The 271369-nt window shown below is 47.9% G+C and overlaps 5 protein-coding genes and 1 long non-coding RNA gene across 12 annotated transcripts; all 6 read left to right on the top strand.

Moving 5' to 3' along the window:
* The first annotated feature begins 41566 nt into the window (after positions 1–41566).
* On the top strand, positions 41567–50024 carry S100A11 (S100 calcium binding protein A11). The gene is made up of 3 exons (XM_081173938.1): positions 41567–41717; positions 48010–48168; positions 49684–50024. Exons 1-3 carry the CDS (start codon positions 41715–41717, stop codon positions 49849–49851), a joined length of 330 nt encoding a protein of 109 aa, XP_081030064.1. The 5' UTR covers positions 41567–41714; the 3' UTR covers positions 49852–50024.
* Positions 44753–45568, top strand: LOC308575046. The gene is made up of 2 exons (XR_014002691.1): positions 44753–45400; positions 45469–45568. It is a non-coding gene; the product is annotated as an uncharacterized lncRNA (long non-coding RNA).
* A 16039-nt stretch (positions 50025–66063) lies between the features above and the next one.
* Positions 66064–270581, top strand: RORC (RAR related orphan receptor C). Of its 5 annotated transcripts, none has more exons than XM_081173640.1 (11): positions 66064–66071; positions 223220–223249; positions 255352–255437; positions 257613–257754; positions 259125–259640; positions 260568–260689; positions 263650–263782; positions 266082–266189; positions 267339–267449; positions 268236–268345; positions 268762–270581. In XM_081173640.1, exons 2-11 carry the CDS (start codon positions 223231–223233, stop codon positions 268924–268926), a joined length of 1512 nt encoding a protein of 503 aa, XP_081029766.1. In that variant the 5' UTR covers positions 66064–66071; positions 223220–223230; the 3' UTR covers positions 268927–270581. The 5 variants fall into 5 exon arrangements, with proteins under 5 accessions (XP_081029766.1, XP_081029765.1, XP_081029764.1 ...); XM_081173639.1 differs by lacking the exon at positions 66064–66071 and adding an exon at positions 183945–183966; XM_081173638.1 differs by lacking the exon at positions 66064–66071 and adding an exon at positions 185194–185381.
* S100A10 (S100 calcium binding protein A10) lies at positions 71705–91438 on the top strand. The gene is made up of 3 exons (XM_081173943.1): positions 71705–71864; positions 89209–89371; positions 90813–91438. Exons 2-3 carry the CDS (start codon positions 89240–89242, stop codon positions 90978–90980), a joined length of 300 nt encoding a protein of 99 aa, XP_081030069.1. The 5' UTR covers positions 71705–71864; positions 89209–89239; the 3' UTR covers positions 90981–91438.
* THEM4 (thioesterase superfamily member 4) lies at positions 100734–115140 on the top strand. Of its 2 annotated transcripts, none has more exons than XM_081173857.1 (7): positions 100734–100842; positions 103032–103241; positions 106028–106187; positions 108110–108275; positions 109331–109441; positions 111711–111835; positions 112417–115140. In XM_081173857.1, exons 2-7 carry the CDS (start codon positions 103110–103112, stop codon positions 112473–112475), a joined length of 753 nt encoding a protein of 250 aa, XP_081029983.1. In that variant the 5' UTR covers positions 100734–100842; positions 103032–103109; the 3' UTR covers positions 112476–115140. The 2 variants fall into 2 exon arrangements, with proteins under 2 accessions (XP_081029983.1, XP_081029984.1); XM_081173858.1 differs by having other exon boundaries at positions 100764–100817.
* C2CD4D (C2 calcium dependent domain containing 4D) lies at positions 146742–155392 on the top strand. Of its 2 annotated transcripts, XR_014003170.1 has the most exons (3): positions 146742–147063; positions 151195–152884; positions 155149–155392. XR_014003170.1 is itself a non-coding variant. In XM_081175485.1 (2 exons), the coding sequence occupies exon 2, from the start codon at positions 151285–151287 to the stop codon at positions 152356–152358; it is 1074 nt and encodes a 357-aa protein (XP_081031611.1). In that variant the 5' UTR covers positions 146742–147063; positions 151195–151284; the 3' UTR covers positions 152359–153160. The 2 variants fall into 2 exon arrangements, 1 of the variants encoding a protein (XP_081031611.1); XM_081175485.1 differs by lacking the exon at positions 155149–155392 and having other exon boundaries at positions 151195–153160.
* Positions 270582–271369: the final 788 nt, after the last annotated feature.

The raw sequence follows: 271369 nt of genomic DNA, 5'->3' as shown, positions 1-271369 counted from the left end.
TGTCCAGGAGATGAGCCATCTTTCAGAAGGTTCTGCTGGGACCTGTTGGGGTAACAGCTGCGGTTAGCGCAGGACCAACATCTCCATGGACTGTAATGTTTCCAAGCTGCTTCCTCAACTGAAAACACCTCTTTTTTTTAATGAGAAATGTGATTTGGAAGGTGTTTCCTTTATCCTTCATGCAGGATGCAATGCTAAAAGCACATTAGGAGAGACGTTTATCCCTCTCCTTGATGCAGTGTGGAATCTCTCTTCTAAGATCATAGAAGAGCCCTATGTTCTTTTTATTCATTTTAGACATTAATATACCATGTATATAAAAGAGTGCATCTTAAAAAGCAGAGATATCACTTTGCCAACAAAGGTCCATATAGTCCAAGCTATGGTTTTCCCAGTAGCGATGTATGGAAGTGAGAGCTGGACCATAAAGAAGACTGATCACCAAAGAATGGATGCTTTTGAATTCTGGTGCTGGAGGAGACTCTTGAGTCTAACATGAGTTTGACCAAACTACGGGAGGCAGTGGAAGACAGGAGGGCCTGGCGTGGTCTGGTCCAGGGGGCCACGAAGAGGCGGACACGACTAAACGACTAAACAACAACAACAACATATACCACGTAATCATTCCTAAGTGGTGTCTACTTGCCCCCCCATACCTCTTCCAGCTCCCCACCCCCTGGTGCCACTTCTTCAGCCTGCCATGAGGTCTGAGGGACAGTGGACAGGCTCACGGCTAAAAAAATTGCTGACCCCTGGACTAGATCTATTAATTTTCTGTCCACATTCATGGGCAAATCATTCGCACCGCTCAAATATCTTGCTTCAGGGTGACCTAGGTTGTCTTTTCCTCAAAGTTCCATTGCGTGTAACAGAACTTGCACACCATTCTCCTGAAACTGAAGCACCTTATGTTTTCCGTGTTCCTGAGCTTCAGAGCATACAGAGCAGATGCTTCTCAGTGTTCCTCCTGCGTGTTGTCTCCAGAGTGACCCTCTGAGCCCATCCTCGGTGGCCGACTCAACCTCCTTTCCCTCTGATTGGTTCCAACTGGCACAAAGGGTGCTTCTCAGTGGCTAAAAAGCTCCCCTTTTGTGCTGGTTGTTTGGGGGCGATCTAAGATGCTGGCACCCTCCCGCAGAAACAATAATGGCTCTTTGATCCTGCTGTGACTCAGGACCACTTCTCCTCCACAGCAGAGAATGCTCCTTCTAACACCATTGAGGAATTCCTTCTTTGACACAGTTCCCCTCCATCCCTAACCTCTCACGATCTTACAAATTTAGAAACTTCAGCTAATGCCTCTTCATCTCAATTGTTGCCTCTCTCAAAATAAAAACAACCATTAAGCCTTTCATAGCAGAGAAGGCACACATTATGGTGATTTTCCATCTCTAGCATAATAATCAAAACAATTAAATGAAATATCAGGGCTCCTTCTAAACGTCTCCACCATCCACCAATTTCCTCCCCCCACCTGATTACAAGAAAGCATGGAAATTTCAACTTACCAGAGTCGGAAAATGCAACAGCTCACTGGACTCGAAGCAGCGGGTTGGAGAAATGTGTGGATCTGGTCCCTTTTTTATACAGCGGCTGGTTATCCCGAAGGAAGGCGGCAACCTCCTTGCATGATGCACGCATCCAGACTAGCCTGTTGTACTTTCAGCACCTACAAGTGGACATTTCAACTCCTTTCTCTCTTACACACCTCCAATCCGTCACTATACCTGTCACTCGATGAACTCAGAGGGTTGTTGTATTCATCCTTGGACCTGCTCAGAGTAGACCCATTGTGGAGGGGAGGGACCCAATTTCTGCATTTCTGCAGTAATTTGCCATTAAAAAAAAAGTCCTGAAAATTCATCAGCTTTTTAGGATGGATTTCTGCGAATCAACAAGTTTTTGTGTGCAATTTTAACTTGAACACACTTTTGCAAGCAATTTTCTAGAACAGAATGGCTTTCTTTTTTTCATTTTGCTTGCACTGAAAGGTGCATTTTTCATGCACTGTAAGATGTGCATTTTTGTACGTTTGGTTGGAGAAGGGCCTCACAGAATTCGGAGAAGCGCACATTTCGAAGGATAGATCTGTTTCAGTTTGCATATTAGGCCCCACCTGCAATATAAATTTAAAGCACTATGATGCCACTTTAAACCCTCATGGCTTTCCCCAAAGAATCCTGGGAGCTGTAGTTCGTTAAAAGTGTTGAGAGTTGTTAGGAGAATTCTTAATTCTTTGTCTCCAGGACTACAATTCCCAGACTGGTTTGACAATCAGTCCCTCTTCACAAGGAACTCTGGCATTTGTAGCTCTGTGTGGGGGGGGGAATAAAGGGGTCTCCTAAAAACTCTCGGTGCCCTTAACAAACTACAGCTCCCAGCATTCTTTGTGGGAAGCCCTGGCTGCTATAGAGTTATCACAGTGCTTTAAATGTATACTGTCCAGTAAGTAAAGTTTAAAGGTACGGTATTTTTCGCTCTATAAGACACAATTTTTCCCTTCTAAAAAGTAAGAGGAAATGTGTGTGTGTGTTATGGAGCGAATGCAGGCTGTGCAGCTATCCCAGAAGCCAGAACAGCAAGTGCAACTTATATAGCGAACCACAGCAGCGCACGGAAACGCCGTTTACCTTCCCGCCAGAGTGGTACCTATTTATCTACTTGCACTTTGAGGTCCTTTCGAACTGCTAGGTTGGCAGGAGCAGGGACCGAGCAACGGGAGCTCACCCCGTCACGGGGTTTGAACCGCGACCTTCTGAACAGCAAGTCCGATGTTCTATGGTTTAACCCACAGCGCCACCCGCGTCCCATACTTTGCATTAGGCCAGCTTAATTGTCATAAAATAGTCTGCAGGCTGTCAAATTCCCACAAATGGTCATAGCCTGCTTTGCATGGAAAAGGTCCACTGTTCATCTTCAGGCAGGCTTGGGTGAGAATCCTGCCTGAACCTCATAAAGCGTAAGACAGTTTCCTCTGTTCCTATTCTGAACCATGAGGACTGGTATCTCACTTTAAGGAGTGGCAGGACATGTGCTTTTCCGTGCAAAGGTCCCCAGGTTCAATCCTAAACCCAGGGCCGTCTAAAGTATATCTGGCGCCATGGTGCCAAGATCCCTCTGGTGCCCCACCCCCCGTTTCCCAGACTTGTTGACCTTTTCCCAAGCCTCTGTCGGCATCACTCTTCTCCTGCGGGGGCTTGGGAAGGAAGTTGCACACCTGCCAGCCATATGATTGACGGGCCACAGCTTCCATCCTAAGCCTCTGGGGGGGTTGCTCTTCTCCCGTGGAGATTTGGGAGGCTAGCTGCATGCCTGCCAGCCATTTGGTTGACGGGGCACAGCTGGTGGGCGTGCAGGGAAAGGGGAGGCCGCCAGCAAAGCCACGCAGCTCTCCTACTCCCTGGGGCACTCCTGAGAGGCCGGCGCCCTGGCGCAAGGCACCAGTAAACTCAATGGGAAAGACGGCTCTTCCTAAACCAGACTCTGAAATCATCATTTGAGGGCCTTTTCCTTGTGCTTCCTCCAGGGGAGGTCCGGAGGATGACAACGCAAGAGCAGGGGTCTTTGAGAGCCAGTGTGGTGTAGTGGTTAAGAGTGGTGGACTCATAATCTGGTGAACCGGGTTCGCTTCCCCGCTCCTCCACATGCAGCTGCTGGGTGACCTTGGGCCAGTCACACTTCTCTGAAGTCTCTCAGCCTCACTCACCTCACAGAGTGTTTGTTGTGGGGGAGGAAGGGAAAAGAAGATTGTTAGCCGCTTTGAGACCCCTTAAAAGGTAAAGGTAAAGGGACCACTGACCATTAGGTCCAGTCGTGGCCGACTCTGGGGTTGCGGTGCTCATCTCGCTTTATTGGCCAAGGGAGCCCGACGTACAGCTTCCAGGTCATGTGGCCAGAACAGCACACGGAAACGCCGTTTACCTTCCCGCCAGAGCGGTACCCATTTATCTACTTGTGCTTTGACATGCTTTCGAACTGCTCGGTTGGCAGGAGCAGGGACCGAGTAACGGGAGCAACGGGAGTAACCGCCGGCCTTCTGATCGGCAAGTCCTAGGCTCTGTGATTTAACCCACAGCGCCACCCGCGTCCCTTAGGGTAGTGATAAAGCGGGATATCAAATCCAAACTCCTCCTCCTCCTCCTCCTCCTCCTCCTCTTCTTCTTCTTCTTCTTCTCCTCCTCCTCCTCCTCCTCTTCTTCTCCCAATCAAATTTCTCCACCTGAAGGTAGTTCCAAGGATGCAGAGGTAGTCTCAGCGTTGGTGAAGCGGTGTTGCTTGTTTGCAGAAGCCTGCCTGCCTTCTGTCCTTCATCCCATTGGGAGGAACCTACAAGGTACAATTTTTGGCTATCATCATAGCACAGCCCTGAGAAATGCAACTCACCTTTCTCGAAACACCTTGTCTCCGCATTCCTTCCCTTTGAATGTTCTCTGTTCCCTCCAGCTTTGCCGAGAGGTACTGGGGGTCTCTTGCTACACTGCCCTTGTTCACCATGTTTGGTGATTTCCAGACACTATTATTATTATTATTATTGGTCACCAGGAGGAGGGGAAACCGTATCGATTCCAGTTTCACAAGGTGGGTCATGTCATTAGGCTGGTACAGTTGTCACGGAGCGAGGAACACTATTTATACAAAGCAAAGAACACCATTTCTGCATTCTATTTTGTTACGTAGAAACGGATTGCAAGCTTATCCTTTAACTCTGGGAGGGGGGAACCTGTCCCCCGCTCCCCGGCCAGGTGTGCTTGGACATTGGCTTCCAGTAAACAGCACCTGCTGCTTGACAAGCAGAAGGTGACAACTTCACTCCTCCTTGCATGTCCAGTCCTCTGTCTGAAACCATGGGGAGCTTTTGCTGATCAGTGGCAGCAATCCTGAGCATAGCTGCCAACGTTTCCCTTTTTTTTAAGGGACCTTCCCTTACTCCAGATAGGATTCCTCTTAAGAAAAGGGAAAAGTTGACAGCTATGATCCTGTTCTATGTGCACCAAAGGTCTGTGCAAATCAGCCTTCTATTTAGGACGGTGAGGACTAGAATATTTGTAAAGGAAGAGGCCTGGCTCTGTAGCAGAGCGGCTGTCTTGCACACAGAAGGTCCCAGCTTCAACAGGGCAATTTACTGAGTGCTGCAATGGATGCAGCCCACGAATGAACCTAAGCTAGCCATGACCTTCTTCCAGAAGGACCAGCACGGCATCCCATCCGAGTGACCAGCTGCCTCAGAGTTCACGTGGATCGCTGTTGACGGAGTCCATCAGAGCGCTGAGATATATAAGCATGAAGGGTTGTTGCTAACAATCCCTCCCTTTGAAAATATATCTTTCCTTTGAGGCAAATGATACACTCTGCTAATTACACCACACCCTTGGGACTAATAATACCTTATCTGGGGTGGTAATTTCATGTTCAAGTAGGCAAGAACAAGGAGGAGGAGGAGCCTGTAGCCAGAACAAGTCTTTTTTTGGTTCATGGGAACAAGGGTATAATTCTGCCTCGGTTGAAGGTACGGGGACGGTGTGGCAACGAGTGGCTGGTTTGGGAACTTGAGTGGCTTGCACTGTCCTCAGGACATGGGGGGCTGCCTTACACCGAGTAAGCCCATAGGTCCATGCCAGACCCTCCAAGTGTCCCTATTTTCCAGGGACAGCCCCAGATCTATAGATGCCGTCCCAGTTTCTGGTTCGATCCCAGAATGTCCCACTTTTCCTTAGGAGAAAGGTTGGAAGGTATACTCAATTCTGACCCAACTCAAGCTGCTGGTGTATATTTTTGCTCTGGGAAACTTAGTTTGGTTGAGCTTACACTTCCAGAGTTAACACTAAACACATGACTTCTGGTAAATGAGCCCCTGTAGCCGCCATGAAAATTTGTGTCCCAGGCTTTTTAGATTCGTCTCCCCATGTACTATCTGAAACCAAAGGGGTTCATTGGTTGACCGCAGGGCCAGATTTAGGTTTGATGAGGCCCTAAGCCACCGAAGGTGATGGGGCCCTTTATATGTCCAGCTGTCCTTTGTCCACAACAAATGGTCACTGTTTTTTTTTGTTGTTTTTTTTGTTGAATATATGCTATATGGTAATTTATGGACCTAATAAGTATCTCAAACCATTTGCACATAACAACATATGAATTTAATCATTATTATTGCTTTCATTTTATGGATCAATGGTTTCATTAGATAGTAAAATTCATGTTTAATTCATGTTTCAGGGGTTGTTTTTAAAAGTCTGGAACAGATTAATCCATTTTGCATTACTTTCTATGGGAAAACATGCCTTGGTTTTGGAACGCTTTGGTTTTGGAACGGGCTCCTGGAACGGATTAAGTTTGATATTTTAGGGAGCAGGTTAGGGAGCTATGATGACTTACATCATAGGAGCCTACACAACACAAAACACTGTCACTGTATGAAGGTTTTATTTGTTTTTTATCTTATATTTTGGAAATGTACATCCAGGATTTTTTCCTGCCTCTGTTGGATTCAGGAATGGATGGTGTTACAAGATGCAGATTTGTTGAATCTCGAGGGCTTTGACAACAGATTCAGTTGGCACGCATATTTATGTTATGAAAAAGTCAAAGTGCACAGAGGTTTTTTTAAACCACGTAATAAGAATATCACTGTATGAGGTGTGGGATAAATACAAAAACTTGCTGGAGCAAAAAACAACCTGGTGGCTATTGCCATTAGAGGCAAGGAGGAAGGTCAGTTGAAATTGTGGAAAAAAATTGAAGAAATTATAAATCACTTAACTGACTGGTTACAGTTCCACCAACTGAATGGTAAATTCAAACTACTTTCCAAAAGTATAGGCTCCTGTTGGATTGGGATGTGAAAGAGGAGGAGATTAAATCAGTGGTGATCCAGTGGTCTAAAGATTTTGGTTACAATACAGAGAAGTTAAAAGACGCCTGCTTCTTGGGAGAAAAGCAATGACAAACCTGGACAGCATCTTAAAAAGCAGAGACATCACCTTGCCGACAAAGGCCTGTATAGTTAAAGCTCTGGTTTTCCCAGTAGTGATGTATGGAAGTGAGAGCTGGACCATAAAGAAGGCTGATCGCTGAAGAATGGATGCTTTTGAATTCTGGTGCTGGAGGAGACTCTTGAGAGTCCCATGGACTGCAAGAAGATCAAACCTCTCCATTCTGAAGGAAATCAGCCCTAAGTGCTGACTGGAAGGACAGATCCTGAAGATGAGGGTCCAAGATTTTGGCCACCTCACGAGAAGAGAAGACTCCCTGGAAAAGACCCTGATGTTGGGAAAGATGGAGGGCGCAAGGAGAAGGGGACGACAGAGGATGAGATGGTGGGACAGTCTTCTCGAAGCTACCAGCATGAGTTTGACCAAACTGTGGGAGACAGTGGAAGACAGGAGTGCCTGGTGTGCTCTGGTCCAGGGGGTCACGAAGAGGCGGACACGACTAAATAACTAAACAACAACAACATAGAGAAGTCCATTTCTCAGTGCCTAAATAGCTCCCGAAAAGCCTTCTGAGGTAGGTTAGGCTGACAGTGAGTGACTGATGCCCAAGGTCACCCCAGTAAGCTTCATGGCCAAAGTGGAAATTTGAACCCTGGTCTCCCAGGTCCTAGTCCTACACTCTAACCACTACTCCACAAAGCCTCCATTTGTCTTACAGTGCAAACCAGAACCAGGTTCTCTGCTATGCTTCCCCATATCCCTCTCTGACTGGAATAAGCGCTGCCTTTTCACGTCATCATGGAGAGCAACATTGTGGACCATTTTTGTCAGTTTTGCCTTGAGACATAGAGGACATGGGATACAGGGTTCTCCTGCAGCAATACCAGTGGGTCGTTGACACACACACACAAACCCTGCAACCCCAACACACTGCTCCACAGCTGCCAAAATTGGGACGCCACAAAAAGGATTTATTTGGGGTTTTGGTCCCACTGTCCCAGCAACGAGCTGGGGAAGTCTCCTGGGCTCCTGGAGCCATCGCAAGCCATATCTCTCCCTGCCCGCTCCTGTATCCATCGCACGATGTACCTGCAGCCAAACCCTCCTGAAATCACAGCCCTTAAGCTCCATGACGAAACACTTGATGACTTGGAGAAGGCTGGGTGTGAAGTATTTTTTGAAAAGGAGGAGGCTGACGAGAGAGGAGGGTGGGGATGTTTTATGGCGTGGAGACCGTCACAAAACGCGAATCTATTTTGCCGAGGAAGAAAGGAAATTAGGCACGGCATTCCTTCCCGATGGGTGTACGTTGACCTCTCACGTAAGCTCATCCCTGTCCGACCAGCTTCCTTACCTTACATAAGGACGTATCCCCTTGCCTCATGTCCCAGCCTTTGGAGAAGAACCTAGTCCAAAATTAACCACCCGGATCACTTAAGATATCATTAGCCCAGAGGGTCAAGGCTGTAATTAGATCCCAGATGGGTATACAGGTGTGTGCCAAACACAGTTGCTCACATCCGTTCCTGCCAACAGCAAAATACACATTTTTATTAACGTTGAGGTCACTAGGAGTCACCTTGGAAAAGCTGTGTCATAACAGGGAAAGGTCCCTGACGAATGAGGTGCAAAGGATATTTCAGGGCCGATGGGGCCAACGCAACTGTTGGAGGTGACAGTCACCTGTTTGCAAATTGACGTGTTTTGCTGTTAATAACCATCGTGGTGCGAGGGTGACCTGTGACGAGTCGCTGCAGCGTGGAGGACTCCTGTCCAGAGCTGCAGACAGCTGAGCTGTCTTTGAGGATTCCTTCTCCCATCTCAACCCCATCTTATAGCTATATAAGGATTGGACCTTGGAAAACTGGCCTCTCCTAAAGACGTTGCTTTATAACAGATTTCGAGCACACACAAAAACTCGTCATCCTCCAATGAGCTCTTGGCTCAGGAAGGCTGGGACAGGAGAAGATCCGCCTCCAGGGATCCATGTCCCACGTTGTGTTGGGGCTTATAAGTCATCGCAAGCACCTTGAGTTTCGTTTGGTAGCATATTGTCACAAGAACATCAGTAGAACCTGGATAGGTCCCAGGCCAATCCTCCCTCCCAGACTGGAGGAAGAGCGTAGCCGTCTGAGTTGGTAGTCACTGACAGCCTTGTTCTCCATGGATTTGACAAATCCTGTTTTAAAGTCATCCGGGTTGGGAACCATCGTTACACCTTGTGGGAGCAAATTCAAGAGCTGATCTATGTGTTGTGTGTAAAGAGGTCCTTCCTTTTATCCATCTTGAATCATCCAACGTTCAGCTTCATGGGTTGACCACGTTGCGTTCCAGTATGGAGAGAATAAACACCTTCCCTGTGTCCATTTTTTCTGCACCATCCAGAATCATATACAGTGGTACCTCGGGTTACATACGCTTCAAGTTACAGATGCTTCAGGTTACAGACTCCACTAACCCAGAAATAGTACCTCGGGTTAAGAACTTTGCTTCAGGATGAGAACAGAAATCGTGCTCTGGCGGCAGTGGGAAGACCCATTAGCTAAAGTGGTGCTTCAGGTTAAGAACAGTTTCAGGTTAAGAACGGACCTCCGGAACGAATTAAGTACTTAACCCGAGGTACCACTGTACACCTGTATCGCATCCATCCTTGCTCATTTTTTCCCCTAAACTGAAAAGCAGCAAATGTCTTATTTTCTCATGGGGGAGTTTTTCCATCCTCTTCATCGTTTTGGTTGCGCTCTTCTGAACCTCCTACAGCTCCATAATATCCTTCCTGGGTCCTGGCCAACAAAACTGTACTCTGTAGGCAGCACAGATAATAATAATAATTTATTATTTATACTCTGCCCATCTGGCTGAGTTTCCCCAGCCACTCTGGGCGGCTTCCAACAAAACACTAAAATACAATAACCTATTAAACATTAAAAGTTTCCCTAAGCAGGAAAGGTCCGTATAGTAAAAGCCATGGTTTTCCCAGTAGTGATGTATGGAAGTGAGAGCTGGACCATAAAGAAGGCTGATCGCCGAAGAATTGATGCTTTTGAATTATGGTGCTGGAGGAGACTCTTGAGAGTCCCATGGACTGCAAGAAGATCAAACCTCTCCATTCTGAAGGAAATCAGCCCTGAGCGCTCACTGGAAGGACAGATCATGAAGCTGAGGCTCCAATACTTGGCCACCTCATGAGAAGAGAAGACTCCCTGGAAAAGACCCTGATGTTGGGAAAGATGGAGGGCACAAGGAGAAGGGGACGACAGAGAATGAGATGGTTGGATGGTGTTCTTGAAGCTACCAGCATGAGTTTGATCAAACTGCGGGAGGCAGTGGAGGACAGAAGTGCCTGGCGTGCTCTGGTCCATGGGGTCACGAAGAGTCGGACACGACTAAACGACTAAACAACAACAACAACAAAGCAGGGCTGCCTTCAGATGTCTTCTAAAAGTCTGGTAGTTGTTTCTCTCTTTGACATCTGGTGGGAGGGCTTTCCACAGGGCGGGTGTCACTACCAAGAAGGCCCTCTGCCTGGTTCCCTGTAACTTGGCTTCTCGCAGTGAGGGAACCGCCAGAAGGCCCTCGGAGCTGGACCTCAGTGTCCGGGCAGAACAATGGGGGTAGAGACACTCCTTCAGGTATACTGGACCAAGGCCGTTTAGGGCTTTAAAGGTCAGAGGTAGATGGACCAATGGTGTGACTCTGTATAAGGCCACTTCCTTTCTAGATTAGTTCTTTCTTTAGGGGAAGGGCCATAGCTCAGTGGTGGAGCACCTGCTTTTCAGGTAGAAGATCCCAGGTTTGATCCCTGGGATCTCCAGGTAGGCCTTTGAAGGTCCCATCAGAAATCCTGGCCAGCCACTCCTGGTCAGCGTAGACCAGGCTTCCTCAACCTCAGCCCTCCAGATGTTTTGAGGCTACAGTTCCCATCATCCCTGACCACTGGTCCTGCTAGCTAGGAATCATGGGAGTTGTAGGCCAAAAACATCTGGAGGGCCGAGGTTGAGGAAGCCTGGTATAGACAATATGTAACCAGATGAACCCATGACCTGACGTGGTAAAATATATCCAATTTAACTTGGAAAGGAGTTCACAATTGGGGTGAATTAACGGTTGGACACGGGCTAAGGGAAATTTATTTCCATCACTCATCCTGAGTCATGTTCTGACTTCCGTTGGGAATGGCAACCATCTGTTAAGGTTTCTCAGAGATCACTGGATCTATCTGGTCATCTAAGGCTCAGCCATTCAGCCATGGAGACCTACTTCATCAAAGGTGGTGAGCCAGGGTGATGGACATTGTCATCATCATCATCATCATCATCATTCATCCTTTTATTTATATTTTATACATTTATTTACATTTATATTACAAAGTAATAATCATAAACAAATAAAAATGTGCACCCCACCACCAAGACCATTCCATTGTAACTATCCAACCTCCCAATATTTCAAAATCTCTTGCAATGGTTTGACCCCTTTCCGTTTTAATAGTACAAATTCTACAAACACCCACCATATCTCCTCAAAATCATTTCTCCTGCATATTCCCCATCTTACCTTAATGGCACATATTAATTTATCATTAATAGCTATATCCCACACCTCTTTATACCATTCTTCCGTTTTATACTCTGCTTGCCCATTCCACTTCCTATCTATAATAATTTGTGCAGCTGTCCATAAATTTCTGAGCAAGTCCTTCATGGCCTGCGAACTTTCCACCCCATTGTAAATTGATATTAATGCTACCTCTGGACTTTTGGTCAGCTTTAACCCCGTGATTTCTGGCAAACACCCTTTGCCAAAAATAAAAATAAAAAATCCACATATTTACACCCCCACCACATGTGAACATAATTCCCTGTTTCCTGGCATCCCCTCCAACATAACACCAAATATTCCTTGTTTATTTGATTTAATCTGACTGGTGCTAAAGACCATCTCCAAATTAATTTGTAATAGTTTTCTTTTATTCTTATGGACACCATTTTCTACGTACAATTCTCCCATATCCCCCCCCCCAGTTTGACTGTCACCTTTCCCCACACACCTCTTTTTATTTGTCTACTTGATCTTCCATTTCTACTAACATTCTATAAATGTCTCTGGTTTCCCCTTTTTCACAGACACCAAACATGTTTTAGCAGGCTTCCTCACAGGGAAAGACAACAGATCAGCAGCAGAGCAGGTGCTTTGCATGCAGAAGGCCCCGGGTTCAAATCTCTGGCATCTCCTGCAAGGGCTGGGAATTCCCCCTGACTGAAATGTAGAAGAGCCCCTGTGAATCAAGGTCATACTGAGCTAGCTGGACCCATAGCCTGACCTGTGTTCAGGGCCGTCTTTACCCAGGGGTGCAAGTGGTGCGGTGCACCCGGGTGCCGAATTCTGAGGGACACCCACAGCTGAAGCCACCTAAGCTCTTAACCGTGATCCCCAGGTGATTGCGGTTGATGGATCATTTCTGTTCTCTTTTTGGACTCACAGCTGTCCATGGAGGCACAGGTCCATTCTGCATCCAGGCAGCTGTCTACTAGCTCCATCTGGTACGCAGGATGAGACCCTACCTGCCCGCAGACTGTCTCGCCAGAGTGGTGCATGCTCTGGTTATCTCCCGCTTGAACTACTGCAGTGCGCTCTACGTGGGGCTACCTTCGAAGATGACCCGGAAACTGCAGTTAATCCAGAATGCGGCAGCTAGACTGGTGACTGGGAGCGGCCGCCGAGACCACATAAAACTGGTCTTGAAAGACCTACACTGGCTCCCAGTACGTTTCCGAGCACAATTCAAAGTGTTGGTGCTGACCTTGAAAGCCCTAAACGGCTTGGTCCAGTAGACCTGAAGGAGCGTCTCCACCCCCATCGTTCTGCCCGGACACTGAGGTCCAGCGCTGAGGGCCTTCTGGCGGTTCCCTCTCTGCAAAAAGTGAGGTTACAGGGAACCAGACAGAGGGCCTTCTCGGTGGTGGCACCTGCCCTGTGGAACGCCCTCCCTTCAGATGTGAAGGAAATAAGCAGCTATCTTCTCTTTAAAAGACATCTGAAGGCAGCCCTGTTTAGGGAAGCTTTTAATGTTTAATGCTGTATTGTTTTTAACATTCGATTGGGAGCCACCCAGAGTGGCTGGGGAAACTCTGCCAGATGGGCGGGGTATAAATAAATAAATATTATTATTATTATTTCCCGAAGAGCTGCAGAATCAATGCGTCCGGCGCCACCCCCTATTGGTGTCTTTCATTTTCGCATGATGGCAAAAACAATGTTAGCAGTTTTCGGTGTTCCCCTCCTTAAAAGCTCAACAACTTTGACCTGCCCACCCCCCCCCAAAAAAAAATGGGGGGCACTGGCTGGATTTTTGCACCCTGGTGCCGCATATGCTAAAGAAAGCCCTGCCTGTGTTCCTCTTTAAATCGAGCCTTTATACAGAGCAATGAGGACTGGAATCTTGCTATTCCTTTTTTAGGGAACGGGAGACGCTCAGTTCAGAACACCTGCTTTGCATGCAGAAGGTTTCACATTCAATCCCTCGCAGTATCTACAGCTAGGTCTGGGGAATATCAACGCCTGAAATTGCTGCTGGTGGTCAGTGAGGACAGAACTGAGCTAGATGGAGCAAAGAGCTTGATGAAGCATGCAACAGCGTCCTGTGTTACTATGGGGTGTGCTGGACCCCAGCTAAGGGGTCGTGCGCCTGCTTCGCATGCAGAAGGTGCCAGTTTCAATCGCCAGCATCTCCGGGTGGACTGGGTAAGATCACTGCCTGAAATCCGGGAGAGATACTGCCTGTCAGTGCAAACAATACTGACCCAGGTGGATCTAGGCCTGATGAAGTACATGGCTGTTTCCTACTTTCCTAGGAACTCTGAGTGAAGCAAAAGAGACATCCCTCAGCAAACAGGTCGTGCAAATCAGCCATTTATTTATTATTTATTTTTTAAAACGTATTTTTAATGAAGGGACGCGGGTGGCGCTGTGGGTTAAACCACTGAGTCTCTTGGGCTTGCTGATCAGAAGGTCGACGGTTTGAATTCCCGTGACGGGGTGAGCTCCCGTTGCTCGGTCCCTGCTCCTGCCCACCTAGCAGTTCGAAAGCACGTCAAAGTGCAAGTAGATAAATAGGTACCGCTCCAGCGGGAAGGTAAACGGCGTTTCCGTGCGCTGCTCTGGTTCGCCAGAAGCGGCTTAGTCATGCTGGCCACATGACCCGGAAGCTGTACGCCAGCTCCCTTGGCCAATAAAGCGAGATGAGCGCCACAGCCCCAGAGTCGACCACAACTGGACCTAATGGTCAGGGGTCCCTTTACCTTTATTTTTAATTGAAGGTTTCTTGGTTTACAAAAGTATGTGCAATGTCTCTTTTTTCAAGTTACATTTTCTACAGACCAGTTTCATTTGTTGAGACATTAGGGTTACATTAGAAAGAAAGGGGGGAAAGAGGTGGAGGGGGGAATGGTGAGTGGGGCTGGAGTTGGGGGGCGATGTTTCTATTTTACTTAATGAATGTGTGGGGGTTGTGTCAGCATCGCTTGTGTGGGTTCTCTTTGCTATTCGCTTGTGTTCCTTTGGTGGTGAGAGAGGTTGGGGTTGGCTTAGGGCAGGCATAGGCAAATGCAGCCCTCCAGATGTTTTGGGACTACAACTCCCATCATCCCTGACCACTGGTCCTGTTAGCTAGGAATGATGGGAGTTGTAGTCCCAACACAGCTGGAGGGCCGAGTTTGCCTATGCCTGCCCTAGGGTGTGGTTGTTTGTTTGTGATTGGCTGTGGCAAATTTTATTTTCATGAGTGAGCGGGGTGGGTGTTTTTGAATCAGGTTAGCAATATTGATTCGTACGCTGTTGGTGGATTCTTGCCGTCGTCTTGTATGTACAAAATACTACTCCAGGCATCCCCAAACTCAGCCCTCCAGCTGTTTGGGAACTACAATTCCCATCATCCCTGACCACTGGTCCTCTTAGCTAGGGATGATGGGAGTTGTAGTCCCAAAACAACTGGAGGGCCAAGTTTGGGGATGCCTGTACTACTCCAAAATCCCACAAACACCCTAAACATAATCAAAAAAACAATGGGAGGGCAACATAGGCTATGAGATTAACCCCACTCAGTGGACCAGAATGTGGTCTAAACCTCCCTTTAAATCCATATCAACGAAAAGGAAAGAACTCACTCTGAAACCCACTTACAGGTGGTACCTAACATCAAGGTAAAGGTAAAGGGACCCCTGATCATTAGGTCCAGTCGTGGCCGACTCTGGGGTTGCGGCACTCATCTCACTTTATTGGCCGAGGGAACCGGCATACAGCTTCTGGGTCATGTGGCCAGCATGACTAAGCCGCTTCTGGCGAACCAGAGCAGCGCACGGAAACGCCGTTTATTTATCTACTTGCACTTTGACATGCTTTTGAACTCCTAGGTTGGCAGGAGCTGGGACCGAGCAATGGGAGCTCATTCCGTCGCAGGGATTCGAACCGCCGACCTTCTGATCAGCAAGCCCTAGGCTCTGTAGTTTAACCCACAGCACCACCAAGGAAACTAGTGCTAATATGCCCAGGAACCTCACCAAAATGCTGGAGAGGGTGCACTTCCACGGGCAAATCAGCCATTTAGAGCACTGAGGCTGGGGGCTGAGTCAAGGCAAGCGTAGTCGGAACGGAATCTGCTTGTTCAGAGCGGAGTCAACAGGAAACATTGTGGCTCAGAAGCGGCGCTTGTGCAGAATCCGGTGACTCAGAGGTAAAGCCTGTCCCTCGCTGCGAGAAGCCAAGTTACAGGGAACCAGGCAGAGGGCCTTCTCGGTGGTGGTGCCCACCCTGTGGAATGCCCTCCCACCAGTTGTCAAAGAGAAAAATAACTACCAAAGTTTTAGAAGACATCTAAAGGCAGCCCTGTTTTGGGAAGCTTTTAATGTTTAATAGGTTATTGTATTTTAGTGTTTTGTTGGAAGCCGCCCAGAGTGGCTGGGGGGACCCAGCCAGATAGGCAGAGTATAAATAATAAATTGTTGTTGTTGTTGTTATGCCTTGCATGCAGAAGGCCCCAGCTTCAGCCCCACACCAGGATCTCCAGTTAGGACTGGCAGAGATCAGCTGCTGCCAGCCAGTGCATGCAATGCTGAGCTATATGGACCAAGGGTCTAGCCAAGTACGCAGCCGTTTCCCGTGGCCTGACTCTGTGTAAGGAGCCTCTCTATATTCCTAACCACAGGGCTGTGTAGGGCGGCTCCACAGATGGCGTCTTTGCCCCGCCACAGAAGAGGTTTTTCCAGAGTTTCCCCCCCCCCCCACCCCAGAAGCCGCCACTATTGGACATCTTTTGTCCCCAACATGAAATTACTGCCCCAGGAGAGGTATCATTAGTCTAGGGGCGTGGGGTGTAATTTGCACATAGGATCATTTATCTCCAAGGCAAGATTTGATTCAAAACAAAAGAAGGGATATTAGTAACAGCTCTTTGTCCTCAGCCAGTCCAGGGCACCTGGAGGGATCCAGTTTGAGTATTGCAACACCTGAGGCAGTCAGCGTTTCTTCCATCACATGCCATGAGGCTGCGTCAAGACTGAAGCCCCATACATTTGAAGTTCCCCTGCACCACTGCAAGCACCACTGCCCCCCTGATTGGGCAAATGATGTTGGACATAATATAATGTTGGAAGATTGGGAAAGGTTATGGAAGAAAGGGGTTAAGTTTACTGCATGTCTAAGGTAAAGGTAAAGGGACCCCTGACCATTAGGTCCAGTCGTGGCCAACTCTGGGGTTGCGGCGCTCATTTCGCTTTACTGGCCGAGGGAGCCGGCGTACAGCTTCCAGGTCATGTGGCCAGCATGACTAAGCCGCTTCTGGCAAACCAGAGCGGCGCACGGAAACGCCGTTTACCTTCCCGCCGGAGCGGTTCCTATTTATCTACTTGCACTTTGACGTGCTTTCAAACTGCCAGGTTGGCAGGAGCAGGGACTGAGCAACAGGAGCTCACCCCGTCGCGGGGATTCGAACCGCCGACCTTCTGATCGACAAGCCCTAGGCTCTGTGATTCAACCCACAGTGCCACCCATGTCCCTTTTAGGCCACATTAATACCGTAGAGTTGAAGCACCACAAAGCCACTTTAAACAGTTCTGTCTTCTTCCAAAGAATCCTGGAACTGTAATTTCAGACTATCTAAGTGTCCTTATTTTCCAGTGACATCCCTGATTTAGAGAAGCCATCCGAGATGAGCGCTGCAACCCCAGAGTCGGTCACGGCTGGACCTAATGGTCAGGGGTCCCTTTACCTTTAATGTGGCCTATATGGTGGATGGAGAACATTCAGTGGAGAAGTACAATTTTCACAGTTTTCGGCGTGACATAGCGATCTCTCCCTGTTCACAGGCAGCACCAGATTTAGGGCGGTGCAAGCAGTTCATATGCTGCTAGACTACAGCTCCCATCTGCCTGGCAATAGCTGATTGTGGATGATGGGAGTTGGAGTCTAATAGTGTCCATATGGCCACAGGTTCCCCATCCCGGTTCTAGGGAACAGATTCTTTGCAAAATGTTTGAAATCTGTGTTTCAGTCTTGGTGTTGCTTTATTTTTTCTCTCAGTGCTGGGTCTTTCCCATTGATGTTTGGTATTGGACAGTCCTTGCTACTTGACATGCAGTGGTTGTATTCTGTCGTCAAGAGCTAACATGCATTGGTGCTGAGCATCTGACACCTACCCCTCCTGAGATTTCATATACGACACCTGGTGAATTGATCCAGAACAGCCAGTAAATCTATAGCAGCTGAGTTTGAAACACTGAAGTGAAACCGTGGAGGTTTTTAAGCAGAGTTTGATGGCCATCTGTCATGGATACTTTAGTTGAGATTCCTGCATTCCAGGGGGCTGGACTAGATGACCCTAGGGGTCCCTGCCAATTCCACAAGTCCATGGAATTTGGCATTCAGCGCACATCTGAATTTTCAAATTAAAACATCTGAATAATTAAACCGGAAATCTGGGCAGATGTGAATCATCTGCAAATTCCAACTTGACTTTTTTTGTTCCTTTGGTTTTCTATGTCACCCATGCAGAAAGGCCATACACAGTTAAAAGCCAATGGCCTGATGAAACAGGATTGTTTCTGCCTGGTGTCTGAAGGTATGTGATGATGTCATCAGGGGAGACTCCCAGGCAGAACATTCCACAAATGGGGAGCCTCCACCGAAAAGGCCCTGTTCTTGTGTTGCTGTCCCACAGACCTCCCATGGAGGGGCCACACAGAAGAGACCCTCCGATGGAAGGACTTACTCTTACCTACTATTGAAGAATGGTTTTAGAAATTGATGGATCTGGCTGTGGTGACCAAGCTGACATGTTTAATTAGAGAAAAATCTCCTTAATGATTGCAAACCCCTTATGGATTTTTTGTGCCTAAAGGAAAATGAACTTGTGATATCTGGGTTTGAAGAATGGGAAAAGGTTGATTTATGGATAGAAGAGTTGTATGCTGTTCTGGAGTAAGGGTTTTGCATAAGTCTATATAGCAGATGGAGAATCAGAAGTCGTCTTCTTTTTCCTTTATTTTCTCTCTTTTAGTTTTCATGTTAAAAATGCTTGGTATTTGATGTTACCTTTTGTGTATATATATATTTCTTTCTTTTTTAAAAAGCTTAAATAAATAAACAAACAAACAAATAAGAGCCTCAGAGGCCGGTCGCAGGATCCAAGTCAGTTCATGTGGGGAGAAGTGGTCTTTGTGATGTTGGAGACCTGAGCCGCATAAGACTTTATAGGTCAAAGCCAGCACTTTGAATTGGGCCTGAATTGTTAATGCATGTTGACAGACACACACACAAAGAGAGAATTCTGAGGGAGATTGGAACCCACCACCAGGAACTAGGCATGTCAGAGAATTCCAACCAAAACAGGGGCAGAAATCACTGGTGTTTGATTAGTCATCTCACGTCCGGAATGGAAATTAATTCAGCAAATACATTCAGTATTCACTGCTGGTGGTCCTTTGCGTCTGCAAGTGATACGGGGAACGGCCGTAGTTCAGGGGTAGAGCATCTGCTTTGCGTGCAGAAGTTCTCAGGTTCAATCTTTGGTGGCATCTCAAGGTGGGACTGGGAGTGAGTTGTGGCTGAAACTCTGAAGAAGCCACTGCTAGGCGGTGTTGAAAATGCTGAGCAAGACTTCATGTAGAATCATAGAACTGTTGGTAGGGATCCTGAGCATCATTGTGTTTCACACACACACACACACACACACACACACTGCAATGCTTCATGATACGTTTTTTCAGGTTGCGTCCTGTGGCAACCCGGAAAGGGTTACTTCTGGATTTCGCTGCTCGCACAGACGCAGGTGCGCAAAATGACATCACGCGCATGCGCAGAAGCGGAGAATCGCAACCCACACATGCACAGACGCGCCACTGCGGGTTGCATTCTCCTCATGTTGCGAACGGGCCTCTGGAATGGATCCCGTTCGCAACCAGAGGTACCACTGTATGCAGTTGTCCCATATGGGGATCAAACCTGTGACCTTGATCTTATCAGCACCATGCTCTAACCAACTGAGCTATCCATGTAAGGCAACTTCCTTACATGTTCCTGCGTTAAGTGGTGGTGATTCCACCCCCCCATTTGCATTGTGTTTCTGTTGCACCGAAATGAATGTGGTGGAATAAGATATGACAATGTAACATACAGGATTTCTGTAACTCATCACGCAAAAGTTACGAAATTTCATTTTTGTGGAAGACGAACCGCAGCAGAGCAGAAACAGCGTTGCGGGCAATGCATTCAGGGGAGAGGGGGAAACGATGCCTTTTTACCCTGAACCGATCACACAGTGGTTGAAGTTTAACATGGTTTTGTTTTGTAAAATCTGGGCTCTTAAGAGAGAAGACTTGCTGCTGTTCCTTCAACACGGCCCCAAATAGCAACTGTTGATCTGCGACAACCATGACAAGCGTATGAAAGACCCACCTTGATTGGTTTGTTACGGAGCTCAATTTGACATGGTATCCCCTCCCCGTGATGGAAACAAAATGCATATCGAAGTAGACAAACTCGATCAGCAAGACTCGGGAAAAACATATCCAAACCCAGCTACAGCAAACCTGGGGAGGATAGAGAAATTACAGGGCAGGATTCTGCCCCCAATTGTTAGGGAGGGGAGAATGCAGAGCCTCAGAACTTCAGAAGAGCCTTCTGGATCAGACCCAAAGACCCATCTAGACCAGCACCCTGTCTTCACAGTGGCCAACCAGAGTCCTTCAGGAAACCCCCAGGTAGGGGATGAAGGCAAGAAGCCCTCCCTCTGTGTACCTAATAACTTATATGGGTAAAGGTAAAGGTAAAGGGACCCCTGACCATTAGGTTCAGTCATGGCCGACTCTGGGGTTGCGGTGCTCATCTCGCTTTATTGGCCGAGGGAGCCGGTGTACAGCTTCTGGGTCATGTGGCCAGCAGGACTAAGCCGCTTCTGGCGAACCAGAGCCGCGCACGGAAATGCCGTTTACCTTCCCGCTGGAGCAGTACCTATTTATCTACTTGCACTTTTTTGTGTGCTTTCGAACTGCTAGGTTGGGAGGAGCAGGGACCGAGCAACGGGAGCTCACCCCATCGCGGGGATTCGAACCGCCAACCTTCTGATCAGCAAGTCCTAAGCTCTGTGGTTTAACCCACAGCACCACCCACGTCCCAACATATATGGGTACCTAAGACCAAAGGCCCCTCAAGTCCAGCATCCTGTTCTCATGGAAGCCAACTAGATGCCCCAGTGGGAAACCTGAAAGCATGAGTTCTAGAACTTCCTTATAATGAAACAACAGTGTTGACACTGTCTGGCTTTCAATGCCGATTGGACCAAATTGATGGAAGAGGATGGAGCTATCAGTGGTTCTTATTATGACTACAACTCTGTGTTCAGAGGAACTATTCCTTCATGTTATGCTGGAACCACAAGAGGTATCTCCAGATGGTTGCAATTGGAGATGGGATGGCAACCCAGATTGTCGTTTGGTCTGATTTGTAAGGTCACTTCCTAGCTTAGATGGTTTCTCTGGAAGATAAGTTTATCAACGGCTACAAGTCATTACGTTCTCCTTCTACTGAGGTAGTATATCTCTGGTTGCCGGTTGCTCAGATTTTGCTTGTGGTCGTACCACAGGCAATTGGTCGTCCAGGATGCTCGACTTTGGCCTGATCCAAGAGACATAATGTTTTTATGTTCCACCAGATCCTTGTTCACCCAAACCTACACTGTGAAGGTGAGCGGGGGTATGTCAAGTCCAATAGCTCACTGAGTAAGGTGGGTGTCCAGTTCTCCCTGGTTGTTGCCACAGAGCAAATAATGCTAAACGGGTTGTTTAGCTTTATATATATATATAAAGCTAAACAACCCGTTTGAAGGCGACAAAGGTGTAACTGGCTGGGCTGGGCTGGAGATGAATCAGACCGTCATCCCAGGAGGGTGTTGCCACCCTTCTGCCGGCACAATTAAGAACCATATAAAAGGGACCTGCTCCACAGGGCAACGAAAGCTACTTCCCCAAAGCCTCTGAACCATTCGATTTTACAGAGCCAGGTGAGTAGCCTGAAGGGTGGAGGGGGAAATCAGTGGACAGCAGGCATGTTGGAAAGAACTTTCCGCTGCATGGAACGTAGGAAGGTGCCTTCTACTGAGTTGCGCTGTTGGTCCATCTAACTCGGTGTTGTCTACACTGACTGCTAGTGGCTTTTGGGGAGGGGTGGGGGTGTTAAGGAAGCAGTGACATTCCCAAGCCCAGCTGGAGACGCATTCCTTCTCTCACTTGGAGGTTGTTGTTGCTTAGTCGTTTAGTCGTGTGCGACTCTTCATGACCCCACGGACCAGAGCACGCCAGGCATTCCTGTCTTCCACTGCCTCCCGCAGTTTGGTCAAACTCATGCTGGTCTCTTTGAGAACACTGTCCAACCATCTCGTCCTCTGTTGTCCTCTTCTCCTTGTGTCCTCCATCTTTCCCAAGGGAGTCTTTTCCAGGGAGTCTTCTCTTCTCATGAGGTGGCCAAAGTCTTGGAGCCTCAGCTTCAGGATCTGTCCTTCCAGTGAGCACTCAGGGCTGACTTCCTTCAGAATGGAGAGGTTTGATCTTCTTGCAGTCCATGGGACTCTCAAGAGTCTCCTCCAGCACCAGAATTCAAAAGCATCAATTCTTCGGCGATCAGCCTCCTTTATGGTCCAGCTCTCACTTCCATACATCACTACTGGGAAAACTACCCCTCCTATTCCCCTCTGTGAATTACAACTTCCAGAGTTCCCTGTGAAGAGGGGTTGGTTGTTAGACCACTCTGGGAACTGTAGCCCAGAGAGGGGGGTGCAGGGGGTCTCCCAGCAACTTCTAGCACCCTTAACAGATGACAGCCCCCTGGGTTCTTTGGGGGAAGCCGTGACTGTTTACAGTGGTGTCATAACGATTTAAATGTATGGTGCAAATGTGGCCTTCGTTGGATATTACTCAGTGTTTTCTAATTCTATGCAGCTGTTTCTAGACAAGTTTTTGTAGTAGTGGTAATAATAATAATAATAATAATAATAATAATAATAATAATAATAATGGGCACTCCATTTCAGGAAAGGTTTTAGAATGTTAGGAATCTAGGAAGCTGGATTATACAGACCACTGCCCCATCTTGCTCAGTACAGTGGTACCTCGGAAGTCAAATGGAATCCGTTCCAGAAGTCTGTTCGACTTCCAAAACTTTCACAAACCAAGGCATGGCTTCTGATTGGCTGCAGGAAGCTCCTGCAGCCAGTCAGAAGCTGCGGAAGTCGCGTCGGACATTCGGGTTCCAAAGAATGTTTGCAAACCGGAACACGCACTTCCAGGTTTGCGGCGTTCGGGAGCCAAAGCGTTCAACACGCAAAACATTCAAGAGCCAAGGTACAACTGTACTGTCAGCACTGGCTGGCAGCATCTCTCTGGCAGGGTCCTAGGGCGGTAGCCAACAAAGATCTACTCCGTGTAGCCCTATTAAACACGATGGACCTAAATTAGCCGTGTGCATTCATTCTGATGCATCTGCTCTGAGTAGAACTTAAGTTGGCTACAACCTTTAATTAGTGTTATTAAACGTATGTTTATCCTGCTTTGTAACAGAACAGCCTCTCAGCTTGATTCATCTGCCGTTGTTGGGTGACAAACTGGGCAGGATGCAAAAGGTCCTCTGCCTCACAGGAGCAGGAGCAGCCCATTCACTCCTATTGCATGCGTGGATTAGCCTAAGTTCATCTCATCTAAGTTCATCCCAGTTCATTGGGAAATGCTTAAATCTTTCACAAACAAATCTGACCTGATCAATATTTATTTTCTTATGTTTGGATATTTTTGTGGGTAATGATGTTGATAGTGAGACATCCATAGTTGCTGTGTATGGGGGGGGTTGGGGGGAGGGGTTGTTCAGAGCCTTTATTTTTACCTCCCATGCCTATTCATGCAGATTTAATGTGCTAATGAAATGTTTTGAAGCAGGGGAACTAATACAGTTCAGATTGCATGCACTTGGTGGGGTAACACTCCCTCTGAAGGAGTGTGTATGTATCTTGGGAGTGTTTGTTTGCTTTTATATAAATTTTTATTAGTTTTTTAACATATCATTTTCAACAGTAAACAAACATACTTTTACATCTTATTCAATTTCTTTGACTTCCATCAGTCCTGTCTGAAAATTTTCCAATCTAATCTCTTAGTATGCATTTCTTATTTTCCCTATTACATTTCAAACTCATAACCAATATCTCTATCTTTTTCTACTTTGTAACACTTCGTATATTTCTCCTTACAAAACTTCTTGTAGTCCTACTAGCATAATTTGTTGATTACAGTTGCTCTTCAAATAATTCATATACTTCTTCCAATCTTCTGTAAATCTCTGGTCCCGCAGGTTTCGAATCCTTCCTGTCATTTTGTCCAATTTCTGCATAGTCCATTAATTTTGTCTGCCATTCTTCTTTCATCAGAATTTCTTCTTGCTCCCATTTCTGGGCTAACAATACTCTTGCTGCTGTTGTTGCATATAAGAACAGTTTGACATCTTGTCTATTAATGTATTGGCCTATAATACCAAGTAAAAATGCTTCCAGTTTTTTTAAGAATGTCTATTTCAACATCTTTTTCATCTCGTTATATATCATTTCCTAGAAGTTCTTCACTTTCTTACATTCCCACCACATGTGATAAAATGTTCCTTCTTTTTCTTTACATTTCCAACATTTATTATTTGTTTATACATTTTAACTAATTTCACTGGTGTAATATACCATCTGTACATCAATGGTACTTTGTTTTGAGTCTGGGATCCGTTCTGGAGACCTGGACGCTCAACAAAGCGCCGCTCTGTGCACGCACGTGGAGCAGTTTGCGCTCATGTGCATGCGCGAGCGGCAAACCCGGAAGTAACCCGTTCCGGTACTTCCGTAGTGTCCCACCATCTCGTCCTCTGTCGTCCCCTTCTCCTTGTGCCCTCCATCTTTCCAAACATCAGGATCTTTTCCAGGGAGTCTTCTCTTCTCATGAGGTGGCCAAAGTCTTGGAGCCTCAGCTTCAGGATCTGTCCTTCCAGTGAGCACTCAGGGCTGATTTCCTTCAGAATGGAGAGGTTTGGTCTTCTTGCAGTCCATGGGACTCTCAAGAGTCTCCTGCAGCAGGCAGACTTGGAGGACCACAAATGCCTGACCACACACAACCCCCACATGCTTCTTCTAACCCTATTCTGAATTGGGGAGGAATGGGATTCCTAGTAAATTAGCCAGACATATATCCCATGTCAACCAAAAGTTGAAGTTTTACAACAATAAGAAAAGGAAAAAACTTACAGAGGAAAATAAGAATGAGAAGGGGGGTGGGGTGATGCCAGAAGAATATCACTAAATAGCATCAATGCAGACATGGAACATGAAGGCAGCATATATTTTATTTTATTTCATTATTTTATTTTATTTTATAAGCAAGAATGTTATACAAATAAGTATACCAAGTTTTCTCATGTCATTTGTATATCACAAAAATAGCATAATAAATGTTGAAAAATATCTACAACGTATGTTTCATTATTAGTGGTCAATGATTCTTGTGATTTAACAAGTATTTGGGAAAGAAAACGCAGAGGCCTTTACCGATATGTTGAACACATGGTGGATCAAACAAAAATGTTTATCCTAATTCCCTTGCCTTCTTATTATGTGTACACCATCTAGACAGAGATATGGTAAGAATGAACTATGATAAAATAAGATAAAATAAAATAATAGCGCATGAGTGTATTGTATCTTATCGATTGCCTTTTCATGTAGCCCATTCTATAGCATAAACTGAACTAACCCTCGGTCCATATGCATAAATGATATTAAAGCAAAGCAAACTCCTAGTGGTGCAGCAATAAAACTGCTAGCACATTTGCAAAGCTAAGTAGAGTTCGGTATGCTTTCATTGTGCCTAAAACCTGTCATTTGCGCTGGACTTTTTCCCAATACAGTAAGTCTATCTCAGTAAAAAGGTTTTTCGTTTTTATTTTTTATTAAATTTTCTGTTTTACATTTTAGAATATTCATTTAAACAACCTTAGAATATCAATGACTTCCCTTCCTCTCTTTCCATGGTTCATACCCCCTCCTTTGGCAATCCTCACAGAACTCTAGCCCAATGGTTGCCATTAATCTGATTTGAACTGATTTTATAATGAAATGATTTTAGAATGCTGTATTATTTTACTCTTGTTAGCCGCTCTGAGCCCGGCTTCAGCTGGGAGGGGCGGGATATAAATAAAAGGTTTATTATTATTATTATTATTATTATTATTATTATTATTATTATTATTATTTGCATACCATGTCCCTGCATATTTTACATAAACTAAATGATTCAGTATTCCATGATTGCATCCACCAAAACTCATTTACACTGTTGAAATTATTTATTTAATTCAATAAAAAAGGTTGTGTTTTTTTATTAAGCCATCTGTTTCAGCTCTCAGGGGCGCTGGGGGGGGGAGTATCCTGTGCTAATGGTGACGCTTTCTCTGACTAGTCCCAGCAGAACTGTCGTGAAGATGCCTTACCTCCTGGGCAGCATTTGCACTATCATTGGGGTCTTCTACAAGTATGCAAAGCGGCATGGCGACTGCTCCACCCTGAACAGGAGGGAGATGAAGCGACTCATCTTGAAGGAGTTTGGTGAGGTCATCAAGGTGAGCTGGAGTTCTGACAGAGAAAGAAGCACCAATTGGCGGGGGAGGGGGGAGTATTGGCCAGTCTGCCAGGGACAAGGATAGTTCAATCAGGACTGTTCCTCTTATTTAAAAAATGAATAAACCTTTATTGCACTCTGTTGAAGTTGCAAATTCCAAATTAACCTGGTTTTAGTCTATAGTTATTTCATTTTTTGGGGGGGATTAAATTGTTATTAATTCTTCTTATTGATGAATCTATTGTTTTAGCTTTTTTGTGAACTGCTTTGAGGGTCTGGGGGGTTTACAGAAAAGCTGCGTATAATTTTTATGAAATAATAAATAAATGAAACAAACGAAAGAGATGCAACTGGCTCAAGGCAGTTCAATATGCACAGATCATCATAATACATTCCATCATGTGTATATTTTCTTTATGGAGTTTCGAGGTGAAGAAGGTAACTCAAAAGGTATCTGGAGGCATTAACCTTTGAACTTACAGAGTCCATAAGCCCTTTCCATACTTTCTCGAATGGGTTCTTTATCTGTTGTCCGCTTTTGTGTTGCTTGATCTAAAAGAGCATTTTGCCCAGCAAGAGAAGACCAGAAAATATTCCTCTATGCCACAGGAGCGGCAAGGATCCTAACTGCTAAAAACTGGGAAAAAGAAATTGTGCCAACAAAAAAGGAATGGCAAGGCAAACTGTTAGAGTATATTGAACTGGCTAGATTAACAGAGGCAATTAGAGATCACACTAGACAAGAGTTTCAAAAAGCATGGGGAAAATGCAGAGAATACTTCACAAAACAGTGCCCTAAAATACATACCTGGACTTGTTTTGATTAATGTCTGCAGGAGACTTTGTGGATATTTAAGTTATAATTAGAAAAATCTTAATAATTATTCATAAAGGAAACAGTTTATAAGAAGTAAATAAGGAGACCAGATATAGGATGAAGGAAGTCTTTCATTTGGTTGTTTGTATTGTTGTATGTTATGCTTATTGTATGTTATGTTCACGTTTAATGAGGGTGGATTTCTGTATTGGGGGGTTTATGTTATGTTGTAAATAAAATTTCCAATAAAAAGATAAAAGAGCATTTTGCCAACATTTTCCATGCCACTGCTCAGGATGCAAATTCTGCAAGGTATCCCAGTTCTAAGCTACCACGGCTCAACAGCTGTTTAAGTTTGAGATCTAATTCTCCAAAAACATATCTAACACAACCAAGGTTAGAGAGATCAGGACTTTTGCTGAGGAACAGGATTTCAACAGAGCTAAAGGGTAACACCCTCTGCCTTCTCCATCTTTCAGAACCCTTCTGATCCTGAGACGGTTGAGATGACCTTCCAGCTGCTGGACATCAATGGGGACGGCTTGGTGGACTTCAACGAGTACCTGCTGCTCATCTTCAGAGTGGCCAAGGCCTGCTACAGCCACCTGCAGCCCAGAGAATGCCTCCTTCAGCAGGGAGAAGCCCGTAGAGCCTTACGTGAAAGGGAAGCTCGAGGGGAAGGACGAGACGATCGCCATCTAAGGGAGGATGAAAGGGAAGGAAGCTATGATCGCGAGAGGCGGGACTCTGACCGCACACGACTTCGTCAGCTGGAAGCTGCCACTAGAGACGAGGGGAGAAGAGAGTCCTTTCCACGGGAGGCTGTTGCCCGAGGAGTTGAGAGGAGCCGTCATGCTCGTGATCAGGAGTTGAGGGATGATCGTGGGAGGGTCCGTCCATCCCAAGAGCCTCAGGATTCGGAAAATGAGCATGAGGACAGGCCACGTAAGTCCGAAGAGCAGGCAGATGTGGGGACTCGTCAGCAGCCTCTTGGAGATGAGCCACGTAGGAGTGACACTGGCCGTGGTCAACTAAGACGTAGAGAACCAGAGATGGAAGAGGACTATCAGCGCCAATCGTGGGAGCGTGTCCAGAGAGAAGATGGTGAAAGACGTCCTCTGCTACATGATCCTCGGCTACGGGAAGGGGGTGAAAGTGAGCGATATTCCCAAGAGGCCACACAAAGAGACGAAGATGAGAGGCGACATCAAGCACGAGACACTGAGCATCAACTGGAGGAGGAAGTGGACCTGAGAAGGCCACATGTGTCTGGACCACGGATAGATGAAGAAAGCCACAACCGTCGACGTGCAGTACAGGATATCAGATCTGATTATGGAAGATCTCGCCCATCCCGTGAACCCCGCGAATGGGAAGATGCAAGGAGGGACGATTACGTACGTGAAGCTGAGCGGAGGTCTAGCAGACGTGACCAGCGTGTATCTGATGCACGCAGGGATCAAAGATCTGACCGTGAACCAGTAGATTGTGATGATGAACGCCACTCATTTCCTAGAGAGGGTGAGAGGAGATCTCGGTCCCGTGATGCAGAACAAGAGCAGAGAAGGTCTCAGATGCCTGAGGAAGAATACAGAGAGAGACCCAGGTCTAGTGATCCTGACTACAGAGTGGATGAGCAGAGAAGACAGTGTCAATACACAGCCCAGTCTAGAGAGGCTGAGCTCCATGAGCCTGATGTAAGAGAATCTGAACGGAGGAGGCGCCAGCCTGTGGATCAAGACGAGTGGAACAGACCTTATCCACGGGAGTCAACCACAAGAGAAGAGCTTGAAGACCAGCGAGGGTCTCGTGATCCAGAACGCAGAGAGCGTCAGTGGAGTGGGCTCCATCCTTACGAACGTAAACCTACAGACGGTGAGAGGAGAAGGCCCCAATCTCGTGAGTCAGAGCTCAGAGAGGGTGACCGGAGGAGGTCCCAAAGACGTGCACAAACCCCAGAAGATGGCAGGAGACGGGAGCAGTACCATCAGGATGACGCCCAAGAGGAGGAGAATCTGAGGAGGAGGAGACCCCTGTCTGGTGACCTTGAACCTCGTGACTATGAATCCTGCAGGCCTCAAAGACGTGAACGAGAACCAAGAGGTGATGGTCAGAGGCGGCAGCAGTATTATGACCCTGAGCCTTTGGACAGAGATGTTGAGAGGAGGATGCCAGAAGCCCCAGAATCTGCTCGACGAGAGGGTAGCCGAGGAAGGCAGCAGTATTCTGACCCTGATACCCTAGAAAGAGGGAGCAGGAGAAGGCCGCAGTCACGTTATTCTGAGTCCCGGGAAGATGAGAGGAGACCTGAGGAGGCTGACTTCAGTGATGATGAGAGGGAAAGGCCCCAGGCAAGACAGTCCCTTTCTAGACCAAGAGAAGACGACAGGTGTTATCCATCAGTAGGCAGCCAAAGGGAGTGTGATCGGGGCAGGCGACAGGAATACAGTGGCCAGAGGCACAATGTTGACCAAAGTGGCGATGAACAGGAGAGGCGGGCCCCATTGCATGACACTCATGCTGCAGATGATGAACAACGGCGATCCCAGTCACGTGATATTGAGCCAAGAGATGGTGAGCAGCAGAGGAGAACCCAGTCACGTGACACTGATGGCCAGAGGCGCACTGTTGACCAAAGTCGTGATGAACAGGAGAGGCGGGTCCCATTGAGAGACATTGATACTGAAGATGCTGAGCAAAGGCGATCCCAGTCACGTGATACTGAGCCAAGAGGCAGTGAGCAGCGGAGGAGAACCCAGTCACGTGACTCTGATGGCCAGAGGCGCACTGTTGACCAAAGTCGTGATGAACAGGAGAGGCGGGTCCCATTGAGAGACATTGATGCTGAGCAAAGGCGACCCCAGTCACGTGATACTGAGCCAAGAGGCAGTGAGCAGCGGAGGAGAACCCAGTCACGTGACTCTGATGGCCAGAGGCGCACTGTTGACCAAAGTCGTGATGAACAGGAGAGGCGGGTCCCATTGAGAGACATTGATACTGAAGATGCTGAGCAAAGGCGATCCCAGTCACGTGATACTGAGCCAAGAGGCAGTGAGCAGCGGAGGAGGACCCAGTCACGTGACTCTGATGGCCAGAGGCGCACTGTTGACCAAAGTCGTGATGAACAGGAGAGGCGGGTCCCATTGAGAGACATTGATACTGAAGATGCTGAGCAAAGGCGATCCCAGTCACGTGATACTGAGCCAAGAGGCAGTGAGCAGCGGAGGAGGACCCAGTCACGTGACACTGATGGCCAGAGACGCAATGTTGACCAAAGTCGGGATGAACAGGAGAGGCGGACCCCATTGCATGACATTGATGCTGAAGATACTGAGCAAAGGCGATCCCAGTCACGGGATACTGAGCCAAGAGACAGTGAGCAGCGCAGAAGGACCCAGTCACGTGACACTGATAGCCAGAGGCGAAGCCAGAGGCGCACTGTTGACCAAAGTGATGATGAACAGGAGAGGCAGGCCCCATTACGTGACACTGATGCTGCAGATGATGAACAACGGCGATCCCAGTCACGTGATACTGAGCCAAGAGACAGTGAGCAGCGGAGGAGGACCCAGTCACGTGACACTGATGGCCAGAGGCGCAGCCAGAGGCGCACTGTTGAACAAAGTGACAATGAACAGGAGAGGCGGGTCCCATTGAGAGACATTGATGCTGAAGATGCTGAGCAAAGGCGATCCCAGTCACGGGATACTGAGCCAAGAGACAGTGAGCAGCGCAGAAGGACCCAGTCACGTGACACTGATAGCCAGAGGCGAAGCCAGAGGCGCACTGTTGACCAAAGTGATGATGAACAGGAGAGAACGCCACTGCGTGACATTGATGCTGAAGATGCTGAACAAAGGCGACCCCAGTCACGTGATACTGAGCCAAGAGACAGTGAGCAGCGGAGGAGGACCCAGTCACGTGACACTGATGGCCAGAGGCGCAGCCAGAGGCGCACTGTTGACCAAAGTGATGATGAACAGGAGAGGCGGGCCCCATTACGTGACACTGATGCTGAAGATACTGAGCAAAGGCGATCCCAGTCACGTGATACTGAGCCAAGAGACAGTGAGCAGCGGAGGAGGACCCAGTCACGTGACACTGATGGCCAGAGGCGCAATGTTGACCAAAGTCGGGATGAACAGGAGAGGCGGACCCCATTGCGTGACATTGATGCTGAAGATACTGAGCAAAGGCGATCCCAGTCACGTGATACTGAGCCAAGAGACAGTGAGCAGCGGAGGAGGACCCAGTCACGTGACACTGATGGCCAGAGGCGCAGCCAGAGGCGCACTGTTGACCAAAGTGATGATGAACAGGAGAGGCGGGCCCCATTACGTGACACTGATGCTGAAGATACTGAGCAAAGGCGATCCCAGTCACGTGATACTGAGCCAAGAGACAGTGAGCAGCGGAGGAGGACCCAGTCACGTGACACTGATGGCCAGAGGCGCAATGTTGACCAAAGTCGGGATGAACAGGAGAGGCGGACCCCATTGCGTGACATTGATGCTGAAGATGCTGAGCAAAGGCGATCCCAGTCACGTGATACTGAGCCAAGAGACAGTGAGCAGCGCAGAAGAACCCAGTCACGTGACACTGATGCAAGGGACAGCGGCCAGAGGCAAGCGCTGACACGTGACACTAACCAAAGAGATAGCGAACAGCAGCGGAGAGCCCTGTCCAGGCACACTGATGTTGGAGGGAGTAGCGAGGGGCGAATCCAGACTCATGAGGTTGACCCAAGACGTGGCGACCAGCGAGCCCAAACCCAGTCACATGACACCGAGCAAAGAGACAGCCAACAGAGGAGAACCCAATCACACTACAGCGATGCAACAGATGATGAGCAGAGAAGAACCCGATCAGGGGACCCAAGGTGTGATGGACAGCAAAGAAGAGCACCATCACAGGACACCAATGCTACAGATATTGACCGGAGACAAAGCCAGGCCCGTGGCACTGACCCGAGAGAAGGTGAACAGCAAAGGAGACCCCAATCGCGTGACGCTGAACCAGCAGATGTTGACCAGAAGCAGACACCAACACGGGGTGCTGACCCCAGCAATGATGAGCAGCGGCGCCGAGTCCTGTCACGGGATACTGAACAAAGTGATGGAGAGCAAAGGCAGACTCAGTTGCACAGTGTGGATGCCAGGATTGCTGCCGCAAGGGACGGCAGGCAGCAAAGGAGAACTCAGACCAGTGACGTTGACTCGAGAGATGCTCAACAGCAGAGAAGAATGCAGTCGAGTGACACTGAACCAACAGATGGTGACCAGAGACAAACCCAGACCAGTGAGGCTGGCCCAAGAGAGAGAGGGCAGCAAAGACAAACTGAGTCACGTGACACTGAGCAGGGGGCGTCCCGAGAAGAGCCCCGTTATTCCGAACCCAAGGACAACGTTCAAAGGAGGCAAGTTGTGCCAGAAACCGAAGTGGCTCAGCCAAGCAGTGTCCGACAAGCTGCGCCTCTAGCGCAAGACGTTGAGGGGAGCAGAGCTCCTCCACGTGAGGTTGCACCCAGTGCTGACACCGCCAGGAGGCCACGACCACAAGAGCAGGAAGCTGCAGAGAGGGTGCTGGGAAGGCAGAGGCCGGCTGAGTCTGGAGAAACTCAACAAAGACCAAGTGAAAGGGAGAGAGCCCAGTCACGTGAGCCTCAGCGGAGCGATGGGGAGCAGGGCAGAGCACGCCCAGGTGGGCCCGATCCAAGACAGTCCACCAGAAGCCTGTGTGGACCAGAACGGAGCAGGGCTGAGAGAAGCCAGCCACGCCAACCGGAGCCCCAAGAAGGAGACTCAAGGAGGCAACAGACTCAAGACCCTGGATCCACTGATGGCAAGATCTCCCAGCCTCGTGCGCCACAGGCTGTGGACCGCCAGCGAGGAAGACCCAACACAGAACCCAGAGCTGAGAGCAAATCTGAAGGGAGAGAAGGGGCTCGGGAACAACAGTCTAGGGCAGCCGAACAACGGCAAAACCCGGTTCAAGGTGTGTCCTGCAAAGAAGAAAGTGGCTGCCCTGGGTCAATGGAACGACAGCCGGAGGAGGGTGACCGAAGCAGCCCACAGGCCCGAGAAGCCCAACCGCCATTGGAGGAGGTTGGCGAGCCTGGCGCAGAAAGACCACCAGGAGGCGCCGCGAGCGAGACCAACCCTGAATCCAGCTCCCAGGAGAAGCCGGGTTTTCTGTGTGGCGACAAAGTGCCGCTGGTTTGCAACCCACTCTATCAATATCTCCTGGCCCAGAAGAAGCAAGAGCAGCCATAGACAACCCGGGAAAGCTGAGGCCACCACCTCCTCTACCATCTGTCCATCCATGGTGTGCAATCAAAATCAGGGGTGGATGACATTTGTGGCCCTCCAGATGTTGCTGGACTCTATCAGCCCCAGCTGGCATGGTCAATGAACAGTCTGGTGGGACTTGGGGCCCAGCAAGATCTGAAGGGCCACAGGTGTCACCCCAACCGTGCTTTGGGTTGTCTATGACCTTCCTGGGTTCTCATCCACTCTTCTAATCAGCCCTACGTCAGTGGTCCCAACCAACCAGGGAGATCACACCACTGATGTGTCCCTGGTCTCTTAGATGACGGCCATTATTTTAGATCGCCTGTTTCCCTCAGTGGGTCTTCTTCTAATCAGCTCTAATCAGCTCTAAATCAGCCCTTTGCTTCACGTAATTGGTATTTATGCTAGCACGCTACCATATATATGTACGCTGAGCATCCCTACTCAAAAAGCATAGTGGTTCATGGCTTACACTTCTCTCTCACAGCACAATCTTACTCGTGTTTACTCTGACGTAAGCCCTACTACATTCAGCAGAGCCAACTCGGATTATGTATGCTTTGAAATATCAGGATGGACTGGGTTCCGGCATAAACAAATGTTCTAAATTAAGGACCTAGACTACCTATAATTGGGACTGTGCTGAGTTTTTGCCTGCAAAAACCTGAGGACAAAAAGGGGTTTTCAAGGGGTGGGGGGGAAAGGAAGACACACAAACACCCTTTCTTTATCTTTGTTTGTGCGATCTTTGTCCTAGGTTACATCTGCTTCTGTTGATAATCTGCTGCCTCGGTGCCATTTAAGTTTCAAAAAATGGCGTTCCTCCTGAGGTGATCCCAGTCAGCCAAGCACCCACACACACCATTCATGTGGTCAAACAAGGGCCATGTCAGTACCCCACATGCACCATTCCCAAAGGTGTCCCGGCCAATCAGGGACCACGCAGGCACCCACACGCGTCATCCTTAAGGCATTCCTAGCCAATCAGGGATCATGTAAGCACAACCGAATTTTGCTTTTCTCCTTCAGAGCTAACACTTGTACTCCTCAATAATCGCTCAATAATCACTACTAAAACATATATGATTAATCTGCTAACGTTGATTGAATCGGGGGGACAGCTCGATTCTTTTCCTGCTTCTGCCAAGGGGATAATGATTGTGGTTTCAGAGGGATTGTGATTAAACGGCTCTGCCTATTAAATTCTGCCCCCTTCAGATGCAACACCTCTCCGTCGGCAGCTGGTTGAACAACAGAACCCTTGTCTCTGACCTCCTTTGCAAGGGGGTTGAGTTGGGTTGCTATAGGGGCATGAAGGCCAGGCCCTCCAGTGCCTGCAGCTATAGATCTTCTGTATTATGTCATGGTACTCAATAAATGGCTCTAGAATGAAAGCATTGGCTCTTGTTTCTTCCTCTATTTTACACCTTAAATGATCAAGGGGGTGCAGCAACTCCTCTTTGTGCTGGGTCCGGGGGTAACCCGAGCAACACGGTCCAGGTCCGGTCCCGAATCCAAGGAGTCAGTCCAACAGGCAAAGGCAGGAAACCAGGCAAGGACAGGTACAGGATCACAGACAGGTACTGGCAAACAGCAACGTTGCTCTCACAACCTGGGGCGGGGTCTGACGGCCTTTTATCTTTGTTAGGGTAGTGGCCGGTCCTGATCCCCTGGCGACTCACCTCCCTGTCTCGCCTGAAGGCGAGCACTCCTCCTGCAAGTACTCAGGTCTCTCCTTCTCTCAGACCTGAGTCTCTGCAGCTTGGGAGATGTCGGTGGGTGACTAGACCCAGAGGCCGCTTCAGCCTCTCCTGACCCAACTGGTAGTGGAGCAGCTGTAAGTGATGGCCCAGCTGGAGGCAACGAGGTCATCCCCGCATCTGGAGCCAGGGCAGGATCAGGCCCCTGACTCAGCCCAGCTGGTCCTTGTTGCAGGGGAACCTGTGTAGACTGGGACTCTTCAGGATCAGGCCCCAGACTTGGTTCAGATGCCGCCTGAGGCAAAGGATCCGGTGCGGACTGAGACTCCTCTGGTTCCAAGTCTGAGCCCGAATCCCAGGCCATCACACTCTTTGAGGAAATGTTGCAACACTTCAGACTTTTTAGTTCAGAGAAAAGGCAAGTAAGAGGACATATCGCAGAAGTTTTTTGTAAAATAAAAACGATGCACTGCATGGAGAACGTGGACAGAGAAATATTTTTCTCCTGCTAGAACTTGTGGGAATCCAGTGAAGCTGAGTGTTGGGAGATCCAGGACAGATCAAAGAATGTCCTTCTTTGTCTTAAACTAAGGAACAAACTGCTTCAGGAAGCTGTGAATGCCACCAATCTGCCTGGCTTTAGAAGAGGCCGTCTTGCCCAAGGCAAGGTGCTTCTTTTAAAATGAGATTCAGGAGCAATACAGAAGACACAAGTCTGGGCACCACAGTTCAAGAAGGACACTGACAAACTGGAACGTGTCCAGAGGAGGGCAACCAAAATGGTCAAAGGCCTGGAAACGATGCCTTATGAGGAACGGCTAAGGGAGCTGGGCATGTTTAGCCTGGAGAAGAGGAGGTTAAGGGGCGATATGATAGCCATGTTCAAATATATAAAAGGGTGTCACATAGAGGAGGGAGAAAGGTTGTTTTCTGCTGCTCCAGAGAAGCGGACACGGAGCAATGGATCCAAACTACAAGAAAGAAGATTCCACCTAAACATTAGGAAGAACTTCCTGACAGTAAGAGCTGTTCGACAGTGGGATTTGCTGCCAAGGAGTGTGGTGGAGTCTCCTACTTTGGAGGTCTTTAAGCAGAGGCTTGACAACCATATGTCAGGAGTGCTCTGATGGTGTTTCCTGCTTGGCAGGGGGTTGGACTCGATGGCCCTTGTGGTCTCTTCCAACTCTATGATTCTATGATTCTCAGTGAGCGAGAAGATTAAATATTTTATTCTAAAACAGCAAGCAATGTATAGTGGTACCTTGGTTTTTTAACGTCTCCGTTAATGAACATTTCAGTTTTCGAATGCCGTAAACCCGGAAGTAAGTAAGTAAGTAAGTAAGTAAGTAAGTAAGTAGTAGTAATAATAATAATAATAATAATAATAATAATAATAATAATAATAATAATAATAATAATAATAATAATTTATTTATACCCTGCCCATCTGGCCGAGTTTCCCCAGCCACTCTGGGAGGCTCCCAGCTGAGTGTTAAAAACAATACAGCATTAAATATTAAAAAGTTCCCTAAACAGGGCTGCCTTCAGGTGTCTTTGAAAAATAAGATGCTGCTTATTTCCTTGACATCTGATGGGAGGGCATTCCGCAGGGCGGGCGCCACTACCGAGAAGGCCCTTCGGTTTTCAAACACGCCTTGGAAGCTTCCACTGTATATGTTATTTTTCTCGATTTTCTCTATTAAATTTGCAGACCGCCCTTTGTGCCTCAGGTTTCAAACATTTCAGAACTCAAAAGATCTTATGGAACAGACTATGTTTAAAAACCCAAGGTACCGCTGTATACATATACAAGCAAGCACTTCAATCTACCACTTGGAAGCCCTCAAGAAGCGGTAGCTTCAGTTTGCACAGCCCTGCGGCCAATCAGTCCATGCACAAACTTCTCCAAAACTCTGCCCAAACCGTCCAATTTTATAGATAGCCTGTGTGGCTTGCCCAACTGGCTTGCCCATTAGCCAGCCCCTCCATATGCCTCACTTTCTCAAAACCATGTCCAACATCAAAGAAGTGTTATAAGAAGGGGAAAAAACCTGCTCCTTTATGAGGTATCCAAGAGCCCGTATAGAGTCCATTTGTAGGTTCTCTAGGGGTAGGAGAAAATAACAGAGGCCAACCAGAGAATATTGAGAAGCAAAGCAACTAGTAAGCCTGATCTTTATTAAACTGTTGCAACAGGAACCCAGAACCATGGTGTGCAAGTTCTTATATAGAGTTTTGAAATTGCAACTGGCGCTGTGGTCTAAACCACTGAGCCTCTTGGGCTTGCCGATCAGAAGGTCGGCGGTTCGAATCCCCGCAACAGGGTGAGCTCTCATTGCTCGGTCCCTGCTCCTGCCAACCTAGCAGTTTGAAAGCACACCAGTGCAAGTAGATAAATAGGTACCGCTCCAGCGGGAAGGTAAACGGCGTTTCCGTGCGCTGCTCTGGTTCAACAGAAGCTGGCCACATGACCCGGAAGCTGTACGCCGGCTCCCTCAGCCAGTAAAGCGAGATGAGCGCCGCAACCCCAGAGTCGGCCACGACTGGACCTAATGGTCAGGGGTACCTTTACCTTAACCCCCCAAAACATCATACATACATCACAGAAATAGGTGGTTCCCAACAGAAATTTGAGTGTGCCAGGATACCTGATAATGCCTATCTGATTGCCTTTCCTGGGCAGCCCTGCCATTCCTTTGAATTATGGTTATTTACCAACAATTGGAAAGCTTTTTCCATTTCCTTCCTCCTTGCAGAGAAATATTTGAAAGGATAATGGGGAAAAGGAGGACTTCAAATTGGTGCGGGAGAGCTGGTAGAGATGGCTCTTCTCGGTCACCAGGTGGAGTCAGAGAGTCAACTGACAGCTGACAGCTCCTTAATTACCTCTGGGAAGGCGATGATTAATCGCATGAGTCACTGGAAAGTTTGTACAGGGATTTTGTGAAGTTTATTGATTTCTCCCCCTTCTTTCTTGTTGGAACTTGCCCCCATGGAACGGAGAATTTTTTTTAAAAAAAACAACCCACAAGAGAACAGCCTAGCACACACACAACTGCACACTCCTGGGTGTGTAGCTTGACTTCTTCTTCCACCAACTCACTGGCGTTGATCTGAAACCAAGCCATTGTTTCGTCCCCGTCGCCAGGCACTCCCTCGTTTTCCCCCACGATATTTTTGGAACCTGCCCAGGTATCCCAGGTGCAGAGACTTGTTTTCCTTTTGTTTTGTTTTCCTGTAGGAACACAGGATGCTGAATTACTGGTCCATCTCGGCCTACGCTGCCCAGACTCTGACTGGCAGCTCCCCGGGGTTTCAGGCAAAGCCTCGCCCAACTCTGCCAGAGGATCTCTTTAAGGGTTGAGTCTAGGACCTTCTACATGCAAAGCACGGGCTCTCAGGCTGAGCTGCAGCCCTTCCCCTGAAAATAAATCAAGCTTCCAGTTTCCATTGTTCTTAAGAAGGGCTGGCTTAAAGGAGAAGTGGCTTCACACTGGTCCGATTTAATATTTGTGTTCTGCTTTTCCGACAGAACATGTTGAGCTCAAAGTGGCTCACAATAATCATAATAACATTTTTTTTTAAAGTTGCAATCACTATCGTACATATCGCACATAAATAAAGCGAACAACAAACTCATCAGAATAATCAATATTCAATAAAGTCGGACAATTGGCCCACCTCGTTCAATACTGTCTACACTGACAGGCAGTGGCCCTCTGGGATCTCAGACAGGGCATCCCCCGCCCTACCTCGAAGGTTGAGCTAAAAGGAAAATCTCTGAAATTTTCCCAGGGCAGTGATAATTTTCCGCTCAACTCTTTTTTTCCTTTTTCTATAACTTTTATAAAATTTTGCATGACTTTATCATCACAATGTCATATCACATAACAGAAAAATACAATTCCCATGTCCCACCACCCTCCCTCAATTTCCTCTTCTGGTTTTTTACATATTGATTTCTCCTGCTTGTTTTGTTATTCTTGCTTTTAAAGCCTTTAAAATAATTCTGATAATCCTCTTGATATTTTAACATCGTTTTTATATTTTCTGTATTTATTTTGGTAGTTGTGTTTAACCAAAACCTGCAAGTGAGTCCATTTCATTACTGTACGTTGTTTCTGTAAGTATAACATAGAGGTTCTCTGTTTAGGGAACATTACAGGGCTTTAGAATTTCACCAGGGCCTCTTTCATCATTTCTTCTGAAATTTGCAAGACTCTTGCCCTGGAAGGGCATCACAACCACAAGATCTTCTGTCTGGGCACATTGCAGGGTTAAGAAATTTTAGCAGGACCTCTGCCAAGTGACCAAGTACAAAAAGTCACAGGGAGGGCACAGACTTCCTGCTAGCTGATGCCTACCAGATGTTGACTCTTGGTTGTTGTTTTTTAAGGTCTTCCTTACAAACAGCCTGTAAAAGCAGAATATACTGGACCCCATTCTGTTTGTTTTAAAAAGGACTATCTAAGGTATCTAAGGACGCGGGTGGCGCTGTGAGTTAAACCACAGAGCCTAGGACTTGCCGATCAGAAGGTCAGCGGTTCGAATCCCCGTGACGGGGTGAGCTCCCGTTGCTCAGTCCCTGTTCCTGCCAACCTAGCAGTTCAAAAACACGTCAAAGTGCAAGTAGATAAATAGGTACCACTCCGGCGGGAAGGTAAACGGCGTTTCCATGCGCTGCTCTAGTTCGGCAGAAGCAGCTTAGTCATGCTGGCCACAGCTGTACGCCGGCTCCCTCGGCCAATAAAGCGAGATGAGCGCCGCAACCCCAGAGTCAGTCACGACTGGACCTAATGGTCAGGGGTCCCTTTACCTTTACCTAAGGTATCTAACTGTTGGAGACGCAATAGGGATAATGCTTCTCTAAAGCATGTGTTTTTTCATTGTCCTCTACAGTGGTACCTCTGGTTGCGAACGGGATCTGTTCTGGACCCCCGTTCGCCACATGAAAGGAATGCAACCCGTGTCTGTGTGTCTGTGCATTCCATCACACTGGGAACACTCATAGATGGGCCATTCCACTGAGCTTCACAATGATAAGGAATGGAATCTCATATATATATATATATATATATATATATGCTTTCGTAGATTTTCACGGGTACAGGAATGTAGGTTTTGGTGTCTTCGGGTGTCTTCCCGTGTAAGAGTTGGGGTGTCTAGGCGACGTTTCGACGAGGTCTCACTCGTCATCTTCAGGCTGGTGCTTTCGGCTTCTTGTTACTAGAACAGAGTAACAAGAAGCCGAAAGCACCAGCCTGAAGATGATGAGTGAGACCTCGTCGAAACGTCGCCTAGACACCCCAACTCTTACACGGGAAGACACCCGAAGACACCAAAACCTACATATATATATATATATATATATATATATATATATATATATATATATATATATATATATATATATAAAATATGCAGCAGCAGTTACTTCCAGGAAGCTGGATTTTGCATCTCAGTGCACATTCCCAGCTTTCTCACCCCCTGTCACTCTCACCCCACAGAATAGGGCTCCCCACAGACCCTTTCACAGAACTGGGCTCAGAAGATACAGCCATTTTCATGTGGAGTAGGAAAGATTTTTAAGCCCGAGGGCTGCATTGCCGCATGCAACCTTCGGGGGGGGGGGGATGCTTATCTGGCAGAGCAAAAAATGTGAACCATCTCCACCACTCTCAGGCCTCACTCCACACACACGCACACAAAGCCACACACACAAAGCCACACAACCAGTGGTGCTCAGTAGACCCTGAATGTCGGGTATCTGATTGAAAAGGGGGGGGGAATGGGGAGAGGGAAACAGGAGAGGGGAGAGAGGGGAAAGCCTTGCTTGGAAGGAATGGCTGACTGGAAGCCTTCAGCACTTCTGATAGGCAAGAGGTTATACTGCAACTTTTTGTTGCAGCGCACATTTTTTTGGGGTAACATAATAAGGAACTAGCTATTGCAGAATGCATGAACACAACAGAGGCAACAAAGAGCCTTTGGCAACGGGTAATACAAGTGGCGATGGGGAAACTCTTCTTGGTCTGATGACAGGAGGAGTCCAGTTACTCAAGAGGAATGTCCTCTTTCCCCTGCAAAATATTGAAGCCCTGTCTCCTTAGATCCTCTCCAGCCCTTAGCTAGAACTGGGGTTTGAGGGCTGCTGAGATATTGGGATGGTGTCTCAATGTCGCTTTGACATTGCCTCTAAACTGCTGGGCTGGCTTGCCACCTATTCAGCCTGAAGATTTGTGAATCGGGGTCCTTTAGTCTGATCCAGCTGCTAGATATCTTTGAATATCTAAAGGTGGTCATCTGGAAGATATTTTGATCAAGCTGAACGGAGGCTTTAGCTGAGAAGCTGAATCTCAGAGTTCCCCTGACTCTGAGAAAAGGGGAGCCTCGCCTGTTGGATTCCTGCCTGCCTGCACAGCGCCGCAACCAGAAAATTTATATATACAGCAAGAGGGAAGGGGGTGTGTGGAGAGATAACAGGGAAGCCAAGAGAAACAAACTTTCCTGCCTCCCCCTCCATCTCACATTCCTGAGCGAATAAGGAAGGTGGGGCTTGTGTGCTCTCCAAACAGGCAAGTCTGGCTTTGTCATTTCAAAGCAATTGCTCAAGCGAGGAGGGGAAGGGGGAGGCCATCTTTTTAACAGGGGGGAGCAGGGCGTTGGCCGGGCTGGGAGGGGCCACAGAGCCACCCGTTGCACATCAAATCCCTCTCTCAGTGCTAGCTTTCCAACTCAGCGGCCGGCCAGCCAAGTCTCTGCGTCCTATCGACTGACAACTTACCAGCACTATGGTAAGTTGACGCCCCGGCACTTGGCACTCCTTGCAAGAGGCCAGCGGGATTTATGTGCCGTGATGCGCAGGAACAGGGGAGAGAGAACTCTCGTCCAGTTTTTCTAACGAGACAGCAGGCCCGGAAAGTTTGTTTCCGTTTGGTGGGGAGGCAAAGCAGGGAGTGGAAAGGCCTTTGGCAGGGAGCTCATCCTCTCCAATCAAGGCTCCTGGAAGACACGCATGGCGCATGGCTGAGCCCTGCAGGCCCCAATTCTAGTTTTCCTCATTCGTTCGTGTTTGTCGCATGGAAGACGCCGCACGTTCCCTGCAGCAAACATTTCAATTGGGGAGGGAAGGCGCATGGCGGCACATAGCTATGCGCCAGAGAGCCATGCATGGCCATGGTGTTTGCCGGTGCTGTTTTTCTAGAAGAATGAGCTGCCTACATCTCACCATGAACACCTCCCTCATTCTCTTATAATGGCAATGAGAGGTGCCGGAACCGAGTTCTGGTGAGCTGGGGGGAAATGCTCTGATGTCTGGAGAGAGGTGCGCCTCCCTTTGAAACATGACGGGCACCCCCGACGTCTGAGATACATGTCTTTCCTCAAAGGGCTGCAGGCCACAGACAGGGGGCCTGGCTGGATCCCACCATAACCACTCAGAGCCAGGGTCAAAAATTGGCATTATTTTCATAAGAAAAGACCTCTGGAACCATTCCCGGCTAGTTTCAGTTGTGCTCAGGGAAGACCTAGGTAAGGGCGTGGCTGCATTTGCCACCTCGAGACATGCACACACCCATAGCGCACAGCACATCAGCTTGTGCGCCTCTATGCGCTGTAGAGGACGGTGAGCATTTTGAGGCCAGCAAAATGTCACAGATCCCAGGGCAGGGAGGGATCAGCATGTAACAGGATTCCCACTCTGGCAGCTGTTCAACAGGTGAAGCTTTCCTTTCTTGCATGCGTGCACAGCAAGGCCTCTTGGATTTCTGCCTGCCATGTGGCATGGGCACCTTTACCACGAAGGAGAAGGCGACAACCCTCCATTTAATCTGTGCAAGGAGAGGTATTCAACAGGTACATCCTGCCCCGGTGCTGTTTTGGCTTACTGTTAAAAGCTTCACCTGTTGAGCGTCTCCCAAGGCTGATCTCCCACACCAGCGCACTGAGCTCTCCGTCTCTTGCTTTGGGCGCACATGTGCCGGATGGTGCCATATTTCAGTTTTCTACCTCGAACAAGTTGCTACTGAAAACGCAGAGAAGGCCAAGCCTCCTTTCGGTGGTCGGCTGTTGCTGTAGTCTTTCCCCACAGAAAAGAAAAGTCAAATAAATAAAATTGCCCAATTGAGTTGAGCAAGCAGAAGAGCTGTTGCGTTGGGCGCGGTAATGCCATGGATCTATTCTGGACTCCTTCTGGGCCCCGAACAAGAGCATTTAATGTTCCTAACCCTAATCTGCATCCATCCAATTGGATTTTATTCTGATCCTGATCTGATTTTAAGATGTATTTTAATTGATTGCCCAATTTAATGTTAATGTGTTGTACACTTGATGTTAGCCGCTCTGAGCCCGATTTTGGCTGGGGAGGGCGGGGTATAAATAAAAATGTATTATTATTATTATTATTATTATTATTATTATTATTATTATTATTATTATTATTATTTCACCTAATTTTTATTGAATTTTCATATTTAATTACATCTCATTACACAAATCTATAACATAAAACATTGCTCATACTGAGCATTGACTTCCTTCCCCCACTCTTTCTGACTTCCAAACATTTTTTGCTAAATTCTCGCATTTCTATAATCACTTTTTTACCTTAAAGCTTCTCCTTTTTTATGATAATTACCTCTTTATATGTAAATCAGGTCCTTCTTTTCACATTACAAAACATTTCAGTTTAAGCCTACAAACGTTTTCAAATGTTTACAATTATTATAATTATTATTAGGCCTAAGGGGGTGGCGATTTTGCACCAAACTGAAACCATGTTCTCTCCACCTTCAGAGCAGTGGCATAGCGTGGGGGGTGCAGGGGGGGCCGGCCGCACCGGGCGCAACATCTGGGGGGGGCGCGCTCGCACTCGCAGCTCTCTGCCCCTACCGGGGGCGCAAATTACTTGCCTTGCCCCGGGTGCTGACAACCCACGCTACGCCACTGCTTCAGAGTCAGGAAGCCTTTCAATACCAGTTGGTGCGACTCGCAAGTAGGGAGGGTTGCTGTGATTCAGGCTTCCTGCTGGTTGGCCACTGCAAGGACAAGATGCTGGACTAGGCCAGTGTTTCCCAACCTTTTTTGGGCAAAGGCACACTTGTTTGATGAAAAAAATCTCGAGGCACACCACCATTACAGCCCCGTGACGTCAGCGCGCAGCGTCACGCCGGGAGGGACGCACGAAAGTGTAAGTTTCAATTTTTTTCCCTCCCCCTTGCCGGGGAACCTCCAAGCTTTGGGGGTGGGGGGGGAGGAGGCAGCAAAGCGAGGCAGGAAGGAGAGTGCGGCTTGGCTGGGTGAGCTTTGGCAGGGGCGGGCGCTGTGGACGGAGGCGCTGCCCGCCGAGCTCGCAGGCAGCCAGGCAGGCAGACGGTGAGAGCCCCGCGCTGGGCGGCCTCTCCTCACCGCCGCCGCCCCGCCTCTCGCCGCCTGACTCGCCCGCCTCCCTCCAGGCAACATCTCGCGGCACACTAGTGTGCCGCGGAACAGTGGTTGGGAAACACTGGACTAGGCGGGTCTGCTTGGACCTGATCCGGCAGCTGGGCTTTTCTGACGTTCTTATGGAACCTCCAGGTCCACAGGCAGTCTATCTGGATTCCCAGAGGGTATTTGGCCACTGCCAGAAGCAGGGTGCTGGACGAAATGGGCCCCCTTGGGGCCTGATCCAAATTCAGGGCTCTTCTTGTGATCTTAGCCTGCTGTTCTCTTGAGCCACCAGGATATTGGATTACGGAAGCGCTGAGAAGAGTTGGCAGCTTTCCTCTTTCAGCCGAAAAAGGCCGTGTTATTTTAGCTCCGTGCATTTCCGGGGAATGGGGGTTAGGAGACAATAGCGGCTGGAAGAATGAGGAAGAAATGCTTATTCGTCATACTTCCCTTTCAAACATGCTCCCCCCCCCCGCCCCCCCCCAATGATGCCAACTGTTCCTGCCCTCTGTGTGGCTCATCCGAGGGGTTGCCAACTTCCTCGCAGCCTAACTGCGCTTCCAGCAGGCAGAAACCCAACAGAGAGAGTTCTTCACCTGGCGGGGAACCTTGAGCTCTGAATCCACGAGGAATGGCCCTTTCCCTTATTCGATTGCCCCTGTTTAAAGAATCGCAGAATTTTAGAGTTCGAAGGGAAGGAACCACAACTGAAGAGTCCTTATTCAATTCCTCACGACACCCCAAGTCATATATGAGTAACTGCATAAATTCCACAGCTCCAATACAGCCTCTCTCTTGCATGCCAGAGGACCCAAGTAGGGCGGGGAATCTCCCCTGCCTGGAACCCTGGAATGATGCTGCCAGCCCGTGTAGACAGTATCAAGCTAGGTGGGCCAGTGGCCTGGCTCAGCATAAGGCAGCTTCCTACATCCCCTGCAAAAAAACCAAAAGCGTGGGCATCTTTAATGCCCCTCCTTCAAAACCCTTTTACCTGGAACCATGAGGACTAGAATCTTACTTTAATTTGGGGGGAAGAAGAGGCATATCTAAGGCTGACGCTTTGCATGCAAGAAGGTCCCTGCTTCGACCCCCAGTAGGGCTGCCCGAAACCCTAGAAAGCAGCTGCCAGTCAGTGCCGAGAAGACTGAGCTAGGCAGATCCTGACTCAGTAGAAGGCCGATTCCGATGTTCTGCCTTCCAGGTTTTTGTCACACAGGGGGGGGGGGGAATGGCTAGGCTGGAAAGGAGGCCCAAGGGATCATTTGTCTCCTCCTCCTCTCCTCCAATGCCCCCCCCCCCGAAAACACAACCCGCAAATTTCATCCAGACCCACCCAAGTTTCCCATCCACCCACTCGGTCCGTTCATTCCTTTGCTCTGAGCAAACAGGCCGTTTCACACAGGCTTTCTTGGCAGGGCAGAGTCAGCGCGGGAGCAGCTCCCAAAAATGACTCATCACCCATGAACACCCCCCCCCATGCCACCCCACCCCATCTCTGCCCCAGGGCTCCTCTCTCTCTCTCTCTCTCTTTCTCTCTCTCTCTCACTCACTCAGAGGCTGTAAGGACACTTAAGGCCACTAGAGGGTGCGGAATGAGGGCACCTTGTATTTCTTTGGATTTGGTCTAAATTTATTCCCTGCGTACCCGTTCCACCTTTTTCCTCCCAGGAGCTCAAGGGGGGAGGACATGCACAATTTTTCTCCCTCCCCATTTCATCCTCACAACAAGCTGGTGAGGTAGCTTAGGCTGAGAGACACAGATGGGTTGACGGCCGAGCGAGAATCTGAACCCAGCTCTGCCAAAAGTCCTATTTGATAGCAAGAAGGCTTCCTAGTTAATGGGAATATCAGGTAGGAAAAGGGCTCGGTTCCGGCTGGATTAGATGCCCCCCCCTTTAGACCGATCCAGCCAGGGTCTTCCGGTGTCCTTCTGGAACCTCCAGGTCCAGAGGCAGTCTATCTAGAGCAGGGGCCAGCAAGGTGTACCGGCCATGGGCCGGATCGATCCCACGGAGATCATCCGTGGAGCGGACTGGCACAGCGCAACGCTGGAAACCACGTCTACACATATCTATGGAGCTGGAAATTGCTTCTGCACATGCCCAGATGCCAGAAATCGCGTCTGCGCAAGTCCACAGTGCCAGAAATTGCTTCTGCGCATGCCCAGATGCCGGAAATCACGTCTGCACATGTCCACGGCACCGGAAATTGCATCTACGCATGCCCAGACACCGAAAATCACGCCTGCACAGAAGCAATTTTCGGCGTCTGGATATGCGCAGGCGCAATTTCCAGTATCTGCGCGTGCACAGACGCAATTTCCGGCGCCACTCGCTGAGAACCCGCACCGGTTTAGCAGGCAGCTCAGTTCAGGGGCGGCTCATGGGCCAGTAAAACGGTCTTCATGGGCCGCATCCAGCCTATGGGCCGCACGTTGCCAACCCCTGATCCAGAGTCCTATGTTCTCGGGGGTATGCGGCCACGGCAAGGACAGAATGCTAGACAAGGCAGGCCATTCGCCTAGTCTTCTGATGTTCTTCATTAAAACAATTTCAGATTTACAAATGATTCAAATCCAGTGCAAACACAGATTTTAAGGAGGTGAGCTGCTTCCAGATGTTCCTTTTATTATGCATTAAAGATAACAATATCAGGGTGGTTATCTGCAAACCTGTTTTCAATACCATTTGCAGCTGCAAAATTGTACACACAGAGATTGATACCCAATACGAAGTATTTTTTTATAATACAATGGAACCTCGGTTGTCAAACGGCTTGGCTCCCGAACAGATCAGCACCTGGACGCCGCGAAGTGAGTGTTCCAGTTTGCGAACATTTTTTGGAAGCTGAATGTCCGACGCAGCCTCCTATTGGCTGCAGAAGCCGCACCTTCATTTTCTAACGGTTTTGGGAGTTGAACAAACTCCCAGAACGGATTAAGTTCCAGAACCAAGGTACCACTGTACATCAGAATAAAAGAAATACTTTAAAAATCTAATCGAACAAGGAAAAAGAGCAAAATAAAGGAAAAAGAGAAAAGAAAAGGGGAAAAGATTTTTTAAAATACTTCTGGTTCTGTGTCTTACAGCTAAATATAGTATTCACTGATTAACATCCAACTACAGTCATACCTCGGGTTAAAGACGCTTCAGTTTGCGCGTTTTCAGGTTGCGTCCCGCAGAAACCCAGAAGTAACAGAACAGGTTACTTTAGGATTTCGCCGCACATGAATGTGCAGATGCACAAAATGACGTCATGCGCAGAAGCTGCAAATCGCGACCTGCAGACGTAGGTTGCGTTCTGCTCTGGTTGCGAACGGGGCTCAGGAACAGATCCTGCTCGCAACCAGAGGTACCACTGTATTCGTAAAAAAAATTAAGCTCCTGCTTCGTTTCTGATCAGCACATGGCCCATAGCTTCCTACTGAAATCCTTTAATTTTTTTCAACCATAAAAGTGTAATATGAAAACTTCAGTAAGTCGGAAGTGATGTTGTGTAATTTTTCTATTGCTATTTACCGTGTATGTTGTTAAAATTGGTGAATTGTAATGAATTGATGTAACAAATACTGTGGTGTTTTCCTTTGTTATTGTTGAATTCTAAATAAAGTATTATTCTTCTCTTAAAAAAACAAAACAAATCGCTCTCTCGTTCCTCCAGTCGTCCAAGTACCCCGTCGGTCCCACGGAAACAGAGCGCTGCATCGAATCGCTCCTCGCCGTTTTCCAGCGCTACGCTGGCCGGGATGGCAATGCCTGTACCCTGTCCAAAAGGGAGTTCCTGACCTTCATGAACACCGAGCTGGCGAGTTTCAGCAAGGTATGGTTTCCAAAAGTTCTGGAGCAGAGAAGGTTGGTCTCCTTGGGCGAATGGGGCCTTGCCCCACCAACCTCTGCCTGCCTTCTGATTTCTGAACAGCCCAGCAGGGGGGGCTAGCTATAGTTTTCTCCTCCTCAATCTCAGCATTGACCCCTTCTAGGACTGAACAAGGAGGAGGGTGAGAACAAAACTAGAATTGGTCTGCCATCGGCACTCTGGCGCCACCTACTGCTGGGCTCCCTTCCTTCCAGCCTACCAGCATCCATGGTCTGGGAAGGTGTCAAAACTATAAACCGATGGACCTCCAGATCTTTCTTCAGCTTTCCCACAGCGAGAAAGTAGAAACAGACCAGAGACAAGAAGCCAGAGAGGGAGAGAAGGTCGAGAAGGAATCCAAGAAATCAGGGGACACACACCAAAGATAACCGAGGATGAATGAATGAATTTTATCATTTCAGTCACAGACCAGTTCCAGACCTCATACAATATCAAGGAAGTCATAAAACACGATAGTGATACATTTGAATTTGCAATTAGGTATAACAGGGACAATACAGATATAGCAACAGTTTAAAAATATATAAATTTAAACTTAGACGGAGGATGCAGGAACACTCTGGAACTCAGATTATATTGCTCAAGAAAGGGGCAGAACACAGAGGTCATTTCTACTCCCAGACTATGAAATTCCCAGAGTGGTTAAACCAGGCATGTCCAAAGTCCATTTCAGGGGCCTAATCCAGTCCACCGGTCAATTTAATCCAGCCCTGGCTGCAATTTATTTCCTGGGGTAAAACCCTAAAAAAAACCTCAACAACTTCAATCCTAAAAAAAAGGTCAACAAAACCTTGGTTGGCCTTTTGGCCGGCCCTCACAGCCCTTCACCATCAAAAGATTGGACACCACTGGGTTAAACAATCAGTCCCTCTTCACGGGCGAACTCTGGGAATTGTAGCTCCGGGAGGGGAATTGAAGTCTCCTAACAACTCTCAGGGATGCGGGTGGCGCTGTGGGTTAAACCACAGAGCCTAGGGCTTGCCGATCAGAAGGTCAGCGGTTCGAATCCCCGCGGCAGGGTGAGCTCCTGTTGCTCGGTCCCTGCTCCTGCCAACCTAGCAGTTCGAAAGCACACCAGTGCAAGTAGATAAATAGGTACCACTCCAGCGGGAAGGTAAACGGCGTTTCCATGCGCTGCTCTGGTTCGCCAGAAGCAGCTTAGTCATGCTGGCCACATGACCCGGAAGCTGTATGCTGGCTCCCTCGGCCAAGAAAGCGAGATGAGCGCCACAACCCCAGAGTCGGTCACGACTGGACCTAACAGTCAGGGGTCCCTTTACCTTTACCTTTAACAACTCTCAGCACCCATAACAAACTACAACTCCTAGGATTCTTTGGGGGAAGCCATGACTGTTTATTGTGGCATCGTGGTGCTTTCAATGTATGGTGTGTGTGTGTGTGTGTTGTATAGCCTTATGCAGAGTGAATCCTCATCCAAAACTCCTCCCTGCCTTTCAGAATCAGAAAGACCCGGGCGTCCTCGATCGCATGATGAAGAAGCTTGACATGAACAACGATGGACAGCTGGACTTTGGCGAGTTCTTGAACCTCATTGGGGGCTTGGCCCAGGCCTGCCACAGCCAGGTGCTGGCATCCCCCACAGCTGGTGTCCCCCCAAAACCATGAAACACCCCAATTTCTTGGCCTTTCTGAGCCAAGACCAATGTCTTCCCAAACATTCCAAAATCTAGCACTTCTGTGAGTCTCCAAAACACAAGCCACATCAGACACGGAAAAGCGAGAGACCCTCTCTTCATATATTATTTTTTTCTCAATAAAACGGATGGGTTAAACACAAAGGTCTCGTTATTTTCTGTACAAAGCAGCCGGATGGAAGCATTTGACTGCACTCTTGCCAGAGGACTTAGCCATGTGAGGCCCCTGCCCCAAAATTCTGAACTTTCCCTTTTTTTTTAACAATTTAAAAATAAGTCTCTAATGCATAAAGAACGGGTGAAACTCTTCCCCTCAGGAAAACACCAGATTCAAAGACAGTACAGTCGTACCTCAGAAGTCGAACGGGATCCGTTCCAGGAGTCCGTTCGACTTCCAAAACATTCGGAAACCAAATCGCAGCTTCTGACGGACAGCAGGAAATTCCCGTAGCCAATCAGAAGTCCCGTCGGATGTTCAGGTTCTAAAAAAATGCTTGCAGACCGGAACAGTCACTTCCAGGTTTGCGGTGTTCAGGAGGCGAAACATCTGAGTTCCAGGTCAAGCTGTGGTGCCTGTTATCTAATATTAAAGAGTGCTTGTAGTTTGTTATGAATAAAAAAATCATTTTAAGTCAGGGCTTAATAATTATTTCACTATTACTACACTTCTTCTTAGTTTTATGTCACTATTAATATACTTCTTCTTAATTTTATATCAGTTCAACAATTACTTTGATAAAATAAATGTTCTGTTATGTGCAAATGGCTTTAGATACCTATTAGAAGTAAAGTAAAAGTAAAGAGACCCCTGACCATTAGGTCCAGTCATGGCCGACTGGGGTTCCTGCACTCATCTCGCTTTCCTGGCCAAGGGAGCTGGCGTACAGCTTCCGGATCATGTGGCCAGCAGGACTAAGCCACTTCTGGCGAACCAGAACAGCGCACGGAAACACCGTTTACCTTCCCGCCAGAGCGGTACCTATTTATCTACTTGCACTTGGACATGCTTTCGAACTGCTATTAGGTCTGTAAAATGCCATATAGCATATATTCAACACAAAAAACAGCGACAATTTGTTGTGGACAAAGGACAGCTGGACATAGAAAGGGCCCCATTACCTTCAGGAGCTGAGGGCCTCATCAAACTTAAATCTGGCCCTGTTTCCGCTCTACCAGTTACAGGGCAGTCTTAAGCATATCCAGCGCCGTGGTGCAAAGATCCCTCTGACGCCCCCTCCCCAGCAACTCCAAAACAAGAGAGGGGGCAGTGGAAAATGTCCTCTGCCTCCCCCACCGTCCCGATCCCCGGCGTGGTGGCAGCGATCAAGCAGGAAAACGTGCTGGCGGAAATGCTCTCCGGCGTTGGGGTGCCCAAGAAGGCAGCCTGGGAAGGCTGCACATCGCCTTTCGCCAGGAAGCAGGAGGATGACGACGACCGGGATCAGGGCCATCTTTAGCAGATGCAGAGGCTTGGGAGGGAAGCTGCGCATCCGCCAGCCATACAGTTGGCAGGGCACATCTGGTGGGCATGCAGGGAAAGGGGAGGCTGCTGGCAAAGCCGCACAGCTCCCCCACTCGCTAGGGCGCCCCTGAGAGGCTGGCGCCCTGGCGCAACGCACCACTAACACCAAGGGGAAAGACGGCTCTGACCAGTTGCAATGGGCACCAGCCAACACTGCAGAGTTCTGTGTACTGGGAGGCCCGCCCTGATCCCCCTAAAAGCTGGCATGCTGACCTCATGTGAGGTGGTAGAAACTGCCCCACTGGCAGCGTCCGATAACCGCCAACCCAGTTGGTTTCTGGGTGCTGAATGGGGAGCGGGAGGCCACAAACCACCTTATCCTTTGCAGAGGCAGCAAAACATTCCTGGCAGGGGAGATCCTTCGAGCACAAAGGTGATAAAAAGTCCCAAATGCTGTAATCATTCCTCCTAGTTGAGTTCCTCTGCCAGGCATGTCCACAGTCCGTTTCAGGAGCCTAATCCGGCCTGCCGGTCGGTTTAATCTGGCCCCTGTGGCAGTTTATTTCCTGGGGTAAAATCATAAAAAACAAAAACCTTAACAACTTCAATCCTAAAAATAGCTCAACAACTTCAATCCTTAAAAAAGCTGAACTGTGGGGTAAAATCATTCAAAAAGGTCAACAACTTTGGTCGGCCCCCACAGCCCTTCACTTCATCAAATCTGGCCCTCTTTGGAAAAAAGTTTGGACACCACTTGATCATTTTGCTCACTCCTTTTCCAACTCTCCAATATCCTTTCTGAGCTGACAAGAACCACACACCGTATTCCAAACGCAACAGCATCACAGATTTGCATAACAGCATTATGATATCAGCCATTTTATTTCCAATTCCTTTCCTAACGGTGGCCAGCGTGGAATTCGCCATTTTCATGGCTGGGTTGGCATTTTCCTTGACCTGTTCATGATGCCGCCAAGGTCTCATTGCCACAAATTTCAGAACTCCTGAGTGCATTTGTGAAATTAATATTTCCTTGCCCACTTTACACTTCTTTGCACTAAATTGCATTTGCCATTTTACTGCCCTTCCACTCAGCTTGGAGCTCTTCACAATCTCTTTGTACAGTATTTAAAAGACCCTGAGCTATTTAATCTCATTAGCAAACACAGCCACCTCACTGCTCACCCCTATCTCTGGATCGCAGCCAAGGTCCTGGCGGGTGAAAGTGATTTCATCCTCAAAATGCTTTGCAAATATGTACACAGTGACACGCAAGTCCCAATACCGATCCATGGGGGACCTCCATCTTTGGACGTGGGGGGCACTGTGGGTTAAACCACAGAGCCTAGGACTTGCCGATCAGAAGGTCGGTGGTTCAAATCCCCGCGACGGGGTGAGCTCCCATTGCTCTGTCCCAGCTCCTGCCAACCTAGCAGTTCGAAAGCACGTCAAAGTGCAAGTAGATAAATAGATACTGCTCTGGCGGGAAGGTAAACGGCGTTTCCGTGCGCTGCTCTGGTTCGCCAGAAGCGGCTTAGTCATGCTGGCCACATGACCCGGAAGCTGTACGCCGGATCCCTCGGCCAATAAAGTGAGATGAGCACCACAACCCCAGAGTCAGCCATGACTGGACCTAATGGTCAGGGCTCCCTTTACATACAGAGAACTCCCTTTACATACAGAGAGCTTCCTGCCACCTAACCAATTCCTGATCCGCAAGAGGCCCTCTCCTCTTATTCCCAGTTTAATCAGGAATCTTTGGTGAGGTGCTTTGTCAAATGCTTTTTCAAAGACCAAGTGCGCTTACCCTTTCGTACTACAGTGGTACCTCGGTTTTTGAACGTCTCAGAAGTCGGACCTTTCAGTTTTTGAATGCCAAAACCCCAGAAGTAACTTGTTCCATTTTCGAATGCTTTTGAGAAGTCAAATGGACCACGTGGCTGCTATATTGAGTTTTCCAGAAGTAAATGCTTCAGTTTTTGAACATTTCAGAAATTAAATGGTCTTCCGGAACGGATTACGTTTGAAAACCGAGGTACCACTGTACCAGTTAGGAAAAAAGTTCCAGAACATCTTCTATGTGGTCATTATAGAGCAGCCTTTCTCAACCTGTGGGTCCCCAGATGTTGTTGAACTACAACTCCCATCACCCCTAGCTAGCAAGGCCAGAGCACAGGGATGATGGGAGTTGTAGTCCAACGACATCTGGGAACCCATGGGTTGAGAACCGCTGGTGTAGAGGGAACATTCTGCAGTCCCTTGTGGCAAAAAATAGGTGCAGGCAAAATTTGAAGCAAGATTTCAGGCGCTGCAAAGAAGGCTTGCTCCAACCGTATCTGCCACCCTGAAAGCGTTTGGTGCGCAGGTTAGCCACTGGGGGGCGCTGCCATGCCTACGAATCAGCCAGCCAAAGCTCTCTGTGGCGGAAGGCCAAATTCTTAAGGGCCATTTGCATTCCTGCCTAATCTGATCTAACACACACAGTCCGGCTGACTCTCCTCTACCCAGCCTCCGGGGATTTAGGGAGATTGCGGTCCAGAGCGATGGGACTGACCCATTCATAGGGAATGCTGGGCTCCTTTGCAAAAGGACAACTCCCAAGGGGTACTGACAGAATCCATGGCACTCTGTAGAGTTTTAGAGTCGCAGGGCGTGAACTGCATTTCAGGTGAAATAAAAAATTCAGGGACGCGGGTGGCGATGTGGGTTAAACCACAGAGCCTAGGACTTGCCGATCAGAAGGTCAGCGGTTCAAATCCCCGTGACGGGGTGAGCTCCCGTTGCTTGGTCCCAGCTCCTGCCAACCTAGCAGTTCGAAAGCACAAAGTGCAAGCAGATTAATAGGTACCACTCCGGCAGGAAGCTAAATGGCGCTTCTGTGCACTGCTCTGGTTCTCCAGAAGCGGCTTAGTCCTGCTGGCCACATGACCCAGAAACTGTACGACGGCTCCCTCGGCCAGTAAAGCGAGATGAGCGCCGCAACCCCAGAGTCAGCCACGACTGGACCTAATGGTCAGGGGTCCCTTTACCTTTTTAAAAAATTAAGGTCATATATATATATATATATATATACATATATATATATATACATATATATATATATATATATATATATATATATATATATATATATAATGTTCATAAATGTACCAAGCAAACACTTACATAAATATATAAACTGCATGTCTGAAGCAGCACAGGAAAACAGCCCAGAAACCATTTTCACTCCCAAACTGACCAAATGATTTCTCTGCAAGTCAAGGAAAATGGAAAAGCCTCCCCATTGTCTTTTTGTTCAGAAATCCTGTCTTAAGGGTACAGTATGTCTGTGTATGAATAGGGTGAGTCTGTGACCTGGCTCACAAACTAAGTATTTATCATTACAAAAGACTGGCCAGGCTCCCCAGGGTATCCAATCAAGTAAGCATTAACAGGTAACCTGCCAGACAGGAGGTAAACAACGCACTCAGATTTCTGCTGTAGACCGCCCTTTCTGTGATTTAGGTATGATGTTTCTGGGGGTGGTCTTGGACTCCAGGGTGGGCAATTTAAAATGTCTATATAAGGGCAGGCACACCTTTGTTCGGGGTCCTCCTCCTTCTCCTGTGTGTGAGGGGAGCACCCTGTTGCAACAGTTCAATACAGATCAGGCTTACTAGCTGCTTTGCTTCTCAATATTCTCTGCTTGGCCTCTGTTATTTCTGACTGATGGAGAACCTACAAAAGACTCTATAAGGGCTCTTGTGTTCCCCATAAGGGAATAAGGGCAGCTTTTCTTTTCTTACACAGGGAAGTCTCTTTCTTGCCCGCCAGATGTTGTTGGACTACAGATCCCATCAGCCTTGGTAAACCAGAATAGTCTATAGCCAGTGGGGAGGATGGGAATTGGAGTCCAACAACCTATGAAGGGCCACAGGTCCTCCTAGGGCCAAGCAGGGGGACGTGTGGCCCTCTGAACATTGTTGGATTACAACTCCCATGTTTCTTTAGGGATGGTGGGGGGGGAGGTTCAATTCAGGTCACATTTAATTTTTTTTTACAATAATATTTATTAATTTTCAATAGACATAACAAAAAAGAGAATATACAACAACACAACAACATAACAACAACAACAACACAATATAGAAGTAAAATATAAGAAAAAAGAATAACAGACTTAACATACCTAAACAGGAAAAAAAGAAACTCAATTAATTCATTAAAATCCATTTTCATAAACATTTTAGTTGACTTCCTCTAATCTCCTCCATCTGAATTTCCTCTTAATTTGAATGTAGCAGTTTCCAATATCATTATTTCATAAAACAATATTACAGTCGTATTCCAACTTCTTTACCTTTCTTATAATGCATTTTCTTATTTATACATTTAGGTCTAATTTTGTCCAAGGCCTGATTGGTTCTTTCAAGTGGTTACATATCTTTAATGTTAGAGTATTTATTCAAATAGTCTTTAAATTTCTTCCAATCTTCTTGGTAGTCCTCTTCTTTCTGGTCACGGATTCTCCCGGTGAGATCCGCCAGCTCCCTAAATTCCATCACCTTCATCTGCCATTCTTCTACCGCTGGTAATTCTTGTGTTTTCCATTTACTGACTAGTAAAATCACATTTAATTTTGGACCTCCAAAATTCACACTTTCCAACACAACATGTGAACCAAAAAGCTGCCTTCTTTCAAAACTCTGCACCTCTCTGAGTTTTGCAATGCAGGGTGAGCGAAGGATATGCAAAATGTTATCTCCTACAGCAGTGATGGCCAAACTTTGCCCTCCAGCTGTTTCAGGACTACAATTCCCATCACCCCCGACCACTGGTCCTGTTATATAGGGATGATGGGAGTTGTAGTCCAAAAACAGCTGGAGTTTGGCCAAGTTTGACCATCACTGCCCAGGGTAACCTGTGCAAAAAAAAATTTAAAAGTTGCATATGTTTGTGAAAATTGCACACAAGGAAGTCAATATAGTAGTGGGGATTGCTTTGCAAAAGTGTGTAACTTGGGCAAAACCACAGAGGAAAATTGCACCCTTGGGAAAATCCATACTAAAATGCTTCCAACACGACATAAAACGAGCTTGCCGGATCGGGCCCATGGCCTGGAGGGGCTTAATGGTCAATCACTCTTCCCAGGGAACTCTGGGAATTGTAGTTCTGCGAGGGGAATGGGGGGGGTCTCCTAACACAGTGATGACCAAACTTGGCCCGCTGGCTGTTTTGGGACTACAACTCCCATCACCCCTAGCTGACAGGACCAGTGGTCAGGGATGATGGGAATTGTAGTCCCGAAACAGTTGGAGGGCCAAGTTTGGCCATCACTGTCCTAACAGCTCTCAGCACCCTTAAACTACAGATCCCAGAATTCTTGGGGAGAAGCCATAACTGCTTGAAGTGGTATCAAGAAAGATGTCAGGTTGTTTTTGTATGCCACAACTGCAGCTAGAATTTTGCTGGCCAAAACCTGGAAATTACAAGAAGTACCAACAGTGGAGGAATGGCAGATGAAGATGATGGACTTTTGGGAGCTAGCCAACCTGACTGGAAGGATCTGCGATCAGAAAGAGGAGGAAGAGTCCGGGACCAGAGGGAGGAGGAGTATCAAAAGGAATGGAAGAAATTTAAAGATTTAAAGATTATTTAGTTAAATATGTTAAGATAACTTAAGTAGAATTACTTGTGAGTAACAGATTGGCCTAGGATTTAAATATGTGAGATTGTATAATACTATGGTTAGAAGTCAAAATGAAAAGAAAGAGTTAATTGAACAAGTAAATCGTATATGAAAATAGTGTTGGAAAACTGCTACAATGAGCTATATGGAAACTCAGCTAGGGGGATTTGAGGAAGTCACCCAACAATGATAACAAAAGTGGGACAATAACAGTTAGGATAATTGTTTGTTTGTTCTTTGATATTGTAATGTTTTTCTTGTTTGTCGTTATGTTTGTTATAATTTTGGAAAATCAATTTAAAAAATTGAAAAATAATAATAAAGTGGTATCACAGTGCTCTAAACATTTGGTGTGAAAGTGGCCAATGTTTCACAAACTTCTGCTGAAGCCCACACTGACTCCGGTGGGATTCATTGCCAAGCGGGTGGTCCATGCCCCGTACAGGATGAGTGCCTTGTTATTGCTGCTGAATAATAGCTGCTCTGGAGGCACTGAGAGATTTTACTTTCTTGGGCTCCATGATCACTGCAGACAGCAGCCACGAAATTAAAAGACGCCTGCTTCTTGGGAGAAAAGCAATGACAAACCTAGACAGCATCTTAAAAAGTAGAGACATCACCTTGCCAACAAAGGTCCGTATAGTAAAAGCTCTGGTTTTCCCAGCAGTGATGTATGGAAGTGAGAGCTGGACCATCAAGAAGGCTGATCGCCGAAGAATGGATGCTTTTGAATTCTGGTGCTGGAGGAGACTCTTGAGAGTCCCATGGACTGCAAGAAGATCAAACCTCTCCATTCTGAAGGAAATCAGCCCTGAGTGCTCACTGGAAGGACAGATCCTGAAGCTGAGGCTCCAAGACTTTGGCCACCTCATGAGAAGAGAAGACTCCCTGGAAAAGACCCTGATGTTGGGAAAGATGGAGGGCACAAGGAGAAGGGGACGACAGAGGACAAGATGGTGGGACAGTGTTCTCGAAGAGACCAGCATGAGTTTGACCAAACTGCGGGTGGCAGTGGAAGATAGGAGTGCCTGGCGTGCTCTGGTCCAGGGGGTCACGAGGAGTCGGACACAACTAAACGACTAAACAACAACAACAATCTGGCCAGCAGCTGGAAGAATCAGCCTCCTTTATTCCAAGGGCCTGGCAAATCTTCCCTCCAGCAGATACCCACCTCTGCCAAGCCAGGATGGTGGAACCACCAAGTGAGATCCACACGGTTGCAACCCAGCCAGAATATCACCTCCTGCTGGAAGTAGAGGCTGCAAAAGCTGGACGCGGAAAAATATCTAGGCCCGCCAGTTTGGGTGCCTTTGTTTAGTTTTAGTAGGTATTTGTTTAAAGTCCAGGTTTAGTGTATTTATTTAAAGCACACTTAAAGCAGCCGTAAACGGAAGCTGTTCTTAATCAAACAGAAAAAAAGAGGCAGCAAATTCTCTGTGCAAACAAGATAGGGCTTGATCTGGCTGAAGGAAAGTCATGAAAGCCAAGCAAAGAGTGTAGCTGGCCCAAGGTTTTAATGTTTTAATGTCGTATTTTAATCTTGTTTTTAAGTTGTATTTCAGTCAATTGTTTTTATAGCTGGTGTCAGCCGCCCTGAGCCTGGTCTTGGCAGGGTATAAATAAAAAATATTATTATTATTAAGGTCTCCCAGGGGGTTCTCATGGCCAAGTGGAAATTTGAACCCTTCTCTCCCAGGTCATGATCCAGTACTCTAATCACCCCACCCCACTGGCCCTCAAAGCGCTAGGATACCTCTTTAAATAGTCATGACTTCCCCCAAAGGATCCTGGGAGTTGCGGTTTCTTAAGGGTGCTGAGAGTTGCTAGCCAGCGGTTCTCAACCTCTGGGTCCCCAGATGTTGTTGGACTACAACTCCCATCATCCCTGAGCTCTGGCCTTGCTAGCTAGGGGTGGTGGGAGTTGTAGTTCAACAACATCTGGGGACCCACAGGTTGAGAAAGGCTGAGCTAGGCAAGTCTAGGTTTGTCATTGCTTTTCTCCCAAGAAGCAGGCGTCTTTTAATTTCGTGACTGCTGTCACCATCTGCACTGATCATGGAGCCCAAGAAAGTAAAATCTCTCACTGCCTCCATTTCTTCCCCTTCTCTTTGCCAGGAGGTGATGGGACCAGTGGCCATGAGCTTCGTTTTTTTGATGTTGAGCTTCAGACCATATTTTGCGCTCTCCTCTTTCACCCTCATTCAAAGGTTCTTTAATTCCTCCTCACTTTCTGCCATCAAGGTTGTGTCATCTGCATGTCCGAGGGAGCTTTTTACAAATTATCTAAAAAGACGACAAAATGAACTGGACTCCTTGGCAGGCTTTGAATTAACATACACAAATTTATTGGTTGATAACATGACAGATAGTTAACGTAAGGATATGTACAATTTTATAACATGCAGAGAATAACATGTGCTGAAAAATCAGAGAGAGGAGCTGAGGGAAGTCTTTGGGGAGGGAGGGTTTGAAGAGGGGGAAAGGGGGGAAATAATGAATATGTTAGGTTTTGATAGTTTGTATGTTAAAAAAAATATATGTGTAGATTCTGCCTTAGAGAAATTAGGCACAGTCTGACCCCCTCCTTTGGTAATCCTCACAGAACTCTAGTCCAATGGCTATTACTGTGGTGCCTCGCAAGATGAAAAGAATCCGTTCTGTGATTCTCTTCGTCTAGCGGTTTTTTCGTCTTGCGAAGCAAGCACATTGACGGATTAGCGCTATTAGCGCTATTAGCGGCTTTTAGCAGCTTTTAGCGGCTTATCTGCTGATCGGATCAGCTGATAAGCGGCTTAGCGGCTTAGAAAAAGGGGGGGGAACCAGCAGGAACTCGCAAGACATTGTCGTCTTGCGAAGCAAGCCCATAGGAGATTCGTTTTGCGAAGCACCTCCAAAACGGAAAACCCTTTCGTCTAGCGAGTTTTCCGTCTTGCGAGGCATTCGTCTTGCGGGGCACCACTGTAATGGCCAATGGCATTAATTTGATTTTGAATTGATTTTAAAATGAATTGATTTTAGAATGCTGTGTTACTTTTATTGTTGTTAGCCGCTCTGAGCCTGGCTTCGGCTGGGGAGGGCGGGATATAAATAAATTATTATTAATAATAATAATTATTATTATTAGTTTTTATTGTTAAAATAATTCAGCATTAATACACACATATTGCAAATATGCAAGCATACAAAAATACATTTTCTATAATCCTTTAAAATGTTCAAGCATACCTACACTCAATCCCACAGATAATTCCTTTTCCCATCACCATCCACCACCCCTCACCCTTTGTGTTAGACTTCCAATCTACTCAATTGCAATTTCTTTCCACTTCTATTACTTTCTCTCACACACCTTAACCTAATTTCATGCTTTTTCTATTACACATTGTTATCCATCTTATTTAGTATTTCAGTATTTAAAACAGAACTTGTTTATTCTAATAGGAGTTCTGATTTTTCGTTATGGTTTTGCAAGTATCCTTTAAACGCCTTCCAGCCCCTGTCTATCTTCTCTTTTGAGATCCTTCCAATTTCTCCCATTGTTTTGGATATATTGTAGTACTCCAATAATTTGGCAAGCCACTCTATTTTTGTTGGTATAATACCACTTTTCCAATTTTTCGCAATCAATAGCCTTGCGGCTACCGTTGCATACAAATATAACGTCTTGTCTTCTTCCTTTAGACTTCCTGGTACTATTCCCAATAGATAACCTTCTAGTGTTTTCCTAAATGAATATCTGAACATTTTTTTCATTTCGTTATATATTGTTTCCCAAAATTGTTTGATGTTTACACAGTTCCACCATATATGTATCATAGTACCTTTTCCAGTGTTGCATTTATTATTATTATTAGCCACAATGGCTATGCTTTGCCCTCCATAGCCAGAGGCAACGATGCTTCTGAATTCCAGCTGCTAAAAAACCACAGCTCCAAACCTTCTTGCTGGTTTCCCCGCAGGAACCTGGGTATCATCTGCAGTTGCCGGCAGGAGCTGTCCAGCGTTTTATAGAATCATAGAATTGTAGGAGCGACCCTCAGGGTCATCTAGCCCAACCCCCTGAAATTTCAGGCAGGGGGCATTGCCAGAGCTCCCAGCACATGCTGGGGATCGAACCCGGGACATTTTGCAAGCAAAGTGGGTGCATGAGCCACGGCTCTCCCCCTAACAATAAAGTACACTTCTACTCCTCGTGGTTCTGAAGGGCTGGTTTAAAAAGGATCAGGGGAAGCCGCCTCGCAGCAACTCAGGCCATTGTCCAAGCAGCTCAGTAGTGTATGCACTGACTGGCAGCGGCCCAGTAGACCTGAAGGAGCGTCTCCACCTCCATCATTCTGCCCGGACACTGAGGTCCAGCTCTGAGGGCCTTCTGGTGGTTCCCTCACTGCAAGAAGTGAAGTTACAGGGAACCAGGCAGAGGGCCTTCTCGGTGGTGGCTCCCGTCATGTGGAATGCCCTCCCACCAGATGTCAAGGAAATAAACAACTATCTGACTTTTAGAAGACATCTGAAGGCAGCCCTGTTTAGGGAAGTTTTTGATGACTGATGTTTTAATGTATTTTTAATCTTTTGTTGGAAGCTGCCCAGAGTGGCTGGGGAAACCCAGCCAGATGGGCGGGGTATAAGTAATAAATTATTATTATTTCTGAGCTTTCGGCCAAAGGGGTATCTCTCCCTCAGCGCTACCTGAAGAGGCTAAGGACCTGGGACTTGCTACGTCTACCGCAATCCGTCCAGAGTCTTGGCAAAACGTATGGCTGCTTGCTCCAAAGCTAACTGTCCAGCAAAGTCCACCCTTCACCTTAGCTGGTCTCCTTTCCCATTGCGTGGCTCCTCCGGCCCCTCTTCCAGGTGGACTCCAATGGGCTGTCGTCAATAAAGGCCCATTAGCCACTATCGCCCCAGCCATCGCTTCCTATTTCCTGCTTGCTTGGCAGCTTCCCAGAGAATACTGAGGTTTCTCCGCCTGTTGGAAACTCAGAGAACAGCTTAATCACACTCTTCTCTTTCTCTTTCAATCTCTCTCGCTGAATCGCCTAATCTCAGCCTGGCAAGGTGTCCTACTTTGAAGGCTCATCGCCGGTTGGTCTCTTTGGGCGAATGGGGCCTTGCCCCACCAACCTCCCTGCCTTCTGACTTATGAACAGTCCAGAGGATGAGGCTGGCTATCAGTTTCCTCCTTCTCGGTCTCAGCGTTGACCCCTTCTAGGACTGAACAGGGAGGAGGGTGAGAACAAAACTAGAATTGGTCTGCCATCGGCACTCTGGCGCCACCTACTGCTGGGCTCCCTTCCTTCCAGCCTACCAGCATCCATGGTCTGGGAAGGTGTCAAAACTATAAACCGATGGACCTCCAGATCTTTCTTCGACTTTCCCACAGCGAGAAAGTGGAAACAGACCAGAGACAAGGAGCCAGCGAGGGGGGAAGTTCGAGAAGCAATTGAAGAAATCAAGGGACAGACACCAAAGATAACCGAGGATAAAACCCTAAAAAAATCCTCAGCAATTTCAACCCTAAAAAAAGCTCAACAAACTCAATCCTAAAAAAAGGGAAAAGGTCAACAACTTTGTCCGGCCCCTTCACGGCCCTCCACTTCATCAAATCCGGCCCTCTCTGAAAAAAGTCTGTATACCACTGCAGAAGGGAATAAGGGCAGATTTTGTTTATAACATGTGGAAGGAGGTTCAGTGGGAAGAGTCCTGGCAGAAGGTCCCGGGTTCAGTCCAGACATGGCTTGGAAGGCTGCCACCTGAAATCTTGGAAAGCACAGACAATCTTGGGTGAGACAGACCAGTAGCCTGACTTGCTACAAGGCACCGCCCCATCTTCCTATTTAAATCAGCCAGAACCATGAGGGTTTGCCCTGGAGGAATTGCTGCCAGTCCGTGGGAGAATACTGGGCTCAATGGACACCCACCTCCCCAGCCTGACTCAGGGTAAAGCCACTTCCTGCGTCATCCGATCTAGGGAAGATCCAGCCAAACAAGCTGGGGCGGTTCTGCCAGTGTTCGGTAGGTGGGCTACTCAAGACGGCTCTCCCATTTTATTCTGCTTTTTCAGACAGGAATGGGATTAACAGGTGAGGCGTGGAAAGCTCCGCAGCCTAGCCGCAGCAGCAAAGCCGCAAAGGAAACATCGGCGGCAGTGTGCTACGCCCTTCAGGAGAACAATGGGGCTCACATTTGGGAGGGGAAAAAACACCACCGATCGCATTCTTCCCAAAGCAATTTTGAGCCATAAATCAACACTCAAGAATGCAAGGCGGCAGATATCAAGTTTGAAAGGCACTCCTCAACATTTCGGGGAGGAAAGGGATACTGAGAGATGGCTCAGCTCTGCTTCCACAGTCAGAGGCAGAAATGCTTCTATTTTTATATATTTTATATATTTTCTGTTTTGCAATTTTTGCAATTTTTACATCCTTAAAATACCAAATGACTTCCCTTCTTCTCTTTCATTTTACATATCCCTGCATATTTTACAGAAACTACACCATTCAGTATTCCATTATTACATCCCTCAAAACTAGTTTACACTGCTGAATTTCTCTCAATGATCCCTAGCTAGCTGGACCAGTGGTCAGGGATGATGGGAATTGTAGTCCAAAACATCTGGAGGGCCGAAGGTTGCCTGAACTATGCCTGAACTAAACCATTCAGTATTCCATTATTGCATCTGTCAAAACTTATTTACACTGTTGAATGTATCTCGATGCGGCTGGCGTCTCCAGCTGTACACAGTTATTTCCCATATATTCAATAAACGTTTTCCAATCTTCTCTAAACATATGTTCTTCTTGTTCTCTTATTCTATATGTTAAGTCTGCAAGCTGCGCATATTCCATCAGCTTCAATTGCCATTCTTCTTTGACTGGGAATCTCGCTCGTTTTCCATCTGGGAGCTAACGAAACACGGGCCGCAGTAGCAGCATACATAAATAACCTTTTTTGACACCTGGGGATTTCAGCCTGAATTATCCCCAACAGAAAGGTCTCTGGGTTTTTTGGAAAGGTACAGTCATATCTCATGTTACCTTTGCTTCAGGTTGAGCGTTTTCAGGTTGTGTCCCGCGGCGACCTGGAAGGACCGGAAAGGGTTACCGTATTTTTTGCACCATAACACTCACTTTTTTCTTCCTAGAAAGTAAGGGGAAATGTCTGTGCGTGTTATGGAGGGAATGCCTACGGGTGGCATGCCTACGGATTTTCCTCCTCTAAAAACTACGTGCGTGTTATGGTCGGGTGCGTGTTATAGAGCGAAAAATAAGGTACTTCTGGGTTTCGCCACTCACACATGTGCAGACGCGAAAAATGATGTCACGCGCAGAAGCGCCGAATCACAACCCGCGCACGATCAGACACGGGTTGCATTCTGCTCATGTTGCGACCACACCTCCGGAACGGATCCCGTTCGCAACCAGAGGTACCACTGTACTTTTAAGCATTTTTTTTCAATTACAGATCATTTCCCAATACTCCTTTACCCTTTTACAAGTCCACCACATAGGAAAGAACGTTCCGTCACCCTAGGCAGCAATGCTTATAAATAGCAGCTACTGGAAATCACAGGAGGGGAGAAGATTCTCGCACCCGGATCCTGCTTCCAGGTTTCCCATGAAGGAATCTGATTGGCCACTGTGGGAACAGGATGCTGGACTAGATCAGCCACTGGCCTGATCCAGCACACTCTTCGTAAGTTCTTATATTTGGACCTAGGAGCACAACTGCATACCTGCCAAGCGTCCTGGGGGAAAACGGAACATCCCATTTTTTAGCATGAGATCACGGTGCCCGTTTTTTTGTGCTGTGCTATTGTGCCATGCTTGTAAACACAAACACAACAAATTTTGGGCACCGCGCAAGATCGCATCCTGAAAAAGCTCTTTTCTGGGGTGTGATCATGGCATGGGTCACGTGAGTTGCGTCTCAGAAGTTGGGCATCCAGGTTTTTTACCTAAAGGGGCTGGATGGTATGCAACTGTTGCGGGCACTCTGAAACCACCCATTTCACAGAAGGAAATACCCGAGGATTGGGCTCTCAAAAAACAAGCAACAGCCCCCAAAGCAAATACAGTCATACCTCGGGTTACAGACACTTCAGGTTGCACGTTTTCAGGTTACGGACGCACTGAAACCCGGCAGTACCGGAACAGGTAGCTTCCGGGTTTCGGCGCTCGCACATGCGCAGAAGCACTAAATCGTTCTTTGAGCATGCGCAGAAGCACCAAATTGCAACCCGCACGTGCACAAAAAAAAATTTGCGTTGTGGGCGCTGCAGGTTGCGAACGTGCCTCCCGCACGGATCACATTCGCAACCACTGTATACACTAAATAAAGAGAGGGGAACGTAGCACACACACAAACAGGGGGAAAGGTCCACACACAAAAATCTTCTTAAAAATAAGAAATCCAGGACAGGAGGCTTTGGCAGGCACTCAAAGAGGTGTCCGAGGGCCCTGTGAGGAGACAGACTTAACGATTTCAAGCATTTCACCCCAATAAGGCCAATTCAAAGCATAAATTTAAAGTGAAATGATATAACTTCAAACAATCAAAGATTGTTTCCCCAAAGAATCCTGGGAGCTGTAGTCTGTTAAGGGTGCTGAGAATTGATAGGAAACCCCACCCCATTCCCCTCACAGAACTACAATTCCCATAAATGTTTAACAGTCAATCTCTCTTCCCAATCTCTGGGAATTGTAGGCCCTATGGGGTCTCCTAAGAGCACTCAGCACCCTGAAGAAACCACAGCTCCCATAATTCTTTGCGGGAAGCCCTGGCTGTTTAAAGTGGGATAGCGCAGCTTCAGTTGTATGGTGATGTGCTTGTGGCCTGAATTGGGGGGGGGGGGTTTGGAGCCTAGATTTAAGACATCTCAAGTCATTGCAGCCCATCCCATAATACTCAGCAAGGTCATGATTCAACACACACCTAGACCCACAGCCCCATTGTAGTGAGTGGGGCTATCCACCCCCCGAGGAGGAGAACCCCCCCCCTTGGACATTTACCAGGTTTGCCCAGCCCTGAGTCACTTTCCATGACGCAGACAGAAATTCAACAGGTAGGTGTCCAAACGGTAAGGCACCAGTTTAGCTTCCCCGAGCAAAAGCACAGAGTATAAAAGACAAAAAGTCCTTTCCCAAGTTTATTGAACAAGCCACTCAAAAAGTTGCACGTTTCTTAGAGGGTTACAAACAAAAAATAAAAACATTGTAAAATTTAACTAGCTAAAACCATACTCACACAGCAACAATAGAGTAATCATGAGGCCTTTCACTGGTCAAACACCCCCAGGCGAAGGAACAGGGCAAGATGTTCTGTTGCCCTTTGCATCTGAATTCCCAAATCCTTTATCCTTGAAAAGCCAGGTGGAGGACAGGTTAAAAAGGTAAAGGGACCCCTGACCATTAGGTCCAGTCGTGGCCGACTCTGGGGTTGCGGCGCTCATCTCGCTTTATTAGCTGAGGGAGCCGGCGTACAGCTTCCGGATCATGTGGCCAGCAGGACTAAGCCGCTTCTGGCGAACCAGAGCAGCGCACGGAAATGCCGTTTACCTTCCCATCGGAGCGGTACCTATTTATCTACTTGCACTTTGTCGTGCTTTGGAACTGCTAGGTTGGCAGGAGCTGGACTGAGCAATGGGAGCTCACCCCGTCACGGGGATTCGAACCGCTGAGCTTCTGATCGGCAAGTCCTAGGCACTGAGGTTTAACCCACAGCACCACCCGCCTCCCTCTTAGAAGGTTACAAACAAAAAATAAAAACATTGCAAAATATAACTAGCTAAAACCATACTTAATTGGTTAATTACCAATTTACCAATGGCTGTATGACTATATCTCCTGATTGTCAGGAGACCAGCACAGCTGAACTTTGTCTAGACTCAGAGACCTTAAGATCAAAAGGCTCCTCCTTTGTTCCCAGGCACCAGGCTCCTAAATTGTAAATTACTTGATAGCCTCCTGTGCTATCCACACTCAGCCCCCCCCCCCCCCCCCGCTGTGCCAGGGTCTGAAAACCAGATAACATCTCATCCCACCTAGAGCCAAGAGGTAACTGACTCACACTTCTATAGTTTTACATTTAAAGAGACCAAACACCCATTCCCCAGAAGGACACAATTTTATCTCTCCCACAAAGCCTCACTCCTGCGTGAACCAGCTTTTGGCATACCAAGATTTCCCAACTTTGCTACACCCGTCCATTGAGGAAGACCCTCCCCACAAATACAAAAACAAAATGAAGGAGAAAAACCCAACCATGTTTGAGTGGAGGCGTTTGCAACATGGGAAGGACAGCCAAGAACAACATGCAAGCCTTGTGTTGACGCTCTGCCAGTGGAATTTTAAGAGCACAGGGGAGGGGAAAGGATGGGGGGGGGCAGAGGGAGATGGCCAGGGTTATCTATCGTGATGGAAAAAGAAACATCAGTGCAGCAGGGTGGGCCGACAGCTCAGTGGGTGGGGTCCTTGCTGTGCGCCCAGATGATCCTGGGTGGAGCCACCCTTTCCCTTTTCACATACTTTGTCACATATTCTCTTTCTCTCTCTTTTTTAAATATATATTTTTTATCAAATTTTCTGTTTTACAGTTTAAAACACTCATTTGAACATCCTTAAACTACCATTCTTATCTTTCCATGGTTCGTTTTGCAGGTCATAAATCCCTGCCGCTTTTACAAAAACTAAACCAGACATAAAGAAGGCTGATCGCCGAAGAATGGATGCTTTTGAATTCTGATGCTGGAGGAGACTCTTGAGAGTCCCATGGACTGCAAGAAGATCCAACCTCTCCATTCGGAAGGAAATCAGCCCTGAGTGCTCACTGGAAGGACAGATCCTGAAGCTGAGGCTCCAAGGCTTTGGCCACCTCATGAGAAGAGAAGACTCCCTGGAAATGACCCTGATGTTGGGAAAGATGGAGGGCACAAGGAGAAGGGGACGACAGAGGACGAGATGGTGGGACACTGTTCTCGAAGCGACCAGGATGAGTTTGACCAAACTGTGGGAGACAGTGGAAAACAGGAGTGCCTGGCGTGTTCTGGTCCAGGGGGTCACAAAGAGTCGGACACGACTAAACAACAAAGCAGGCATAGGCATAGCCCTCCAGATGTTTTGGCCTACAACTCCTATGATCCCTAGCTAGCAGGACCAGCGGTCAGGGATGATGGGAATTGTAGTCCAAAACATCTGGAGGGCCAAAGTTTTCCTATGCCTGAAAGAAACCATTCAGTATTCCATTGTTGCATCCGTCAAAACTTATTTACACTGTTGGATGTATCTCGATGCTGCCAGCGTCTTCAGCTGTACACAGTTATTTCCCATATATTCAATCAACATTTTCCAATCTTCTCTAAACGTATGTTCTTCTTGTTCTCTTATTCTATATGTTAAGTCTGCAAGCAGCACATATTTTGTCAGCTTCAGTTTCTTTGGTTGGGAATCTCGCTCGATTTCCATTTTGGGGCTAACAAAACATGGACCGCAGTAGTGGCAACATAAATAACCCTTCTCTGTCATCCTTCTCTCTCTCTCTCTCTCATTCCTTCTATCTCTCTCTCTCTCTCTCTCTGCCATTCCAACATCTCTTTCACACTCGTTCTCCTCTTCCTCTCTTCCTCTCTCTAGTCAGATCCATGCTGAACAGTTAAAACACATGGCTTCCCTCAAAGTATCCCGGGAACTATAGTTCCACCCCTCACAGAACTACAATTCCCAGAACCCTTCACAAACTTCAGTCCCTGGGATTCTTGTGTGTGTGCGTGAGGGAGCCATCATCATTATTTTTCATTTCATTTCTGTACCGCTTTCTATTCCAAGCCAAAAATCTCAAAAAGGTTTACAGCCCTACATTAAAACATCAAACAACGCAATCCAAAAGGAAGTCAAGTATAAAGTTCAAAGCAGCGTAGTTAACGGGAAACTAAAATATTATGTTAAAAAGTTTCAAAATAAAACATTGCAACAGAGATCATGTTGAACACAGAAAAGTTAGCAACAAAGTAATCTTAAACATTTCAAAATCAAAAGGAAATCAAATACAGTGGCACCTCAGAAGTCGAACTGAATCCGTTCCGGAAGTCCGTTCGACTTCCAAAATTTTAGGAAACCAAGGCGTGGCTTTTGATTGGCAGCAGCCAATCGGAAGGCGCGGACGATGTTCAGGTTCCAAAGAACATTCGCAAACTGGAACACTCCAAAATGTTTGACTTACAAGGCGTTCGGGATCTAAGGTACAACTGTAAGAAATGCACATTTAAAACAGCATAGTCTACAGCCAAATGTCTACTGCAAGGATGACTACCTAAGTCATATTTAAACTACTGTATGTGTTTTAAGGGACGTGGGTGGTGCTATAGGTTAAACCACAGAGCCCAGGGCTTGCCGATCAGAAGGTCGGCGGTTCGAATCCCCGCGACGGGGTGAGCTCCCGTTGCTCGGTTCCGGCTCCTGCCAACCTAGCAGTTCGAAAGCACGTCAAAGTGCAAGTAGATCAGTAGGTACCGCTCCGGCGGGAAGGTAAACGGCGTTTCCGTGCGCTGCTCTGGTTCACCAGAAGCGGCTTAGTCCTGCTGGCCACATGACCCGGAAGCTGTACACCGGCTCCCTCGGCCAGTAAAGTGAGATTAGTGCCACAACCCCAGAGTCGGCCACGACTGGACCTAATGGTCAGCGGTCCCTTTACCTTTACGTGTTTTAAAGGCATTGTGTCAATCTCTCCAAGCTGCTAAAAGGATCGCAGCCAGTTCAGTTTGGAGGGGACCCAGTTGCTTGAGATCAGATGGGGAAAGAGTGCTGTTTCCATTGTTCAGCCCAGACACTGAGATCCAGCTCCGAGGGAATTCTGGCAGTTCCCTCCCTGCGAGAAGTGAGGTTACAGGGAACCAGGCAGAGGGCCTTCTCGGTAGTGGCACCTGCCCTGTGGAACGCCCTCCCTTCAGATGTCAAGAAAATAAACAGCTATCCTATCTTTAAAAGACATCTGAAGGCAGCCCTGTTCAGGGAAGTTTTTAATATTTAATGCTGTATTGTTTTTATCACTTGATTAGAAGCCGCCCAGAGTGGCTGGGGAAACTCGGCCAGATGGGCCTGGTATAAATAATAAATTAATAATAATAATTTAAGAATAGTTGTGCTCAGGTCCTGCTTGCCGGAAGTCAAAGAAAGTGGCCCTGTGTGTCTCCTACAAATAGTATTCTCAACTGGCACACAACAGCTTCTTTGCCCCTGAGTACGCAACCCTTTCCCTGAAAATAAAGTTTAAGATTCCAGTCCTCATGGTGCTGTGTAAAGGGATGGCTTAAACAGCAATGTTAAGAAGCTGGCTGAGAACAAGCCAGACCATTTGTCGCATCCAGCACTCATGGATTTACTGATCATTTATTTTACAGGAGACATTTATGCACCACCGAATAATTGGCATTTCTAAGTGGCGTCCATAAAAAGCAACCCAGGCAGCAAAAGGAAACAATAAAAATTTATCGTAAAACCATACCCTACCTTAAAATCCCTGCTGGAACAAAAAAGGCTTAGTCATGCTCTGAAGCTCAGCAAGGAGGGTGGCTGTCAGGTGGGTGGGAGTTCCAGAGGCTTTGCGGCCTATTATACTGAATGTGTGGCTTCTAGTGGGTCAGCAGCAGTAGGTCCCCCAGAGATCTCAGTGAAATATGAGGGATCAGGCCATTTTGGGTTATTGTTGATGTTTTTCTTATATTTCGATTACTTACCTGCACTTCACCATAAGGTCCGAGTGTGGGAACTATTTTAAAACGCCACATTAAAATCAGTTTACGCCAAACTACAATCAGGAGAATGGGATGAGTCCTTGAATATAGAACTTGGGTGTCAAAGATCAGGGTAAGGTAAAGGTAAAGGGACCCCTGACCATTAGGTCCAGTCGTGGCCGACTCTGGCGTTGCGGCGCTCATCTCACTTTACTGGCTGAGGGAGCCGGCGTACAGCTTCTGGGTCATGTGGCCAGCATGACTAAGCCGCTTCTGGCAAACCAGAGCAGCGCATGGAAACGCCGTTTACCTTCCCGCCAGAGTGGTACCTATTTATCTACTTGCACTTTGACGTGCTTTCGAACTGCTAGGTGGGCAGGAGCAGGAACTGAGCAACGGGAGCTCACCCCGTCGTCGCGGGGATTCGAACCGCCAACCTTCTGATCAGCAAGTCCTAGGCTCTGTGGTTTAACCCACAGCGCCACACACGTTCCTAAAGTTCAGGGTAAAGAAGTACAATTCCTCCATTTGGAGGGCAGCCAGAGGACCGAAGATCACTAGCAGATCCAAATTGGATCAGGCCAAAGGCCCACACCACCCTATTAATTATCACAGTGGCCAAATGCCCCAAGGAATCTAAAACTCTAGATAGACTGCCCCTAGATCTGGAGGTTCCACCAGAATATCAGAAGAGCCCTGTAGTTAGCCAGTGGCCCAAAATAGTCCAGCATCCTTCCGCTCTCTCTCTGTTTCTCTCTCTCGCTCTCTCTCTGCACCTGTCGAATGTCTGCCTTGCGTTTATTCTGGAGAGGCAGAAAAGCCCTTTCGGAAAAGGGAGAAAAAGCAAGAAATGTCCAGTGGATCCTGTGAAACGGAGCCCCTTCGCTGGTGGGGCTGAGGCGCGCTGGGCTCCTCCTGGTAACCCCACGTGGCTCCTCTCCAAGAGGCCGGTCCTCTCTGGCTCTCCCCCGGCGGGGCTGGAGCTGCCGGCCTCCGTCTCCGCCCCTCTTGCCCAGCCCAGCCCAGCCCAGCCTGGCGAGGGTTGCGGAGGCGTTGGCCGAGAGGCCTCACTCTGCCTCCTGCCAGCCGTCGCTCCAGGCTCCCTCTCGCGCTCTCTGCAGCTCCTCCGCGGTGAGTCTCTTTGGGGCGTTGCAGCCGCGCGTAACGGGGACTTTTCGGAGAGGCGCAGGAAAAGACGCGCGCGTCCCTGGCTTGCGCGCTCGCTTGCTAAAGGGGGATAGAAATGGGGGGCGGCGGGGGGGCCTGGAATAAACATTCAGAAAAGTGGGGTTCTCCCCATTGAAATGGAGCACCCTCCTCCCCACCCAAAAATTTCTGCGCCCCAGGGAGGGGGGAAAAGTGGACTGAGGTTGCTGTGCAGTTTTATTGGAAACCAAATAAGTTTGGTATTTTTTGCAAGGGAACGTTTGGTTTTTTCTGCAGTGGAAAAGCCTGCAGTTCTGGGGAAAGGGTGTGGTCCGCCCTGGGGAATGAGAGCGGGGTGGTCTTCTCTTGAGAAAGTGGGTTGGGTGTCTTGGGGCAAGGGTTTTTTCCCCTCTTGAATCAATCAGTCTCCGCTCAGAATTCATTTTGGGAGTCCTCGTGTGTTTCCTGCGTTAATCTGTCTTGGAGTATAGAGGCAGGTTCATGGCCGCGAATGGGCACGGGGGTGGGCTTACGTCCCTTGGATTCCACTGGGTCTACTCGTGAACCGGACCAAGTGGATTGAAAACCCGCGTCCTTATTCTTGCATACGGGCTTGCAGTAGAAAAAAATAAATTAAAACCTCTGGGTCTGAAATGCATCGCTAAAATTGGGGAGGGCGTATTTATTTTTATTTTAGGGGGGTTTTAAATTCTGGTGCAAAAAGGGTGATTCGTTTCCCCCTCCCCATTTAGAACTAGGGGAGGTTGGGTCCCCCAGGAAGACTTTATTTAGGGGGAGGGGGTTGCGGAAGGGGGTAACCCCAAGTTTAGTGCTTTGAAGGGGTGGAGGAGCCGACCATCAACACCCCAAAACTAAAACTAGAGGACGTGGGGGTTCCAGAGGCAGAATTTGGGGGGGGGGACATGGGGCTGGGTGTGTCCTGCCATCATTGGATAGGATGTGCTCCCAACTAGGGACTTGTCTGGAGTTCCCCACCCAGCCATGTGGCCGACTAATCCCAGTTGTGGGGAGCGGGAAACTGCAGATCCATGAAATGGGTGCATTTCTGAAATATGTAGGAATAGAGGAAACTGCTCTAGACCAAGCCGGGTGATTGTTCCATCCAGTTCAGTGTTGTCTACACTGACTGGCAGCGACCCTCTGAGGTTTCAGACGGGGCTCGTTCCCCTACCCCTAGGGCTTGAACCTGCCACCTTCTGCATTCAAAGCACCTGCTCTCCCACTGAGTAAGGACACCTTTTGGGGGGGGTGTCCTGGACCCTTAGCCGAGGGTGACTATTCTGCACTGAGAGAAAGAAATAAACGGGTTATAGATCCAAATGCATGCCCTGCTCATAGTAGGCTCGTTAATAGACATGGCTAGTTCAGGGTCATTAATTCCAGTGGGTCTACTCTTGAGTAGGGCCTAACTACTTCTTTAAAAAAGCTCTGGGACTAGACCACACCACTGTTAATCTAGCGTAGCCTGTTCCTTTGGGGACCGAAATCCCTTGCATTTGCTACGGGAGCATGCATAAGAGGGTTCCAAAGGTGCGATGGATCTGTATGAGGTTACCTGCATTCCACACCCAGAGAGGCCCCAGCCCCTCCAGCTGAGGTCAAGGTCCAACTTGCCCCGAGTGAGTCTTGGTTCCTAGGCCAGAGACAGCCAAAGCTATTGATGTTGTCAGACCGACCCCACCTGGCTGCTGTGTTTTTAAACACACACACAACTCCAAAAAAAGGGGGAGGAATCCTGGAAACTGTACTTTACTCCCTCACTGAGCTACAGTTCCCAGCACCCTTGGCAGACTATGGTTCCCAGGATTCTCTGGGGTGCTGGGGAGAGAGAATGTGCTGTGCAGCTCAAAAATTGATAGGAGCATGGCTGCTGTCTTGGAAAGAGTGGCCCCACGAAGTTTGGGAAGCCGTCTCCAACGACAAAAATAATATCTAAGGCGAAGCGTTTCAAGCGAATTCAGAAATAAATTCTGGGAGAACTGGTTGCTCTCTTTGAGAAAATAACCACCTCCCATGAAAGCAAACCCAAGTCGCCTTTGCAGGTTTAGAAGAGATGTTTTAATTTTGCGATAGTTGTGTTTTCTTGCGGAATATTGTGATCTGGAGGTGGGTTTTTCCCTGGAGCAGTTTCTTGGGCTTTTGTTAATGATCGATAAATGAGTGAATAAATTAAAGGGGGGGGGGGAGAATGCATGATATGTAAGTGGCCATGAGCCGTTGTGTCTGATGGGAATTGGCATTGGGTGCCAGTCTGGAGCATGGGTAGGCAACCTAAGGCCCGGGGGGCTGGATCCAGCCCAATCGCCTTCTCAGTCCGGGTCCACAGCCGGTCCAGGTATCAGCGTGTTTTTACATGAGTGGAATGTGTGCTTTTATTTAAAATGCATCTCTGGGTTATTTGTGGGGCTTAGGAATTCGTTCAATTTCCCCCCAAAAAATATAGTCCAGCCCACCACATGGTCTGAGGGACAGTGGACCGGCCCCCTTCTGAAAAAGTTTGCTGACCCCTGGTCTGGAGGGTCGTGCTTTGTATCCATCCATTCGAAACTTGGCCAGCAGTCCTTGATGTAGCTTCAAGTCTATGGGGAGAAAGGCTCTTATTTGCTTTCCCCTGTTTCACACTACAGCTGCCCCCCCCCCAGGGTGTGGCATGCAGCCTGATTATCCAAGGAGCAGCCTTATAACAGGGAGGGTCTGTTACAGGACAGGACAAGGATAGAGGGTTTTCTTCCTTCCTTCCTTCCTTGCTAGGATGGGCTGGGGATTGGATTTGGGGGACCGCTCATCTACAGCCCTTTCCACGGAGCCCTGAATTTCAGTTCTCTGTTCTTCCCATCCGCTCCCCTCGGTTTCAACCCCTTAAAGTAACAACGAACAGTTTTGCGTTTGGGTAAAAGGTTTGTTGTTTCATGTGATAATGCATAGGAAACACAGAGAGGATAATCGTGGCAACAGACTGAAATGTTTAAAAACAACCCCCAAAATGCAAAACAGGCACGTTAAAATAAGTTCGGTTGCCTATGGGTTTGGGAATGATTCTCCAAATCACAAAAGAAAAAAAGCGAGATGTTTTCTTCACCTAAAGAAGGAAGATTTGGGTTATTTCACGGTTCGGATTTGCCGGGCTTGCGACGATGGTGGTCTTGGAAAATCATGTTTCTGCTGTATGGGATGCCACACAGAGCCTGGCAGCAGGATTAGGCCAAAGAGGACCAATCTCATGCAGCAGCCTGTTTTTGCAGCAGCCAAAAGCCCTGAGGAGCCTAGGAATCTAGATAGACTGTCCCTGGAACTGGAGGTTCTACAGAAACATCTGGAGAGCCTGGTGGGAACCGCGAGGGTCATCTAGTCCAACCCTCTGCAATGCAGGGACCTTTTGCCCAACATGGGGCTAAGCGTCAATGTAGAGACAGAACCGTCACTCAATAAAATGTGCCTGAAGGTTGCAGGCCTGTCGAGATCTCAAAGGAAGCCAGCAAACAGTTCGAAGGATTTGTGTGTTGCTGAAAGGCTTTGCCATTGCAGCGTTTTAAAGCCGCTCTTGCAGTTTCTGGAGGGCAAATTGTGGGGCGTAGTTGTCAGAAGGGGACTCTGGTGTTGGGGGTTCAGGGTGAGGAAATGGAAGGACCCGGAGTGAACTGTAACCAGACAGCACAGTCGGAGAAGATGTTCCCCTCGTGCGTTTCTGTGACCTACTTAAGGCAGCGTCAGACCACATGTTTGTTGGCAAGGGGAGACCCTCCCTGGCCGTGTCACAAGAGTTGGATCCGTCTCCTGGTGAAGAGAATTTCTCTTTCCAGATCTGGAGAGAGAGAGAGAGAGAGGGGTGGGTGGGTGGGGTGCCGAAGTTTCTCAAAAGGATATTTGTTTTCCCAGGGTGGCAAAGCTGTTTGCTGGGTCATAATAAGATAAGCAGGGAGCCGTTCTGGATTAGACCAAAGGCCAGCTCCTCCTCCTTCTCCTTCTCCTCCTCCTCCTCCCTCGGTTCCTCCAAGCAGGTCGTGATACAGCCACGCCTGTCACCCCCATCTGAGCCTCCGAGGTAGACTATCCCTGTCCCTGGAGGTTCAGTTCCTCGCAGTCACAGGCCATGCCCACAAACCGTACATTTAATGATTTTCTGCCGCTTTTAATGGCCAGGAATCCCAGGAACTGTAGTTTGACCCACATGCTTTGCAGTGCCCTCCGCAAACTACAGTTCTCTGGGTTATGGGGGGGCATGTGACTGTAGTTTGGGAGCTGTGGTTTGTTAAGGGCGCTGAGACCTCTTGGGAAACCGTCTCAGAGCTCTAGTTCCCTGTGGAAAGGGATTCGCTGTTAAATCGCTCTGGTCTTAATTCAGGATCATGAGGACTAGAAACCTGCTTTAGTTTTTTTCATATAGCCAAGTGGCAGAGTATATGCTTTGCATGGAGAAGGTCACAGGTTCAGTCCCCAGTGGCTTCTCCAGGTCGTGCTGGGAAGGTGCGTGGCCAGAAACCCTGGGGAGCCTCTGCCAGTCAGTGTAGATGTTATGGAGGTAGGTGGACCAATGGAACTGATGCAACGGTGCTGCAACAGTTAGATGAAGCATCCTCCTTGCTCCCACCCACTTGGCCCTCGGAGGGCTGGCAGACTACGGATCTGGCCCTCGGGGCAGAAAGGATTCCCCAGCCCTCCTCTCCTCGCATTCCTCCGGTGATGCCAGCACTCTGCTCTCTTTAAATCCATCCTGAATAAATTAACTGGTTGCCCCAGTGGAAAAGAAGAATCGAGCCAGTTCAGAATGCCTTCTGGCTGTGAACATGACATGCGAGGAAAGAACGCTTCCTCTTTATTTATTCCATTTATTTTCTGCGTTTGCATCCCAACGTTTTTCTTCCTCCAAAGGGCTCAAAGTAGGGTTCCATGCTTCTCCATCTTCTCATTCGATCCCCACAACAGCCTTGTGAGGTAGGGCTATAGGCTCAGAGGGATAAGTGACTGGCCCACAGGGTCACGCCCAGGGAGTGTCATGTGGCCAAGTCGGGTTTCGAACCCGGGCCAGTAATAAACAAACCACAGCTCCCAGAATTCTCTGGGGGAAGGCGTGCGCCTCCAACGTGATTCGGATGTGCTTTAGATCCGAATCTAAAGCCTGACCCGGTTCTCACAGCAACCTCTCTGATTTTGCAGCAACTGGTGTTGCAAAGCACACTGCCTCCGACAGGGGACAGCGCCATTTCTGCTAGCAGCCGTTGAACAGCCTCCACGAATTTGTCTCGCCCCCTTTTAGGATGTTTGGCACCTGTCCCAGATTCTGAATTGATTCTGTGTATGGGTTGTTGTTTTCAAAAGCGTCTCTATGCTTATAATTGCCTCATCATTTTTTAAAAAACAAAAAAAACAATTACATGGAATTGTTTTTTAACCAATGCGCCTGCTTTCTTGTAAAATGCTTTGAGCTGCCTCCTGGGGGAGAGATACGTAAATGGAATTAAGAGTGCCAATCTCAGCCCACTGTGGCAAGCTGTCAGAAAAGGGCGGGGGTGTCCCAACAAAGTCCTGCTCCGAGGAGATCCGTTGCAATGAAAATGGACCAAAATCCGCCACGTTGTTTCATCGTTCGGCCCGGACACTGAGGTCCAGCTCTGAGGGCCTTCTGGAGGTTCCCTCCCTGCAAGATGTGAGGTTACAGGGAACCAGGCAGAGGGCCTTCTCGGTGGTGGCACCCGCCCTGTGGAACAACCTCTCACCAGATGTCAAGGAAATAAGCAACTATCTGACTTTTAGATGACACCTGGAGGCAGCCCCGTTCAGGGAAGTTTTTAATGTTTGAAGTATTTATTGTGTTTTTAATATTCTATTGGGAGCCACCCAGAGTGGCTGAGGAAACCCAGCCAGATGGGTGGGGTAGAAATAATAAATTATTATTATTATTATTATTATTATTATTATTATTATTATTATTATTATTATTAATTATTATCATGTAAGTGATCTAGTTAGCTGCTCTTTGCCCCCCTTGGGAGGAAGGGGTGGGCAGATCAATCAGTCAAGCATCCAGAGCACTCAAAAGTCAGTAGCAAATTAGATAGATAGATAGATAGATAGATAGATAGATAGATAGATAGATAATTGATAGATAGATGATAGGTAGGTAGGTTGATTGGTAGATGATATTTAGATAGATAGATAGATAGATAGATAGATAGATAGATAGATAGATGATTGGTAGGTAGGTAGGTAGATGATTGGTAGGTAGGTAGATAGGTAGGTAGGTAGGTAGGTAGATAGATAGATAGATAGATAGATAGATAGATAGATAGATGGATGATAGGTAGGTAGGTAGGTTGATTGGTAGATGATATTTAGATAGATAGATAGATAGATAGATGATTGGTAGGTAGGTAGGTAGATAGATAGATAGATGATAGGTAGGTAGGTAGGTAGGTAGGTAGATAGATAGATAGATAGATAGATAGATAGATGATTGGTAGGTAGGTAGATAGATGATTGGTAGGTAGGTAGGTAGATAGATAGATAGATGATAGGTAGGTAGGTAGGTAGGTAGGTAGGTAGGTAGGTAGGTAGATGATAGATAGATAGATAGATAGATAATTGATAGATAGATTATTGGTGGATAGAGACATAGATACTGTAGATGATTGGTAGGTAGATGATTGATTGATTGATTGATAGATGATAGGTAGGTAGGTAGTTAGATAGATAGATAGTAAAAGGCCACATGATAGAAGTTTATAAAATGGTTCATGGCTTGCAGGCAGATCCATGTTTTTCTCCCTCATAACACTGGACATCCAGCGAAGCCAAGTGTTGGGAGATTTGGGACCGACGCACGGAAGGACTTCTTCACGCAGCACACAGTTGAACTGTGGAACTCCCTGCCACAGGAGCCAGGGATGTCCACCCACTTGGGTGGCTTAGAAAGAGGATTACACAGCCATTCCTGGAGGAAGGGAGGGCTATCGATGGCTGCTAGTCCTGGTGGCTCGGCTCTGCCCTACGTGGCTGGAGGCAGCGATGCTTCTGAGCATCACTTGAGGGAGACGTGTTCTTGGTGCTTTGGAGTTTTCCAAAAAGACGCCTCTGGTTGGCCATTGTGAGAACAGGATCCTGGCCTCATTGGTTGGCCATTGGCCTGATTCTGGAAGCTGTTCCAATGTTCTTATATCTGCACCAATACCTTTCCATTTAAAGCTGCTAAGCTCTGTTGCTTGTCGAAGCAGTTTTCCAGTGAGCTAGAAAACTAAATCCTCTTGCTTGTCGAAATAGTTGTTTTGATATTGGTGGATCCGGTGTGCTAGAAGACTCTGGTAAGCCCGTGGTTTGTGCAAGTGTGTGCATGTCTGTGCATGTGCAAATACACAAACACACACACAGAGAGAGAGAGAGCTCGCCATGGAATAAGGGCATCTGTGGCCGACTGTCGAGATCTGAGCAGAATTCTGGGTGGAGTCTGTAAGAAAGGGATTGCTCTTTGAACAAAGGACAGCCCTTAAAATAAACAGGGTTTGGCACTGTGTGGGCGCATGAGCGCATGCCTTCGGAAGCATAGGACCCCATTGCTAGACTTACTCATCATGAATGGAATTCCATCTGTGAGTTACTTGGGGAGAATGTGAGCCTGCTCACACTCTTAGCCAAAGAGATTAACCCTTGACTCGGAGCACCATCATTCTCTTCGCCCTGGATCAAGAGGGAAGGCAGTATCGTGCAATGGCTACAGCAGAGTCGGGGGGAAGCCTCAGGCCCCAGAACCAGATGCAGTCCTCTGGGCCTCTCTGCCCACAACCACACCATGCAATTTAAGAACCTGTCTACTCCTTTAACGGTCATGGCTTCCCCCCAAAGTGGCTTTTCCCACCACAGAGCTAAGATTCCCAGGATCCTTTGCAGGAAGCCATGTGCTTTGAATGGATGCTGTGGGAGTGGCCTCTCGCTAAGCCACGCCTCTTCCAGGCCACGCCTCTTTCCTGGTCCACACGCTTAGGGCCAGGCGGTATCCGGTTTTCAAGATCAAGATGCTGTCTATCGCCAGATAAACATCGCGATATACCGATATATCACAGTGTCTGAAATAAGGATGGCGCTGTGTAGAAGAGGCAACATCTGGCTTCAAGGTTTTTCTTGCATCGTGACTTTTGCATCTGGCTTCAAGGTTTTTCTTGCATCGTGACTTTTGCATAGCACATGCACACACTCATTGGGGCCGGGCAATGTATCGTGATGTGTGCCCGCGCTATGTAAAAAAAGACATGATGTAGGAAAAACCGTGAAGCCAGACATCGCTTCTCTTATTATTCCCACTGCCCTTCTGCTCTGTACAGTGGTACCTCGGGTTACATACGCTTCAGGTTACATACGCTTCAGGTTACACACTCCGCTAACCCAGAAATAGTGCTTCAGGTTAAGAACTTTGCTTCAGGATGAGAACAGAAATCGTGCTCCGGCGGCGCAGCAGCAGCAGGAGAGGAGGCCCCATTAGCTAAAGTGGTGCTTCAGGTTAAGAACAGTTTCAGGTTAAGAACAGTTTCAGGTTAAGAACAGACCTCCGTAACGAATTAAGTACTTAACCTGAGGTACCACTGTACTATAAAACAACAGTTGCAGCAATAAAAGGTAAGTAAAATAAAAAGAGTGCTAGTTTTAGACCCCTAAGTTAGGGTTGCGATATGTCCGGAATTACCCAGACATAGCTGAGATTTGCTTGCTGGAAACTATGGGCGGAAATCACTGAAATGTCCGGGAAAATCTGGACTTACGGCAACCCACGTCGGAAGAGTAGATTTTGGCGAATTTCATTAAAAATAGCTCAAAAACGTAAGCTCAGCAACTTTGGCCACCCCACGCCCTCCAAAAAAAAAGGTCAACAGCTTTTGTGTTCTTATTTTCACTTTTTGAAACATGGCAACCCTACCTAATTAGTAGTAACAGTTGCCAGGACATGACCCTGTTCTCCTCTACAAAGTTACATCTTCATTTCAGACATCGTGATACATTGGTCTATCTTTCTTTCTATATTCTTTCTTTCTTCTGTCTTGAATCTTGCAACATTCAGCTTCATTGTATGTCCAGGGGTGTTAAGACATATGTATTTGTGGGTGTCTTTAAAGAGAGACGGAAAGAGAAACAGTTTGTATTCTTCCCGGTACAGTATATGTTCTCTGCATTGCACAGACGCTTCTGAGAAGCCGTTAAAAGGGTTTGTGGGTTTCGGCACCGGCTGACGTCTGCTTATAAATCTTTTACACTCTCTCTGTGCGATGGCCGAGGCTCCCGGCTGTAGATTGGCCTCCAATTTCCACACTCGGGGCAGCTGGAGCCTGGAAAACCTCTCAGCACTGACCCCAAGGGACTATTTCAGAGCGGCAGAATATCAGGACTGAGATTTTGGCGTTTGTGAGATGGATTCCGGGCCGAGAAAAGGCCAGCGAAGGACAGCCTTGCAGCCAGGTTTGCAGTCAATCTAGTTCTATATTGTGAACACTGACTGGCAACAGCTCTCCAGGGTTTTGGGTAGGGCGTTTTTCCCAACCCTGCCTGGAGATGCCTGGGACATTTTGTATGCAAAGCAGCTGCTCACCAGACTACGGTCCACAAAAAGATGCTGCAACCTGCAAAACAGGGCATCCTAAATTCTCTCCCTCTTTTCTGTGAGAGCTGGACCATCAAGAAGGCTGATCGCTGAAGAATGGGTGCTTTTGAATTCTGGTGCTGGAGGAGACTCTTGAGAGTCCCATGGACTGCAAGAAGATCCAACCTCTCCATTCTGAAGGAAATCAGCCCTGAGTGCTCACTGGAAGGACAGATCCTGGAGCTGAGGCTCCAAGACTTTGGCCACCTCATGAGAAGAGTAGACTCCCTGGAAAAGACCCTGATGTTGGGAAAGATGGAGGGCACAAGGAGAAGGGGACGACAGAGGACGAGATGGTGGGACAGTGTTCTCGAAGAGACCAGCGTGAGGGTGGCAGTGGAAGACAGGAGGGCCTGGCGTGCTCTGGTCCATGGGGTCACGAAGAGGTGGACACAACTAAACAACAACAAAACAACAGTTATTCTGTGTCATCTTCCTCTAGGGGGAATCCGTGTCCTCTGTCTCTTTTGCCCAGTGTTGGAGATACTTTCTCCCAGAGTCGTCTTCCACGAGGCCGTCTGTTGGCAAATGCCAGCCAAGTCCAGGCCTCGCCCATCCGCCTGGGTCTCCGATAGAGCTGTCCCGCTCCGGAGACAGCAGCAACAGAGCCGGGGAGCTTGCCAGGATCTCTTAAGCCCTGTTTAGTCATTGCGTTAACAGCCAAGGGATGAGGAGTCCTTCCCCTCCCCTCTGCCCCCCTCCTAAGACAACTTCTCCTCTGCAGCCTCCAGCCAACACACACCCAAGGGGAACACCCAGAAGGGAGCGGGCAATGACAGGAAACCTCTGTGATTAAGCAAAATCGCTTCCCCTTTGAAAGAGTCTTCTGCAGCTGCTGCTTGGTGTGTGCAGCCTTCTGTGTTCCTCTTCAACCAGCCCCATGAGGACCAGAACCTTGCATTCTTTTTTAGAGGGAAGGCAGTAGTTCTGGGGCAGAGCCTTTGCCAAGGTGCTGGTCTTGACCTTTAAAGCCCTTTGTGGCTTAGGGCCCTCGTATTTACGGGACCACCTCTCCTGGTCTGCCCCGGAGAGGACCTTAAGGTCCATGAATAACCATAGTTCAGAGGTCCCAGGCCCTAAGGAAGTCAGACTATCCTCCACCAGGGCCTTCTCAGTGGTGGCCCCGACCTGGTGGAATGCTCTGTCCAATGAGACCAGGGCCCTGCAGGATTTAACCTCCTTCCGTCGGGCCTGTAAGACAGAGCTTTTCCACCTGGCCTTTAATTTGAATTCAGTCTTTTATTCCCCTTCTCTTCCCTCCCCTCCCCTTTTATGAAGATCACCCGCTCTGAGACCCCACAGCTAATTCTCCCCTGGCCTCCTCGCTGGCCCAAGTAGGATCAATTCAGCCAGCTAGCCCTAGGGATTATCCAATGCTTGTTTCCCTGAAATTGATTTTTGAATATTTTATTGTTATTCGTGTTTTTATACTGTATTTTTTGCTGCTTTTATAATTAAGTGTTTTAAAGTGTTTTAAATTTGTTGTTAGCCGCCCTGAGCCTGGTTTTTGAACCAGGAAGGGCGGGGTATAAATTAAATAGTTATTATTATTATTATTATTATTATTATTATTATTATTATTATTATTGCATGCCAAAGGTCTCAGGTTTGATCCCCAGCATCTGCATGAAGAGTTGTTAATTGTCCCCTGTCTCAGAGCCCTTTCATTTGGAACCATGAGGACTGGAATATTTCTTATTTGGGTGGGGAAAGCCGTATCTAAGCCTTAAAGCTCATGCTTTGCATGCAGAGGGTACCAAATTCAATCTCTGGCATCTCCAAGTAGGGCTGGGAATCTCCCCTGCCCTTGGAGAGCCACTGCCAGTCAGTGTCAACTTTACTTAGCAAGAAGGATCCCAACACTCTAGCACAGTATTCGAGTTGGCCTTTCATTGAGAACCCTTGAGGTCTAGCACCTTGGTTTGGTTTCCCAGCTGAGCGCAAGAGCGTCGGCTTGGCATGCAACAAATTCAATCCCTGGCCTCTCCAAGTAAGAACATCAGGGGAGAGCTGCAGGATCAGGCCAAGGGACCGTCCAGCATCCTGTTCTCACAGCAGCCGACCAGATCCCTGTGAGAAACCAGTAAGCAGGATTCAAACACAAGACCGCTCCCCCCTCTCCTGCGGTTTGCAGCAGCGACTAGAAGTGCAACTGCGATGAAACCATGACAATAGAAACAGTATACAGTGGTACCTCGGGTTAAGTACTTAATTCGTTCCGGAGGTCCGTTCTTAACCTAAAACTGTTCTTAACCTGAAGCAACACTTTAGCTAATGGGGCCTCCTGCTGCCGCCATGCAATTTCTGTTCTCATCCTGAAGCAAAGTTCTTAACCCGAGGTACTATTTCTGGGTTAGTGGAGTCTGTAACCTGAAATGTCTGTAACCTGAAGAGTATGTAACCCGAGGTACCACTGTAATGAGAACGACTGGAAGTTTTATGCAGAATTTTTTTTATTTGATGGATATGTTTTTGTATAAATTGTTGGTTCTTTTTTTCTTACTTTTATGTTTTGATGTTTTCTTCTTCTGTCTTTAACTCTTCTATACTTATCTTCGTTGTACGTTTGTATTTTAAATCAATAAAGATTTACCATGGGTGGGAGGAGGAATTGCAATTGTAAGGGAACCGATGCCCCATTGGCGGTGTGGGATTCCTTCCAGAAGGCTCCAGGCGCCAGGCAAGAAGCCGCAGGTTATGAGCAGGCAAATGGGCCAGGAGCCAAGGGGAGACGGCTTAGGCCTTAAGACAACCTGGGGGCCACGCCCTTCGGGTATTTGGACTCCTGCCTCTCTCGTCCCACCTTGCTCTTTGCACTGAGATTTATCGCCGGCAAAGGACTTGGCTCCATTCCTCTCTTGCGATTATTAAACCTCTGGGGCCTTACCTGAGGAAGAGAGGGGAAACTGAGGCAGTTTGAGCAACCTCAAGGGTTGTGGGATCTCGGGGGAGAGACTCAACAATTGCGCCATGAGTCTTTCTACGCCGCGTCCGGTTTCCAGGTGAAGCAGATGGAGCGGATGGTGTCTTTGCCTTCAGACAGGATGCCAAGACTTTGGAGAGCTTGGCGTTGGTAAAAGTTGAAGTGGCCCCCGTATGGTCGCCCAGAACAGCCCACCCAGCTCGAAGCAGACAGCTAGGGCATCCTCAACATGGTTCTTTGTTGACCTGCCAAGAGAGAGGGAAGATGCCACCACATGAAGGTGGGGAGTTGAGAGTTCGTAAGGGTTGGAGGGGGTCATGTAGGGTCTGCTAGACCAACCCGACTCATTTGAAGCAGGCAGCCTGGAAACAGAGCTTCCAGAACACAGGGCTGTCCAGCTTCTCCTTGTAATAATAATAATAATAATAATAATAAATAATAATAATAATAATTTTATTATTTCTGACCCATCCATCTGGCAGGGTTTCCCCAGCCACTCTGGGCGGCTACTAACAGAACACTAAAAACAGAATAAAACTTCAAACATTAAAAACTTCAGATGTCTTCTAAACGTCAGGTAGTTGTTTATCCCCTTGACATCTGGTGGGAGGGAGTTCCACAGGGCGGGCGCCACCACCAAGAAGGCCCTCTGCCTGGTTCCCTGTAACTTCGCTTCTCGCAGCGAGGGAACCGCCCCGGCATGACCAAGATGTAATTCACGGCTGAAAATGCCAGCAGATTAATGTATTAATTGTTGAATTAATTCATTATCCTAATTGCACACCTGGTTACAGCAGCCAGGTTGGAACTGGTCCAGAATCGGCCGTACCTTTTCCACTTCACCTTAAAGGGACAGTGGAGTCAGGTCTGGCAATTTAGCGGCGGTAGAAAAAGTCACGGCTGGTAACAGACAACTTAGAGGAGTTAGTTCTCAGGGGTTTTGCCTCTGTTTGTTGGGTTTGTTTAGTGACAACCGCCCTTCTCCACCCGCTGCCAAATCTCTTGCCACCCACGATGAGCATGTGTTATATACCCAGACAGTTTTTCTCCTTAGCTTAGAAATCTGTAAATGATCTTTGCTGGCTCTCCGTCTTGTGTATTTTCTTCAAGATTGTTTGGTGTTTCTGTGCATCCGCAATTGGCGCCGGGAATTGAGTTCGTAGTCATCTCTTAGTGGGTCTGGTCTCTTAGAATCATGGACTCATAGAGTTGGAAGGGAACCCTGAAGATCCTCTAGCCCAACCCCCCAATGGCAGGAATCTTCAGCTGCCCCATAGGGAGATGGAACCTGCAACCTTGGCATTACCAGCGCCGTTCTCTCACCAACTGAGCTATCTCTCTGACTCTGGCGCATGCCATTTTTGCTTGGCTGTCAAATCTCAATATAAATGTCAAAAGAAATTGCCCGTGAACTGGGAAGGGTGGCGTTTTGTATAAAAACTGTAGTGATGTCTGTTGGAGATGCAACAACGGGGCAGGAACCTTTCTACATATGTGGTGGGAGTGCAAAGAGATAGTGGGATTCTGGGAAAATATCTATAACAAACTGAAAAAGATGTTTAGATTTTCATTTGGGGGGGAAATCCAGAATCCTTTCTCTTAGGTGTCATGTCAGAGGAAATAAAAAGAACCGTCAGCAAGAAGAACAGCGGCAAGGTTATTGATTGCTAAAACATTGGAAAAGCAGCAGCGTCCCAACTAAAACAGACTGGTTATATAAAATGATGGAATACTTCCATATTGCCGAACTAGCAGGGAGGATAAGAGGAGATATGGTACAAAAAGTGAATAAGGAGTGGGCTATCTTTAAGGAATACATCAAAAGTTATGTGGGAAAAGTAGAATTTCTGACAGATACTGAGTGAATCCAGAAAATGATTAGAGTGAAAGGAGAGTAAAGTCAAGACAGAAGTAGAGATTAAAGAAATAATGAAATGCGTTTAAGCTCGTTGGAAAAATAAAGTAGCGTAACAAGAACAGCTGGAAGTCAAGTCACTTGGTGGGTGTCCGTGTGGGGTAGGTGTGTAGGTTTGCTGATATGTACAGTAAAGGGACGTGGGTAGTGCTCTGGGTTAAACCACATAGCCTAGGACTTGCCAATCAGAAAGTCGGCGGTTTGAATCCCCGTGACGGGGTGAGCTCCCATTGCTTGGTCCCTGCTCCTGCCAACCTAGCAGTTCGAAAACACGTCAAAGTGCAAGTAGATAAATAGGTACTACTCTGGCAGGAAGGTGAACGGCGTTTCCGTGCGCAGCTCTGGTTCGCCAGAAGCGGCTTAGTCCTGCTGGCCACATGACCCGGAAGCTGTACGCCGGCTCCCTCAGCCAGTAAAGCGAGATGAGCGCCGCAACCCCAGAGTCGGTCACGACTGGACCTAATGGTCAGGGGTCCCTTTACCTTTACAGTATAGGTAGGTATTATATAGAGTAATGTAGGTATGTTTTATGTTATGAAAGTAAGGCAGTGTGTTGTGTACGTGTATTGTGTAAATGTATATGTATGTGTTTTATATGTTAATAAAATTTAAAAGGGGGGGGGAAGGGTGGTGTTTGGCCGGCTGGCATGCTTGTACAAAGGGCAGCAGTCCCAGTTTCCTGGAAGTGCAAATCTCCCAGTGGGAGCCTGAAGCGCCACTTCTTGTTTGGAGAGGACTGTGCCATAGGCTTAAGGGAAGTCTTTGCTGGTGAAGGGTTAAGAGGCTGAGTCAAGAGGCTGATCTGGGGTCAGAGTGTGCTTCTTCCTTGTGTTTCTTCCTCGTAGTGCCAGCCAGGAGGAAGAAGGCGGTTGGACGGGTGGGAGAGACTCTTTGGCCGGGACGCCGGCCAACGCCTCCTGCCCCAGGCACAGCCCTCCCCAGATAGGAACCAGATGGTCTGTCCCTAGTCCAGATGTTCTTGGCAGCCTGCAGGGTCCAGGGATCAAAGACAAAGCATTTAGTGGAAGGAATGTGAAGGGAGCAGGAAAGAGAAGGAACTCCACTGAGTCGCAGAGAACCAGCCAGTCAGGATTAGTGCTTGGTCTCCTCTCTGTCCTTGGGGAGGAATTTCCCAAGAGGTCAGGACCTGCTATCACCATCCCAGTTGTGCAGTGTTTGTTGGCGGGGTGCACTTTGCACATGCTCTGACGACCTCCTGAGCATTGCGACACACACATCCCAGAGGCTTGGCGTTTTTTGTGGAATTTTTTGCTAAGTGGAAGGCAGGGTAAAATAAGACACTGGGGGAAACAGGCCAGTTTTGCACCCGCAGAAAATAGTGCCTGTACATTTTGCCGCCTAACTCAGTTTCTGCACATGCTAGAAACACATTCCTTCCTTCATGAACGCACAGAATATGGGGGTTATTGTTCATCTGGGGGGGATGACTGCAGAGGTAACTGAAACCAATCGCCCTTCCAAGAACAGCTGCACCGGTTGAATTTTGTCCTGTCTTCCAGTGTATGGCCAGCAAAAGGAAGCCAGACTCCATGGCCCTGTTCCTCACACCCATACTTGTTCTTTCGCTGTGCTTTGCTTTCTGACCATGAGGACTAGGAACATACGCTATTTAAATTTTTAAAAACTCAACAGAACCACCAAGGCCATTTTAAGAGCAGCACAGCTGTGCTGGTACTCCACGGGAACCAGGAGTGCCAACTTGGCCCCACAACTGTGGGTGCCCGGAGTCATAGGTGCCATGCAGTGTGGCTGGCCCTGGCACCAAAATTTGTGGTTGCCCAGCCCCTTCATGGGGAATTTCGTGGGCCCCAGGGAATTGGCTCCTATGAAGGGTACACAGGATGCACCTTACAGAGAATCTTCACTCACTTTTTAAAAAATCAAACTTTCTAGGCCTTGGTGCCGCCAAGATATTTGTGTCTCGGCTAAGTCTGCTCTGAAGCCCAAGAGGTGATGGAACGGTGGCTGAGGAATGAGCTCAGTTGTCCTGTGTTGGCTCCTCATCCCATTGCCCGTGACCGAGGAAAACCAGTACAGTGGACGCTCGGGTTGTGAACGTGATCCGTGCAGGATGCACGTTTGCAACGCACGTCTGCGCACGTGCGGGTTGTGATTTGGCGCTTCTGCGCATGCACCGACTGCCGAAACCCAGAAGTAACCTGTTCCGGTACTTCTGGGTTTTGGCAGTCCGCAACCCAAAAAAACACAACCTGAAGCGTCTGTAACCCGAGGTATGAATGTACAAATTATGCAAAATAGTTAAAAATAATACACTGCAAAACATTCCACCAAATGAAAGAAATCATGCCTGTTTTGCTCAATGCATGTGCTTCGCATAGTTCTGGAAGTTTGGATCAGAGGTGGCGAACCCACAGGCTTGGGAGACTAATGTGGCCCTCCAAGCATCTCTGTTTGGCCCTCAAGAAACACTCTCCCGGCTCCACTCTGTGTGTGGTTTTGCAAGACTGGAGCGCATCTGCGAATTTTGATCATACCTTTTCATACATTGGATGGAGGACACAGAAGGGGGTGTTTGTGCTCCGCGCATTTTCTCCGCTGGTCCCACCCACCTGGCATGTGGCCCCTGAAACATTGCCCAGGAGGGAGTGTGGCCCTTGGGTTCATGGCAGTATGAGATCGCTTGGCCTTAGAATTTCCTTCCTTCCTTTCCTTTCCTTTTCCCTGCTTTTTTTTTGTTTTAAGCATCAATGCAGCAACAGAGAATTGGTCCAGTCTAGTAGTCTTCACTTCCTACGCTTCTTCCATCAACCACCAGGGGAATTTAAGAGAGCAAAACTCAACATCTCCTTCTCTCTCGCCTGTTTCCCTGCAGGCTTCCTCGTGCCCCAGAAACCAGCGCCAAGATGCCATCCCAGCTAGAACACGCCATGGAGAATATCATGTTCACTTTCCACAAATTTGCGGGTGACAAGAACTATCTGACGAAGGATGATCTTCGGCAGTTGATGGAGAAGGAAGTCCCTGGGTATATGGAAGTGAGTAAGGCTGAAACGGGATTGTTATTGGATTATTATTATTATTATTATTACTTTTCAGACTGCAGATGATGACGTTGATGTCATTGTTTGCAGAGGAGGGTGTAGGAAGGCAGGGGTACCCAACCATAGGTGGAACCAGAGCCAATCACAGGCAGAGGCAGAGACAATTAAAGAGACAGAGACAAGTAAAGGACTCCTGACCGCTCATCTAGCTTTACAGGCCGAGGGAGCCGACATTTATCCACAGACAGTTTTTCCGGGTCATGTGGCCAGCATGACTAAGCCGCTTCTGGCGAAACCAGAGCACCGCACGGAAACGCCGTTTACCTTCCCACCGGAGTGATACCTATTTATCTACTTGCTCCGGTGTGCTTTCGAACTGCTAAGTTGGCAGGAGCAGGGACCAAGCAACGGGAGCTCACCCTGTCACGGGGATTCGAACTGCCAACCTTCTGATCGGCAAGCCCTAGGCTCTGTGGTTTAGACCACAGGGCCCAATTCATTCCGGATGTTGTTCTGATCATCCCTGACCGACGGTGGCTGATGACAGCAGAAGTCCAGTATGTCTGAAAGGCACTGGCTTTAAATTGTGCTATTTGGGACATGAAAAGGGAGTGGGTGGCGCTGTGGTCTAAGACACTGAGCCTCTTGGGCTTGCCAATTGGAAGGTTGGCGGTTCGAATCCACGTGACGGGGTGAGCTCCCGTTGCTTGGTCCCAGCTCCTGCCAACCTAGGAGTTCGAAAGCACACCAGTGCAAGTAGATAAATAGGTACCACTCCGGCAGAGGGAAGGTAAGCAGAGTTTCTGTGCACTCTGGTTTCCGTCACAGCGCCAGAAGCGGTTTAGTCCTGCTGCCCACATGACCCAGAAAGCTGTCTACAAACGCCGTCTCCCTCAGCCTGAAAGCGAGATGAGCGACGCAACCTCAGAGTCGCCTTTGCCTGGACTCAACTGTCCAGGGGTCCAGGAAGAAAGCTTGTTTCCATCTTCCACAGGACAGCCCTTTAGGTAACAGTAATGATAATGGCAGGGACGCGGGTGGCGCTGTGGGTTAAACCACAGAGCCTAGGACTTGTCGATGAGAAATTCGGCAGTTCGAATCCCCGTGACAGGGTGAGCTCCCGTTGCTCGGTCCCTGCTCCTGCCCACCTAGCAGTTCGAAAGCACGTCAAAGTGCAAGTAGATCAATAGGTACCGCTCCGGCGGGAAGGTAAACGGCGTTTCCGTGCGCTGCTCTGGTTCGCCAGAAGCGGCTTAGTCCTGCTGGCCACATGACCTGGAAGCTGTACGCCGACTCCCTCGGCCAATAAAGCGAGATGAGCGCCGCAACCCCAGAGTCGGCCACGACTGGACCTAATGGTCAGGGGTCCCTTTACCTTTACCTAATGATAATGGCCTGTTGTTGTTTCCCTGCCTGCCCCCTCTTTTTCTCTCAGAACCAGAAAGATCCGATGGCCATCGACCGGATCATGAAAAACCTAGAAGAGTGTCGGGATGGCAAAGTCAACTTTGAGGGCTACCTTTCTCTCATTGCCGGGCTGACCAATGGATGCAACGAGTATTACGTGAAGAAGATGAAGCCAACGGGAGTCAAGAAGTATTGACGGGATAGCGTGCGTGATCTCGCACCCGGAGCACTGGCGGCGCGCTTTGGCGCAGCCGGGCTCACGGTGCCGATAACCCCAGAAAAGCTTACCTGCCTAACCTTTCCAGGGCCGACTGTTCCTGCTTAAAAATAAAAGGTCATATCGTGCCTCCGATCTTAATAATAACACAACTGCGGCTGTGTACCTTTGAAGCACCATCGATACACGCAGAGCATCTTTCCCTCAAAGGATTCTGGGTGATGGAGTTTCTTTGACGGGGGAATGTGATTTGGATGCGCTTTAAAGTTTACAGCCTTACGTGCGGAGTAATCCAGTCCTTAACAAAGACCTCCCTGTCCACCCCTTCTGTGAAATCCCAAAGCTTCGTTGCCAGGGATGTGTCAGCCCTTTTCATTCCTCCCTCAGCCATGCCCTCTCCTTGGCCGTGAAATAAAACATTTTTCTAAAACCCAGAAGGCCTGTTTTTGTCTTTCGAGAAAAGATAAATACCCTAAGAGCAACGTGTTCTTTCAAGCTCATCCCATCTTGGTGAGGCAAGGGTGGAGCTGGAGGGATTTAGCTTTTGAAAGGGAGGAGAACTGGTTCCGTCAACCCCAGGTCGCAGCTGACGGATGTCAGGACTCGAATCCGGGTGCGCAGTCCAGGTGTTTGTTTCTTGCTTGTTCCTTTAGAATTCTTCTGGTTGAAGGGTCCCTTGGAAAATATGCGCTTTCCCCCACATTGATGAATGTCAGGCATCTGTTAAAGGCAGTTATTTACCAGTCACTGCCTCCACCGACTGGTAGCAGCTCTCCATGTTCTCAGACGGGATCTTTCCCTGCCTTGCAAGGAGATTCCAAGGATTGAATCTGGGATCTTCTTCATGCAAAGCAGAGGCCCCACCACTGAGCTACATCTTTTTCATGTATGCCCCAGAGACTGAACAGTACTAGTATGGTCATTAGGGACGCGGGTGGCGCTGTGGTCTAAACCACTGAGCCTCTTGGGCTTACCGATCAGAAGATCGGCGGTTCGAATCCCCGCGATGGGGTGAGCTCCCATTGCTCTGCTCCAACTCCTACCAACCTAGCAGTTCAAAAGCACACCCAAAAGTGCAGTAGATAAATAGGTACCACTCCGGCGGGAAGGTAAACGCCGTTTCCGTGCGCTGCTCTGGTTTTGCCAGAAGCGGCTTAGTCCTGCTGGCCACATGACCCGGAAGCTGTACGCTGGCTCCCTCGGCCAATAAAGCGAGATGAGCACCGCAACCCCTTAGTCATTTGCGATTGGACCTAATGTTCAGGGGTCCCTTTACTTAGTATGCTCATTGTATTGTTGGGAAAGGGAGGAATTGTTGACATAATGTTATGTCTCATGCAAATACCAATACTCGAGAGAAATAGCAGCCAATTGTAGCTGTACCGCACCATGTAGCATTATTAGGGACCAGCAAAATATTAACCATGATATTGGAATCCATCATTCCTTGAAAGTTCAAGGTGCTAGTCCTCTGTGTCTTCCGTATTTTTGCATTTATGGGCCAGGGAGGGAAGATGCCCTGAAGGCAGGGTGTTTCTGTACAGAGGCGCTGACTTGTGCCCAAGATTGAGGGGGCCCAGCGCATTGGTGACACCAGGCGCATGACACATGTAGGTGACACCATGCGTACGACGTAACGCCAGGAGGAGGCCGAGTGCGGAGCCCAGCTTCAATTGCCAACAGCTCCTCTCTCGCACTCCATCCCTCAGCATTAAGGTAGCCGAAGACATCTCAGCCCCATAGAGGGGGGCCCCTTGTTTCTGTTACGTGTTCCAGGCTACATTTAGGAACACCGTTTCTGGGGTGTGAGAGGCCAAACCTAACTTCTGGTCCAAACATGAACCTAACTTTGACCTGACCTAGTGCCGGATTTACGTATAAGCTAAACAAACTATAGTTTAGGTCCCCACTCTCTTGGGGGTCTCAAAAAAATTAAAGGGAAAAAAACTGGATGTACATTTCCAAAATATAAGATAAAGAACAAATGAAATAAAACTGACATATAGCAACAGTGTTTTGTGTTGTGTAGGTTCCTATGATGTAAGTCGTGGGCCCCGCCTGCTCCCTAAAATATCCCTGGTTTGCTCCTTTTTATATATATGGTGCCTACATTCTGCATGGACGTTGCATGGACAACACGTGCAAATGGCTTGAGATACCTATTAGGTCCATCAATTACCATATAGCATATATTCAACACACACAAAACAGCGATGATTTGTTGCTGACAAAAGACAGCTGGACGTATGAAGGGCCTTATTACCTTCAGTAGCTGTGGGGCTCATCAAACCTAAATCTGGCCCTGGGCTCGCCATCTGTACCTCACTTTTAGTCTGTGATGGCATTACCAGAGCTGGCAAAGATGGAATCCTCTGCGGATTAATGTGTCGCCAAGGCTGCTTGGCGTAATTACGGCCCCGAACACTGCACAATCCTGAAGAGCTTTTCGTCTCCAGGAAACGGACCGTTTCCAGATCCCCCCCCCTCGTTCATTTGGCATAGGAATGTGTGTCACGAGCGAGCGCAAAACAATCAGCTCAGAGGAATTTTATCAAGGAAGCTCCTGGAACCGAGGCAAAATATGAAAAACAAAAACACTCCCAACCTCTCAACCTCCACACCCAAGCTCATCTTCATCAGGGATCGCTTTATGTTTTAAGAGTGATTTAAAAATAAGGGAAGGAGAAAGAAAACACCTGTCAACTTTACTGATAACAATGACCATCAGTGCATCCATCTCCATTTAAACATTTTAAGTCCTCATCCTCCCTATATATTTAAAGCAGTACCATACTGCTTCGAACAGTCATTGCCTCCCCGCAAAGAATTCTGGGAGCTGTAGTTTGTTATGGGTGTCCCTTCACAGAGCTACAACTCCCAGAGTTCCTTGGGAAGACATATTGATGGGTAAAGCACCCTGAAATATGCTTTATAAAAACACATACATTGAAAGGCACGTCCGATTTTTACAGCTAGGCTTGCTTCATCGGCAGGCACCGAGAAGAGAACAGCCACTGCCTAATTTCAATGGGCAGGGAGTTCCAAAGGGTAGGTGCCTCCACACCAAATGATCTGTTTTTTCTTCCTAGTGCAGAACGGACGTTTTGTGGCATTTGTACTCGGACACCTTCAAGATTGCTTGGTGTGTCCACACCCACACCCACACACCCCATAGCTGTCAACTTACAGATTTGAAAATAAGGGACCAGCAGCCTCGAAAATAATGGATCAGCAGCCAAAATAAGGGATCGACAATTACTTTGATAAAATACATATTTTGTTGCGTGCAAATGGCTCTAGATACCTATTAGGTCCATAAATTACCATATAGCATATATTCAGCACAAAAAAGCAACAATTTGTTGTTGACAAAGGACAGCTGGACATAGAAAGGGCCCCATTACCTTCAGCAGCTTATTTTAGAGACATCATCAATAAGGGACAGCAGCGGGACATGGCGCTGGGATAAGGGACTGTCCCGCCAAATAAGGGACGCTTGACAGCTATGGCACACCCCGATTGAGAGGCTAGCAGGATGACACACACACACCCCCCCCGGGGTTGGGCTGGGATACAGAAATACCGGAGGCATGACTGAGGCAGGACAGTGCATGGTTTGTTGAGGTGGAGCAGTCCAGAAATAGCCCCCTGGAATGAATTCCACTGGCGCAGATGGGATGCTAAGAATTCACAGCTGGGCAAAGAGAAAGGAGGAATTGTCACTGAGTGTGGATGCAGTTTTGCAAGGCCAACAGATGTTCCGGTATTATTACTCTGCTCAGATGCAGATTTGCTGGAGGGTCACTTTGTTTGAAGGGATGCGGGTGGCACTGTGGGTTAAACCACAGAGCCTAGGGCTTGCCGATCAGAAGGTCGGCGGTTCGAATCCCTGCGACGGGGTGAGCTCCCGTTGCTCAGTCCCAGCTCCTGCTAACCTAGCAGTTCGAAAGCGCAAAGTGCAAGTAGATAAATAGGTACCGCTCCGGCGGGAAGGTAAACAGCGTTTCCGTGCGCTGCTCTGGTTCGCCAGAAGCGGCTTAGTCATGCTGGCCACATGACCCGGAAGCTGTACGCCGGCTCCCTTGGCCAGTAAAGCGAGATGAGCGCCGCAACCCCAGAGTCATCAGCAACTGGACTTAACTGTCAGTGGTTCTTTACCCTTTACCTTTATTCCAACCCCAGAAATGCAGGATGGGGGGGGGACTGCAGTTTCAGAGTTGTTGTTAGGCAGTTCTGAACTGCAGCCCCTGCATAGCTACAATTCCCAGAGTACCCTGGGATTGATTCTCAGACCCCTCTGGGAATTGTAGCTCTGCAAGGGGAACAGGGGGGTCTCTGAACAATGCCCCAGAGGGGTTTAACAATCTGAGCAGCCGCAAGTTCAGTCCGTCGTCTTCAGATTTCCCGTGTTAACTGGGATCTTCTCCACGGAAGACGAAAAGTCAGTCTGCCCTTCGTAGGTCTGGCACAAGCGAGCTTCTCTGCTGAATGAGAAACAGCTCCCTACCCGCTGCTATCAGACTTTAACCACAAACACACAAACTCCACACTACGGCGGCTGTGAGTCACCCACCACGGTTCCTGTCCCGGGTGTGTGTTTTGCCAAAAATATTTGATGTTGCCAGGGTGATGGGGATGAATTCCTGCCACAGCACCACCAGCAGCAACAGCAGTTGTTGTGTGGGGTTTCTTGTTTTCGCTCGTTTGCTCACAACTGCTTAGCTCACTTTGGACGGTTGCGCAGGAAGTGGGTTTGCCTCGCCTGCGGAATTCTGGGTATATGGGCCTCTCCAGAGATGAGGCAATAGATAACTTTTCTTTTTGTAAATCATTTTTATTCTTATTTTATTATGGAGACGACCCTTGCCTTCCAACTCAACACATGGTTCTTTAAGCAAGCAACGCAACCACAGCTTGGGAAATAAGACTTAGGGCTGCAAGGTGCGCACCAGTTCTTGTTCCTCCTTATCTACAAATGAGAGAAAGCTACAGTTCCCAGGATCGCATGGGGGCAGGGATGTGGGATTCCATGTGTTTTCAGTGTCGGATGTGAACTCACCCAGAGAACAGGTGACCAAAAAGCAGTAGCAAGGACTCAGCTAGGATTTTCATAAAATATATTTTTTAAAAACATCTCATTGCGGGGGCTTTGCACTATCCAATTCCGGCAGTCAGCCAAGGGGGGAAGAGCCGTTTTCTCTCAGAACAGGATCCGTAATCAAGTTACTTGTTTGGAGGGAAAAAAATTGAGGGGAAAGAGACGCCCTTCCTGTGAATAAGCCCCTGACTCATTCTTGCCGAACAGCAAACCACAGAGGCTCGTAAGGGGAATGAAACAGTCACTGTACAACCAGCCTTGTAGTGGGGAAGAGAGAGCTGAGGGAATGGAGGAGAGGACATTGATGACTCAGACTTTGCATCAAATGACGAACAGCAAGACCTGGGAGAGTTTCAGGGCGCACTAGCTTAGAGCAGGGTTGCCATTAACGACTCATCTGATCGCCACAGGCGACCAGGAGCTCCACAAAGGGCGAGTGGGAGGACTGAGGAAGGAAAGGGACATGTCTCTCCCACCCTCTACAACCCAGCCTGCTTGGTTTCTGGGCTGGCCATTGCTCAGCTCCGTCCCTCGTAACCATTTGTTTATGGGATTAGTACCCCATTAGGGACGCGGGTGGCACTGTGGGTTAAACCACAGAGCCTAGGGCTTGCCGATCAGAAGGTCAGCGATTCGAATCCCCGCGACGGAGTGAGCTCCCATTGCTCGGTCCCTGCTCCTGCCAACCTAGCAGTTCAAAAGCACGTCAAAGTGCAAGTAGATAAATAGGTACCCCTCCGGCGGGAAGATAAACGGTGTTTCCGTGCGCTGCTCTGATTCGCCAGAAGCGGGTTAGTCATGCTGGCCACATGACCTGGAAGCTGTACGCCGCCTCCCTCGGCCAGTAAAGCGAATGAGCGCCACAACCCTAGAGTCGGCCACAACTGGACCTAATGGTCAGGGTTCCCTTTACCTTTTTACCCCACCATTTATTCAAAAACAGCCCCTGCCCTCAAGCTTTCATTCTGAGAAGGCATGGCACACAAGGAAAGAGGAACAGGAGGGAGGAGGGGAAAGCAAGCTCAGGCACAAGCTCCTGCTGTTGCGCTGGAGTTGTCGTAGCTGCCTTTTGGCAGCGTGACGACAGACCTACAATTTTATTATATAGCAGCGATGCTGTTATCACTGTGAGCCACTTCAAGCTCACAACGCCGTCGCTGCAAAAGTGGAGTGCAAATATTAAATAAGAGGTAATCAAATCAAAATCACGGGTGAAATTTGCACCCAGTGCCCCACCCACTTGTCCCTTGTGCCTTGCCCGCTGCCGGCAAGTGACCCCCCAAGAAATTTGCCCAGAACAGTCTGAAAAAAGGCTCATGGGAAGGTGGCAAAAAGTCTCTGACAATGCGCAGTGGTGTAGTGGGAGGATGAAGCCTACGGAGAAATCCTTGGAATGAGACGTGGAGCAGATGCAGCCTTTAGCATTATCAGCACACCTCATGGACCGAGGCCAGACTGAAGTGGACGCTCCCAGGCATGTGAGCTGAATTCCAGTCTAAGGTGGAAGTCAGGCCAGAAATTTTTTAACATGCACATTCCACATGCGCTCAACTCCCCCAGTTCTCTTCTCTACCCAGGATACATTATTTCCCCCAAACGGTCCCCCAAGAGGATCTGAGTTGATGGTCAGCATTTTCTAGAAGGAAAGGGGAGGTCTCTCGTGGATTGGGAACCAGCCTCGCCTTACAGCGTAACTCAATCAGGAGCAGCCACTGGAGAGATTCGGTTTGTTGGTGAGCAGTGCGCCAGCCTGACTACCGAACAGGGGCCTTACCTAAAATGCACACCTGGGAGTCATTTTGGACTAACAGCTGTCCATGGAGGCGCGGGTCAATTCTGTGTCCAGGGCAGCTGTTTACCAGCTCCATCTGGTATGCAGGCTGAGACCCTCCCTGTCCGCGGACTGTCTCGCCAAAGTGGTACATGCTCTGGTTATCTCCCGCTTCGACTCCTGCAGCCAATTGGAAGCCGCGCTTTGGTTTCCGAACGTTTTGGAAGTCGAACAGACTTCCGGAACGGATTCCATTCGACTTCCAATGTACGACTGTATTCCATCATGTCTCCCGTGTTCGAAACTCCCGTTGTTCTAGGCACATTTGACAACAGGGATTTTCATTAGCGCAAACAGTTTCTGAGCTCTGGGTACAGTACTGCCCCAAAGATTTCAATTCAAAACGGTAGAACGGAAGACCTTTTTCTGCCTGCCCACTTCCAGCTACTCTCTGAAGACTGGAGATGAGACCCTCCTAAGAATATTAGGGGGGTGCGCAGGGGAAGGACTAGACCATGTGAAAAATGAATGTGAAATTTTAGCTGCAGTTCATTCATTTTCAGCTTTGTATTCTTGTTATTTAAAAAGTGTTCATACACATTCTGTTGTTGCACCCATAACCTCGGTTTAAGATGCCCTATAGCTCCTAGATTTCATATCTCAGTTTCTAACACTGCATAACTCCCCCTGCAATCCCTGAAGCACCATAGCCCAGACAGGGTTTCTGAGGGACGCAGTGTGGATTTAATGCCAGGGCTGCAGGCAGGATAAGTTGCCAAATGAAGCATTAAGAATATAAAAATATATTTACTGTTACACAGTGTTCTAGTAGGTTTTTTTGTTCTTTCCCCCACCCGCCAGTACAGTATTTGATCACGTTCCTGTTGCTTAGCAGAGACAGAGTTTTCTTGCCATCCGCCCTGAAAATAAAACGTCAGGATCAGAGTTGGCAAAAGCACCATTGTTAGGCTGTCTGGAGTTAGAACAGGCCAGTTTAGCCCAATTGCTCCCCCTTGCGTCCGAAAAAGCAGAGGATTCAGGGCAGGCAAAAGAAAGGACTTGTTCACGCAGCACGTAGTTCAGCTGTGGAACTCTCTCCCACAAGAGACAGGGGTGGTACCCCAGCTTGGACGGCTTTAAAAGAGGAGCAGCCCAATTTAATTTCCATTTCCTTCCACTTTTGAATTTCTATATTTCTGAGCGCAATGCGGTTTGCATGCCAGCAAAGCAACAAAACACAGCAAGAAGAGATCTTCTTCTAGGGCAGAACCCGATCCGTAGATGTCCTAGAACTGTAGAGTGGGAGGGGACACCAAAGGCCATCTAATCCAACCCCTTGAAACGCAGGAGTCTCAGCTAAAGCATTCATGGCACACGGCCACTAAAAACTCTGCCCAGGATATGATGATAGTTATATTAATCTTGTTGTATTTTAAATTAATATATATATAAAATAAAAAAACAACTCTTGCTTAAAAACCTCCAAGGAAGGAGAGGGAGACCTTTCCACTGTCAAACAGCTCTTACTGTCAGAAAGTTTTTCCTGATGTTCAGTCGGAATCTCCAGTGTAACTTGAAGCCTTGAGTTCGAGTCCTACCCTCGGGAGCAGGAGAAAACAAGCTTCCTCCATCTTCTTTTATTATTTCCGCCCAGGGTGGGTAGGGTATAAATTATAAATAATTGTTGTTGTTGTTTAGTCGTTTAGTCGTGTCCGACTCTTCGTGACCCCCTGGACCAGAGCACGCCAGGCCCTCCTGTCTTCCACTGCCTCCCTCATGCTGGTAGCTTCAAGAACACCGTCCAACCACCTCGTCCTCCGTCATCCCCTTCTCCTTGTGCCCTCCATCTTTCCCAACATCAGGGTCTTTTCCAGGGAGTCTTCTCTTCTCACGAGGTTTGACCTTCTTGCAGTCCATGGGACTCTCAAGAGTCTCCTCCAGCACCATAATTCAAAAGCATCCATTCTTCGGCGATCAGCCTTCTTTATGGTCCAGCTCTCACTTCCATACATCACTACTGGGAAAACCAGAGCTTGAAATATTCGGACCTTTGTTGGCAAAGACAACAGGCATATAAATAATATAATTCTTATTTATTTTTATTTTTATTTTATCTTATTTTTATTTTTATTTTTATTATTATTATTATTATTATTATTATTATTATTATTTATTCTCAAAGGCATTTATTATTATTATTATTATTATTATTATTATTATTATTATTATTATTATTATTATTAATTCTTATTATTATTATTACTTATTATTATTATTACTTATTATTATTATTCTATCAGAAAGTGCCTCTGCTATCTCCTCTCAGTCTCCTCTTCTCCAGGTTAAACACCCCCAGGTGCTTCAACCGTTCCTCATCAGGCTTGGTTTCCAGAACCTTTGATCATCCGGGTCTCCCTCCTCCGCCCAATGAAAACTAAGAATGTCTCAGAAATTAGCATAAAAGACATATGATCCGGCGCTCCAATCAGCACCAGGTATCAGATGGAAGGGCGGGCAAAGCGGAACAACCGCTCATTTCGAAGCCTCGGAGGGAAAGATGGGAGGCGCCTTATTGGCTTTTACAAGTTGATTGACAGGACGCAGAGCCAATGAAGGATTGCGCGTAGCGTCAGTCGCCAATAGACATCCAACTTATAGCTCTCTCTCTCTCTCCCGGGCGCCTCTCTCCACGTTGTCATAGCGACGGGCGGCCGAGCGGGAAGCGCGCAAGCTTCTCGCGCATGCGCAGCGCCGCAAAGCGTGACGCCGCCTCGCAGCGGCCTCGGCTTGGATTCCTCTCGCCCGGAGAAAGAGCGAGAAGAGCACACGGGCGCATGCGCAGAAGCAGAGCCTGGCTTCCTCTCCGCCCACCCTCGGGAGGGACGGGCGGAAGTGACGTTAACGGAAGTCAGACGCCGGCTCCTGATATTGACTGAGGCAGAAGAAGGTGAGAGCGGAGGAGGAGGGAAGAGGTAAATTTATTTATTATTATTTTGGGGGGGGGATATGGGTCAAAAGTCAGAGGAGGGGAGTGGTGAGGGGAAATGAATATTCATGACTTAATGTTTACCAAATTATATGTGTTTTTTTTTATTTGCTTTTATGAACTTATATTTTTCCCCCCTTTGGTTTTATGAACTTATATGTTTTATTTTTTATTTTATTTTATTTGCTTTTATGAACTTATATGTTTTATTTTATTATTTAGTTTTCTTTGGTTTTATGAATGCTTTATTGGTTGCAAACTGCATAACAGAAATAATCAATAAATGTTAAAGACAAAATAAAGATAAGCATCCTTAAGCGATACTTGGTTTGTACATCATTTTGGAATTAAGTATAACATGACCTCCCATCTTCCCATTATGTTCCCGAATTGAATTCCTTTACTGCACACTTATCTCTCTTTTCCCCCTCCGTGTTATTTAACTTGCTTTAAATCTTGTAAGATGATCCTATTTGCACACAGAGGTTCAGTCAAAACCTGCCAACGGATTGATAATCTTTTACATCTTTAACGTCTCGTAACCTTGCTGATAGTCTCACCAGTTCAGCGTACTCTCTTAATTTATTTTGCCAGTCTGATTTGTATGGAGTATCCTCTCCCTTCCAACCTTTTACGATTAGAATTCTGGCAGCAACTGTAGCATACATAAAGACTCTCCTGAGCTTTTTTGGAATTATATGTTATATATGTTTTTATGGTGATATATGGATTTAATTAAGGGACGCTGGTGGTGCTGTGGTCTAAACCACTGAGCCTCTTAGGCTTGCCGATCAGAAGTTCGGCGGTTCGAATCCCCACGACAGGGTGAGCTCCCGTTGCTCGGTCCCTGCTCTTGCCCACCTAGCAGTTCGAAAGCACGTCAAAGTGCAAGTAGATAAATAGGTACTGCTCCGGTGGGAAGGTAAACGGCGTTTCCTTTCGCTGCTCTGGTTCACCAGAAGCGGCTTAGTCATGCTGGCCACATGACCTGCAAAAACTGTCTGAGGACAAACATCGGCTCCCTCGGCCTGTAAAGCAAGATGAGCGACGCAACCCCAGAGTCGTCCGCGACTGGACCTAATGGTCAGGGGTCCCTTTACCTTTCTGTGGATTTAATTGAAGCACCAAATGCGGCCTGCTGTGATGACGTTTGTGACTTATTTGTATTAAGGTTCCTAAACCGATCTTATTAAAAGCAGTGCCATGAGGACTGGGATCTTAAGTCCTTTCAAAAGTCCTCCAGGAGTGGCTCCGTGGTGGCAGAGCAGCCAGAAAGGCCCCTGGCTTAGTCCCTGGCAGATTATCCAAAGAGGGCTGGGAGAGGCCCTGCCGCTCTCAAACCCTGGAGGAGCAGCTGCCAGATAGTGTAGGCAGCGCTGACCCAGATGCATAAATGGTCCGACTCAGGAGGAGGCAAGCTTCTCATTTATTTCCTGGCAGTTAGTAAAAATTGCCGGGTGGGGACCTGTGTTAGTGGGGAATGTAATTATGAGCAAGTTTTTGCTCCTTGCTTGCAATGCTTTGCCACCCAACGAAGCTGACTAAGTTTCAGGGTGGGCAGAAAGAAGGACTTCGTCTCATGGCATGTAGTTAAAGTTGGAATCTGCTCCCACTGCAGACAGTGATGGCCACCCACTTGGATGGCTTCCAAAGAGGACAGGACAAACTCTTAATTTCAATCTGAATTAGCCTGATCCTCTATTCCCTTTTCCCTTTCCTCTTCTATGAAGAAACCCCACATTTAAATTCTTCCCTGGTCTCCTTGCTGGCCCTAGTAGGACCAACTTGGCCAATTAGCCCTGGAGGTCATTTGATGTTTACTGACTGCGTTTTCTTTTCTTTTGTTTTTCCCAAAACGACCCCTGAATTTTTGAATTTCAATGATATTGATGCTGCATTTTATGTTGTATTTTATGCTGTTCTTAAGTCCCATTTCAATCATTGTTTAAATTTGCTGTTAGCCGCCCTGAGCCCAGTTTTTAAACCGGGAAGGGTGGGGTATAAATAAAAAAATATTATTATAATTATTATTATTAAGAGGGTGAGGCTGCCAAGTCCTCTGCTGTCCCCTCCCTAGTCAGAAGCCAGCATCCCTCCGAAGGCCGGATGCCAGGAGAACCTGCGAGGTTTGCGTTTCTCTTGCCAAACTGTGACTGGGCCAATCTCCCTTGGCAGGTGTCGTCCCTTCCGGCCGCATCTTGATCAGCAAGAAGAGCGACTGGAGCTTATCCCTGAGACACGTACGAGTCGGTCATGCTGAGGAGCTTCGCCCGGCTGGCTAAGGGGCTGGCTCGCTGGGGGGGCCCCAGATGTGGTCCCCCAGGAGCAGAAGCAGCGTCTCGAGGAGTCTTGCCTTCTTCCCAGATGCCGTTGTGGAAAGCCGCAGTGAGTATTGGATCATAGAGCTGTAGATTCAGAAGGGATCCCAAGGGTCATTCAGTCCAACCCTCTGCAGTCACAGCGTACATGAGGTGGACGTTCTTTGTGGTTCTGGGACAGTGATGTTTCAAGCCATCATCTAAACGAGATCCACCAAATGAGGTCAAATTTGGGATTATTTCGATGACGGCTTAAAGCTTGACCTTTTGCCTGTGCTTTTGGGCACAGAGACGGCTGCCCAGTTGTCTGATTTGCTGTGTTTTTATTGGTTTTCTTTTAAATCTGATTTTTATGATTTTATTGATACTACTCCCCTACCCTGCAATGTCACCTAACATCCTTCTCTGGTTCTGAGGAGAAGCACTTTTTATCTGTCACAAACATACCACCCTTTATGCTCTTGTCACACAACCTGACTGTGCTAATAGCACTGTGGTGGTAGCAGGATAGGTGCTTGGACTCGCTCAGTGCAGATTTCAACAGCTCAGGGCTGTGTACACAACCTACTCTTAAAGCTCGCATCTTCCCTTGACAACATATTAGGGACTGTAATTTGCCCATCGCAGAATTACCATTTCCTGCCCCATCAACAAACTGCAGTTTCCTGCGTTGTTTGGGGCAAGTCAGGTGCTTTGAACGTATGGTGTGTATTCAGACACGGTATCAGTTTTGAGCACCAGCGAGACCAGTTTCACAGAAAACAGAAGTTAATTAGGGGAGCTGAAGTTTTGCCAGTTCTTTCATAGCTTTCATGTTCCCTGACTTTTGGGAGTGTTAAATGGGGCTGACAGGAATCCAGCAACATCTGGAGAGCCAAAGATTCCCCACCCCTGTGGTAAATAAAGAGATTGCGCTCTCGTGCAAGATGGGTGCTGTATCTAGTGCAAAGCCCATGTCGCATTATTGAGCATGGATGTGACTATAAGAGTAATTTAAAGGTAAAGGTAAAAGGACCCCTGACCATTAGGTCCAGTCGTGACTGACTCTGGGGTTGCGGCGCTCATCTCGCTTTATTGGCCGAGGGAGCCGGCGTACAGCTTCCAGGTCATGTGGCCAGCATGACTAAGCCACTTCTGGCGAACCAGAGCAGCGCACGGAAATGCCATTTACCTTCCCGCCGGAGTGGTACCTATTTATCTACTTGCACTTTGACGTGCTTTCAAACTGCTAGGTAGGCAGGAGCAGGGACTGAGCAATGGGAGCTCACCCCGTCGCGGGGATTCAAACCGCCGACCTTCTGATCGGCAAGTCCTAGGCTCTTTGGTTTAACCCACAGCTAAAAACATTATTGTTTAGACCGGGGTTTCCCAAACTTGGGTCTCCAGCTGTTTTGGGGCTACTATTCCCATCATCCCTGGCCGCTGGTCCTGCTAGCTAGGGATGATGGGAGCTGTAGTCCAGCAACAGCTGGAGACCCAAGTTTGAGAAACCCTGGTTTAGACAAGTCTATTCAAATGCTTATAATGTTGAGGCAATTTAAATCTGTTTTAGTATTTTAATTTTTGCGTCTTTTTAGAGTATGGCTGTTATTTTTTTCTTCTTGATTTTCTTGTTTTATCTTTGAGGTATTTTTTTTACAATCAAGTGGAGTATAATTTTTACAAAATAAATAATTACCACTGAAACTGGCTCGGAGCCAGCTGAGGCAGAGTGCCATCTAAGCTGTCTACCCATTACGTCAGAAAGCAGAAAGCAGCCTCCAGCTTTTGGTAGTGATTCACACCCACACACCCAGGTCTATCCCACCCATACAGCAATCATGTAACACCTGGGTAGACAAACTAAGGTCTGGAGGCCGGATCCGGCCCAATCGCCTTCTAAATCCCGCCTACAGACGGTCCAGGAATCAGCGTGTTTTTACATGAGTAGAATGTGTCCTTTTATTTAAAATGCATCTCTGGGTTATTTGTGGGGCATAAGAATTTGTTCTCCCCCCCCCCTCAAAAAATATATATAGTCCGGCCCCCCACAAGGTCTGAGGGACAGTGGACCGGCCCCCTGCTGAAAAAGTTTGCTGACCCCTGATGGAACATCATGATTTTACTGTGTACTATTATATTCCAATTATGTAATGTTACTTTATGTGATTTAAGTTACTCCAATTTAAAGTTATGTTTTAGGTGTGTGTTCTTCGTTGTATACTTTGTTGCTGTAAACCGCCTTGTGAATAGTAATACAGAAAGGTGGTAGACAAATTAAAAATGAAATTAAATCAGCTGTCAAATCATTTCCATCTGCCCCCCTACTTTCCATGACTTTCCTAGGGTTAGACTCATGAGGTGTATGTACGTTCATACATATACATTCATGTGTGTGTGTGTGTGTGTGTGTGTGTGTGTGTGTGTGTGAATTCAAAGGAGGACTTGAACAGGAAATCATGGGGTGAAAAACTTTGATAAATGTTTTGGTGTTGTTGTTGTTGTTGTTGCTTTCTCATGCTTAGGTGACCCCCCCTTTTGGCCTCTGCCCACGCCCCGCCCCCCGAACTTGGGCCCTGGAAGATTCAAAGAGTTTGAATGCATCCCTCAAGCTGAAAGTGGTTCCCTACCCCTAGACTTAATGCATTCAGCAGCTGGTGATAGTGTCAGGGCAAAAACTGGAGCTGGGCCTATGCCTAGGAGCTTTGAAGGGTGGGAGAGCAGAGCAGGATGGGAAGAAAGCTGTGTGAGTCACTGGTGGAAAATTCAGTAAGTCGCAGGTGATGTGTTTGCTGTGCTATAACCTGGATCCTTATCCCCTCTTTTCTACGCACCTTTAGTTCCCTGGCTTACATACATTCCCTTTCTTTACAGGCACTATTCCATGAGTCTGAGCATGCAAAGGACTATTCCATCCCCAACGCCAGCTGGACTCCAGAGATGGTGAATCAGTTCAACAGGTTCATGGCGATGGCGAAAGACGGAACCTGGAAAAGGCTGCCTTCTTATAGGAATGTTGCAGATCACGTTCCAGGCAAGGACCTCTTTTTCATTCCTTTCTCTCTCTCCTTGCTAAAACCTTTGCCACCAGCCTGTGTTTCATCCAGAATATCAGGGATGGCAAACTGGTAGTCCTCTGCATGTTCTTTGATTCCAACTCCAATTGTTCTCGTTCTGTTCTGCCCAATGTCAGATTTGGGCTTCTAGTATCTCCTTTCCCTTGGGATCACCCTCCTCTTAAATACAATTATACAGGCGCCCACTGAAGACCTTCCGTTTCCAAGAAGCCATTTAAGTACAGTGGTACCTCGGGTTAAGTACTTCATTCGTTCCGGAGGTCTGTTCTTAACCTGAAGCACCACTTTAGCTAATAGGGCCTCCTGCTGCTGCCACGCCGCCAGAGCATGATTTCTGTTCTCATCCTGAAGCAAAGTTCTTAATCCAAGGTACTATTTCTGGGTTAGCGGAATCTGTAACTTTAAAACAACATAAAATACAACATAAAATGCAGCATCAATATCAATAAAATTCAAAAATTCAGGGATCATTTTGGGGGAGGGACCCCAGTCAGTAGACATCAAATGATCACCAGGGCTAACTGGCTAAGTTGGTCCTACTAGGGCCAGCAAGTAACCAGGGAAGAATTTAAATGTGGGGTCCCAGAAAGGGTTTCTTCATGGTAGAGGAAAAGGAAAAGGGGATAGAGGATCAGGCTAATTCAAATTGAAGGCCAGGCAGAATAGATCTGTCTTGCAGGCCCTTGGCTCCTATGATGTAAGTAATGGGCCCCCAATCATTCGGTAAAGGTAAAGGTACCCCTGCCCGTACGGGCCAGTCCTGTCCGACTCTAGGGTTGTGCGCTCATCTCACTTAAGAGGCCGGGAGCCAGCGCTGTCCGAAGACACTTCCGGGTCACATGGCCAGCGTGACGAAGCTGCTCTGGCGAACCGGCACCAGAGCAGCACACGGAAACGCCGTTTACCTTCCCGCTATAAAGCGGTACCTATTTATCTACTTGCACTTAAGGGTGCTTTCGAACTGCTAGGTGGGCAGGAGCTGGGACCGAAAGACGGGAGCTCACCCCACCGCGGGGATTCGAACCACCGACCATGCGATCGGCAAGTCCTAGGCACTGAGGTTTTACCCACAGCGCCACCCGCGTCCCTTTTGAATCATTTTGAGTTAGAGCTTAATAATTATTTCACTATTACTACACTTATTCTTAATTGTAGTTCAGTTCAACAATTACTTTGATGAAATACATATTTTGTTATGTCCAAATGGCTTTAGATACCAGGTAAAGGGATCCCTGACCATTAGGTCCAGTCGTGGACGACTCTGGGGTTGCGGCGCTCATCTCGCTTTATTGACTGAGGGAGCCGGCGTACAGCTTCCGGGTCATGTGGCCAGCAGGACTAAGCCGCTTCTGGCGAACCAGAGCAGCGCACAGAAACGCCATTTACCTTCCCGCCGGAGCAGTACCTATTTATCTACTTGCACTTTGACGTGCTTTCGAACTGCTAGGTTGGCAGGAGCTGGACTGAGCAATGGGAGCTCACCCCGTCGCGGGGATTCGAACCGCCGACCTTCTGATCGGCAAGTCCTAGTCTCTGTGGTTTAACCCACAGTGCCACCCGTGTCACTTAGATACCTATTAGGTGCATAAATTACCATATAGCGTACATTCAACACAAAAAACAGCGACCATTTGTTGTTGACATAGGATAGCTGGACGTATAAAGGGCCCCATTGCCTTCAGGAGCTTAGGACCTCATCAAACCTAAATGCGGCCCTTCCTAGGTGTTCTGTCCCTGCCCCACATGCCAGCCCTCTCGCTCCTCCAGAAGTGACTGGTAGATTATCCATGGACCCCTCTGGTTCAGCGGTGCTGTTACTGCATGCAGGTGCGTCCATAATAAGACCATGCTCATTCACGACTTGATGCTGCTCCCACAGTAAGGATGAGGCAAGGGAATGAGCTAAAGGACAGAGCCAGCCGTCTCTTCCTCAGGAACCTCGACGAGGAAGGCGTGGGCTTTGAATACGCGATGTTTCTCAACCCATCGGAGAAAAGGATGGTGTCCATGTTCCAGCTTGGTCCCTACCTCGAGGGGCCTCCAGGGTAAGGACTGAACCAGAAGCGTGAACCGTTTTCTAAACCATGGGCCCTTGGAGGTGTTTGAGTGAGTTTGGGGGGCACCATCCACCTGGCCATTTTTCCGTGCCCTTCCCTGGATCAGCGCTCCCAGTAGAGAAATTGCACATGTATACGCCTGACTTTTCCAAGGGATGTGGGTAAAAGCAGGATCCAGTGTACCGTATTTTTCGCTCTATAGGACGCACCTTGTTTTAGAGGGGGAGAACAAGAAAAAAAATTTCTCACCCTCTCTGCTCAGCGCCCCTTCAGCGAAGCGGCAGGAGAAACGGAGCCCCTTCCATTTCTCCTCCTGCTTCGCTGAAGTGGCGCTGCGCAGCTCTCCCTCTCTGCTGAAGCCAGCAGAGTCTTGCTCTCCCGGCTTCAGCTAAAGGAACGAGGTCCCGCTGCGCTCCGGAGGCTTCAGGTTTCTTTCGCTGAAGCCAGGAGAATCTATCCCTGAAGCCTGGAGAGCGAGAGGGATCGGTGCGCACCGACCCCTCTCGCTCTCCAGGCTTCAGCGAAAGCAACGCGTAGCCTCCGGAGCGCGGAGGGAGCACTCCCTCTGTGCTTTGGAGGCTTCACGTTGCTTTCGCTGAAGCCAAGGAGCCTGCATTCGCTCCATAGGACGCACACACATTTCCCCTTAATTTTTGGAGGGTAAAAAGTGTGTCCTATAGAGCGAAAAATACGGTAATTTGAGCCTGCAACTTCCTCCCCACGGAGGTGCAGATGGAACCCTCATTACACTGCTTTTGGCAAATTCTGAAGACCCACCTCTCAAACCTGGCCTTTGACACCTGAGAGGTGTGTTTTCAGGGACCACCACCCTATTCCTTTTTTATTTTTTTATTTCCAAAACCAAAAAGAAAAGAAAAGAAATAAAAATTACAAACATCAAATTCAGGGACCTCGTGTCTCCCTGAATCCACGCTCTCCTGCCTCCATAGCCATGCGTGGAAGTCATCTTTGCACATCATCTTCTTTGTTTCCACAAAGTTTGTGTGGTTTTTATTTTTTAAATTAACTTTTGGTTTTTACAGGTTTGTACACGGCGGCTGCATCGCCACCATCCTGGACAGCGTCCTTGGCACATGTGCCATCTTCGTCGCTGGCAGGGTGTTGACCGCAAACCTCACCATAAACTACAAGAGGTGAGCAAACCTGCCTTTGTAAAACTAAGAACTTAGGAAATTGGCGCATGATCGGCATAGGTCATGGGTTTGATTTTAAGCACTCTGCAAATCTTTCAACACATTTGGCAAAGCAAGAGTCCATTCAGTAATAAGAATTCTTTTTTAAAAAAATATAATTTTTATTAGTATTTTTAACATGTCATTTTCAACAGTAATTAAATATACTTTTACATCTTATTCAAATTTTTGACTTCCATCAATCCTGTCTGAAAATTTTCCAATCTAATCTCTCAGTATGCATTTCTTATTTTCCCTATTACATTTCAAACTCATAACCAATATCTCTATATTTTTATACTTTGTAACACTTCTTGTATTTCTCCTTACAAAACTTCTTGTAATCCTACTAGCGTAATTTGTTGATTACAGTTGCTCTTCAAATAGTTCGTATATTTCTTCCAATCTTCTGTGAATCTCTGGTCCCGCAGGTTTCGAATCCTTCCTGTCATTTTGTCCAATTCTGCATAGTCCATTAATTTCGTCTGCCATTCTTCTTTCGTCGGAATTTCTTCTTGTTTCCATTTCTGGGCTAATAATACTCTTGCCGCAGTTGTTGCATATAAAAACAATTTAGCCATTCAGTAATAAGAATTCAGGACATTTGAATAGAACACATACTCTCCTAGGTTCTTATTTAAATTTCTCCAAGGGTCTGTCTGGTTTAAAGTTGACTCCGCTACAAAACATGCTAGCAACAGTACAGAAGTCAGCCTATGCTATTCTGAAGTTTTTCTATTCTGAAGGTGGCCGGCTGGTAATTCCAGCCCTAAAAGTCTAACAAGGGGGAGTAGTAGCTCAAATGCAGTATGGTATTGAGATCTGGGGGATAAATCACAACAACCGAGAGGTCCAGAGGGTGGCAACACGAGAGCGGGGCCTTCTCTGCAGTGGCTCCCCTTCTGCGGGATGCTCCCCCCAGGGAAGTTCACCTGGTGCCTTCATTATACACCTTTCGGCACCAGGCAAAAACGTTCCTTTTTAACCAGGCCTTTGGTTGATTTGATTGACACCCTATGCCCTTTTAAAATGTGGGGGGTTTGGGGGAGAGGGGTTATTGGGTTGTTGCTTTTATTTTGATTATGTATTTTGAGGTTTTATATTTTGATTTTGTTCTGTGAACTGCCCTGAGGCCTCTGGGTATAGTTTGGTATATAATTTCAATAAATAATAATAACAACCTGAAAGACCTGGAAGTCTGCCAGAATAAGTTCCTAAGGTGTCTACTGGCAGTACCTCCAGGTACCCCTTTCCTTAGGACAGAGACAGGCATGGTGTCTGTAAAAGCTAGGATGGAGATGGCTGCTCTTTCGTACTATAAAAGGGTCCTGGATATGCCAGAGGACTGTTTGCTTAGATTCTGCCTGGAGAAACAGTGGAAGAAGGGTGGTTGGGCCAGGCTAGTACAAGACATGCTGGCCTCAAAAAACCTGACCACAGACGTTTTTGTATTCCCTGGAGTTAAAAGACTGCTCAGGGATTGGATCTATAAGCAGGATAACGGGCAGGACTTATCTTTAATCTGTATCTCAAAATTCCCCCGTTGGTACCATTTGCTGAAATCTAACCGCACCAGAGCCCAATATTTGCAGACACTTACCTTTGCCTCCCTGAGAACTGCTTTTACAGCTCTCCGCTTTCAAACAATGCCCACGTCAGTCTTAGATGGAAGATACAGGGAAGTTCCAAGGCATTAAGTTTCTGTATTTGTGGTGCAGGTGAAGTAAAAGTTCTTCCCCATTACATACCCCATTGCCAGCTCCATCAAAACCCTAAGGATTTGTTTGAACAGATGTTGGCACCGCTACAGGGACAGAACCCTGGATTGAAAATACTGTACGTTGACTATTATCTGACTGCGCGTGTCACATATAAAACAGACTTATTTGCAAAAGCCGCTAAAAGTATTTGTGCTAGTCGCATAAAAGACAGTGCTGTAGACTGTGCAGAGGACTCATTAATTGGATTTATTGTAAATGGTTGGTTATTTCTGGATCTTCCTTAATAGGTTTTATTGGAGTTTCTCATTTTGTAACTGGATCTGTAATGGCATTTAGTCAAACACAATAAATGACTGATTGATTAAAAGTTGAGAGGTTTTTTTAAAATCCCAGTCTGTTTTGGCTGTGGATTTGAATTTTAATAGATATGTAATGGTTTTTTATGTGTTTTTATTGCTGTTTTATTGTTGTTAACCATTTTGGGATAAAATGACATCTCCCCCCATTAGTCCTATCCCGCTGGGCTCCGTAGTCTTGGTGGAGAGCAAGCTGGACCGGATAGAAGGCCGGAAAGTGTTTGTCACTGGGCATGTGCAGAGTGTCGATGGGCAGACGGTTCACACAGAGGCCACAGGTAATGGCCTGGTTCTTGCTATCGTTTGCTGCTGACATTGGTGCTACGTCAAAGCTTTCACACAGCATTTTATTTTATTTTATTTTTATTTATTTATTATTAATGTTGCAATACATATATGAAATCTTTACATAATAATACATATACAGTATATTCGTAAATTCACATTTTCACATTTCATTAGGTACCAGCATTTATCCATTTCTTATTTCTTGCCCTGTGGTCTTCCCTCCACCCATGCGTGACTTCCTTGTTATTATTTTGTAACTTTATTATTGAGGTTGTATTCTTGTATCTTAATAATTAAACATTCGGTCTTATATATCTGCTTAGCTTAGCTTAGCTTAACTTTGTGAAATCAGTCTATACAGATCAATAAATCCTTGTTGGAGCATCTTTTGGTCATGTATTCTTCTACACATTTCCATTCCTGTTTGAGATTTTGATTAGATTGCATTCTAATTGTTGCCGTCATTTTTGCTAATTCAGTCATTTTTTTAAAAAAAATGTTGCCAATCTTTTCATGTTGGTACTCGCACAGCATTTTATTTTATCCCCCCCCCCTCCTGTTTCTGTTTTAGCTCTCTTCATCCAGTTCCAGTTAAAGGACTCCATCCAGCAGCAAGCCTCTTCCAAATAGCCCGCCAGAGGAAGTCCAGTCTTTTCCCACGAAAGCTGGTCATCTTGAACAGGTTCAGTCCAATGCCTAGCCTTAAGCACTTGAGCCTGGGGGGACCGACCTCTGCAAAAGCGTTTTGGCTCCCTCCTGAACCGACTCTGCGCACTTTCGCAAGCGTGCATTTCCTCTTCCCACGTTTGACTGCAAAGTGCGTCCTGTCTTCTTGGCCAGTATCTCCTCAACGTATCCCTAGGGCTGTTCCTGCTACACAGAGCTCTCAGAGCTGAACCGTGGCAGCTCTTTCATATACCGTTCTCCGCAATGCAGTATTAAACTTTGAAGCAGTGTTTTCCAGCCTTTGCCTAGCTAAGCTCGCCTGCTATCAACAATGGGTTTCCACTTCCTCTCTTGTTCACCTGTCTGCCAACAACCCTCCTCAGTTTGTCCAGAAAACACACCACCTCTTTCAGGAAGGAACCTTGCCTCTCTACCTTTTGGGGAAATCATCATCCTCAAACCTTTTGTTGGCATCACATACAACATCCAAACAAATCAATAAGGAATTACCACTTCCCCAGTGGCACAAAACATTTGCTGAAAGAAAGGAGGCAGAGCAGTCTATCGTCACATCTCTTGGTCTCCAGGGAGATCAGATGTCTGCAGCGTATTTCGACCACAAAAAACCAAATAGAGATATTTAGCCGCTAACTTGGTGAGCTCCTGATCATTCCCCAGTAATAGAAAATGTATGACCTCCGACTCTGGTTTCCATTTGGGGATACAGAGTTGATCTAGAAATTGCTGGCAGAGATCAGCATATGGTTTACAGTTGAGAAGCATATGTGTGAGGGTTTCCACCAGGTGGTCTTCACATGAGCAAGTTCTTTCTCCTTCCACCCTGCCTGAGAACCTTCCTTTTGGGGAAATGCTACAATCCTAGAAACTGGTTCCTGGGAAATCTGGATCTTTTCTACATTCAAGGCGGCTGTTTCTTCCGGAGAAAACGATTTACGCCAAACAGTGTTGTCATTGCTACTTAAGCAGACTCTTGCCACTTCTAGGGCACATAGGGTTGTTGTTTTTTGTATGTAGGGCAAGTTAATATATATATATTATATAATAAGCAGAGTAATATATTTGCAGGGAGGGGGGGATGTGTGTGCCTAACTTAACTCATAGCACCATGGAAAGTATTTTCTGTAAAACAGCTTATCCAGCAAGCTTAGGGCAACCTCTCACTATGCCTTCCGTAGCAGACGTTGCCTTTATTCAAACCCCCTCTGATCAGCTCCACTTGTACCCATGTGCTGTTCTGGTCACTTAGCAGGCGGTATTGGTGGGAAAACCTGGCCAGATATGTCCCGTTTTTGAACCGGAGTAAGCAGAGGTATTCTCTGGAGTCCAGACATGTAGGGTGGTATCCCACCATTAGCCCTACCCAAGGTAGGCCCATTGAACTCAATGGATGTGGCCAACACAGGTATATTAATTTCAGTGGGCCTGCTCTGAGTAAAACTTGGTTGAGTGCAATCCATGCTTACCTTTACATCAGAGGTGTTGGCGCCCTACAAGAAGAGGATCATTGCCTGCTATTCTCTCCCTCTCTCTCACACATACACACACACAGAGATAGATAATCTTAGCTGGTGGAAAGCAAACACTCTTCATACAAATCAAGGCCCAATACAAATCATAAAAATCTGTAGTGTCAACACACCCATCTTTCATAATAGCATTTTACTGGAAATTGCTGGGTCGTACATGCCGTGTGTGTTTTCGTGTAGTGCCGTGTTTTCCCAAAGAGGCATATTCTCTGCCCTACCCTTTTAGTTCCACGAATACTCAAACTGAACGGATGGCTTCCAGAAATCACAGCAACTGTGCACTGTGCACTTTTTATGCGTCTGGGCTGAGCGTCACGCATACAAACCCTCGGCCGGTCTTCAGCTGGTGAACACATGTTCAGAGCTTCCCTTTGAGCCTGTTGATACAAACAAAAAGTGCCTATAAAGCTTCCATGTAAGCTGATATTTCATATCGAAGCTTCTTCCTCTTAGGTTTTTGAGGGGTGCAGCCAAGGGAACTCTTCTATTGGCCTTCTAATAAGGCAGGTGTGGGGAGCCTGTGCCCCCCCCCCCAGTTATTGCTGAACTCCCACCATCCCTAGCTGTTGGCTATATTTGCTGGGGCTGATGGAAGTTGTGGTTCAGCAACATCTGTAGGACCAAAGCTTCCCCACTCCTGATATAAAGGGGACCTGTGCTGCTTCTCCCAATCCCTCCCTCCCAATAAACCTTAAGAGCTTGTGCAGATCAAATATATTTAAGCTCCCGCCAGGGTGTTTGGTGGGGCCTGGTTCTTCCATAGCAGTCTAGCAGTAGTGGAAATTCACGAGTGTTTGTTTACCATTTAAGTATGCAATAAGGGTCAGTTTGCCGTCAGACGGGGCCTTTCAGGTGTCATTGCACTTCACCTCTCATGATGGGAGCTGGAGTCCACCGCCATCTGGAGGGCCTCATGTTGGCTGCCCCTGACTCGCAAGACGTTCTTAGAAAGGAATTTGCCTCCCACATGGGGAGAGATCCTCTTGAGGCCCTTCTCTGTCCTTGGAAGTCCACCCTTGTCTCTCCCCTGCTGCCCGCAGCCAACCGCGTAGGAAAACGGTGGTGTAGCAAATGCTAGTGCTACTCAGCTGTGCGGTCTGTCAAGCTCAATTAAAAATAAAAGGGGGGCAGATTCATCCATAACTACTTGACTATCTGTTAACTATTCTGGCACTTTGCTGAGTGTTCTGGAAAACAGTGTTTGCCAAAATAAAAGAATAAAAAGCTTTGATTGGTTTGTCTGTGTGTTTCTCAGAAGGAAAATTTCCCTTGCTTGCTCTCAGTCTGCCAAAGACATTGGGTCAACTGTCTTTCAATCAGTCCAGCAGTCCATCTTAACAGAGTTCCCAATGTTAAGAAATCACCACCAGCTTAGTGGAAATATGCCGTTTCTTTCAATATTTATTGGGTTTCTCTCTCAACTCAGAGCTTCTAGATTGGCTTACAAGTTGTTGGAGTGGGGGAATTATGTGGCAATGCTAGTCTTTGCATTTTCAGGAGATGCAGTTTCCAGTAGAGGCAAGTTAGATCAAAGCAAAAGTCAGAGAACAGCAGGACCCTGGACAGGTCCCAAGAGGATCCAACTGGTCCATGCTTTCTCTGCAGAGGGCCAATGAAATCCTAATATGGGCTGATGAGATCTGGGTAGGCTCTGCTTCCCTGGAGGAATTGGCCTGGTTGGTTTAGGGAAGACATTTATGGGATGGAGATGCCACACCAAGAAGCTTGAGCTCCCCTGGTCTAAAGCAACCTTACCCAGTTTGGGTGGCCTTTCCCATTGGCTCCCCGCTGGTAGTCTTACGAAAACAAGGGAGCTATCCAAAGGACTCACCACATGGTATTATCATTTGCAATCTATTGTGTCAATTGCAGGCAGGACAGGAAGGGAGGAGAAGCATGAATTTAGCCTAGCCTATGCACTCAAGAGGGATGCGGGTGGCGCTGTGGGTTAAACCACAGAGCCTAGGGCTTGCCAATCAGAAGGTCGGCGGTTCGAATCCCCGCGACGGGGTGAGCTCCCGTTGCTCGGTCCCTGCTCCTGCCAACCTAGCAGTTCGAAAGCACGTCAAAGTGCAAGTAGATAAATAGGTACTGCTCCGGCGGGAAGGTAAACGGTGTTTCCATGCGCTGCTCTAGTTCGCCAGAAGCGACTTAGTCCTGCTGGCCACATGACCCAGAAGCTGTACACCGGCTCCCTCGGCCAGTAAAGCGAGATGAGCTCCGCAACCCCAGAGTCGGTCACGACTGGACCAAATGGTCACGACTGGACCAAATTCCCTGGTATCGATGTCAGGCTCACTGGTCGGTAGTTACCTGGGTCTCCCCCCCCCCCTTTGAAGATGGAGACAACATTTGCCTGCCTCCAGGCTGCAGGGACCTCACGTGTTCTCCAAGAATTGTCAAAGATAATAGACAAAGGCTCTGAGATTACATCCGCAAGCTCCTTTAGTACCCTTGGATGCAGCTCATCAGGCCTTGGAGATTTGAATTCATTTAAATTAGCCAGGTGTTCCCTTACCACCTCTTTTCCTTTCCTGGACTGCTGCTCCCTTTCCCCCCATCATTTAGTCTGTTATCTCCAGGTTCCGCCTTCTCTCTGTCACCCAACAGCATTTCTCTGTGTTTCCCACACAGAGGACCTACCACTTGCTTGTTCTTCCTCTTGCTTCGAACATAGCTGGATAAACCTTTGTTGTTACTTTTAACCTCTCTTGCAAGCCTGAGCTCATTCTGAGCTTTGGCCTGCCAGACCTTCTCTCTGCAAGTGTTGGCTACTCATCTTCCTTTGTGATTTCTCCTTTCTTCCATTTCTTATACTTTGTGGCTTAGGGCCCGCATATTTACGGGACCGCCTCTCCTGGTATGCCCCACAGAGGACCTTAAGGTCCATGCATAATCATAGTTTAGAGGTCCCGGGCCCTAAGGAAGTCAGACTATCCTCCACCAGGGCCAGGGCCTTCTCAGTGGTGGCTCCGACCTGGTGGAATGCTCTGTCCCATGAGACCAGGGCCCTGGAGGATTTAACTTCCTTCCACAGGGCCTGTGAGACAGAGCTATTCCGCCTAGCCTTCAATTTGAATTAGCCTGATCTTTTATTCCCCTTCCTTCCTTCCTTCCTTCCCTCCCCCTCCCCTTTTTATGAAGATTCCCCGCTCTGGGATCCCACAGCTAATTCTCCCCTGGTCTCCTCACTGGCCCAAATAGGACTAATTTAGCCAGCTAGCCCTGGTGATCATCTAAATGTTTATTGGATGGATTTTCCCTGTAAATTGATGTTTGAATTCTAAATTTATTGTTATTCACGTTTTATACTGTATTTTATGCTGTTTTTTGTTGCATCAATAAGTGTTTGTTGTTAGCTGCCCTGAGCCCGGTTTTCTGAACCAGGAAGGGTGGGGTATAAATAAAAAAATTATTATTATTTATTATTATACAATATCTTCTTAAATCTCAGCTCATCTGTGAGCTCCTTATGCAGCCGCACCAGTTTATTTAGATGCCTCCCACTTTTCTTCCTCGTTGGAATTGTCTGCATGTATGCCTTCAATATTTCACCTCTAAGAAACTCCCATCTTACCATGTTGTTTAAACAATATTTCTACAATATAGTGCAATATAATAATAGTGCAATATAAATTAAGAAAGGTGAAGATTTGTGATAATTACGGAAAATTATCAGACATGTTGATGGAAGTCTAAAAGAAAAAAAGATATGTGATGAGTTTTTGATGTTTAATGATGTTATAAATTTGTCTTTATTGGAAAATTAATAAAAATCATATATATAAAAAAAGAAACTCGCGTCCATCTTGGGCTTCCTTCTCTTTGGGTATTTCTGACCATGGGATCTCACCCAGTAGTTCTTTCAGCTTGTTGAAATCAGTCTAATTCTTGAAGTCCAGAGTGCATGTCCGAATACACTCAGTTTTCCCTTACCTCTGAATTGTGAAACCCAGGAGGACATGATCACTTTCTCCCAAGGTTCCCATTACTTCCACTTTGCTAATCAGTTGCTCCCTGTTGGTGAGGACCAGTTCCAAGACAGATGAACCCCTTGTTGCTTCTTCCACTTTCTGGGAAATAAAGGATGAAGAAACAGGGGTCAAGGAGGCTTAGATAAGCCCTGCTTTCTGTGAGTAAATGGTTGGCTGTGTTTGAAAAAAGCATGAATTAAATCGCATGGTTGTTAAATCCTCACTCATGCTAAGCCTCATTTACAAAATGACTTGAATGAATCCCCACATTCCTCCTCCCTTTAATTCTTGCTTGCTTGCAAAAAGGACATGAGTAAGACTGTGCTGTAGACACTGGCGCTAGACTCTTATCTCCAAGTTTGGACTAATTACACCATTGACCCTTTGGATAATGAGATCTTAAGCGAGCTGCTCATTCCGTCTGGGTCATCCTCTTCTCACAAACTGGAACATTGCAGTGCAAAATGGAACAAAAAGAGCCACTCTTACCATTATTATTTTGTTGTTTCCAAAGTTAGTCATACTCAGAGCAGATCCAAGAAAATTAATGGATGTGACTAACTTAGGTCTCTCTTTTCTTCAGTAAGTAGAACTGAACCATTCGTATTATTCTTATGTGTAACAAATGTACAAAAGGTTATTTAAATGCAACTAAATGCAGTGCTTTTTTTCTTTAAAAATGTTTAGGGGTACTCTCATTTTGACTCAAGAAAATCACCATTTTATAGTTCAAATCGGGGGAAATATACAGTAAATGGACAAAAGTACAAAGATTCACAAAATGTTTTGGGGTATGCGTCCCCCTGCGTCGTCCCCCCCCCCGAAAAAAAGGACTGACTAAATGCACAATTATGTGAATGAAATGGTCTAAGTGGACATTGGCTTTTGGTCCTGCCTGCTGTCAACATGTGGCCCCCAGAAGGATATGGACTAAAAAAAGCTTCCCTGCTCCTATATGATAAGATGCTTATAGAATCATAGAATTGTAGAGTTGGAAGGGACCCTGAGGGGCATCTAGTCTAACCCTCCTGCAAGGCAGGAGTCACAGCTGAAGAATCCCTGATAGATGGCCACTAAACCTCTGCTTTAAACCCTCCAGCGCAGGAGAGTCCACTTCCTTCTAAGGAAGTCTGTTCCAACGTCAATCAGCTCTTACCATCAGGAAGTTATTCCTAATGTTTAGTCAGAACCCCAGTTCTTGTAACCTGAATCCATTGGTTCGTGTCCTGTCTTCCAGAGCAGCAGAAAACAACTTTGCTCCAGCGGACAGCCCTTCAGATATTTGAAGATGGCTATTTTGTCTCCTCTCCGTCTCCTCTTTACCCTAATATTCAAAGGCAACACGATGACCAAGTATAACAATACGATGTCACTATAAACTCTTTGTATAATCTATACAAAACATTGAACAATATGAAATATATGAAATATGCACTCTCTGCAAAGCCAAATGAACAGAAATCTCCTAAATCTCTGAAAGTCACAAAATATGCACTCTTGATGGATTCTCTTGAAAATATAGAAACAAATAAGCACAAGTCTTATAGGTCTCTGAAAGTCTTTGTAGACTATGCAAGTCTCTGAGAGAAGCAAAGGGTCAGATTCTTATCTGGTGAAAACAAGTCGTTAAAGCTTTGTTTTATGACGTCCAACACTGCCAAAGTGGTCCGCAAACAGAGGTAGTGAACAGTGATTCTGGATATACCCACTTTATGTACATAATTTTATGACCACTGCTCTATAGCAATTGTTGTTATACAATTCCATTCACCATATAGATGGGTTTATGAAGCATTTCTGTATCCTTCTGCTGTGCTGAAGAAGAATTCCATGAAACAGTGGTTATATCGGAGACCTATAAGACTTATGTTTATTTGGTTCTATGTTTTCAAGAGAATCCATCAAGAGTGCATATTTTGTGACTTTCAGAGATTTAGAAGATGTGGCCAGCATGACTAAGCTGCTTCTGGCAAACTGGAGCAGTGCACAGAAACACTGTTTACCTTCCCACCGGAGCGGTACCTATTTATCTACTTGCACTTTGAAGTGCTTTTGAACTGCTAGGTGGGCAGGAGCAGGGAACGAGCAACGGGAGCTCACCCCGTCGCGGGGATTCGAACCGCCGACCTTCCGATCGGCAAGCCCTAGGCTCTGTGGTTTAACCCACATTGCCACCCATATACACAGTATTTGTTGTTGTTTAGTCGTTTAGTCGTGTCCAACTCTTCGTGACCCCCTGGACCAGAGCATCCCAGGCCCTCCTGTCTTCCATTGCCACCCTCACGCTGGTTTCTTCGAGAACACTATCCAACCATCTCATCCTCTGTTGTCCCATTCTCCTTGTGCCCTCCATCTTTCCCAACATCAGGGTCTTTCCCAGGGAGTCTTCTCTTCTCATGAGGTGGCCAAAGTATTGGAGCCTCAGCTTCAGGATCTGTCCTTCCAGTGAGCACTCAGGGCTGATTTCCTTCAGAATGGATACGTTTGATCTTCTTGCAGTCCATGGGACTCTCAAGAGTCTCCTCCAGCACCAGAATTCAAAAGCATCCATTCTTCGGCTATCAGCCTTCTTGATGGTCCAGCTCTCACTTCCATACATCCCTACTGGGAAAACCATAGCTTTAACGATACGGACCTTTGTCGGCAAGATGATGTCTCTGCTTTTTACAGAGCACACACACACACAAATGTAAGTAAATGCTGTGATTCCTGCATTGCCAGGGGTTAGACTAGATGACCCTCAGAGTCCCTTCCAACTCTGATTCTAAAAGCAACTTGGAGACCCTTGGGTGACATGCAACTAACAAGTTTAATAAATGAATAAAATAGTCATTGCCTTTTCTTATCTCTGCAGATACAGCTACTCTGAGACCACTAACTAACCAGGGAAGGTGTGGTTCTGTCGGCTGCTAGAGTTGTCATGTAGCAAATGATACTAATTCAGGATAAGAGAGGGAGGGGAAAACACTAAGGTAAAGGCCCAGGAAATGAGTTAAACAACCCATTTGGAGGAGGCGACGGTATAACGGGGCTGAGATGAGCTGGGCTAGAGATGAATCAAACCATCATCAAAGAAGGGTGTTGCCTTCCACAGGTGCAATTAAGAACCGTATAAAAAGGGAGAGTGCCAGAGTATTCTCCACCCTGATTCTCCAAATCCGGCAAGCAGTTGCCTTCTCTGACTTAGGTGAGTTGGTATCTTATGGTGTTTTATAACTCGTAGGATGGGAGTAGGGGTATTCCAGGAGGTGGCTGGGGATAAGTCTAGAAGGAGCCTTGTTTTTTGGGGGGCGGGACGGATGTTATCAAGGTTGAAGAAATGAAAGGGAAGATGATCAGGAGGAGGGATCCCATTTTCCATGAAGGACAGAAGAAGCTGAAAGTTGGAAGGGGAAATAAATTCACATGGGGAAATAGTGCAGTGATTTATGAAGTTATGAATGGTATGCAGTGAGAGACACTCCTGGGATCATCCATTTAAAGCTTACTGGGAGGAGGTTCGGGACGCAGGTGGCGCTGTGGGTTAAACCACAGAGCCTAGGACTTGCTGATCAGAAGGTCGGCGGTTCGAATCCCCGCGACGGGGTGAACTCCCGTTGCTCAGTCCCTGCTCCTGCCCACCTAGCAGCTTGAAAGCACGTCAAAGTGCAAGTAGATAAATAGGTACCGCTCCTGTGGGAAGGTAAATGGCGTTTCTGTGCGCAGCTCTGGTTCGCCAGAAGCGGCTTAGTCATGCTGGCCACATGACCCGGAAGCTGTACACCGGCTCCCTTGGCCAGTAAAGCGAGATGAGCGCCGCAACCCCAGAGTTGTCCGCGACTGGACCTAACGGTCAGGGGTCCCTTTACCCGTTACCTAGGAGGAGGTTCATGACTTGGAATGAACATTTGGAATTCAGAAAATGTTACAAGGGCTTAGAAGGATTTAAAACAGATTAATGGAACTGGAGGGTTCCTTGATGACTGTTAGTCACGATAGCCAAACAGAGCATTTTCATCGACCAAGGCAGCCTGCCTCTGAATATTAAATGCTGGGCACAATCATCAACAAGCAATGTCATGTGCTTAACAAAATGTTACAAATAGCCCAGATGAGGTGACATCAAGGCTTTCATTGATTAACACCTCTAAATTAAATACAGTCGTACCTTGGTTTTTGAACAGAATGCGTTCTGGAAGTGCATTTGACTTCCGAAATGTTCGGAAACCAAGTTGCGGCTTCCGATTGGCTTCCGGTTGCACAGGCACACTGGAAACAATAGCAGAAGGTTCAGAGCTTCCCAAAAAACATTCAGAAACCGGAACACTCACATCTGGGTTTTGATTGTTCGGGAGCCATTAAGTGTGAGTACCAAGGAGTTTGACAACCAAGGTCCAACTGTCTGTGTTGTATTTCCTTTTGATTGTTCTAAACATGACAGCCATCTATTTCGCTGAGTGACCGCATATTCTCACATTATTTCTTCTCTCGCATTTATCCACATCTTTCAAAACATTATCAGCTACTGCCACAACCCTCAGTATTTTATTTTATTGGTAAACTGGAATGTCCTGAATGCTTTCAGTGATTGCCTGAAACCTTACATCTGCAGAACCTTCTAGAAGATGGCCTCCCTTCTGGACAGCATCCATGACATCAGCAGGGTCTTTTACAAGCACGCCTTGCGTCACGGGGATGAATTCACCTTGAGCCGTAGGGAGATGAGGAGGGTGATCCAGGAGGAGTTTTCTGAGATCATCAAGGTGAGATGGAACTGATGATTATGTGCCCCTGTAGCTTGTGTCTTCGTGGTGTCACACCCTCTTTCAGCGTGGTGTAGTGGTTAAGAGCGGTAGACTCGTAATCTGGTGAACCGGGTTTGCGTCTCCGCTCCTCCACCTGCAGCTGCTGGGTGACCTTGGGCCAGTCACACTTCTCTGAAGTCTCTCAGCCCCACTCACCTCACAGAGTGTTTGTTGTGGGGGAGGAAGGGAAAGGAGAATGTTAGCCGCTTTGAGACTCCTTCGGGTAGTGATAAAGCGGGATATAAATCCAAACTCTTCTTCTTTTTCTTCTCTTCTTCCTTGGGTTTGGAAGATGTGAGATCTCTTAGTTGGAGGGCAGATACCTGAGTGCACATGTGTATAAATGCATGTGGTGTAGTGGTTAAGAGCAGTGGATTTGTAATCTGGTGAACCGGGTTCGCATCTCTGCTCCTCCACATGCAGTTGCTGGGTGACCTGGGCTAGTCACACTTCTTTGAAGTCTCTCAGCCTCACTCACCTCCCAGAGTGTTTGTTGTGGGGGAGGAAGAGAAAGGAGAATGTTAGCCACTTTGAGACTCCTTAGGGTAGTGATAAAGCGGGATATAAATCCAAACTCTTCTTCTTCTCTTCTAAATGCATGAGCATAAACACTAAGGCATCATGACATGTGAAGTTTGCTGTTTTACATTCCATAGGTAGAGAGGTTCCTTTTGAACACTCTTATAGCTTGGTTACACTCTTCCTAGAAGATGTTTACCCCCCAAGAAAGTCTAGAGGGGATTTGGAACAGAGCAAACTAGGTGATTGTTAAAGGAACAGGAATAGTTGAGATATGGGGATCCCTAAAGGTAAAGGTAAAGGTAAAGGGACCCTGACCATTAGGTCCAGTCGTGGCCGACTCTGGGGTTGCGGCACTCATCTCGCTTTACTGGCCAAGGGAGCCGGCATACAACTTCCGGGTCATGTGGCCAGCATGACAAAGCCGCTTCTGGCGAACCAGAGCAGCGCTTGGAAATGCCGTTTACCTTCCCGCCGGAACGGTACCTATTTATCTACTTGCACTCTGACATGGTTTCAAACTGCTACATTGGCAGGAGCAGGGACCGAGCAACGGAAGCTCACTCCGTCACAGGGATTCGAACCGCCGACCTTCTGATCGGCAAGCCCAAGGCTCTGTGGTATAACCCACATAGCAAAGATCTGATGGTGTAGCTGATGTTGTGATGAGACTGCCTACTCTCCACGCCTGACGTTGGGTGTCCCAGCCCACGCTGACTTTGTATGTGTGAATAAAAGGTCTACTTGTGCAGAAATAAATGTGCACTCTTCCTTCCCATATGTAAACATGCTCCCCCCTTAGGGGCGTAGCGTGGGTTGTCAGCACCCGGGGCAAGGCAAGTAATTTGCGCCCCCTAACCCGTGGATTTGCGCCCCCTAACCCGTGGATTTGCGCACCCTAACCCTAACCCCCAGATGTTGCGCCCGGTGCGGCCGCCCCCCCTGCACCCCCCACGCTACGCCACTGCCCCCCCCCCACACAATGGCTTTGAAAAGTAAAAAAAAATGCCATTAGCACCACGAAGAATAATTTAGAAGACAAGGGAGAAAAGCAGACTGGTGTGTTTTGGAGTACTGAGTTTGCAGAAATGGTTACAAAACTAACCTCAAACCTAAAAACCGAGCGTGCTAAGTCCTTTTCTCCCCACTTTTCAGAACCCTTGTGATCCCCAGACCCTGGAGCTGGTCTTCCAACAGCTGGAGCACAACAAAGAAGGCTTGGTTGACTTCAATGGGTACCTGCGTCTCCTCTCCAACATGGCCAAGGCCTGCCTCTATCACAGGGAGCCCAGAGGAGACGTCAGAGGAGATCTTTGCAAAGGAGAACTTCAGAGGAATGAAACCATCCCCCGCCAGCTCCGCAATGTGGAATGGAAAGGAAGTGATGATTATGAGATTGGAGATTCTGACCGGAGGGGCCCTCATCCATTTGATGGTTCCAGGAGAAGAGAAGAGAGGAGAGACAGCCTTCTACGTGAGTCTGTGACACAAATAGATGAGAGAAGCTGCTATAGACGTGATCTTGAGTCGGAAAGTGATTCTGAGAGTTCATCAAGCAGTTCTTCAAGTAGTTCATCAAGCAGTTCATCAAGTGAATATCTGGAAAAGGAAGATGTGGAGAGTCGCCGACAATCGGACCAACAAGACCTGCAAAGGGATGAAGCTGGTGGCCGAGATTTTGTGAAGAGGGACAACCTTGAGAGATGTCATCCTTCTCGTAGGTCTCAACTACGGGAAGGTGATGAAAGGGAGGAAGGTTCCACACAAAGAGGAGACGATCGGAGGCAATGTCGGCCACAAGAGTGCTATGTGGAGGATGAGGAGGAGAACTTGAGGAGACCACGGCAGCGTGGACCCCGAGAAGGTGAGAGGAGGAGGACACAGCCACGAAGAGAAGATGATGAAGAAGAGAGCAAGGAGGATCGTGAAATGAAAACCCTGCAAAGAGATGGAGGAAGGCGAAGGTTTCTGATAGTGGAAGCACTGAGAGATGATGTTAAGAGGAAGGAGCCGCTGGAAAAAGGGCTTGAAGGTAGAAGGTCCCAACAAGTATACTGTGCTGATTCCAGGGAAAGTGAGAGGAGAAGGTCTCAGTCCTCTGAGCCAGCACTGTGTGACAAGGCTCAGAGAAATCAACGATATTATGTACATGAACACCTGGAAAATGAGAGTGACAGGAGAAGGTGTCAAGCCTGCAGGCCAGGAGTACGTGAGGATAATCAAAAGAAGGAGCAGAATCCAGATCTTGAAGGTTTCAAAAGAGGAGAAGAGAGAAGGAGGTCTCTACGGCGTGAAGTTGCTTCCCGAGAAGCTATTCAACAGACGCAGCCATGTTATCCTGAGACCCCAGAAAGGGACGCTGAGCGGAGAAGATCTCATGTTTGTAAACAAGGACCTTGTGAAAATATTCAGAAGAAGGAGCAGCGCTGTGAGACTGGATCCTTCGAAAGGGGTGCTGAGAAGAGGAGGTCTTTGCGATGCAAACCAGGAGTCCGTGAGGACAGCCTGGAGAACCGACAGCACGGTGAGTATGAGGCCTTCGAAAGGGAAGCTGAGAGGAGGAGGTCTCTTCGAGGTAAACCATGTGCAGATAGCCTGAAGGAGCACTGTGAGGTTGGGCGCTTTGAAAGAGGTGCTGAGAGGAAGAGGTCTGTACGGCGTGAAGTGGCGAGCAGAGAGGACAGCAACGGGAGACGGGAGCGTTATGAGTGTGAACCCCTGGAAGGCAATGAAGAGAGGAGGGGGCCAGCAAGAGCTTGAGAGGAGGAGAACCATCGCCCAACATTGACCAAAGAGTCCTGAAGTTTAGCCAAGGAACCAGAGCAGTGCATTGCTTTTCCCTTTATGCCTCCCGCTTTGGCAGAGTCAATCTATAGACAGAATTAGGAATCCCCAAAAAAGAACAGGGTCTGAGCCACCCAATCAGTGGTCAGCAATCTAAGGCCCATGGGCCACAACCGGCCCATGGGGGTCAATCAAATATCCTTTATTAGGCATAGCAAACCACACATTATCAAGCAGACGCCGTATATAAATTGTGCAAAATATGAGCTCAGCACAACAAGGTTTGTCCCAGTCAGAACTTTAATTCCAGAGGAAATCAATTTGCATAAATAATACAATACAACACTACCACATCAATTAAGAACTACTAGATCTCTTTATAATGGCCCAGTCTTTCTACGTGCACAGCACTCAAAAATGCAGCCACTATTAAAGTAATTTGATCATTCCTGTCCAAAAGCAGGTCGACTCCTGCCCACTCGGTCGACTCCTGTGCGCCGTGCTAAACAGGTGCAGAGCAGAGTGGGGACTGCCTCCCGCGACGCTGGCCGGCTTGCCATTGGCTGCAGGAAGCTCCATGCGTTTGCGCATGCCCGTGCGCGCGCACACACACACACTCCGGCCCACCACAGTGTCTGCGGGACTGTGAACTGGCCCAAGCCACAAAAACTTTGTCGACCCCAGCACCAAATGCTGAAGGAGCCTCTGCTAGCCCAACTCGGAGGAAGACCTGCAAGAGCACATATCTGTCAAAGCATCGCCCAAGCCTTTAATGTATCCAGACGTCTGAGATAGAGTGAAATAAGTGCTTTCCCCACCGCATTCTCCTGCCTTGCTTCTGCATGAAAGAATAAAGAGATTGCAAATGAGAATGTGATCGCGTGTCCTTTCTCCGTACTACCCCATTGTACGATACAATACAATAATCTTTATTGTCATTGTCCCATACAGAACAACGAAATTGAAAAAAAATCTACATCAGACATTCAAAAACCCACAAGGCTGCTATCCCAACTATCCAGCCTGGTTAGCCCCTAAAAACTCTGATACCCCATAACTGAATACAATATACCCACATAAAGACTACCTTACACTGCATTTAAAACCAAAATCGCATTTGGATAGAAACTGTTTCTCAGGCGGCTAGTCCTAGTCTTTATAACCCTGTACCTGGCAGTTCGAAAGCACGTCAAAATGCAAGTAGATAAAGAGGTACCACTCTGGCAGGAAGGTAAATGGCGTTTCCGTGTGCTGCTCTGGTTCGCCAGAAGCGGCTTAGTCATGCTGGCCACATGACCCGGAAGCTGTACGCCGGCTCCCTCGGCCTATAAAGCGAAATGAGCACCGCAACCCCAGAGTCGTCCGCGACTGGACCTAATGGTCAGGGGTCCCTTTACCTTTTACCTTTTTCCAGAAGGCAGAAGCTGAAAGAGATCATTTCTGGGGTGCGCACTATCCTGCGCTATCTCTATTAAGAGACAGCGAGCCTCCACATTAACAGTTAAGATCTCTATAAGGGCTTCAGTGCCGCGGGTGTGGAATCTCAGGTCCAGGAATCTAATATCACACACACCCAGGATTCTTTTTTTGTTCCTTGGCTCACACACCCCAGGCCCACTTGCCCCTCCCCAGGCTAGAGGTACGCCGTATTGCTATTCGGAGACAGGGAATTTCCTTATAAATGAGTCAGATCCCTGGTCTCAGTTGGAAGCAGGGTTGAGGGCTTAACCATGATTGCTACTTGAGATTGCTTTTGAAGGAGACACCAGGGGTTGAATTGGGACCTCCTGCATGCAAATTGTGTGCATCACCTGTTGTAAACAAAATCAATCTGCCCTTTTTACCTTATGGGGTACCCAAGAGCCCATATAGAGTCCTTACATAGGTTCCCTATTGGTAGGAGAAAATAACAGAGGCCAAGCAGAGAATATTGAGAAGCAAAGCAGCTCGTAAGCCTGATCTTTATTGATCTGTTGCAACAGGGTGCTCCCCTCACACACGGGAAAGGAGAGGACCCAGAACAAAGGTGTGCAAGCCCTTATATAGACATTTTAAATTCCCTGCCCTGGAGCTCCAGACCACCCTTCCATACATCACAGAAAAGGTGTTGTTGTTTTTCCTGTCTGCCAGGTTATCTGATAATGCCTTAGAATCATAGAATCACAGAGTTGGAATAGACCCCAAGGGCCATCGAGTCCAACCCCCTGCCAAGCAGGAAACACCATCAGAGCACTCCTGACATATGGTTGTCAAGCCTCTGCTTAAAGACCTCCGAAGTAGGAGACTCCACCACACTCCTTGGCAGCAGATTCCACTGTCAAACAGCTCTTACTGTCAGGAAGTTCTTCCTAATGTTTAGGTGGAATCTTCTTTCTTGTAGTTTGGATCCATTGCTTTATCTGATTGCCTTATCTGATTGCCTTTCCTGGTAGTCTGCCCATTCCTTTGAAACGGTGATTACCCAGTTTCTGAGACAATGGGAAGGTTCGCTCACCAGCTCCCTCCTTGCAGAGAAATCATTTGGTCAGTTTGGGAGTCAAAATGGTTTCAGGTCGGTCTTCCTGTGCTGATCTATATACGTGCTTGGTTGGTACACTTATGAACATTATATAGCAGGAGAGGCTGGAGGGCTACTGGACTCAGAGGCAACCTCACCTTCCCCTGACGGGGCTGAGAGTGGAGCACCTGCAGGTAATGGGTCCTCCATCACCTCAGGAGCCAGAGAGGATTCAGCTGGTGCCTGCTCCTGAAGATCCGGCACAGGTGCAGGTGCTTCAGATCCAAGGCCCTGCCCCAGTTCAGCCGGCCCTGGAGACGGGGACTCCTGTGCAGGCTGGGATTCCTCAGGTTCAGCCTCTGAATCTGATTCCCAGGCCATCACAGGTACTAAGATTTGTTAGGAGAGCTGCATTCCCCTCACAGAGCAACCACAGCTCAACTTATTACAGTGGTGCCCCGCAAGACGAATGCCTCGCAAGACGGAAAACTCACTAGACGAAAGAGTTTTCCGTTTTGGAGGTGCTTCGCAAAACGAATTTCCTATGGGCTTGCTTCACAAGACGAAAATGTCTTGCGAGTTCCTGCTGGTTTTTTCCCCTCTCCCCCGCTTTTTCTAAGCCGCTAAGCCGCATATCAGCTGATCCGATCAGCAGATAAGCCGCTAAAAGCCGCTAATAGCGCTAATCCGCTAATCCTTCAATGGGCTTGCTTCGCAAGACGAAAAAACCGCTAGACGAAGAGAATCACAGAACGGATTCTTTTCGTCTTGCGAGGCACCACTGTACTTAAACTAAGATGTCACAGACTTAAACACAGTAGTATAGCTTTTCTTAAACTTCGGTTGCTCAGAAATCAGTTGCTACACTTCAGTCTCTGGGTCCTTTAGGGAAGTTGTTAATGTCTGGTGTTTTATTGTATTTTTAATATTTTGTGGGAAGCCACCCAGAGTGGCTGGGGAAACCCAGCTGGCGGGCGTGCAGGGAAAGGGGAGGCCACCGGCAAAGCCATGCAGCTCCCCCACTCGCTGGGGCGCCCCTGAGAGGCCAGCGCCCTGGCGTGGCGCACCACTAAGCCCTATGGGAAAGACGGCTCTGTGTAGATCATTTCCCAGTAAGCTTTAACCTTTCTACAAGACCACCATGAAAGTACAGCACTGAGCAGCTTGGGGTGGGGGGAAGCACTTTATTACACAAGGCTAAAGCATTTGGACTTGTCAGTTTACCGCCTACACAACATTCTACGGGTGTGGCAGTATTTGGAGAAAGGGGAGAAGAGAGATGATATGAGAATTTGGAGGATAGGGGCACACTAGTTTGCAACAGAGTTGGGCAACCCTTTCTTCTTGTTGAGCTCTCCAGCCGCCTATTCCATCCATGTCATTATGTCACCAGATATTTGACAAGCGGCGGGTGGTCCCATCCTCCTGGGAAACTTGGCCTGCAAAGTGAAGAGGTGGAGATCTGCCCTGTTGGGCCAGAACGGTGCTTCACCATTGACAAAGACGATGAAAGCGCAACTTGGTTCTCCATAGCTCCAGAGGGTGAGATCCAAGCCAACGGACGCAAATGGCAATAAAAACAAAATTAAGAAGAGCATATCGATGATATGAGCTGTTAAGCCATTTGGATATCAAAAGATTTAACTCCAAAAATATCTTGAATGCCTTTAGGGAGATATTTTTATATGCAACGGCTACAGCTCGGACTTTGGTGGCAAAGGGGTGGAAGGAAGAAGCAGTCCCAACGATAACAGATTGGAATAATAAGCTACAAGAATTTGCTGAAATGGCACAGTTGACAAATAGCCTGAGAGGCAATTCAAAACAAAAAATTATGGGAAAATGGGATAGATACAAGATATATGTTCAAAAATACAGTAAAGGTTCGCTATCTACGCTAGCATTCGATTGACGTTGGAGAGAGACTGAGTTGAGAAAGAAGACCAAGGGTACATATTGATACAGGAATGTATTAGATAAAATGTAAAGAAATATACAATAATAAGAGTACATTCATTTGGAAAAAAAGGAATATGCAACGGGATAGACGGGAAGTCCAAAGTGTTGGTACATATATGATTTTGGAATAGCTTTTTGTCCTTGTTTTTTCTTTTTCTTTAGGTATATAAACTTTGTATACATGCTGAAAATTATACTATAATAAGCCTTGTAATGTAATATGATGATGTTTGCTGTAGCAGCAGAATTCTTGCATCAGCGTGTTTGTGAGAAGCCAGGGGGTTGGACTAGATACCACTCAATTCACACCCAACTCAGCCATTCAATGACATCTTTTTTATATTAGGCAAACACAACGTCATCGAGGGAATATGTGAAGTTATTCAGATTTCTCCAGGTAAAGTCCCAGAAGAATAACCCACAAAGGATATTGAATGATCCATTGCTTTTGTGTTTGAGTAAGTGGTTTGGTGTTTACTAAGCATTGGGGATAATATTGCATGAACACCTTGGCTTATCAACGAAAGGCCTTGATCAATTGAATCATTATTGTCTTCCCTGAATGGATGAAGGGGTTCTGTCATGAGTGCCTAGTTTGGATTTTGTTCTGCTCTAAATAGATCTGCGGTTTTTTGGGTTTTGAATTTTTTTTTTTAGCTGTTTTTATTGTGTCACATCTTGAGATGTGTGTGTATTAAAGGTACCAGATAAATAAATAATCAGGTCATAAAACTCTTGAATGGACATTTTGCTTTATCATGAAAGGGTGACAGCCGAAAGACTCTTCTGCAAAGAAGCACCACAATTCAATAATAATAATAATAATAATAATAATAATAATAATAATAATAATAATAATAATAATAATAATAATAATTTATTATTTATACCCCGCCCATCTGGCTGGGTTTCCCCAGCCACTCTGGGCGGCTTCCAAAAGAATATTAAAATACTGTGGTACATCAAACATTAAAAGCTTCCCTAAACAGGGCTGCCTTCAGATGTCTTCTAAAAGTCTGGTAGTTGTTGATCTCTTTGACAACTGGTGGGAGGGTGTTCCACAGGGCGGGTGCCACCACCGAGAAGGCCCTCTGCCTGGTTCCCTGTAACTTGGCTTCTCGCAGTGAGGGAACCGCCAGAAGGCCCTCGGTGCTGGACCTCAGTGTCCGGGTAGAACGATGGGGGTGGAGACGCTCCTTCAGGTATACTGGACCGAGGCCGTTTAGGGCTTTCAAGGTCAGCACCAACACTTTGAATTGTGCTCGGAAACGTACTGGGAGCCAATGTAGGTCTTTCAAGACTGGTGTTATATGGTCTCGGCGGCCGCTCCCAGTCACCAGTCTGGCTGCTGCATTCTGGATTAGTTGTAGTTTCCGGGTCACCTTCAAAGGTAGCCCCACGTAGAGTGCATTGCAGTAGTCCAAGCGGGAGATAACCAGAGCATGCACCACTCTGGCGAGGCAGTCCGCGGGCAGATAGGGTCTCAGCCTACGTACCAGATGGAGCTGGTACACAGCTGCCCTGGACACGGATTTAACCTGTGCCTCCATGGACAGCTGTGAGTCCATGGTGGAGACCATGCTTTTCCTCTGGAATCCCAAATTTAAACTCCAGTTAATAGAATTCCAGGAACTGGAAAGGCCCCAGAGAGGGTCTGTTCCACATCAGAGGAGAAAGCAGTCAGATTGATGGAGGGGTGGCTAAGTTTCATATGTCCCTCAGCCTCTTTTTAAGCGCACAATTTGCATGCAAAAAGTTCCACTCCCACCCCTGCCATCTCCAACCAGAGCAATCTCGGGTAGCAATCCGGGTAAAAAATAACACACAACTCCCTCAAAACTGAGACCCTTTAAGTCAGGCATGTCCAAAGTCCGTTTGGGGGGGGGGGTCTAATCAGGCCTGCCGGTCGGTTTAATCCAGACCCTGTGGCAGTTTATTTCCTTCCATCTTAAAAAAAAAGCTCAAGAACCTAAAAAAAAGTCAACAACTTTGGTCGGCCCCCATGTATGTTCACTTTATCAAATCTGGCCCTCTTTTTGTTTCCCTGACCTCTAATAAAAGCTTTTAATTATTATTATTATTTATTAAAGATTTTGTTGATTTACAAAAGTGTGTGCAATGTCTCTCTCTCATGTTTTTTCCCCATGTAACATTTTTACAAATCAGTTTCATTTGTTGAGACATTAGGAAGAAAAGGGGGAAAGAGGTGGAGGGGGGGAAGATGGGTGGGGTTGGGTGGCAATGTTTCTATTTCACTTACTATATGTAGGGTTTGGTGTCAGCGTTGCTTGTGCAGGTTCTTTGCTGTTTGCTTGTGTTCCTTTGGTGTTGAGAGAGGTTGGGGTTGGCCTAGTGTGTGGTTATTCATCAGAGCCCAACAAGACAACGGCAAAAACCCACCAACAGCATACAAATCAATATGGCTAACCTGATCCAAAACACCCACCCACCCCACTCACACACGAAAACAAAGACCACCACAGCCAACCACAAATCTGGCCCTCTTTGGAAAAAGTTTGGGCACCCCTGCTTTAAGTGATCTGACTCATAAGTAAAGGCGCTCCCTTTCTCCTAATAAGGAAACGCTGGAATTGTACAGAGAAACGACATAAAAACCTATTTTGATTTGCAATCTCTTTTTATTGTCTCATGCGGAAGCAAGACAGAAGAGCGGAAAGGCAGCTATAATTATCTTTTTGTAAATCTAGGCACTCAAAAAACTCAAGCGGTGTTGAGGCAGAGCTTGATCAGTTATCTCAGACACCTGACTATATTACAGCCAAATTTGTCTTGAGTCGCCAATTGTATGGGACAGAGGAAATGCATGCGCTGCTTTAGGTCTTTGGATAAATTCTGAGGCTCCATAACTCTGCGTTATGCAATTTCTCTCCTCCTCTCCACCTCAGGCTGGAGCCTTCTCCTGTCACGTTCTCCTTCCAGGGCTCTGGGCTCACCACACAGCTGTTTCTTACACTCTCTCAATCCTGGTTCGCACACCTGAGGCCTCCTCCTCTCATCATCATCATCATCATCATCATCGCTCTCCAGGCTTCCGGTCTCATAAGACGCCTGCCTCCCCAAAATATCCTCTCTGCGAGTGACTTCGCGTCGCACAGACCTCCTCACCTCCTCTCCTCTTTCTAAGCCTCCTGCCTCACCACGCCGCTGACTATCCTCACACAATCCTGGTGCACAAGCTTGGGACGTCTTCTTCTGAGCATCCCTTTCCAGACTCTCAGGATCACAACGCTGCTTCTGAGCATCCTTTCTCAGGCTCACCCCGCGTCCTTGAGGCCTTCTCCTATCACCCTCCTTTCCCAGGGGTTCACAGTCACAAGACTGTTGATCCCTCTCAATCTTCTCCCTCAGTTCTGGCCCACACGACTGAAACCTCCTCCTCTTGACTTCTCTGGGTCTGGCGTCACATCCCTGGTCAGAGTCTCCTTCCAAAGAGGCGGCCTCTCTCCGTGTGGGTTCGCATCCTCGACTCCTCCTTGGGTCAGCATCTCTGTCCAGGGGCTCAGGTTCATAATACTGCGCTCGCCCTCGTCTCAGGAGTCGTCCCCGTACTGAAGAGCATCTTCTTTGACTCCCCAGCAGTTCGGACTCACAACCCTGCGGTTTTCGCTGGCCATCCTCGCTCGCACACCGTTCACGGCCGTGACCCCTCTTCCTCTTCTCATCCCTCAGTTCAGTTGTGATCAGCTGAATCTTCCTCCTCTCACTGTCTCCTTCCACAGCTTTCATCTCACAGTATTGCTGCCGTCCCTGGCCATCCTCTCCTAGCAGATGACAAGGTGTGGCTTTGTCTTTTCGCGGCTCAAGGTCACGGGCGACCTTGGATTGTCGTTGGGATCCACATTTCCGGCACTCACAAATATCTTCCCATTCCTGAGCCTTGCAGAAGGGACGGGCTCTGTGGTCATCTCTCGACTCTGGGTCACACGCTTGGTGGCTCCGCTCATCCGTCCGGGCCTCAGGCTCACCTCGTCTCTCACTGACATGTTTCCTTTCACTGCCCCGCACCTGGTGACAGTCCTTTCCATCTCCCCGCAGTTCCCGTTCACAAGGCTCTCGGCAGATTTCCCCGCATTCTCCGGACTCGAGGCGACAGCAGCAAGCCATGGCCGTTCTGAAGATGAGAATCAGGTATTCGTTGAACTCTACCGAACAATCCCCGTTGATGTCCAGCAGCTGGAACATCAGCTCAAGGGTCTGAGGGTCACAAGGGTTCTGGAAGAGGGAGAGAAAGGGAGCTAGACTGTTGGATCGATCCACCGCATGTCATCCGTCAACATCTCCTTTATTTACAAACTGAGCCCAGACTTTTCAGTTGTATGCCTCCCTTCATTCCCCCCCAGGATTTCCCAAACTTGGGTCTCCAGCTGTTTTGGGACTACAACTTCCATCATTCCTAGCTAGCAGGACCAGTGGCCAGGGGTGGTGGGAAGTGTAGTCCAAAACCAGCTGGAGACCCACGTTTCGGAAACCCTGATTCACAGCATCCTGAGGTACTCTGCCTTATCTTTTAATTACAGCTTTATTCTTGCGAAGCATTGCGATTTATGATAAGTAATATTTATGTAAGGACTCGGTTTGTACATGGGCAGCAGAGCACAACATGCATTTATGTGCATTTGTGGGGCTGATCCCAGGGATTTCACCACCTGAAAAGGAAAGTGGTGGCTGGCTCCTCACACAATCTCCAATTTCGGGGGGGGGGGATCTAACCAGATGGCTGGCTGAATTTGACATAGGCCACATTCACCCCCATACATTTAAAGCACAATTTACCACTAAAGACAGTCAGCATTGTGGGAGCTGCAGTTTGTTATGGGTGCTGAGAGTTCTAAGGAGACCTCCTATTCCTCTCCCAGAGCTACGATTCCCAGAGTGGTTTAACAATCAATCCTTCATTCCAGGGAATTCTGGGAATTGTAGCGTAATTATTATTTATTTGTTTGTTTGTTTGTTTGTTTGTTTCCAATCAATCCTTCATTCCAGGGAATTCTGGGAATTGTAGCGTAATTATTATTATTATTATTATTATTATTTATTATTATTATTATTATTATTATTTATATCCCACCCGTCTGGCTGGGCTTCCCCAGCCACTCTGGGTGGCTTCCAACAAAATATTAAAATACAGTAATGCATCAAACATTAAAAGCTTCCCTAAACAGGGCTGCCTTCAGATGTCTTCTAAAAGTCTGGTCGTTGTTTTTCTCTTTGACATCTGCTGGGAGGGCATTCCACAGGGCAGGCGCCACCACCGAGAAGGCCCTCTGCCTAGTTCCCTGTAAATTGGCTTCTCGCAGGGAGGGACCCGCCAGAAGGCCCTCGGAGCTGGACCTCAGTGTCTGGGCAGAACGATGGGGGTGGAGACGCTCCTTCAAGTCTACTGGACCGAGGCCGTTTATGGCTTTAAAGGTCAGCACCAACACTTTGAATTGTGCTCGGAAACGTACTGGGAGCCTATGTAGTCTTCCAAGCTTACTGCCCCACCACCCTCAGTCTGCCCTCAGCCAGCCCCCACCTACCTGTCCTCTTGTTCACAAGCTGTCCTGGCGTTGGCACTGCCTGTCAGTTGCCTCTTCCTCCCCAGTCTGCCCTAGAATGAGTTGTCCCCACTTGTCACTGGCTCTTGTGTCTTGCTCCCTGCCTTTTGCCTTGCAGCCACCACTGCAACCAGTATGTTTTTGATGGTGGTTCCAGCTCACCTCAATGACCTCGGCAAACTCCTCCTGAATCAGCCTTTTCATCTCCCTCCGGCACAGGGAGACCTTCCCGCCGCGATGTTGGGCGTGCTTGTAAAAGATCTCCTTGATGGCACGGATGTTGTCCAGAAGGCTAGACATCTTTCCGAAGGTTGCGCTGGGACCTGTTAGCGAAAGGAAGACGATTGCTATCCTTGCATCTCCTTCTTTACTCTTTGAGGGAAGAGTCAGAACATCGGAAACCGCCATATACAGTGGTACCTCGGGTTAAGTACTTAATTCGTTCCGGAGGTCCGTTCTTAACCTGAAACTGTTCTTAACCTGAAGCACCACTTTAGCTAATGGGGCCTCCTGCTGCTGCTGCGCCGCTGGAGCACGATTTCTGTTCTCATCCTGAAGCAAAGTTCTTAACCCGAGGTACTATTTCTGGGTTAGCAGAGTCTGTAACCTGAAGCGTATGTAACCTGAAGCGTCTGTAACCCAAGGTACCACTGTACTGAGTCAAACTCATAGGTCCATCTAGCTCAACAATGTCTATTTCCCTCCAAAAATTAATTAATTTTTCTACAATCCCACCACATATGATAAAAAGATCCCTTCTTTTTCCTTACGTTTCCAACATACATTTGAGCCGGTTTTATACATTCTTGCTATCTGTACTGGTGTTATGTACCATCTATACATCATTTTCATATCATTTTCTTTCAGTAAAGAACAATCTGTAAATTTGAAATCATTTTTCCACAGTCTTTCCCAATCTTCAAACAGTATATTATGACCTATATCTTGTGCCCAAGATACCGCAATGTTTCAACTCACCCAGGTCAGTAACAGGAACAATCTGCAGGCTTCGAGGGAGCAGGCTGGCGAACGCTGGAGATCCAACCCCTTTTTAAACGGCGCCTAATTGTAGGAGTGGAAGGCGACTCCTTCCTTGGCCTGACTCATCTCCAGCACTGCCCTGTCTCCTCCTTCACCGTCTCCTCCAAAGATGTAACTTCAGAGGTGTAGCCACCTTTGGCCTGTTCCTCCCATCGCCATCGCCACCACTTTTCCTTAGCAATCGTTTTTGGGGAACCCACGGCCTCAGCATGGCCCATTTCACACTTCTGAAAACATCACGCGAATGGAAATGCAGCGAATCCTTGAAGAATTTTGCAAGGTGCTTCTCCTGCCGAGTAATATGTACAAAAATGCACGCACTGAGGGAAAGCGTGCATAGAGATGCATATATTGGTTGTTGTTGTTTAGCCGACTCTTTGTGACCCCATGGAGCAGAGCATGCCAGGCACTTCTGTCTTCTACTGCCTCCCACAGTTTGGTCAAGCTCATGCTGGTAGCTTCCAGAACACTGTCCCACCATCTCGTCCTCTGTCGTCCCCTTCTCCTTGCGCCCTCCATCTTTCCCAGCATCAGGGTCTTTTCCAGGGAGTCTTCTCTTCTGCTGAGGTCGCCAAAGTCTTGGAGCCTCAGCTTCAGGATCTGTCCTTCCAGGGAGCACTCAGGGCTGATTTCCTTCAGAATGGAGAGGTTGGATCTTCTTGCAGTCCATGGGACTCTCAAGAGTCTCCTCCAGCACCACAATTCAAAAGCATCCATTCTTCGGCGATCAGCCTTCTTTATGGTCCAGCTCTCACTTCCACACATCCCTACTGGGAAAACCATAGCTTTCACTACACGGACCTTTGTTAGCAAGGTGATGTCTCTACTTTTTAAGATGCTGTCTAGGTTTGGCATATATTGGTAACATGCAATAATGCATTATTTTATGCAAAAATGCTGAGAGAGACAGATGTTCTAATTTTTCGGGAAGAGTCCCGCCCAAATTTAATGAGCGGATCCCTTAAGATGTCATTACCCAAAGGGTCAAGGGTGTAATTAGCCCAGCTGGGCATCGGACAGTAACTCAGGTGTGCACAGTACAAAGTTACTCACATCCGTTCCCGCAAACGACAAAAGGCTCACATACACACCAACACACACAAAATCACAATCTCCTGAAACCGTTCCGAAAACGGTGCATTAACTGGCCAAGGACTTAAATTCTAACTGCTTAATTGAAGTGTTGTAGAGCCAGGCCGTTACTCACGAAAACAAGCTTCTCCTCATTCTTGATCATCCTTCCTTTCCTGTGCTTTAGCTCACTGCCACACGATTCCACAATATCAACCATCTCGGGCCCTAAGATTAGCAGGGGGCTCCCCTATTAGAGTTGTTGCTGCGGGGTGCTGGCTGGCTGGCTGGCGTTGACCCTTCCCCGGGCAGGGCCTTCTTAGTGGTGGCTCCCCGTTTGTAGAATGTGGTGTGCCTGTAATTAACATTCAATAGGAACTTTAAAACAGTCCTGGTGTTTGCCCAGACATAGGGTTTCTGTATCCCCAAAAGTGAAAATCCAGACAGAGTTGTTGAGCTACAGCTAGACTCAGTCCCCTGGTGTCCCTTGCAATGCTGTTCAGAGCACTGCCGTCTGCCCCCAGCAGAGAAGGAAGGGGGCACAGATCAAGGTGGCGGGGGCACAACAGCACCCTTTTTGCCCTCAGAGCTAGAGCTGGCCCTAACCATCAACACGCAACACACACATCTTATTCTCTTTTAATTTTATTTATACTTTTCAGATATATACATTTCACTGGTTTTACAATCATTATGACATTTCAAAACTCAACTTCCTTCCCCCTTTTCCTGAGATTCCTTAAATTTATTTTTAATATCCTCTGCCTATCAAATTAACTTGCTCATCCCCCCCTTTAAATATATACTCTGATGTAAAGGTAAAGGACTGCAAGAAGATCCAACCTCTCCATTCTGAAGGAAATCAGCCCTGAGTACTCACTGGAAGGACAGATCCTGAAGCTGAGGCTCCAAGACTTTGGCCACCTCATGAGAAGAGAAGACTCCCTGGAAAAGACCCTGATGTTGGGAAAGATGGAGGGCACAAGGAGAAGTGGACGATGGAGGACGAGATGGTTGGACAGTGTTCTCGAAGCGACCAGCATGAGTTTGACCAAACTGCGGGAGGCAGTGGAAGACAGGAGTGCCTGGCGTGCTCTGGTCCAGGGGGTCACAAAGAGTCGGACACGACTACGACTAAACAACAAAAAGGTAAAGGGGACCCCTGACCATGAGGTCCAGTCGTGGCTGACTCTGGGGTTGCGGCCCTCATCTCACTTTATTGGCCAAGGGAGCTGATGTACAGCTTCCGGGTCATGTGGCCAGCATGACTAAGCCGCTTCTGGCGAACCAGAGCAGCGCACGGAAACACTGTTTACCTTTCCACCGGAGTGGTACCTATTTATCTACTTGCACTTTGACGTGCTTTTGAACTGCTAGGTTGGCAGGAGCAGGGACCGAGCAACGGGAGCTCAACCCATCGCGGGGATTCGAACCATGACCTTCTGATCAGCAAGTCCTAGGCTCTGCGGTTTAACCCACAGCGCCACCCATGTCCCTATACTCTGATGTAGCTGCAGGTTATTTCAGTAATCCTGTCGGTGTTTTTATCTGTTTACAATTTATCTGCAAATATTCAATAAACCATTCCTGCACTTTTATAAAAAGTTTATCTGGATTTCTTATTCTTCCGTTAAGTTTCGCCATTTCTGCATATTCCACAAGTTTTTGTATCTATTCTTCCTTTGCTGGAACTTCTTCTTCTTTCCAGTTTTTGGGCAAGTAACATTATCAGAAGAACCTGTGATAACTTCTCAATTAAGCGAGCAGGCTGGGGATTTTATTTGCTTATCATTTCTCAGGGAGACAGAGAGTTCCCTCTCTCTTGTTTTTTCCCATCATTTCTTGGCTTCAGAGAATGCTTTTCCTGTTTCATGTGTCACAGATCACCCGCTTTGTTTTTCTTTCTTTTTTGAATGGAAAAGAGATTAAACAGTCACACTTTGCAGGAAAACATCAGCTCGTTTTAAAAAAATTAAGTACAGTGGTACCTTGGTTCTCAAACTTAATCCGTTCCAGTGTTTTGAATGTGTTATAAACATGCAACACCAGGTGGCGCTGGAGAGCAAAAAATATTCTAAGCAACTTTGCATAGTGTTTTTTTTCCCTTACTTTCGTTATAACGATTTAATTTCTGTCTTATTTATAGCATTGGTTTCCACCCCCCCCCCCATGTGTTGATCCACCCACAGTGAGACCACATAGGTTTGCAGAAGTACAAAGACTCCTCGGGGGGGGGGGACTTTGTGTTGGTGGGTGGTGGGATCTCAAACACACCAAAAAAAGACTGAGCATGCCCAGTGGCCACAGAACGCCCGACTGACTGTTGGGGGGGGGGGACGAAAAACCAGGTGGGAACTGAAATGGAACGGAGTGTCCTTCCTGAGGCTATGGCTGGCTGTCAACCTAACCAGGACCACTTCGTGTTGCAACGTTTTGTTGCGGATTTCACAAATCGCAGCCGATCAATCATGGTAATTGTGCCCTTACGAAACGGCAACAAGGGACTCAGCATATCCTCAGGACCTAGCAGGGCGAAAGACAACTCTGCTCTGTTTGTTTTCTCCATGCCAACCTCTCCTTTGCCAAGAAAAAGTCTTGCTGTTCCCATCGCAGAGGGCGGGGAGTTGTTGGTGAGGAGACAGGATCTGACCTATATTTCTTTTCACTGGACGCTGACCAAGAATGACGTCGACGAGTCTACCTTCCAATGGCCTTTTCTTGCAAGCCTCCAAAAAGGGCATCACTCTCTTCTGTAGTAAAAGCTGGGATGGACAGGAATGTATATTCCCCAGGGATATCACCATTTAGAATGTGTAAAGTTAGCTGCCTCGAAAATTTGAAAGGGCAGGCGCCGGCGTAGTTTGAATATTGGTCCTTAGATAGCCTTGCGGTCTGGCGGGCTTCTGGGCTAGACGTCTCAGGAAACCCGATTTTTCACCTGTATTTGGTTGTAAACTGGAGTCAACTGGCCCTAACCTTGCGTTTAGATCACCCACCAGCAGGACCTTTGCCCCCGGATGGGAAAGTTCATTGGCAGTAATTTAGGTGGAGCATGAAGGTCACGCAGATTTGGTACTGAAGTCTTCTTGAAAGACCTACACTGGATCCCAGTATGTTTCCGAGCGCAATTCAAAGTGTTGGTGCTGACCTTGAAAGCCCTAAACGGCCTCGGTCCAGTATAGGAGCCGTCTCCACCAGGGTCCAGCTCCGAGGGCCTTCTGGCGGTTCCCTCCCTGCGAGAAGCCAAGTTACAGGGAACCAGGCAGAGGGCTTCTCGGTGGTGGCGCCCGCCCTGTGGAACGCCCTCCCACCAGATGTCAAGGCAACAAACAACTACCGTATTTTTTGCACCATAACACTCACTTTTTTCCTTCTAGAAAGTAAGGGGAAATGTCTGTGCGTGTTATGGAGCGAATGCCAGCGGGTGGCGGGGGGGGGAGATCTGCTGCAGTCGTGAGCAGAGGATCCATGGTTCCCCTTCCTTCCCTCCTCCGTGGCTCGCTTTGAAACAGCAAAGCGGGAGAGGAGCCGCTTACACAGGTGTAAGCGACTCCTGTCTGGTTGGCTGCTTTAAACTGTGCTCTCTGTCCCTCTCTCCTCCCCACTCAGCTCACTAAATAGCAGCAAAACTTTTCAGCTCTCTAAGCCGGGGAGGAGGGAGAGAAGCAGAGCCTGCTTGTTTTAAAGGAGCAAAGCGGGAGAGGAGAGGAGCCTTCTCCCCTTAAACCCCTCTTCTGCATTATTAGCAGCATCCTTCTCCACCCACCCCACGCTGCTCCTTGTCCCTTGAGTGCTTTTCCTTCCCTCCCCACTTAAAACATGGTAACAAAGCATGGATCCACATGGATCCTCAGGATTTTTGCATTGGGCTACCCCAAACTCACTGTCAGATCACATGTCTGTGGCCACAGCATGAACCACAAAAATCATATATCCACTATTTCATGTAGAATATTTTTTTCTTGTTTTCCTCCTCTAAAAACTATGTGCGTGTTATGGTCTGGTGCGTGTTATAGAGCAACTGAAGGCAGCCCTGTTTAGGGAAGCTTTTAATGTTTAATAGGTTATTGTATTTTAGTGTTTTGTTGGAAGCCGCCCAGCGTGGCTGGGGAAACCCAGCCAGATGGGTGGGGTATAAATAATAAACTATTATTATTATTATTATTATTATTATTATTATTATTATTATTACTTTAAAACAAGAAAAGGAGGGATCTTTTCCCCATGACCCATCACCTTCACCAGGGCCGTATTACCCATAGAGGCTAGTGGCGCAGGGCGCCAGGGTGCCAAGTTCTGGAGGGCTCCAGGGAAAAAGGCGGAGGCTGGATGCAGTGCCTCCTGGCATCAGCTCTCCACCCTCGCCCGCCATGCCGCGCCAAAGCAGCGCCGCACCCAGAGCCTCCGCCTGCCGTGGCCACCGCGGCACGAAGCGGCCAGCTGAGCCGGGAGGCGCTGCGTCCAGCCTGCGCCTCTTCCCCACCAGAGGAGCCGCCCTCCAGCCACTGTCCACCTCTTCCAGCACCGCTGGCAGCACCGTCCTCCCTAAAATAATAATAATAATAATAATAATAATAATAATAATAATAATAATAATAATAATAATAATAGTAGTATATTATTTATACCCCACCCATCTGGCTGAGTTCCCCCAGCCACTCTGGGCAGCTCCCAATCGAGTGTTAAAAACAACACAGCATTAAATATTTAAAACTTCCCTGAACAGGGCTGCCTTCAGATGTCTTTTAAAGATAGGATAGCTGCTTATTTCCTTCACATCTGATGGGAGGGCGTTCCACAGGGCGGGCGCCACCACCGAGAAGGCCCTCTGCCTGGTTCCCTGTAACTTGGCTTCTCGCAGCGAGCGAACCGCCAGAAGGCCCTCGGAGCTGGACCTCAGTGTCCAGGCAGAACGATGGGGTGGAGACGCTCCTTCGGGGATACTGGACCGAGGTCGTTTAGGGCTTTCAAGGTCAGCACCAACACTTTGAATTGTCCTTGGAAACGTACTGGGAGCCAATGTAGGTCTTTCAAGACCGGTGTTATATGGTCTCGGCGACCGCTCCCAGTCACCAGTCTAGCTGCCGCATTCTGGATTAATTGCAGTTTCTGGGTCACCTTCAAAGGTAGCCCCACGTAGAGCGCATTGCAGTAATCAAAGCAGGAGATAACCAGAGCATGCACCACTCTGGCAAGACAGTCCGCAGGCAGGTAGGGTCTCATCCTGCGTACCAGATGGAGCTGGTAGACAGCTGCCCTGGATGCAGAATTGACCTGCTCCTCCACGGACAGCTGTGAGTCCAAAATGACTCCCAGGCTGCGCACCTGGTCCTTCAGGGGCACAGTTACCCCATTCAGGCCCAGGGAATCCCCCACACCTGCCTGCCCCCTGTCCCCCAAAAACAGTACTTCTGTCTTGTCAGGATTCAACCTCAATCTGTTAGCTGCCAAAGGTGGACAACTCTGGGAAACGGGGGGGCGGGGCGGATGGAGCGTTGCACCCCAGCGTCGGATATGCTTAAGACGGCCCTGACCTTCACTTCCGCAAGGTTGGAATGTCTTGGAAACGCAGCACTTCCTAACCCTCAGATTTTTCTCTTTAGACGTGGATGGGTTCAACTCTCATTTAAAGGAGGTCCTAGGCTAGTAATACATTTAAAGCAACTTTATTGTACAAATAACTCCACATTAGCAGAAACTGAATGATATTTGTAAAGAAAAAGATGAAAGGAGTGTATACCACGCAGAAAGAAATGATATTATGTAACGTAAACCTGTGTAAAAAAGAATGTTATATCAAACAGTATAATGAGAAGGATGGGAAGGATTGTGCCGATGAGTACTTTTACTATGTAAATAACTTTGTCTTTCTTTGATTTCTTTGTTTCTTATCCTTGTTACTTCTTTATTTTTTATTTCTTTATAAATTTTCTATTTTTCCTAATTTTCCTTTTTTTACCTGTTAAGAGAATGTTTGTATAGATATGCAAATTTTTTAATCAATAAAGATTTTTTTTTATAAAAAAAGCACTACAATCCCACTTTAAACAGTCGTGGCTTCCCCCAAAGAATCCTGGGAGTTGTAGTTTGTTAAAGGTGCTGAGAGATGTTAGGAGGCCTCTCATCCCCCTCCCAGAGCTACAATTCCCAGAGGGACTTAACAATCAATCCCTCTTCCCAGGGAGCTCTGGGAATTGTAGTTCCGTGAGGGGTATACAGCTCTCCAAACAGCATCCTTAGCAAACCACAGCTCCCAGAATTCTTTGGGGTGTAAGCCGTGACTGTTTAAAGCAGTATCACAGCCTTTTAAACATATGGTATGGATGTGGCCCTAGTCATCCCCAAACTCGGCCCTCCGGATGTTTTGGGCCTACAACTCCCATGATCCCTAGCTAGCAGGACCAGTGGTCAGGGATGATGGGAATTGTAGTCTTGAAACATCTGGAGGGCCGAGTTTGAGGAAGGCTGCCCTAGTCTGTCAAATGGCCAAGTTGTAACTCAAGTTTTAACATTAAAGCTGTTGCTCTCGTCATCTCGTATATGCGATATCCTCTCAAGTAAACATTCTGGATCTTGCGGAGAACGTGCTCCGCTATGCCAGGTTTCAATAAACATTGCCCAATTCTGTCTCGACCTATTAGGTTTCTGGGTTTTCTTTCCCTCTTAAACAGCTTATCAAGGCTGAGATCACAGGTGAAAATGATCTTGGCAAGTAAAAACCCTGGCTGGGAAAAGAAAGCACTGGCTGTGGGAATTGTAGTTGCCAGACTGCATTTGAAAAGGGAGGTGTAAGCCCTTACGGTCAAAAGACAATCTGAAAGCTTTTCCCATTTCCTTCCTCCTTGCAGAGAAATATTTGAGGTCAATTTGGGAGAGACAAAATGGCTTCAGGATTGTTCTCCTGTAACATTTCAGACATGTGGTTTATATAATTGTGTATGTGCTTGCCTCGTACATTTATGAACATTTATTTTATATTTGAAACCTTAGAATTCTTATAACAATACCATCCAATTCGGTGGCCATCGCTGCCTCTGGTGGGAGCAAATTCCATTGTTTAAGTATGAGCTTTGTGAAGAAGTCCATTTGTTTGTCTCTCCTGAATCTTCCCACATTTGGCCTCATTGGATGAACCCATTGGGTTCTAGTGAGGTGCTGTATCTCTCATCAAGGAGTTCTGCAGCGGAAGGGAAGCGCCGTTGCTTGAGGCGAACTCGGGCCGAAATATACTCAGAGTCGAGAGTGGATTTCACGCTCTTTCTTCAGCTCATAGTGGTGAGGAGGAATGGAAGTTCCCCCAGAATGTCTGCTTTATATACATTATTTACACAATGGGCCCCACGTGATTGGCTAATTCTGGGATTCTCCTGTAGGCCAATCAGGTTGCGGATTCACTTCCACCTGGAGCTGGATTGGGTGGCTCCTGTGGACCAATCAGACTGCTGCATTCTGGACCCTATTGTTCTAGGACCAATCAGACTACTGCATTCTGAATCCTATTGTTCTAGAACCAATCAGACTGCTGCATTTTGAATCCTATTGTTCTAGGACCAATCAGACTACTGCATTCTGAATCCTATTGTTCATGGACCAATCAGACTACTGCATTCTGAATCCTATTGTTCTAGGACCAATCAGACTGCTGCATTCTGAATCCTATTGTTCTAGGACCAATCAGACTGCTGCATTCTGAATCCTATTGTTCTAGGACCAATCAGACTGCTGCCTTTTGGATCCTATTCAACTCAGTACATAACACGGGCGGAATGCAACATGATGCCCATTGATGGTTTTGAATTTTTTGAATTCTGGTGCTGGAGAAGACTCTTGAGAGTCCCATGGACTGCAAGAAGATCAAACCTCTCCATTCTTAAGGAAATCAGCCCTGAGTGCTCACTGGAAGGACAGATCCTGAAGCTGAGGCTCCAAGACTTTGGCCACCTCATGAGAAGAGAAGACTCCCTGGAAAAGACCCTGATGTTGGGAAAGATGGAGGGCGCAAGGAGAAGGGGATGACAGAGGATGAGATGGTTGGACAGTGTTCTCGAAGCTACCAGCATGAGTTTGACCAAACTGCGGGAGGCAGTAGAAGACAGAAGTGCCTGGCGTGCTCTGATCCAGGGGGTCATGAAGAGTCAAACACGACTAAACAACATCAACGTTGTCAGTTCCTATCACTCTAGTTATCTGAATGTCAACTGGATAAATGAGGCCGCGCTGTTATGCGCCAAACCAGAGAAGTGAGTTGCTTGAGCTGTTATGTGCCAAACAAACTCCCCTTTAACGCATCGTTTCAAAGAGGCAGGAAGGACTTGCCGCTAAAGTATTTGCAAACATTTGCCACCGCTTGGAAGAATGATTCCTTTGTGCTAAGCTACCTAGCAAATCCGAGGCAGGCGGCTTGCCAAAGAATCGGGGAGCGGGGCGAATATTTCAGTCCGGCCCTGAATCCAGAAAGGCCCCAAGAAGATAGATCAGCTGTCATGTCGACAGAACTGGACACTCTGTAACGTGGAGTTTCCGCCTCCCTCCAAATTGTGCACCCTCCTCAAATGTACTCTTGAGTTTCTTAGCACGCTAGTGGGTTTAGGAAAGGAAAAAAAATATGAATGGTTGTGTTTATCCGGCCCGAAAGCCCTCTAGTGGGAAACTGAGCAACTCGCCGTGAGTCACACAAAAGAGTGACGTCGGAAAGCCTAAGGTATAAACAGCGGGACGGAAAGCTTGTCTGATGCCAGCTGGTCACCTAGAGATCCGAGGAAACGAGACGGGGGAATTCGAGAAAAGGAGAAAGGGGGACATGAAGGAACAATGGCAGGTAATTGGCTCTGTTGGGCTGGGTTGTGAGGGGCAAGTCAGCTGGAGAGATTTTCCCAGGAAAGAGAGAGAAGGAAAAAAACTCAAGACGTGGTGGGGATAACTTTTCCTCCTAGCAGACAGGTTGCGTGATGCACGATGGAGGAAAGCAGACTGCTTAAGGCTGGTACCTTGCAAGTCTGTGTGTGCCAAGAAACTCCAGAGGTGGCCAGCTCGACAGATCCTGAAATTTTTCACCTTTTATCTATTTTGCATTCTGTCGTGCATCGTGCACACACTTCTATGCGATGGCAACGCCGCACAAGGAACTTTCTACGCTCGGCCTGCAACGATGGGAAATTCCATTGCACTGTGTGGCTTTGGAGATTTCAGCTGGAAACACCCAAAGAGGGTTTCTTGGGGGGCACATGGAGCAGGAATTTGCCTGTTTTCAAAACAGAAACGAGAGGCGAGATCTGTGCTCCTGCAGGAAAAATCACAGCATATGTATGTTTGGCATTCACCAGGCTGAACGGAGGCATCCAATTTCTGGGACCACAGAACGCAAGGCATGCCATTGGCCACAGCTGCCATTCCACTGTGTTTGAGGACAATTAGGAATGTGCAAGCTGGAATTTCAGGCGCACCTTTTGAGAGCAGCTCACCCTCCCACATAGAAACAAGCCTTTCATTTTGGGTCACTTTTTGCATTTCTGTGGAAAGGTTTGCAGGACTAGCCTGAGGGCCAGGGGAGAGGAAATATGTCCCTGTTGCCAAGACGGTCAAGATGCTCTCCTGCTTTGCAATGCGCGTCCCCTTGTGGTGTGGCGACATAAATGACCAGACAACAAACCAGCCGGATTTGGGACTCCCGCTTCAAGATTCTTCATATATCATTCCCTCTAACAGCGAGCGCAGCTGGCAACTGGCGACAGGACTGTAATCATAATAATGTAAGAAGAGACTTCTGGATCAGGCCAGTGGCTCAGCTAGCCTGGCACCATAGGCACCAACTCCCAGGGCCTTGTTCGCAGTGGCTCCCCGTTTTTGGAATGCTCTCCCCAGGGAGGTCCGGCTGGCGCCTTCATTAGACACCAGGCAAATGGCGCTGGGGACGCGGGTGGTGCTGTGGGTTAAACCACGGAGCCTAGGACTTGCTGATCAGAAGGTCGGCGGTTTGAATCCCCGTGATGGGGTGAGCTCCCGTTGCTCGGTCCCTGCTCCTGCCAACCTAGCAGTTCGAAAGCATGTCAAAGTAGATAAATAGGTACCGCTCCGGCGGGAAGGTAAACGGCGTTTCCGTGCAGTGCTCTGGTTCGCCAGAAGCGGCTTAGTCCTGCTGGCCACATGACCCGGAGGCTGTATGCCGGCTCCCTCGGCCAGTAAAGCGAGATGAGCGCCGCAACCCCAGAGTCGGCCATGACTGGACCTAATGGTCAGGGTCCCTTTAGCTTTAAGAACATCATATCCTCCTAAATTTATCTGATGATAATAGGAACATCCTATTCCATAAGACGAAGCCCTGGTTCAAAACAGTGAGGACTAGAATCTTTGTGGAAGGGCCATAGCTCATGGGTTAGAGCAGTTCCTTTGAACACAGGAGGTCCCAGGATCAGCCTTGACAAGGAGATACATTGCTCAGCTTTCCACCCCGTACATCGAGAGCTCCCTCCTCCTCCTGACATTTGAAAACTTTTCAGAGGACTCAGGAGAGCAGAATGACGTCAGTGGCAAAGAGCTACTTAGCTACGCTCTGACAGGCAGCCGGTTTAATGACTCTGTTACGAGGTGCTGGAGCCGCCTTTCGGCTTTTGCCAGAGGCAACGACTCTCTCTCTCTTGCCCTCTCCCACACGTCCCTTTCAAAGGAAGCAAAGACCACGGGGTCACAGGGACTAGAAAGGGCACTGCTGTGTTTTTCAAAGAGGCTTTCAGGTGGCCATGTGGCTTTGAAAGAGGATGGGACAAATTCTTTCTTCACGGGACTGCGGAACTCCCTCCCACAGGAATGGCCACCCCATTTGGACGGCTTTAAAAGGGGACTGGGGGAAATCGCAGAGGGAAATGATATCAATGGCTGCTCGCCACAGTGGCTCAGCAGGAGGGGAGACCGCTCCTGTGTTCGAATCCTTCTCACTGGTTTCCCACGCAGGCATCTGGATGGCCACTGCGAGAACGGGGTGCTGGACTGGACGGGCCATGGGCCGGATCCAGAAGGGCTAAACTTACGTCCTTATGAGCAGTGATGAAGAGGGTTGTTCAGCACAGTTACATTTAGTGGCGCATGTGAGAATCAAAAGGGGTTGTGTGTGGAGGAAAGAAGGAATTAGGAAAACAAACAAATAAACGGATTGATGGGAGTATATTGGTGGGCTGAAAGGCAGTGGTGCCTAGTGAGTGGATCAGCCACTTTGCACCAGTGCACATGAAGTAGGTTTTCTTCCAACACCCTTTGCTCCTTTCAGCCTTGTGACAACCATGTAAAGTATTTTGCTCAAGGAGAAAGCATCCTCCAAATTCGCGGGGGGGGTGGTGGTGGTGGAAATAGTAGTGGAGGAAGGCAGGTCCCCTTCGGGGGGGCAGGACTCCATGGGATTGTCGAGCCTGGAACCCAGCATCTGGTTTTGAACTCAGCAACCTGAAAGAAAAGAAGAGTTTCTAGTCCTCATGAGACCTGAAAATGCTTTGTTCTTCACCCTCTGGCTGGACGCTGGTGAATGTCCGCTAGGGGAAAGGGGGGCTGGAGTCTGACTGGGGAGAGGGGTCCGTGATCTGTGGGGCTAGAGCTAGAGGGTGGAGTGCTGGAGGAAGAGGAGGAAGAGGCAGGCCAGGCAAGTGAAGGACTTCCCCACCCTCTCCGGCACCACTGCCTCCCAGAACCAGGAGGGGGTGAAAAGGGAGGAGCAGAGGGCATTTCCATGCAGGCCTAGTCTCTGGCTGGCTGTGCATAGAGCATCGAGGGGAAAGTACCGGTATATAACTAGGGCAGGGGGGTCCCCTGTTGCTGCAACTGCTGCTCCATAGATCTGGGAATAGCTGCCTAGACACTAGGCTAGTGGGGGGCGGTATTTGGAGCCGAGAGAGGGTCACCCCAAAGAGTTAACTATCTACCATGTGCAATTCTTTCAACAATGTCAAGACAACATAATGACCATGTACATATGTAATAGGCAATCTTTATAGAATTCCTTCAAATCATAAAACGTTGAAAATGAAATCTTTAGTCTCAAAGTCTCTGAAAACCTTTACATGAAGCGAGGTACCAAACTTTGCACGGTGGAAAACGAGCTGTGAAGCTTTGTGTATTCAGCAATGTGCCAGTCGACGACCGAAGACACGCGGCAGACCTTCCTACGCCTGTTTCGACTACGAAACAGTAGTCAATATCCGGAATTACTGTTCAGTTTTGGACATCATTGCTGAATACACAAAGCTTCACAGCTTGTTTTCCACCATATAAAGTTTGGTAAAGTAAAGGTAAAGGAATCCCTGACCATTAGGCCCAATCGTGTCCGACTCTGGGGTTGCGGTGCTCATCTCGCTTTATTGGCCGAGGGAGCCGGCGTACAGCTTCCGGGTCATGTGGCCAGCATGACTAAGCCGCTTCTGGTGAACCAGAGCAGCGCACGGAAATGCCGTTTACCTTCCCGCCGGAGTGGTACCTATTTCTCTGCTTGCACTTTGACATGCTTTCGAACTGCTAGGTTGGCAGGAGCAGGGACCGAGCAACGGGAGCTCACCACCGTAGAGGGGATTCGAACCGCCAACCTTCTGATCGGCAAGCCCTAGGCTCTGTGGATTAACCCACAGCGTCACCTGGGTCTCTCACACAAAGTTTGGTACCTCGCTTCATTTAAAGATTTTCAGAGACTTTGAGACTAAATATTTCATTTTGAACTTTTTATTATTTGAAGGAATTCTGTAAAGATTGCCTATTACGTATATATGGTCATCATGTTGTCTAGACGTTATTGATGTTCTCTTTGCAACACAAGGGTTTGTTTGGATACTATGTGCAATTCTTTGGCTTGGGGGTGTCCTTGACACCCTCCAAAGCTGTAGCAGAGAGATTGGACGTGTCCCTGGGACTTTGGCCGTGGCAAATAATCTCTTCCTCCCTCAGGGTGCTAACCATTTCCTATCTTTCTTCCCAGACCACCCTGAGAATCCTTGGCACTCTCACGGGACCTCTGCCCTCCATCCCGCTGTGAATTCCACCTCGCCCGGCCTCCTCCTGCCCTGAGATGTTCTCCAGAAGGAAGCCCCCCAGGCCCGGCCCTGCCCTCCCCAACGTGATCACGCCGGACACGATCCCCACCTTCTTCATCCCTCCCAACTTGGCCAGCCTGCAGGGGCAGCGCACATGCAGGAGCGACAGCCCCGACGGCCGCGGGATCCTGGCCCGGTCGGCCGAGCAGCACGTCATCCAGGTGGAGAGCCCGGAGGAGGGGGAGGTCCAGGCCGTGGGGCGCCTCTACAGCACCTCCTCCATGCCCCACCTCGCCAGCCCCACGGGCTTTCCCTTCCTGCCCGAGAGCCCGCACACCCGCCGCCGGGAGTCCCTCTTCCACGGCGGACGCCTGCCACGCCGGTTGCAAGGGGCCCGGTTCACCTCCCCGCCGACGAGGCCTTCCCTGCAGCCCGGTTTGATGTTCGACAGCGACACGGCCTCCTCCACCGAGACGTCCCCTTTCAGCTCTCCCCTGCTGACGCGGCCTCTGAGCTGCCCTCCGTTCTGTCCGGCCTACCGGCATCGCCGAAGATTCGCCTTCTGCTCCAGCGACCTCGGCGTTGCCCCGCGGCCCAGCTCCTTGTCCACGGAGGAGACCAGCTCTGCCGACACCAGCCCCAGCTTTCCCCGGCGGGAGAAGGATCCCCCCTGGGGCTCCCCAGCCCCGCTGCCGCTCTTCCCGCTGGACCTCATCCGTTGCCACGAGCGGCTCACCAAGGAGGTGGTGCTGACGGTGAGCAAAGGCGGGCGGCTGAGGCTGTCCAGCGAGTACCTGCAGCCCCAGGGGCGCCTCCGCGTCCGGCTGGTGTGCGCCGAGGCCTTCTACCCTCCCCACTGCGACCCGCGACACTTCAGCTGCTGCGTCTCCTTGCAGCTGCGGCCCGGGGAAGGCCTGAGGCAGCGCAGCGCCGTCGTCAAGAGGAGCCGCAACCCCATCTTCAACGAGGACTTCTTCTTTGAGGGCGTCTCCCCGGAGGAGCTGTCCAGGTGCAGCCTGAGGCTCAAGGTGCTCAACAAGGGCTCTGGCCTCCGGAGGGACGCGCTGCTGGGGGAGTGCGACGTCCCGCTGGATTGCCTGCTGCCCTGAAGGGGGCGTCGGTGGGCGGGCAACTCCCCGACAGGAAGTCGCTGCTGTCGGCAGGAAGTCGGTTCAGTTGGCAGGAAGAGGCATGGGCAACTCCCTGACAGGAAGTGGGTGCTGTTGGCAGGAAGTCACTTCCGTTGGCAGGAAGAGGCATGGACCACTCCCAGACAGGAAGTGGATGCTGTCAGCAGGAAGTCAGTTCAGTTGGCAGGAAGAGGCATGGGCAACTCACCGACAGGAAGTGGATGCTGTCGGCAGGAAGTCAGTTCAGTTGGCAGGAAGAGGCATGAGCAACTCACCGACAGGAAGTGGATGCTGTCGGCAGGAAGTCGGTTCAGTTGGCAGGAAGAGGCATGGGCAACTCCCCGACAGGAAGTGGATGCTGTTGGCAGGAAGTCAGTTCAGATGGCAGGAAGAGGCATGGGCAACTCACCGACAGGAAGTTGCTGCTGTCGGCAGGAAGTCAGTTCAGTTGGCAGGAAGAGGCATGGGCAACTCCCTGACAGGAAGTTGATGCTGTTGGCAGGAAGTCACTTCCGTTGGCAGGAAGAGGCATGGACCACTCCCTGACAGGAAGTGGATGCTGTTGGCAGGAAGTCAGTTCAGTTGGCAGGAAGAGGCATGGGCAACTCCCCGACAGGAAGTTGCTGCTGTCGGCAGGAAGTCACTTCCGTTGGCAGCAAGAAGCATGGCTTCTCTTTCTCAGGGTCTTCCATCTTAGCAAAGAGGGTCTTTTTGCCGGCCAGGTAGACCTTTGTAAGAACACTAGAAGAGCCTGGTTGCTGGATCAGACCCATCCAGTCCAGCATCTCACCAAGGCCTGTGGTGGGAATCCCTCAAGCCCACTCTGCCACCATTGTGTCATGGAAGACCTCTGGCCCGCAGCCGGATGGGTCCTGTTTCGAATCAATCTGTGGACAGTGTGAAAAAACAGCTCTTCCTGTGTTTTGAGTCGCCGGGCTGCGTTTGACAGCAACACACACAAACACCCTGCAAATATTTCCGGGGGAAAGGTCTCAAAGTGGGGACTCTGGTTACCACATCGAGGCTCATGACTAGATGCCAACAGCAGAGGGCGCTGTCGGGCTACACATTTCAGCACCAACACAGCAGGATGGAAGGAGGACCTGCAATTTTTGAGGTGGCCAATTGTTGGGGCACCAAGAGTGAGGCCCTCTGAGGCCCATGGCACTGGCCTGACTGGTCCCTCAATATGAGCCGCTGGAATCCTCTCCAAGCTTGAAATGTGTATCTCCAAGGTGACACGTTCCTATATTGCAGGGAAAACACACGCACTGGGGGCGGGGAATACCCAATAATAATAATAATAATTTATTATTTGTACCCCGCCCATCTGGCTGGGTTTCCCCAGCCACTCTGGGCGGCTTCCAACAAAGACCAAAAATACATTAAAATGTCACACATTAAAAACTGCCTTCAGATGTCTTCTGAATGTCAGGTAGTTCTTTATCTCTTTGACATCTGAAGGGAGGGCGTTCCACGGGGCAGGTGCCACCACCGAGAAGGCCCTCTGCCTGGTTCCCTGCACCCAAGCTGTTCAGCATTGAGGCAGCCTGTCTCAGGAGATGATGGGGTCTTCTTCATGGGAGATATGTGAGCAGAGGGTGGACAGCCATCGGCCAGGGATGCTGTGGTCACAAGATTGTGCCCTGAGCAAATGAGGGATTGGGATAACGGTCTGCCGGTCATCTAGCTCATTCTATTACAGTGGTACCTCAGGTTAAGTACTTAATTCGTTCTGGAGGTCCGTACTTAACCTGAAACTGTTCTTAACCTGAAGCACCACTTTAGCTAATGGGGCCTCCTGCTGCTGCCGCGCCGCCGGAGCACAATTTCTGTTCTCATCCTGAAGTTTTTAACCTGAGGTACTATTTCAGGGTTAGCGTAGTCTGTAACCTGAAGTGTATGTAACCTGAAGCGTATGTAACCCGAGGTACCACTGTATTCTGCTCCCTGCTTGGAGAGAAATGGCCAGCCAGCGCCCAGAATAAGCACCTTCCTTTTGGGCTGCCAGGTTCTCACATCCATTTCCTCCTCCCATCAGCTATTGCCCTGCAGGCTACATGACTGTCAGGTTCCTTCCAACTCTCTGATTCTATATTTTCCAAGGGTTTGAAATACAGTCGGAGCTTGGAATCCGTTCCGGAAGTCCGTTCTGCTTCCAAAATGTTCGGAAACCAAAGCGCGGCTTCCGATTGGCTGCAGGAAGCTCCTGCAGCCAATCAGAAGCAGCGGAAGGCCCGTTGGATGTTCGGCTTCCGAAAATAGTTCGCAAACCTGTTGTGTACTGAGTTGACTAGGATCCAAAAGGCAGCAGTCTGATTGGTCCTAGAACAATAGGATCCAGAATGCAGAAGTCTGATTGGTCCTAGAACAATAGGATCCAGAATGCAGAAGTCTGATTGGTCCTAGAACAATAGGATCCAGAATGCAGCAGTCTGATTGGTCCGCAGGAGCCACCCAATCCAACTCCAGGTGGAAGTGAATCCGCAACCTGATTGGCCTACAGGAGAATCCCAGAATTAGCCAATCACGTGGGGCTCATTGTGTAAATAAGGTATACAAAGCAGACATTTCGGTGGGACTTGCATTCCTCACTGCTCTGAGCTGAATAAAGAGCATGAAATCCACACTCGACCCTGAGTATATTTCAAAACCAGACCAGTCACTTCCAGGTTTGTGGCACTTGGGAACCAGAATGTCTGAGAGCTAAGCTGTTTGAAAACCAAGGTATGACTGTATTTCAGAGCACGTGTCCTGTGTTTCCCCAAGGGTTCTCAAACGGCAGCCTGCAAGTTTTCATTCGGGTGGCCCATGGTGTGCCTGTAAAAACAACGACAACTGCAATTAAAAGCCGCAGAGCATTCTAGCACAACACGTTCCAGTGGCTACAACATGCTGAAAAATCATTAAGTGGTTCTGCAAACAACCTTGGCAGTTTTCAAGAGGACGTTGGGAGGAGCAGGTTTGGGAACCGCTGTAGCAGAATGTGTCTACATTAAAATATACCAACTGACTTGTGGCATTTATTAATTTGTTTGTTTCATAAAATTTACACACTACTTGATTGTTGTTGTTGTTTTTAAAAAGAAAACGACCCAAGCAGTTTACAACAAGATTAAACAACGAAATCAAGGGGGGAATGCAAGACTTTAACGTATATAAAAAGTTAATATACTTTATTGTTGTTTAGTCGTTTAGTCGTGTCCGACTCTTCGTGACCCCCTGGACCAGAGCACACCAGGCACTCCTGTCTTCCACTCCTTCCCGCAGTTTGGTCAGACTCATGCTGGTAGCTTCGAGAACACTGTCCCACCCTCTCGTCCTCTGTAGTCCCTTTCTCCTTGTGCCCTCCATCTTTCCCAACATCAGGGTCTTTTCCAGGGAGTCTTCTCTTCTCATGAGGTGGCCAAAGTCTTGGAGCCTCAGCTTCACGATCTGTCCTTCCCGTGAGCACTCAGGGCTGATTTCCTTCAGAATGGATAGGTTTGATCTTCTTGCAGTCCATGGAACTCTCTAGAGTCTCCTCCAGCACCAGAATTCAAAAGCATCAATTCTTCGGCGATCAGCCTTCTTTATGGTCCAGCTCTCACTTCCATACATCACTACTGGGTTAATATACTAAAGCAGATTAAAATTCACCTCAGCATGTCTAAGGATCTGGGGTAGACTAGCCTAAACAGTGAAGGTGCCTGCTTGAAATCAAGTGGCAGGGAGTTCCAAAGTGTAGGCTCTGCCACACTAAACAAGGGAGTTCTCACAAATGCGGAATAGGGATTATGTGGTACCTGTAGCTTTTGGTGCCAGTTCTGCTGATCAAAGTGGTCAAGGGACAGTTTCACTGGTACCAGCAGACTTTTCGTTTTCAGTGCAGTCCAATATTTAATTAAAAAAAAAGAGGAGAGTTAACTACCAGGGCAGCAGAAATTAATCCTGTCTCATCCTTGCCTCCTTTAATAGCCAGCAGGGCCCTCTGTGGCTGGTGGGTGATGCAAAAGAATGACAGCGGGCATTTAGGATGGCATCTGTGCCCAGGAAAGTTGCAGAACCTGAGACTTCTGGGTCACCCCAAAAGTTCAAATAGATACAGAAGGGTCTGTTTTCCAGGGGGAAGAAATTCAGCTCCTCCCAAAACCACCCGCAGTCCAAAATGTCCTCAGAAATTCACACATTGCCAAACCTTACAAGGCACCAAAAAGTGTGGCAATATATACCGTATTTTTCGCGCCATAAAACACACTCCCCCCCTCTTAAAATCCAAGGGGAAATGTCTGTGCATCTTATGGAGTGAATGTGTGGTCCCTCAGGCTGGGGGGGGGGGACCCAGGCTTCTCCCGCCAGCCCCACAATTTCTGGGAGCAGCGGGAAGGCTGCACACAGCCTGCACGCTGTTCCCTGAGCTGCTTTTTGGGGCTGGGGGAAAACCGTGCTCCCCCTGCCAGCCCCGACAAGCTCCTGAGCAGCTCTGGGGTAGCCCGCGAAGCCTCCACAGGGCAGCGGGGAACCTTCATCCTGCTGCCCTGCAGAGGCTTTGCGCGCGCTATCCCTGGACACTCCAGGAGCCAGCATGTTTTTACATGAATAGAATGTGTCCTTTTATTTAAAATGCATCTCTGGGTTCTTTGTGGGGCATAGGAATTCATTCATTTTCCCCCTTCAAAATATAGTCCGGCCCCCCACAAAGTCTGAGGGACAGTGGACTGGCCCCCTGCTGAAAAAGTTTGCTGACCCCTGCCCTAAGCACTGCCAGGTAGGGTCAAGGTTACTGAGTGAAAGAACCAGGGGTTTAGTTTCCTGCAACCCTTTTAAAATCCAGCCTTTTTTCCACAACCAGGAGAATGGGGGCGTATCACTTTGTTTCCAGTGCTTTGCATGCAGGAGGTTCCAGGTTCGAATCCTAACATCTCCCAGTGGCCTAACTCTGCAAAGCCGGCTTCCTGTGATCCTGAAATCCATTCTCTGGGCTTGCTTGAAAGAGAAGCCTTTTTGCACCTTCCGTCTCTGACAGAATTGCAGGAGCGTGCAGAAAAGATATATTCCACCACTGCTGAAAATGAAGACAGATGGTCTAATAAACCTATATCAATATTGATTCTGCATCAGGTGGGCTTCCAACGCAGGCAAGTTTCCATTGCGTGGGTAAAATAAAATGTTTTAATGGATTGAGGGAGGGAGGGATGAAACCGAGAGGTGTGTGGAAACTGATTAGAGAGGCAAGTTTGTAGCCGAAGATTCCTCATGTCTCCAGAAGTGCCACAGAAATCAGATTCCTGAGAATGGAAATTTGAACAACAACAACAAAACTTACAAAGTTTCTAGTCCATTTGATGGAGAAGATGGGCATGAAAGCCTGTTGGGCGATGCTGACTGAAATTTGAAAAGAAAGTGGGTACATAATAGGTTCCAGCACTGGAGGGCAGTCCTCTTCAAGTTAGAATTTTAGAGTTGGGAGGCACCCAAAGGATATCCAGTCCAACCCCCCTGCAGGGCAGGAAACTAAACTAAAAAGTTCCAAATGCTATGACCTTTCCAAACGGGGGCATTCTCCAGCCTCTTGATCATTGTCTTGTCCTTATCCTGCAATATCCTTTTTCTTTTTAAAATTTTTAAAAATAAATCTTTATTCAACATTCAACACATATTTACACAACAATTTGCCATGTTACAGTTTATGCATGAACACTACACAAGAAAAAGAAAAATACAACAAAAAATAAATAAAAAGGAAAAGGAAATAAAAAATGAAAGTAAGAAGGATAAAAGAAACTTCCGGTTGTTCTCAAAAAACTAAGTCTCATTTGTTGTTTTTTAAACAGTATTATATTATTATACTTTGTTTCCTTAATTTCCTTCAGATAAATATTCTTTAGTTTGTTGTCTATACATTACAGTACAAGAGTCATTTAAGGTCTGCCAGGAGGTTTTTGCTATTGTAATAGGTTTTCAAATATTCTTTAAATACTATCCATTCTTTATTCACCTTCTGCATTGAGAATCCTCTAAGTCTCCCCGTCATTCTGCAATATCCTTTTTCAGCTGTGGCGACCAGAACTCTATCCAAGTCTTCCAAGTGCAGCTGCACAGCATTACAATATTTGGCAGGTGGTTTTGTGTGTTTTTTAAAATCCCTTTTCTAACAATCCTTAGTGTGTGGTTCTCCTTTTTCACAGCTACTGCTAGGAACTCAAGGTTTCGTTCCCGGTCAGTCTCCATTGTGATTCCAAGACCCAGCCTTCTTTTAAAATTCATAATTTGCACTGCAGGCAGGGAGGATGATAATAGGGCATATAACACCCCCACCAAAAAACATAGATTTAGGCCCCTTCTGCATTGTACATTTAAAGCAGTATCATTCCTCAAAAGAATCATGAGGAGGGTAATTTGTTGAGAGTTGTTAGGAGCCCTCCCTTATTCCCCCTACAGAGCTAGAAACTTTATAGCAGTTTAATTATCAATCCCTCTTCCCAGGTGACTCTGGAAATTGTAGCCTTGTGAGGGAAACTTGGGAGGGGGGGGGTGTCCTAACAACTTAGCACCTTTAACAAACTCTTCTTCTTCTTTGGCGATCCCTCGTAGCCGAGTAAGATTGTCTTCCATAAACACGGTTTTAACAGTGAGTCCGTAAGTGACTGTGGAGGCCAATTCTGGATCCACATGTCCTTCCACAGTGGGGACATTGGTTTCCAGGTGGGAGCTGATCACGGTGTGGATTTGCCAAGCGTGCCTTCCTCTTAGCACGTTTCTCCCTTGCGTCCTGAGTTCGAGTGTCTTCAAAGCCCCTGACACCTTTGGGAAAGGCTGTTCTCCAACTGGAGCGCTCGCAGGCCAGTGTTTCCCAGTTGTCAGTGTTTATACTACATTTTTCCAGATTTGCCTTGAGACAGTCTTTAAACCTCTTTTGTTGACCACCAGCATTACGCTTTCCATTTTTAAGTTCGGAATAGAGTAGTTGCTTTGGAAGACGATCGTCAGGCATCTGCACAACATGACCAGTCCAACGAAGTTGATGTTGAAGAATCATTGCTTCAACACTGGTGATCTTTGCTTCTTCCAGTACACTGGTATTAGTTCGCCTGTCTTCCCAAGTGATGTGAAAAAATATTTGGAGACACTGTTGATGGAATCTTTCGAGGAGTTGGAGATGGCGTTTATAAGTGGTCCATGTTTCACAGGCATATAGTAAGGTTGGTAGTACAATAGCTTTGCAAACAAGCATTTTGTTTTCCCTGCAAATATCCCAGTCCTCAAACACTCTGCACTTCAATTGGGAGAAAGCCGCACTTGCAGGATTCTCTGGGGAAAGCCACGACTGTTTTAAAGTGGAATGGTAAAGTTTTAACTGTGTAGTTCAGATGCAGAAGATTTCCCACAGAACCACAGCAAGAGAGGAAAGGATTAATCTCTCCCCCGCTTCACGCCTGCTGCAAATCTGATTATTTTCAGCCTCCATTCCTCAGTCATTAAAAAAAACCTCCTGCCATGTTAAATGCATCTTTAACATCTGCTGTGTGGCCCTGACTCACTCCAGGGAGGAATGCAAGAGTTAGGATGGGGGAAATGTTGTCAAGTCATTTTCTACCAGCAGATGGAAACCTTGGACCAAGTATTTCAGCGCCGGGAAACTGCATGTAAATTCTCCAGCAAAGACTCATGTTTATTCTTGGCCAATTCTGCTGCCTCTCTGTACCCGGGCAGGGTTGGCAGCTTTTAACTTGGCAAATTACAGGCAAGGCAGCCACTCCCCATTTTTTAATGGGGGTAAAAAGCGCTGGGCATCCCAGGGTTTCTCCTGACCACAACAATGCCATCATAAAGACCAGTCACACCACTTTTAATTGTCAGATGCGGAGTTAGGAAAACAGGTTGCTGGCACCTAAGGCAGCCGGCCAAGCCATTATCTCAAAAGGGCAGTGGCTGGAGATCTTTTTCTCTTTTTTTTGAAATGGGGATAACACTTAGCCCATTTCACCTGGGGGGAAATTGACACCTTGCCGATTATTCCTGCTCTGGTGGACTCCCATTGCTCGTGACATACACTGAGATCCATAGTTATCCCTGTCGCTTCCTGTGAGAGACACCTGCTTGGTGCGCTTTCCTTCGAAACATCTTCCGTCTGATTTGAAAACAGAAGCCACGGTTGAGCATCTCATGTGTGCATGTGGAGTTCAGAGAACTGGACATGCGTATAGGGAAATAAATCAGGCAGTGAGCATTGGGTGAAGACACCCTTGCCTCTCACCCCACCTCCTGAACATAAGAACATTATTAATATTATTATTAGGGACAGGTGGCACTGTGGGTTAAACCACAGAGCCTAGGGCTTGCCGGTCAGAAGGTCTGTGGTTCTAACCCCCGTGACGGGGTGAGCTCCCGTTGCTCGGTCCCTGCTCCTGCCCACCTAGCAGTTCGAAAGCACGTCAAAGTGCAAGTAGATAAATAGGTACCGCTCCGGCGGGAAGGTGAACGGTGTTTCCATGTGCTGCTCTGGTTTGCCAGAAGCGGCTTAGTCCTGCTGGCCACGTGACCCAGAAGCTGTACGCCGGCTCCCTCGGCCAGTAAAGCAAGATGAGCACCACAACCCCAGAGTCGGCCACGACTGGACCTAACGGTCAGGGGTCTCTTTACCTTTACCTTACTATTTATACCACATCCATCTGGCTGGGTTTCCCCAGCCACTCTGGGAGGCTCACAACAGAATATTAAAAACGCAATAAAACATCAAACATTAGAAACTTCCCTAAACAGGGCTGCCTTCAGATGTCTTCTAAAAGTCGGATAGTTGTTTATTTCCTTGACATCTGGTGGGAGGGCATTCCACAGGGCAGGCACCACCACCAAGAAGGCCCTCTGCCTGGTTCCCTGTGTAACCTCCCTTCTCACAGGGAGGGAACCACCAGAAGGCCCTTGGCGCTGGACCTCAGGTTTGGAAGGGGTCGAGAGGGTCGTTCTAGCCCTGCAGTGCAAGAAAGCAGGTTCCCACAATTCCGTTCCACCCCACTTCTGTTGCCTCTCTTTCTTCCTCCTCTTCCTTCAGGACCTGCCAATCTCCGCCGCCCCGCCCCCCCCCCCCCCGATCCTGGAAGCACCACCATGGGGCTTGAAATATACTCAGAGTCGCAAGGTGATTTCATGCTCTTTATTCAGCTCATAGTGGTGAGGAGGAATGAATGAAAGTCCCCTCAAAGTATCTGCTTATATACATTATTTACACAATGGGCTGCACATGATTGGTTAATTCTGGAATTCTACTGTAAGCCAATCAGGTTGTGGATTCACTTATATCTGGAGCATGATTGGGTGGTTCCTGCCAACCAATCATACTGCTGCATTGTTCTTGGACCAATCAGACTGCTGCAATTTGGATCCTATTGTTCTAGGACCAATCAGACTGCTGCAATTTGGATCCTATTGTTCTAGGACCAATCAGACTGCTGCAATTTGGATCCTATTGTTCTAGGACCAATCAGACTGCTTCAGTTTGGAGCCTATTCAACTCAGTACATAACAGGGCTCATGAGAAATCTCTCCCTCTCGGATCCTCCCCACCGAGGCCTCGGGCTGATCCGATATTGAGCTCTCCTTTCTTGGCACCTGTTTCCTGGGCTGCGCCCTTTACTCTCCTGGAAGCCTCCTCAGATGTGGCGATAGAGCGGCCTGCCTGGGGTGGTGGAGCTGAGGGGGAGAGGCGTGGAGCCGCTGAAATGAAAGCATTCGGCCTGCTGTTCCAAAAAATACCTCCCCAATTTTGTGTTCCCCCCTCCCCACACGGCCAGCGTCTCCTCTAATCCGTGCCCGTATCCCGTGGGAATGCCAGGGAGCGTCCTGGCCTGACCTTGGCAGGAGATGCTCCCCCAATCAACTGTGTGCCGGGCCTGCTATGTCATGTTGACAACCAGCCGTGATTTCACCTGTGTGCTCCTGTGATAGGAAATTTGAGGTCTTAGATATATGTTAAATGTTCATAAGTGTACCAACCAAGCACGTACATAGATCAGCACAGGAAGACCGACCTGGAACCATTTTGATTCCCAAGCTGCCCTAAACCAGTGTTTCCCAACCACTGTTCCGCGGCACACTAGTGTGCCGCGAGATGTTGCCTGGTGTGCCGCGAGATGTTGCCTGGAGGGAGGCGGGCGAGTCGGGCGGCGAGAGGCGGGGCGGCGGCGGCGGCGAGGAGAGGCCGCCCAGCGCGGGGCTCTCGCCGTCTGCCTGCCTGGCTCCCTGCGAGCTCGGCGGGCAGCGCCTCCGTCCGCAGCGCCCGCCTCGCGGCTCTCATTCCCTGCCAAAGCTCACCCAGCCAAGCCGCGCTCTCCTTCCTGCCTCGCTTTGCTGCCTCCTCCCCCCCACCCCCAAAGCTTGGAGGTTCCCCGGCAAGGGGGAGGGGAAAAAATTGAAACTTACACTTTCGTGCGTCCCTCCCGGCGTGACACTGCGCGCTGACGTCACGGGGCTGTAATGGTGGTGTGCCTCGAGATTTTTTTCATCAAACAAGTGTGCCTTTGCCCAAAAAAGGTTGGGAAACACTGCCCTAAACTGACCAAACGTTTTCTCTGCAAGGTCAAAGGAAAATGGAAAAGCCTCCCCATTGTCTTTTCCTTCACAAACCCTGTCTTAAGGGTATGTCTGTGTATGAATAGGGTGACCTGGCTCAGGAACTAAGTATTTATCATTACAAAAGACTGGCCAGGCTCCCCAGGGTATCCAATCAAGTGAGCGTTAACATGTAACCTGTCAGACAGGAGGTAAACAACACACTCAGATTTCTGCTGTAGACCGCCTTTTCTGTGATGTAGGTATGATGTTTCTGGGGGTGGTCTTCATCTACAGTGGCAATTTCAAAAGTCCATATAAAGCCTTGCGCACCATTGTTCTGGGTTCCTCCTCTCTCCTTTGTATGGTGAGGGGAGCACCCTGTTGCAACAGATCAATAAAGATCAGGCTTACGAGCTGCTTTGCTTCTCAATATTCTCTGCTTGGCCTCTGTTATTCTCTCCTACCAATAGGGAACCTATGTAAGGACTCTATATGGGCTCTTGGGTACCCCATAAGGGAAAAGGGCAATTTTTGTTTACAACACTCCTTGTGTTAGGAAGGAGCTAGGAAATGCCGAGATAAAGATCATGCTGTCTTGGGGACCCTCTAGACTGGTACCAGTTTCATACCCTCCAGCAACTGGGGTACCCAAATCAAGACGCTCCATTTTTTTCGCCGCAAGCTCTCACGAGGCCCAACTCACTCGCATCAGAGCATGGGAACCCCAAAATGATCATATTTCTTTTTTTCTTTTATTAGTAATTCCAACATAACATTTTATCAAAAAACATATCATCCTTAAATCCCCCTATTTCCCCCCTCCCTCCTCCCCAAAATATCCCACCCCCCCCTCCCCACCAGCTCCTCTCTCTGGTTTATCAACATATGTTATTTTATGCATGTTACAAAACTGTACAGATCCTTAATTTATCTATCTAGATGTTATCAATTACAAGTTTGTGAATGTTTGTTCAAAACCTGCCAAGGAGTCCAGTTCGTTTTGTTGTTTCTTTAAGTACTTTGTAAAGGGTTCCCATTCATCTTTAAAATCACAGTTATCCTTGTCATGTAGTTTGTATGTCAGTTTTGCCACTTCTGCGTAGTCCATCAGTTTCTCTTACCACAGTTCTTTGGTCGGGATTTCCTCATTCTTCCATCCTTGTGCTATTAAGACTCTTGCCGCCGTTGTCGCATGCATAAAGCAAAATGAGCATCTTTTGATCCTGTGCTCTGGTGAGAGTCTGCTGGCTTGCGCAAGAGTGCTGGACCAAAAAACACGGGGCATTCCAGGATCCAGTCAGAAGCCGGGAATGGTTTCTGCAATTCCAGGACATCCCATTTAAATTGGAGCAGTTCTGTGGTCCCCTTGCTTTATTAGTCATTCTGCGATCTGTGTTACAGCATTATTTATTTCATAAAATCCAGGCACCCACCGCCTGACTGTAAAAAAATTAAAAGCCTCAAAGTGGTTTACAAAAAAAAAAAAGATAAGACAATAAAATCATCAGTAGGAAACAGCAACAATTTAAGACTTTTGAAAAGTTTACATAGCAAGGGGTTAAAAACAGATCAAAACTTGTGTCAGCTTTCTAAACCTCTGGATAGGCAGGTTTTAAGCAGGCGCCAAAAAGAGCACAGCGAAAGGAACCTGCCTGATATCAACAGGCAAGGAGTTCTGAAATATACTCGGAGTCGAGTGTGGATTTCATGCTCTTTATTCAGCTCATAGTAGTGAGGAATGGATGTTTCCCCGAAATGTCTGCTTTATATACATTATTTACACAATGGGCCCCATGTGATTGGCCAATCAGGTTGCGGATTCATTTCCACCTGGAGTTGGATTGGGTGGCTCCTGTGAACCAACCGGACTGCTGCATTCTGGATCCTGTTGTTCTAGAACCAATCAGACTGCTGCATTCTGGATCCTGTTGTTCTAGGACCAATCAGACTGCTGCATTCTGGATCCTGTTGTTCTAGGACCAATCAGACTGCTACATTCTGGATCCTGTTGTTCTAGGACCAATCAGACTGCTGCATTCTGGATCCTGTTGTTCTAGGACCAATCAGACTGCTGCATTCTGGATCCTATTGTTCTAGGACCAATCAGACTGCTGCATTCTGGATCCTGTTGTTCTAGGACCAATCAGACTGCTGCATTCTGGATCCTGTTGTTCTAGGACCAATCAGACTGCTGCATTCTGAACCCTATTCAACTCAGTACATAACAAGTTCCAAAGGTCAAGTGCAGCTAAACTAAATGATGGAGTTCTTATCGATGAGCATCTGTACCAATGCTAATTCCACCGATTTAAGTGGACATATATCAGGTAAGATGATCTCATACGTAAACTGAGTAAGGAAACAGACCTGACCCACATGTGGGGAATTAACAAAAGAATCAACTTACATTCAAAACATGGGGCTTTGCACCCTCTTCCACAGGAGAGAGCCTCTGGCAGAGTTAAAAACACTTGCAGAGTTAACCAGCAGCATAGGGTGGAATATGGGTTTTCCATATCCCGCTTAGTCTGTTTTCAAGCTCTCGCTTCCTCTCTCTTCCCCGGCTAGCAATGAACAGACCACACACACTGCTGCGTAAGCTTAAAAGCTTTACTTACTAAATCCAAAGGTGTCGTTCATGTGTTATTCCACACAGCAGCAGCAGCAGCAAGGAGAACCCATTACTCTTCAATGCAAAATACGGAATGGAGTTTCAAGCCCGCAGTCTGGATTTGATTCACCTGCTGCTATGGGTACGCACAACAGTTAAATGTCTAGCACTTCGATACTGGAAGGGGAGAGCCCCACCTCCAGCCCTGCAGTTGTGCAATGGGCAGATGACGGGACTCAAAAAGAGCAAGGAATAGGGGCAGTTTTCAGACATGTGGACTCCAAAACAGACCGAGTTCAAGGTGTTGCTATTAGTACAGTCATGCCTCAGGTTACAGTCGCTTCGGGTTGCACGATTTCGGGTTGCGCACCGCGCCGAACCCAGAAGTACTGCAACGGGTTCCTTCCGGGTTTCGGCACTTGCACATGCGCATGTGCAGAAGCGCTAAATCACGCTTTGCGCATGTGCAGAAGCGCCGAATCATGACCTGCGCGTGTGCAGGCGTGGCACTGCGGGTTTTGGACACTGTGGGTCGTGAACGTGCTTCCCGCACAGATCACATTCACAACCCAAGTGTCCACTGTAATTATATTAGTATTAGTACAGTGGTACCTCGGGTTAAGTACTTAATTCATTCCGAGGTCCGTTCTTAACCTGAAACTGTTCTTAACCTGAAGCACCACTTTAGCTAATGGGGCCTCCTGCTGCCGCTGCGCTGCCGGAGCACGATTTCTGTTCTCACCCTGAAGCAAAGTTCTTAACCTGAAGCACTGTTTCTGGGTTAGCGGAGTCTGTAACCTGAAGTGTATGTAACCTGAAGCGTATGTAACCTGAAGCATATGTAACCTGAGGTACCACTGTATACTGTTTATTTATACCCCATCTTATCAGTTTGGGGCCAGTTTATTTGTGGGATCACCTTGCCCGCTATGTGCCCACTCAACTGCTCTAATCTGCAGAACTGGTACTCTTACTGGTGCCACACAATACACACCCCACCCTTGTAATCAAATGGCCTTTTAGATTCTCAGTGCCTACACTTTGGAACTCCCTGCCTGGTGACATCAGACGGGCAGCCTTCTCTGTTGTCCTTTTCTCGGTGCCTCCTTCGCTTAGGCAACCCTACCCAGACACGTGGACGTCACAGGTGCTTATCTCTCAGCCAATGTTGATTTTAATCACCTTTTAAAGACCTGTTTCTAACAAGTGAGAATCTTAATCTTTTATTTTGTATATCTTTTATTTCTTATATGTTTTTGCAAACCGCTTGGAGGTTTTCTTGCAATCATGCGCTATATAAACGTTTATGGGTATTATTTATTTGCACGGCCGAAGCCATGATGAAAAACAATGTACATAAAACAAAATAAAATACATTAGAGAGTTAAAATAATTATTAAATCCATGCATTCTGTCAGATAAGAGTTTGCTCCCCTGAATAATTTAGCCTGTATCACCCCCACAAACTTTTCTCCATAAAATTGCCGCTCTAAATGCAAAACAGGCCAGTTTTTCAGAAGTGCAGGGTGACCTAATCAAAAGTTAATCAAACACCCAATTGATCTCTTGATTGGGAGATTTAAACCTTTGGAAAAGGCTGCTCTTATGCACTCGTAGACTGAGCAAACCAGTAAGCAGCGGTGTAAATGTCGTTAACTAAATAAATTAAAGGAAGCATTAACAATATACAGGTCTGCTTGCAGGAATGATTGGGTAATCAGCATTCCTTGATGAACAGAAATTATTTTGCAACATCCAAACCGTGACAGACGGAGGTAATGGAAGTTCATACTTTGCCGTGACTTTGGACTGTAGATGTTAGATTAGACCAGGGACATCATTAGAGAGAGATCCAGGGACCCTTTTTCTCATATATATTTTTTTTAAAACCCTTTAAAAAACAAGTTTGCTTTGAATATACGGCTGCTGGTCACATTGCACCACTGCCTCCTGTGTCAGGGAGTTCCAGAGTTTAGCTATGTACCATATGAAGATGCCCTTCCTTTCCCCTGTCTCAAATCTTCCACCATTCAGCATCTTCAGATGTCCATCAGATGTTCTACGCTACAGTGACGAGAGAGGTATAAAAAAAACCTCTCTGCCCACTTTCTCCTAATTTTATAAACTTCTCTCATTCCAGCTCTTCCTCCCCTTTTCGCTGACCTAAAAAGCCCCAAACACGGCTCCCTTTCATTAGCTTCCAGTATCTGAATGGCTTCCACACAGAAGATGAAGGAAGCTTGCTTTCTCCTGCTCTGGAGGGTAGGACTCGAACCCGTGACTTCAAGTTACAAGAAAGGAGATTCCGACTGAACATCAGGAAGAACTTTTTTTTAATAAAATTTTTATTAACAATTTCAACATAACAAATTATCAAAACAAATCTTCCTCATTATTTCTCCCCCTTTCCCCCCACGTCCCAGCTCCCCAACAAACCCTCCCCCCCAAGACTTCCCTCTGCTCCTCTCTCTGATTTCTCAACTCATGTTATTCTCTGCATATTGTAAAATTGTATAAAAGGTAAAGGGACACCTGACCATTAGGTCCAGTCGCAGACAACTCTGGATTTCGCCAGTTCTGCATAGTTCATCGAACACCAGGAAGAACTTTTTGGCAGCAAGATCTGTAGTGGAACGGTCTCCTTCGGGAGATTGTGGTCTCTCCTTCCTTGCAGGTTTTTAAGCAGAGGTCGGATGGCCGTCTGCCATGGCTGCTTTCGCTGAGATTCCTGCATTGCAAGGGGGTCTCTTAAAGGTAAAGGTCAAGGGACCCCTGACCATTAGGTCCAGTCGTGGCCGACTCTGGGGTTGCGGTGCTCATCTCGCTTTATTGGCCGAGGGAGACGGCGTTCAGCTTCCGGGTCATGTGGCCAGCAGGACTATGCCGCTTCTGGCGAACCAGAGCAGCGCACGGAAATGCCGTTTACCTTCCCACCGGAGAGGTACCTATTTATCTACTTGCACTTCGTGCTTTCGAACTGCTAGGTTGGCAGGAGCAGGGACCGACCAACGGGAGCTCACCCCATTGCGGGGATTCGAACCGCCGACCTTCTGATCGGCAAGTCCTAGGCTCTGTGGTTTAACCCACAGTGCCACCCGCGTCCCTTTTTAAGGAGGTCCCTTATGACTCTACAATTCTATGATTGGGAAGTTGCTCTCGATGAGCCAAGAAACTTCCGCATACATCGTGTGTGTGACTTGGGATGTGCTGGCAACGGGAGGGAGGGAAATCAGCCTCTCCAGATCTGCTTTCTCCATCTCCTCCACACACACCCTTGCAGTGTTGATCTCAGGCTGGCACCTTTTCCCAGGCCTTCTCACCCCGCAGTCAAAAGCTCTGCGGGCTAAAGGGGCCCCATCCACCCTTCCAGCCCTTCAGGGACGGCTCTTCACAACTTTTTCGGGAACCCAAATTAAGAGAAGGAGAAACAGAGCCCCACCCAAGGGCAGCTCCGTGATCAAAAGTATGTTGAGTCATCCAGCCTGTTATATAACCACCTGGCAGAGGCACCTACCTGATCTGAGGCTGTTGGCATGATGCTGAGCGATGCAGGTGGGCGACTTTCCACTAGGGGGCAGCGTGGCTCTGGGGATCAGCCTGTATCAGTATCATGTTGTTGTTGTTTAGTCGTTTAGTCGAGTCCGCCTCTTCGTGACCCCCTGGACTAGAGCACGCCAGGCACTCCTGTCTTCCACTGCCTCCCACAGTTTGGTCAGACTTTGGTCATACTTTGGTCATAGCTCTGGGAAGGGGGAACAGAGATCTCCTAAGAACTCTCAGCACCCTTGTTGTTTAGTCGTTTAGTCGTGTCCACCTCTTCGTGACCCCCTGGACCAGAGCACGCCAGGCCCTCCTGTCTTCCACTGCCTCCCGCAGTTTGGTCAAACTCATGCTGGTAGCTTCGAGAACACCGTCCCACCATCTCGTCCTCTGTCCTCCCCTTCTCCTTGCACCCTCCATCTTTCCCAACATCAGGGTCTTTTCCAGGGATTCTTCTCTTCTCATGAGGTGGCCAAAGTCTTGGAGCCTCAGCTTCAGGATCTGTCCTTCCAGTGAGCACTCAGGGCTGATTTCCTTCAGAATGGAGAGGTTGGATCTTCTTGCAGTCCATGGGACTCTCAAGAGTCTCCTCCAGCACCAGAATTCAAAAGCATCAATTCTTCGGCGATCAGCCTTCTTGATGGTCCAGCTCTCACTTCCATACATCACTACTGGGAAAACTATAGCTTCAGTATCATAGCTGCCAACTTTTCCCTTTTCTGGAAAGGAAACCCACTCGGAATAAGGGAATTCCCCTTTTAAAAAGGGAAACGTTGACAGCTATGAATTCTGTATCTGTATCTCTCGATCTACATGGCAGGACAGAGTCTCAAACAAAGGTGTTCTCTCCCAGTTCCACGTCCCCAGGTGGGATAGCTCAGTCGAAAGAGCATGAGACTCTTAACCTGAAGGTCATGGGTTCGAGACTCGTGCTGAGCAACAGATTCCTGCATTGCAAGTGGTTAGACTAGATGACTCTCTAGTGGCCCCTTCTAACTCTACAATTCCGTGTTTGCACTCCTGCCTCAGAGATGCTGGCTTAGCCCTGTGCACAGAACGGAAAGGTAAAGGTAAAGGGACGCGGGTGGCGCTGTGGTCTAAACCCCTGAGCCTCTTGGGCATGGGTAGGCAAACTAAGGCCCGGGCACTGGTTAAACCACAGAGCCTAGGGCTTGCCGATCAGAAGGTTGGCGGTTCGAATCCCCACGAAGGGGGATTGGTCCCTGTTCCTGCCCACCTAGCAGTTCAAAAGCACGTCAAAGTGCAAGTAGATAAATAGGTACCACTCTGGCAGGAAGGTAAACAGCGTTTCCGTGCGCTGCTCTGGTTCGCCAGAAGCGGCTTAGTCATGCTGGCCACATGACCCAGAAGCTGTGGAATGCACGCCCCCTGCTGGGGATCGTTTCAAATTTTTCAAATTTATCTGTCGTAATCGACAAGGAGGTGAGCTTAGTTGTTCATCTTTATTTATAAAAAAATAATGTAAGATTTATACACGGCCGGATTGTTTATTTTTTATTTTATTTTATTTTATTTTAAAAAACGAAACCTTGGAACAGTCTACAAAAAAGATGGAACAATAAAATCATCCATAAGGGAAATTAGCAATAATGGAAAACTTTCCAAAAGTTGACATAACTGTAAACTAGGAAGAAATTAAAACTCACCGCAACTTTCTAAGCATCTCGGTAGGCTTGTCTAAACAAGAATGCTTTTCGCATGCATTAAAAAAAAAAAACAGTGCAAGGACAAGGAGTTCCGTTTATTGTGACATTTCTGACAGCTTCCCATTTCAGCCTCACAACAACCCCATGAGGAAGTTTCGGCTGAGAGAAAGGGCGGCTGTGAACTTCATGGTTTCATCATCATTTGCTGACATTTTGTGGATATTATTCCTGCCATATTATATGAAATACATTATATTGGATTTTGCTGATTGCTGACTACTTGTTGGGTTTTGAAATGCTTCTATGTTGACCGTGGGACATTTTCAGAGGATAGAACCGTGTAAGATATTTTTTAGAAACTGTTTCAGCTATCCTCTGGGATAGCTCAGTCAGGAGAGCATGAGCTTCTTAATCTGAAGGTTGCGAGTTCGAGTCCCACATTGGGCAAAAAGATTCCTGCATCGCAAGGGGTTGGACTACATGACCCTTGTGGTCCCTTCCATTTCCACAATTCTGTGAGTCTATCCTTGCCAACAAAAGTCCGTAGAGTTCAAGCTCTGGTTTTCCCATTCGTGATGTATGGAAGTGAGAGCTGGACCATCAAGAAGGCTGATCGCCGAAGAATTGATGCTTTTGAATTCTGGTGCTGGAGGAGACTCTTGAGAGTCCCATGGACTGCAAGAAGATCAAACCTCTCCATTCTGAAGGCAATCAGCCCTGAGTGCTCACTGGAAGGACAGATCCTGAAGCTGAAACGCCAATACTTTGGCCACCTCATGAGAAGAGAAGACTCCCTGGAAAAGACCCTGATGTTGGGAAAGATGGAGGGCACAAGGAGAAGGGGACGACAGACGACGAGATGGTGGGACAGTGTTCTCAAAGCTACCAGCATGAGTTTGACCCAACTGCAGGAGGCAGTGGAAGACAGGAGTGCCTGGCATGCTCTGGTCCAGGGGGTCACGAAGAGTCGGACACGACTAAACAACAACAACAGCAATCCTTCTATAGTGCCCTGCAAATGGAGAGTTTTTAGAACTGGGTGCATCGTTTAGAAGTCCAAAAATCTCAGCTAAAAGTCATCATTTTTCTAGTCTCCTAAGACGGGGTTCCTTGGTTTTGGTTTTCTGTTGCAATTAAAAAGAAAACTGTGTTGCAACAACAGCGACACAACAAGGTTATGGCTCTTGGCGTCCCATGGTCACCCACCTCCCTGAGCCCCCTAGAGGTCAGGAGGAGGCAGCGCACCAGAAGGCAGGCGTGACCAAGAGACATGGGGGGGGAATCGATCATCATCAGACGTGGAATATTTCACAACAAGCTCTTCACGCCTTGGAAAGATTTTGACCGATTGCCAAGAGCGTTGTTTAGGAGGAAGCCAACCGGAGTTGGGAAACATACAACTTCAAACGCAGGACGGAGGGAGGGAAGAGGGATCACCTGCCTTTAAACCGGGCGCCTCCCTCGCAGGAGTGGGAGAAGGTGTCGATTTCAGAGACAGGAGTCACTCCAGATTGGCACGCAGGGCAGATAAGCACCTTCGCAGACCTGGGCTCAATGGCAACACAGCCCTGCAATATTCAAATATTCAACACCCATCTTGGCCCCGAGGGCAACTTCTTGGCGTAATACGAGTGAGATTCACCTGCCTCCCGAAAGACAGAAATGCAGGGTTTTTTTTAAAAAAAGAAAAACTAGATCAGGACTCCCCCCCAAAAAAAAAAAAATCCAATTGCCCGCATGCGAAGGCAGATTTATGCAAGGAGATTCCAGGCTGTTGCCATGTTCAGATGAGAGTCATCACGTGCCGACAAATCCAGGTGGTGCAATTAGAGTGGATTGGATAGTTGTGGCGCCACGAAACCTGCTTCCGCAAAAGAAAGGATGTTTTGCTGTAAGGAAAGTGACGGGGAAACACAATGGAAACAGAACTTGCTTTGATGCGCCGTCTTCCAGCCTCCCCACAAACAAACCAGAATGGGTGTTCGACCCAGAGCCAAAGTCGAGGAGGAGGGTGATGCAGGAGGAGGGTGATTGATTGATTGATTGATTGATTGATTGATTGATTCATAGAATCAAGGATCGGAGTAGAAAGGGACCCTGAGAATAATTTAGTCCAACCCTCTACAATGCAAGAATGTGCAGCTGTCACTTATGGGGATCAAACCTGCGAACGTGGTGTGATTGATCGATTGTATTTCTCTCCCGCCTTTCATTTCCATGGTTCGCAATGCAGCTTGAAAATTTCAATGACAATATTGTATTAGAACATCACAAACATGTATCATATAGAATAGCAAGCAAATGTCAGTAAAAACAATTGCAATCTATGAAACACAATTAAAATAACTAAAAATAATAATACAGCGGTAATTCCAGTTACGGACAGGATCCATTCCAGAGGCCCGGCTGTATCCCAAAAGCCCATAACCGGAGGCACCCTTCTGCGCACGCACACGGCGCAATTAAGCGCTTCTTCACATGCGCGCACAGTGAAACCCGGAAGTATACACTTCTGGGTTTGCCGCATTCGCAACCCGAAGTTTACGTATCCAGAGGGATACGTAAGCAGAGGTACGACTGTACTTGAAACAGCACAATGACAACAAGAGTCATATTACAGGATTCGGAAAGTGTCCCATTAACAGGCTTTCTGGGAGTGCCAGGGTGACGCCCAGAATTCCTTTTTCTTCTTGGATCAACCGCCTGAGCAAACATATCCCTCTTCCGAAGATTTTGACCTGTTTGGGGAACAGTTATCACAAACCTCTCCAATCCGCAGGGCAATACAGTCTTTTTCTTTTCTTTCCCCTCTTTTAAACTTTATTCCAAAACCGAAAAAGAATCGCAAACATCAAATTCAAAATCCATATTTGTTTTGTAACATAAGCCTATTACATAGTTGACTAGATTAAAATATACCTAATTGCTATGGACTTCCCTTTGCTGTATATGCAACGCAATTAGAAATATTATATTAGAATTTTTTATAAATTCCCCTATACCCCCCACTTCCCTTCACCCATGTGTGATCTCAATATTATTATTTTTTACTTCTTCCATCTTGTTGTGTTGTTGTAGTTTAATAATTATTCAATTGATTCTTTTATTATTTCCTTGCTTACCCCTGCACGTTTTACACATTATCTATTAATATTCAGGGCAACACAATCTTTTGGGATGCCCCAAGGCCCCTTGAAGGCCTTACTAGTCAGTAGCCAGCTCTTATCTCATGCCAACCAGACAGGGCATAGTGATATCTTAAGGGGAGAATGGCATTAATTTGGGGGTAGTAACGAGAAAGACACATTAACTGAAGGGCAGTGGGCTGCGTGAGTGATCATTAATGCGCTTCGAAAGGGAACATGGGGTATCGGGTGTATCTGTGAATGAATGGAATCGGCAGAGCTGCACCAATTCTGAAACAGTTCCCCATCCATGAAGGTTTCAGAACCAGGCACAACATCCCCTGCTCCAAACCACTTTACAAAGAGAATCAAGTTTCCGGTCCTCAAGGGAGCCTTGGGAGACCACAAGATCTCAGAAACCACCAGTGGGCATTGTTGTTCTGAAGGGCTGCCTTCAGATGCCTTCTAAAAGTCAGGTAGTTGTTTATTTCCTTGACATCTGATGGGAGGGCGTTCCACAGGGTGGGCGCCACCACCGAGAAGACCCTCTGCCTGGTTCCCTGTAACCTCACTTCTCGCAGGGAGGGATCCACCAGAAGAAGAAGAAGAAGAAGAAGAAGAAGAAGAAGAAGAAGAAGAAGAAGAAGAAGAAGAAGAAGAAGAGTTTGGATTTGATATCCCGCCTTTCACTCCCCTTCAGGAGTCTCAAAGCAGCTAACATTCTCCTTTCCCTTCCTCCCCCACAACAAACACTCTGTGAGGTGAGTGGGGCTGAGAGACTTCAAAGAAGTGTGACTAGCCCAAGGTCACCCAGCAGCTGCATGTGGAGGAGCAGAGACGCGAACCTGGTTCCCCAGATTACGAGACTACCGCTCTTAACCACTACACCACACTGGCTCTCACCAGAAGGCCCTCGGATCTGGACGTTGGGGTATGGGCAGAATGATGGGGGTGGAGACGCTCCTTCAGGTCTACTGGGCCGAGGCTGTTTAGGGCAGGCATAGGCAAACCCGGCCCTCCAGATGTTTTGGGACTACAACTCCCATCATCCCTGACCACTGGTCCTGTTAACTAGGGATGATGGGAGTTGTAGTCCCAAAACATCTGGAGGGCCGAGTTTGCCTATGCCTGGTTTAAGGGCTTTCAAGGTCAGCACCAACACTTTGAATTGTGCTCAGAAACGTACTGGGAGCCAGTGTAGGTCTTTCAAGACCGGTGTTATGTTGTCTCGGCGGCCGCTCCCAGTCTCACCAGTCTGGCAGCCACATTCTGGATTAGTTGCAGTTTACTTTAACCTTCTGCATGAAACACAGATCCTCTAGCGCTGAGCTATGGTCCTTTCATAAAGAACCAACATGAACACAATGAGGATAAGGCCGATTCCGGACAATTCAGAGAAAGGCTGATTTCAGAGGCCACACCCCTGCTCTGCAGGCAGAAATCCCCCACTTTGATTCCTGGTGTCTACACGCCATAGCTGTCAACCTTCCCTTTTTTGTGGGAAATTCCCTTATTCCAGCGCCGTTTCCCGCTGCTTCCTGCTGCTATCCCGGATTGTTAGATATCCCGTAGACTGTCCCCTGGATAGGTGAGGCTGCTGGTCCCTTATTTTTGAGGCTGCTATTCCCTTATTTTCAAATCTGAAAGTTGACAGCTATGCTCCACGCAGGGCTGGGCAAGGCACCCTGGAGAGCAGCTGCCGGTCCGTGCAGACATTACTGAACGAGATGGGCCAAGAGGCTTCCTAATCTGGGAACTTCCCTGCCTCTCAGCCCCACACGTTGCGTCAGCCAGCCCTTAACAGATACGGCGCTGGCCAAACTGCACTTGTGATACGGTTGTGCCGGTAAAAGCTGCACCTGTGAAACTGCGGCGCTCCCCGTCCGCATATCGTCGGCGAGGAGAGAGAAGCACCGCCAGAGCCCTTCTGGCGATGAGAAGGAGCGAAGGTGGCATCCTGCCCGGGCGAGTTGTTTTCGAAGGCTCAGCAACACCTGGCATTGTCAGGGAGCCAGAAGCAGTGGAGGGAAGGCGAAGCCCGGGGGCGGTGGGCAGGATCGGGCCCCTCAGCCCGGCCGCGCCCTGTGCTCTGGCCACTGAGCGTCACTGTCCACGTGCGGCCCCAGGTGTGGAGCCATGTGTCTCCGAAAGTCATCCCGGTAAACAGTAATTATCCCCGGGTCAAGCAACTGGGTGTGCCCCATAGGAGAAAGGGGTTGGGAATTTTTAATGGGGATGTCGCCCAATTTATGCATTTATGGCCTAACTCTTTTTTTTTCCTCCAAAGAGCTGAAGGTGACTTTTAATCCTCACAACGACCCTGCAAGGTAGTTGAGGCTGAGGGGGATTTTGACTGGCCCCCAAGGTCACACACCCAATGCATTTCATGCACAGGGCTGGATCAAGACCTTTAGGTAAAGGTAAAGGGACCCCTGACCATTAGGTCCAGCCGTGGGGTTGCGGCGCTCATCTCGCTTTACTGGCCAAGGGAGCCGGCGTACAGCTTCCGGGTCATGTGGCCAGTAGGACTAAGCTGTTTCTGGCGAACCAGAGCAGCGCACGGAAACACCATTTACCTTCCCGCCAGAGCGGTACCTATTTATCTACTTGCACTCTGATGTGCTTTCGAACTGCTAGGTGGGCAGGAGCAGGGACCGAGCAACGGGAGCTCACCCCGTCGCAGGGATTTGAACCACCGACCTTCCGATCGGCAAGCCCTAGGCTCTGTGGTTTAACCCACAGCGCCACATGCGTCCCCATCAAGACCTTTAGAGGGCTTCAAAAGATGTCGGTGCCCCCACATTTATCTAATTCAAAACAGAAACAAAAATAAAACGTAAAATAAAATGTTGTTGTTGTTTTCCGAAATGAAAGAAAACCTACTGTAAGATGGGAAGTGGTGTTTTAGTTTTGTATACTTCCACTTTATTTATACACGAAAATAATAATAATAAATTTTATTTATACCCTGCGCTCCCCAGCCAAGACCGGGCTCAGGGCAGCTAACGCCAGATATAAAACAATTGATTGAAATACAACTTTAAAAAAACAAATTTCAAATACAACATTAAAATGCAGCCTCATTTCAGCAGAAGCTCAAAAACTTTTTTGAGGATAAAAACGTCAAGTCTTCACCAAGGATAACTATCCAGACTGGTCCTACGTGGGCCAGGAAAAAGCCAGGGAAGTCCCCGAATAGGAGTTCCATCAGTTCCTCCTACTTTTTCTGATGGCAAAGGCTTTGATCTGATCTTCAAAACAAATCTTACATAACCCGTCGGCTTCTGTGCTTAGCAGAGATATGGCAACCGGCCGGCCTCGTTGCAGAGTTGTGCAAAGTTGGGATTTTTGATACACTAAAAAATGAACGCTCAGCTGAGCAATTTGGGACCATTAACATTAAAAATCCGCCAGTGGAAATTTCTGTGGTTCCTCCCCTCTTCCCTCGATGCCCTAAAAAGCCAGGCTTATTTTGCTTAATCCAGCCCTGTTCATGTGGCCGAGTCAGAATTCGAACCCTGGTCTCTCCTAGGTCCTAGCCACTACACCACCCTGGCACTTGAGGGTGTGCCTTGCAAGGCTGCAAGATGCAAATGCAATAAATAGAACTGTAGAACTGGAAGGGAGCCCAATGCAGAAAACCTTTGCCCAGCGTAGAACTTGAATCCACAACCTGACATTAATCATACTCTACCGACGGAGTTCTCCCTTGGATAGAAAATAAATGAGCTCACTTTCCCATTAGCATTTATTGAACATCAATTTTCCCATCCTTCCCTGGTTGGGGCAGGGGGCTATTTAGAGGTGCATATCCCCCCCAAAAAATCCTGACATATTTGATGGCCTCTGTACTGCCCCCTAGTGCCTGATCTCAGTCTCTCCAATAGGTGTTTTATAACAAGAGTTTCTGCTTGGCATTCACAGGTAGACTTCCTCGATTCACGGAGGTTGTGGTTAGATGCTTTAAGGTCCTCGCCTTCGTATGATCACACCTTGCTCTAATCATGGGTATTTAAAAGCAGCAAAGGAATAATTACATAAAGAACATTACATTAAGAACATAAGGAACAGGCTGGCTGGCTGGTTGTGGCCAAGAGTCTGGCATTCTGCTGGCACAGGGGCCAAATAATAATAATAATAATAATAATAATAATAATAATAATAATAATAATTAATAATAATTTATTATTTATTATTTCAACCCCGCCCACCTGGCTGGGCTTCCATAAGAACCTAGGAATTTTTTTTGCACTTTATTTATTTATTATTAATGTTGCAATACATATACAAAATCTTTGCATATTGATACATGTACATTATATTCGTAAATTCACATTTCATTATGTACCAACATTTATCCATTTCTTATTCCTTGCCCTGTGTCTTCCCTCCACCTTGTTATTATTTTGTAACTTTATTATTGAGATTGTAATTTTGTATCTTAATAATTAAACATTCAATCTTATATACCTGCTTAGCTTTTGTTGTTGTTGATTAGTTGTGCCCAACTCTTCGTGACCCCCTGGACCAGAGCACGCCAGGCCCTCCTGTCTTCCACTGCCTCCCGCAGTTTGGTCAAACTCATGCTGGTACCTTTGAGAACACTGTCCCACCATATTGTCCTCTGTCGTCCCCTTCTCCTTGTGCCCTCCATCTTTCCCAACATCAGGGTCTTTTCCAGGGAGTCTTCTCTTCTCATGAGGTGGCCAAAGTCTTGGAGCCTCAGCTTCAGGATCTGTCCTTCCAGTGAGCGCTCAGGGCTGATTTCCTTCAGAATGGAGAGGTTGGATCTTCTTGCAGTCCATGGGACTCTCCAGAGTCTCCTCCAGCACCAGAATTCAAAAGCATCAATTCTTCGGCGATCAGCCTTCTTTAGGGTCCAGCTCTCACTTCCATACATCACTACTGGGAAAACCATGGCTTTAACTATACGGACCTTTGTTGGCAAGGTGATGTCTCTGCTTTTTAAGATGCTGTCTAGGTTTGTCATTGCTTTTCTCCCAAGAAGCAGGCGTCTTTTAATTTCGTGACTGCTTTCACCATCTGCAGTGATCATGGAGCCCAAGAAAGTAAAATCTCTCACTGCCTCCATTTCTTCCCCTTCTATTTGCCAGGAGGTGATGGACCCAGTGGCCATGATCTTTGTTTTTTTGATGTTGAGCTACAGACCATATTTTGCGCTCTCCTCTTCCACCCTCATTAAAAGGTTCTTTAATTCCTCCTCACTTTCTGCCATCAATGCTGTGTCCTCTGCATATCTGAGGTTGTTGATATTTCTTCCGGCTTAGCTTAGTTTAGCTTAGCTTGACTTTGTGATATCCGTCTATACATATCAATATGTTCTTGTTGGAGCATCTTTTGGTCATGTGTTCTTCTACACGTTTCCATTCCTGTTGAAGATTTTGATTAGATTGCAATGCAATCTAAAGAAGCTAGGAATCTTGATAGACTGCTCCTGGACCTGGAGGCTCCAGAAGAGGGTCAGAAGAAGCCCTGGTGGATCAGGCTAAAGGTGGGAGGGAGAGAGAGAGGGGGGGGAGAGAGAGAGAGAGACAGAGAGAGAGAGAGAGAGAGAGAGAGAGAGAGAGAGAGAGAGAGAGAGATGGAAGGAAGGAAGGAAGGAAGGAAGGAAGGAAGGAAGGAAGGAAGGAGAGAGAGGGAGAGAGAGATGGAAGAAAGGAAGAAAGGAGACAGACAGAGAAAGAGAGATGGATGGATGGAAGGAAGGAAGGAAGGAGAGAGAGGGAGAGAAAGATGGAAGAAAGGAAGGAAGGAGACAGACAGACAGAGAGAGAGAGATGGATGGATGGAAGGAAGGAAGGAAGGAGAGAGAGGGAGAGAGAGATGGAAGAAAGGAAGGAAGGAGACAGACAGACAGACAGACAGACAGAGATGGATGGATGGATGGATGGATGGATGGCGAGAGAGAGAGATGGATGGAAGGAAGGAAGGAAGGAGAGAGAGGGAGAGAGAGATGGAAGGAAGGAAGGAAGGAAGGAAGGAAGGAAGGAAGGAAGGAAGGAGAGAGAGAGCGCTGTAGTTGCCAGAAACATCTGGTTGGACTGAGAAGCTTCACTAAATGAACATAGCTTCCAACAGTGGAAGTGGCCTCTGACAGCTGCTGACCAATCTCCTCCATATATTTGCCAAGCCTCTTGCTATTTAAACCAAGCAGCAAATTCCCACATTTCTTCTAAGCGCTGCACCAGTTGAACTTCTGCCTGCGGCGCAGCTGCTTTGAGTTTGCTTCTTTAACTGCGAGAGAGAAAAGCTCACTGCCTTATTATTTTATATTTTTGTAAACAGCTTCCTCAACCTCGGCCCTCCAGATGTTTTGAGACTACAATTCCCAGCATCCCTGACCACTGGTCCTGCTAGCTAGGGATCATGGGAGTTGTAGTCCCAAAACATCTGGAGGGCCAAGGATGAGGAAGCCTGGTTAGAGGGCTTGGTATTTGTTTCTTGCTTTTATAATCAACCAGCAAATAAAGTGTTATAATAATATAAGTGAATAATTATTCAATAATAATTTTTGAAGCAGGTCTGTCTGATTCTGCTTTAAGTTTGCAGACCAGCATGCAGAGGAGGTGAGGTTTAGGGAAGGCTGGCCTAGTAGGTAGAGCTGACGCAAGAAGTGTCCAGTTCAGGGTAAGGCCCTCAAGAAAAAGGCAAAGGCTGCAGTCCTAATCTGGGAGCAAGCCAAGGCAGGCAGAAATACCACTGGTGCAGCTCCCACTGCCACTTTAAGACAGAGCTCTCAACTGTCGGTGTGGTTTTCCCTGTGGATCTTTGTTCCCGACCAGGAAAAAGGCGAGTTTTCTAAATGCAAAAAAAGGAAGAAAACAAAACAGATGAAAAGCATTGGTCTTCCTGCAAAACAGGGGTGCACTCTTGCAAGAGAGGCAGGAGAAAAGTCTTTTAAAATGGGAATATAAAGTTGGGGGGATTTTAAGCAATGGGCAACAGGAGGAGGAGATGCTTCTCAATGCAAAAATCCAATATAAATTCGGGACATTTTAGATGCCTTGAAAACAGGAAGAGGGGATTCTTTAAATGCAAAGCAACAATATGAACTTGAGGGTTTTTTAAAAGATGGAACGAGTGGGGTTTTTTCAATTGCATATGAAATGCAAAACGTTCCAGGAAGTAAGAGCCTTTTAAGAGAGAGAGGAGGAGGAGGAGTTTTAAAAGAAAAAATAAAATAAAATAAAATAAAATAAAATAAAATAAAATAAAATAAAATAAAATAAAATAAAATAAAATAAAATAAAATAAAAAGGAAGCAAGCCTCCGGACGCCCATGCCCGGCTCCACGTGACGGGTGGGGAAGGGGTGGGCGGGGCGGCGGGGGATGATGGACAGGGCGAGTCACGCGGCCTCGGCGTGGCTGCCTGCGCGGCTGTGTTTACCGCCCGGAGTTTGGCGAGGCGCTGCTGGCCCCGATCCAGCGCCCGGGCTGGAATGACACGGAGCAAGAGCTCGTTGTGTAATGTGGCAGAGCAAAGCCCAGCCCCGGCTAATCGAGTGCTGCTGGTCGGAGCCGCTGGGTACCAGCCGGGCTCGCTCTCTAGGTCTCTTTTTTAATGGAAAAGGGCAAAAAGCCGCGGGTTTGGGCGTGCTGCCCCGGTTGGATTTCGGCCTGTCAAGGCGGATGTTAAAGAGGGGGAGGCAGTTCGGCCGCAAAGGGGGATTGCAAGTGGCATCCGCTGCGAAATGATTGGCCAGTGGGGTTGCGCGCTCGTGCGGAGCTGCACCGGTTGTGTTTCTGCCTGTCAAGGAATGAGATGTGCCGAGAAAAGGGAACACAAATGCAAAAAAAGAGAGAGTGGGGTTATTTCGTAGGGTTAGGGTTCCCGTGCCTCGCAGGGGAGCTGCACCGGTTGTGCTTCTGCCTGTCAAGGAATGAGATGTGCCGAGAAACACAAATGCAAAAAAGAGAGGGGGTATTTCGTAGGGTTAGGCTTCCCGTGCCTCTCAGGGGAGCTCTACCGGTTGTATCGCTGCCTGTTGAGGCAGCTGTCAGAGGAAGGAGAGCGGGCGGCCAGAACGGGACGTTGGTCGGATAACAGAATGGGAACGGGGTACCCCAAAGGTCATCTACTCCAACCCACCGGAATGCAGGCATCACAACTGGAAGAATCCCTGACAGATTCAACCTCTGCCTTCCCCCCCCCCCCGCCTGTTAATGCAACAATTAAAGGAAGATACCGCAGGGAAACGTGGCGCCCCCTGCAAATGTTTTGGTATGGAGGGTGGGGTGGTGGAGCTATACCGGTTGGATTCCTGCCTGCCCCTGTTAAAGTACCGAGTGGTTTGAGGAGAAGAGGGGATAACCCAAGTACTGTTGGGAGGAGAGGCGCTCCGGTTGCATTTCTGCCTGAGAGAGAAAGATGGGGAATTGGGGGTGGGAGAGACAGCCAAAGACCAGCTGGGGAGAAATAGTGGGGCTGGGGGATAGGAGCGGGAACTGCGTGCGCAGGGCGCTGTACCAGTTGCATTTCTGCCAGCTTTGCAACTTTTACGCATAAACAAGAGGAGGAGAATGGCAATCGCTGGGCAATTCTTTGTGAGGATGTGAGATCTGTATGCCTAGAAAACTGCTTTTGTTGTACTTCTGCCTGTCAAAGAAGGCGTTTAAGGAAGCAGACATCTTCAGGACACATCAGAAAATACTGCAAGGCAGGCGGCGTTTCATATACGGCTTCGGCCCAGTATACCTGAAGGAGCGTCTCCACCCCCATCGTTCTGCCCGGACACTGAGGTCCAGCGCCGAGGGCCTTCTGGCGGTTCCCTCATTGCGAGAAGCGAAGCTACAGGGAACCAGGCAGAGGGCCTTTTCGGTGGTGGCGCCCGCCCTGTGGAATGCCCTCCCATCGGATGTCAAGGTGATGGACAACTACCTGACATTCAGAAAACATCTTAAGGCGGCCCTGTTCAGGGAAGCTTTTAATGTATGATATTTTAGTGTTTTTTGGTTTCTGTGGAAGCCGCCCAGAGTGGCTGGGGAAACCCAGCCAGATGGGCGGGGTACAAATAATAAATTATTATTATTATTATTATTATTATTATTATTATTATTATTATTATTATTATTATTATATACCCAGACAACCGCACCAGTTGTATTTCTGCCTGTCCGGCAGTAGCTAAAACCACCACAGCCTCACCAGGAAAGAAAGAAATAAAAGGTTGCAGGTTTCTAGTGGAAAGTACGTTTTCAGGGTAGGGATGTCGAAGAACAGCACCAGTTGGATTTCTGCCTGCCGTGGGACATTTCAGTGAGCAAGAGACGAGAGTGTGGTCACTTTGGGAGAAATACGGGCTGGGGCTATGTGGCTTTCCTTCATTTTTTTCGCAAAATGATTCCTATCCGAAACTTTGCCCAAAAAATGTAATACGCTGCAATTCCTAAAAGAGATTGTTTTAACAAATGCCTATGAAAATACAGCCGCTCTGTTTATAAACGAGATATAATAGCAACCTGCACAATCCAATAGAGGGGGAGATTGTATATACCGGACTTAATGTCAGTATAAAAACTTTTACGAATAGGAAATCATTTTATTTATTTGTTTTGCAGACCTCATGCCACTTAATTTGCAGCGTGTAGTTTGGCAAATGCACGTTAAAACACTGATTACGTTTTTTAGGGGGACACACCACCTGTTGAGTTTCTGTCTGTTGTGCAAGCTATTACGCGGGTGTTAAACGCAAAAGAGCAGGCCTCGCTGGGACAGCTGGCAGGCCTGCTATTTAATGTTTGCATGCGGAGCGGGGTGAGCAGATAAAGCTCTTTGCCGTCCAACAGGTGGGGTAGCGCCGCCCGAGAGGCAGAAATACAGCTGGTAACGACTTTTCTTCCAAGTAGGTGTGATGCTAGTTGCAGGAAAAGCTTCACCTGTTTAATTATGGCCTTGATGCGCTGTTGGTAGGGATAGAGGCCTCATCGGGGCGGGGTGGCGGTGTTATATAAGAGGCAGGGAGGGGCCGAGGGTGGGGCGAGCTGGCTTCGTGGCCAGCAGAAATGCAACTGGTGATGTTGTTTAGGGGAAAGCTTCGCTGGTTTAATGGCAAAGGGTCAGAATAGGGAATGTGGCAGACTGAAATTCAACAGGTAATGCCCCCTTAGATTTTTTTGGTGTTGGATTACTGTTCAGTGCTTAAAGGCACAGACGTCTTATGAGAGAGGGAGTGGGGGGGGACCTTCCTTGCCAAGATAAAGGCGGTAGAGCAACAGGTGAGGTTTCTTCAAGTTTGGGAGAAGGATAAGAAGCTTCACCTGTTTAATGACAGCCCATAATTGTGCAGTTCTTCAGCATCTAAGCTTAAGAGCTGAGGCAGAGCAAGCGTTTGCAGGACAGACAAAAATCCAACTGGTGAGGTCTGCTTTCCAGCTAGGGTGACACCTTCTGATTCACCTGTTTAATTAAAACCTGTTGCCGCAGTTATTAAAAGCTTCAGACGCCGTGTAAGAGAGGGGCCGCTAACATAACCCTCTCCCTAAGAATAACAACAATAACTATGGAACACGTGGCACAAAACAAGCGCCACAAAGCAGACAGGAATGCAACAGGTGCTGTGCGTGCGTTTCCCCGACCCAAGGTGGTTAGGAAAGCTTCACCAGTTTAACGACAGCCAGTTTTCCAGTTGTTAAATATTAAAAAAAAACAACTTCAAGCGGCGGTTTGAGTGACGCAAGCAGAAAATTAATAGATTATTTTTTTTCCAAGGGGGGAGCATTAATCAGAGAGGGAACGCTCGACCGGTTTAATTGCTGCCTGTTGCACGAGGTGAAGGGAGCGAGTGTCTGGTTAAGCATAGGCGAAAAGTCTACGGGTGACAAATCTTTTCCAACGAGGAGGGAGGAGCATTAATCAGAGAGGGGACGCTTGACCAGTCTAATTGCTGCCTGTTGCACGGGGGACGAGAGTTTAGTTAAGCACAGGCAGGGGAGAAGAAAAAAATATATACGGGTGACGAATCTTTTCCAACGCGGCGCTAGCGAGTGGGGGAGGGGGAGCATTAATCAGGGCGGGTAAGCTTGACCAGACAAACTTCTGCCTGCTGCCCAGGCGGGAGGTGTTGGTTGGCGAGAGTTTGGTTAGGCAGAGAGGCAGAAAGCGCAGGGCCCGTCGCGCGATTTTCCAGCCGGGAGAGTGCCGCGGTCCGGGCGGGGAAGCTGAACCGGTTTAATTGCCGCCTGTTGCGCAGGCAGGCCGCGCGGGGAGGAGCCGGGCCGCGTCGGTGCGCCCCTGGCGGCCGCGCGCGGCCGGTGCAAGCGCGCCGCCGCCGGTTCGGAGCGCCACTGCTCTCCCCTGCTCCGCCGGAGCCGCGTCTGCCTCTAGCCAAGTCAGCCCAGCAGGGTCCTCCCGGAGCGCCGGCGGCTGCGCGCTCTTTCCGCGGCCGGAGCCAGCTGGAGAGGCGCAGGGCGGCGCAAACTCCGCGCCGGCTCCATGGACTTCAACGCCAGCCTCGGCAGCCCCGCGGGAGCCAAGCGGGGTAGAGAAGCCGCCGCCGCCGTCGCCAGAGGTAAGCGCGCAACGCTGCCCGCGAGTGCGCCCCTGTGCGCCCTGGTGCGTCCTGGAGACGCGCTCTGCCCCCCGCTGGGATCCAGGCGGTGGGGAGCAGAAGACCCCCAAAGGGAGGGGGCGCGGGGCTTTTTCCGGTGTTGGGATGGAGAGAAGGAAAGCTGTTTCTTTCCCCGATGGGAGGGACAAAAAGTGAAAAGGGGGTCGTCAAAGACGGAGAGGGGGGAGGCGGGGTGAACGCGAGGTGGATTCCGAGGCGAGGTAAGTTTGTCAAGTGGGTATCCAGTTCGGAAAAGTGGGTGGCTCAGGGAGGGGGGGGGTTGGCATTGGACACACCCACCCTCCGCGATCCAGAGGCAGGAGGGTTATTTGGGGAAAGGCATAGTTATTCCAGGGTGGGGGGTATCAAAAGAGAATTAAGTTGGGAGGGGGCTATTTGGGTGGGTGGAGAAAGGGGTGGTTGCGTCTCAGCGAGGGGCTTCAGTGACTAAGGTGAGGACGGCGATATCTGGCAGAAATAAGGGGGGGTCCGCAAAGTAGGGCTCTTTTCCCACCCTCTTTTAAGCAACCCTATTTAGAGAGTATCACTGTGGGGACTCAGCTTTCCCAAAAATTGGGGGGGGGCTAGCCAGAGGGGGTTTCTAACCCTTTTGCAATCACTTCGAGATCGTGGAGCACCAGTCCATGTCCTCTTGTGCTGCTGTCCCCCCCCCCCCCTAAAAAAAACCACTCCCCTTAAAATTTCCATGGTTTTCCACTATGCTTTGCAAAAATCAGATTTGTTCTGTTGCTTTTTCGGTGAGAGTGATTTGCAGTTATATTCCCCCCCAACCAAACCGGCGGTGGTTATTCTTTGCCTTCACCTCCTAGAGAATCTCACAAGTGCTGTGGATTATTTCCTCAATCTGTTGGGATCAGGCTGTGTCCAATGTGTGGGGGTGTTTTTTTGGGTGGGAGGGAATGTTATATTCTCTCTTCCAGCGCTTTTTGTTTTCCGGGGGAACTCACCGGAACTCAGTTCCAGCCCCTCTCAGGTGTGTGGCATTGCCACTCCAAAAGAAGGAGGGAATTGTTTGTGGTGAATTCCGGCACCTCTTCTTTTAAAGAAAATAGCACTGCCCTCTTCCCTCTGTATCAGGCAATAAAGACATCGGATAGGGCTGTGTGATCTGGCATCCTGTTCCAAACAGTGGGCAAAAATGCCCCTCAGGACCCAGGAGTGTGGATAGACTGCTGCTGGACCTGGAGGTTCCATCCGAGCCTCAGAGGACAACCACCAGATTCCCCGCTTGGGCTTCCTCAAAACTGGGATTGAGAGTCAAATGTGGCTCCAACAGGGGAGGCTGATCATAGGTGTCATGGCCAGTAGCCCCTGATAGCCCCCGCCCCTGTGAGACGCGAGTGATTGCATTGTTTACAAAAAAATAATAATACAGTATTCTGTCCCACATCTTCCCTTGCAAAATGACCTATTGGCCATTGGAACCACCTCTCCAAAATAAGGAGAAGCCACGTTTATGCCTCAATGTCTTTTATTGCTTCCTCCCTTCTCCTCCTCCTCTATTTTTGTGGGATTTCAGTTTTGGCATGCTCAGTTTACTGCACAGAAAAGTCTCTTGGGAGTGGGGCCCATTTCGCAGAGAGGAAAATTGAGGCAGCTCTGTGGGGCAGGTGCAAGCTCCTCTTTACCAGTGTGCGGGAACAGAACTGGGGTTAAAGCAGGTTAAGTGTGTTGGGGAATTGCTGTTCTTGGGGTTGGGGAAGGGGCTTCCCAGTTGTTTCAAAGTTGGGTGGCATGTGCAGAATGAAATTCCTGGTCCCCGGAAATTCAACTCGCTCTGCTACCTTTGACAGACAGGAAGACCTCTGTCCTGGCTACCATAGAACCAGCTCTGCAGCGACCCTTAGCTGTGATTACGCTCCCCCCTCCCCCAAAAATAAAACTTTGTTGATATCCATGAAAAGGATGCATTGACTGTATGAAGGCATCTCGTTTATTCTCATTTAAACCAGGCCTTTGTGCATAATTTAGGTGGACTAGAAGCTTAGTCCTGGACCTTGAGTACTGGCTCTGGACAGTCCTGAATTTGAGGGACCGATCCCACATTCCTTCGTTCTTTTGACACCATCTCCTGTTTCTTTCTCAAGAGAGAGAATCTTCACAAAGGCACATTCTCCCCAGATAAGGCCCCAAAGGAAAATTATCCGAAATGTGCTTGCAAACACCCTTTGCTATTAAGAAGGATAAAGGCATATAGTTCATTCTCCAGACGTTTGCTTTTTCAGGTGGAAGGTTGCAGGTTCAAATCCTGGCATCTCTAGGTGAGGTCAGGAACGTGCCCTGCCTGAAAACCAGGAAAACGGTCAGTGTAGACGAGGCTGAGCTGGGCGGACTAACAGTTTCACAGCATTCTGGGGTCAAAGGTGAGATTGGGACATTTCCCCTGCGCATTTTGACACCAACCCCCAAACCTTTTGGGATTATGTCTCTCTAGCCTGATCACCTGTTGAGGCACCTTCCTGGGGGCATGCCATACATTTGAAGCACATTTTCCTTCACCCCAAGAATCCTGGGAACTGTAGTTTTTGGGGGTGCTGGGAACTGAAGCTCTGTGAGGAGTAAGCTACAGTTCCCAGGTGCCTTTTATTGGGGGGGGGGGTTATAATCTATGGTGCGTACACAGGCAAGGGAGGCCTAGGCTGAAATCCTGGTAGGATTAATTATTCTAAGGCCCAGATTGCCACCCCTTCACTGCGATTTTTTCTACCCTCTCTTTTTATTTTTATTTTTTTGTCCCCTTTGGGGTTGTTGACAAAACCCTCCTCCCATCTGAGAGAGAGAGAGAGAGAGAGAGCCCCAATTAAGTCATTTGCATGGTGGTTACGGCACAGCGGCAATCTCGAGTCCTTTGCTCTCTCCGGCAGAGAGAGGAAAAGAGATCGTATCTCTCTCTCTCTCCGAGGCAGAGAGAGAGAGAGATGAGTTGTGAACGCGGCTTGGCCAGTTTCAGAGCGAAGCTGGGTTTCGTTCCGCAGCGTCTTCTGCCTCCCTAATGAACACCTTCACTCTCCTGTTAAAGCCATCTCCTGCCACCCCAGAGGAGACTCCCTTTCTCCATGTCTCTTGGGACTGAGGTGGCCCAGAACCCTTTGGGTTCCCTGGTACAGAGGGTGCACCTGGCCTCCTCCTCCTCTTCCTCTTCTTCTTCTTCTTCCTCTTCCTCTCCCCCCCAACTGCTCCTCAGCCGTGACCTCCAAGAACCAGCGCTGCTCTCATCTCGCCAAAATCTTTTTCAACCTCTCCCCGCAAGAATACTTTCAAAGTTTTCAGCTCAACATCTGGCTTCCGTTTTCACTCTGCAAATTTGACATGTTTTGTCTCCAGGAGTTTTTTTGGGGGGGCGTTGTTAGAGGAGAGGGGCTTTTTCTGCTTTTAAAAAATTTATTTAAATATATATTACTTTGCTTTTCAATGTTCCTGGGCACTCCACGAAGAACCCTCTCCGCTTAGGGCAGAGGCTGAAATTTGCATCTCCCTGTGTGTGAATCAGCATATGCAAATTGGGGTGCAGGTTTATTACTTCATTTATTTAATGGAAACACTTGTGTGCTGTAAAAAAAAAATTGAGGCAGTTCGTGGGAATAAAAACATATTCAGGCAACCAAACGGCGGGTCGGACTACATGGCCTCCAGGAGTCCCTTCCAGCCCTACAATTCTTTGATTCTATTTTTCTATTTAAAAATGTTTAAACATTTGTTTCACAGAGTGAAGCCCTTGAGACTTGAAAAAGCCACAAGTATGTAGTCCGTCCCTGCCGGCCTCCTTATTCTAGCTCCTTTATTTATTTGGTTTTTCTTCCAGAGGTTGAGTTCCTCATATCAGAGCTTCCTGAATAGCAGGCTGTTTACTATCCCGTGCATTTAAAGCCTGCAACCTTCCCCCCCCCCAACACAAGAATCCTGGGAACTATAGTTTTACCGGCTCACCAAACTACAATTCCCAGCACCCTCTGCAAACTACACTTCTTCCAGAGATTGTGTTCCTCATATCAGAGCTTCCTGAATAGCAGGCTGTTTTCTACCCTGTCCATTTAAAGCCTGCAACCTTCTCCCCCAACACAAGAATCCAGGGAAGTATAGTTTTACCGGCTCGTCAAACTACAATTCCCAGCACCCTCTGCAAACTACGCTTCCCATAAATCCTGGGGAGCTGTGCACTTTGAAGATGCGGTGAGCACCCAGCACAGAGTAGACCCATTTCAAATGAATGACCCATGTTAATCAGTTATTTCCCCTTTCCACTGATTTCTAATAGATTTGCAACTTTGACTCCATACTATAGTAGCCTGTTAGCCCAAATATTTTCCACAAAGTAGCCGGGTTGTTACTAAAATGTAGCCCTGCACCTCTGTAGTCTGATTTCTTCTCCCAGCTGACGGCTGCCAAATATTTACATCTGGATCTTGCGTCTTCCCCAAGTTTTTATTTCCTTGCAGAACTAGCAGATGAGCATCGTCTTGGGTTGTTTGCCTGGGTGGTCAGTTTGGGGTTTGAAAGCAGAATCCTACCATATTTTCCATCCTGGCTCCACAACCATGATGATTAGGAACATTGGGGGGGAGTGCTTGCATGTCATGTTGCTGGGATTTTTATTCCTAGTTAGGGTAGTGATGCCTAACAGTTAGAGCAGAGGTTTTTTGGCCAATTCTGGAAAGGACGTGTGTAGTCTGCAAATCTCAAAAGCTGAGGACTAGATTCCTTGGAAGTGTGTGCACTGTGGGACAGTGGAAGAGGCACTCCATGGCTTCAGGTAGCTGGCATGGCAGAGCTTCATGCAGCTGCGATGCTGTTCATTTAACTACAGTGCATCTGTTTCTCTCGTTGACTTGTTCAGGATTGTGAACATGTGTTTGTGTGTAGAGAGTGTTATCACAATGTCCCTTGAGCTCATCTTCTAACCCAGGCATCCCCAAACTCAGCCCTCCAGATGTTTTGGGACTACAACTCCCATCATCCCTGACCACTGGTTCTGTTAGCTAGGGATGATGGGAGTTGTAGTCCCAAAACATCTGGAGGGCCGAGTTTGGGGGTGCCTATTCTAACCCTAATACTCCCCTCTTTGCCAAAATCCTGAATTTGGTCCAGGGGTCAGCAAACTTTTTCAGCAGGGAGCCGGTCCACTGTCCCTCAGGCCTTGTGGGGGGCCAGACTATATTTTGAAAAAAATAATGAACGGATTCCTATGCCCCACAAATAACCCAGAGATGCATTTTAAATAAAAGGACACATTCTACTCATGTAAAAACATGCTGATTCCCGGACCGTCCACAGGCCGGATTTAGAAGGCGATTGGACCGGATCTGGCCCCTGGGCGTTAGTTTGCCTACCCATTATTTGGTCTGCTTGGAAGAAAAGCCAGGTGAACTCTGCATCTGCTCAGAGGCACTCTTTCCATCCTTATTAGATGCTCCCGGTGGGCTTCAAGACAAATTCTTTGGGCTCTGGTCCTGAGCTGGGTTGGAGCCGCCATCGAAAGCCCATTCCCCTCCCACCCGAAACAGAACACTGGGAACTGTAGTATATTCCCCCACCCATAGCTACAGTTCCCAGCACTGAGTATTCTTCCTTTGGATGTATGTATGGGAAACCATGCTTTTGATGTGCTTTGAATGTGCAGCGCGTACTTCGTCTGTGGTCACAGTGCCTCTGAGCATGTACAGAGCGGGGGACCTTTTCAAGCACATCGGTCTAGCAGCTGGGCCATATAGTGTTTAGGGAAGCTTTTAATGTTTGATGCATTACTGTATTTTAATATTTTGTTGGAAGCCGCCCATAGTGGCTGGGGAAGCCCAGCCAGATGGGCAGGGTATAAATTATTATTATTATTATTATTATTATTATTATTATTATTATTATTAGGCGGCTCTCCTCGTTTAATCCCCACAAGAGCCCTGTGAGGTACGACAACCTGAGAGCCAACCACTGTCGCCCAAGCCAGCTTCATCTGGCAGAGTGGGGATCCAAACCCTGGTCTCTCCCAGGTCCTAGTCCGCCACTCTAACCACTACACCACCGCTGCCTCTCCCCTAGTGCTATTCCCAGGAGACTCACTGAATGGGTCAACATACCTAACATTTCAGTGAATTTATTCTAAGTGGAATGTAGTTGGAAAGGAATGACTAAAGGTATCTAAGGACCCTCCGGAGACCTCGCAATTTTCCCGGCTGATTGGCGTCCCGGGAGTTGGACCCGGGTAAACCCTGTTCCCGCTCCCTTCTTGCAAGCAATTGCTTTTATTTTTAACCGCTTAGGATTTCAGCTAATATGTTAATGCGCGGGCAAGGGCTCTTTGCTGGGGGACCAGCTGATCTCCCTCAGACGTGATTCCTAAGCTGCTGATAATCTCTGCCCCACCTCCCAGCTGCAAAATCACCCCCCCCCAAACGGGCTGGCATGGCCCCCTTCGGTCAAGCCGGCCATCAGGTGGGTTTGCTGCATCCTTCAGGGTGGGGAGGGCACTTTCAAGAAACCGGCTGCCTTTCCCTTGCGAGAAACTTACATTTTCTCCCCTGGGTAGGTGGAGAGACTTTTGCTGCATAAAGCAAAACAGAAAAACCCTCTTTGTTTGAGCTTTGGGGCCTCGGCTCTAGGGAGATGAGGAATTTCAGTAGCTTCCCTGTACCCAGTTAGACCATTGGCTTATGTAGCTTAGCACTGCTTGCACTGACTGGCAGCAGTGATGCTCCTGGGTTTCAGAAAGGGGAAATCTTTCGCAGCCTGGCGACAGGGGTGCTCCAGTTCCTTCCGAAGAACCTGCGGTGGACATGAAGGGATGGATTTGACCCACCAGCCCCACCCAGAAGGGCCACTGGTCAGGGGTGCCCCACCCCTGATCTCTCCCCCCCCCAATAGTGAGGCGGCACATCTCCTTCGGAACTCCCTGCCACTTGACATTAAGTCGGCGTCATCACTGTTCCCTTTTAGACCCCTCATGGAAAACATCGCTGCTGTAACAGGCTTATATCCAGACATCTGATTTGGTTTACATTTGCGGGTTTTCGTTTTGCTTGCTTTTTAAATGATTTGTCATGCCTAATTGTTTTCTCCGTGTTTCTAGCAGTGGTTTAAATGTTATTTTTAATTTAAAAATCAATAAGCAGGTGCATTTGCCACCCAGGGCTCCTCTGGGAGCTGCGTTTGAATTCTAATCAAGGTAGACCTGTGGTACTAAATTAGTCGCGCCCGCAAACTGCCCTGAGCAGGGCTTACGTTGAATATGGACGCTGAATACAGTGGTACCTTGGTTCTCAAACGCCTGGTACTCAACCAACTTGGAACCCAAACACTGCAAACCCGGAAGTAAGTGTTCCGGTTTGTGAACCTTTTTTCGGAAGCAGAACGTGCTCGGTTTTGAGTGTTCAGCTTCTGATTTGAGTGCCACACTTGTGTTTGGAATGTTACGCTGAGGTCTGCCTGTTTTTGCTATTTATTTTGCGTTTTTGCGACTCTTTTTGTTTTGCTTTTGCGACTGTGTGGAACCCAGTTTAGCTGCTGATGGATTGATAGATTGTGTGCCTGCAGTACATTGTTTATTGCTTTCATTTTATGGATCAATGGTCTTGTTAGATAGTGAAATCCATGTTAAACTGCTATTTTAGGGGTTGTTTTTAAAAGCGTGGAACGGATTAATCCATTTTGCGTTCCTTTCTATGGGAAAGCGCGCCTTGGTTTTGGAACGCTTTGGTTTTGGAACGGACCTCCGGAACGGATTCAGTTTGAGAACCAAGGTACCACTGCAAAAGCATTTTAAAAAACGGTTTACTACTGACCGACAGAGGGTGGAGAATCTCAGGATTGGGGCCCCAAATGCACCCATCCGGTGCACTAGGTAGGGGGACGTAGCGAGCTGCATTTTACTGCTGTCGCACCTTGCTCAGCGTTACCAAGACAGGGTTGCCGGAGCTGTGGGAGCCTTTCCCAACCCTGCTGGCAGATTAAACCCGGGATCTGGTGCAGGTGAAGCCAGCACTCTCCCCCCTGAGCTGTATCCTTTCCCCATGGGAGGTGGGAGCCCAGCAACTTCCTGGAGGGGCCACAGATTCTCCGGAGAACGCACCTTCCTGGTGGAAAAGGAACACAAGGAGAGTTGGGGGAGAGAAACTCCAGGCCAATTCAAGAGCCGGAGTTAGCAGAGAGGGAGATACTCAGCAGTACCCCCAGGATCCTGGCTCGTGACTAGCTGAAAGCTTCACAGGAATTAAGGAGGTTGTGAAGACTTGGAGAGGTGATGGGAGCAGAAGAGCAGAGCAAAGTCCAGGGAGATGGCTAGGCCCCCACACACAAGCACCCAGCGGTTCATTCTCACCTGCCCAAGGGTGATGCTGATTTTGGAGGTGCAAAATTTAGCAGAGAGAGAACGCCAGGGCAGGATTTCGGTTCAGTAGTTGGCCAGCCCTGCCTTTCCCGCCTCGGTTTCCCCATCTGTGAAATGGGAGGGATGTTCGGCGGCGCTTTAAGCCGCGAGCCTCTCCGCTCGGAAAGTGGCTCTTGAACGTAAAGGCTTTGGAACCCATCTCTCAATCTGCTTGTTTTATAAAGTACAGGGGTACCTTGGTTCTCAAACTTAATCCGGTCCAGAAGTCCATTCCGAAACCAAAGCATTCCGAAACCAAGGTGCGCTTTCCCATAGAAGGGAATGCAAAACGGATTAATCCGTTCCAGACTTTTAAAAACAACCCCTAAAATAGCAATTTAACATGGATTTTACTATCTTACGAGACCATTGATTCTTGACGGGCCTCTTCTTATGGAGCCTCCAGCTCCAGACACAGTCTATCTAGAATTTCTGGGTCCCCGGGGGCGTTTGACCACTGTACGAACAGGACGCTGGGCTGTGACAGACCATTGGACTGACCTTTCAGGGGGTTTTTTCCTCGTGTGCTTGTTATAAACAGTAAAAACCACACGGAAAAAGAATTCAGAACATCAGCTAGCGCTTTGTGTAGGGGTGTCAACCTTGAACCAATAGGGACCCCCTTGTTCACCTGTCTTGTGAGCTCGCCACACATTTCCAAGCACTTGCAGTTCCTTAATCCGTTCACCCAGCTAACATTTGTCCTGGGTTGATTTGTCAGGAAAGAGGATGTTGTTTTTTTCCTTGTTGGTTAAAGGTATTCCACAGAGAAAACCATAGGTAAAGGTAAAGGACCCCTGACTGTTAAGTCCAGTCGCGGACGACTCTGGGGTTGTGGCGCTCATCTCACTTTACTGGCCGAGGGAGCCTGCGTACAGCTTCCGGGTCATGTGGCCAGCAGGACTAAACCGCTTCTGGCGAACCAGAGCAGCGCATGGAAACGCCGTTTACCTTCCCGCCAGAGCGGTACCTATTTATCTACTTGCACTTTGACGTGCTTTCGAACTGCTAGGTTGGCAGGAGCAGGGACCGAGCAACGGGAGCTCACCCCGTCATTGCGGGGATTCGAACCGCCAACCTTCCGATCGGCAAGTCCTAGGCTCTGTGGTTTAACCCACAGCGCCACCGGCGTCCCTAGACCCGTACAATCCCTTTTCCATCTTCCTGGATGAACTCTTCCAGCTCCAGGCAGTAAAATGAGAAGAGGTCAAAGATTTGATGCGTTCAACTAAGTCCGTTTCGGACTTAGGGATGGGCAGATACGTCCAGTTTCAGTTTTTCCAGTATCAAACTCAGTTCTCCATATTTCCACATCAGCTTGTCTTTTTAAGTCCTTCAGCGTTCAAGTGCAAATCCCTCCCAATATACCCGTGTCTGTATGCGCTGCATCCTTGCCTTCCTGCTCTTCCCTTGTCAGGCTGCAGTTATAATAATAATAATAATAATATTTTTTTATTTATACCCCGCCCTTCCCGGTTCAAAAACTGGGCTCAGGGCAGCTAACAACAAATTTAAAACACTTAAGTGTAAAAGCAGCATAAAATACAGTATAAAATCATGAATAACAATAAAATTCAAAGTTCAGAAATCAATTTAGGGGAAATCCATCTAATAAGCATTAGATAGTCATGAGGTCTAGCTGGCTGAATTGGTCCTACTTGGGCCAGCAAGGAGGCCAGGGGAGAATTAGCTGGGGGGTCGCAGAGTGGGTGATCTTCATAAAAGGGGAGGGGGAGGGAAGAGAAGGGAAATAAAAGATCAGGCTGAATTCAAATTAAAGGCCAGGCGGAATAGCTCTGTCTTACAGGCACGACGGAAGGAGGTTAAATCCTGCAGGGCCCTGGTCTCATAGGACAGAGCATTCCTCCAGGTTGGAGCCATCACTAAAAAGGCCCTGGTGGAGGATAGTCTGACTTCCTTAGGACCTGGGACCTCTAAACTATGGTTATTCATGGACCTTAAGGTCCTCTGCGGGGCAGACCAGGAGAGGCATTCCCATAAATACGAGGGCCCTAAGCCACAAAGTTAGCCTGGCCCCCTGTTGGCGGCCATGCAAACTACAACGTGACGCTTGCAAAAATATAACATAGGAGAGACGTTCCCGGTCTGAAATGTGGTGTTTGAGAGAGGGTGGCCCAGGCTGCAGTTTGAGCCTGAAATACAGAGGGCATCTTTCAGACTGGTTTTCTATATAATATACTCAGGAGGCATATGCCCGATAGGGGCATCCTCTGGTCTCGGGTGAAAGAGCAGAAGTGCTACAGCTCCCGGCACCTTTAACTCTACAGTTCCCAAGATTCTTTGGGGGGGGGAGCCATGTCCATTGAAATGGCAGGAGTCGTGCCGACGGTCACACCCACATGCCCATTTAATGCCCACGTAGGATCACGAGAACCATAGTTTACCCCCTTGCCGTGCTACGCTTCCCAGCACCTCCAACAATCTACAATTCAGGTGCTTTAAGTGAGTGTTCTGGGAATGAGGCCAATTTCCCAGAAAGCTGTTTCTGCTTTCCTTCCTTCCTCCCCCACAAACCCCCAGTTTCTAAAGGTGTGTATGGGGGCACATCCCATCAATTAAAGCTTCATCAACGAGAAACTGAGTCACTGGTGAAACTGATACGGCTTTCTCTTGACCTGACTAACAGCTGACACAACAGAAGTTTATAAATCTATATTCCAAGTGTGGCTGCACCATAGATTTTTATAACACCATTAGGATCTTGGCAGTTTTGCTTCCAAGTCCTTTCCTAATGATTGCTGGGATCTTTTTCTTTTTTACAGCTGCCATACACTGGTTCAGCATTCTGTTGTTTTTGTTTTATATATATATAGCTTTTTAAATTGATTTTCCATTTAAACATATATAGTAACATCGTTATTATTCACTTTCCTTCCTTGGCTCTTTAGAGCCTGTCAACTTCCTTCCCTCCCAACCCCTTGGCTTTCAAAAGTAATCACAGCATTTTATATATTTTCCAATTCTAATATAACTCGTTACAAAATACCTCATAATATAAATAAATATAGAAAGGGGGGAGGGAATTCTCATTACTAGTCTTCGGATAACCCTACTAGTGTTGTTAGTTGCTTACAACAATCTTTTAAATATTGTGTAAATTTACTCCAGTCTTTTTGGAATACTTGGTTGTGCTGGTTTCGGATTTTTCCCATCAGCTTCGCCAGTTCTGCTATCTTCCACTATCTTCATCTCCCACTCTTCTTTCGTTGTGGTTCAGCATTTTGTTTTATGTGCCACGACCCCAAGGTCTTCTGTTCAGATGCCATTAGTGTAAAATACGGGTAGGCAAACTAAGGCCAATCACCTTCTAAATCCGTCCCACGTACGGTCCGGGAATTGTCATGTTTTTACATGAGTAGAAAGTGTCCTTTTATTTAAAATGCATCTCTGGGTTATTTGTGGGGCATAGGAATTCGTTCGTATTTTTTCTTCAAAATATAGTCCGGCCCCCCACATGGTCTGAGGGACAGTGGACCGGCCCCCTGCTGAAAAAGTTTGATGACCCCTGGTGTAAAACAAGGGCAGCCAAAATGATGAACGGGGTGAAGCAACTCTGTGAGGAAAGGTGGCGGCATTTGGGACGTCTTAGTTTAGAGAAAAGTCAAATAGGAAGTGACCTACTAGAAGTTTATGAAATGGTAAAGAAAGTGGATAGAGGGGGAAGTGGTTTTTCTTTCTGTCTCATAACACAGAGACTTGTGGACTTCCAAGGTAGTATGAGGTTTGGGAGATTTGGGACAGATGGAAGAAAGTCCTTTGTGCAGTGCAGTTAAACTGTGGAACTCCTTGCCACAAGAGAGCGGGGTGGCCCCCAGCTTAAAGGTAAAGGGACCCCTGACCATTAGGTCCAGTTGTGGCCGACTCTGGGGTTGCGGTGCTCATCTCGCTTTACTGGCCAAGGGAGCCGGCGTACAGCTTCCGGGTCATGTGGCCAGAATGACTAAGCCGCTTCTGGCAAACCAGAGCAGCACACGGAAACGCCGTTTACCTTCCCGCTGGAGTGGTACCTATTTATCTACTTGCACTTTGACTTGCTTTCGAACTGCTAGGTTGGCAGGAGCAGGGACCAAGGAACAGGAGCTCACCCCATCGTGGGGATTCGAACCACCGACCTTCTGATCGGCAAGTCCTAGGCTCTGTGGTTTAACCCACAGCGCCACCTGTGTCCCTTAATTAAATCCATAGGTAAAGGTAAAGGGACCCCAGACCATTAGGTCCAGTTGTGGCCGACTCTGGGGTTGTGGCGTTCATCTCGCTTTATTGGCCGAGGAAGCCAGCGTTCAGCTTCTGGGTCATGTGGCCAGCAGGACTAAGCTGCTTCTGGAGAACCAGAGCAGCACACAGAAATGTCATTTACCTTCCCACCAGAGTGGTACCTATTTATCTACTTGCACTTTGATGTGCTTTCGAACTGCTAGGTTGGCAGGAGCTGAGGCTGAGCAACGGGAGCTCACCCCGTTGCGGGGATTCGAACCGCCGACCTTCCGATCGGCAAGCAATTCTTCTGAATATGAGTTGCTAGAAACAGCAGGAGGGGGGACAATTGCTCTTGCGTTTGGGTCTCGTTTTGGGGTTTCCAATAGGGGCATCTGGTTAGCCACTGTAAGGACTAGATGAGCCACTGATCTAATCCTGCCAGTCATCAGAGGAGCCCAAAATTGTCACTTTTTAAAAAAATAGGTAGTTGTAATAAGATGATCAAAATATAAAGCCCAGCAACTAAGAATCACAAATCTACGTAATAAAATTACGTTGCCATTTAGGGTTTCATTTATTGAATGCGTCTTCGCCTCTCTTCTCTTTATTGAAACAACGACAACCACTCGAGGTGCGGCTTATCATAATAGCCGAGTACGAAAAGACTGAAATTGAAGTTTTGAAAGGAAACATGGCAACCACAGCAGAAATTCAGCAGATTGAAAGTTAAGGCCGTTGAGAGCGGCAGCTGTCGGTGGGGCAGAGCCCTTCTTGGAAGGGAAGGTTTGAGCTGACTTTGAGAAGGCGGATCGAGACATTTGGGGAGGGTTGGAGCATGTGCCTTGCATGCAGAAGGTCCCCGATTCTGTCTCCTGTCTGAATCCCCGGAGGTCCACTGCTGCTGCCAGTCAGTGCTGGCGATCCCAAACTACTGGCTCTGCAGAAGGCATCTTTCTTTCAACCTTTCTGCTCCCAGACCCTCGAACTCGCTCCCTGGAGAAGCCAGCCGGGCTCCAGCCTTGCTGGTGGAAACGTTCTTGTTCCAACAGAACATCTGGGACCTGACTGCTTTTAATGAAAGGGCTGTTGCCGTGATGTTTTTATTATAATTATCGGTATGGTTTTAATAGATTTGTGTGTGTGTGTGTGTGTGCACGTGTGCGTGTAGTTTTAATTCTCTTAATGCTTTGTTGTTGTTTTAATTATTGCTTTCCCCCGTCCGTGTTTTTAGCTGGACTCATTTCATCTATAACCTTCCCTGAGTCTCCGTCAGGAAAGAAGGCGGGTTAATATTATCATTATCATTATTATTTCCTAGAATGCAACGGGTGCCTTCCTCAGGAGGGTGTCCTGGGGTTCAGCCATTGTCATGGAGAAGGCTGCATCACTGGTCGTACTGAAGAGCCACTCTAGACTGGGGGTTTTTTGGGGGTGGGGGGGTTGTGATTTGCACAATGATAATGCACCAGTGAGAGCTGGACCATGAAGAAGGCTGATCGCCGAAGAATTGATGCTTTTGAATTCTGGTGCTGGAGGAGACTCTTGAGAGTCCCATGGACTGCAAGAAGATCCAACCTCTCCATTCTGAAGGAAATCAGCCCTGAGTGCTCACTGGAAGGACAGATCGTGAAGCTGAGGCTCCAAGACTTTGGCCACCTCATGAGAAGAGAAGACTCCCTGGAAAAGACCCTGATGTTGGGAAAGATGGAGGGCACAAGGAGAAGGGGACGACAGAGGACGAGATGGTGGGACAGTGTTCTCGAAGCTACCAGCATGAGTTTGACCAAACTGCGGGAGGCAGTGGAAGACAGGAGTGCCTGGTCCAGGGGGTCACGAAGAGGCGGACACGACTAAATGATTAAACAACAACAAATGCACCAGTGATTGGTTGATACCAGTTTGTCCGCACTTTATCCTGCTTTTGTAGCTGCCTGGGAAGAGGATTTGATTGCTAAACCACTCTGGAGAATATAGCTCTGGGAAGGGAATCTACCAGTGACTCTCATAACAAACTGCAACTCCCAGGATTCTTTGGGGGAAGCCAGGAGTGTTTAAAGTGTTTTCATGGTGCTTTAAAATAACAACAACAACAACAACAACAACAACAACAACAACAACAACAACAACAACAACAAAAGAGAGAGAAAAAGAGAAAACAGCAAAAAAAAAAACCAACAACAACAATACATCTGGCTGGGTTTCCCCAGCCACTCTGGGCAGCTCCCAACAGAATATTAAAAACAGAATCAAACATTTAAAAATCCCCTGAACAGGGCTGCCTTCAGATGTCTTCTAAAAGTCAGAGAGTTGTTTATTTCCTTGACGTCTGATTCTTTCAACCTGTGCTGTGATCTTGGTCTAAATCTGGACCTAAATCCTAAAGCTGTATTGTTTTTAACACTCGACTGGGAGCTGCCCAGAGTGGCTGGGGAAACTCAGCCAGATGGGCAGGGTATAAATAATAAATTATTATTATTAATTATTATAAAGCCCCCATTGTCCTTTGGGGGGTGATTCAATTCAATTTGAGTGGAAAAGCTAGCTTAACCTCATTCGTCTGTGTTGTGTAAGACGTTCAGGCAGGGTTATATCCCAGACGGTTGTCCTTTTTTTATTTTTGATGGTGAAGACATATTTTTATATTTCATTTTGTGCTGCATTCTGTATGTATAAGGCGGAGGGGACAGTTGGATAGCAACTGATGGAAATAAAACAGCTTTAAGCAGGGTCCAGTATGGTTTCAAATTGGATGGGGAGCCCCAAGTTATTACTGGGATGTGAGTTCCAGCCTTGCCAGGTGTGCTGACGGTTATAGCTGTCAACATTTTCCTTTTTTTAAGGGAAATCCCCTTATTCTGAATAGGATTCCTTGCAAGAAAAGGGAAAAGTTGGCAACTATGCTGACGGTTGATCCCGGACTTTAAATCACAGAACCTTAGGAGTTGGAAGGGGGATCAGACAAAGTTAAAAAAAGGGGAGTGGTTTTTTATGTCAAAGAAAAATGGAACACCAAGTTGTTCTTTAAGGATGAGGAAGGAAGATACATTGCCATGGAAATTACAGCACAAGGCGATAAATATCTTTTATTGGGAATTTATGCACCAAATGACGGAAAAGTAGAATTTTTCAGAAATTTGGATTCTAAACTTAATGACTACGTGGAATACAAAATAATATTAATGGGAGATTTGATCCACATTTTTGGATAAATCACAAGAGCAGAAAGTGCAAAATGCAGGCAGACTTCCAAAATTGTTTTTTGATATGGTAGACAAATATGACCTGTCAGATATATGGAGACTACACAGAACCTTAAGAGTTGGAAGGGGGACCGCAGTCGAACCCCCTGCAAGGCAGGAACATTATTGAACCATGCTATGCGGACTTTTTTGGGAAGGGGGAGGGGATGGCAACTTGACGCATCAATCTGGAGAACCGAATTCTTTTTTAAAAAGAGGGAGGGAAACCGGCACGTTTTCATTTGCCCTTTGGTACTGGGGAGTCGGCTGCCTTTCGGAGCTCCCTGCTTCTCCCAGTGGCGAAATGTGCCTGATTCTGGGGTGGAGCGATGGGTAATTCAGGCACTCGGGAGAGAAAAAGGAGCTGGAACAACAGCAGGAGAAGGAGGAGGAGGGCAGGATTTGGGAGGGGTGCGTCTCTTGGGACGAAGCTCTTGGAGAAGATCAGGGAGAACAGGCTATATGTGTGTGTGTCTTCACATATGTGTGCGTTTCAGAGAGAGAGAGAGATCAGATCCGCCAGCTCAGCGCTGAGGAATTCTAGGAAGGTGCCACGGAAATCTTGGCTTTCGAACCTTCCTTGCTTCCGGAGGCCTGGGCGAAAAGCTTTGGGGACATTCCTCCCCGCTCCCCTTATATTCCGGAAGGCAGCAGCTGGAAGGCAGTAACGTCAACAGCTGCCTTTGCACCAAGTCCACCAAGCGCAGTATTTCTGGCACTGGCTGGCAGCAGCTCTCCAAAGGGGAGATATTTCCCCCGCAGCCCTGAGATGGAGTTGCCGGGGTTTCCTAGACGACTTGCAGAGTTAGAAGTGGCCTTGAGAATCATCTAGTTCAGGCATGTCCAAAATCCGCCTTTGATTGATTTAATCTGGTCCCTGTGGCAGTATATGTCCTGGTGTAAAATCCTAACTGTGTGTGTGTGTGTGTGTGTGTGTGTGTGTGTGTGTGTGTGGTGTTGTTGTTGTTGTTTAGTCATTTAGTCGTGTCCACCTCTTGGTCACCCCCTGGACCAGAGCACGCCAGGCACTCCTGTCTTCCACTGCCTCCCGCAGTTTGGTCAAACTCATGCTGGTCGCTTCGAGAACACTGTCCCACCATCTCGTCCTCCGTCGTCCCCTTCTCCTTGCGCCCTCCATCTTTCCCAACATCAGGGTCTTTTCCAGGGAGTCTTCTCTTCTCATGAGGTGGCCAAAGTCTTGGAGCCTCAGCTTCAGGATCTGTCCTTCCAGGGAGCACTCTAATTGGAGAACAGCAACCTTGGCATTGTCTGAGCTATCCGAGGCCTTCCTGCATTCGAAGCCAGTGCTCTCCTCGCTGAGCTGTGTGGCCTTTGCTCTCATAAAATAAAGCAAGGTTCCAGTCCTCATGACTCTGCATGGAACTGATTTCAGGAGGAGCCTAGGATGTGGGCCAGGCAGACCCTCGGCCCGTCGTGCTCAGGAGCTGCCTGCCTGGAGATGTTGGAGGCTGAGCCAAACTGCGTGGCTTGCCACCCAGGGTTAGCCCTTCCCTTCCAAATAAACCAAGGAGGCAGTCCTCATGGTTCTAGATAGAAGGTAAAAGGTAAAGGGACCCCTGACCATTAGGTCCAGTCGTGGCCAACTCTGGGGTTGCGGCGCTCATCTCACTTTATTGGCCGAGGGAGCCGGTGTACAGCTTCCGGGTCATGTGGCCAGCATGACGAAGCCACTTCTGGCGAACCAGAGCAGCGCATGGAAATGCCGTTTACCTTCCCGCCGGAGCGGTACCTATTTATCTACTTGCACTTTGACATGCTTTCGAACTGCTAGGTTGGCAGGAGCAGGGACCGAGCAACGGGAGCTCACCCCATCGCGGGGATTCGAACCGCCAACCTTCTGATCGGCAAGCCAGGAACTTAGAAAACTGCCTTTTATACCCAGTCCGCCCATCAGCCTCTCCAGATTGTGGCTGCCTACTCTAACAGGCAATTACTCTCCAGGGTTTAAGGCAGGGGAGCCTACCTGCAGAGGCCAGGATCCGAACCTGGGACCGTTTGCGTTCAAAGCAGGCACTCTGTAGCTACCAAGACACAGCCATCTTCCGGCAGGTGCCAGGAACCAAGCAAAGTGAGAGCCCCACTTACGGGGGGTTTTGGAGGTGCCTGGTTGGTCGCTGTAAGAAGGCGGCCCCCAGGACTCCCTGCCTGGCCCTCGGGGTTCCACACTGCCCCCCACAGGTGCTTTTGCCTGGCTGGAATTTGCCCCTGAACTTAGGCAACGCCTCTTGCATTCCTGGGGGGAGGAGACCCCCCGCAGATGCTCAACTACTGTAGATTTCACCCAAAGGGTTTCCCCTGCTTTCAAGGGGAGTTTCTCTCCCCGGCCACCTTGATCTCCCCTGAGGCAAATGTCGTCTACCTGTCTGAACCCTGGAACAGTAAGTCCCTGATATAACATCCTAGATTTCAGGGACCGCCCTGTTTCCCTTTGTGCAAAACACAGCTGGATCTTCCTTCCGCTTCTGGGAGACGTAGCTTGGAAGAAAAGGAAGGAGTTTATTGCTCTCGCCTTTCCATCCTTTCGGATCTTCTCTTCCAGATTTCAGAAGCGGGTTCAGGAAACCTAGAATTCCTCCCCGACTGTCTGCTCTCGTGGGACATTTCAGAGAGAGAATTTGCAAAGAAGACATTTTGCAGGGGGGATAACTCTTTGGGTCCCTTCAGGATCTGTGATTGTGATGGGTTTGGGGAGGGCTTTTTCTGTTGTGTGTGTGTGTGTGTGTGTGTGTGTGTGTGTGTGTGTGTGCTTCGAAGTGTTTCTGAAGCAGCCGCCTGTGTTGCATTTTAGAAACCTCTCCTTGACAATATATTCCGAAATGTCCTTCCTTTGAACGTGATTTTCCGCCATAAAAAAAACCCCAAGCAGCTTGGTGGTGGTTTAATTTTGCATTTTTAAAAGCTTTCTTGTAGATTGCTTTTGGATTTTTAAGCAGGAGCCGACTTCCAGATTTAATAAACCTCACCGTGATGGATTTATACTCAGAGCTGGGTGGTTCTGACCCAATCTCGTTTTACTAGCATTGAGCTGCCTTGGGTATCAGCAACCTGCGTTGATCTGAACTGCTTGTGTCTTGTCAGATTGGTGGGGTGTAAATAAAATAATAATAATAATAATTTTATAAAACTTATGCTCCACTTGATTGTAAAAGAAAGAAAAGAAACAACTACTTGAAGGAAGCTTACAAAAGAAGTTGAAACAATAAAATTATCCACAAGAAAGACTAACAATAATAGAAGACTTTCAAAAGTTAAAATATCAAGAGACTAAAAACTGATTGAAACTCATATCAACTTTCTAAACATCTGGGTAGGCTTGTCTAAATAAGAATGTTTTCAGTCGGCTCCAAAAAGAGCACAGAGAAGGTGCCTGCCGGATATTCAAGTGGCAGGGAGTTCCAAAGTTCAGGTGCTGCCACACTAAAAGACTAGAGTTCTTACAACTGTGGAACGGGTTAGGGTTTTAGATACCCAAGTAGTTAGAATTGAGCTTTCCTTGATACAGAACTTTAAGAAGAAAATAACCGCAAAATTCAAAGGTGTCTGTTTTTTTTAATGAACGGCTTGTCTTCATGGGATTTAGGCATTGTAAGGTCTCTTCCTAGCGCCCTTAACTGGCCTTTCCTGAGGCCTGTGGAGAAAGCACAGCTATTTATAAAGGCGGATTATTAGCCGAGAGCCGATTTGCTCCGTCTTAACAGAGCCCCTTTCCCCACTTTCGACTCTCTGGCTTTGCGGGAAAGAAATTAGCTCAGAGAAAGGAGTTTACTCGGATTTGAGGTGGGGGAGAGGGAGAAAGAAGATAAACGCACTCCCCAGAAATGTTCCCTCAGGTGAGAGATTTAGATTTTCTGTTGACGTGCGTCAGGCAGGGTTTTCGTTTGAGTTTTTAAGTAAGGACGAAGCCGTCTTGCAAGGTTTTGTTCCCAGGATATGCTTCTGCGTTTAGGCTTTTCAGGGGCTGAGTTAATGTATTGTGCAGAAGCCCCTCCCCTCACAGGCAGAGTCCCCGCCCCTTGAGCTGAAGCCACACCCCCTCCAAAGAGGGCGGGGCTTAACTAGCAGCTCCTTAAAGTTGCCAATGTTCTGCAGCCAAAAAAAAACAAAGTAAAGGGACGGAGTTATGCAAAAAACTTGGGATGCGAGGACAGGGTGGTAGAGCTATAGGGCTCTTCGGATGTCCTTATGGAGCCTCCATGTTCAAAGGCAGTCTATCCATAAGCTTAGGGTCATTGGGCCCCTGCGAGAACGTGATGCTGGACTCAATGGGCCTAGGGTTGCCATATTTCAAATAGTGAAAACAGGCAAACTACTGCCAGTGTCCTGGAAGAAGCAAAGATCGCCAGTGTTGAAGCAATGATTCTTCAACGTCAATTTCGGTGGACTGGTCATGTTATGCGGAGGCCTGATGATCGTCTCCCAAAGCAACTGCTCTATTCCGAACTTAAAAATGGAAAGCGTAATGCTGGTGGTCAACAAAAGAGGTTTAAAGATTCTCTCAAGGCAAATCTAAAAAAATGTAGTATAAACACCGACAACTGGGAAACACTGGCCTGCGAGCGCTCCAGTTGGAGAACAGCCTTTGCCAAAGGTGTCAGGGGCTTTGAAGACACTCGAACTCAGGACGCAAGGGAGCAACATGCTAAGAGGAAGGCACGCTTGGCAAATCCACACCGTGATCAACTCCTGCCTGGAAACCTATGTCCCCACTGTGGAAGGACGTGGGGATCCAGAACTGCCCTCCACAGTCACTTACGGACTCATTGTTAAAACGGTGTTTATGGAAGACACTCAGCTATGAGTGATCGCCAAAGATGAAGACTTAGGCATAGCTGTCAACGTTTCCCTTTTCTTAAGGGAAATTCCCTTATTCCAAATAGGATTCCTCGCAGGAAAAGGGAAAAGTTGACAGCTATGGACTTGGGTCTCATCTGTCCAAAGGACATGGTTCCAGAAGTCTTGTGGTTTGTTCAGATGCAACTTTGCAAACCTAAGCCGTGCTGCCATGTTCTTTTTGGAGAGACAAGGCTTTCTCCTGGCAAACCTTCCAAACAAGCCATACGAATGTCCCTGCTGTGGAAGGACGTGTGGGTCCAGAATTGGCCTCCACAGCCACTTACGGACTCACGGTTAAAACCATGTTTATGGAAGACAATCTTACTCGGCTACGAGGGATCGTTGAAGAAGAAGAAACTGGGCTAGAGTGGCCTAGGCTTCCATATTTCAAACAGTGAAAATCCGGACATAAAAGTTGTTGAGCTTTGGCCAAGTTGGGGGGCAAAATCTCCCCCCAAAAAGAAAATTGAGCTATTCTTTCAGGTAGTCCGACAAAACCTACACATCCAACATGGGTTGCCATACGTCTGGATTTCCCCCGACATTTAAGCGGGGATTTTCCCTGGACACTGTTTTCAGTTCCAGGCATATGGCAACCCTAGATGGGCCACCTTTGACCTCACCCAACAACCCAGCTCTTCTGACGGGAACATGGCGTTGTGAGTTGTCTTCCCAACCCAGAGTCCACCTTTGGGACCGGCTTGAGCTGCCGGCTGCCTCTGGAACTCCTTGCCCCATGATGCGCACAGAAGCGCACCCTGAAATTTCCTGGAAGCGCCACCGGGGCCACGTGCCCGGGCGCCTACTTGGGCGACGGCCTTTCCGACAACAGCTGGCCAAGCACCCGAGGGCGGCTAATCTAATTGTTGCCCTGCTGTGTGCCCGGGGGCCGGAGCCGGGATGAAGTAAGCAGATCTGGCAGGGTGCGTGACTTGGGCGGAGGCGCATGCCTCGCATCAGGGCGTTACATAATCTCCTTGCACAGGGGAGGGCGTGCCGCCTGGCGTTGGCACACCTGGGCGCGTCCGTGCCAAAGCCCAAACCGTCTCCACGGATGGAATGTGTTTGTGTGTGTGTGTGTAATGCCCTTGTTGTGAGCTGCGGGTGGGACGATAGATTGCCGCAATGCTCTCTACGTGGGGCTTCCCCCGCACCCGATCTGAGAAGCTGCAGCTGGCGCAGAATGCTGCAGCGCAATTGCTGACGGGAGTGAGGCCGGGTTTGCGTATCTCACCTGCACTCTGAGGTCTGTGCTGGTTCCCAGTTTGTTACTGGGCCAGGTACTATTAGACCAAGCCTCTTCAAACACAGCCCTCCAGATGTTTGTTTGCTTTTCAAAAAAGTTTATTAATTTTCCACATTTCTAACAAATATAGGGACGCGGGTGGTGCTGTGGGTTAAACCACAGAGCCTAGGACTTGCCAATCAGAAGGTCGGCGGTTTGAATCCCCGCGACGGGGTGAGCTCCCATTGCTCAGTCCCTGCTCCTGCCAACCTAGCAGTTCGAAAGCACGTCAAAGTGCAAGTAGATAAATAGGTACCACTCCAGCGGGAAGGTAAACGGCGTTTCCGTGCGCTGCTCTGGTTCACCAGAAGTGGCCTAGTCATGCTGGTCACATGACCCGGAAGCTGTATGCTGGCTCCCTCGGCCAGTAAAGCGAGATGAGCGCCGCAACCCCAGAGTCAGCCACGACTGGACCTAATGGTCAGGGGTCCCTTTACCTTTACCTTTATAACAAATAGAACATATAAAAGACACAAAACAGAACACATTACAATGCTAAAAATAAAAAACAAAAACACTTATTACTTCTAAAATCCAAATTAACTTTCATTGTTATCTGACTTCCTCAAATCCCCCCTAACTGAATTTCATTGTGACACCTTTATGACAGTTCTCCAAGATCATCTTTCCAATACAATTAACTCTTTCCATTGACTATCTTCATCTCTCTTCTTACTAGTTTAAATCCATATTACTATACAACATTCCTATTCTAATCCTAGGCCTATTTGATACTTTCAAGTACCTTCTAATTATCTGGCCCTCCAGATGTTTTGAGGCTACAATTCCCAGCATCCCTGACCACTGGTCCTGCTAGCTAGGGATCATGGGAGTTGTAGGCCAAAAAACATCTGGCGGGCCGAGGTTGAAGAAGCCTGTATTAGACTATAAAGCCCTCAACAGCTTGGGACCTACGAGATTGCCTCACCCCATAAACGCCCACTCAACCCCTTCAGTCAGTTGAATTGGCATGGCTACAGGTGTCACGTAATGCCTGTTCCGTATTTGAAAGAAATGGATCTTTTAACGTGGCTGCACTTTGGAACTCCCTGCCGATTGATACCAAGCAGTTGTTTTTGTTGTATTCCTTTCAGCACCTGCTAAAAACATCCTTGTTTAGGCAAGCCTACTCAGAGGCTTAGAAATGCTGGTGGGAATTTTAATCTGCTGCAGTATATTGGGTTTTTTTTGTATGTTTTAAAGCAGGCACCCCCAAACTCGGCCCTCCAGATGTTTTGGGACTACAGTTCCCATCATCCCTGACCACTGGTAGCTAGGGATGATGGGAGTTGTAGTCCCAAAACATCTGGAGGGCCGAGTTTGGGGGTGCCTGTTTCAAAGGATTGTAATACGTGTCTTGGAAGTTCTGGAAAATTAGCAAGAGTTTAAATCTGTGTTCGGTCTGTTATTGTTTTAACCTTTCCGACATCTTAAATTGTTTTTCTTGGTGGTAATTTTATCTCTCTTTGAGGGGTTTCCCTTTCTCCAAACTAGCAGTGTATAAATATATATATAATAAAAATAAGGTAAGAGCATTGGACTGGAACCTGACAGTCCAGGGTTCGAATCCTCGCTCAGCCACATGCAGCGCAGTGGGTGTTAACTTGGGCCAGTCACTGCCTCTTGGTTTTTTTAATTTATTTATTTTTTAAAAAATAATGTTTATTAAAGTTTCACAGACAATAAAAAGTTTCAAAATTTAAACATAAGAAAAACTTCGAGAATAAAAACATACAAGAACAAAACATATAAAAAATACCCAATAAACAACAATTAGCAGAAGAAAGGAAGAAAACAAGAAAGAAAAGAAAGAAAGAAAGAAACAACCAAAAAAGCAAAACAGAAAATAGGTTAATATTTTCATCTCTTATACTTCATTCACTAGTTTCTTGACCTCCTCACACCTCCCATTTTGTATTCCAGTTCAAATATTAAATTCAGCAAATCCTTACCCTCTAGCATTTATCCTTTATCAATCCCCATTTACATTTTCTTAAAAGTCTTTTAACCAATACCACTTCTTTTTAATCAGACATCATTTAAACATTCCTTAATTTTACAGTGCTTCTGCAAGTAGTCTTTAAATTTCTTCCAGTCTTCCTCCACCGACTCTTCTGCCTGGTCACGAATTCTGCCAGTCATTTCTGCCAGTTCCATGTAGTCCATCACTTTCATCTGCCATTCTTCCAGTGTGGGTAGCTCCTGGGTCTTCCAATACTTCGCGATGAGTATCCTTGCTGCTGTTGTTGCATACATAAAGAAAGTTCTATCCTTCTTTGGCACCAATTGGCCGACCATGCCCAGGAGAAAGGCCTCTGGTTTCTTCAGAAAGGTATATTTAAATACCTTTTTCATTTCATTATATATCATCTCCCAGAACGCCTTAATCCTTGGGCACGTCCACCAAAGGTGAAAGAATGTACCTTCTGTTTCTTTACATTTCCAGCATTTATTGTCGGGCAAGTGATAAATTTTTGCAAGCTTGACCACTGCCTCTTGGTTTAACTTACCTCACAGGGTTGTTGTGAGGATAAAAGGGGGAGTTGGAGGAACCATGTGCTCCCCGCTTGAGTGCCTTTCTTATAGGAAAAGTGATATATAAATTCAATAAAGAAATAATACACACACACACACACACACACACACACACACACACCAGAGCCACAGAAAGCAGAATATTCAGTCGTGAATATTCAGTTGCGAATATCCAGAGAATCTGGATGTTGAAAGATTCAGGAAGATTTAGGTTCGATGTTGCTGGACTACAACGCCCAACATCCTTGACCATTGGCCATGCTGGCAGGGCCTGATGGGAGTTGGAGTCCAACCACCCGTTTCCATACTGACTGCTGGTTGGTCAGAATGCTTGTGAAACATTCCGTGATGTCACATCAGCTCAGCCAATGGGAGGGAGGGAGGGAACAGAAGCTTCCAGCAGGTTCCCTTAGTCCTTAGCTGAAAGAGTTTCAAGGCCAATGGGGTGATGTTTCTCTGCCTATCAAAGGAGCATCTATAGGTCTCCGACCCACTGATTTTTACAGTGGTACCTTGGTTCTCAAACTTTATCCATTCCGGAAGTCCGTTCCAAAACCAAAGCATTCCAAAACCAAGGCACGCTTCCCCAAAGAAAGTAATGCAAAATGGATTAATCCATTCCAGACTTTTAAAAACAACCCCCAAAACAACAATTTAACATGAATTTTACTATCTAACGAGACCCTTGATCCATAAAATGAAAGCAATAAACAACGTACTGCAGTCACACAATCAATCGATCGATCAGTAGCTGAACTGGGTTCCGCACAGTCACAAAAACAAAAGAAACAGAGCCGCAAAAACACAAAATAAATAGCAAAAACAGACAGACCTCAGCGTAACACTCAAAACGGAAGTGCGGCACTCAAAACGGAGCACATTCGACTTCCGGGAAAAGTTCGCAAACCGGAACACTTACAGTGGACGCTGGGGTTGCGAACATGATCTGTGCGTGATCTGGGCTACGTACCCATGATCTGAACATGCAAGTTCGCAACCCGCAGCGCCGCGTCTGCACACGCGCAGGTCACGATTCAGCGCTTCTGCGCATGCGCAAAGCGCAATTTAGTGCTTCTGTGCATGTGCGAGCGCCGAAACCCAGAAGTAACCTGTTCCGGTGCTTCCAGGTTTCAGCGCATCCATAACCCGAAAACGCGCAATCTGAAGCGTCTGTAACCCAAGGTATGACTGTACTTTCGGGTTTGCAGTGTTTGGATTCCAAGTTGTTTGCGTACCAAGGCGTTTGAGAACCAAGGCACCCCTGTACTTATTTTTACGTGGAGGGAGAACAGCAAATAAAGTCTCTGGAAGGAAGGAGCGTTGAAGGAAGTGGAAACTTTTAGAAGAGGAGGGGAAATAAAACGGGAATTAGGGGGAGAGGAAGGGGAAAACCCCATGGAATGATTTCTGTGTCCCCACGAAATCCTGATGTGGTAATTCCAGGAAACTCCAAACCTGGGAGCGGGGAGATGGGATGGGTGGGGTGGTTACATCTGTTTGGGAATCTCTGTATCGCTTCGGGGCGAGGGGGGGAATACTAGGAATATTCCCGATTCCTGCCCGCCCTCTCCTCAATAAATTCCCCAAAATGTCCTGCTATGTTTCTGGATGTATTCAGAACATAATGATAATAAATTTTTATTTATACCCTGCCCTTCCCGGTTCAGAAAACCGGGCTCAGGGCGGCTAACAACAAATTTAAAACACTTAATTGACGCAACAAAAAAGCAGCATAAAACGTGAATAATAAATTCGGAATTCAAAAATCAATTTAGGGGGGAAATCCATCCAATAAATATTAGATGATCACCAGGGGTAGCTGGCTAAATGAGTCCTATTTGGGCCAGTGAGGAGACCAGGGGAGAATTAGCTGTGGGATCCCAGAGCGGGTAATCTTCATAAAATGGGGAGGGGGAGGGAAGGAAGGGGAATAAAAGATCAGGCTGAATTCAAATTAAAGGCCAGGCGGAATAGCTCTGTTTTATAGGCCCGACGGAAGGAGGTTCAATCCTGCAGGGCCCTGGTCTCCTAGGACAGAGCATTCACCAGGTTGGAGCCACCACTGAGAAGGCCCTGGCCCTGGTGGAGGGTAGTCTGACTTCCTTAGGGCCTTAGGGAGGAGGTGGCTCTTACGGCACGGTTTGCTTTGGAAAAGAGGGGAAATACGATGCAGAGGGAGAGCAGACTCCCCCCAGGCTTTGGGAAAGGGTTTGGGGCTGTGTGTGGAGTGCTCAAGGCCATGTGCAGAGTGCTGCCCCCACCAGGAGAGGACAGCATAATCCGGGAGCAAAAGCAGAACACATTAGAAGGAAAGTATGACACCCCTGGAAATTAACTAGATGGCTGAACAAAGAAAATCCTCTTCTAAAAAGAATTTTTTTTTTTTGGCAATTTGTAAGAGCAAAGTAGCAATGGGGGAGGAATAATAATAATGTTGTTATTATTATTATTTGTGCCCTATCCACCTGGCTGAGTTGCCCCAGCCACTATGAGTGGCTTCCAGCAGATACAAAAACATTAGACATAAAAAACTGCTTTCAGATGTTTTCTACAGGAGCTTAGCCCTTCCCCTGCCGAGTGGTTTTCTGCTGCAAACTTGTCCCAGCCTCATTCGTTTCTCCCTTCAGCAAGTGGCAAAGAGGGCTAAGGGATTTCTGATGGGGAAGTCTGACCGGAGAGGGTCCCCCACCCAGTTGTGCCCAGCCCCTTTGCAACTCTACTCCCCAAGCTCCTTTCTCCCTTGCAGGCAGGACTGGCGCCATGCGAGTCAACCCAGCCGGGCATCAGTCATGGGCCCACATCTCCCATCTCCCTGGACCTGTCCCTCCTCTCCAACATGGCGACCTGCTTGCTTCCTCACCCGCCTCTCGCTCTGGCCCAAACAGTGGCGGTGGGGGAGAGGAAGATGGAGTAGTAGATGCCATGTCTATTTCTTCAGCGGCTGCTTGCCTTCCAAGAAAATGGGTACATAGCCAAGCGGAGGAGCTGGTGATGGTGGCAGGAAGCAGGAACACTCACCTAGGGAAGGGGGCTTGCGGGTGGAGGTCTTTCTCAAGAGATTCCCAAACCTGGAACAGACAATGTCTCTGGGCCTCAAAAAAGAGCGTGAAGAGGAGCTCAGGGGAGGGTTGCGACGGAAAAGCGACAGGCGGGGAGAGGGTTAAGCAGGCTTCTCCCTGCTGCTTCTCTAGTCTAGATCACTCCAAGCTGCTTTTCCTCCTACAATTACAGTGGTATCTCGGGATTGGAAAGGGATCCGTTCCGGAGCCCTGTTCGCATCCAGAAGCAAATGTAAATAGAGACGGCACGTCTGCGCATGCACACGTCGTTTTTTTGCTGCTTCTGCGCATGCACGTGACGTCATTTTGAGTGTCTGCGCATGCGTGAGCGGCAAAACCCGGAAGTAAGGCGCTCTGTTACATCCGGGTTGCCACGGAGCGCAACTTGAACGTGCTCAACATTAAGCATATTCAACCCGAGGCAGGACTGTACAGTGGACCCTCCGGATATGAATTAAATTCCTTCCAGGGGTCCGTACTTAACCTGAAAAGTCCGTAACTGGAGGTGCCGCTTCTGCGCACATGCGCAGCATGATAGAGCACTTCTGTGCATGCGTGCGTGGCGAAACCCAGAAGTACAGTGGTACCTCTGGATGTGAACGGGATCCATTCCGGAGCCCCGTTCGCATCCTGAGTAGAACGTAACACGCGGCTGTGCTTCTGCGCATGCGCCGTTTCGCCGCTTCCACGCATGCGTGACATTATTTTGAACATCTGCACATGCGCAAGCGGCAAAACCCTGAAGTAACCCGTTCCGTTATTTCTGGGTCGCTGTGGAGCGTAACCTGAAAACGCTCAACCTGAAGCATATTTAACCCAAGATATGACTGTAAATAGGTACCGCTCCAGTGGGAAGGTAAACGACGTTTCCGTGCGCTGCTCTGGTTCGCCAGAAGCGGCTTAGTCATGCTGGCCACATGACCCGGAAGCTGTACGCCGGCTCCCTCGGCCAGTAAAGCGAGATGGGCGTCGCAACCCCAGAGTCGGCCATGACTGGACCAAATGGTCAGCGGTCCCTTTACCTTTACCTATGACTGTATACACTTCCGGGTTTGCTGCGTTCGCAACCTGAAAGTTGTGTATCCAGAGGGGTATGTAACTTGAGGGTCCACTGTATCAACTGTCCTGTCTTGGGATCTGTCCCATGAGACCATGTTTCTGCCTTCCCCTCCTCTTTTAATGAAGATCTGAGACCCCACAGTCAATTCTCCCCTGGTCTCCTCGCTGGCCCAAGTAGGACCAACTCAGCCAGCTAGCCCTGGGGATTATCTAATTGATTTTTGATTTTTGAATTTTATTGTTATTCATGTTTTTCGACTGTATTTTATGCTGCTTTTATAATTAAGTGTTTCAAATTTGTTGTTAGCCGCCCTGGGCCCGGTTTTTGAACCAAGAAGGTTGGGGTATAAATTAAAAAATATATATTTTAATTATTATTATTCCCCCTCTGCCGACTCTCCCAAATTTAGCACGGATTTACGGGTGCCTATCCCTCCCATCCCTCCTCGCTTCCAAATGTATAAATGGAAACTGGCTGGTGGGCTGCTCCACCCCAGAACCGGCCGCAGCCCCGTGCCAGGCGATCGATTCCCGTTTGCCCCACTTGCCCCGCTTCGGGGCCTGAGTCAGTGGCGTCTGTTGCCACACTTGAGAGCTGGGTGTTCAGAGTGCTGCACTGTGAAAGCCTTCTGGGGAGGGGAGAGAGAGATTTGGAGAGGCGGTAGGGAGAGTGTGGGTGTTGTTTTTCTGTGCGTGATTTTAATAAGAATAATAATGATAATTGATTTATATCCTGCCCTCCCCAGCCGAAGCTGGGCTCAGAGTGGCTAACAACAGTAAAAATAACACAATTTACATAAAATCACAATCAATTAATTGAAATGCATTCTAAAATCAATTCATTCTAAAATCAATTCAGAGTCAGATTAATGGCAACCATTGGGCTAGAGTTCTGTGAGGATTACCAAAGGATGGGGTCAGACTGTGCCTTGGCCAAAGGCCTGGTGGAACAGCTCCGTCTTGCAGGCCCTGCGGAAAGATGTCAAGTCCCGCAGGGCCCTAGTCTCTTGGGACAGAGCGTTCCACCAGATCAGGGCCACAGCTGAAAAAGCCCTGGCTCTGGTTGAGGCCAGCCTAACCTCTCTGTGGCCTGGGACCTTCAAGATCATAGAATCATAGAATCATAGAGTTGGAATAGACCACAAGGGCCATTGAGTCCAACCCCCTGCCAAGCAGGAAACACCATCAGAGCACTCCTGACATATGGATGTCAAGCCTCTGCTTAAAGACCTCCAAAGAAGGAGACTCCACCACACTCCTTGGCAGCAAATTCCACTGTCAAACAGCTCTTACTGTCAGGAAGTTCTTCCTAATGTTTAGGTGGAATCTTCTTTCTTGTAGTTTGGATCCATTGCTCCGTGTCCGCTTCTCTGGAGCAGCAGAAAACAACCTTTCTCCCTCCTCTATGTGACATCCTTTTATATATTTGAACATGGCTATCATATCACCCCTTAACCTCCTCTTCTCCAGGCTAAACATGCCCAGCTCCCTTAGCCGTTCCTCATAAGGCATCGTTTCCAGGCCTTTGACCATTTTGGTTGCCCTCCTCTGGACACGTTCCAGTTTGTCAGTGTCCTTCTTGAACTGTGGTGCCCAGAACTGGACACAGTACTCCAGGTGAGGTCTGACCAGAGCAGAATACAGTGGCACTATTACTTCCCTTGATCTAGATGCTATACTCCTATTGATGCAGCCCAGAATTGCATTGGCTTTTTTAGCTGCCGCGTCACACTGTTGGCTGATGTTTTTATTTGAAGACCGTAAGGTCCTCCGTGGGACATCCCAGGAGAGGCGGTCCCATAGGTCTGAGGGTCCTAGGCTGTATAGGGCTTTAAAGGTCAAAACCAGCACCTTGAACCTGACCCTGTACTTCACCGGGAGCCAGTGCAGCTGGTAGAGCACCGGGTGAATGTGATCCCGCGGCGAGGACCCCGTAAGGAGTCTCACCGCAGCATTCTGCACCCGCTGGAGTTTCTGGGTCAGCTTCAAGGGCAGCCCCACGTAGAGCGAGTTGCAATAATTGAGTCGGGAGGTGACTGTTTCACATAGCTGTCAACCTTCCCTTTTTTTGCAAGAAATTCCCTTATTCCAGTGCTGCTTCCCGCTGCTATCCCAGATTGTTAGATATCCCGTAGACTGTCCCTGGGACAGGTGAGGCTGCTGATCCCTTCTTTTCAAATCTGAAAGTTGACCGCTATGCTGTTGCACGGATCACAGGGGCTAGGTCCCTTATCCTTGCCACCTCTTTTTGCAGCCGTTTCTCAACAGCCTCCCCCTTCTCCCTCTCCCTCTCCCCTTCCTGGCCTGTGCAGGGCTGCAAGCGGGGTGGAGAAGGCGAGAGGCACTCCCCAGCTGGCGTTGGCTCGGCTCGGCTTGCTGGAGAAGCTTCCACCCGCTGGGGCCTGGCTGCTTGCCAAGGCTTGGTAGCTGAGTTATGTAACGGCCGGGTTCGCGTGAGGACAGCTCTCTCATCTGGCTGCAGGCTCCCCTAGCGACCGGCTCACTTCCTTATTTAAACCTCATCCGTGGAAAGAGAGGGAGAGGGATTTGGCGGAGGGGAAGGAACGGGGACTCGCTTTTCGCTCTCGGATCCGTGCGGTTCCTCTTTTCCCCTCCCTCCCCTCCTCTCTTTCTGCTTTGATTTTCCTTCCTCCGTTTCTTTCTGTTAAATGATTTCAATATACGACAACAACACTATGCGGATCAATGCTTAAACCCAGAAGTTGGGTGTTTAGGCAGTGCGCATATTCTTCCCGTCTCCTCCTGCTTTGATTTTCCTTCCTCCATTTCTTTCTATTAAATTATTTCAACATGCAACAACACCGTGCAGATCACTCCTCAAACCCAGAAGTTGGGTGTTTAGGCAGTGCTTGCAAAATGACCATCTTCGCCCTCGGATCTGTAGAGTTCCTTTTTTCCTCCTCCTCCTCTTCTTCCCATCTCCTTCTGGTTTGATTTTCCTCCCCACCCTCCCTCTCTATAAAATTATTTCAACGTATCGCAACAGCATACGTTTAAATAATGGAATATCCCACCCTAGCCAGGACGTTTAGGCAAAATAACGCAGCACATTCTTGTCGCAGGCTGCTCTTTGTAGAGAAGGCAAATCTTTAGCCGTTTTATAACATGAGAGGTTGTCCTTTATTTTTGTTTTTCTTTTTTAATCATGTGCTTTATAAAGCTCCGCCGTTCGGTTGCAAAAGAGTCTCCGTGCTCCGGCCTTGTGCCAATCCTTTTTTTTTATTATTTAAATGTTTCCACAAGTGCTGTATTTACTATACTTCATGGTACCAGTTTGTCAGAGAAGGACCTTCGAAGTTCTGGCAGCGTTTTAGTTATTATGAAAGCTGGCTGCTAGGAGAAGAGAACTCCTCTCCACCCAAAAACTGATGGATTTTGCAGTTTCTTCAGAGAAATCGAAGTTCAGGGGCAAAGGAAGCAAACAGAAACGAAAGGCAAACAAACCTTTGCTGTTTTTCTTATGAAAAATAAAAAGTTCAGATGGGGAGAAACAGAATGCTAGAACATGCCAGATGTGTTTAATTTATTTATCTTACGAGATGTAGCGATAAAACTTCAAAGCGGTTGATGGAAAGAATAACATGGTTAAATCACCGTCGTACCTTGGAAGCCGAACGCCTTGGGAGTCGAACGTTTCAGTTCCCGAACGCTGCCAATCGGTTGTAGCCAATCGGAAGCCGCGCTTTGGTTTCCGAACGTTTTGGAAGTCAAACGGACCTCCGGAATGAATTCCGCTCGGCTTCCGAGGTACGACCGTATTGGCAAAAGAAACCCCAGTTCAAAGCAGCCGGCGGTGGTGTAGTGTTCAGAGAACCCTGGGAGAGACGCGGGTTCAAATCCCGCTGGGTGTGTGACCTTGAACTCGCAGGGTTATCGTGAGGATAAAAGGGGGAGGAGGATAAGTCTGTACACTGCCTGGAACTCCTTGGAGAATGGTTTTTTGGGGGCGGATCCTGTTTCATTTCCAGTGGTTTCCCAGCCTGTAACCTGCTGAAATCCTGTATCTTTTTATATCACAAATCTTCCAGTTTAAATCTCTTGCGCTAGAGTGCAAGAGTGCCCCTTTTGGCCAGCAAAAATGTGTTGCTGTTGGGAAAGCACCTCAGAACAAACTAAGAAATTAGAAAGGTGTGTGGACAGTCCATTATCTGTGTACAGTCGTACCTTGGAAGTCAAATGGAGTCCGTTCCGGAAGTCCGTTTGACTTCCAAAACATTTGGAAACCAAGCTGGACATTTGGCTTCTGAAAATAGTTTGCAAACCGGAACAGTTCAGGAGCCAAAACGTTCGGGAACTAAGCTGTTCGAAAACCAAAGTACAGTGGTACCTCGGGCTAAGTACTTAATTCATTCTGGAGGTCCGTTCTAAACCTGAAACTGTTCTTAACCTGAAGCACCGCTTTAGCTAATGGGGCCTCCTGCTGCCACCGCGCCGCCGGAGCATGATTTCTGTTCTCATCCTGAAGCAAAGTTCTTAACCTGAGGTACTATTTCTGGGTTAGCAGAGGCTGTAATCTGAAGTGTATGTAACCCGAGGTACCACTGTACAGCTGTACCACTAATGTGCTGAGATTGTGGCAATGAGATCTTACAGAATACACTGGCAGAAGACCAACACCAGTTTGCAGTGACCCTAAGGTTTGAAAAGCGAGTTTCCCATTTTGCCATTCTCATGGTTATGACCAGAGGACTGGCTCGCTATCCATTCTACACTTGTGACTCGCATTATGGTTATTGACTGTAATTAAGGGAATGATTGATTTTTTGACTAGAGGAGAGGAAGGGGTGTCTTTAAACAGTTTGGGGTTTTGTGCAACTGTGTTTTTCAGATCTTTTTAAACTGCTGCCCCACAGGCAGAAAATTGGGCTAAATAAATACAAAGGAAAAGGTCCAAAGGATGCAGGAATTGCAATCCCAGCCCTGTCAGTCCTGCGTCTCTCTCCACACCTACCCAGCCGCCGCTGCAAAACGCCCCTGAGACTTCGGCGGGTGCTGTCCTTGCAAAGCGGTCACAAGGACTAGCACCACGGAGGCCTCTCTTTCTTTTCTGAAAATGAAACCTGGCTAAGTTTCTCAGGAAGGCTAGTTCTGTGCCAGATCGCGGGTGCATGATGCCTTGCTCCCCCAGTTTTTTATTAAATTTTTATTATTATTATTAAGGCCACAGAGAGGTTAGGCTGGCCTCAACCAGAGCCAGGGCTTTTTCGGCTGTGGCTCTGATCTGGTGGAACGCTCTGTCCCAAGAGACTAGGGCCCTGCGGGACTTGACATCTTTCCACAGAGCCTGCAAGACAGAGCTGTTCCGCCTGGCCTTTGGCCAAGGCACAGCCTGACCCCCTCCTTTGGTAATCCTCACAGAACTCTAGCTCAATGGTTGCCATCAATTTGATTTGAATTAATTTTATAATGAAATGATTTTAGAATGTTGTATTATTTTATTGTTGTTAGCCGCCCTGAGCCCGGCTTCAGCTGGGGAGGGTGGGATCTAAATAAAAAAATATATTATTATTATTCTGTTTGCGGAATAGCTCTGCACCCTTAAGGACTAGCAACTTGCTCAAAAAAATAAAATAAAGCGGGAGAGCTGAGTTTCTCGGAGGCGGAGTGGGGGGTGGGAGAGTGGCGCTCCTGTTTTGCAATGTGCAGAGTGCATCCTGGCCCAATTATAAATAGACCCAGAGATAAAGGAGTGAAGATGAAGAACAGAAAGGGTAAAGCGGCTTAGACGTGGCTTAGCTACCGCAGAGGATCTTCCAATTAGCTCATCAACGGTACGGGGATTTCACTGCCACACGTACGCAGCGCGGCTTTGACGGAAAGGGCGGCCGAAATGATCGAGGGGTTGCAGCCAGCCCCCTATAGGGAATAGCGACAACCTTCGGGGCAGCTTAGTCGTGGGGCACCTTTGTCCCCACCCCCAGTTGCTGCAGGACTCCCAAGTCCCATTGTCCTTGTTTGTTGGCAGTGGTGATCTGCAGGCCTGATGGGAGTTGGAGTCCGGCAGCCTCTGGCAGTCCACAGGTGTTCGCCACTGATGGAGTTAAGAAAAGGTGAGTAACGTGGAAGAGGTGTACAAAACCGTGGAAAGCGATTGCAAGAATTGCAAGGACAGACTTTTTCAGAGCGGGGCATAACAGATACTGTATTTTTTGCTCCATAAGACACACTTTTCCCTGCCTAAAAAGTAAGGGGAAATGTGTGTGCATCTTATGGAGCGAATGCAGGCGGGAGCCCCCAACAGGCGCACACATGCTCTGCGCAGCAATTGCGGGCTTTTCCCCGAGGAGGGAGAAGGGCAGCCCGTCAGTGATGGGCAGCCCTTCTCCTTCCTCAGAGAAAAGCCTGCAAGAGCCACACACACGCTCCACGCGGCTCGTGAAAGGGAGCGCTGAGCAGAGCCTGGGATGCATACAGGTTCTGCTCACCACTCCCTTTAAAAATATTTTTTTTTCTTGAATTCCCCCTCTAAAAACTAGGTGCGTCTTATGGAGCAAAAAATACGGTAATCTGCGGAACTGCCTGCTGCTGCCTGGATGGCTTTGAAAGAGGATTATTAGTTAGATTTCTGTACCGCCCTTCGTCAGAAGCAGAGAGTGGCTACTAGCCACAATGGCTATGTTTTCCTCCACGGCTGGAGGCAGTGCAACTCAAAAGAGTACCAGTTGTGGGGAGTCGCAATAAGGAGCGTTGCTGCTCCCCTCGGGTTCTGCTTGCGAGCTTCCCTTGAGCTCTCCTAAAGTTCTCTTGAACCTCCAGGTTCAAGGGCAGTCTATCTAGATTCCGAGAGCCAGGTGGCTGGACTACACGGACTTTTACAATTTGAATTCAAGTTTTCCCTGGGAACTATAATAAACGGCTTCGGCCCAGTATACCTGAAGGAGCGTCTCCGCCCCCATCGTGCCCATCTTGTACATTATAGTTTACTGCATTGCAGTACGGAGTCTGCGGGTGACCTGGGGCCGGTCTTGCTCTCTCAGCCTGGCCTGCCTCACAGGGTGGTTGTTAGGATGCGGCGGGAAAGGGGGAGAATTCTGTACACCACTCTGAGCTCCTTGGAGGAAAAGTCGGGGTGCAAATGTTGTGGAAGTAGCAAAAAGAATTAATAATCCATACCTTTCCAGCTCTGCAATTCTGTGATTCTGTGAATAGTAAATCTTAAAACTGGAATTCAAACTGTAATGCAATATAATAAATAAAAATAATAAATAAAAGGAGCAACAAGGAATGCAATTGAAAAATCACACCACGTCTAGCACAGAGAATTAAAATTCCTGCACCTGGCAGGAAAATTATTTAACTGATCCAGCAAAACTCTCAACAATTTTCAATTGGTCTGTGCCGGGGGGTGGGGGAGCGTTTGAGAACCGTTGCTCCAATGCGAAGGACAAGGCGTGCTGCAGCGAAACTCCAGGGTTTTATCAAAAAGCAATTGATCGGTTTGATTCTCTCGATCGAAGAAGTTATTTTAACTCTCCTCACCACCAGGTTGTTTGGGTGCTCCCTCTTGTGGCCAAAGTGCAAAACTGCAACACTTTTTGAGAATGTTTACTGTCAAATAGAAATCCAGATGTTTGCTGGGAATTCATCCTGATTTGCTTGAGGGGTGTCAGACAGCTTCCCATTAGGGATGGGAGGAAAAATTGATTCAGTTTGCATTTAACATCGAATTTATGAAATTTGCAAATTTCAGAAACGGTATAACCTCGAAGCAGACATCCGCTGAAATTCGTGCTAATCTGAATTTTGCAATGGAGTTCTTCGGTCAGAGTTTGCAAAAATGCACGCATGGGGGGGTGAAAGGAATATAACTGTGAGGATAACATTTTAAAAATGCCTTGTATTAGTGGAAAGTTCATAAAATGAATACGTCTGTGGAAATAATAGGGGGGAATGCATTGTATTAGGAGAAATTGCTTGCAAAAATGTGTCCGTTTGTCAAGACAGTGTGTAAAAATCTGTACATTGGGGGGAGATTCGCACTAAAATGCTGAAGAATTTTCATTAGGATTTTTTTTAAAAAAGAAGTCACAAACTGATTTGGGAATGTGGAGAAGGGAATTTAAGAAACTGCAACAACTGAAACAGACAAATCCTACCATCCCAACTTTCTGTTAATCAGTCTCCCACCTCACACTTTTCGGGGCTATGCCCTAAAAGGGATTTGTTGTGCTAAGACAACAAAGCACTTGAACCCATTCTGAATTATACCATCCTAACTTTCCCATCTGCCCTTAGATCAGTGGAGGCTGCTCCCATCTTGCAAACTAGTGGTAATATGGAGCCTAAGGTAAAGGTAAAGGGACCCCTGACCATTAGGTCCAGTCATGGCCGACTCTGGGGTTGCGGCGCTCATCTCGCTTTACTGGCCGAGGGAGCAGACGTTCAGCTTCCGGGTCATGTGGCCAGCAGGACTCAGCCGCTTCTGGCGAACCAAAGCAGCGCACGGAAACACCGTTTACATTCCCGCCGGAGCGGTACCTTTTTATCTACTTGCACTTTGACGTGCTTTCGAACTGCTAGGTGGGCAGGAGCAGGGACTGAGCAACGGGCGCTCACCCCGTCGCGGGGATTCGAACCACCGACCTTCTGATCGGCAAGTCCTAGGCAAGTCCCACACCCGCGTCCCTAATATGGAGCCTAAAAAACTGGTATTTTCTGCTCCCTGAAAAAGCAATTTTGAGACATCAAAATACCAAACTCTTAGCTTCCCTCTTCCACAGACCTCTGCCCTTTTCTGTCCTTACCTCTTGGTTTCTCGGCCACTTTGCCTCTTTGTTGCTACCCCCTAGCTCTGCTTCCTCCTTAATATCTGGGCACCGTACCTCACCTGACCATGCCCCTCTCTCCCTCCTTTCCACCACCCCGTCTCGTTTCCCTTTGGCAAAGTTCTTTCCAGCCAAACTTTCCCAGTCGCTCTGAGCAGGTGGAGTGTTTGCTTTAATTCCGTAGCCAACCTTTCCATGGCTTGCCGAACATTCCGTGACATCACAGCAGCTTGGCCAATAGCACGCCGGAGCTGTGGGTGAAGATGTTTCACCAGGCAAGCAGGCAGGCAGCTTACACTGCTTTGGACCATTGGTTTGTATTTGGTCTCATTTACTTATTTCTTGAAAACGAATGAACCCATCTGAACTTGCCCTCTTCTTGATTCGCAGGGTCAGCAGCAATGAAGAAGACGCACACGTGTGAGTAGGATTTCATTATTTGTTGGGTTTGGTAGGAGGACGGTAGCTTTTTTGAAAAAGGAAAGTCCATGAAATTACTAGATTTTTCCTGCCCCTCAGCTCACCCCGATCTCCGGGCAAGTGCAAAGTACCCACTACTCAACATCAGGTTAACTACAGCGGAGAACGTAAGCACTTAGAAAGTGCCCTGTATCATCCTGCCAGCTGCTAAGCACTTTGCAACAACTGGTGGGCTCCTTTGCGAGTTGCCTTCAGATGTCTTCTAAAAGTTTGGTAGCTATTTTTCTCTTTGACATGTGGTGGGAGGGAGTTCCACAGGGCGGGTGCCACTACCAAGAAGGCCCTCTGCCTGCTTCCCTGTAACTTGGCTTCTCACAGCGAGGGAACCACCAGAAGGCCCTTGGAGCTGGAACTCAGTGTCTGGGCAGAACGAAGGGGGTGGAGACGCTCCTTCAGGTATGCTGGACCAAGGCCGTTTAGGGCTTTAAAGGTCAGCACCTTTAAAGGATCTCGCAAGCAGGTCTTGAAATCCATTAGTGACACAGAGAGATGTCTCACACCAAGCCAAGGCCATTGTCCCATCTAGATCGGGACTCCCTACACTGACAGGCAGAGGCTCTCCAGTATTTCAGACCAGGATGCCCCCTGCCTGGAAGTGCCAGGGACCGGCCTTCAGTAACTGGCCTTTGCAGGTAAAGTGTCACATAGTGACACATGGCTTGGCAACCATCTATGGCCCATTCCTCTGTGTATTTGTCAAATACGTTAGGGTGCAGCCTTCCCAAACCTATGGTCCTCTGGCTATTGCTGACCTACAGCTCCCAATATCCTTGAGAGTTGGCCAGAATGTCTGGGGCTGATGGGAGCTGGAGTCCACAAACATCATAGAACTACAACGCCCATCATACCTGCCTGTTGGCCACACCGACTGAAGCTGATGGGAGATGTAGTTCAATGGCGTTCTTTGACTCCAACTCCCATCGGCCGCTGCAAACATGGCCAGCGAGGATGGTCGGACCACCAGTGTTCCTGGACTCCAGTTCCCATCAGCCCTAGCCAACATGGCCAGGAGTACTAACTTGGCCCCACGACTGTGGGTGCCCAGGGCCATGGGTACTGCGAACCTGGCACCGAGTTGAGTTGATAAAACTTTATTCGCATTAGCCAATGGCCATAGCAACAGTAAAACATTACAGTACAGTGGTGCCTCGCAAGACAAAAATAATCCGTTCTGTGATTCTCTTCGTCTAGCGGTTTTTTCGTCTTGTGAAGCAAGCCCATTGAAGGATTAGCGGATTAGCGCTATTAGTGGCTTTTAGCGGCTTATCTGCTGATCGGATCAGCTGATAAGCGGCTTAGCGGCTTAGAAAAAGGGGGGAAGGAAAAAAAACCAGCAGGAACTCGCAAGACATTGTCGTCTTGCGAAGCAAGCCCATAGGAGATTCGTTTTGCGAAGCACCTCCAAAACGGAAAACTCTTTCGTCTAGCGAGTTTTCCGTCTTGCGAGGCATTCATCTTGCGGGGCACCACTCTATACGCAGAAAAGGAAATTTGATAAAAGAGCATGATTTAAAGTCCTGAATCAGCCGTCAGTTAGTGGCCCTTATTCTGATGGCCCCTGCTATGAACCTCGCAACCTTTGCTGTGATCTGCTCATTTTGATCTGATAGAAGAAAGGACATTGTGGCAGTGGCTGAGCACCCTGGGATGGTTAGTATGAGTGGGGTGGTGATCTCGTTCCTCAGGTCTTTGTGGAGAGTACAAGACAAGAGGACGTGTGCCGCTGTTTCGGTGCTGCCATCTCCACAGGGGCAAAGATGTTTCTCAGGTGGGATCTTTTGGAATCGACCCTCAAGTACCACAGATGACAAAACATCCAGTCTTGCCAAGTGTAAAAGCACGTCTGTATTTTGGGATAATACATTTGTGCAGATATGGGGCCAGAGAATCAAAATGGAGAGGTGGGAAATGAACATACCAAGCGCAGAATTTCCTTTTAGTGGCCAGGTTGTTCTGATGCTCAATATCTTTTAGACATTGACCAGTTAGACTGTTTGCTTTAGTGGGGCCCATAGTGAGTAGATGTTGTGGGGACAGGCCACAAGAGTGAAGTTTTTGATAGACGGTTTTAAGCCAGGCACTTTTATGGGAGTCTTGAAGTACTAGGGATAGTAAACCGTGTGTGTGTTGAGTTTAGGCAGGGCCAGAAGTTAAGAGTTCTTTGCCAAGTCGGTGCTTCTACTGAAGGGAGACTTGCCTCCAGTTTCAATGATGCATTTGGGACGCATGGCGGTACAGAAAAAAAATAAAAGTTAGGAACTTTGATTGAACAGCTTCCAAAGTGCTAAGGTGGTTCACCAGTCCAAATCTGAGCCCCGTATAGTAGCTGTGCTAGGGGTTTAGCTTGGAAGACTTCTAGGGCTTGATGGTATATGTTTGCCACCCTTTTTCATGGAAAAAGCGAGTCAAAGTCTTGGCACTTTGGGATGCTTTTTCTTTTTGCACATTTTTGGTGTGCTGCCCATGACCCCGTGGACTGGAAGATAAGGCCCAAATATTTGAAAGCTTTGACCTGTTCGATTGGCTGATTGTCCATGTGCCAACTGTGGGGCTTCTATTTTCTTGAGAAAACCATAACTTTGGTTTTCTGATAGTTTACGACCAGGTGTTCTCTCTGGCGATACACTGAGAATTCTCTTATCAATCTTTTTAGGCCTCTTTTTGTTTAGGATAAGAGGACCGCATCATACAGAGATTGGTTTTGAGGCCAGTTTAGGAGCGTGGATATTTGTGGGTGCCTGGACCCTTCATGGGGAATTTGTGGGTGCTCAGTGTCAGGTGCTGTTGCAGTTGCTCAAGAGTAACCAGGCAAGACTCTGACCTGTGTTTTACAGGCTTTATTTTGCTGCAAACTATTTACAGTAAAGAGCCCCAAAGCTCATGTCTGGCTCAATCGCTAGCAGAATCCGGGAGTGGTCTTTTTTTGGACGGCCCCCAACATAAGAGTTTCGTTACCCCCAGCTGTCTCCTCCCCTTTCTGTGCCCCAAACTACTGCGCAGGATGGGCGATGGCAAGGGCGTGTTTCCCTCCTGTCTGGCTCCTGTTAAGGCTCCCAGCAGCATCCTCTGGTCCTTGCCTCTCTTCCCCACTGGAGGTGGGGCTTTCCTCCTCCCCGGAAGAGGAACTGCTTCGCAAGATTTTCGGAGGCTCCCTGTAACACACCTGCCCTTCTATTTCTCGCCTCTGAGCCGATGGCAGTTGCCTGACACACGGGCACCCAGGGCGCCAAGGAGTTGGCACCTATGGACATGGCCAAAGGTCAAGGATGATGGGAATTTGAGTCCATTGGCTCGTCTAGCTTGGAACTGTCTATTCAGACCACTAGTCCTGCTGGTTGCCAGGAGCCAGAGTCCAGCCACCTCCAACAAGGTTGTGCCAGTGGGCCCTTGTCGTACCTCATTCTATTGCGGCGCCTTGTGCTCAGTTGCTTTTCTCTTGACGCCCCAGGACCTACTTTCTTTCCACCTCCGGTGCCTCTGTGGGTTGGGGCTGGTAGGGGAGAGAAATGGGGACATTGGCGTATTTCCCCCTCTTATTTGGTGCCTGGAACAAGATCTGTGTGGTGGGCCCCTTCCTGTCGCTGTGGGACGCAGATCAGCACCACGGTTCTCTGCACGACGGGATGCGGTTGGGCTCGCCCAAGCGCTGAGCGGGGCTCCATCTCGGGAAACAGAGGGCGTCCCTTCCTGACGTCGTGCTTTGCGGTGGGAGGGGGTGTTTGACCTCGATAAACAGGGAGGGCGAGGTGGGTCGGCCACGTCAGATGTGTCAAAACAAGGGTGCAGGCCATGAGTTTGGAGGCCCACCTTGTCTAGCCTCTTGTTCTCACCATGGCCAAATGTAGCCATGGCTGCCATGTTGGGTGGATGGACAAACTTGTGGAGGAGAGGGCTTTGTTGTTTTATCTCAAATACTGCCAACGATTTGACTGTCTCTCTCTCTCTCTCTATATATATATATAATGGTACCTCGGGTTACATACGCTTCAGGTTACAGACTCCGCTAACCCAGAAATAGTACCTCGGGTTAAGAACTTTGCTTCAGGATGAGAACAGAAATCGTGCAGTGGCAAGAGGCCCCATTAGCTAAAGTGGTGCTTCAGGTTAAGAACTGTTAGAGGTTAAGAACGGACCTCCGGAACGAATTAAGTACTTAACCTGAGGTACCACTGTATATATATATGTGTGTGTGTGTATATATATATATATATTTATATTAGTCATTTAGTTGTGTCCGACTCTTCCTGACCCCCTGGACCAGAGCACGCCAGGCTCTCATGTCTTTTAGACACCCCCATTCCTTTTTCACTTCACTTTTTGGTTTTTGTCTTGTTATATCTGTCAATTTGGCTAATTCTAAATATTCTGAAAGCTGACATAACCATTTCCCCTAGCGGGTAACTGATTCCCTTTCCAATACTTAGCCACCAGGATTCTTGCTGCAGACATCGTGTCTAAGAAAAATTTAGTTTTGTCTTTTTGAATATCATCATTTAAAATTCCTAAAAGGAATGCCTCCTGCCTTTTACTATATGATATTCTTTGTATTTTCTTTATTTCTTGGTGGATCATGCTCCAAAATTTCCCAATTTTGGGGCATGTCCACCACATATGGCAGAAGGTTCCGTTTTGTTTCTTACATCTCCAGCACTTATTATTATATGTTTTATTCATTTTTGCTGGCCTTCCTGGCACCAGGTACCACCTGTGATCCATTGCGTGTTCATGAGTTCATGAGGGAGGGAGAAAAACTGGTACCACCAGTAACGTTTTCCTTTCTGATCTGAGTGCTGGACAGATGTGCTGTTGGGGTGCTATTTGTGGGGAGAAATCTCCCTAAATGGGCAGCCACACACTTCCTTTCTCCTTCTTCTCCTTCTCCTTCTTTACTTCCATATTTGGAGTCCTTTCTTGACACTCCAGAAACGGCTGTACTCTGCGCATCCGAAATGCTTGGTTTTAGCCACGTCAACTGTGCGCACGCTGTCAGTGGTGTCCAAAGGGGTCCCAGGTCTGAAGACCTCTTGCTCGAAACTGCAGGAGTGAGTTCAGCCGTTGTGCTCAAGTTCTGCTTGCAAGTTTTTGGGGGGAACCATGTTAAGTCACTGTGCTGGTCCCGGGGGAAAGGTTACCGTTGGCGTAGTCAAAGTCCAGTCCTGGGTCACTAGCCTGGAAACAGTTCACAAGGAGTGGGGCGAGGTCCGAAGCAGGAAGCCGGGCGGGGACAGGAACACTGGAGGGTCAGGTCTGGGTCCGGGCAGGAACAGGTACTCAACAACGACGTTGCTCCCACAACCTGGGACCGGGCTAACTGGCCTTTATCTTCTCTGAGGCCAGGGGCGGTCCCGGCCCCCAGGAGACCCGCCTCTCCTGGCCTTAAGGCGAGCACTCCTCCTGGGAGAACCCAGTTCCCTTCGCCTCTCTCCCCTGAGCCTCTGCAGTTCAGGAGAGGCTGAAGGGTTACTGGGCCCCGGGGAAGGCTCACCTGTAGGCACTGAGTCCTCAACCACCTCTGGAGCCAGAGTGGATTCACCTGGTGCCTGCTCCTGAGGATCCGGCACAGGTGCAGGCGCCTCAGAATCAAGGCCCTGCCCCAGTTCAGCCGGCCCTGGAGGCGGGGACTCCTGTGCCGGCTGGGATTCCTCCGGTTCACCCTCTGAATCGGATTCCCAGGCCATCACAGTCACTGTGGGAACAAGGTGTTGGAGCATTGCATCTCCGGCCTGATCCAGCCTTTGGAACCAGGCATTTTGGGCCATATCACGCCGATTCTGCTCCGATTTTTGCCAGTTGCTTACTTGCTTCCAGGCCCAAATCTGGGCACTGGTTTTTAACCCTTAAACAACCTGAGGCGGAGTGTGGTAGCTTTGGCCATTCCAGGGACGACGTTGCCATCACGGCCAACCCTTGACGTGACTTTCCCCTTGAAACAGAAAGCCACATTCCAGCCTCAGAGTTTTCTGTGCTCACCATCTCCCGCCTCAGACCCTCTCATCCATCCACGTTTCCCCCCCCCCAACGGAAACTTTTCTTGTGGCTTTTTATCTTCTCTCTGCCTTTCTCTTTGGCCTTTTGTGGGTTTGGAACTTTCCAACTCACTGCTGTCTCTTGCTCTCTTATCCCCCCCCCCAAAAAAAATTACAACCGGAGTTTCTGATTGGCCGTTGGGAGCGCCAGTCTGTGGGGTGCTGCATCACCTGTCAGTCTGCTGATGTTGCTGCCTTTTTTAAAAAAGGAAATCTGACTCCACACACACGCACACGCACACACACTCCCCAAAAGCGCTTCTCGCTCGTTGCAGCTGATGCCCAGAGACGAACAGGTGTTGCAGAACCAAACCGCTGCCAGTCCCCTTCCCCACAAGCCGTCTTCACCATGCGAGGTATGTGGGGAGAGGTTGGGGGAGGCGAAGCGACTGCTTGGGGCCACCTGTTGGCTTACAGCCGGCGCCCGAGCAATGGGGTGTTTGATGAGACCCCCAGAAACCCATAACTAAGCGGAGGCAAGGCTGCAAGATGCCACCTGTGGCTTTAAAGTCAGCTCCAGAGCCCAGAACAATTGGGCTGTGTGTGTGTGTGTGTGTGTGTGTGTGTGTGTGTGTGTGTATTTGCGCTGAATTTTTCAAACGTTTTCGCGGTAACCTTCAAATCAAATGCATTGTTTCCTAAGTTGACTTTCTCACCTTCACCTCCACAGTGTTTTTCCTCACACCTTTTCTACTGCATTATATCTTTGTCTATCACAAAAAAAATGTTTCTCTATTGAAGTTGTTATTTTATCATTTTTCTTCCCTGCTTTTATCTCAAATACTGCTAACGATTTGACACTCTCTCTCTCTCTCTATATATATATATATATATAGTGGTACCTCGGGTTACATACGCTTCAGGTTACAGACTCCGCTAACCCAGAAATAGTACCTCGGGTTAAGAACTTTGCTTCAGGATGAGAACAGAAATCGTGCAGTGGCAAGAGGCCCCATTAGCTAAAGTGGTGCTTCAGGTTAAGAACTGTTAGAGGTTAAGAACGGACCTCCGGAAACTGTATATATATATAGTCATTTAGTTGTGTCCGACTCTTCGTGACCCCCTGGACCAGAGCACGCCAGGCCCTCCTGTCTTCCACTGCCTCCCGCAGTTTGGTCAAACTCATGCTGGTAGCTTCGAGAACACTGTCCCACCATCTCGTCCTCTGTCGTCCCCTTCTCCTTGCGCCCTCCATCTTTCCCAACATCAGGGTCTTTTCCAGGGAGTCTTCTCTTCTCATGAGGTGGCCAAAGTCTTGGATCTGTCCTTCCAGTGAGCACTCAGGGCTGATTTCCTTCAGAATGGAGAGGTTTGATCTTCTTGCAGTCCATGGGACTCTCTAGAGTCTCCTCCAGCACCAGAATTCGAAAGCATCAATTCTTCGGCGAGATATAAATATAGTCCATGAAAGTCCTCTATGAAGAGTTGGTCATTTTGATCTCTAAATTTCGCTGTTTCTGCATAGTCCATTGCTTTCAAAAACCACTCTTCCTTTGTTGGAACTGCCTCTTCTTCCCATTTCTGTGCATATAATATTCTAGCTGCCGTTATCACAGACATAAATAGTTTGATCACTCTCTTTGGGACAGCTGTCCCTATTATACATGTAAGGAAAAGGTCTGGTCTTTTGGAAATACCCATTTAAACAGGTTCTTCATTATATTATATTTTCCCCCAAACTTTTTGGTTATGTACATATCCACCACATGGAACACTCATGTTTTTTTATGGGACCCCGAAAGGCCCAATCCCTGAGCAGAGCCAAAGTTGTGGCTTTCCTAATTTAAGGGCTGTGTTGCTCAAGGAACCGCCTTCAAAACAGTAATAATGCTAATATTGCTGGTGAGCTGATAACGGTGTGCAATGCTGAATTTCCTGCCTACATTCCTGGAGGCTGTAGAGTAGGGATTTGGCGAGAAATTTGAATTGTATGTATAGCTTATATATAAACCGTGTTTTACATTTGTCTGATCCTGTTTGGCTGCAACCTGTCTTTGGTTGCCTTGTTAATCAGCTCGAATTTGAACTGGTTCCCATGGAAAGGTGATCCGGACCTAATTTATACTTTCCTAGCCGAAACTTCGCCGTCCTTTGAAATTCGCACACTTGCGAATTTTGCAGTCTGGTTCTCCAGCCAGCATTGCATCAAAAAGGAAAAAAAGGCATATGCACATTGGTAAAAATGAGATATGCACCCCCAAATAGTGTCATTTTAGGGAATACAGGGAAACGGCTTTGCCAAAATGTGCGTTGGGAAAAATATTTGCCCGTGTGTCTGTTAGGAGAAATTTGCACAAGAGGGCTAGTGAATTTTCATGAGGACATTTCATTTTATTTTACATCCTAGATTGGTGGATTTCATGGTCCTTGGTTAAACATCTTGGTTGTAATTTTAGCTCTGGAATTTATGGGTGCAGATTATAGATCCTTCCAATGAATGAATAAAATGCCACCTCACATCCCTTGTCTATCGCAGGGATGGGACCGTAGAGTTTTTCTTGGCTTTGCAAGAAGGTGAGACTGTAATGGGATTAAGTTATGGGGGGGGGGAGAGATTTTGGCTGAAAGTTCTCAGCAGTTCAGAGCAATTCAGCAGTTTCCAAAAGGGTTGTGATGAACTCTCTCTCACACCAGAGCTCTTCCAGATGGGCAGCCATCCATCAGGGTGGACTTAACTCTCGATATCTGGCACTGAGCAGTTGGTTTGACTAGATGGCTTTACAAGGACCCCTTCTCTGGCACTGCCGTTATTTAAAAAGCAAATACTAAAAGTGATCATCACTTTTTTTTAGCCTTCGGGATACCTTTCGATGTATCTTGGTCATACAGTCACTGAAAGTCAGTGCAAGTTTGCTCTTATTCTCTCCATTTTACGGATGAAAGGAAACAGCGGTAGTTTAATTCGCGACCTCTTCACATATCTGTGCTGCATCAAGATTTGCAATGGGAGTTTGCCTGTTTCTTGCTGGTACTCGGCATTCGACACAGTCGAGAATGACAGGGGGAATTTAAAACCGTTTCCTTCTGGTAATGAATCACGGGTTGTTTCTCTACACACCCCAGTTAAAATATTCTCATCCTTATTAAATCCAGGTATATTTAATTCAAATCAGGCTCATGCATATTCTGTTCTTTCTGGGTGGGGGGTTGCTGAGTCGTGTTACATCATGTTGATTTTCCTGGGTTGGGGGGGCAAATATATTTTTCTTTCTCCATTGCCTGGCCATTTAGAAGTCTCTTGAGTCAGCCTCTCCCCAGATCTCCTCCTTTCACAAAGACAACCTGAGTTTTTCAGGGTTAAATGGAGCACCCCCAGTCGGTCAGGTGTGAAACTCTTGCTGGGTAGAATCATGGTTTTAATGCTATTAATGGACTACCATTGATCTGCACTTGACAAAGGAGAAAGGAGGGACCAGGTCTTCTGCTCCCCCAAGGATGGATGCCAGGGAGACGGCAGAAAGAGCCGAAGGTGAACAGAACAAGCTTCTGTGTCTGATTAACACGGACTTAAGGTTAGGGTCAGTAGGAGGGTGCCTGCCGTTATAATTTGCCCTTTCAAAAACGGTAGGCAAACTGAAACTTGGCCGTCCTTTGCCATTTGCATTTCTCTGAATTTTGCAGTGCAGTCTTCCCTCCAAGTAATGTCTCCAAAGATGCACATAACTGGGGTTACGAGTGTGTAAAAATGCACTTTTGCGACAGGAGCGTACAAAAGCACATTAAAATTAGGGGAAATCGCTTTGCAAGCATTTGCATATTGGACAAAATTGCAACAGTGTATACGAGGCGAAATCTGCAGATGGCTTTAATTGAGGGCTTCTTTCAAAAATTGTCAAACTGATATGGAAATGCAGGAAAATGAACTTGAGACTGGGGGAAAATGAGAAACCGAGAGGAGCCAAAATGGACAGATTTGCCCATCCCCAGTTTTGAGTGTGTCTTAGTAAGAACTGTCCTACCTTACAAAATTGTTGTTTGATCCATGCAGAGCTTGCAATACTCTTAAAATCAGTATATAACTTCTTTCCAAAAGAAGGTCAGGATCGAGCCCATCCACTTATTTTATAGCCACACTTTTCTGAATTTCAGTAGAAGATGTATTTCTGATATCCAGCACTGTCTTATGTAACTGAAGCTATTCATATTTTCTTAGCTCTGCCACACTCCCACATGCTTTAATCTTCCTTCATCTGGACCGCAAATATTTCTGTGTTGTTGTTTTTTTTTAAAAAAGTGTCATCTTTAAAGCTAATTGTTTGAATTACCTACTAATTCGACGTGTTTCTCTGCACTCTGAAAGTCATTCTTAAACTATTTTTATTATTTTTGGCCTCTTCAAAAGGGCTCTTATGAAACAGTTCTATGTTTAGGCAATTAAAAAAAATCTAAAATTAAAATATTTGGCACTAGTCCTCAAGGTGTTTTAGCGGGGGGGGGCTCAGATTCAATATAAAGCGGTCTGGATGATTTTGTGGAGTTTAGCAAATGCCGAGGCAAGTATCTGCAGACAGGAACTGAAACTTGAATCTTGAAACTGGTTGCCGCTAGTCCTCATTGCGAAGTGACAAATTATTCAGAAGAAAGCTGGGTTGTTTCAGTTTGTCATACTTAGTAATAGCAGTTAGTAAGGAGCTCTGATAAACTTGAATGAATGGTTTATTTGTTGTGGTCGCTGACCGATAGAAGTGAACACACAATTAAAGTATGCAGCTGGTTAGAACAAGACGCAAATATAATGGCGATGTATCTTCATGAAGACTCAGGGAAAGAAAAGAAAAGAAAACAATTCCTAACTGATGCATAAATGTTGGGAAGTGAGCTCAAGACAAATAATAATAATGAGGTAGTCCTCAACACCTATTTCAGCCTTAAAAACGAGCAATGTTGTTTCAAAACATGAAATCACTCAAATCAGCATTGTGGATCTTCCAAAAGCAGCAGCACCCAGGAATCGAGTGTCAGCAAAATACCGATGGTTTCATCCAGCGAAGTCCCACTCAGAGTTGCACCCATTGAAATTAAGAAGCCTAACTTAGTCGTGTATATGAACTTCAGTGGGTCTACTCAGCGTAGGACTAGCATCGAATACCACCTGAACATTCCACCCCACTAGGAACTGACCCGAAAAATTGTCCAGATCTGAATGTATTTTGCAGCCGTCTCAGTAATATGGGAAGAAGTTTTCCTTAACCAAAAATATACCCAATCTATAGAAAGGAGCTCTTAAATCAGGCATCCCCAAACTCCGCCCTCCAGATGTTTTGGGGACTACAACTCCCATCATCCCTAGCTAGCAGGACCAGTGGTCAGGGATGATGGGAACTGTAGTCCCAAAAAATCTGGAGGGCTGATTTTGGGGGTGCCTGTCTTAAATAGAGGGAAAATCAACCTTAGTCATGCCACATGACCCAGAAGCTGTACGCCGGCTCCCTCAGCCAATAAAGCGAGATGAGCGCCGCAACCCCAGAGTCGGCCACGACTGGACCTAATGGTCAGGGGTCCCTTTACCTTTACCTTTTACTGAGAGTTAATGAGCGCGGCTACCATAGGTTCATTAATTTCAGTAGTTATATGCTGAGCAATTGAACACAACACTGATAAATTTGTGTATGATGATGATACAGAAGATTGCATCGTTGTACGCCATAGGAATTCACCTAGGCCAGGGATGAGGAATCTGGGGGTCTCGATACATTGCTAGGCTTTCATAATCCCTGGCTGCTAGCTATGCAAACTGATGGGACTGAGTCCAACAACATCTGTCCCCACCACCACTTGTCTAAGCCCACATTTAAATCTCTGCTGGGACTTCCAAAACCTTCGCTTCGACTCAGCTGTACCCTCTTTCTCTTGCCCTGTCCGCATGTTTGTTGCTTTTTTTTTAACCCTGTCAGTTTAAGCAACAAAGAGGGTCCCTGCCTCACTCAACTTGCCCCAGAGGTTTCTCAAGGAAACACTTTGCGCTTGACTTAACAGCTTCTTTCCCGCTCCCCACAACTTAAATTTTTGGCAGGCGCCCAGAAACCAGAAAAGCCATTCCTCTGGCAATCTCCCTGAAGGGAGATCACCGCTCACTCTGCTTAAAATCTTTTCCGTGCGCAAAACGCCTTTCTCCGGGGTTTTGAAAAGGGTGTGAAGACTTCAAAATTAGTTGCCACCTTCCGTTTTTCTGCGTGTGGTGAAATGGGCACTGTTTTTTTAAGGCTCCCCCCCCTCTTGCTTTCCTTCTCACCCCCCCCCCTCAACCTACACCTTCCTTCCCACTCTCTGTTCTGAGAAATAAATGCCTTTCGTCTGTGTCAGATAAAAATCTGCTGGGCTAATCTGTCACAGACTATCAGATGGGAGATAGGGGATCCCAAGGTTTTGCAAAAGGTGATGGGCAAATTTAATTTCAGTGTGTGTGGTTTTAATTTTATATTGCTGATTGCAATGTAAAATTAGTTGTTCCCTTTACCTTCCTGCGCAATTTACAATTGCTAGCTGGGACTGGTGAGCGCACAGTGACCCCTGGTGGCCTAAAGGTTCTTTGCAGCGGGTGGCCCTGATCCCGAGAGCTTCTGCTTTGCATTTGGACAGGGCGAGGGAGAAGGTCTTCCGTGGGTGCATGGGAACCCGGATGTTTCCGATTCAGTAGGGCAGCTTTCTTATGCCCCTATTTAAATCTGTCTTCCATTCAGAGCCATGAGGACTGGAACCTTAATGGGGGGGAAAGGGGAGGTAGCTTAGACAGCAGAGCACTTGCAGCACATACAGAAAGTTTCAGGTTCAATTGGGAACCTCCCCGATTCTGGGTTGAGATTGATAGCCACAGCACACACCTTGTTGAATAAATGTTTTGGGGGCTGCTTGGTCTGCCTGCATCTCTCAAGGAAAAGCTGAGGCCGGATTCTGGCACAGGGTTTATACAGTGGTACCTCTGGTTGCGAACGGGATCCGTTCCGGAGGCCCGTTCGCAACATGAGCAGAACGCAACCCGCAGCGGCGCGTCTGCGCATGCGCCGGTTGCGATTTGCCACTTCTGCGCATGCATGTGACATCATTTTGTGCGTCTCCACATGCACGAGCAGTGAAACCCGAAAGTACGCTTTCCGGTACTTCCGGGTCGCCACGGGACACAACCTGAAAAAACATATCAGGAAGCAAAACATAACACGAGGTATTAATGTATTGTGCTAATTTTCCCTGTTAGAATGCCCAGAGCTTCTGCGCCATTTTAAAACATTCATTTCACATTACGGCGGCACCTGTTGTGCTATGGAACTGTGGCTTTTTGGCCGATAGATCCACACGTCACACTAAATTTCATTTGTGGCAGTGGGTGCCATCAGGAGCGACAACAGACGTCATTGAGCAATGCAACTCCGCCGCATCTTTTCTGCGCATGCTGCCGTTGGTTCGCCTGCAAATTCCCCCATAAAGTTGGCAGGAGAAAATGTTTTGCTGAGACAGTCATATCTCATGTTATGTCCGCTTCATGTTACGTTCTTTCAGGTTACGTCTCGCGGAAAGGGTTACTTCTGGGTTTCGCTGCATGCACAGAGGCACAAAATGACGTCACGCGCATGCGCAGAAGCAGCGGATCGCAACCCGTGCAGGCGCACAGATGCGCCACTGCGGGTTGCGCTCTTTTCATGTTGCGAACGGGCCTCTGCAACGGATCCCGTTCGCAACCAGAGGTACCACTGTATAGCGCCCCAAAGTTTGTCACTTTATGCCTGCAGTTTTCCAGGTTCTGGGGGCTGCAAACTCTCCCCCCCCCCCCGAATCAAATAACATGCGAGTAAGTGCTAAACCTACGTTATAGTCCATTATGTGGAAGTGGCTTTTGTGGCATGTGAAAGCTCAAATATCATGCAGAATTAAAACAGGGAAACACATTCTTTATGGGGTCGAAAAACACTGAATCATATAATTGTAGAGTCGTAAGGGACCCCAGGGTCATCTAGTCCAACCCCCCCCCCAATGCAGCCATCTCAACTGGAAGCATCCATGACAGATGGCCACCCAACCTCTGCTTAAAAACCTCCAAGGAAGGAGAGACCACAATTTCCCAAAGGAGACCATTCCACAGTCGAACAGCCCTTACCATCAGAAATTCCCCCCTGATGTTTAGGCATGTGTTGTAGTCCATTAGTTTCCTAGCATTAGCTTCTGTGCAGTGCGGAAGCTCAGATGTAACGCAGAAACCACTGGTTAGGGAAATGTTGGGGAGATGGAATAAACTGCCCTGGGGGTTGCACCCGGAACCGGTCCGGGAGCCATCCATGGGCTCCTTTCAGAGAAGGTTTTTCCCGTCCTCGGGGGGCTGAAAAGATGGGATGTGGGGAGAAAGCCTTGAGTAGGTTGATGGAACTCGGATGTGGGTTGACACCATGCACCAGCAGACCGAAATGTTAAAGCAACGGGAGGAAATTGAGGGGGGAGGCTTGTTTTCAAGGCCTGACGGAGGAACCAGCGAGCTCCTCTTTGAAGCGTCAGCTCTGTGGCTTAAGCTTCGCGTGCAAACCCTTCTTCTCCGTTCCTCACGGCAGTTTTGCCCCCCATCGCACTGCCGCCGCTTGTAGCACCCGTCGGAGACCCCCTCAAGCTGCCACCGGCACCTCCTTTTAAAGCACGCACCTGCCTGCGGAGAGTTTTGCAGCATCACTAGAGTCCGGTGGGTTTGTCGTGGCCACAAGCACCTCTGTAGGTTTTGCAGGCAGCCCTGTTTAGGGAAGTTTTTAACGACTGGTGTTTTTGTTTTCAAAAAAAAAATATTGGTTTTCAACATTCATCACAAAATGACATGACGAAACACACAACAAAGAAAAACACACTACAATACAATAAAATTAAACACACAAAGGAATTATTTCTTCTAATACCTAATTCTCTTAACATTGCTAACTGACTTCCTCGAATCCCCTCTAACTGAATTTCATTCTATCACATTCATATAGCAGTTCTCCAAGTTCATGTTTCTAATAATATTAACTCCTTTCATTTACTAATCTCTTCTCCTTTATTAATATTCCAATCCTTAATGTTTACTACCACATATCCTTATTCTACCCCTAGACCTATTTATTACTTCCGATGATTTTCTATTTATCTTATATTACAATATTTAGCTAAATATTCATTGAATTTCTTCCAGTCCTCTTGTGTCTCCTCCTCTTTCTGGTCATGGATTCTTCCAGTCAGGTCGGCCAGCTCCAAAAAATACAACATCTTCATCTGCATTCTTCTATTGTTGGTATTTCTTGTGATTTTCAATTTTTGGCTAATAACAACCGATGTTTTAATGTATTTTTAACCTTCTGTTGGAAGCTGCCCAGAGTCGCTGGGGGAACCCAGCCAGATGGGCAGGGTAGAAATATTATATTATTATTTATTCCCCTTGAGAAATGCTAAGCAGATAGATCAGGGGGCAGGGAAGCTTTGCCCCCCCCCCCCCACGGAGGTCCAGCTCCAAGAACCTTCTGGTGGTTCCCTCATTGCAACAAGTGAGGTTATAAGGAACCAGGCAGAGGGCCTTCTCGGTGGTGGCACCTGCCCTGAGGAACGCCATCCCATCAGATATCAAGGAACAATCTGGCTTTTGGAAGACTTCTGAATGCAGTCCTGTTCAGGGAGGGTTTTAATGTTTGATATTCTTTGTGTTTTAATATTCTGCTGGGAGCTGCCCAGAGTGGCTGGGGCAGCCGGGTCAGATGGGTGTGGGTGAATTATTATTATTATTATTATTATTATTATTATTATTATTATTATTATTATTATTACTGAGGGCCACACTCCCTTCTTGGCAGACTTCCTAAGGGCTGTATGCCTGTGATGGACAGGGCCAGAGGTTTAAGTGAGTGAGGTGACGCATGCATTCTTTCCTTTGTACGGTACTCTATTTTCCACACACACAAACGCACAGGCCACATTCCTCCATGTAAAGCACTATGGTGCCACTCTAAGCAGTCCTGGCTTTCCCCAGAGGATTCTGGGAGCTGTAGTTTGTAACGGGTGCCGAGAGTGGTCAGGCGAGCCACTATTTCTCTTGGAGAACTGCAATTCCCAGAGTTCCCCTGAGAAGAGGCGTTGGCTGTTAAACCACTCTGGCCCCTGCAGGAGGGAGATCCATAGTTTAACTAAAGAAATATTTTATTTTCTCTGTCCTGAATCTTCCAACATTTGGCTTCATTGGCCGTCCACAAATTCTAGTGTTAGGATAGAAAGAGAGGAAAGCTATTCTCCATCCACCTTCCTTCTCTGTGCCACACCTAATTTTATAACCTTCTGTCTTGTGGTCTCTTTCTTACTTTTCTTCCAACGTGTTTCTAAAGCCTGTGTCCCCATTCACTGGCTAGAAATGCCGCCGAATAAGATTTCTATAGAGATGTCCTCTGCCTTGAATAATTTCAGGTTGGCTGCTTGCAATGTTAAACCGCTATATCATTTTGCGTGTTTGATTCGATTCCATTTATGAATCGCCTCCGGTGAAATACCTCAAAGCGATTTCTCCGTTAAAAAACGCAGAGAATAAAAACGATGCACCGAAATACGAGGAAGCGGATACTTTAAAAAGACAGCCGTCAAAACACAGCAAATGAAGAACGAGAAAAGTAACGACAGCAGATATCGCAGATACACGCACGCGCAAAAAACCATGACCTTTCTAGCATTTGGTAATGATGCAAACTTCCTAACTTCGCTCTGCCGAATTAATACCTGTAGTTGTGTGGGAGAGGACTGAGCTTTTGGTTGAGTCCGAAACAAATCAATTCAAAAGTGCTGATTTAATTGAGTTCTGGAGTTTGATGTCATCATCTTACCTGGTTGGCCCCTTCTTTTTTTTCTTTTCTTTTTTAAACTTTTATTTTGCTTTAAACAGGTACATATAAATATAGACAAACAAAATTACAAAGGAAAATTCCTTAATAGTAATGGGGGGGGGACTAGAAAAAATATCGAAGTACATGACACAGAACATAAGCAACTATGGGAAAGATAAAAGAATAGAAAAATAGAAAAAGGAAGAAAAAGGAAGATGAGCCAAAGCAGGAAAGCTCATCTATTGTACACTTCCGTCAAGCTCACAACAGATCATTATTCTTATCAATTAACTCTATCCGCATTCCAAAGGAATCCCTCATCTTGGTATCAGGGAGCATTTCTCTATGTGGCATCATTCTAAACAAGGCCAGATCTTTCTTGCTGAGCCCTTGTCCCCTAAATAATTAGTTAAACATTCCCATTCTTCTTTCACCAACTTTTTAGGTTTATCTCTTATTGCATCTGTCAGCTTTGCGAGCTCCAAGTACTCGCACAATTTGACTACCCATTCCTCTTTAGTGGGTGTATTTTTGTCTTTCCAGTGTTTTGCCACTATAAGCCTTGCTGCTGACGTTGCATACATAAATAGCCTAGTTTTGTTTGACAGAGCTCTTCTTATGGAACCTGCAGGTCCAGAGGCAGTCAATATGGATTTGCAGGTTCTTAAGGGCATGTGGCCACTGTGGGAGAAGAATGTTAGGCTAGATGGGCCCCTTTGGCCTGATCCAGCCACAGAGCTATAGAACCATGGAAGCATAGAATTGGAAGGGACCCTGCAGATCATCTAGTCCCAACCCTCTGCGATGCATCAATACGCAGGTGTCCTGTACAGGGATTGAACCTGCAACCTCGACGTTATCAGGACCACCCTCTAACAAACTGATCTCTTCTGGTGTTCTTATAATAATAATAATAATTTATTTATACCTGCCCATCTGGCTGGGTTTCCCCAGCCACTCTGGGCAGCTTCCAACAAAACACTAAAATACAGTAACCTATTAAACATTAAAAGCTTCCCAAAACAGGGCTGCCTTTAGATGTCTTCTAAAAGTCTGGTAGTTGTTGTTCTCTTTGACATCTGGTGGGAGGGTGTTCCACAGGGCAGGTGCCACCACCGAGAAGGCCCTCTGCCTGGTTCCCTGTAACTGGTTCCCTGTTTAGGGAAGCTTTTAATGTTTGATGTATTATAGTATTTTAATATTCTTTTGGAAGCCGCCCAGAGTGGCTGGGGAAACCCAGCCAGATGGGCGGGGTATAAATAATAAATTATTGTTGTTGCTGTTGTTGTTGTTGTATTATGTGCTATGGCCCCAAGGCCTTCCGTTCAGACCCCTTTAGTGTGGGGAAAAAGGAGGGGCAGCCAAAATGATCAAAGGGGTGGAGCAACTCACCTGTAAGATAAGGGCACAGCATTTGGGACTTCTTGGTTTAGAGAAAAGTCAAGAAGGAAGTAACTTGATAGAGGATTATGAAATGATGTTTCTCTTAAGGGTAGGACTTGAACCAGTGGCTTCATGTTACAAGTAAGGAGATTCCCACTAAACATTTGGGGGAAACTTTCTGACAGTAAGAGCTGTTCGACAGTGGAACAGACGCCCACTAGAAGTGGTGGACTCTCCTTCCTTGGAGGTGTTTAAGCAGAGGTTGGATGGCCATCTGTCATGGATGCTTTAGCTGAGATTCCTGCATTCCAGGGGGTTGGACTAGATGACCATTGGGTCCCTTCCAATTCTATGATTCTATAAAAGTGGATAGAGAAAATGTTTTCCTCCCTGTCGTAACACTAGAACACGTGGACTTCCAAGGAAGCTGAGTGTTGGGAGATTCAGGAGAGATGGGAAAAAAGTCCTTAATCCAGTACATGGTTAGACTGCGGAACTCCCTCCCACAGCAGGCAGAGATGGCCGCCATCTTGGGCGACTGTATTTATCTTTTAATAAATTTTATTAAGGTCTGCAGAGGGGAAATGCAAAACTTAAAATCTCTTGCCAAACCGAACCAAGACTTTTATCTAGGTGCAATAAAAACACAAAGGGGCAGGATGGGGAGAAAGAAATAGAGAAGGAGAAAGAAAGAAAGAAAGAAAGAAAGAAAGAAAGAAAGAAAGAAAGAAAGAGAAAGGTAGAAAAATAAGATTCAGAAACTAAAGAACTTCCGATTCTTCCTCCATCCGCTATGCAGAAACAAAATTCACTTCGTCCAATCCAACATATAACACCTCACAAATAAACTTTCTATAAACAAACATTAATCTTACATCCTCAAACCAGCGTGGGCGTCTTTAAAAGAGGATTAATTGATTGTGATTTTATGTAAACTGTGTTGCTTTTACTGATGTTAGCCGCTCTGAGCCCGGCTTCAGCTGGGGGGGGGGGATATAAATAAAATAGTATTTGATAAATTCAAAGGCCATCCGTGTCTGGTCGCCATGTTGGCTGGGCTTCCACAGGCGGGCGAAGGGCTGATCTAGACTTGGTCGCTGCAACCGCGACCACTTTGTTTGGGTGCCGAAATCACTGCAGTCGTGTTCCTGTTTTGTGAGTCACAATCAAAGGGATAAACGACTGACGGCAGAGGAACTTTTGCTTGGGGGCAAATCGCCGTCAGTAAGGGGCGAGGCAGCGGAGCTGAATCATAGAGCTGTGGGAAGACAGTCTCGGGTCAGAGACAGGTTGCGGGGCGAGAAGCAAGAAAATATAAAGACACACATATTTTCCAAAATAATCCTCCCTGCCTTTTTGAAGCCTGTGTTCAAACCGGGTTCATCTTCAGTTTTCGGGTTTTGCGCCTGGGCGGCCACTGTGAGAACAGGATGCCGGGCTCATTCAACTGGAGCCTTCTTCGGTCCTTATGGAACCTCCTGGTCCAGAATAGTCTATCTCGATTCTTAGGTTCTTAAGGGCATTTGACCACTGTGAGAACAGGGTTCTCAGCATCGCCTATCAGTAAGTCAGAATATCTCAACCACTTATTCTCCATATTTAACTTTTTTGTACTTGAGCTTCCACTGGTGAAATCCATTTGGGTGTTTTTCTTACCAAAAGATCCTGATATCTAATCCATACATTATAAAGCGCCTCCCTTATTATATAGTTCTTAAAACCACTATGGGCCTTTACTTTATCATACCAAAGATATGCATGCCATCCAAACCTATTATCCAGTCCCTCCAAGTCCAAAATACCCTCATTTTCTAATTTAATCCAGCAGAAGGCCGCTGCTTCAAAATATATCTTCAAATCAGGCAGGGAAAAGCCTCCTCTTTCTTTTATGTCCGTAAGCAGCTTATACATAATTCTCGGTTTTTTCCCCTGCCAAATAAATTATGAGAACAGGGTTCTGGGCTAGATGAGGACCGCTTGTTCTTCATTTCCTCTATTATGTGGGGAATGTTGGTGAAAATCACATTTTTAAAAAATGACAAGATGGAGTATGGGAGGGGTGAGCAATAAGTATAATGCAGCAATTAATAGGATAAGAATAAAGATAAGAATAAAAACACCACGGCGGGAGAGGTGGGAAGTCAAAAAGGGAAATGTAAGTGAATGATATATTGTATGTGAGGTAAACTTGTTAAAAACCTTTGGGGAAAAACAAATAAAAAATAACATTTAAAAAAATGTTTTATGAGACAATCACACACACACACACACACACCCAAAAAATTGCATTTTAGGAAAAATGGTGTGTAAAATATTGCCACATTTTTGGGAGGAGTTTAAGATAAAATTGCAAACTCAGGTGGAAAACAGGAGAAATTGCGAGAAATGGAAAGGTTTCTCCGTCGTCAACCTGAAGTTCCCAGCAACTGGTACCCAGAAGCATCCTTTCTCTGGCAGTGGGGGCAGAGGCAGGTGAGCTTTGCCCCACAGGTGATGTTCTGCTGTGATAGCCACCCTGCTCTTTACGGGAGCAGCCGAAGGTTGAGGCAATTGGTGTACAAATCCTGGGCTCAGTGGAGCACGGTCATCATTGGGTCAATAAGGAGGAGGCTATTTCAGTGGGTCTACTCTGAGTCAAGGGACGCGGGTGGCACTGTGGGTTAAACCACAGAGCCTAGGACTTGCCGATCAGACGGTTGGCGGTTAGAATCCCCGCGACGGGGTGAGCTCCCGTTGCTCGGTCCCTGCTCCTGCCAACCTAGCAGTTCGAAAGCACGTCAAAGTGAAAGGTACCACTCCGACGGGAAGGTAAACGGCGTTTCCATGTGCTGCTCTGGTTCGCCAGAAGCGGCTTAGTCATGCTGGCCACATGACCCGGAAGCTGTAAGCCGGCTCCCTTGGCCAGTAAAGCGAGATGAGCGCCGCAAACCCAGAGTCGTCTGTGACTGGACCTAATGGTCAGGGGTCCCTTTACCTTTACCCATGTACTATCTAAAACCAGAGTGACCCAAACCCTCAATCCGTGTACCTCAGTATGGTTTACACAAGGCATGTCCAACTCCCAAGAGACTGCGATCTAAAGGTAAAAGGTAAAGGGACCCCTGACCATTAGGTCCAGTCAGCCGAAAAAGCCCTGGCTCTGATTGAGGCCAGCCTAACTTCCCTGTGGACCAAGATTTCCAAGATGTTTTTATTTGAAGACCGTAAGGTCCTCCGTGGGACATACCAGGAGAGGCGGTCCCATAGGTACGAGGGTCCTAGGCTGTATAGGGTGTAAAAGGTTAAAACCAGCACCTTAAACCTGATCCTGTACTCCACCGGGAGCCAGTGCAGCTGGTATAGCACCGGGTGAATGTGATCCTGCGGTGAGGACCCCATAAGGAGTCTCGCTGCGGCATTCTGCACCCACTGGAGTTTCTGGGTCAGTCTCAAGCGCAGCCCCACGTAGAGCGAGTTACAATAATCAAGTCTGGAGGTGACCGTCACGTGGATCAGGGCGAGAGAGACACAGATCAGGGCGAGAGAGACCACATACAGTGGTACCTCAGGTTACATACGCTTCAGGTTACAAACACTTCAGGTTACAGACTCTGCTAACCCAGAAATATTGCTTCAGGTTAAGAACTTTGCTTCAGGATGAGAACAGAAATCGTGCTCCGGCGGCGCGACAGCAGCAGGAGGCCCCATTAGCTGAAGTGGTGCTTCAGGTTAAGAACAGTTTCAGGTTAAGTACGGACCTCCAGAACGAATTAAGTACTTAACCCGAGGTACCATTGTATATGGTCCCCCCCCCTCGTTTAATCCCCGCAACAGCCCTGTGAGGTAGGTTAGGCTGAGAGGCAGGGATTGACCCATGGAAATCCACTTCCTAGGGGAATGATTTGAACCGTGGTCTCCCCAAGGTCTGCACTCGACCCGCTACGCCACCCTAGCTCCCCTTGATGTTCTCCGTCCCCAAGCCTCGCAGGGCTCTTTGCGTCCCAGGACCCCTCGGGTCCTGCCACTCTCGGTCACGGCAAAGGGAGTTTGGGTTTGTTTCCCTTGCACCTTCACTCTTGCCAGAGTGCCCGGGCGAACTGAGTAAGACACGCACACCGGGTGGGAGTTGGGTTTCCATCTCTCCCGGGGGCGCCTGCTGTGTTGTGCGTCTTTCCTGCTTTGATTCATGTGGCGAGGGTGTCAACGACTCAGCCTTCCTCCACGCTGCTGCTGCGGCTGCCCCTACGCTGCGAGGGGGGGAAGGAAGGGGAGGGGGGCCATGAATCGGCAGCAATAAACACACAGTCATCTCGAATGCCTCTTTGCCTTTCATCCTGCGTTGCGGCTGGGTTTTGTTTTGCTCTCTCTTTTATAACAGGTGCAATTTTTGAGCGAGAGCAGATTTCGATGCCGTGTCGAACGTGCCGGTGGTAGCCTTTCAAACCTAGAGTTGGCCCGGTTCAAAACCCTTTCCTGGCATGTTGTGGACTTCCCAGATACCAAGGGGGGCAGCAGGGACAGGAAGGCAGGCTGTGGTTGCAAAGGGGCGCTCTTTGCCTTCCCGGGAGGTCAGGAAGTGGTGTCAGGAGTGGGATCCCCTCTTTGGGGAAGGGAGGGCTCTGAGCGGGAAGGGGCGAACCCAGTGGGAGCCAGTGACTCAGCCATGACCATAACCCCAACATCAGTAAGAGTTTAACACAGGGACGGGGAGCATCTGTGATGTTTTCCAGGTGCTAGGACTCCCATCAGCTGCCACGAACACGAGCAACGGTCAAGGGTAATGGTGCCGTAGTTCAGGAACAACTGCGGGAACACATGTCCATTGTTTTTCCCGAAACAATTTGGCTGCTTGCAAGTATAGGTGCCTAGGATCAGAGCGGGTGGCGCTGTGGGTTAAACCACAGAGCCTAGGACTTGCTGATCAGAAGGTCGGTGGTTCGAATCCCCGCCACGGGGTGAGCTCCCGTTGCTCGGTCCCTGCTCCTGCCAACCTAGCAGTTTGAAAGCATGTCAAAGTGCAAGTAGATAAATAGGTACCGCTGCGGCGGAAGGTAAACGGCGTTTCCATGCGCTGCTCTGGTTCGCCAGAAGCGGCTTAGTCCTGCTGGCCACATGACCCGGAAGCTGTACGCCGGCTCCCTCGGCCAGTAAAGTGAGATGAGCGCCGCAACCCCAGAGTTGGTCATGACTAGACCTAATGGTCAGGGGTCCCTTTACCTTTTAGGATCAGAGTGTCAGAGAACGGAAAGTGCCGTTAACATCCTCCCATTCAGGCCAGCCGCTGGGTGGTTCTAACCTGCAAGGAACATCTTGCACATGTAGATGGGCTGTCACAGATTCAAGTGATTACATTTTCAAAAGTCCAGGCTAGAGTTGTGGAACATCAGAATGCCACTTATTATTCAACTCTACACATGAACATTAAAAAAAAAAAACTTGCCCCCAAAGGGAAAATCAGGAAAAGGATGGTTTCCCAGGGACCCCAAGCTCAGGGCTGTTCTGGGTGCCTTGGGAAAGGAGGGCAGCAGGGGGCTCAGATTGGTCCAGAGTGGCGCTCTGTAGCGTGTTGGGTGCCTGATGGTTTATTCAGCTCTCTCTGTTTTGTATAGAAGAGCTAGGTGAGTTTTCTTTTTTATAATCTCCTACCCACAGTCTGTCACAGCTGGTGCCTGTGCCTTTGTGACCCCAAATACCGCAGCTGGGAGCAGAAATGAGCCCCCTTACCGATTACGTTCTCCTCGCCACGGCATCCTCTGATGTTATCAGGACCCTTGGCAGTTCACAAACAGCTATACCACTCCTGGGTCTACTGACATCTTCAGCCCCTCTTAGAAAACACACCAAAAGAAAGAAATAAAAGGTTTAGGGTTTCCTGGAAACCAAACCCACACACCCCTGCCTGGGTCTCTGAAAAGCCAGCAGCCACTTTCTGCCCCACTCACCCGCTGCCGCCCCTCTCGCCTAGTTCACATACCCCCTCGGCGCCTCTTCCCCACGACCCCAATCAGGGAGGGGGGAAAGAGTTGTCGGCCCCAAAGGGCAGAGGGTTAAACTGCCTCATCAAACAGATTGTAATCTCGACCGGTTTGGGAAACGCTGTGCGGGGAGAATTGCAAGCAATGGTTTCCTTTGAGCCCCACGCCCTTAGGGTGGCTGCTGATGCGTTCCTTGGCCCAGAGCATTGTGGCGCATGCGCTAGCCAGCAGACAACTGTCCTCTTCTCCCATGTGCAGCTAGGAGTGCTCATTTGGCTGCCTCCCCAATCCAGGTCCCTTCGGGATTTGGAAAAAAACGGGGTTACTTTCCCCCTTTTAATAACAAAAGGAGACCATGCTGAGTCAGGCCAAAGGAGACCACCTGGGGCAGCATCCTGTTCTCACAGTGGCCAACCAAGTTGCCTGTGGGAAAGTTGCAAGCAGGATCCGAGTGTCACGGTCCGGTCTATGGGCGATCGAAGTCCCGGCTGGGGACATCAGGACCGGGGCAAGATGGCGGGGTGGGAGCAGGAACGAGAGTCATGAAGTCAGGGGTCCGAGGGTCAGGAAGCAAGGAGTCACGAAATCAGGGGTCCGAGGGTCGAGGAACAGGGAGTCATGAAGTCAGGGGTCCGAGGGTCGAAAAGCAAGGAGTCATGAAGTCAAGGGTCCGAGGGTCGAGAAACGAGTCATGAAGTCAAGAGTCTGAGGGTCGAGAAGCAAGGAGCCATGAAGTCAAGGGTCCGAGGGTCAGGAAGCAAGGAGTCACGAAGTCAAGAGTCTGAGGGTCAGGAAGCAAGGAGTCACGAAGTCAAGGGTCCGAGGGTCGAAAAGCAAGGAGTCACGAAGTCAGGGGTCCGAGGGTCAGGAAGCAAGGAGTCACGAAGTCAGGGGTCCGAGGGTCAAGAAGCAAGGAGTCACGAAGTCAAGGGTCCGAGGGTCAGGAAGCAAGGAGTCACGAAGTCAAGAGTCTGAGGGTCAGGAAGCAAGGAGTCACGAAGTCAAGGGTCCGAGGGTCGAAAAGCAAGGAGTCACGAAGTCAGGGGTCCGAGGGTCAGGAAGCAAGGAGTCACGAAGTCAGGGGTCCGAGGGTCAAGAAGCAAGGAGTCATGAAGTCAAGGGTCTGAGGGTCAGGAAGCAAGGAGTCACGAAGTCAAGGGTCTGAGGGTCAGGAAGCAAGGAGTCACGAAGTCAGGGGTCCGAGGGTTAGGAAGCAAGGAGTCACAAAGTCAAGGGTCTGAGGGTCAGGAAGCAAGGAGTCACGAAGTCAAGGGTCTGAGGGTCAGGAAGCAAGGAGTCATGAAGTCAGGGGTCCGAGGGTCAGGAAGCAGGGAGTCACGAAGTCAAGAGTCTGAGGGTCAGGAAGCAAGGAGTCACGAAGTCAAGGGTCTGAGGGTCAGGAAGCAAGGAGTCACAAAGTCAAGGGTCTGAGGGTCGAGAAGCAAGGAGTCACGAAGTCAAGGGTCTGAGGGTCAGGAAGCAAGGAGTCACGAAGTCAAGGGTCTGAGGGTCAGGAAGCAAGGAGTCATGAAGTCAAGGGTCTGAGGGTCGAGAAGCAAGGAGTCATGAAGTCAAGGGTCTGAGGGTCGAGAAGCAAGGAGTCACGAAGTCAAGGGTCCGAGGGTCGAGAAGCAAGGAGTCACGAAGTCAAGAGTCTGAGGGTCAGGAAGCAAGGAGTCACGAAGTCAAGGGTCTGAGGGTCAGGAAGCAAGGAGTCACAAAGTCAAGGGTCTGAGGGTCGAGAAGCAAGGTCCACAGTTTCTGCGCTGCACGGAGAAGGACTTTCTTTTCTCTGTTTTGAATCTTCCAACGTTCGGTTTTCACTGAATGTCCAGGCCAGGCATAATCTTACAGACTTCTATCACGTCACCTTTTCTTCGCTTTTTCTCTGCACTAAAAAGTCCTCAACACGACAACCTTTCCTCCTTAAGAGAGTTGCTCCTGGAGTGATGCTGATCTAGATATCTTCTGCTACAACCTCATTTCGATTTCCCCATTTTCTCCAGAGAGCTATGCATCCTGCACACTTTGATGCATCAGGCCATGAAATCCACCCCTCAGGTCATGGATTCAAAAATGGAAAGGGATAAGAAATGTGGCCAAAAAAAAATAGAGAATGATCTCAGTGCCCTCATAGGTTGCATTGTTCGTTCCTATGCTTTGCTTTTCCTGATGCATGAGAGTGCGTGAACACATTGGGCAGATGCCACACGAACAAAGAACCCTACTGTGACTCCATGTGATGCCCAGATTGTGTACTTGTTGTGTTTGTCGGTTCAGATGACACCCGACACATACACAATTCACTCATGCCCAAGGGAGCCCATGTTTTCTGTTTGGGGTAGGGCCTTTTCAAAGGCGCCCTAGTGTGGTGTTCTTGAAAAACGAAGGCAAGATGGTGTCGGGCCCTGTCCGGTTGCTATAGTAACGCAGCCTGGGGTTGCCATCTTCTGTCAGGCAGGCCCTCCAATTTGCCTTGCGCTCTTGATAGTCAGCAGTTTCACAAGGGGGCAGGGAGTTTTCCTGTAGTTTCTGAGCCTGGAGTCCAACCCAGCGACATTTGTCATCCTTTCTCATTTCTGTAACACCATTTGGCACCCAAAAAATCTGTTTGTCGTTTTCTCTCCACCCTGCTCTTCAATTCCCACTGGCATTACGTTCAAGATGGTGGCAACTAAGGATGGGCGAATGTGCCCACTTTGGTTTCTCATTCTTTCAGTTTGAGTTCAGTCCTCTGTGTTTCCTCATCAATTTGCGATATGTATTTTTAAAGTCCTCATGAAAATTCGTCGACATTTCGGTCCAAAATTTCTCTTGTTGCACACATTTCCATATGCAGTTTTTTTTTAATGCACACATTTCTTTGCATAACGGTTTCCCTGGCGCATTTTAAGCATGTTATTTTCACTGAAAAGCATGCATTTCAATGCACACTTTACACTAGTATAGTATTTTTCTGCACACAACTGGACTGGAGAATTAGATTGCAAAATTCAGAGCAGTGCAAATTTCAAAGGATACTTCTCTGAAAGTGCAGATTAGAGCCACATTCACCCCATGCTTTTAAAGCCCTGTTATACCGTTTTAAACAGCCATGGCTGCCCCCAGAATTCTTAAATTTGTTAAGGGTGCCGGAAGTAGTTAGGACAGCCCCACAAAACTGCAATTCTCAGAGTAGTTTAACAATCAGTCCCTCTTGGGGAATTTTAGCTCTGTGGGATAAATTGAGGCACCAAACAGCTCTCAGCACCATTAACAAACCACAGCTCCCAGAATCCTTTGGGGGGCCATGATCATTTAAAATGGTATTATAGTGCTTTAAATGTATGCTGCGAACACAGCTGAAGTGAAGATTGCTTTTCGCTGCAAACAGAACCGAATCTCTTCCCCTGAAGGACAACGGAGAATTGGGGAGGGGGCTCTGTTTGTCTCGAAAGAGCGGATTTTTAGCACAGCTCCTCGCCCGGAGCAAACAGGGTCCGCCTTCATTCCTTTTTCTGCTGACGCAAGCGCCATTTCCGATGAGGCAATGGAAGCTGTGACGCGGAGCCTAGACGGGAATCAACTCCCCGTTTCCGAACCGCATCAGCACGTATATAAAATACAGATACATATATGATTATTTTTTTTGCTTATTTGGTTTGTGTGTTTTTGCTCTCCTCTTCATTTTGCAATCGACCCAATCGTGTGCACCCAGAGCTCTGTTGACCTCACGTCAGGAGGGCGGATTTACTGGCATCAATCTCTGTATAAAAGTGAGAGTTGTTCTTTACTGGCAGAATCTTCAAGGTGGACGGGCTGACTAATTTAGGGGCTGACTCATGCGGCTTCTTGTGGTTCAGGGAAGAAACCACTGGCCTCCGTGGTTTAATTTTCCTCCCCTTTCTATTATTAATATGACATTACACTAAGGTAGCTGCAGGTGATGCAATGCAAAAAAAAGTGCCGTTTTCCCTGCCTGTAAAGACCCATAGATTCTCACAAAGCAGAGAGAGTGCCCTGAGGGTCTCCTTGTGACAGCCCTGCAAGGTGGACTAAGGCAGGAATGGACAGATGTCAACTTTTCCAGATTGACTTCATTATTATTTTTTAAACTAGACTTCCAGGGGATGGCAACTTGAGTCAGGCGCAAACAACTTAGGTTTGTAGCCAGCAGTATAACTCCCTACTCAGTGTAGACCCATTGAAATTAATGAGCGTGTGCCACGTGGTGCATGCTCTGGTTATCTCTCGCTTGGACTACTGCAATGCGCTCTGCGTGGGGCTACCTTTGAAGGTGACCCGGAAACTGCAATTAATCCAGAATGCGGCAGCTAGACTGGGACTGGGAGCGGCTGCCGGGACCACATAACACCGGTATTGAAATACCTACACTGGCTCCCAGTACGTTTCCGAGCACGATTCAAAGTGTTGGTGCTGACCTTGAAAGCCCTAAACGGCCTTGGCCCAGTCTCCCTGAAGGAGCATCTCCACCCCCATCGTTCTGCCCAGACTCTGAGGTCCAGCTCTGAGGGCCTTCTGGCGGTTCCCTCTCTGCAAGAAGCCAAGCTACAGTGAAACAGGCAGAGGGCCTTCTCGGTGGTGGCGCCCGCCCTGTGGAACGCCCTTCCAGCAGATGTCAAAGAGAAAAATAAGTACCAAACTTTTAGAAGACATCAGAAGGCAGCCCTGTTTAAGGAAGCTTTTAATGTTTAATAGGTTATTATATTTTAGTGTTTTGTTGGAAGCCGCCCAGAGTGGCTGGGGAAACCCAGCCAGATAGGCGGGGTATAAATAATAAATTATTATTATTATTATTATTATTATTATTATTATTATTATTAATGTCAATGGATCTGTTTGAGTAGGATTGAGATGAGGTGCAGCTCGTAAGACCTAACCCTGCAGCAAAATGCACCCACTCCAGATCTAATTTCTACCCACACGCATGAGCTGAGGGGCAAGGCTTGTGTGCACATTACTGTGGACACGGGTGCAAGCCGCCTCTCTGCACATGGGCTAGGGGTCATGTGAAAGAGTGCCGGATACTGGACCAGATGGGTCTTTGGGGTCTGATCCAGCAGCCAAGCTCTTCTTAACGTCATATAAAATGCCGTGACAAAGGGTGGGAAAATAGATTTTCTTATGCTTCTATTTCACGTCTCGGGGGTCTTCCGTCTCCCCTTCCCACAGCCACCTGCAGAGGTAGGATGCAGCCCTCTCCCCTTTCGTGTGGTTTGCTGCGCCGACATCCCTGCCTCCGCACGGTGGGTTCTCCCCGGTGCCACCCCAGGGTGGTTAAACATTTCTGGTGCGAGAAGCGGAGGGGGTCGTTCTGCCTCGAAGCCGCTGCCTCGTTGCTCCCCCTGCCATCGCTCGCCACAGCTGAGCTGCGGTTATTCAGCGGGGTCAGCAGGGAAATGGTCTCTGCATGCGCCTTAGGGCACTGTTGTCAACGACGATTTGCGGCTCGCGGCTCGTGTTCCCGGGGATGCGCGGTGGCTTTGAAAAAGAAGGTTCTGCAGTTGAGAGACTTGGGAAAGGACCCAGGAGTCCTGCGGCGACTGTTAGCATGGTAGCAAAGGCAGAACCACCTCAATTGCAAGCGAAAGACCAAATCGACCCAAAAGGGGTTGAGGGGAAGAAATTCACAACTAAAAATGACGTGTTTTTGGTCGCCGGCATGAAAGCAACAAGAGAGGAACCAACATCTTGGTTCCCAGGGGGTGAGATTTGGAGATATTGGGGTGTATTCCATTTATATTCTCCCACACAATACAGATCCTTTTAGCTCTGCCCCAAACCTGTGTAGGGGATTTTTTGGGAAATATCCAGACAGAGGTATTGTGTAACTTATGTAAGGCAGGCAGGCAGCCCCAGACTAAGGGCCCTGCTAAAAATCTGTCTTCACGCCATCCTTTCCAGTTTGCAAAAGCACTGAGCTATTTCATTGGTCCTAACAGCAACTCCAGGGACCTAGGCCCACTTTCCTGCAAAACTGAGAGGTAGTGACTTCTCTGTGGTGACTGGTTCAGGCAGGATTCGAACTCAGGTCCCTGTGAAAGGTGGGGAGTTTTCGTTTGGTTCCTAGAAAGTATGAGAAGGAAGTCCCTTCCCTTACCACCTCAAACCCCTACCGAAAACATGTGAGCTGGTAAGGATTTTGAAAGCCGAAAGAGTCGGACACTTCTCATATGCTCAGAGGCTCTCTTGCCGGGTGGTGTTCTGAAAGCCAGCGAGGAAGAATGTAGTACAAGGGTGCCCCCTAGTGGAACAAGGTCTGTACTGCAGCTGGTGCTTTTTGCCAAATGGGAACAAAATGTACCTATCTTTCCTAAACAGTCTGGAAAAACGACAGAAGAATAACTCTTTCCTGACAAGCCCCATAATGTCACTCACTGGGGTGTTGGGCTCCAAAGACGTCCATTTCCTCTCTAACTCTTTTGCCTTATTTCCTGGCAGTAGCAAAAGCCAGGTAGCATCTTTCAAGGGCGACGGGGTACTTTGTGCTCTCAGCAGTGAAGTTTGGAGTTCAAATCAGAACCTGTGAGATCTGGGGCCTCTGCCTGGTTCCCTGTAACCTCACATCTCGCAGGGAGGGAACCGCCAGAAGGCCCTCGGAGCTGGATCTCAGTGTCCGGGCAGAACGATGGGGGTGGAGACGCTCCTTCAGATATACTGGACCGAGGCCATTTAGGGCTCTAAAGGTCAGCACCAACACTTTGAATTGTGCTCGGAAAGCCAATGTAGGTCTTTCAAGACCGGTGTTATGTGGTCTCGGCGGCCACTCCCAGTCCCCAGTCTAGCTGCCGCATTCTGGATTAGTTGTAGTTTCCGGGTCACCTTCAAAGGTAGCCCCACGTAGAGTGCATGGCAGTAGTCCAAGCAGGGCTGAGTGAGATCAATACCATTTTAACTAATGTGTGACGAAGTGAACCAAGTTTTTAATGACATAATGTGTGCAAGGATGAGTTCCTAACTCCCTATACAGCTCAGAAGCAGGTAAATGGAGAGACCGCTTTAGCCCTTATACACCTAGTAAAAAAGGTAAAGGTAAAGGACCCCTGACCATTAGGTCCAGTCGTGGCCGACTCTGGGGTTGCGGCGCTCATCTCGCTTTACTGGCCAAGGGAGCCGGCGTACAGCTTCCGGGTCATGTGGCCAGCATGACTAAGCCGCTTCTGGCGAACCAGAGCAGCGCGTGGAAACGCCGTTTACCTTCCCACCGGAGCGGTACCTATTTATCTACTTGCACTTTGACGTGCTTTCGAACTGCTAGTTTGACAGGAGCAGGGATCGAGCAACGGGAGCTCACCCCGTCACAGGGATTCGAACTGCCAACCTTCTGATCGGCAAGTCCTAGGCTCTGTGGTTTAGACCACAGCGCCACCCGCATCCCATATACACCTAGTAGATTTCTTCAATCCATGAGAGCGCCTTTCCTGCACGCTTCAAAGATCTCGGTATCCCCCTCCACAGGAACCCAGCCCAGGGGCTTTTAGTGTGGCCGTCCCTGTTCTGTGGAACAGCATCCCTGGCGAGAGGCATCAGAAATAACTGGAGATTTTTTGTTCCAACAGGCTTTCCCAGCTGCACAAATGGGTCTTTGCAACTTGTTAGAGTTTTAGTCTTCTTTTAAGCCTATATGTTGCTTTTGTGTTTTTTAAACTGTTCTTGCTTACCTCGTGTGTGTGTGTGTGAATCGCCTAGAGGCGCTCGTTTGGAAAGCGATTAACAAATCAGTTGCAATAACAAAAACAACCCTAATTTCTGCGAGCTCCTAATGAACGCAAGCCTAAAATGGAAGTTCTTTATTTAAACCAGATTTTGCCTTCTTTGCTTCTTATTTTAACCAGATTTTGCCTTCTTTGTTTCTCCCTCCTCCCTTACTACAGCCCAGATCGAGGTGATCCCCTGCAAGATCTGCGGAGACAAGTCCTCCGGGATCCACTACGGCGTCATCACTTGCGAAGGGTGCAAAGTGAGTCAGAAGAGGCAGCCCCAACCTGCTATGGGCATAGCTGTCAACCATCCCTTATTTGGTGGGAAAGTCCCTTATCCCAGCGCCGTTTCCCGCTGCTGTCCCTTTTTGATGATGTCCCTTAAATTTCCTGGGTTTCAAAGGAAGCAGCTCCTCTCCCTCCCTCCCTGCCGGCCAGGGAGGAGGGAGGCTCCAACTGTGTTGCTTGGCTGCGTTGCTCACCCAATAAGGAGTCTGAGAACGACTGGGGGGTGGAGCTTGCATGCCTTGTGCCGATCAAATCAGCCGCGTTGCCTGGGGACTCGCCTTTGCTCAGCGCTTCCCAGCGGAAAGGTGACGGTGGTTTTCCTTGCTGCATCCCCTTTGCCGGGTTGCTGCGCTGTGGGAACCACCTCTTAAGGCTTCGTTTGGCTGCTGGCTGGGCTTTCTGCCTTTGGCTTGGAGGGGCTCAGAAGTTGAACATACCTGTGCTGGGAAAATCCCTTATTTTGGCTGCTGATCCCTCATTTTTGAGGCTGCTGGTCCCTTATTTTCAAATCTGTAAGTTGACAGCTATGGTTATGGGTTCCATGGCACTCACCAGTGCCATAGAAACCCAGATCAGCTAAGGATGTTATCCTGCAAAGGCCAAACTACAACAATTCAGTGGGAGTTGTGGCCCCAAAACATCTGATTTTATAAATAAACTAGGAGTCTGGTAGATCCATTCCAGCTCCATATAAAACATTTTTGGTCTTCTTAAGTAAAAATAGGAGCTTTGGGCAAATTACGAAAACTGAAACGTGGATTTAATTGTGGATGTTGTTTTGGTTGTAGGTTAGGAAAGAAAACCATGACTGCTATAAAGGGGGGGGGGATAGTGTTATGTATTATGGAATGTTACGTTCAATACAATATTCTTAATTCTATTTGTTAGTGTTGTTAGGAGTTCCTCTTTCAGAGAGCAGCAGTTTTCCCAGGGTGGTTTAACAATCGATCCCTTTTCCCAGAGGAACTCTAGGGATTGTCGTTCTGGGAAGACAACATCTCTCAGCATTTTTAACAGTGCCAGATTTACGTATAAGCTAAATAAGCTATAGTTTAGGGCCCCACTCTCTTGGGGGGGGGGCAAAAAAATTTAAAGGGAAAAAACAACTGGATGTACATTTCCAAAATATAAGATAAAGAACAAATAAAATAAAACCTACATACAGCAACAGTGTTTTGTGTTGTGTAGGCTCCTAGGATGTAAGTCATGGGCCCCGCCTACTAGCCTGCTCCCTAAAATATCACTGCTTTGCTCCTTTCTATATATCGGGTGCCTATATTCTGCATGGACTGGTTGCATGGCCACATGTGCAAATGGCTTGAGATACTTATTAGGTCCATAAATTAGGATATAGCATATTTTCAACAACAAAAAACCAGTGACAATTTGATATTGCCTAAGGACAGCTGAAAGGACGTGGGTGACGCTGTGGGTTAAACCACAGAGCCTAGGACTTGCCAGTCAGAAGGTCAACGCTTCTAATCCCCACGACGGGGTGAGCTCCCGTTGCTCAGTCCTGCCTCCTGCCAACCTAGCAGTTCAAAAGCACGTCAAAGTGCAAGTAGATAAATAGGTACTGCTCCAGCGGGAAGGTAAACGGCGTTTCCATGCGCTGCTCTGGTTCGCCAGAAGTGGCTTAGTCATGCTGGCCTCATGACCCGGAAGCTGTACGCCATCTCCCTCGGCAAATAAAGCGAGATGAGCGCCACAACCCCAGAGTCAGTCACGACTGGACCTAATGGTCAGGGGTCCCTTTACCTTTACCTTTTTAAGGACAGCTGGACCTATAAAAGGCCCCATTACCTTCAGTAGCTCAGGGCCTCATCAAACCTAAATCCGGCCCTGATCCATAACAAAGTGCAGCTTCCGAGATTCTTTGGAGCAGCGGTTCTCAACCTGTGGATCCCCCCAGATGTTGTTGGACTACAACTCCCATCATCCCTGAGCTCTGGCCTTGCTAGCTAGGGGTGATGGGAGTTGTAGTTCAACAACATCTGGGGACCCACGGGTTGAGAATGGCTGCTTTGGAGGAAGCCGCGATGGTTTAAAGTGGGGTGATAGTGCTTTAGATGGGTAGTGCGGATGATGCCCCTATTCTGAGGGGGTCCAACTCTCTCTCTCTCTCTTTCTCGGCCTTCTGCTCTCAGGGTTTCTTCCGGCGGAGCCAGCAAGGGAATGTGACCTACTCTTGCACCCGACAACAGAACTGCCAAATCGACCGCACCAGCCGAAACCGGTGCCAGCACTGCCGCCTGCAGAAATGTCTCAGCCTCGGCATGTCTCGGGACGGTAAGAGACGGGTTGGTGGCAGGGTGGATAAAAATCCATTATTTTTTAAAAATTAATCGGATTTTTATTTTTATTTAAATCGAATTTTTAAAATAAAATGCTTTTGGAGGAAAAATCTTTCTAAGGATAGTTTTCTATTTCCAAAGGCTACTCATCAGGAAATAAGGATTTGTTTTAAGTTTTTCACGTGTGCTAAAACTCAGTCTAAGGTGTTTAAAAACAAACAAACCGTTTAACCACATCAGTTAACAAAAATAGATACATATGCTATAATGTTACTGCTTTAGTTAAATAAATTGCTTAAATTTTTATTAAGGAAATGATTATTTTTCTCCTTCCAATAAAGTACGGCAGAAAAGTTGTCCAAATATAAACAGTGAACTTATTGAACCTCACAATAATTTCATGATTATCTGTCAATGTGTTTCTAATTGTATAACCAAATGAGTGTTTTTGATGTAACTGTAACAACTACTCTGGAAATTTATTATTCCAAAAATGAAACCTGCATCTGGTTGTAAAAATATGAGATTGTACCAGCAAGAATGAGTCTTTCTGTAAAAAAAAAAAAAAAAAAAGATTTAAATCAAGTCTTACTGACTAGTGTGAATGTGGCCTTAATCATGTCAATAATAATAATAATAATACAGTGGTACCTCGGGTTAAGTACTTAATTCGTTCCGGAGATCTGTACTTAACCTGAAACTGTTCTTAACCTGAAGCACCACTTTAGCTAATGGGGCCTCCTGCTGCTGCCGCACCGCCGGAGCACGATTTCTGTTCTTATCCTGAAGCAAAGTTCTTAACCTGAAGCACTATTTCTGGGTTAGTGGAGTCTGTAACCTGAAGCGTCTGTAACCCGAGGTACCACTGTAATAATAATAATAAATATTCATACCCAGCCACTCTGGGCAGCTCCCAACAGAATATTAAAAACACGATAAAACATCAAACATTAAAAACTTCCCTAAAAAGGGCTGCCTTCTGACGTGTTCTAAGTCAGATACAGTCATACCTCGGGTTACAGACGCTTCAGGTTATGTTTTTTTCAGGTTACGGACCTGCCAAAACCCGGAAGTTCCAGAATGGGTTACTTCTGGGTTTGGGGGGGTCATGCATGCGCAGAAGCGCCGAATCGCAACCCACGCGTGTGCAGACACGCTGTTGTGGGTTGCGAACGCTGCAGGTTGCGAACGTGCATCCCGCACGGATCACGTTTGCAACCCGAGCCTCCACTGTAGTTGTTTATCCCCTTGACATCTGATGGGAGGGCGTTCCACAGGGCGGGTGCCGCCACCAAGAAGGCCCTCTGCCTGGTTCAGGCAGGAACATCCGACCAATGTGTAACAAATCTCATTTTTCCTCCCCAGCCGTCAAATTTGGCCGGATGTCGAAGAAGCAGCGGGACAGCCTCCACGCTGAAGTCCAGAAGCAGCTGCAGCAGCAGCAGCAGCAGGATGGAGAGGCTTCGCCTTACTCTCTGGGTGTCGCCAACGGGCAGTTGAAGTTGGCTCCCCCGCCGGACCTCCTGGAGGCCTCGGCCTGCTCCACCACCGCCCTCCTGAATGGCCAGGCGCGCCTCAGCCAGTGCCCGGACGAGACGGCCGCCTTGGCTTACTCCAACGGACTTGCCAAGGCCCAGAGCATTCTGGGAGAGGACCTGCGCGCCCCCTTCACCAAGGAGTACAGCCCTGAGCGCATCAAGATGGAGAGCCGGGGCAGCGTCTATTACGCCCTGGGGACGCAGGCATCGCCGGAGCTCTCGCACCCGGACGCCCACGGAGCCAAGCGGCCGGCATGCGACGAGGGGGAGAGCCTCGACTTCTACACCGCCCCCAGCTTCACCAGCCTCTTGGAGTCCCCAAACTCGTCCCTGACGGAGATCGGTGAGTGGAAGGAAGAGGGTGGCGTTTTCTAGCTCGGCACTTTTGAGCCACGGCACCGAGGGGTGAAGCAGTATGGGGTTGTGGTGGCCAGGCAGGTCAAAGGCTTGTTGCTGGTTCTGCAACAAGGTCCCTTTCTCCAACGCCATGGTGTCATGGTCCGGATCACGGGCGATCGAAGTCCTGGCAGGGGACGTCAGGACTGAGGGCAAGATGGCGGGGTGGGAGCAGGGACAGGGATCCAGAAGCCAGGAGTCCGAGGGTCAGAGAGCTGGGAGTCAAGAAGCTGAGGGTCTGAGGGTAGGGAAGCAAGGGGTCACAAAGTCAGGGGTCTGAGGATCAAGAAGCAAGGAGTCATGAAGACAGGGGTCCGAGGGTCAAGAAGCAGGGAGTCAAGAAGTCAGGGGTCCGAGGGTCAGGAAGCAAGGAGTCACAAAGTCAGGGGTCCGAGGATCAAGAAGCAAGGAGTCAAGAAGACAGGGATCGAAGGGTCAAGAAGCAGGGAGTCAAGAAGTCAGGGGTCCGAGGGTCAGGAAGCAAGGAGTCACGAAGTCAAGGGTCCGAGGGTTGAGGAGCAAGGAGTCAAGAAGCCTAGCTGCAAGGATCAGGAAGCAAGAAGCCAAACGCAGCAAGGCTGGAAGCGTGTTGCTGTGGCAAAGAGCCGAAGGGAAATGCTGGCCTTATATCCCTTCCCAGCTCTTGCCACCAGTTACCAAGCGGCCTCACCTGTGCGGCCGTGCCTTGCCTCTCCAGATGGATGGAAGAACAGGGAATGCGCAGGCTGTGATTTGGGTCGGAAGCACACACAGAGACACCCGCCACTTCCCCTCTTTTCCAGTGGGGCAGGGGAGGAGCCAGAGGAGGAGGGGGAGTGGCTAGGTGAGTCCGCGCAAACCCTGACCTGCCCGCCTCTTCCCCGCCGTTCCCCAGAGCACCTCACACAGAACGTCGTCAAGTCCTACCGAGAGACGTGCCAGCTGCGCCTGGAAGACCTCCAGCTGCTGAGATGGGAGACCTTCACCAGGGAGGAAGTGGGGAGCTACCAGAAAAAGGTGAGGGGGCGCTCTCCTCAGTGCCGAAAGGCTCCGCCTCTTTACCGTGTGGGGTATTGTCTGTAAGCTGCCTTCTTATTATTATTTATTGAATTTATCAATCAATCTTTATTACGGTGGAAGGGGACGACCGAGGGGGGGCACCTAGTAACTCTGGTTTCCACTCAATTGGCGTCACAGGTGTGGTGGTATCGTTAAGAGCAGTGGACTCGTAATCTGGTGAACCGGGTTCGCTTCCCCGCTCCTCCACATGCAGCTGCTGGTTGACCTTGGGCCAGTCACACTTCTCTGAAGTCTCTCAGTCTCACTCACCTCACCGAGTGTTTGTTGTGGGAGAGGAAGGGAAAGGAGATTGTTAGCCGCTTTCAGACTCCTTCGGGTAGTGATAAAGCGGGATATCAAATCCAAACTCTTCTTCTTCATCTTCTTCTTCTACTGAGCGCTCAGTTTTCGAGCAGCTAGCGCTCGGGATCACTTTGCATCTGGAATCCAAGAGTATCATTCTTGTTTCAGCTTATATCCCACCATATCCAGTGCAAACACAGATCGAGAGCACATGGCGTAAATTCCACAGTTTCCTTTAATGGTAAAGGTACCCCTGACCATTAGGTCCAGTCGTGGATGACTCTGGGGTTGCACGCTCTTCTCACTCTATAGGCCGAGGGAGCCGGCGTTTGTCCGCAGACAGCTTCCGGGTCATGTGGCCAGCATGACTAAGCCGCTTCTGGCGAACCAGAGCAGCACACGGAAACGCCGTTTACCTTCCCGCCGGAGCGGTACCTATTTATCTACTTGCACTTTGACGTGCTTTCAAACTGCTAGGTGGGCAGGAGCTGGGACCGAGCAACGGGAGCTCACGCCATCGTGGGGATTCGAACTGCCAACCTTCTGATCGGCAAGCCCTAGGCTCTGTGGTTTAACCCACAGCGCCACCCGCGTCCCTACAGTTTCCTTTACTCCCTACAAACTAAGTACCCCAGATCGCCATTTTACATAATAGGAGATATGAATGCCAGAATAGGCTCAAATGATGATAGCCTGGAAATAAAATTCCTAATATTAAGAGATCTAAAGGCAAATAGTGCCCTCTTTCTAAACCCCCCCCCCATAGACATTCAAAAGATTGTCAAATCAACTATGCTGGCTTCTGCCTAGCTTTTTTACAAATAAGTCTTAACCTTATCATTGTTAATGGAGTGCTCCTCGGAGACAGAGAAGGCGAGTACACATTCATAAATACAAATGGAGCCAGCACAGTAGACTACTGTCTCACTAACAGGGAGGCTTTCGAATCAATTAAAAAATTCAACATCGATATTAGGACTGAAAGCGATCGCCTACCTCTAATCGTCTCCACTACTGGCCAAAATTCAATTCAGCACTCTTAGGTAGAACATGAGGAAATAGATAAAGCAAATGATCCATCATTGCACAGAAAAAAAATGGACACCTGAGATCGCAATTGCAACTGAGAAGAGATGGAATTCACAAACTGCAGTTAAGACCAGTTATGATTAACAATTTATCAATAGATTAATAAGCCCTGACGGCTTACGGAAATCTCATTGAGTCCTAGCAGGATGTGGTCTCTGTCAACATAAACTCAGCCGGCAAGCCTGTTGCGTGGCGAGTCCCCTCCCCCCTTGTGAAATGAAGACACAGGACACATTATTTAAGGTTAATGGGCGTAAAAGGCCACAACTTTATTGATTACAGGAATTGAGAGGTATTGGCCTTAGGCATTGGTTCCTATCGACTACCCGGCATGGAGACCGGGAAGGGTTAACCACCAGCCGGGGGAGTCCTGCTGAAGTACGCCAACTAGGACCCCCTTGGGTGTCACCGCTCGGGGGCATGCCTTAGGTTTACACCTCCATAGGCTTCGGACAGGGCAACACCCCCCGGAGTCCTCTACCGGACTACCCTTCGCCTTGGGGAAAGGTGATGGCGCTTCCTCCCCCCCTTCATTTGCATAACAATTACCCCTGCCAATGCCTAACTGCCAATACCGGGAAAGTTGTGACCTTTGCTACGAGGTAGGTGAAAAAGCCAAATGGCTGGATATTTGCCACGTGGGAAAATTCCTACCAGGCCCCTTGCGGCGACCAACCGGAGTCCATAGCAAGGTCAAGGCTAGCTAAACGTAAGGGAGGGTGGGATGGGAAGCCGCAGCAGCTGGAACGGGGAAAAGAGAGCAGTCCCCGGGCGCGCCAGCTTTAAATGTGTTAGGCCACGCCTCCCCGGCCTGTTGATTGGCTGGCCGGGGCGGTGACGCGCCCGAGGATTCCCCTACTCTCGCGGGGGCTGTGAGCCAGCCCCCGCATGCATGGGGAGGGGGTGGGCCTGCAACCCCACCTCTTCCCCAGCTCGGAAGTGGCTCTATTGAATTTATGTACCACCCTATACTTGGGGGGGGTCTCAGGGCGGTTTGCAGAATTAAATCAAGGCTTCTGTGACTGTGCCAGTTCTGCAGATTGAACCAGCCGAGTGGGCAAATTGGGGGGGCGAGGCGATCTCACAGGTGAACTAGTCCCAAGCCCTTAAGGGCTATTATTTATATACTAATGGTAACACCCCAGGTTGGCGCGATTCCTCTCCCTCGCTGCCAATGCCACCGTGCGTAAGAATTCTGCTGGCGTGCGCTTAATTTGGTGGAATGCCTAAGCCGGTGCGGAACGGGGCGGTTTGGGGTGAGCGAGAAAGCTCCCTTTGATTTCAGCCGCTCCCGTTGAGTAACGAGTGATCCTTTGCTCTGTGTATGCCTTGAATGACTGAACCAGTGACTCAGCCTGGCAGATGGGCCAGGGAGGCGGGCAAGTCACCTCTCAGCACCAGCCTCAGAGAGCCTTGGGATGAATCCCTCTCTTTTGCTTGCTCACTGTGATTTACTGCTGGCTCGTTCCTGTCCCTATAGTGGGTTTTTCCCCCCCATCCCAATCTCTCTCTCTCTCTCCTTCCAGTCCATGGAAGAGATGTGGGAGCGCTGCGCCTGCCGCATCACCGAGGCCATACAGTACGTGGTGGAGTTCGCCAAGCGCATGGACAGCTTCATGGACCTGTGCCAAAACGACCAGATCGTGCTCCTCAAAGCGGGTGAGGAACGGAGCTCCTTTGGGCGGGTCGCAGTTAGGCTTCTGTAGTTGCCGGACATTTTATGGAGCGAAATCAGCTGAGAAGGAAAGAGGAGAGTCCATGTGGCTTTGGCCCAGGCTACCTGCAAGGTCACACCTCCTGATACATACCTGCCCAGGAGCTTAAAACCCTCATCTCTCGTTCCCATCAATATCACAGACTGACACAGGAGAGAGAGCCTTTTCTGTGGCTGCTCCCAGATTCCAAGAGAATCTTTATTTTTTAATACGTTTTTATTCTTTTTTAAAATATTAATTAACATTCATACAACAGAACTTCTCATCTTATACAATATTTTTTGGACTTCCGTCAACACCTCTGATGATTTTACGTACTTACTGTGCATTTCTTAATTTCATATCACCTTTAAATATCTTTAACTAATAATTCTCCTCATTGTCTTTTTTTTTTGCAATATTTCTAATAATTCGCCTTACAAAACTTCTTGCAAACCTACTAGCATAATCTGTTCGTCACAATTACTTTTCAAATAGTCCGTAAATTTACTCCAGTCTTATGAGAATCTCTGGTCCCGCAGGTTTTGAATCCTTCCTGTTAGTTTATCTAATTCTGCATAGTCCGTCATTTTCATCCTCCAATTCTTTCGTCGGTAATTCTTCTTTCTTCCTATTTTGTGCCAATAGTATTCTCGCTGCAAGCTTTGCATATAAGAACAACTTCCAATCCTTTCTATTTATATCATCTCCTGCAATGCCAAGTAAAAATGCTTCTGGTTTCTTAATAAATGTATATTTCAACTTTTTTTTTCATCTCATTGTAAATCATTTCCCAGAAGCTTTTCCCTCCCAAGAGAATCTAGACTGGCTCCTTTTGGGTTATATTTCTGCCTTCTGGCTAAAACCCGGAGACAGACCTTTGGGAAACGAGAAGGAAGCAGCGAGAGGCAGGGAGAATTCATTTTCGTTTGGGGAGAGAGCTGAGGATTTGGGGCCAAGTCTGAGATGAGTTTTGAGTTCCTGCTATGGCAAAGGTCATAGAATCCTAGAATTGTAGATTAGGAAGGGACCCCTAGGGTCATCTAGTCCAACCCCCTGAGCAATGCAGGAATCTTTTTCCCAACCTGGGATTCGAATCCGCAACTCTAAGATTAAGAGTCTCCTGCTGTACTGACTGAGACATCCCAGCTCACGTCTGAGGGCTGGCGCTTGTGCGTCTTCCAAGTCTCCGCTTTCCCAACTCTCTTTATCTGGCTTTTTAACTGCTGGCACCCAGGGTGGGAGAAATATTCCATTCATTCTGTACACAATCCTACCCAACTCCCAAGAAAATAGCACTTTTACAGCCGCTCTCGGAAATTCTCAGCTCTCTGAATTTTGCAGCGTAGTTAAACAACACACACCTGCGTGCCCTGCAAATTGGTGGTCTACAGCACAGTTTTACTCAAGAGTAGACCCACCAAAATGATTGGAACCACCTTCAACGAGCCCCCTCTGAAGACGACAAGCGGTGGGTGCAAACCCAGTGTATTGGGGGGAAAGTTTGGATTAAAAATGGGTATATTTGCAAAAATAATACAGTGCAGTGTATTGTAGTATTAAATTGCTTGAAAACATATTATGTTGGGCAAGGAGAAAGGCAAACATTAATATGCTGACCTGATTTGGTGAAGATATTTTTTTAAATCTTAAACTACTGACTAGAAAAGCCTCCAAAGATCAGACTTTCCAAGAGCAAATTTTGGAATTTATGAAAGATAATAAGCAAGATTTGCAGAGTTTTGCAATTGAGGTCAGAGCACTGTCTCCAGGAATTTAAAAAAGACTTTGGAATTTTGCGCAAAGACCTCCGCAAGGTTAAAACAGAAGTTGGAGGTTTGCAAAAAAGGGGCATTAGAGATTGAAAATGTTAAAATTGCAGATTTAGAAAGATTACAGGAAGAATCACAATCTGCAACAGCTTTTTTACAGCTTAGGGAAGCTGCTTCAGTGAAGATATTTTTTAAAATCTCAAACTGGTGAACGAGGTTGGAGGAATGAAAAACTGGGTGTCCACTAGGGACACCCTTAGATGATACTTGCTTTGGGGGGGTCTCTTCCCAGTCTAGTCCTGGGAATGAGGTGTTGGAGTCCCCACTATCTCCCCACCCACCCTGAAAAGGGGTGCCCAGCTTGGCTGGCCCCCACATTCCCACCTCCTTCCAAAGGTGAGGCAGGTTTTGAGAGAAAAGTCTGCACCTTCCTATTTTTGCTTCATCCTTGCCTTTTAAGTCTTTGTTTTCGTTTTGCTTCCGCCCCGCCAGGTGCCATGGAAGTAGTTCTGGTGAGAATGTGTCGTGCCTTCAATTCCGAGAACCGGACGGTCTTCTTTGAAGGGAAATACGCCGGCCCAGAGCTCTTCAAATCCCTCGGTATGACGGCGACCGTCATCTCAGGACGATAGACTAAAAAAACGGAATGAGCCCGCTATGGGTCCCAAGGCCGATAGTTGTGCCATCGAAAAGCAGTTGAGGAAAGGGGGATAAGTCTTTGGAGGAGGAGTTGCCAGGCTAGAGCAAGCCGTGCTTTGAGCTCTCAGCTTGGCCTACCTCGGAAGTTTGTTGTGGGGATTTAATGAGGGGGTGGACAGACCCACGTATTTGCCACCTTGAGCTCCGGGTAGGGAAAGGTGAGATATGAACACGCCCCCCCCCAAAAAAAAAAAATTTAAAAAAAGGAAATGTCCATTAAAGCTGAGTGAAGTTCTCTGAGCACCAAACAGGCCGATAATTAACTGAGAATGCATCTCTGCTACTCTCTCATGTGTGTTTAACTTAGATTACATGGGAGGGGTATTTCAGTTGCAAATCTCCATTTTGCGGGAGTTGTCTTTGTTTTCAAGCCGCCTTGTGCTGATGCTTCTCTCTGTGGAGATGCAGGCTGCATGGAGAGAAAGAACTTTGGTTTCAGTTCTGTTTGGAGTAATGGAGTAATTTTACATTTCTATGAAGATGTACCTGTGCTTGGACAAGCACATGATTTTGGGCAACTATTTGAACGTATCGCTATTGTTGTAAGTCTGTTTTGAAGAAAGTTCTGCTTTATTAAAGCTTTGGAACCCAAATAAATAGAGATAAAGTAAAGGTAAAAGTACCCCTGACCTTTAGGTCCAGTCGTGGCCGACTCTGGGGTTGCGGCGCTCATCTCACTTTACTGGCCGAGGGAGCCGGCGTACAGCTTCCGGGTCATGTGACCAGCATGACTAAGCCGCTTCTGGCAAACCAGAGCAGCGCACGGAAACGCCGTTTACCTTCCCACCAGAGCGGTACCTATTTATCTATTTGCACTTTTACATGCTTTTGAACTGCTAGGTTGGCAGGAGCAGGGACTGAGCAATGGAAGCTCACCCCGTCGCAGGGATTCGAACCACCGATCTTCTGATCAGCAAGTCCTAGGCTCTGTGGTTTAACCCACAGTGCCACCCGCATCCCTAGAAATAGAGATAGGAACTCACTAATAAATAGGTTGATTACCTTTTTGCTGTTGTCACTGACCCAAGTCTCCCCATCCTCTACCTCCAGGATGCAACGAGTTGATCAACTCCATCTTCGACTTTGCTCACAGTCTCTGCGCTCTGCACTTCTCCGAGAACGAAATGGCCCTCTTCACGGCGCTGGTGCTTATTAACTCAAGTAAGAGGCTGCCGATTCATCCTGCGCCATGTTTGAGGAAGTTGCTGGAGGTGGCAGAGGGCGGGGTCCTTGTGGCTGGGAGGGGCCACCTGACATCAGCTCCCATCATGCCCCGGTGGAGAAGTCTGTGCTGTAATCTTTTTGCTACACTTGCACTTTCTTCCTCCTACTTTGCCCCCAAAGGATCCTGGGAGTTGTAGTTTACTTACAATCCTACCTATACTGCCTTATGTAGCTGCCTTAAATATACCAGAGAGGTCACTTCTGGTCTGCTGCAGGAGGTTAATGGCGGTGAGCTCCGTGTCGTCCGATTAAATGATTACACAGTCCCGGCAAAATAGGGCTTGAGGGTGCCGCCAGGGCTTGGCGCACCCCTGAGAAACCCCCCACGGAAGAGTGGGGACCCTAAAGTTCCAGCAGAGCGAAGAAACTCACCCCCCCCCTTAAATATAACAGAGAGGTCAGACCAAGTGGTTTGATCTCAACCCAGTGATTATACTTATCCGCAATGGAGAGGGGCACTGAGAAAATCCAGTGGTCGGGGTGGTCTGGGAGAGTCCTGAGAGCCGGGTAAAGAGCCCTGGAGGGCCTCATCCAGCCCCCAGGACTGAGGTTCCTCACCACAAATGTTGATGTTTGCTTTGAACAGCCAGTTGATCTGCATATTCGAAAGAGGCCAGGTGTCGCTTGCAGACGGTTCACTGCTCACCCCAGGCGAATTGTAAGCCGGCCAGCTTTCCCAACAGCCGCAATGGACTCTTTCCAAGTTTTTGTCCTTCCTTGCAGATCGTCCCTGGTTGCAAGAGAAGAGCAAGGTGGAGCGTCTGCAGAACAATCTGGAGTTGGCCTTCAGGCACATGTTGCGGAAAAACCACCGGGAAGGCATCCTGGCCAAGGTGCGTATCTGCTGGAGACTTTGCTGGGTGCAAGTGAGAGAGACCCTCCCCCTGTCTTAAGCACCTCCTCTCCCTCCGTTAAACACCTCACCTAGATCACCAGCTACCTGTACTGCTTGCCTGCCTGCTTGCCGGCTATTCTATTATCACGCTGGAGTTGATGCTGCCACCTATTGGCAGCTACACAGACTGCAGCATGACAACAACCTTACGTTTTTATGTCTATATGAAGATATATCAACCTCTCCCTCCTTGTCCGCTTGCCTGCCTGCCTGCCTGCCTGCCATTCTGTCGTCATGCTGGAGTTGATGTGGCCACCTTTTGCCAGCTGCGCAGACTGCAGCATGACGACAGCCTTACATTGTTATGTATATAGGAAGATATATGTAATCTCTCTCTCTCCTCGCTTCCGACAGTTGCCTCCCAAAGGGAAGCTTCGAAGCCTCTGCTGCCAGCATGTGGAAAAGCTGCGTTCCTTCCGCCAGATGTACCCCATCATTGTCCACGCCGTCTTCCCGCCCCTGTACAAAGAGCTCTTCAGCGCAGACTGCGACCCTCTACAGGGAACAGCAGGGGTATAATCCCCCCGCTCCCAGCAGGGCGAGGACCCTCTCTCTCTCTGCCTTTCTCCAGCTTCTCCTCTGCAACCGACGCCAGAGCGGGAAGGGGCAGGAGGTGGTAGCCAAGACCAAAACAATCTTGCTGCCATCTTTGCCTGCCCAAAACGGAGCAGAGCAGCTGGAGCGGAACGCCTGGGTTTTGTGCTCGAAAGATCCCCACTTCTGACACCAGCTTTGGTACGCAACCTCGACCGCATCTCTTCGTCCCTGGATAAGCACGGAGCGAGCCCACACTACCCCCTCAGAGGAAACCGCGGGGCTGAGGGACTAGGCAACGTGTGTGAGAGCCGCTTTGGAAAGCATTCGGAAACCTACCGCTGTGGAAGCTTAAAAGTATTAAGTAAGGGGAGGGTCTTGTGGACAAACAGCACTCCTAGCGTGAGGAAGCTCTCGCCGTGACGAAGTCTCCCTGGAGGGGCAAAGTCCAATTAGCTGCCCACGTGGTAACGCCGTGGCCAAAATGGCCGACTTAGGTAGCCAAGAAATACCTCATTTTTGCTGCCTAATGGCACAAGACTCAACCAAGCTGTTCTGTTTTTTGTTTTTTCTTGAAACCAAGTTTTTAAGAAATAATTATATATATATATATATATATATTGTGGACAAATGTGGTTCTATAAGATAGATCTCTATTTTTCAGTGTCTGTCCGCTTCTGTATTTGATAACGAAAGAGTCTCTTGTCTTTTTCTCTCATTGTGTGTGTGTGTGTGTCTCACACACACACTGACCTCTCGGTTTAGATTCTAACTCACCAGCAACTTCCAAAAACCAACAACCCCCCACAAACCTCATATCCTGCTGCTTTCACTTTCTTTTAAAACGGGAGGGGGGGAAATATTGGCACATATGCACGAAACCCAAATGCTTTTGGGTAACTTTTGCCCAAGCAGTTTCCCGATGAACTGGCGTAGTTGCCTGGGGTTGCCTCACGTCAAATGTCTCGCGAAGCCCATGCCACCTTCTGCCACGCTCCTCCTGGGCACAAAACGGTCGACGGAAGGATGTCGACAGGTTGTGCGGTTTCTGTGAGGGAAGTGAGGAGGTCAGGCTGGCTGGGGAGAAACCTCCCGTGTGGCTTAAGCACAGAAGGGGCCGTTGTGTTTGTAGGACAGCAACAAAAATGGAAACTGAGGCTGGATCGGGACTGGATAGCCCAGGAAGGAGGGGAATAGCTGCAAAACTTGACTTGAATTAACCAAGTCACATTTTTCTGTAGCTTCCACCACCACACACCCCAAGCAACTGCTAGTCTTGCTTAACCAGCCCTCACAGCTTTCCTTCACCCCAAACCACACCTGCACTTAAAAACCTTTATCAGTCTTGTACCAGTTTAACATTTGCCTCAACAAATTCTGGGAATTGTAATTTGCACAGAAATGGGGGGGGTGGGCATGTGGAAAATTCCTTGTCTCTTCTTCCGGAACGGGGTAGAGAAGGGGGAGACTGTTACCACTGGGTGATGCAAACCTACCTTTTTCTTGTATCTTTTGTTAGGACTGTCTCTCAGTTAAAGTACGCTTAGTCAGTTTGTTGTATGGGTTTGGATCGGCGGATTAAATCTGCCTATGAATTACATGAGAGGTCAGAAAGCAAAAATAAAAGCAAAATAAAAGCACCAGCCTCCCTTTTTTGGCCTCATGTTCCCTTGTTTGATGCGTTCCCTTCTGTGGGATATGCCCTCCACCACAACCACCGCCTCCACTTTCCCAATTAACCTCCGTCTCCTGAGCTCAGTGCTGAGAGGGGCACATCGCCTAGGTCTCAGGTTTGGGTCCTGAAGTCTCAGCGAGCGGGGCATAGCTGGCCTGGCAACCAGAATGGGGAAACATCTGTTGGGCTTTCCAGAGAGGCACCAACTTGAATAAAATAAAACGCCGGGGGGGGGGGAGACCAGGTAAGCCCTGCCACGCATCACTGACATGGCGCATACACACATCATTTGAATGGCAATGCACTCCGAATGGGTGACCACACACGTAGGTGATTTTGTCTACCTGGGTTCCACCATAACCAGCAACCTCTCCATCGATGCTGAGCTGGACAGGTGTATTGGCAAGGCAGATACAGCAATGGCCCGCCTCTCCGAAAGGGTCTGGTAGAATGTGATACTTAGCGGCCAATACCAAGGTGAAGGTCTAGCAGGGCTTGCATGTTGAGCACGCTGCTTTGTGGTCATGAGACATGGGGAGCTTGAACCCTCCAAGAGCAACACTTCAACAGCTTCCACATTCACTGTGTCAGGAAGATTTTGGGCATCCCACAGCAGGACAGAGTCTCAAAGAAAGATGCTCTCTGTCATGCCCACATCCCCAGCACGTTCGCACTGCTGTCTCAGCGATGTCTGTGGGAATGTTCAGGGATCCAGGAGAGGATCTATTGTTTGATTATAGCCTTTCCAACTTG

This window comes from Podarcis bocagei (genome assembly GCF_964188305.1).
Source record: "Podarcis bocagei genome assembly, chromosome: 16".
Classification (NCBI taxonomy): Eukaryota; Metazoa; Chordata; class Lepidosauria; order Squamata; family Lacertidae; genus Podarcis; species Podarcis bocagei.
This window is presented reverse-complemented; position numbering and strand designations above follow the sequence as displayed.

Bases quoted from the DNA above. Each gene is read 5' to 3' on its own strand.
- S100A11 (XM_081173938.1), top strand. The intron at 48,169-49,683 runs GTATGGTTTCCA...CCTGCCTTTCAG, and splicing joins AGCTGGCGAGTTTCAGCAAG to AATCAGAAAGACCCGGGCGT.
- S100A10 (XM_081173943.1), top strand. From the start codon at position 89,240: ATGCCATCCCAGCTAGAACACGCCATGGAGAATATCATGTTCACTTTC. The intron at 89,372-90,812 runs GTGAGTAAGGCT...TTTTTCTCTCAG, and splicing joins AAGTCCCTGGGTATATGGAA to AACCAGAAAGATCCGATGGC.
- THEM4 (XM_081173857.1), top strand. From the start codon at position 103,110: ATGCTGAGGAGCTTCGCCCGGCTGGCTAAGGGGCTGGCTCGCTGGGGG. The intron at 103,242-106,027 runs GTGAGTATTGGA...CTTTCTTTACAG, and splicing joins TGCCGTTGTGGAAAGCCGCA to GCACTATTCCATGAGTCTGA. The intron at 106,188-108,109 runs GCAAGGACCTCT...CTGCTCCCACAG, and splicing joins TGTTGCAGATCACGTTCCAG to TAAGGATGAGGCAAGGGAAT.
- C2CD4D (XM_081175485.1), top strand. From the start codon at position 151,285: ATGTTCTCCAGAAGGAAGCCCCCCAGGCCCGGCCCTGCCCTCCCCAAC.
- RORC (XM_081173638.1), top strand. From the start codon at position 185,306: ATGGACTTCAACGCCAGCCTCGGCAGCCCCGCGGGAGCCAAGCGGGGT. The intron at 223,250-255,351 runs GTGAGTAGGATT...CCCTTACTACAG, and splicing joins AATGAAGAAGACGCACACGT to CCCAGATCGAGGTGATCCCC. The intron at 263,783-266,081 runs GTGAGGAACGGA...CCGCCCCGCCAG, and splicing joins GATCGTGCTCCTCAAAGCGG to GTGCCATGGAAGTAGTTCTG.